The 223,915-nt window shown below is 35.9% G+C and overlaps 7 protein-coding genes across 10 annotated transcripts; 4 read left to right on the top strand and 3 right to left on the bottom strand.

The window, feature by feature from the left end:
• The first annotated feature begins 18,414 nt into the window (after window positions 1-18,414).
• LOC123532878 (beta-1,3-galactosyltransferase 5-like) lies at window positions 18,415-23,080 on the top strand. 2 transcript variants are annotated; one of them, XM_045314476.2, is made up of 4 exons: window positions 18,415-18,719; window positions 19,156-19,338; window positions 19,921-20,014; window positions 21,393-23,080. In XM_045314476.2, exons 3-4 carry the CDS (start codon window positions 20,012-20,014, stop codon window positions 22,533-22,535), a joined length of 1,146 nt encoding a protein of 381 aa, XP_045170411.2. In that variant the 5' UTR covers window positions 18,415-18,719; window positions 19,156-19,338; window positions 19,921-20,011; the 3' UTR covers window positions 22,536-23,080. The 2 variants fall into 2 exon arrangements, with proteins under 2 accessions (XP_045170411.2, XP_045170412.2); XM_045314477.2 differs by having other exon boundaries at window positions 19,156-20,014.
• Window positions 23,081-27,218: 4,138 nt separating this feature from the next.
• On the bottom strand, window positions 27,219-63,253 carry LOC123532991 (chondroitin sulfate glucuronyltransferase-like). Its single transcript, XM_045314634.2, has 6 exons — window positions 62,163-63,253; window positions 46,278-46,406; window positions 45,538-45,677; window positions 40,192-40,310; window positions 38,959-39,072; window positions 27,219-37,585 (listed from the first exon to the last, which is right to left on the bottom strand). Exons 1-6 carry the CDS (start codon window positions 62,919-62,921, stop codon window positions 36,324-36,326), a joined length of 2,523 nt encoding a protein of 840 aa, XP_045170569.2. The 5' UTR covers window positions 62,922-63,253; the 3' UTR covers window positions 27,219-36,323.
• A 161-nt stretch (window positions 63,254-63,414) lies between these two features.
• On the top strand, window positions 63,415-95,352 carry LOC123532992 (26S proteasome regulatory subunit 8). Its single transcript, XM_045314635.2, has 14 exons — window positions 63,415-63,439; window positions 71,710-71,731; window positions 78,508-78,588; window positions 78,791-78,860; window positions 80,797-80,894; window positions 83,590-83,715; window positions 84,622-84,783; window positions 85,633-85,796; window positions 87,675-87,751; window positions 88,338-88,414; window positions 90,312-90,410; window positions 90,952-91,062; window positions 94,745-94,831; window positions 95,279-95,352. The coding sequence occupies exons 1-14, from the start codon at window positions 63,435-63,437 to the stop codon at window positions 95,330-95,332; spliced, it is 1,233 nt and encodes a 410-aa protein (XP_045170570.1). The 5' UTR covers window positions 63,415-63,434; the 3' UTR covers window positions 95,333-95,352.
• Window positions 95,353-102,559: 7,207 nt separating this feature from the next.
• On the top strand, window positions 102,560-111,920 carry LOC123532143 (uncharacterized). The gene is made up of 2 exons (XM_045313501.2): window positions 102,560-102,700; window positions 109,635-111,920. Exon 2 carries the CDS (start codon window positions 109,636-109,638, stop codon window positions 111,721-111,723), a length of 2,088 nt encoding a protein of 695 aa, XP_045169436.2. The 5' UTR covers window positions 102,560-102,700; window position 109,635; the 3' UTR covers window positions 111,724-111,920.
• A 1,398-nt stretch (window positions 111,921-113,318) lies between these two features.
• On the bottom strand, window positions 113,319-126,000 carry LOC123532276 (splicing factor ESS-2 homolog). Its single transcript, XM_045313682.2, has 7 exons — window positions 125,816-126,000; window positions 124,439-124,595; window positions 123,637-123,753; window positions 121,408-121,562; window positions 119,945-120,424; window positions 115,714-115,826; window positions 113,319-115,445 (listed from the first exon to the last, which is right to left on the bottom strand). Exons 1-7 carry the CDS (start codon window positions 125,924-125,926, stop codon window positions 115,061-115,063), a joined length of 1,518 nt encoding a protein of 505 aa, XP_045169617.2. The 5' UTR covers window positions 125,927-126,000; the 3' UTR covers window positions 113,319-115,060.
• LOC123531015 (peroxisomal carnitine O-octanoyltransferase-like) lies at window positions 125,971-210,807 on the top strand. Of its 2 annotated transcripts, none has more exons than XM_053517521.1 (16): window positions 125,971-126,110; window positions 138,368-138,505; window positions 140,176-140,300; window positions 155,553-155,734; window positions 185,426-185,553; window positions 190,109-190,314; window positions 197,006-197,119; window positions 197,762-197,863; window positions 200,276-200,359; window positions 202,448-202,555; window positions 203,375-203,505; window positions 203,907-204,030; window positions 205,308-205,386; window positions 206,389-206,482; window positions 208,613-208,732; window positions 210,378-210,807. In XM_053517521.1, exons 2-16 carry the CDS (start codon window positions 138,370-138,372, stop codon window positions 210,508-210,510), a joined length of 1,866 nt encoding a protein of 621 aa, XP_053373496.1. In that variant the 5' UTR covers window positions 125,971-126,110; window positions 138,368-138,369; the 3' UTR covers window positions 210,511-210,807. The 2 variants fall into 2 exon arrangements, with proteins under 2 accessions (XP_053373496.1, XP_053373497.1); XM_053517522.1 differs by lacking the exon at window positions 155,553-155,734 and adding an exon at window positions 145,618-145,799.
• Window positions 171,601-178,554, bottom strand: LOC123532273 (uncharacterized). 2 transcript variants are annotated; one of them, XM_045313680.2, is made up of 2 exons: window positions 178,455-178,554; window positions 171,601-173,841 (listed from the first exon to the last, which is right to left on the bottom strand). In XM_045313680.2, exon 2 carries the CDS (start codon window positions 173,838-173,840, stop codon window positions 171,732-171,734), a length of 2,109 nt encoding a protein of 702 aa, XP_045169615.2. In that variant the 5' UTR covers window position 173,841; window positions 178,455-178,554; the 3' UTR covers window positions 171,601-171,731. The 2 variants fall into 2 exon arrangements, with proteins under 2 accessions (XP_045169615.2, XP_045169616.2); XM_045313681.2 differs by lacking the exon at window positions 178,455-178,554 and adding an exon at window positions 176,606-176,698.
• Window positions 210,808-223,915: the final 13,108 nt, after the last annotated feature.

Below are 223,915 nucleotides of genomic sequence, written 5' to 3'. Positions count from 1 at the left end.
TTGCATACAGAGAAATTCAGCGAAGGCCTCAACATGACAGTTTATAACGTATGGCTTATAGGTACCCTTTCAAGGTCTTTATGACCCTGTGACAACAGCGTCATCATCAAATATTGTTGGGGTATCAGTGTGATACTACAATCTACCAATGTATTTTTCAGGGAAAAGAACAGAAAAATACACACATCACATTAAACGTAGCCCTAGTGACTTTGTCCCCTTTCGAGATCTAGTCACATGATACACATAAAAGTATTGGACACCAGGTACATTGTAATTGTTTTGATAAAAACCATAATTTGTAATAAAACAACAAGTCTTTATATCGAATAGTTGGGCATCTGGCCTTTATCAAGAATGGAATACTTCTCTAATTTATGTTATATAAAACCAACTGATAAACAACTCTACCATATTTAGTCATGTCATCATTTAGAGTGTACACAGAAGATAATACGTATAATATATGAGACGTAGGACGACTACGACAAACATAGGAACCATCTTCACCAATACCCTACTAAATTACTAAAATGGACTGTCTATCATTAAGTTTGCTTAATACCATCGTATTCACTGAAAATTTACTGACCGGATAGCGAATAGTGCAGACCATGATCAGCCTGTACAGATGTGACCTTGGTCTGCACTGGTCGCTTGCTATCAACAGGCTAAAGGTTTAGCAACAACTTTGAAAGCGTTGCACATGCAGCAGCAGTTGAAGACAGTTGACAACACAACAATACAAGATTTATTACAAAAGAAGAAACACAAGAAAAAATGGTGAAATTATTCCCTTTGTAATTACATTCTCTGAAGACTTCCTTAATGTAAACAAAACGCTGTCAAAACACAAGAAAGTGCTTGACAGATCTGAACAGATGAAAGAAGCGTTCAATGATCCACCGCTGTTATGATTTAGGAGGGGGGAAAGCTTTTGTGCTTTTCTTCTTCATGAGAAAATCAACAACATTGTAAAATATCAACTGATATGTGACTAAAAGATATGTGCGATAATAACAGAGGACGAAGAAAAAAAGCAATTTTGGTATAACAAAACGCATTGATTGCAGATGTATTGATGTGTGCATATTGTGAGCAGGCGTGTGTGCGTGTGTGTTCGTACGTGTGTGTGTGTGTTCGTACGCGAGCGTTCGTATGCGCAAACGCGTCAGTGTAATTGTATGAAAAAAAACTAAAGCCCTAACACTTCATAATATTGTCCGACATTTGAAAACAACTGCTTATACATTTTGTAATTTGACTTGAGACAAAATGCCAATTTGCCTGATTTACTCCCAACACACAGAGCACTGTGTACTTAGTCATACAGCTTGTCATTTGATCGAAATATTGTGGTTTTGAGGTTCTCGCTTAACCTTTTGGTTAAGTGTTTTGCACAAAAGACAATGAAATGATTGTAAGATAAATTCTACCTCAAAACAATGTTAAATTGTGTTTATTTTTTTACTTTTATACCCTTCAGCAGTAGATAGGAGGGTCATTCGAAACCCTAAGTTTGAGGCCGATAATAAATACTAATTAAATTCTCCCTCAAAAACAGTCTTTGTATTTTTGTGTATTTGTTTCTTTTATTTCCCTCAGCAGTAGAAGGCAGGGCCCTACGGGACCCTAAGTTTGAGGTCGAACTAAGCGTGCGCTGTAGATGTCATCGACCTGAAAGGCCAACAAGAAAATCTTGTTTATTCGTATGTGGATCTTTTTTTTCGGAAGCAGTTTCCGGACTTTTTCACATTATTCAGTTTAGGAGCCTTAGCTCCGGCCAGACCCTATCAGGATCATCGGCCAGTTGCTGTGCCAACCAGATCACAAGTGCTGGACGAAACTTTCCCCATCGGCTGCGTGTCGCTGCCTGAGACAAGTCCCCGCTGGCACAGGTCAAAGTTTTCGCCATATCAATTACAGCTACTGAGACTAATGCGCAACTACTGGTCAAATTATACCAGGCCTCGGCTTTAATCTGCATTTGTATGAACTGTCTCCCACAAATGGTGTAACATGATGAGAATAAATTTAATCATTTGCCATGATTTGGGAAGGTCTAAATTGCTACACAGCACAGCGGTGCGGTGCAATGACCCGGTAAATCTGATTAAGTTTGACACAGTCTTACACTATTCACTCACGCTTTATGAACCGATCAACACGTTATTCCCGAAACATTGTTTAGCTCAGTCCACTTAGTGGTCACAGACCACCAATACAAAAAAGTACAGGGGACTTACTGGGAATGAGGTAAATGTATACCTGGGAATAAGGTAACATCTGTGCGTTCTGATTGGTCAGTCATGTAAACAAACCCTGGAAGTGATTATTTTTTCAAAATTGATATTTTTTCACTGCATTTACAGTATTTTATTATACATTCTAACAAAATTTGCTACATTTTATGTGTATTGAAAAAAAGTTTTATCAAACGAATTTCTCCCGCCATGTCAATGATGTAAACAGGGGGTCATCTCATTCACACGAAAATTACTTAAATAAAGTATCACTATTCATATGTTTTTCTTCCGATATTTTGGTAGAACTAAGATAATTCTTGAAAAACTTGAAATTAGATATACATGTTTCGATGTATGGAAGGCCGTACACGCCATAATGTTACAATGTAAGTCTATGGGAAAACAATTGGTGGTCTCTAACCTAGTACGTGATTTTCTGTTACTGTTGGCGCTGGCGTGGATTTTCGAAGGGACACGTCTAAAATGGTATGTACATTTTTTCTTCCTCTACTTTCTTTTCTCTTTTTTTTTCCGTTATACTTGTAAGTTATTCATTTCTGTATCTATACATTCAACAGGGTTACAATGTAAACGAACCTCTACATCTGGGCGATGGTATAAATGGATGAAAGACGAAATTATACAGCAGATTTTGGAGCATATAGGGTATGTATGTTTACTTTTTATCTCACCTGTCACGTCACGTCCTTTTGCAGACATATAGAGACTTAATTAATGGTTTGATTTGATATTAACTTGCAAAATATCTTTAACAACAATAGATCTTGGATTCCGTGATGAACCCATCAGATCCAATCATAGGTTCCGGAGTTACGGCCCCTGAGTAGCCCCTGAAAGAGCCAAAATTTGTTATTTTTTACCTTGTGAACAGGATAGAAGTGACATTTTACATTCGATTTTAAACACACTTACACACAACTGAACTCACAATAAGATCTCGATACCTTTTGAAAACCGGCTAGATTCACATCATGGATTCTAGAGTTACTGTCCCTGAAAGGGACAAAATTTTCTATTCTGGCCATTTCAGCCATATAGAGATTTCATTTATGCTTTGATTTGATATAAACTTGCAAAGAATGTTTATCTTGATGATTCCTAGGCAAAGTTTTAAACTGGGTTAAGTGGGGTCAAAAACCAGGTCACCTATTCAAATCAAAGGATATTTATGACCCTGTTTTCATAAAACTTAGTCAGAATGTTTATCTTGATGATTCCAATGTCAAGTTTAACAGGTGAGCGATATAGGGTCATCATGAGACTCTTAGCTTTCTTATGGCAATTCTTTCATGTGATTCCTTCTGTTTTTCACACATGCTTTTCTGTATCTATACACTCAACAGGGTTACCATGGAAACGTACCTCTACATCTAGGCAATGGTATAAATGGGTGAAAGACGTTCAGATGTAAAATGTCATACAGGGACTACCTCATTGATGTCATTTGCAAAAAGGTGAGGTTACCCTAAACGAATGCTTTTTCTCCCATCTAAAGTTACTTCCTTTATCTATCCTTGACGTCATTTGCAAAATAAATGAGGAGTCGCCTTCATCCATCCAAAGTTATTTGACGCCATTTGCAAAACGAAGGGGAGAGCACTCTAACAGAATCCTTTTGTAACCATTCAGGTAGTGTCCCTTCCCCCTTTGATGCAACTTGAAAGACGATGGGGAGTCACTCACCGACATTTTTTCCTCCATCAAAAGTTACTTCCCTTTCCCATCTCGACGCCATTTGCAAACTGCAGGGAAGGTCACCGACATTTTTCCCTCTCCGTCCAAAGTTACCTCCCCTCCCTATATCGACGCCATTTGCAAGATGCAGGGAGGTCATTCATCCGCTTATTTAAGGTATCCCCCCCTCCACTTCCCCCTCTCCATCCAAAGTTACGTCTCCTTCCTATCTCGACGCCACTTGCGAAATTCATGGGAGGTCACTCACACCGACTTCTTTTTTCCCTCTCCATCAAAAGTTACCTTCCCTTCCAATCTCGACACCATTTGCAAAATGCAGGGGAAGTCACTGACTGACTTTTTCTCCTCCATCCAAAGTCACCTCCCCTTCACATCCCGACGGCATTTGCAAAATGCAAAGATCACTCTGACTGACCTGTTTTTCCTTCTCCATCCAATGTTACCTCCCCTTCTTATCTCGATGACATTTGCAAGAAAGCAGGGGAGGTCAATCTCACCGACCTGTTTTTCTTCCCTCTCCATCCAAAGTCATCTCCCCTATACATTCTGACGCCATTTGCAAAATGAATGGGAAGTCACTTTCGCCGACATTTTTCTACTCTCCATCCAAAGTTTCCTCCCCTTCTCATCCCGATGCCATTTGCAAAATTCAGGGGATGTCAGTCTCACATCCCCCTCTCTCCATACAAAGTTACTTCCACTTCACATCCCGACGCCATTTGCAAAATGCAGGGGTGGTCACTTACTGATATTTTTTCTTCTCCGTCCAAAGTTACCTCCCCTTCGCATCTTGACGCAATATGCAAAATGCAGGGGAGGTCAATCTCACGGGCCTGATTTTCCCTTTCAATCCAAAGTTACCTCCATTTCACATCTCTACGCCATTTGCAAAATGCACGGGAGGTCCCTTTCACTGACATTTTCCCCTCCATCCAAAGTTACCTCCTCTTCCTATTTCTACAACATTTACAAAATGCAGGGATGGACACTCTCACCGACATTCCTTCCCCCACTCTCCATACAAACTTATCTCCCTTTTCTATCCCGACGCCATTTGTAAATGACGTTAGATAACTTTGGATGGAGAGGGGACAAAAATCAATGAGAGGGACCTCCCATGCATTTTGCAAATAGTGTCGAGATGGGAAGGGGAGGTAACTTTGGATGGAGGGGGGGGGGGGGTCAATAATGGCCACCTCTGCATTACACAAATGACGTGGAAATGGGAAGGGAGGTAACTTTGAATGTAAAGGGAAAAACCCTTCGGTGAGAGTGACCTTCCCTGAGAGGGAAAAACGTCGGTGAAAGTCACTCCCCCTGCATTTTGCTAATGATTTTGGGCTGGTAACTTTGGATAGAGAGGGTGGGGGAGTCGATGAGGGTGACCTCCTCTGCCTTTTACAAATTGCGTCGAATTGGGAAGGGAGGTAACTTTGAATAGAGAGGGAAAAACTCCGGCGAGAGTTAGTTTTCCCTCGGGGGGGGGGGACGACGATGAGAGTCACTTTCCCTGTATTTTACTAATAAAGTGGAGGTAACTTTGGATAGAAAGGGGGGAATGTTGGTGATAGTGACCTTTGCATTTTGAAAATGGCGTCGAGATGGGAAGAAGAGGTAACTTTGTATGGAGGTGAGTAAAACGTCAGTCAGAGTGTCCTTCCCTGCATTTTGTAAATGGCGTCGAGATTGGAAAGGGAGGTAACTCATGGTGGAGAGAGAATAATGTCGGCGAGAGTGACTTGCCCTGCATTTTGCAAATGGCGACGATTTGGGAATGGGAGGTAACTTATGATAAAGAGGGAAAAAATAAGCCGGTAAGAGTGACCTTCCCTGCATTTTGCAAATTGCGTCGAGATAGGAAGGGGATGTCATTTTGGATGGAGAGAGAAGAAAAGTCGGTATGAGTGACAATCCCTGCAATTTGCAAATAGTGTCGATATGTGAAAGGGAGGTATCTTTGGATAGACAGAATAAAAATGCGGTTGAGAGTGACCTCCCCTGCATTATGCAAATGGCGCCGAGATAAGACGGGGAGGTTACTTTGGATAGAGAAAGAAAATGTCGGTGACAGTGACCTCCTCTGCATTTTGCAAATGACCATCCTAGCATTTCGCAAATTGCAGCGAGATGGGAAGACGAGATAACTTTGAATGGAGAAAAATGGGTTTGTGAGAGTGACTTCCCTTTATTTTGGAAAAGCTAGGGTGGTAACTTGGATGGAAAAAGAATGAATCTGTTAGAGTGACCTCCCTGCATTTTCAAATGACATCAGCCCCTGATCGATATGGGTTCGAGCCTTACTCGGGGCGTTGAATTCTTTACGTGAGGAAGCCATCTAGCTGGCTTTCGGAAGGTCGGTGGTTCTACCCAGGTGCCCGCTTGTGATGAAATAATGCACGGAGGGGCACCTGAGGTCTTCCTCCACCATCAAAGCTGTAAAGTCGCCATATGACCTAAAATTGTGTCGGTGCGATGTTAAACCCAACAAAATAAAATACATAAATGGCATCAAGATCGGAAGTGGGGTAACTTTGGATAGACAAAGAGTCGATAGGAGTGGCCTATATCCTGTATTTTTGCAAATGGCGTCAAGATGGCAAGGGGAAATAGACAAATAAGACCTCCGCTGAATTTTGGGAAGGGGAGGTAACTTTGGATGGAAAAAAAGAGTCGGTTAGAGTGGCCTCCCCTGCATTTTGCAATGGCATTGAGATGTGAATGTGAGGTAACTGTCAATCTTTATCAAAGGACGGTTAACGTTGTTTTTATTGGCGTTGATTTAATATTGTTTTGTTGTTGTTGTTGGTGGTGGTGGTAGTGGTAGTGGTGATGGTAGTGACGTTGTTGTTGTCAATAAACTGTATTTGTTTACACTTCTGTAGAGATCCTTTATAAAGTTGTATTACATTGAAATACTTTGGTTTGTTCAGAACACGCACATTCTGCCTTGCCCTCCATACGTTTACAGTTAAAATGTATCTCCAAGCCATTGCACATTAAATTAAGTATTCAGTAATAAGTGAAGCAAGAGCAGAACAAATCACGTTTTACACTGCATACACGCACAATACCATTAAACAAGCTAGAATGGAAATTATGGAAAAAACAAAATGAAAAAATGTATAGCAAACAAAAAGAAAATAAAGATCGGCGGCTCAGTTTATAGAGAAACCCGTCAGTTTCGACTTCTGTATTACGACATACTTTTCAAACACTGCAGGTTGCCACGGTTGGAATAATGCTGAAGTGTTCTTCACGGCGTTTTTCTTAGATAGTCTATTAAATGTTACTTCACCGCATGCTAGTCTTTCGTAATGTCATAACCACATCCGAATTCAAATATATTTGAAGGCACAGAAGGATTTCGTAAATAATTCACTTCACCATGTCCACAACAAAAATGGATGTACGTGCACATTGTTAAGATTGATTTAAGAATACATAAAAGATATTGCTTAATAGTTAAAACAATTTTTAAAACAATTCATATTGCCTTACTTAATATCTGTCCTAAAACGTAATCATGTATTACATTACATAACTACCTGAAACATATAAATTAGCATGCTTATTGCAAAACATTTGTAGAATATCTAATGGAACGCCGGCAGTATCTATTATTAAGTGTGACAGAATGAAAGAAAAATAATCAACGACATCGTATGATAAAATATGTACAAAGTGTAAACATTAAGTGACATGATGAATATAACATTTGACGTAAAATGAAAATAACTGACACCATACAATAACGTATACACATAATGACATAAAGTGCCTGTGTGATATAAAAGATGTACAAGAAATGGAATAAGTACCAAAACACAGTATTATATAATTATTACATACTCGTTTCTATTTACCGTTAAGTTACACTGGTACCGGAAACGTCAATATTTCTCCATACACTGACGCCTGAATTTCATATCGGGTGCGTGACGTAATTCAGTGTGTGTTGCTGCACTATTTTTTTCTATTTAGTTCAGTTTTGTCAGTCCTATTCAGGCTGTTGAACAAATTTATGATAATTGCGTTATATATTTACGTGTAGATACGTATGTAATAAAAAGGTTATTATCTTTGCATCGGGAAATATGCACTCGTTCTTCAGCGGAAGAATATTGCGCTCCTAAAGTCGCGCAATATTTCCGCTGAAGAACTCGTGCATATTTTCAGATACAAAGTTAATAACCTATAAATATTGCATTCCTGAGAGGGTGATATGAAAAATGTTCACCGCGAGATATATGAATATCGACCGAGGCGCCAGCCGAGGTCTATATTCATATCTCGAGGGGTGAACATTTTTCATATCACCCTCTCAGGAATGCAATATTTATTTTATTATACCGAGAGATTATAAGGGTCAAAACATTTACTGGAAAATCAACATAATTTATTTAATATTAAAGAGTAATTACTAACCAGATAATGGAGACAGAATTAAAGAGTATTAACTTGTTTTGGCGACTTTGCTGTGTAATAAGACTTTTTTGATAGATTCAGTCGGGACGTTTACATATAGCTGACCCCTACAGTATATTTATAGGTCAGAGACCACCAATTCAAAAAAGTACAGGGAACTTACTGGGAATGAGGTAAGTGTATACCTGGAAATAAGGTAGCATCTGTGCGTTCTGATTGGTCAGTCATGTAAACAAACCCTAGAAGTGATTATTTTTTTCAAAATGGAATATTTTTACTGCATTTACAGTATTTCATTATACATTTTGACAAAATTTTCTACATTTTATGTGTATTGAAAAAAAGTTTCATCAAATGAATTTCTCCCGCCATGACAACGATGTAAACAGGAGGTCATCTCATTCTCACGAAAATTACTTAAATAAAGTATCACTATTCATATGTTTTTCTTCCGATATTTTGGTGGAACTAAGATACTTCTTGAAAAAAATGTGATTGGATAAACATGTTTCGATATATGGAAGGCCGTACACGCCATAATGTTATAATGGAAGTCTATGGGAAAACAATTGGCGTTCTCTACCCTATTCTAATATTTCAACATTGCGTCAATCAGTAGGCCTAACATTCGAAAAACGGCGATAACTTTCTTTTTTCTAAACGAAACATATAAGTGTGAGTACTCCTTTTTTTTAGTTAGATCATTTCCAATCTCATGGTGGTAGTTTCGATTCAATATTAGATGAAAAGTTGTTTTCGAAATATTTTGCACGTAGAATAAAAAAGAAAATTCGGCCGGATTCGCACATGCAAGAGCACCAGAAAAGGGTAATTTAATCCTAAAGTATAATTATATAAGCGCCTCGTCTGGAAATTTATCGACTCAGTCTTTTAATCAATGCGTAAGGTAAGTATCAATCTCTCAACGGGTGATATGAAAAAATAATATCACATGCGCAGAAAAACAAAATAACGCTGTTGCGCATGTGATATGAAATCATGGATCATATCACCTGCGCAGAAATTGAAAATAACGGTTTTGCACATGAGTCATAAAATCATTGGGAAATATGATATAAAATTCAAGTTAAACTAATGGAAAATTTGCATTGGACATTTATGTGAGGTATAATAAAAAATGATATGCGCACGTATCAAAAATATACAACAAACATGTAAAAGAACCGGATACATCATATTATAAAAACATATTAATACAAAAGATAGTGCCGGCGTTCCATATTCTCTTACATAAAAAATTAAATTTATAGAACGAATGTCTCACATGCAATTTTATTGCAGTTGGTTTATTGAAATTTTATCACCTTGTCTGAGTATTGATTCAGACATATTCGTCATGTATTCGGGTCTATACGGTTATATATTTGAGCTCTGTCAGGTAACTCAAACAATTATTCAAAAAGCAGCTTTTACTGTGACATTTTTGTTTAATTTTCTGTTTATATAGTGCGTCACAATGTAAAGTAAATATGCCGTCTCCGTTTGTTCAAATATGTCATTATTAGAAAAACACCTTTTTTCCTTAATTTCTATTTAGACAGCAGCAGGTTCTTTATTCGCATAACATTAAAATTACAAAGGAAGCTTGTGATCGACATTTTTACTAACATGCAGTTTGAGTCCCTAGTTCAGAATGAATGCCATATTTACAGAACGTGGGTTACTCCATAAGCAATGAAATATCAATAATCGTGCAATGTTATATTTGTATTGTATGCAATTTTTTTGTCAAATTGTGTATGGAAAGCAAGGACGCCATACGTGTAATTCGTACAAAGAAAGTCTGTCAATGCGCCTTTTCCCGGCAGTCAGTATTAAATCGACACCATATTTTAAATGTCTTTGCAGCAAAAGTCAAGAAACATTCTATAGGTATTTTGATAGCATAATTTAATGATATATTTGTACAGTACTGTTTTACAAAATTGATAATCACTCTTAACAAATTGTTTTTGTTTGTTTGTTTGTTTTGGGTTGAACGCCGTTTTTCAACAGTATTTCAGTCATGTAACGGCGGGCAGTTAACCTAACCAGTATTCCTGGATTCTGTACCAGTACAAACCTGTTCTCCGCAAGTAACTGCCACCTTCCCCACATGAATGAGAGGCGGAGGACTAATGATTTCAGACACAATGTCGTTTATCAAATAGTCACGGAGAACATACGCCCCGCCCGAGGATCGAACTCGTGACCAACGCTCTTACCTACTGAGCTAAGAACAAATTGTTTAGTCAAAATTTAGTTCATAAAATGGTTATAATTATTAAACATTGTATTACTGTATTTGAAAGCAATATCAAAGTTATTTTGTTAGGTTTAGTGTTACGACGACACAACGTGGGTTATACAGCGACATTTCCAGCTTTTGATGATGGATGAGGACGGCAAGTACACTTCCGGGCATTGTTTGAGGCATGGCATCTTAGTAGAACCACCGACCTCCCCTAAGCAAGGTAGATGGCTTCTTCACATGAAGAAAATTCTACACCCCAAAACGACGTTTCGAGCCCATTACTCTGGGTGGCAAGTGATTTGAAGGCAATGACCGTTACCAATTGGCTACGAAGGCCCCTATATAGTTACAGTTTGTCTTGTAACACCCTGAAGAAGGCTAATGTCTAATAACACCCTGAAGAAGGCTAATGTAGCCGAAGCGTTGGTGAAAAATAAAGTGACTTGTTTAAAAATGTTTTTGTAGTTGTGACTACTTTTAATACTTATATTCTAATAATAGTCTTCATTTATCCATGTTTTAGTATATTTACTTGTAAATATTAAAGCTGTTACGGCAGTAATGTATGGATCGCAGTCAAATGTAACCCATATAGTAGTTATATTGTTTATCAAAGTTTCATCGAAGTACGTATATCATATCAAAACATTGCCGTAAGTGATATGGTAGAACAAGCACATTCGATGAATTGATATCTCCCGCCGAATGGGTTTGTGGTGAGGAATAGCAAAGAAATATATCCGACAAAAAGTTAAGAATGTTACTAAGAAGAAATTAATTTCGTTAGTCAGGATCAATTTAACAGAAACCAAATGTTTTAAGTGTTCATAATAAATGTATGTTACGTTTGGATCCTGACTAATGAAATTATTTTGAATGGAATATCTTTTAGAATTATACATGGAGTTATTTGAAATGTGAGCTTTAAAGTGTAACTAGAACAAAATATTGTATTCGAGTAGTGTGGCACCTAGTGTCGCTGTTTAATTAATATGTACATCTGAACTTAAAAGAATAGATGTCCTTTAAAGAGAGCACAATCAAGTAAGAAATCTGGAACGTGGGTGGCTGGGTGTGGTTACAACTTCACATGCTGATAATGATAATAATATTAAGTATAAATAAAAAATTTAAGTGTTATATAAGCAATCTTTTCTTTGGTTATTCAAGTGATTAAATAAAATATCTTACTCAGCTACAACTTACTAATCATCCCCATAATAAGGCATTTTTGGCACTTTTCTTATATGAGCCGTGCCATGAGAAAACCAACATAGTGGCTTTGCGAACAGCATGCATCCGCGCAGTCTGGCCAGGATCCATGCTGTTCGCTTTCAAAGTCTATTGGAATTAGAGAAACTGTTAGCGAACAGCATGGATCCTGACCAGACTGCGCGGATGCGCAGGCTGGTCTGGATCCATGCTGGTCGCAAAGCCACTATGTTGGTTTTCTCATGGCGCAGCTCATATTTGAATACACGTTGTGAAGAGCATTTAGTATTTACAATGTAATAAAATATCCCATGCTACGAAGCAGTAAATTATGGATGCGAAAACCCTTGACAACTTGACAACTTGGACCGACTCGTCAACAATCCTGGTTTCTTTGGTTTGAACTATTTCCTGACCAGTTATATATTAATGTAAGCCCTTTTGCTGAAAAATGTGAAGAGCTAGCTGAATCAATTGAACTAAGCGATAAGGGCTTGATCAAAATGAAATATGTCTGTGGCGTTTATGTCTTTATTGTGAGATAAGAGTTATTTTTTTTATTAGCTCGATTATACGAAGTATATTGAAAGCTATCCTACTCACACCGGCGTCGGCGTGTTTCCGCGTCCCCACCTTAGTTAAAGTTTTTTTTACACATTTTACTTTTTTCTCCTTATCTCAGTAATTAATTGATGGATTTGCTTTAAATTAAAAATAGCTATTTCTCATCATCACCCACATCATCTGGCACAAGGGCCATAACACTTACATTAATATTTCATGAATAATCCCCCTTTTCACTAAGAACTTTAGGTTAAAGTTTTGATGCACTTTCACTCTATCTCATTATTCCTGAATGGATTTGATTCAAACTGAACGTAGTTTTTCCACATAATCTCCAACATCACTTGACACAAGGCCCATGACTCTGGCACCAATATTTGAGCCGCGCCATGAGAAAACCGACATAGTGGCTTTGCGATCAGCATGGATCCAGACCAGCCTGCGCGTCCGCGCAGTCTGGTCAGGATCCACGCTGTTCGCTTTCAATGACTATTGCAATTAGAGAAACCGTTAGCGAACAGCATGAATCCTGACCAGACTGCGCGGATGCACAGGCTAGTCTGGATCCATGCTGGTCGCAAAGCCACTATGTTGGTTTTCTCATGGCGCGGCTCTTTTAATGAATTATCCCTCTTTTACTTTCAGGTTAAAGTTTTGATGCATTTTCACTATATCTCAGTTATTACTAAATGGATTTTTTTCAAACTTAAAATAGTTGTTCAACATCATCACTCACATCATATGGCACAAGGACGATAACTTTTGCACCAATATTTCATGAATTATCCCCCTTTTTACTCAGAATTTCAGGTTTGATACACTTTCACTCTATCTCAGTTATTACTAAATGGATTTGATTCTAACTTAAAATAGTTGTTCGACCTTATCACCCACATCATATGACACAGGGTGCATAACTCTGGCATCAATTTTTCATGAATTATGCCCCCTTGTACATAGAATTTAAGATTAATTTTGATGCATTTTCACTCTATCTCAGTTATTACGAAATGGATTTGATTCAAACTTGAAGTAGTTATTCCACGTCATCACACACATCATATGACACAATGTGCATAACTCTTGCACCAGTATTTTATGAATTATGCCCCCTTTTGCTTAGAATTATACTTATATTGTGTTTTTGATACACTTTACTTAATATTTTTGGCACAAACTCAAGCTATTGTGCAATATCTTCATCCACCATTGAAGTCATTAAACACCCTAGTGACAGCTCCAGTTTCCTCAGATGTGCCCAGTTTCACTATCCAGTATCGAAATTAGTCCAGCGCGCTGTCTCCTGTGACAGCTCTTGTTTATCATAATTTTAGAAATGTGTTTTATGGATGTGTACAAAAGTATAGATAACGAAAATCTTATTGTAATGATACAATATAAAGAAGGAGTATAAATAAGAAGTCTACTGACAACCATTGGAAGTGTGTTCACAGTATCGCATGCTATTACAAATAAAATGAAATACAGACATTAAGTACACTACGGTAGCGCTTTCGTAGTGGCGAAAGTAGTGACGTTGAACGGTCTATGTATATGAAAATATGTACAGATCTTTGAACCTGTATGTTTGTAAACTGTCCAAATAAAAGTTGAACACCTTTCGAAGAAGTGTATAAGCATATGGGTATTAAACACTAACCAAATCATTAAACAAACACTAGGATATTTCTCTAGGGAAAATCACAGGTTTTAGCCGAGTGCAAGATTGTGCTTATCATGCATTTGATGAAAAGATTAACAATTATACAAATAGATAATATATTGACTTAGTATTTTAATCTCAAGTATTGTTGGATTCGAACGGGCATTTTGTACGAAGGTTATGTATATCCAATTAGTAAAGTGACTGGTCAAAACACAGTGATGGTCAAACAGTTTTACATTATTAGAATTACTTCTTTATAGTCATTTCATTATATTATGTTACTCTAAAGATGTTTTATAGTAGAATATTGTACAAATAATAATTACAATAAGCAGGCAACTTCATAAAAAAGGGTCGGACTACTAGATTAACAACATTTTGGATTGTCCTCGCCTTCATTGTTGTCTGAACTATCCCTTTAACCAATTTTCCAGGAGGCCTCAATGTCCGAGTGGTCGAGGAAGTTAACTTTGAATCATTTGCCCCTCGGCGTTGTGAGCTCGAACACTTGCTTGTGGTGTGGAATTCTTTCATGTGAGGAAGCCATCCAGTTGCCTTACGAAAGATGGATGTTTCTACTACCCATGTGGCCCGTCTGTGTCTTAATTAATGCACGGAGGGGTACTTGTGGTCTTCCTCAACTATGAAAAAGTGAAAAGTCATCATATGACCTATAATTGTGACGATATGACAAATAATAAACCCATTTTCCAATGACACTGAATATGTCACCGAAGTCAGGAACCGCCATAGAAATATATGACTCTGTTGTGGTTTTTTTGTGTGTTTTTTTGTTGTTGTTGTTGTTTTGTTTTGTTTTTTTGTTGTTGTTTCTTTTTTGATATTTCGAAAGAGATTCTTCAAAGCGGTATATGATTTGGTAAACACCTCATGAAAGTTATTCTCGGTACCATTAATAGGAAATATGACAAGAATATTAGAGATTTAGCACGGTAAGGGTTAACTAACAACTACCAATGAAAGTATATGTTAACCATGGTTTGCACAATATGCATTAATACACACAACTTCAGTTACTGTTTTTTACCTGTGACAAATAATAATTCATATTCAGGGTTAGGCATGGCTGTATTTAAATAAAGTTGTTTATGTTACATGTCTTAATACTGTCTAATTGTTTGATTTTTAAATATATTTCCGTTCCATTAGCTACTGCGTAAGAAAAAGAACAAAGGTATTTGACTAATTTATAACTTTACCGTAAGATTTTATATAATATGCAATAAAGAAAAAAGTTTTACTTTCACTTTTATCTTAATCGTATAATTTTGCAATACTGAAGCTACCTTGTCGACCTTTCAGAATTTATTGCTACACTACATTATATTAATTAAGTACTCGCGTCCGTTCTTTGAAATATTTCATAAATTAAAATCCGTTAAAGTAGTTTCTTTTATTTGTTTTCCAGTTTGTATTGTCTAAAAAATCTAAAATTCTGTACGTTCAAAAATATTAAGCGTTGCCAGCATTTAATATCTCTGGAAACAGCAGATACACAGTTAAAAGGTACGCCCGTCGTCATCCTTAAATGTTTACGATATTTAGGACATATACAATTTATTTAACGCCGAACTTGATGTAAAACATATATCTGATATTGAGAATTATAATAACATAGCGAAAACCTTTTGTCTATCGGTCGGCAGAATATTAGATTCTTTCACTGATGGGTATATCCGATCTCGAGCGATGACGAGGCTCTTATAGTGGTTCTATCATCGTTACATGTCTTACTCTACCTATTTTTTTGGCTGCGAAGCGTCAGATGCAACAGATCACGGGCCATTTGCTTGTTTCTTTATTTTAAAATGATACTGGCCAAACAATGACCTTCAACTGACTTTTCGCGATGAAAACGGAAGCTTTTTCTTTTTCCCAACGGCTTTATTTATGTTAAGTGTATATCCTTTGATAGGTTGTAGTGTGAACAAATATTTAGCTTTTCATCCATTTATCACAAAAATATCTAGTAAATATGCGGTTTCCGCTTGTGAGAATATGTAAATATTTGTGTAATACTTATTTTAATAAAATATTTAGATATCTTCTTATGTAACAATCTACCTAACAAAGGGACAATTTGTTCTCTAGTTACATTAAACGGACATTTTTCCTTCTGTTTCAATCATATATTAAATGGGCAGTTTTTCTCTCTGTATCGATCATACATTGAATGGACAGTCAGTCATACATTAAATGGGCATCCTTTGCTTCGGCTTCGATCATGCATTAAATGAACAGTACTTGCTTCTGTTTCAGTCATATATTAAAATGACAATCTTGCTTCTATTTCGATCATACATTAAACAGATAGCCTTTGCTTGTTTCGATCATACATAAATTGGACAGACTTTGCTCTGTTACGGTCATAAATGGACAATCTTTGCTTCTGCTTCAATCATACATTAAATGACAGTCTAAGCCTCTGCTTCGATCAAAAAATGTGATTTTGTTTCGATCATTCATTAAACGGATAGCTTTTGCCTTTGTTCGATCATGTACTTAAACGGGACAGTATTTGCTTCTGTTTCGACCATGCATTAAATTGGCAGTAATTGCTTCTGTTTCGATCATGCATTAAATGGACAGTATTTGCTTTTGTTTCGACCTTATAGTAAATGGACTGTATTTACTTCTGTTTCGATCATGCATTAAATGGACAGTATTTGCTTCTGTTTCGATCATGCATTAAATGGACAGTATTTGCTTTTGTTTCGACCTTATAGTAAATGGACTGTATTTGCTTCTATTTCGATCATGCATTCAATGGACAGTATTTACTTCTTTTTCGAACATGCATTCAATGGACAGTATTTCCTTCTGTTTCGATCATGCATTAAATGATTAAATGGACAGTGTTTGCTTCTGTTTCGACCATGCATTAAATTGACAGTATTTGCTTCTGTTTCGATCATGCATTCAATGGACAGTATTTGCTTTTGTTTCGACCTTATAGTAAATGGACTGTATTTACTTCTGTTTCGATCATGCATTAAATGGACAATATTTGCTTCTGTTTCGACCATGCATTCAATGGACAGTATTTGCTTTTGTTTCGACCTTATAGTAAGTGGACTGCTTTTACTTCTGTTTCGGTCATGCATTAAATGGACAGTATTTGCTTCTGTTTCGATCATGCATTAAATGGACAGTATTTGCTTTTGTTTCGACTTATAGTAAATGGACTGTATTTACTTCTGTTTCGATCATGCATTAAATGGACAGTATTTGCTTCTGTTTCGACCATGCATTAAATTGACAGTATTTGCTTTTGTTTCGACCTTATAGTAAATAGACTGTATTTGCTTCTGTTTCGATCATGCATTCAATGGACAGTATTTACTTCTTTTTCGAACATGCATTCAATGGACAGTATTTCCTTCTGTTTCGAACATGCATTAAATGGACAGTATTTGCTTCTGTTTCGATCATGCATTAAATGGACAGTATTTGCTTCTGTTTCGATCATGCATTAAATGGACAGTATTTGCTTCTGTTTCGATCATGCATTAAATTGACAGTATTTGCTTTTGTTTCGACCTTATAGTAAATGGACTGCTTTTACTTCTGTTTCGATCATGCATTAAATGGGCATTATTTGCTTCTGTTTCGATCATGCATTAAATTGACAGTATATGCTTTTGTTTCGACCTTACAGTAAATCGACTGCTTTTACTTCTGTTTCGATCATGCATTCAATGAACAGTATTTGCTTCTGTTCCAATCTTTTACTTATTTTTCGATCATACAATAAATGGAGAGCCATTGCTTCTGTTTCCATCCTACTTTAAATGGACAGTCTCTGCGTCTTTTTCGATCTTATATCAAATGGGTAGTCCGTAACGCATTTTTCAATCAACTGTTCCTTCTAATACTATATTCTTAATAGACAAAATAGACATATTACTTGACTCGGTCTGTTTCAGTGCCGTCATACAGTTACTTGCAGTCTTAGATTTGGTACATGAATGCAATTCCTTCTGAAATATAAGTGATATTTGAGCTAAACCCAATGATATTCGAGTTATTCTCAAAAGATATTCCAGCTGTTTGCGATAAATAAACGAAAATATCATTTGTTGAACATTTACAAACATAATTATGTTATTATATTAATAAGTGTACATTAACTAGACAGCGTTTTTCTCCAAATAAAAAACAAACTTGAAAGTAAAATTATTGGGGAATAAAAATATAGAACATTGTAAATGGACGTTATAAAATTTAGACATGTTGATATCGTAAAACTTAAACAGAGCGAACAAGGAGCTAAACATCTTTCTTTTTCATAACTAAAATATCCACTTGAGTGAAACTGTATCAAACTATATGTGACCTGACCGTAACAATTAAACTCTACCATTGAATCGTTTTATATCTTTCTTCAATTTTATGTTTGTTTTATTTTAAGTACACCTAAACACAGTTACAGCAGGTATTGATCAGCATTTTAAAAGTAATCCATTGAAGTGTTTGCAGTACGACGGCACACAATTATATGGATACAATTTGAATAAATGTACGCCTGTTGGTAGATGATTTCTTCGTTTCAGCTTATGTTGAATGAACAAAATAAAGCGGCTGTAGCATCTATTAACAGATGTTTTTAAAAAAGGTAATAATTCCCTTAGGTCTATGTGTTTGCCCTATGCACAATTTTAAATGATACGTAGAAAGTAGGGGTTTTTTTGCTGACAAATCTAGAAAAAGCTTTATTATGTTCCAAAACCTGTTTGAATGAGAAATCTTTAATATCATTCAATAGTCATAAATGTATAAATACGTATATAGAGTGTACTATCTTGTACTAACTTGGCCGTGCAGTTTTAACAAAATTTACTAAAACTTTTTATGCTTATAAAATTAGTCTGTAAATAAAAGGGAATTCTTAAGATATTTTTAGCTACTTGTGAATAGATTATAGTCGCTCATATTTCTGATCAGAAACAGTTAACAAAATTTTCAGCGGGAGTACAATATTGTAAATAATGTCTATATATTGACCATTCAAAACCAATATTGATTGACTGTCTCTATATTGACCATTTCAGGTTTTATGACAAGTCATGTATATAATCATCATTTAAAGCTTGATCCACTGCGGACATGTTCTTGCCTAAAAAACGGAAGGAGGCAAATAGGCGCATTATAAACCAAAATTCAGCTCTCCGACTCTTGCTCTCAAACAATACATGGATATGTAATTTTGTAAGGCTTCTGCTATATAAATAACTGTGAGTACTGCTGGAACTTTGAAATAACACAAACATCATAAGATAATAGGTAAGGGTAGATTTCAAATACAAATACGCGGGCAAAAATTAACCTTTACCGCAAGCGGGGAATGATGGTAACTATTGTTTCAATCACTGAAACTTCTTATGTTTTCTAGCGGAAATCGGTTTCCTTGTTATAAAAGATTTGTAAATAAACGCTTATAATATCAGCAAAAAGGAAAAAAACAAAGAGTATGCGAGTATAATAACTATTGCGCAACTCTTAAACTATATTGTAATGTCCTAATATAATAGTGTAGATAAACTTTTTTAAGTACAATTAAACACAAGACATTTGGACTTTAAGAGCAGGAAGATATTCTTCAACATAAGATATAAACATGTTTAGTATTTACACTGTTAGTACAGGTCAACATTGTAAACTATAAAAGATAATTCCACCATATAATTTGACCTAACGCATCGTTCCTAACCTTGTAAACTGTGAAACCGGTAATCTTACCCAACGCCTATGAATATTAACATCAACTAATTTACATTTTTTTTAATCTACTGCTGTTTATTGGTTGCATAAACCAGGCGGGGGCGTGGTGATTTACAAATACTGTGGTTGAAGTATTGTGCCATATACTAGTAACTGAAAATCGGAATAAATAACTGCTGAGAAATAATGGTAGGTAACATTTTGTTGTTGTTTTTTTCTTTTGCATTGAAATGTTGTGATGTCTCTTAACCGATTAAAATCTTAACAATAAATATGTATCATGATTTTAACTTGTCATGGATAGTGGGACTCAAAATGAAAATATACTAATCTTCAGCAATTTTAAACATTATTTTCCAATTCGTTTATTTACAGATTGACATGAGTCCCACAATGTGTGGGCAGCATCAGCAATACATACATACATACATACATACAAACATACTAACATACATACATATATAACATATACTACATAAGTATATATGCAGAAAACAGTTTAAATACAGTAATAAATGGGAAAACGACTACCTTCAGTATCTGTGAAAAAAGGTGAATATAAAATTAAAAAGAGAAAAATATTTTACTGGTAATGTGATAGTAAAAGAGAATTGTATTTTCTAAATTATATATAATGAACAGTACTTGGATTAACGAAGTATGTCATTCGGAATCAAAAAAAAATAAATGTGATTTCTTATCGGTTGATATTACATTTCTAGGCAGAACAGAATGTAGAAACTCAAAGTCTTTAACTTCGCAAGACTAATTACAGGTTGTACAAAGGTACTTTACATTTCCGATATAAGGATAAAATATACATGGGATATTAAACTTCTGTCATATATTGATCATATTTGTACCTGCATTAGCATGCCTAATAACGAAATCGAAAATTGATTAGACATGCTACAGGCCATACTGAAGTAATTACATGAGATTTGGAAAGAGTATTACAAAACGACCGAATATCAACAGTCTTATAATTTTACAACACACACATAAAAAGTATTTAGTGAATGACTATTTTATGATGCCAGTTATGATCTAAAATGGTTCATAATCATTTACAAAATATACTTAAATTTTTCAGTACTTTAAAATTGCTAGATGTGATTAAGTTAATAAACTTTCAGTAACAGTACTGTCGTTGTTTGTTGTTTGATCAAGAATACTTGTAGTACAAACAATGTTTTCATAAACTAATAAAACTGTTATTATCTTGTAATATATTACACAACTTTGCATATAATTGTTTTTTTTTTTTTTTTTTTTTTTTTTTTTTTTTTTTGTAAAGATTAAAAAGAAAATATGATTAATATGTAAATCTTAAAACACTTAAAAAGATTAAGAGACAACGAAAACGTACATTAAGATAACACTTTTATCATAAAACGGCTTATAGTTATTTCGAGATTTTTAAAATGTTTCTTTGTAGTTAAAATATTTCATTTTACAAATGTCACCGTCTTAAACAAAAGGAAGAATGCTTTTGAACTACAATGAAAACAAACCATTATATCGTTTATATATCACAGATTTTAAGATTATATTTACTTTTTCACAGAACAAGAAAGCATTGTTATATCGATCGTGCTTTGTGCTATTTATATCTACATTTTTGTGGATTCTGATGGCCTCAGTGGTTGACATACAGTCTCCGTTACGCTACGAACCGAGTCCATTCCAACGTGATGGAAGTGACGTCATAGAAACGGAATACTTCGACGACAACAAGACGGATGCCCGTCCCCAGGAAGATAATTATGTAATTACAGGGGAATACATCTGTGATAATATTAACAAACAATTTATTGTAATTTTAATACCGTCGTTACCGAAAGAAATTGGCGTAAGGAATATATTACGAAAAACATGGATAAATGCTCTGAAAACGAATTCTTGGCCTAATGAGAAACTCGTGTTTGAATTTAGGGTCGCTTTTATCTTTGGAAATGGTTACAGTGGTGAGGAAAATGCGCTTCTTAAAGCAGAAAAGGAAGTTTATGGAGATATTATTCAAGGTGATTTTATAGATAATTTCAAAAATATTACAAGAAAAATTTTATTTGGTCTAAAATGGGTTACAGAATATTGCCCTACAGCGCGGTATATAATGAAAACAAATGTTGATACGTTTGCACATATTCCAAAACTTTTTAATAAAATACAAGCTTACAATGATAGCTTTGGTGGCAAAATATTCTGCCGACTTCATGAAAACACAGTGCCAAGCAAAGAAGGAGAACTGCAGTTTGTTAAAACTACTAACCGTTTGCAATACTATCCGCCATATTGCGACGGAGCTGTTTACGTCATTTCCGGAGATGCTGTCCAACGATTAGTACGTGCTAGTGGTCGTATGCCATACATACCACTAGAAGACATTTATACGACTGGAATACTAGCAAGGATGGCCAAAGTAAATCGTATAAATATCTTGCCAAAGTTGAATTTGAAAAATATACCAGAATGGGAATGTATATTTCAATCTTCTGAGGAAAACGATCTAGTGTACATTGCAGACTCTGGTTATAGGCCTAGTCAAGTTGCAAAAATTTGGAAATGTTTGAAATATGGACCTGACTTGAACGATTACATTAGAAGTATTGACATAGAACTTGTACTTAGCAGACTTGTTTATTTCTTTGTCGTGTTATTGATATTGCTTAAATGTTATTTTTATTCAGTACGTACGGAACCGAAATAAAATTTAGTAAGACTTAGTTATAAAACTGTACATACTATAAGAGATATATTTAGTATGAATGAATAGAAAAAATGTATTTTTATACTGAAAATCATTCATGAAGGACTTTCATTAAACAGATTTGCGTTTGTATTTCACTTTGTTTTCAGAATTAGTGGGATTAATAGTCCCATACCTCTAATTTGAACTTTATCAGAATTAAGTCCCTTTTTAACCTAGTTTTTTTTTTATTAAAGTTTTTGATAAAGTCAAATATCTCTGTTACTATCAAAGCTTTTGACTTGAAGCCTACTCCAGGAGAAATACTGGTCATAATTCTGATTATATATTTCATTGAGTTTAGAACCTTTTAATGGCAAAGCTCTAAGTCAGAGTTAAGCACTGAGAAAAGTCGAGCGTGCTGTCTTACTAATAGCTCTTGTTTTTTATGAGCTTTAATGTAACTTTAGGTAGTTATATTAGTTTTTTAATTAACGATTAGCAACAACATCTTGGTTTCAACGCTGTAATTACATGTACATGTCAGTAGCATACAAAAATCTCTTATAATTCTAATGTATTGAATGAATGACTGTGAACTACTGTTTTTTTTTTTGTTTTGTTTTTATATATATATATAATTAAAAAAAATTAATATGCTAATTATTTTATGTACCTGTATTCTAAATATACTGATGACACTATAATACAGGCTATATATAATATCATGAGTCAATTCAAAAAGTCATATATTTTCCTAACTCTTCATTTATGGTACCATTATAATGTCTTTTTGACATTGACAACTTAGAGTGTATTAAATAACCGTCCATATTTTTTCATAAAATCTAATCAAATTATGATAACACATACAACCTATAGTTGGCGTCTGAATCACATGCCATTAAAATCCAATCTGTCGAAGCACCCATTTGCATGCATTATTGAAAATATAACAGTCAGTGGGGTAATCGGACTTGTAAATCTGTAGGAAATTGTGCACCCCGTTCATTATTACGAACAACTGAAATTTTATGTCTTAAATACGTTTTATGTACTCTTGCTACGCATTTTGTTGCTACCAATACTAGGTCGAATTTTGGTAGTGACTACTATAATTCGTTGCTACCATTTTGAGGTGTAACAGAGCACCATCTTTGAAAACCAAAGAATTCCATTCCCGCAAGAAACTTCTAACAGCCATTGGTTCACTTGCACTCTGGCGCTCAGTTAATCTGTAACCGACCCTGAAAATCTCAATAACTCTGACAGTAGCTGGACCTCCTTCCAATCCACTGTTTAAAAACTGGTGCAAACTGAATCGTCATCTGAAGAGGGTATCTCTTAGTACTTGTTATGCAAAAGAAACATATTCCATGGCAGGTAGACAAAAAGTGAACCTGAAAGAAAGCTCTGATGGCGTCTGAAAACAAAACCGTGTCATAGTGGTCTGTTTTGGGAAGCCTGGAGAGAGCACCATTTTCCAGAGCGGTAGTGGATCTTAATATCATACGCAGATAAGACAGCCAACACTACGTGACTCATGGCATCAAACTTTGCCGTTTTCAGGATTACTTTCACAGATTTGCCTTAGAGATAATCATGAAACTTATCACAGGGCTAAACTTGTGAGCAGGCTAATAGCATTCGTTCCCTCGTATACCTCTGCTTGCGTATGCAACAACACGCTCCTTGCTATTATATCTCTGGTAGAGAACTGCACGCAAACCACGGCGACTGGTACAAAATAAATGAAAATAAAAGGGGGAGTGATGTCAGTTAACTTTGTCGATCAACAATCTGAAAGCATGCGGCCGAATATAACATTGCAGGTAAAGGTACTATTATAATCAGGTGGTTTAGAACTGTAAAATACATTGCAACTGTTTTGTATATTCAATCTAAATAGCCATAATAAACAACAAGTCACAATGCATATATCACTTGCTTTCTAATTTGATAAAATTACAGAAAGTTTGATGTTATTAATGCAATAAAATCACTTCTTGTACGTCACTAATATCACGTTATTATGGAAGGGAATCTCCGCCAGGACATGCATGCTGCTAAATGACATTGCTATGCTATTTACTTACATATGCGTTCTGCAACATTGCAACTGCATTTTAGTTTCTTACATTTGCCTTACAAGAAATTCATCTTTAATGCTTCTTAATGCTAAGAAAACAGTCCTTTCATGAATATCGGTTATTCTTGCATGTAATTGACAAGTGCGTTCAACCTTTTTGCTTGCTTACTGCAATATTGAAATGTATACTCATGCTATTACTAACTGTATTCTATGTTTTCTTACGCGTATTTGACGTTGTTGCTACTGAAAGTAACGAGCTATTAACAACGTTGTGACTTGTGAATATTTCGAAATTCTCATAACTTGATAGTTACTGCTTTTTGGATTTAACATTAGTGATGCTTGCAACCACTTGGTTCTTGTTTATATTACAGTTTCCCGGCAAAAATAATATACTAAAACACATGGCTTTAATAAATATTTTAACTTGCAGTATAACAAAAATTTAAGCACGGTAGTGCATTACAACATTACAGGGAACCAACAAAAAGCAAACATTTTAGCGCAAATTAGTATACACGGGAGACCACTCTCGAAAGCAAATTCACGTATTCGGTAGTTTCCGTAGGTTAAACGGTGAGAGAGTCTAAACTTACCCGTGTATGCTGTGTACGTTGTTTTCGGTGGAAATTACGTCCCTGGACAGCTGGAAATTATGAGTACTTTTTTACTAAACACCGTTCATGGTTCACTGGTTTTACGGAAACTGCCGGAAATTCTGGTTCCCAGCTTTCTACGAATTTCATATTACAAATGTTAAAGTCGAATTTGATTAACCCCGTGCTGCTTAGTGCTTACTTAGCACTGTTTTCGCCTTGCATAAATTTCAGTCATTGCAATACTAAGAATCCATGAATTTAAAGTAGGGACCTACACAGAAAAGGTCTACAGCAGGGACCTATATATCAAAAACAAAAAAACAACGGGCAACAATTAAATGTTAACATTCATGTGTTAGTTTTATATAACGGAGGAACGATTTAATCAATTTCAGAAAGTAAAACGTACAAAACACTTAGAACTTGTTGACATAAACATTTTAATATGCCACACAATGGATGCATTTGCCATTTACACGCAAGAATATGCGTTTTACATACATGCAGTGACGAAAGATGCAAGGTATGTGCCACTAACGGATGGAAGGTAACACAAAGACGCATAGATGTTGCATTTAGTTTAAAACGAATAACACAGGGCAACATGCATTAAAACTTTTGTCATTTAGCAGCATGCATGTCCTGGCGGAAATTCCCTCGTGCTGGAAAAGAAAACCACACAAAACTTGGCCGATGTTATGAAGGACATAAATAGAATTCTTTGATATCGTGTAAGAACTGAAAAATATATATCCCAGTGATTTTGTCGTTCAGATGCGTATTATTATAGCAATCGGACTCTTGTGATATAATTCCTTCGCACCTTCCTCAAACAACGATTTTGTTCACGACACAATCGCTGTTTGGGATAAATTATTTCTAAAATTTCACATAATCTAAATCGTACAATTATCTATTTGTCTTTAAGAGAAGAAATATGAAGTAATCTTCCTTCTCCAGTATTTTTTTATTTCAATAACACCTTTTATTTTTAGTGTGAATAATGTTTAGCAAATGTGTTTGATCAAATATGTTAATATTTGTTAAGTGTAGTTTTTCGATTTCTACTTAAACATCGACTGGGTTAATAACAAGAGCTGTCTAATAACAAGAGCTGTCTGTTGACAGCACGCTCAACTATTCGAAGCATTGATAGAAGTAAAGGGTCAAAATATGACCTGAGATTTTCAGACAAAAGAAAAGGAACAGATAAGACAAACAATGTACCTGCATTTGTGAATTTGGATAAGTCTTGCACTATATGGCAATGCGTGACCATGTTGGTAAGCAAGTGTTCAAAGTTTCAAAGCCATATATATCAAACGGTTAATAGACAAAATATCGATTGGTATGCGAAACTTAACTAATTTCTATGTCAAAACAAGGGCTAAAGTCCTTGTCATAGGTAAGTAGACCATGAAGGTAAACAAGTGGTCAAAGTTTCAAAGCCATATGACAAAAAGTTTATCTAAAATAAAGACTGGTACGAAAAACTTAACTGATTTCCAAGTCCAAAAAGGGCCATAATTTAGCCAAAATAGTAGACGAGTTATGTACTCTTGCCTACAGATGGGAATCATGATGATAAACAAGTGTTAAAAGTTTCAAAGCCACATGTCAACTAGCTTTGACAAAACGTTGACTTGTATGAAAACTGAACCAATTTCCAAGTCCAAAAAGAGCCATAACTCAGCCAAACTAGTTGACAGAGTTATGTACTCTTGCCTACAGACGGAAATAAAGATGATAAACAAGTGATCATAGTTTCAAAGCCACATGTCAAATAGTTTTGACAAAACATAGACTTGTACGAAAACTGAACCAATTTCCAGGTCAAAAAGGGCCATAATTCAGCCAAAATAGTTGACAGAGTTATATACTCTTGCCTACAAATATAAATCATGATGATAAAAAAATGTTCAAACTTTCAAAGCCACATGTCAAATCGTTTTGACAAAACATAGACTTGTACAAAAATTGTACCAATTTCCAAGTCTAAAAAGGGCCTCAACTGGTTGAATACGTGTTTGGTAAGTAAAACAAAGTTATATAAAAAATATATGTACAAGTTTTGCTTCAACTTCAACTAATTTCATACATCTTTAAAATCAAAATGACTGGTGGTATTATAGAAGTGGATGCAAAAAAATCTAGTGTTTGTAGTAAAAGTACATAGGGTATGAGCATTGGTAGAATACTGGTGTGTGCTTGAAGAAAAATTATTTGTCTTGGCCTTACCAATGATTAATTTATGATGATGAGCTTGTATGCTTAAATCAAATTTTGTTCTGTTCTGATAAAACTGAGTTAAAAGAACTGATAAAGTGACAAATATTTGAGTTACATGAATGATTGAGTTTACCTTTACTGTAATATGGAATCATGAAATATTTAATCAACAATGAGATTTTTTTTAGTAACTTTAAAGTTTCTTTCCTAATATCAGTTTTGCAGTCAAAAAGAGTCATAAGTATAATAAAACAAGAGCTGTCCGTAAGACAGCCAAGCTCGACTATTCGAAATATTGTCACAGAAGCAGGGAATTATTACCCAAAATGTTAAATATCAAAAGAGTTTTAAGTTCGAAACAGGACATAATTTGACCAAAATGCATATCAGAGTTATGGGACTTGATGCTATCAACTAGTTTAATAACGCCGAAGAAACATGTTAAGTTTCAATTCCATATCTGCATTAGTTTTGGAGATAGTAACTTGCATGTAAAACTTTAACCAGAATTTTCTAAGTCCAAAAGGGGGCATAATTTGCTCAAAATACATGTTAAGAGTTATGGAACTTGACCCAGTGAGGTTGGTAACTGACATAGAAAAAGAATAAATAAGTTTCAAAGCTATATGCCTTTTGGTAATAGCTGTATGTACTTGCACGCAAGACTTTAACCAGGATTTTCTAAGTCCAAAAGGGGGCATAATTTGCCCAAAATACATGTCAGAGTTATGGGACTTGATTCTATCAACTAGTTTTATAACCCCGAAGACACATGTGAAGTTTCAATTTAATATCTGCATTAGTTTTGGAGATAGTAACTTGCATGTAAAACTTTAACCAGGATTTTCTAAGTCCAAAAGGGGGCATAATTTGCTCAAAATACATGTCAGAGTTATGGGACTTGGCCCAGTGAGGTAGGTAATTGATCTAGAAAAAGAAAAAATAAGTTTCAAATCAATATGCCTTTTAGTAATAGCTGTATGTACTTGCACGCAAAACTTTAACCAGAATTTTCTAAGTCCAAAAGGGGGCATAATTTGGCCAAAATACATGTCAGAGTTATGGGGCTTGACCCAGTGAGGTAGGTAATTGATCTAGAAAAAGAAAAAATAAGTTTCAAATCTATATGCCTTTTAGAAATAGCTGTATGTACTTGCACGCAAAACTAACCAAAATTTTCTAAGTACAAAAGGGGGCATAATTTGGCCAAAATGAAGGTCAGAGTTATGGGACTTGGTGCTATCAACTAGTTTTATAACCCCGAAGACACATGTGAAGTTTCAATTCAATATCTGCATTAGTTTTGGAGAAAGTAAATTGCATGTAAAACTTTAACCAGAATTTTCTAAGTCCAAAAGGGGGCAGATTTGCTCAAAATACATGTTAGAGTTATGGAACTTGACCCAGTGAGGTTGGCAATTGACCTAGAAAAAGAATAAATAAGTTTCAAAGCTATATGCCTTTAAATTATAGCTGTATGTACTTGCATGCAAAAACTTAACCAAGGTGTGACGCTGACGCCGACGCCAGGGTGAGTAGAATAGCTAGTAGAATAGTCAAGCTAATAAAAGCTTGATTTATGTAACTTGCCCTGGCAGGTCATCTAATTATGCATAAGAAATGTATGAAGTTGGAAAGCATTCTGCAATGTAATTTCCGAGTACAGTTTCAACAAAAACTTCTAAAGTAATAAAAAAGGGCATAGCTTTGGTCAAATAGAAGCTAAATTTGTGTATGCATAAGGCATGTGAGAAGGTTCAAAGCACTTGGTCAAGTTTTTTTTAGAGAAACCTGCTTACATACAAAACTTTGGTGATGCGGAAGAAATAGTGACACTAAAAGCTCTAAAATTAGAAAACAATAAAAACAAGAGCTGTCGGACGACAGCGCGCTCGACTATTCGAAGAATTGATTGAAGAATGGGGTCAAAAAATTTCCATAGATTTTCAGACTAAACAAAAAAAATGGATTAAACAAAAAATGTTCCTATATTTGTGGATTTCGATTAGTCTTGCACTAAATGGCAATGTGTGACCATGATGGGAAATATGTTAAGTTATATGTTAGGCAAAACATGGACTTATATGAAAAATTTAACTAATTTCCAAGTCCAAAAAGGGCCATAATTCAGTCAAAATAGTTGACAGAGTTATGTACTCTTGCCTACAGATGGAAATCATGTTGATAAACTAGTGTTAAAAGTTTCAAAGCCACAGTTCAAATAGTTTTGACAAAACGCTGACTTGTAAGAAAAACTGCACAAATTTCAAAGTCCAAAAAGGGCCATAATTCAGTCAAAATAGTTGTCAGAGTTATGTACTCTTGCCTAGAGATGGAAATCATAATGATAAACAAGTGTTTAAAGTTTAAAAGCAATATGTCAAATAGTCTTGACAAAACATGGACATATACAAAACAGAACCAGTTTCCAAGTTCAAAAAGGGCCATAATTCAGCCAAAAAAGACGAGAGAGTTACGTACTCTTGCCTATTGATAGAGACTATTATACTGAACAAGATATAAAAGTTTCAAAGCCATATGTCAAACACTACACAAAATATAAACTGGTACGAAAAACTTAACCAAGATTTCTAAGTCAGAAGGGGCCATAATTCAGTCAAAATGCTTGATGGAGTTATGAACTCTTGTCTACAACTGGATATTGTGATGGTAAACAAGTGTTGAAAGTTTCAAAGCTTTATCTCAAAAGACTTTGTCAAAATGTGGACTGGTACGAAAAACTTAACCAAGATTTCTAAGTCAAAAGGGGCCATAATTCAACCAAAATGCTTGATGGAGTTATGTACTCTTGCCTATAACTGGACATGGTGATGGTAAACAAGTGTTGAAAGTTTCAAAGCTTTATCTCAAAAGACTTTGTCAAAATATGAACTGGTACGAAAAACTTAACCAAGATTTCTAAGTCAAAAGGGGCCATAATTCAGTCAAAATGCTTGACAGAGTTATGTACTCTTGCCTATAACTGGACATGGTAATGGTAAACAAGTGTTGAAAGTTTCAAAGCCTTATCTCAAAAGACTTTGTCAAAATGTGGACTGGTACGAAAAACTTAACCAGGGTGTGACGCCAACACCGACGCCGTGGTGAGTAGGATAGCTCTACTTATTCTTTGAATAGTCGAGCTAAAAAGTCTAGCTAAAAACAGATAAAAAAACACCTTCATATCTGGCTATTACACAATTTTTCAAACAGAATTTCTGTAATTTTAATCATCTATCTTGATACCTAACCAATACATGCTTAGTTCCATTGAAAAATAATTAGTAATCTTTCAGTACAAATCTGAAATAACTATCAAGTTAAACAAGAAACACCAAAACTAGAAACATTACAGATCTTTCTCTCACAGAGCAATTATGTGGCATCTCAAACAAAAACAAAAATCTCACATGCACCAACTAATATTTAAGAATCACATCTTGTTCCGGTTAAAATAAAGTAGATGACTGTTGAACAATCTGACTGTACTACATGACTAGTGATGTATTAACTGACCAGAGTAAGGATGACAAAGCCATAACAATAAACCATAACCATTGTGTACATGTTCATTTATATTTAAAAGTCTGAAATTTAAACTTAAGAACATTAATTATTCAGTTTGATACAACTTTGTTATTAGATAATGTATACTTGTGAAGTTTTGCACAGCTTTTTAAAGCTCAAAAAATGCACATTACAATCTGTGTTAATTTACCTGTTAAAGAAATTTTAGCATTTTAAAGAAAAAAGTTTAAATTCAGACTTAAAACTGCTATGAACACACACCATGGACTAAAAGGTACCATGCACTTGAAAATTTTTAAGTAAAATCTCAATTGGAGACAATATAAATAACTTAAGCCCCTGAATCAATGTACCACTGTAAAATCCTTAAATTTTATTGACTAGAATTCAATGGTTTGATGCAGATAACGATTCACCGATTTCTAATTTTCGAAACAGGCTGCTAATTCTAAAAACAATGTCTTACTTACAAAATAGTATCTCATTTTGTCTTGTCTTTCTGATGTTAATTTTTGTTCAAGATTCTTCAACAAAATCAGACTTATACATTTAAAAGGTGAAAGCTTCTAAAAAGCGATAACTTTGAATGGGAGATTAATTCATTGCACAGCAGCAGTGTTTCACTTAATTTAAGTTGACAACCCCTCACACCCATCCAAACACATGGCACGCACTCCCCACAGTATATTATTTCAAAGTACGAATCTGGCAGTTAAGTTTTACCACTAAGACTATGATACAGAAAAAAAGCATTTCAAATGTTTCAAATGATATCAAAAATGTGACAAAAAATACAAAAAAAGTAAAAATCATAGCAAACCTCCAATACCACATTCAATATTATGTTTAATCAACGCTCAATTACAATAATACTAACGTGTTATGTTTGAAGTACAGATGATAAACAATTTCCAATCTCTTTTAATTATGCTTCAAATACCGTAAATCATGCTACATTTACAATCACAAGAGATCACAGAGTGATTTTGGCGCCCACCATTGAGCCATTTTTGAATGTTCCAAATTTCAAGACTAGCTCAAGGTCAAAATCAAGGTCAAATTTCATTTTGGTACACAACACTGTGCAAGTGGTTCATGCATATGGTCCAAATTTGAAAGCTGCAGCTTCAGAAATGTGAAAGTAGGTCACTAGATCAATTTCAAGGTCAAAGTTCATTTTGGTACACAAAACTATGCATGTGCTTCAAATTTGGCAGCTGTAGCTTGAGAAATGTGAAAGCAGGTACTAGGTCAAAATCAATGTCAAATTTCAATTCAGAACACAAAAATATGCAAGTGGACCAAATTTGAAGCCTGTAGCTTCAGAAATGTGAAAGTAGGTCACTAGGTCAATTTCAAGATCAAAGTTCATTTTGGTACACAAAACTATGCATGTGGTCCAAATTTGAAGGCTGTAGCTTGAGAAATGTGAAAGTAGGTCACTAGGTCAAAATCAAGGTCAAATTTCATTTCGGAACACAAAACTATGCATGTGGTCCAAATTTGAAGCCTGTACTTCAAAAATGTGAAAGTAGGTCACAAGGTCAAACAAAAGGTCTGAGTTTTTTTCAGTACACAAAACTATGCATGCGGTCCAAATTTGACGGCTGTAGCTACAGAAATGTGAAAGTAGGTCATCAGGTCAAGATCAAGGTCAACTCATGTCAAGGTTCATCTTGTCACTCAAAACTATACATGTGGTCCAAATTTGAATGTTGTAGGTTATGTACAAGAGGATTTTAAAAGTTTTTCCCTATATAAGTCTATATGAACTATGTGACCGCCAGGGCGGGGCCATATTTGATCTGAGGTGGGTAATTTGAACAAACTTGGTAGAGACCCACTAGATGATGCTACATTACAAATATTAAAGCCCTAGGCTTTGTGGTTTGGACAAGAAGATTTTTAAAGTTTTTCCCTATATAATTCTATGTAAACCATGTAACCCCAACCCCCAGGGCGGGACCTTTTTTGACCCTAGGGGAATAGTTTGAACAATCTTAGTAGAGGACCACTAGATGATGTCACATACAAAATATCAAAGCCCTAGGCCCTGTGGTTTTGGACAAGATGTTTTTCAATTTTTTTTTTTCCTATATAAGTTTATATAAACCATGTGTCCCCCGAGGTGGGGCTATACTTGACCACAGGGAAATAATTTGAATAATCTTGGTAGAGGACACTAGATGACGCTACATACCAAATATCAGAGCCCTAGGCTCTGTGGTTATGGATAGGAAGATTTTCAAAGTTTTTCCCTATATAAATCTATGTAAATTATAAAAATAAACAAAGGGCCATAACTCACTCAAAAACTGTTAAACCAGTCTGCTTTTCAGGGGGACACAACTAGGGTACCAGTACATCATTCCGACAAAGTTTGGTCAAAATCCCCCCAGAGTTCCTGAGGAGAGATGCAATAAGAGAAATTGTTAACAGATGGAAGGACGACAGACCACGGATGTAGGGTGATTTGAATAGCCCACCATGTGATGATGGTGGGCTAATAATGGTTGTAGTAATAATATACGAGATTACAAGCATACATAAATTATGCAACAAATTTGTAATGAAGTCATACACTTATTTTTGGTAAATTATGCTACAAAAACTGCATAATGGTTGAAAATAATAATATAAATATTTTAAAATCTCCAATAATTATGCTAACTGTATATTATACATCCTTGTAACTCATTATACCATATATATACTAACAGAAGTCCATAAGAACTGGCCTTTATGTGAGACACTTCGTAATTTCTACTTTATCTGTCATTGAAAGTATTTGGGTAAGTGAAATCTACACAAACTAGAGCAGCTTTTGAGAAAAGCGTATGTCTCTCACAACTGCCTAATCATCTGAATAGTAGTCAGTCTTTATTTACTGTTTACTCATTAAAATATACATTTGAAGAGTAAAAAGGCTGATTTCGGTGAATTCAAGGGCCATAATTATGAAGTGCCTGTGGCGCTTTGGCTAGTTAATGAACCTGGCTGAGGGGTTATGGTCAAAAACATTTGGCTCAAGTTTGGTAAAGATCGGATGATCTATTAAGCAACAGGGTACCAAAGTCTCACCGGGAATTTCTTAACGTGTGTAATTAGCGGGTACGTTTTGCACCTGCCTGCATGCAATTAACCTTTGTAGCAGTCGAACTGATGAACAATCCAGCTATAATTTTCAGTTTGTAAAATATATATACATATATACATGTTCATAATAAATACAGTTACATTAACAGTTAAAAATAACTTTTCTCTTCACCTGACTGAAATTCATTAAGAGACCATTCCATTAAAAGACCACTTTTTAGCAGTCCCTTGGACATCCTCTTAATACAGTTTAGACTGTATTGGCAAACACATTTTGTTCAAGTTTGGTGAAGACTGGATGAGAAATGGTCAACTTAGAGTACAGACAAGATTTCTGACAGGCAGACACACAGATACAAATACACAGGAGTAAATCAATATGTCTCCCACAAAATCGTGTGGTGGGAAACATTCTATCTACATACATTTATAACATGTCAGGTTGAAATAATAATTGATATTTGTGAGGGCCTGTTATTAAGGAACAGGGTGTGTGTTTAACCAGAATAAATGCATTTTACAAGAGTTAAGAGTGTATTATATAAAATGGAAAGAATGACAATTCAATTAGAAATATCTATAAAACTTGTACAAATTCTATAAAAATATATTAGAAAAAATTATGACTGTGAAAAGTTATGACAAAATAACATTAAAATGTGTAATATTGCAGGAAAAGTGATAGAGACTTATATCTGCTTAACGTAATTTTCAGGCATCATTCACACTTAACTTCTCAAAGTGAGGACTTTTTAAACAAAATTATTTGAAAAGGATTCCAGTACTTGTAAATATTTCTTCCTTTTCCACAATATACTTCATACCGATACATTTTCTAGTATATGGTCCCAGTCTGAGAAGTTTAGTTAAAGTATGGCCTGAAAAGAGATTCAATCATGAACATGTAATGTATAGTTCTATAAATAAAATCTAGAAGATAATACTTTTACTATGTTAATATGCCATTAAAGCTATCTCGGTGACTGAAATAAAAAAAATGGATTAAAAATAATACTTTAATAATTATAAATTGAAAAAAAAAAAATTTGGCAGCTCAGTTGATGATGAACAGTGGGTTGGACATTCTGAACATTATCTCATTATCATCCAGCCTTTAACCTTTACCCTGCTAAATGTCTAAAATGGACTGGTCTATCATTCAATTTGGGCAGTACCATTTACTATTCAAAGGGGTGTTCACTGAAAATTTACTGACTGAATAGCAAACACTGCAGATCAAGATCAGTCTGCACAATCAGCGTACCCATCTTATCTGCACAGACATGCAGGCTGACCTTGATCTGCACTGGTTGTAAAGGAAGGATCTCTTGCTGCCAGCAAGCTAAAGGCTAGTTACACTGAGAGAACAGAACTGCCCAATATTCACTTACATGTTTTTGGCTTTAACACAGAAATATTGATATACAAAAATTTAAATATCTTTCACTGAATGAACAGAAGCTGAAATATGTAAGATATGGTAAAAAGTAAAAGATATTTTGATCTCACATGTAAGGTATGTTTAAACAAATTTTAACCATTTTATAGTTTTCTTACTTTCTTATTTTCCTACTGAAATTATCGGATATACTTCACTCAAATATTCCATTTATCACTGAAAAACATGAAATACTTTCATTACATTTCAGCAGTCAGGGGTGTAACTGTTTTAAGTTATGTAACCTATTTCAGTTACTTTTTCAAGCATTTTATAACCTGTATTAGTTATAAAATATAGTTAACTCAGGTAAGTTATTCAAAAAAAGTCTTTTTGCTGTTCTCACAAAGTGACCTTAAAATTTAAAGTGGAATTAGTAGCAAACTGTGGTTAATCAAATTCTCTTTTAGTCTGATCATGACCTGATAAGCATAATGGAATGTTAAGGGTTTTAAAGCTTTAAAACTTTTGCGTAAACCTTTATCAGCCTTGCGTAAACAATTTTACTTCGTAGCTGGAAAGATAAAAGTTCAAGGATTCAGGATGTAATTGCATTAGTCTCATTCAAAATGAGGAATTGGCACAGGACAGCTTTGTAATATTTTATGATAACTGAAACAAGTTATGGTAGTATAAGCAATAACTCAAATGGGTTATAAACTGCGATAACTTGAAACAGTTACACCCTTGACTGTTCAGTGCTATATTTTTATACAACATGAATCCCTTTTTATATATAACTTTTTTGCCAAACCCTCATATGGGGTTTTTCAAAAACCTTTGAATTATTTGCAATATAAGGCTTTGGTAAATATTATCTGTACTAATCAAGCTTTAAAGGGCTTTTTAGGATCAACAAGGATCATCCCTTCTGCTTGTGGGTCTACTGGAGGTGGGTCAACATTGACCTGGTGTAGCTTCAATTCCGGAGGATGCACCTGCTTTGGTTCTGGTGGTTGGACTACACCGGATTTTTGCTGGCCTGCCTGGGCACGATCATTTCTTTCCGGTTCAATTTTATAAACGTTTGACTGAGATATCACCTCATTTCGATGCTCATAGATAAGTAACGCTAAATGATGCTGACTAGCTAGTCCTTCTACATTCTGAGTCACGCACTGCTGATATTTTTCTGTCGTCACACGTGGATCGCATGTCAAGTTCATCCACTTCAATTTTAAATTCGGCTCAACTGCTTGGAACACATGGAAATTTTTGTATGTGACAAACATACTCAAAATGTCCACAGTTTTTGTTGAAAGAACTTTTCTAGCAGTCCGATAATCAGACAGATAGAAGCTTGCATGCTCTGACGATTTCGTATTGTAAACACCAAGCCTCTGTCCTATTTCAACAGAGGCTGGGAACGGTTTCTTATTATAAATGAGGTTTGGCTTATACTGCCAAAATCCCATAGGAAAGAACACCTGTTTCCCTTTGATGGTATTCATGCGTACTCGATTTAAGTACTGGTTTGTCAGGTCCGGCGACATCTCCATATTGACTGTTGTCATTAATATTAAAACATCCATTTTAAACTCACCCTGAAGACTGTCAACAATGTTAATATCTGATTTAACTTTTTCTAAAGCTTTCCACGATAATTTCCCTTTTGTGTTGTACTTTTTACTGTAATCGTTAATGACTGTCTTCACCTTAGCAAATGGATCTTTTGGTTGTCCGGAACTACTGCTTGAATCTGGATATAACAATGCCACAATTAAGCGTACATCTTCCGAAGTTTGTAAGCAAGAACGAGCGTACGTGTTCACAAAAATATCGAACAACGCAACTTCGTCTGGTTTTAACGGTAAAATTATATTAACCATCATGCTTTCTGTCACATAAGGCATGGGCACTAACTCTACCTTCCCTAGTGGTCTGACCAGATGAACACGCTTCACTGTTTCGACTCCTTTCTTTGCCCTTTCCGAAAGATGTAAATCAAGCATATACTCCATGCCACGCGTAGGATCAAATCTATGATAACCATTAATGACTCTTTTCAAATGATACTTGGATGGATACTTCTTGTTCAAATTATCCATGCTTGTTTTCTTGATATTGGCAATATCCACTTTGTCTGCACCTGTTAAGATAAAAAAAAATCTGAAAATAGTTTGTGACTTTTTTTAATCATTACTTTCCTTGTAAGTATATGTAATACTTCTTAAGTCAACTCACATACTTATCATCCTAAACATAATTCTACACATTTGTGCCAAATACTGTTCTACATTGTAGAATTTTATCAAACCAGACTTTTTCAAAGTGACATTGTATCAAAAGGAAATTCAACCAGTAAAAAAATACTGGGTCATATGCTTAACAATTTGAACATATTGATCCTCTGGGTAATTTTTGTGATGGCTTTCTACGGGAAAATAGCACTTTTGATGACATTTTCACATGAAGAAAAGTTTCACAATGTAGATTTAAATGAAACTTTTCATAGTTGTAAATTATCCAATTTTCATTCATATGATCAAATACGGTAACATACGCAGGTCCATGTGACTATTTTTTAAAATTTGTAAAATATAAATTAAAGTCCTTACATTTCTGCTTGTTCCATTTTTTTTTTGTCATATTTTGAACTATTAGGTATGCATCAAAACCTATCTATTGTCAAAATTAACAGTAAGAAAGACAGAAGCAACTGTTAAACACTTAATACACGTGAAAAACAGTTTTTGGACAACATTCTTGCTACCCATACAATAGCTTTGAGACATTATTCTAGTTTTTCCAGATACATGATGTTATTCCTGGTTAATTAAACATTCAGAAATACCTTAAGTTGGAAGAATTGTGACTTCATTCAAGCCAAATAAGGAAGAGCAGAACATTCTGATAGAAAGCCATATCGTATCCATGACTTTACCTTGTTTCCGTGTATTTCTTTGATACTTTGATATAGTGGTCTGAATTCCAGACTGCTGTTCTAAATTTGCTATCAATGGAATAATCATGGTAATCTTCTTTCTGCATCACAGGTTTCAGAACACTGTTCTACATAATTCTTTTCACTTTTGGAACTTGTTAGGAGTACACCGTATCCTAAACAGAACCAATAGCTACTCCCCTAATTTGTCTCCAATTTCTTCCAAGTGCGGATGGATGAATGGAATGACAGAATGATAGACGGACAGAAAAGCGCAATCCTACAGTCCCCAAAACTGGTGTTCAACCAGCAGGGGACTAGTTACATTATTGCACAGCAAACTGAATTAATCAGTCAAAATGAGACATGAGCATTCAAGCATTAATACTTAATACAATAAAACAATTAAGAACTTTTCAGCTGAGTAATACGATGTGATCTGGATTGGAAATGTGTAAATACTGACCTTAGCTAGTCTACCATCTCTGTCAATACATTGTATTATCTTTCAGATGCAGACCACATAGCTGAAGGTGTCTAATAATAAAAGAATATCTTGAATCCCTCTAAGAACTTACCTGATAATTCTTTGATGTTTGTTAGTTCATTGGCAAGGTATATATGTGTCTCTGTGAAGTACGTCCACTGTATGACTGAGTACCTGTTCACAGGTTTATAGGGTGGCTGGGCGCCTGTAACAAATTTAACATCCAATATCTCAAACACTAAATATTTATAATATGAAAGTATATGTTTGTAGCAGCTCACATAAATCACTAACAACACAATCAATGCAGTCATTAAACTTTTTGTATAGTCAAATCTACGCTAAGTTTTATGTAGTGTTTTTTTCAAAGTCTGCTATAATGTATCACTTTAGTAAAGCAGGTATCTTCAGTGCGGTGTTGTAAGCTTTGATCAACAGGCAGGGCGTATGTTCTTCATGATGATTTGATAAAAGACATTGTGTCTGAAATCATTCGTCCTCCACCTCCGATTCATGTGGGGAAGTTGGAAGTTACTTGTGGAAAACAGGTTTGTACTGGTACAGAATCAAGAAACACTGGTTAGGTTAACTGCCCACTGTTACATAAAAGAAATACTGTTAAAAAAATGCCATTAAACCTAAAACAAACCAAAAAATTCTTCAGCTTGACTTTGGAATTGAAGAAGTTTACAAATTTATGGACATTCAGTAGCCTCATTTGTCTGCAAACCATCTGACTGATACACAAGGAGTGGCCATGTTATACTGGCTGATATATACCGAGCGGCCAAGTTATACTGACTGATACATAAGGAGCGGCCAAGTTATACTGGCTGATACATAAGGAGCGGCCAAGTTATACTGACTGATACATAAGGAGCGGCCAAGTTATACTGGCTGATACATAAGGAGCGGCCAAGTTATACTGACTGATACATAAGGAGCTGCCAAGTTATACTGGCTGATACATAAGGAGCGGCCAAGTTATACTGACTGATACACAAGGAGCGGCCATGTTATACTGGCTGATACACAAGGAGCGGCCAAGTTATACTGACTGATACATAAGGAGCGGCCATGTTATACTGGCTGATACATACGGAGCGGCCAAGTTATACTGACTGATACATAAGGAGCGGCCAAGTTATACTGACTGATACATAAGGAGCGGCCAAGTTATACTGACTGATACATAAGGAGCGGCCAAGTTATACTGACTGATACATAAGGAGCGGCCAAGTTATACTGACTGATACATAAGGAACGGCCAAGTTATACTGACTGATACATAAGGAGCGGCCAAGTTATACTGCCTGATACATACCGAGTGGCCAAGTTATACTATCACGTCCTCCAGGAGAATGTTCACTCAAATCAATTATGTCTGCTTTGGCAGCCTCGATCTGGTGCTGTGTCTCATTTAAGTCCACTATACAGAAATACCTAGAAAAATGTACATAAATGACTCATCAGTCTTATAAATCACTAATACAATAGGAGAGATCGCCGTGACGTCACGCGCACCTGATTTATTTATGTAAACACCGCTGGTGGGCAGAAAATCAATACACCGTTAGCATTGGCGAGTCAACATATTAAATTGTACAAGAATTCTACACATCAAATTTAAGTAATGGTTGAGTCTTGTGTACTTGTGGGCTGTACTAACAGGTGGGAAGGGTTCCAAGGTTTCTTGGCATAGAATTCCCAACGAAAATAACCCAGTGCGAAGAAAACAATGGTTATCGGCCATCAACAGGAAAAACTGGAATCCAAATAGCCAGGATGGTGTGTGTGGAAAACACTTCGTGTCAGGTAGACAGATTCTTTTTAACTTTGAAATAAAAGTGGTGATTATAATGAGCTGAAAATTTTTCATTTTGCATTTCACCTTTAATAGTTTTGTGATGCCGCCGAGTCACAATCCGGTGCATGATTGTCAGCTGGGTAATGTAAACAATGGCTGAAACTGCAAGAGCTTGTTGACCCAGATTTCATACAAGGCTTGTAAACATGCGTTCATTTGGTGAGGAAATTATAAACTCTGCTGTACCGTATGTACATAGACAGATAGATAAGAAATGTTTACTTTACATGACCCAATAGAAAAAATAGAGTTTCTGAACATACTGTACCGAGCTTAATTTCAAAAAGTGTGCCAGAACTGATTTAATGACTGTAGATCTACTGTAGGCCTACTGTTGTTGGTTAAAATAATTTTGCATGTATCTACAGCCACTGGATTTACTTTTGCTATGAGCCATGCCATGAGAAAACCAACAGTGCATTTGCGACCAGCATCTGCGCAGTCTGGGCAGGATCCGTGCTGTTCGCTGTCGAAGTCTATTGCGATATCGAGAAACTGTTAGCAAAAACAGCATGGATTTTGACCAGACTGCGTGAATGCGCAGGCTGTTCTTGATCAATGCTGGTCGCAAAGCCATCATGTTGGTTTTCTCATGGCATGGCTCATATGTTGGATATGAATATTACCAAGGCATTTCAACTGCAAAATTAATATGGCATGCTGTTCTTAAATTTGCATAATTTAATTTGCAGGAAGTGCAAGCCAGATTCCCGAGGACCCAGATTATGCACCATCACTGTACTTGGGTTATCCGACCCACAGATCTTCAACTCCAAATGTAAAACTGAACCGCTTTGTCAGGTCCAGAGCCAGGCGTCGCTGAAGTTGGACCGGGAGCAGAATGAAAACAATAGACAGAGAGCTGCATCAATCTTGATTGATTTGTTCCTTTTCCATGAACTGTACAAATGTAGATGCAGACACTGAATCTGACCTCACTCCACCTAGGGGATGTTTAGATCCAGGTAAATAAATGTATACAATGTTATGCAAACTCTTAAATAAATTCAAAGAATGGTACCCACCAATTAGCATACTGTCTGATTCAATGACAGTGATCGACACCTTAGCCTTATCGCGTTAAACACGACCGATTCTGCCTTTGTGATTAGTGTAGATCACGATCAGCCTGCACATCCATAGCGTCTGATCATGATCTGCAATGTACACTGTTCAGTCAGTATTTTTTGTATGCACTATTTAAACAGAGAACGGTACTGTCCAAATTAAAGGACAGACAAGTCCAATGTAGAAATTAAGCAGTGCAAGCTAGATTTTAGCATTGGCAGCCCTATAACAGTGTCGTAATGGTGCGAATAAAAGTTGATATATACATAAACTTTCTACCAGTTTGTTATTATTCGTATGAATTGTGAAGCCAAATCAAGAATGTCAGTATTGCTTAACATTATTTCAGATGACAGCAGATGCATGGAGGAGCTTGAGCAAATGAAATCAGAGAAAACAGTCATTGCTGCAGGAACTAGGTCGTTTTCAGGATGAGAAGCGACGCCTGGAGAAAAGGGTCAAAGATAAAACTTTTGGTGCTGAATTTCTAAGTCAAGGAAATAGTGACAAAAAGACAAGTTTCTTCACAGGAATCCCAAACTTCAAGACCTTCATGTGGTTGGTATCATTCCTTCAGAACAGTCTTCCAGCTTTCTCCTCAGTATGTAGCGAGGATGTTGTTCTTATTGTTCTTATGAAACGAAGACTTAATGTACAGAATTATGACATAGCCACCAGATTTGACATTTCACCTACTACTGTGTCAGAAATTTTGAACAGGTGTATTCCTATAATTGCAAAGCAGTTAAAATTTATGATTCACTGGCCTGAAAAGAAGACATTATTAGAACACTGCCCAAGGTATTTAAGCCAAAATGCAGAAATGCTAGAACCATCATTGACTGCACAGAAATTTTCATTGAAAGACCAGGAAATTATAACTGCGCGGGCATCCACTTGGTCCAACTACAAGCATCATAATACTTAAAATATCTTGTGGCAATTACTCCATTGGGTGCAATATCATTCATTTCGCGGGCATTCGGGGGAAGGACATCAGACAAAATTGTTACACAAAGGAGTGGGTTTCTGGATTTACTTGAGAATGGAGATCTCGTATTAGCTGATAGAGGATTTCTAATCAGTGAAGAAGTCACCTCGAGAAACTGTTTTTTTGCTATACCAGCATTTACTAAAGGACAGTCCCCAATTAACTCAACAACAGGTTGAAACTAGTAGGGCTATGTCACGTGTGCGTATTCATGTGGAAAGAGCAATAGTAGACTGAAGAATTTCAAAATCCTCAGCACACTTATGTCGATAAGCATGGTTCCCCATTGTGATAGTATTTTAACAATTTGTTCAGCCATTTGCAATCTCAACCAAAACTTGTAAAGTAAATGATTACGCCGAACTCATCATAGTATTTAAGGCTTGTGTTAATCAGATTCTTCACTGAAGAACTGGCTCAAACCTTTATATACAGTGCTTTAGGGGAAAGACCTCTAGTCATATGCCAAAAGTATCTCGTTCACATTTTAATAGTTAATCATTGTTTTTATTAAGAAACAGTATATGAGAAAACTATTAGTACTTTCTGATGTAAATATAGTAGATATTTATATTTTACACCACCTTCTTACAGTGTGCTTAACACAGTAAAGCAAAACAAGAATGAACATTGTTCAAAAATCTTTTATTTTATTTCATATTTCAAATGTTTATTTTTGTTTAACAGTTTGAATAACAAATTTAGATTTACCGGTAACATCGATTATTAACGCGTGCTTAACACAGTAACGCAGAAGAGTAAAAAATGTTCAAAATCAGATAGTACTTCTGGGGACAGACCTCTAGTCATATGTCAAAAGTATTTTTGTTTAACAGTTTGAATAACAAATTTAGAACCTGTACCAAAGACGATCCGCAAATATTGGCCACAACAATATAACTTGTCTTGAAAATATCACCTTTCTCTTCTTGTTTACCGACAAACAGTATAATTTTACCTGCATTAGATACCATCTTTTTACACAGACCACTTCTTTTGTTTCTAATGGGTTATATGGATACAAGAGGGCTGTGATGACCCAATACTGCTCACCTGAGTTATACAGCTTGCTTGAATACTTTTGGTAAAGGAAAATCTCTGTGAAATTATTTTGAAACTGAGCAAGTTTTTTCTGGCAAGAAGATTTTTTAAACTTTACAATATATATCGGTATGAGGTGGAAGGAAAGTGGCATTGGGTGGGTGGGGTTGGGTCTGTTAGCGAGGGGTGGGGGGACGGACCAGTTGTGCAGCAGTGGTGACAGGATACAAAGGCACAAAAAACTCAAGGTGGAGTTTTAATGTGGGAATGGGTTGGAGTATGTCATGTGGGTTATTACATTCTGCAAACATTATACATGTACTTTTATTCCAAGTCAATACCTGAAATAGTTTTTAAGTTATGCCCTGAAAATGAAATATGATAGACTAAGTAGACATTTGAGCTTGATTAATATTTGACCTACTGTCAGTACCTAGAATGATTATCAAGTCTTGACCTTCAAGCTTAATTTGTGATCTTTGACATCTGACCTAGTGACCCCGTTAATGAACACTGCACATTGTATCAACGCTACCTACCTATATGTCAAGTCTAAATTCAATATCTTTGAATACCGGTAGTTTTTTAAGGTATATGCGAACAAGAAATATGACAGATAGATTGACCTTTGAGCTCAGTCTGTGACCTTAACCCTTGACCAATGGACCCAGTTCATAAGCTCTACATATAGTCTCACCACGACATACTTTTATGCAAAGTTTGAAGACCAACCTTGAACATGTACAGATGCAATCAATCGGAGTCTGCTTTTATTTTGCTTTGTTGCATTCTTTGCTTGCAATTCTTATTGAATATACTGAATGGTAATTAATTCTTAACCTTTGACTTCAATCTGTAAACTTGACAGGTTCATGGGCTCGGCACTCCATCTCATTATCATCTACCTACATGCCAAGTTTAAAGTCAAAATCTTGACTATTATTTATGCTCTGGGTGCGAAATATGAAGGACAGGCAGATGAACAGACAGATGCACACATCATTGCGTAATACTTCTTCGTTTTCCCAAATTTGCATATAAAAAGTGATCATGCCCTCATGTGAACGTATTTTGACAAACCAGAATATTTTTCACAAACTGGGTATAGAAACATTGTTGTGAAATTATCTCAAAATTGGGCTAGCAGTTTCTGCACAGAAATTTTTTTACTACACAGATAAAGAAACAAGGCGATCGGTAACACCGACAGATGCTCCCCAAAATAACTGTAGCATAAGGGGCTTTTCAGTCATAGAAACATTGCTGTGAAATTATTTCAAAACTGGGCTAGCAGTTTCTGCACTGAAATTTTTTTAAGTTTCTACTATATACATATTTATAGAAACAAGGTGATCGGTAATGCTGATGGATGCTACCCAAAATTTCTGTAGCATAAGGGGCTTTTCAGTCATGGAGGTTGTGTTAAGGAGAAAATGTGGTCAACAAGAGTTGTGGTTCTTTAACACTGCACTCCCTCTCACTGATCTCTACGAATATGTAAAGCATCAAGTCAATAACTCTAGTTGGTCCAATTTTTGAATTATCTCCCTTTTTTGAAAACCTTGTCCAGGACATAACTCAAATACTATGCAAGGTATTGACTTGAGGCTTTGTTGAACATATCTAACAAACTATATATAGACTTTAAGCTAAAATTAAAACATGCTGTTTTCAAGCTTTACCTCACAGATTCTATTGTTTACCTGTGTAATTTATAGTGTGATATATCATCCGGCATCGGGTAGAATGTCAGCGACTGATTGAACTCTACATCTTCCTTCAGTTTGTCTATATCTGCATCATAATCAAAATCTTCTAACTGGTAGAACTTCAGGGTCTGGTCCTAGAATTACAACCATACGATCATAAATATAGGATCTGATTGCTTGTTTTGCTCAGTTTTAACGTTTAAAGTCATACTAATATAACTGTAAGTCTTCAGGCAACCAGTTCTAATGGCAGAGAAAGACCTAACAGTAATTAAGGCATTTAACCCTTACCAGGATAAATTTCTATAATAAACTTGTCCATCTTTTAATTTGGATAGTACCATTAGCTGTTAAAAGGGGTGCTTACCAAAAGATACTGACTAAATGGCAAACAGTGCAGATCATGATCAGACTGCACGGATGTGCAGGCTGATCATGATCCACACTGGTTGCAATGGCAGAGTCAATCATGCCCAGAATGATAAAGGTTAAAGGCATTAATAGAACCGGGGTAAAACCACCATTTTTCTGCTACATATCTAAATAATTATATTGTTAGAAACAGAACTGCCTATTCATAAGTTTAAATGTGAAAACCAGACACATCCTCAGCCAACAAACTGGTCACACAAGAAAAAATTCTTTATCCCAAATAGGAGAGAACCATCCACTGAATTGTGTGCCATTCAAAATGATATCTGAGTCAGCAAGATGGCAAGTTTGCTTATACGTACCCCACCGCGAGGTGTGCAGAATTTCTGCGAAGCGTGATGCACACATCTTCCAAATGTTATGCTGGGATTATCTGAATGTATGTTGCTGGTACACCAGTCCAACTTGGACAGTACTTGTGACATCACAGACTGAAAATAGAACAGTACAAAAATGAAATGTTCATCCTAATCAAAGATCAAAGAGCAACATTCTACATTTACAGGCCCAGAACTTTGGCGCATACAACATGCATTATTTCAATCTAAGTTGGTAGAAATATCAGACCTTCTAAAAGACATTTGCATGAATTCCTAAAAAAATTACGTATAACAGAAAGGCTCAAAAACAGTCGACATCGCACTTGTGACCACCTCTGTTAAGCGATTTTTGCATTAAACAACCGGTCAAAATCCCTCCCGAAAGTTTTCAGTACATAAATTCATTCCATTAAACGACCTTTTTAAAGGTAAAATATTGGACAGAAGTATCTATTAAGCGACCGGGTACCAAAATTCTACCGGGCATTTCTTCATCTGTGTAATTAGCGAGTACGTTTTGCATGTGACTGAATGCAATTAACCTTCGTATCAGTCAAACTGGAAAACAATCCAGCCATAATTTTCACGGTTTGTGGACTTGGAAAAGTGTTCACGATGGTTAAACAGATTTTTAAACCATACATGTATGTTCATAATAAATACAGTTACATTAACAGTTAAACGACTTTTCTTTTCATCTGACTGAAATTCACTAAGAGACCATTCCATTAAGAGACCACTTCTTAACAGTCCCTTGAGTGGTCTCTTAACCTTAAGCATGCTAGATAAATTGTCGTCTGCTGGAAATGTCGTCTGCTAAAATTGTAAAGTTCATTCAATTTGCTCCAAAATTGGAAGAAATATTGTCAGAGTAGCAAACAGCTTGGACCCTGATCAGATGCTGATTTTTTAATCGGCGTCTGATCTGGTTCCAAGCTGTTTGCAATGGCTGTTAAATTCGCCTGCAGCAGGCTAAGGGTTAATACAATGTCGACTGTAGTCATTCATGCACTACCTGAACTCAAAGTAAAACCGAAGTCAGTGACACCACACACTGAAAAACAACACAAACATTTATTAAAACCTAGGGCTACTTAGTGTAAATTCCCTAAGTTTGTCTGAACTTTCAACTTTGATGGAAATCGATGGAAATCGTGGCCTGACAAACTTAAAAACAAAAGATTAAATCATTCCTGGGTTTAGGCAGTACATGTTTTGCTGTTTGTTGACCTCAATGTGATGGAAGTCCTGGCAGACCTCTGTGACTGATATAGCTGGATTTATGTCATAATATTAATAGGTTATCTATACTACAGACTTACTGTAGTATATACCACACCAATTCACCTATGAAAGGAATGTCATAATAATATGAAAAAGTCATTCACTTTTCAAATGATATAATTCTGGCTGTGTATGTTTGTGTGTATTTGGCTTTATTATAGTGTCTTTTTCAACTATTTTTCAGTCATATAAATGATGGGGTCTATATATACTTATAGCAATCAGCACAACCATTTTGTTTCAGGTCCTACAATGCCCAACTTTATAGGGCTGCCTCACTAAAATATCACAATGTAGACACATTTGGTTATGATCATTTAGTAAATTAAGTTTAAAGATGGTATTATATATATGTTATACATGATTCTGGATTCATGGCATACACCCATAAACAATCTTATAATAACATATTTGAGCCGCACCATGAGAAAACCAACATAGTGCATTTACTATCCATGCTGTTCACTAACAGTTTCTCTAACTGCAATAGGCTTTGAATGCGAACAGCAGATGCGCAGGCTGGTCTGGATCCATGCTGGTCGCAACACACTATGTTGGTTTTCTCATGGCGCTGCTCATTTATTTATCAAAATGATTTCTATGGATGTTTCAAAAGAAAACAATAATGCAGGGTTTTCCCGGACGCAGGTTTTCTGCGTCCCTGACGCGCTTTGACTGCTTTGGACTCGCATTTTGTAGTGCCTCTGTGTCCACTGGACCCGCAAAATCGGTCACGAAACTCCTTTGCACTGAAGCTTCCTTTGCGCAGATACCCATGTAAAATGCGCAGTTTTTTACCACCGGGACCATCCCCGAATCGTGGGTGCTCATTATACACAGGTATAGACGATTTTCCAACTTCAAAACAAGTTTTGTTACCGATGTTCGCCATTTTGGTAAAGGGAAACTAATCTCCGCGCTAACTGAATTCCGGACCATTCACTCCCAAGTCTTTTCCTCCCCTGACTATTCACTCCCAACATGGGAGTGAATAGTCACCTTATGGGGTGACTATTCACTCTCATTTCATATTTTTCTATTATGATAATTCATTGTTTAATATTTAGGTTGGAACTGAATTCTAAATAGATATTCCAAGAATATTTGAATATTATTGCAAGTATGATATATAATATTGAAATTTCATATTTCTAGATATAACTGAAACTGGATAATTTGATTAAATGCTATACATTACAATGATTTACTCACTCTATGTCGTGAGTAAATCAATTATTCACTAATTTTATGTTCCTAACTACAAAAACAACAAACACAAATATAGGATACAGGTCTTAGTATTTGACAGCATTCCAATGTACAAAAAATACGAATATATTTGTCTTGCAAATGTCAGACGGTACGATGTTGTGCGATGTGTTGATGATCGACCAGTAGAAGTGGGGTAAATGTGGTTATCTTTATCTTTGTACACCACTCAGCCTGAAAACATACTATCAAAATTTAAGGCAAACATACAATCAGATGTACATGAAAATCTAAACTGTAAAAAGGTCCCGAATGAACCAAATGTAATAACTTGAACTCATCTTATCTAGAATAATTAAACAGCATATAAGATGGCAATTCTGGTCTCTCTCAGCTTCGTTGAATAACCACAAAATAAGAAAAATGTGCAGTGTGTAAAACATAACATTCTTTCAAGGTAAAATCAAAAATAAAATGAAAACTAGCTCAAAAGAGGATAACGGCAATTTCCATTTGACAAGAGATCACAGAGTGATCTTGGCGCCCACCAATGTGCCATTTTTGAGTGTTCCAAATTTCAAGACTTACTGACTAGCTCAAGGTCAAATTTCATTTCCGTACACAACGCTGTGCATGTGGTCCAAATTCGAAAGCTGTAGCTTGAGAAATGTGAAAGTAGGTCACTAGATCAATCTTAAGGTCAAAGTTTAATTCGGTACACAAAACTATGCAAGTGGTCCAAATTTGAAGGCTGTAGCTTGAGAAATGTGAAAGTAGGTCACTAAGTCAAAATCAAGGTCAAATTTCACTTCAGAAACAAATCTATGCATGCAGTCCAAAATTGAAGCCTGTACCTTCAAAAATGTGAAAGTAGGTCACTGGGTCAATGTCAAGGTCAAAATTTGTTTCAGTACACAATCCTATTCATGTGGTCTAAATTTGAAGCCTGTAGCTACAGAAATGTGAAAGTAGGTCACTACGTCAATCTTAAGGTCAAAGTTCATTTCGGTACACAAAATTACACAAGTGGTCCAAATTTGAAGGCTGTAGCTTGAGAAATGTGAAAGTAGGTCACTAGGTCAATGTAAAGGTCAAAGTTTGTTTCGGTACACAAAACCATGCATGTGGTCTAAATTTGAAGCCTGTAGCTACAGAAATGTGAAAGTAGGTCACTAGGTCAATCTTAAGGTCAAAGTTCATTTCGGTACACAAAACTATGCATGTGGTCCAAATTTGAAGGCTGTAGCTTGAGAAATGTGAAAGTAGGTCACTAGGTCAAAATCAAGGTCAAATTTTATTTTGGAATACAGAACTATGCATGTGGTCCAAATTTGAAGCCTGTACCTTCAAAAATGTGAAAGTAGGTCACTAGGTCAATGTAAAGGTTAAAGTTTGTTTCGGTACATAAAACCATGCATGTGGTCCAAATTTGAAGGCTGTAGCTTGAGAAATGTGAAAGTAGGTCACTGGGTCAAAATCAATGTCAAATTTCATTTCGGAACACGAAATTATGCATGTGGTCCAAATTTGAAGCCTGTACCTTCAAAAATGTGAAAGTAGGTCACTAGGTCAATGTCAAGGTCAAAGTTTATATCAGTGCACAAAACTATGCATGTGGTCCAAATTTGAAGGTTGTAGCTACAGAAATGTGAAAGTAGGTCACTAGGTCAAAATCAAGGTCAACTCATGTCAAGGTTCATCTTGCCACTCAAAACCATACATGTGGTCCAAATTTGAATGTTGTAGGTTATTGACAAGAAGTTTTTAAAAGCTTTTCCCTATATAAGTCTATATGAACCATGTGACCCCAGGACGGGGCCATATTTGACCCTAGGGGGATAATTTTAACAAACTTGGTAGAGAACCACCAGGCGATGCTACATTACAATATCAAAGCCCTAGGCTTTGTGGTTTGGACAAGAAGATTTTCAAAGTTTTTCCCTATATAAGTCTATGTAAACCATGTGACCCCCGGGGCGGGGCCATATTTGACCCTAGGGGGATAATTTGAACAATCTTAGTAGAAGACCACTAGATGATGTCACATACAAAATATCAAAGCCCTAGGCCCTGTGGTTTTGGACAAGAGGTTTTTCAAAGTTTTTCCCTATATAAGTCTATATAAACCATGTGACCCCTGGGCGGGGCCATATTAGACCCCAGGGAAATAATTTCAATCATCTTGGTAGAGGACCACTAGATGATGCTTCATACCAAATATCAAAGCCCTAGGCTCTGTGGTTTTGGCCAAGAAGATTTTCAAAGTTTTTCCCTATATAAATCTATGTAAATTATAGAAATAAACAAAGGGCCATAACTTACTAAAAATTTGTTGAACCAGTCTGATTTTCAGGGGGGACACAACTAGGGTACCAATACATCATTCTGACAAAGTTTGGTCAAAATCCCCCTGGTAGTTTCTGAGGAGATGCGATAACGAGAAATTGTTAACGGAAGGACGGACGGACGGACGGAAGGACGCCAGACCACGGACGCAGAGTGATTTGAATAGCCCACCATCTGATGATGGTGGGCTAATAACGAAAGAATAAGATTGCATGGGAAAAAACAGCATAAAATATATAGATATAGACTTAAATGCGTACTTGCGAATGTTACTTTTCTAAATGTAGATACCGAGTCTGGCATGAAGAATTCAAATGTTCTCATATAATGTTAAATGTATATCTGCCTTTAAAGTTCTAGTAATACATGAATACTCAACAGTAATAGTTATCAAGAAACTGTTCATGTCTAAAGACCCTTGAAATATAAGGTACGTAACTGTGAACCTTATTTTCTATCAGAACATAAAGGAGACGTAATGTCTGACCTGAGGAATCTCTCTAGAACTAAATGATTACTCTTGTTAAAATCACAGTCAAAAAGTCAAATCTGCCTTTGATATTCGAATACAGTTACAAGCCATCAGCAATAACTATTAAGAAACTTGAAATCGCTGTTAGGGTGGGTGGGAGGGAATAAACAAATAATCAAAATACTTGTTATGCTGTCAAATATTCAACCTCGAGTGAAGAATATCAATTAACAATCACTTATATAGTGCACTGAAAACATGAGAAATTCGTGAATTGCAAGCAGAAAACGCGGTAAAATAACTACCGGGAACTGGAGACAAAATAGTTAGCAGACGATGAAAAACGTGAATAATTTTATATATTCAATGACATTGTACATAATAACAATAATAATTATTATATAATTATTATAACAATATTAATAATGACAATAATAATAGAGCCCCGTCAAGCAAAAAGGGTCCTTATAGTATCTTTTTATTGCTTTTACTTTTTTTCCATTTTCTGAAAGAACGATTTATTTTGTATCGGAAACGAAGTTTCAGTTGCCTATCATTAGTAATTATTGAAATATGAATAAGATGTAATTTAATTAAGTTATGTATTGTTACTACAGCATCTTTGATGTCCTTTGATGATTTAATAAGAGAAGTGATATAAAAAAAATATGCATTGTTATATTAATTATCAATCCCTCATTGAAAAACTTGTTATAACCACCGTTATATTCCCTAGTATATAATCCAAGCATTTTAATTTATTTCATTCTTGAGTATTATTGTATAATTATGCTAAATTTTATTCTGGTGTCATAACTGTTTGAAAAGTGAATTATGAAATTGTTGGATTATGTATTGTAAATTAAATTTCATTAATTATGTCACAGTTAGATTTATGTATTGGCTGTAACAGGAAGGTTCGTCCGAGCAATCCCCCGACTATCTTACTTCAAAATTTAACCACAGCCAAATATCTGATTTGAACTTAGATCAAATCAAAACAATGAACTAAAGATACCAAAAGCAAGAATAGAATTTTTTCATAAATCTTTGAGCTACTCGGGACCCACAATCTGGAATAACATATATACCTAATCATATTATGCTCATCTAATAATCTTGCAAAATTCATTACGTTAAAGCGTGCAAATTCACGACATGCTATAAAACTTAAACTATAAGGCTTTAAAACTTAATTATTGGCAAACTATAGAATCTACTACAGAAACACATGAGAATTTGTTGTTTTTAATACTTTACCATTCCCGGCGCATTCATCTTTTTTTTCTTTCTTGATTTGGAATTTTAAAAATATTTTAGAAACAAAAACTCATATTCTTATGTTTATAATATGACCAAACTTCAATTTGCAAGAAAGATGTTTCAGCCAGATCTTTACATTACTCTTCTTTAAAACCTACTGTAATACTTAAAATCATTCTTGCTTTGGCTTAAAGATCTTTTTTTATCATGCCGGAAAATTTTTAAGTCTCATTTCCTCAAAAATTCCTTAATTTTGTTTTTATAAGATTGTTTTCTTTACACTCTATGTTTTGTATTATTTTTGTTGCACTAACAATGATACTTAAAAAAAAACAGTCTTGCGGGTAATTATTTATCTTATCTTACATATCTACATTAAAAAAATAAAAGAAGTGAATAAATTAATAAATTATTCAGTTTTGTTGTCTCTAAATATAATCCAGCTAATGAACATACAAGCAATAATTATTTAACCTAACCTAAATTATGTTATGTTGTGTTATCTTATGATGAATTTTAACTTTAAAGACATGGGAAGTATTGGTTAGGAATTTCTATATGATATTGATCTGAAAGGTGATGATTAGGGTAGCAACTTTCAGTCAAGGAGTGTTAAACAAACACAAGTGATAATTGATAACTTTGTTAATATACAACTAATCAAGGAGGTTACATCTCATGGTGATGAGATAATTGGTAGCTTTTAAGTACAGTAAAATTCCTACTTACGACCACGCCGAAATTACGACCGCACCGCTAATACGACCGATTTTGCAAAGAACGGAATATTTCTTTCTTAAAACCAATGGTCGTTTGTCCGAAAATGCGACCAGACCGCTAATCCACTATTGCGACCACCAGTTTCAGAACTGTTTGAATTTTTCACACTTAATTAATCACCGCAATTACGACCACTCAAATTTTTCTGTATGTTACCGCGAATCGCCGCGGGAATTAACACGTGCCACATCGTGTTAACACGTTCAGCGTGTATATTGTGTATCTATCCGTTAATTGCTAACAAGTCTTTTAAATGTTACCAAAACAACGTATCAAACTGTTTGATTGTCTGAAATTGTTATTTAAAGATGTTTTACATCGCTATTTTAACATAAGAAATTATTGAAATAATTAATTTGTTTGTAATTAGACGAATGCCCGCTGATCGAATTGACTGGATTAAAACGGATTTAATTAGATCTAAACAGTGTTTGTTTGTTATTACTAATGTAAATACGTTTGGGATTTCAGCGGAGAATGAAGTTTGAAAAGGTTTGATATTGTTGTAATTGTCTTTAATTGAACAAAATTCAAGTCATTATCAGTTAAGTGCGTCCTTAAATAATACACAGTTTGATCCGTAATTCTTTGATTAATTGTGATATTAAAAATCATGTCTTATTATTGGTTATAAAATAATAGTATATATAGAAATTAAAGAAAATAAAGCTATATATAAATTGAACACTGTGTTTGTCATTATTGCGTCTTGATTGTATTCCAGTGTGTTATTATCTGCCAGACCTTCCCTTGTCCACTAATCAGACCAGACCGCTAATAAGACCAGTTTTATAAAGAACCATGGGTGGTCTTAATAGCGGAATTCTACTGTATACGGAATATCAAAGATGTTTCACAAATTATTTCACAAGGTATAAGGTAATGTTATTACAATTTAAAAATTTATCAAACACAATGCTATAATGACTTATGAAAATTTTGACCAAAGGACTAAAAAAATACACACATAAAAATCAAAAGTTTTCTTTTTTTTCTTTTGATACAGTGAAGTATGAATTTTGTTAGAATGTTTTCCAGTTATATTTTTAGTCTATATTTATAGTTTCTATTAGTCCATTTCAATAAATGCAAACCCAAAAGTTCTCAGCAGTTTAAATTACATATTTAGGCCATCACAGTAAAGTTTTATTAAATAGGTATTTTCTTAATATACTCTCTCTTTTTCAATATCCTCTTTATACTGAAAATACTCAAAACAAACTAAACTTGCATTTTCAGAATATTAATAATTAAACTTGCATTTCAGAACTTATTAATAATAACACAGTCAATAATATATATATAAAAATAAAAACTTCAAAAGAACAATTTAATGCAGAAAAAAAGAAAGAATCCGTAGGCCTGTCACTATTCACTATCACTAGGTTTTCCCGTCAGATAGGCAGCGCCTAATTTCATATTATTTCCAAAGTATATTTTGGATTATCTTAACAGTACCCCTCTCAGAAAAAAATAATCCTACACATTTTCACAATACTCAGTATATATAATCTGCATTATAAAAAAATACATAAAACATTAAAATTTTCAAAATCATTAATTTTTATTGACCTCCCAATAATTAAAACATAATTTCTAGAGAACAAAATAAAAATGGGAGTGAAAAGTCACCTTTTTAAAGAAAATGGGAGTGAATAGTCAGGGGAGGAAAAGACTTGGGAGTGAAAAGACCTGGGAGTGAAAAGACTTGGGAGTGAAAGAGCTGAGTTTTTTACCACCGGGACCATCCCCGAATCGTGGGTGCTCATTATACACAGGTATAGACGATTTTCCAACTTCAAAACAAGTTTTGTTACCGATGTTCGCCATTTTGGTAAAGGGAAACTAATCTCCGCGCTAACTGACACCGCTAAAATCTAAGATTGCCGTTACGTTCCGTAAAAGATCGAATGGTTTATTTTTCTATTAAACAAAATTAATTTCATATAAATTTAAAGTATTTTGATGAAAAAATATTAATAAATCACAAAAATTATGATACTAATTAAGGATCGAGTATTATCTTTAACTAAGATCAAACTGTGAACAACATAATTGACACGAGTTGACACTTAATTGCCGGTAATTACTGGCTATTTGATCATAACAAAAAGACTGTCACACCTTTTGTTATCAGTCTGGATTGAGAAGCTCATGCCATTTTGAAAGATACCATTCCGAAATACTGAATCAGCTGCTATCTAAATTAAGAAGATACAAGTTCATTCGGTTTTAGGATAAATTTTTTTTAGTAATAATGTCCATCTTCAAGATCAATAATTTGTGGACCCCCAAAAATTATTAGGGACCCTTAAATTAGCAGCCATGGGAGTCCATGGACTCCCAAATAAAAAACCCGAGGGAAAACCCTGAATAATGTACACTGAGTATTAAGTGTAGCCTTTTAAAGTACATTCAGAAACTATTTACCACACTACTTTTTCACTCCAGATGCTAATTTTGAAATAATTTAACTTGTAATAAGATTCAATTTACTGTGTTTAATTTCATGTAGATCTATTTGATTCTTCCCACCTTAACAGTCAACTTAAGTAGTTGATTTTCTTACATTAGGGGAGCTTGTCATTGAAAATAACTTTGCAAGTACACAAAATGTGTAGAATACATTTCTAAAGTCACTTTAGAGTGTTCGTTTATATTAATTTATTTTAGGTCGATTGTGAAGCAAGTTCTACAACTTATATTAATCACTCTCGACACCTCATTCCTGATGTAATCCATGAGAAAAGAGAGGCCAGTTTTCCTTTTAATGCTGAGCGCCAAGCAAGGGAACTACTGATACCAATTTTCACGTCTTTGGTATGACGCGTCCGGGGATCGAACCCACGACCTCCCGCACTCAAAGCGGACATTCTACCACTAGGCACACTGTAAAAATATTATGCAGCAATGCTGGTACCAATCACCTTATAAACCTGACATAGATTTACTTGCTGATTTGTGAGTTTTGATATTTTATGGACATTTGTCATCTGTTTTCAAACTTCGAATCTGTTTAGTACATCTGGTGACAAAATTTATACATAACTTATTATAATTTATATAATTTAATATATCAGCTTTTTCAAGCTAACTAGGAAATATTTTCATTGAAAACTTTAACATCAATTTGCTCTATATAAATTTCATTAGCTCTGTACTGACTGAAAAAAAAGTCAGCCATCAATTTACTCACATTACACAAAATATTCTAGGTCAGTACACAGCAAACAAACAGCTTTTTAAAGCTGTCCTAAACATAATCATATATGAAAAGGTCATTGGGGTTAATGTCTGGGTCGAATTTTACTTAATCACTTGACCATTATATTCAACATTATAAGCATATTTCTGTCTGTACATACTACTTTATTATTAAGTTCATGTAGGGGCATTGTGGAAAAAGGACAAAGTTGTAAAGAAAAAAAAACAAAAAACATTTCCTTATTAAATAGGATGAAAGCAACAAGATTCTTAAATGTTATTTTAAATAAATCAACTTGTTCTTAAATCTATCTAGACCAGATAGTTTAACCTTCACCCTGCCAAAGTTCTAAAATGGACCTGTACATTTAATTTGGCCAGTACCACTTATTATTCAAACCAATGTTCACTAAAAATTTACTGACTGAATAGCAAATAGTACAGACTATAATCAGATTGCATGTATGTGCAGCCTGATCTTGGTTTGCACTTGTCGCAAAGGCAGAATCACAGGCTAAAGGTTAACTTGCCACCAGTAGGCTAAAGGTTAACTTGCTGCCACAGGCTGAAGGGTAACTTACTGCCAGCAGCCTAAAGGTCAACTTGCCACCAGCAGTCTAAAGGTTAGCTTGCTACCAGCAGGCTAAAGGATAACAAACCTTGGTAGGACTCATTCTTCATGTGCATCAACATGGAATGGGACTCATTTCTTAAGATTCAGGTCATATTTAAGATTGTACCAGCCTGTGATATAATGTTTAGATTATAGCATGCGATATTATGTGTCTATAACTTGTCTGTTTCAGAAATTTACAGTACAGCCTGTGATATATATCTACATCTGAAATTTACAGCACAGCCTGTGATATCAGAAATTTTCAGCACAGTCTGTGATTATGTCTATATCTGAAATTTACAGCACAGCCTGTGTTATTTGTCTACATCTGAAATTTACAGCACAGCCTGTGATATCAGAAATTTTCAGCACAGTCTGTGATTATGTCTATATCTGAAATTTACAGCACAGCCTATGATATATGTCTCCATCTGAAATTTACAGCACAGCCTATGATATAATGGCTGTATCTGAAATTCATTTTTTGTTTATTTTGTTGAATTTAATGTCACATGTGATTTTCCATCTTTTGATGGTGGAGAAGACTCTAGGTGCCCCTTGTGCATTATTTCATCATGGGCGGGCATTTGGGTAAAACCACAGAACTTCTGTAAGTAAGCCAGATGGATGGCTTCCTCACATCAAGAATTCAACACCTAAGCAAGGCTTGAACCCACATGAGTGAAGGGCAAGTAATTTGAAGTTAAAGACCACTTGCCCACAGAGGCCCCTTCTGAAAACTTAAACCAGATATTATTAAATCAGAGGAGGGTCATGATATGATTTAAGTTCAACCTAGGGCTACCTAACTTAATTGGTCATTTCAGTACGCCTGATAGCTGGGAAGTACAGTGTAAAATTTCAATTCAATATATTTGGTCATTACTGAGAAAAAGCTTGATACTTAGTTGCAAGCAAAACTTTAACCAAATTTTCTAGACTGAGAAAGGGCCGTAATTGAATTAAATTCAACCAAAAGTAATCTAACTTGGTTATATTTTAGGTTTGATGAAGCCTTGTGTAAAATTTCAATCCAATATATTTGTATGTAGATATTAAAAGATAGGAACTTGCGCTCAAAACTTTAAGGTGTGACAGTGAGGCTGACAATGCCATTGACACCCAGATGAGCAGAACAGCTCTCACTGTTCTTCAAATAGTCAAGCTAAAAGCAAGTTTCTTATACCACGTTAAGTATGCAGTTCTTTTTTCGGCGACGCCGTCTAAATTCGTTTTCGTTACTTATGCCATGTGACTTCAGATTGCAAATCAAACTACTTGATAACGCATTATAGATAATTTATCAAAATGGAAGATTTATGCAACACTCTGTCTGATTGGACGAGAGTGTCAATTTCTTTCACTGTGTTGACTGTGCTACGCTGAGTGAAATGTAGACAAAGCGTTTATCCTAAACGACGCTGTTCACAGTTTTAAAGCTAACTTTGGCTCAGTATATTTAGCAAGAATATTGATATATCTCAAAATGATAAGTAAGTTTAATAAATAAGATAAGATAAAAACCTGTTCAAATACCAACATATATCAAATTAAAGAAAGAGCTGAATACGGTCTGCGTATCACATGAATAAGGTTGTGATAAGAATCTTTTATGTAGAGAAGTGCTTTTTAAAAGATTTTCCTTGTTACAATTGTCGTCTGTATATGAAAAGGTTTCTTGCTTTTGTGACTTATTCAGATTGCATATTAAAATGAGTACTTGTTTGCTTTGATATATTTGTTATAAATTATTTAACTGATATATTATATATGAATATTTTTCTTTAGTATGGTATGCAAATATTGAACTCAGTTGAAATGTGTTTCATTAAATATATGTTATATAATGACTGAATCTCATTACACTGAAATGAAGGTACGCTGCATATAGTTTATCTATGTGATATGACTACGGTCAAACTTTGCTTATGAAACAGAAATATTGAAATAATTACAAATGTATGTTTTGCTTGACCTTTACTTTTTTATAGGTGTGACATCATTGTCCAAAGATTCATGAATAGCGAATATGTATTTGTTAAAGCGGGATCAGTTGGCCTATTTTAGAAATAAATAAAAATAATAAATAAAAAAATCCTTTAATTGATTTTTTCTCATGTATTCTAATCAAACTTGATTTGTAGCATCTTTATTAGGCAGGCAGCCAACTTTGTTCAGCTGTGACATTTGACCCCATTTAGGGGCTGCTAGAGCTAAAACTAGAAATGCCTTTATACAGCGTCTCATGAACAGCTTGGTGGATCTTTGTCATACTTGGTCTGGAGCATCATTATAAGGTCCTCTTCCAAATTTATTTATACAGGAACTTGGGCCCTATTAGGGACCACTATAGCTAAAAGTAGATATGCCTTTCTTCGCATTAACCACTAAAATGTAATGGATTTTTATCAAACTCGATGTGTAACAATATCGTAAGGTCTCCTGCTATTTTGTTACAAATGGGGATAGGGACCAATTTAGCTAAAAATATAAACACGTTTAATGACCTCTTCTCATGAACCGCTTCATGAATCTTCATCAAACTACTGCTGTAATTATTCGTCTAAGGATAAACGAAACAAAATTGCAACCTTAGAAACCTTTGCGAAAAATTAAAAGAGAACCATTTAAATTGTTAAAGTGCGGTGTTTAGTTTTGCAATTTGAAAAATGTTAGATGAAAGATGAATGTTAGATGAAAAATTCATAAACTTCTTTCCTTATTACAATTCGCCGACCATCATTTTTAAAGATATTTCTTGTTTCAGATTAGTTTATAAAACAAATATCTTACTGCATAAGTATAAACACATAAATTTCTAAAGGCACTTTAAAGGGTCTTTCTATATCTTTTCTGACGAATGACTGAATAGTATTTAAATACTTTTTTTTTACTTCTTTCTTACAACTACTAACAGAAAGAAGGCACTTTCTACATTCAAAAAATTGAAATATAAATCTCATCTGGAGGCATGCTCTTTAAAGTATGAAAGAACACTTTATTAAACATGCCTTTAATAAAAGAAAACTTGAACATGCCTACAAAGTTATCAATTTATTACATGGGAAGTGTGTTTATGTGTTAGTGAAGAGAAAATAATAAAGTTGGTACATGCAAAGCAATGAAATACACAAAATTGCTTTTTCATCTCCGCAGGGTGTCGTTAAATACACACAAACCTAAGTCAATATAGCCACTGTTCTCTATGATAAACAGATGTAGAATTTACATGAAAGGCTAACTTGCAAAACAGTATACAAAAGCTGTATGAGAACATAGTTTTAAACTGTTTAACAATTAAGCTATTTAACATGGAAATTAGCTTTTTTGCAGTCACAGGTCTAGTACATACATATTATTATTGTAATTTAAGTTTTAAATGATGCTCAAAATTAGTTTAATATTAGAAACTTGTTTATTGTGGCAATTTAAACTAAAGTTTTTAAACACTTCTTCTGAAAACAAAATTGAAATTTATGCTGCATAAAACCTTATGAGTTGTCTTCTTTAAAATTTTACTGATTTAAACATCAAACCGACACAACTATTTGTTATATGGGAACTTCCAAGCTTTTGATGATGGTGTCTCTCCAGGTGTTGATTCAGGCACAAGTGTGTACTGGGTAGAACAATCAACCTTCCATTATAAGCCTTATGAACTGAACTATCAGGTGTGTACCTAGGTATACAGCATAGTCCTGCCTTGGACATTTGTTAAGATTGGTTATATACACTTCTTTTCTATACAAAAGAAAACTGTAACTGGGCAGGTGATAGGAATAGCACCCAAAGTTCATGTCACATACTGGGACTACATACAACTGTTACAACACATATATTTAAACATATCTTTATAAGTTAATTTATACATTTTTGTAGAGACCAATGTTTAACAATTGTAACCATGATATGGTCAATTCCTCCAGTAGGGAGTAAGTCATTTCAGATTTTGTAAGGTTGTGCATTATGATCAGATGATAAATGAGACACTTTAATTCCAGTGACTTTCACGGTTTCTTTTATTAGCTTCTTATAATTTAAAAGCACACATGTGACATACCTTGGGCCTAAGCTTAATGAATGTAGGTCACACACTCAGGTTTTAAAGGGTATGGTTAACATTGTGTATTACAGACATGTACCAGGAGTTTTGGTTGAAATACATACTTCTTTTTATAGAAAGATTGACGAATGGCCCTAAAAAACACTGACAGATTACAAAATCCAGGGCCTCCTCTGCCATTCACCAAATGTAGCCAAATGCTACAAATTCAAAGAACTGGCTACAGATTTTTTGAAAGTGGCTACAAGAATTTTATTAAAATGTGCCCAAATTTCAGCAATTCAGCTTCTATTTGGCTTTCCTCTCAAAAAGTGGCTTCAACTTTCTGAGGCCCAGAAAACCTATTTTATATGTAGGACACAGGACCTTATGAACATTAGACTTTGAAAAACAGTAGTTAAAGCAAGCATGCATATAGCAGAAGTATAAACCAGGGAAAAATGGAATACAGAAGTTTATATTATTTGCAAATTCTTTTGATTTCAGCTCATTTTCTCTGCAATTTTCTTTTCTCATTTTCTTGATATATTGACATTCTACACTGGTATATCAATGACTTGTTCACATAGAAAATTAAGATATATATCAATTTCGCACTACATCAGGCAATATACGCATTACTTAACTTACATATGACAGCAAAGCACCTCCTTCAAGGGCACAGAAGTTTCTATCAAGTCCTGGTACTCCCATGTACACATCATCCTTGACACTTATGTGTTCCACTAAACTGTAGTACTTCTCTGTGCGTAGATAGGTCCTGTCAGATATAAAGAGATAGAAGTCATATGTTTCTGCATAATGTTCTTTTATGTATCTGAGAATATGCACAGGTAGCATTTCTGAATGTCTATCTCCAAAGGCAACCAGTGGGAGACCATTTGGAACTACAGTTGGCTTTTCACTGCTGAAAAATATCACTTTTGTAACATACTTAGACAAAGTTTTATCCATTGCCACTCCCAGTTTGTCTACTGTGTTTGCGCTTGTCAAAACGGAGACAAATAATTTTTCTTTCATCCCCAGTTCTGTTGAAATATATCTTGGTCTTGTCACTTTTGGTCTTGCAGCATTCTTGTCAACTGTAACATTGTTTGGAATTTGTTTAATGATTCGAGCTTCAAAATCATCATTGTCTTGACTAGGCTTTACTTTCGTCTTTGGTGACTGGGTGTTTCCTAATTGTGACCTCTTTACTGCTGCCCTTTGTAAGGCTTCTATATCACATCCTTCTTCAAGAAAGGGAGCGAACATCATATGAATGGTAATTCCTAGACATAACCCTACTATAACTGGCATCACATACGGACGGAAACAAATATAACGCTGCGCTGGAAATCCTAATAGTCCGAGGAAAAATCCCCAAATTTGATAGAGATATTTTAACATATTTGCAAAATATTTAAAACTCAAGGTTCAAATCAGATACATAACTTCACTATTTCATAATGTCATTTACACAACAAAATGAGACTATCATCAAACAATTTTCTAAATTACTTGTTTGAGTGGTCTGCTCTAAAAAAGTAAAAAATCTCTGTCAAAATTCAACTGTCTAAAGTAGCTTTCCAGTTTCAACAATTTGACATTATTTCTTAAAAGACATTAATTTAAGCCTAGCGAAAGTCAAGTAGCACACATGTTCTCAATCATATGCTAGCAATTCAAGTTTTCCACGATAAAATAATAAATGTTATCAAGTTTATTTTGTGGTTTAAAAACGCTTTATTTCCCCAAGCGCAACGTAATCCAGATCAGGCTATCTATACGTCCGATTTATGTAATTAAAATGCAGCCGTGTCCGTCTGCACAGCGTACGTAGAAATAGCTAAAGTCTTAGTCAGAGAGCGCTTATTAAAATTGCGTTTGAAAAAACCCTGTCAGCGGAGCGATTGGTGCGGCATGAAGGCTGATCACTACCAAATAGAATGTAAGCCTACGCAGGTCTAGTCACAAGTAGTCCAATATAAATAGTACTGATCTTTTTTCCTTTCCTAGTGCATTTTCTCGGCAGCAACGTGCTTACTTTTACCCTACCGCGTTTCAGTATGTATCACTTTACATTCTATTGAAATCGACATGTTCCTATCGCATGCTAGGTAAAAATGGCGGCGTAAAGAATTTAATGACCAGTAAAGAGAAATTGAAAGAAGCGAAAAGTAGTAAATTCAGCGGGTTGTATTTAACGAACTGTAGTTTTCTTATATAAAAGTTAACACCCCCTTTTCTTCTTGTTTTTCTAAAGTAGCGATCTAGTTCTTTATGGGAATATAAGTCTCTGAAAATCTGATATGCTAGAAAATGTCGAAAAACCGTTATGATGTGAGTAGATTTTATATGAAATAAAGAACAGCTGGATTTAGTGGTGTTCAGCCTATAAGGGGCAATACATGGTATTTTCTGAAACTCCTCGAAAATGATTGGAAATGCAATTAATCTATTTTTTATGATGTAAAACGGTAACAAATGACTGAAAACTGTTAAATTTCTTGTGTTTTTGGAATTTAGATCGAATTTTCGACCAGGTGGTTCTATTTTGGTTCGTTTTAGAACCTAGTAAATGTCTTTTCTCGCATTTTTGCTCTTCAATTGTCTGTATATTATTGAAATAAGCATGCTTCTGAATGAAAATGACAAACATCGTAATGATTAAATGAATCTTAAAATGAAAACTCCACGAATAAGGTAAAAAATTGAATTATTGCTTGCACAGGGCTAAATTGCGGGTAATTTTGAGGATGGGGGTGGCCTGTAATGAATTGTCATTTCTCTAGATTTTCTCAATATTTTGCACCAAAACTAAGCAGAATCATTGTAAAACAGGTGTACTTTGAGAATGAATGCAAATTCATGGAAAGACTAAATAAAATTTTTCTCTTATAGGCTGATCACTACCAAATAGAATGTAAGCCTACGCAGGTCTAGTCACAAGTAGTCCAATATAAATAGTACTGACTTTTTTTCCTTTCCTAGTGCATTTTCTCGGCAGCAACGTGCTTACTTTTACCCTACCGCGTTTCAGTATGTATCACTTTACATTCTATTGAAATCGACATGTTCCTATCGCATGCTAGGTAAAAATGGCGGCGTAAGAATTTAATGACCAGTAAAGAGAAATTGAAAGAAGCGAAAAGTAGTAAATTCAGCGGGTTGTATTTAACGAACTGTAGTTTTCTTATATAAAAGTTAACACCCCCTTTTCTTCTTGTTTTTCTAAAGTAGCGATCTAGTTCTTTATGGGAATATAAGTCTCTGAAAATCTGATATGCTAGAAAATGTCGAAAAACCGTTATGATGTGAGTAGATTTTATATGAAATAAAGAACAGCTGGATTTAGTGGTGTTCAGCCTATAAGGGGCAATACATGGTATTTTCTGAAACTCCTCGAAAATGATTGGAAATACAATTAATCTATTTTTTTATGATGTAAAACGGTAACAAATGACTGAAAACTGTTAAATTTCTTGTGTTTTTGGAATTTAGATCGAATTTTCGACCAGGTGGTTCTATTTTGGTTCGTTTTAGAACCTAGTAAATGTCTTTTCTCGCATTTTTGCTCTTCAATTGTCTGTCTATTATTGAAATAAGCATGCTTCTGAATGAAAATGACAAACATCGTAATGATTAAAGGAATCTTAAAATGAAAACTCCACGAATAAGGTAAAAAAATTGAATTATTGCTTGCACAGGCTAAATTGCGGGTAATTTTGAGGATGGGGGTGGCCTGTAATGAATTGTCATTTCTCTAGATTTTCTCAATATTTTGCACCAAAACTAAGCAGAATCATTGTAAAACAGGTTGTACTTTGAGAATGAATGCAAATTCATGGAAAGACTAAATAAAATTTTTCTCTTATAGGCTGATCACTACCAAATAGAATGTAAGCCTACGCAGGTCTAGTCACAAGTAGTCCAATATAAATAGTACTGATCTTTTTCCTTTCCTAGTGCATTTTCTCGGCAGCAACGTGCTTACTTTTACCCTACCGCGTTTCAGTATGTATCACTTTACATTCTATTGAAATCGACATGTTCCTATCGCATGCTAGGTAAAAATGGCGGCGTAAGAATTTAATGACCAGTAAAGAGAAATTGAAAGAAGCGAAAAGTAGTAAATTCAGCGGGTTGTATTTAACGAACTGTAGTTTTCTTATATAAAAGTTAACACCCCCTTTTCTTCTTGTTTTTCTAAAGTAGCGATCTAGTTCTTTATGGGAATATAAGTCTCTGAAAATCTGATATGCTAGAAAATGTCGAAAAACCGTTATGATGTGAGTAGATTTTATATGAAATAAAGAACAGCTGGATTTAGTGGTGTTCAGCCTATAAGGGGCAATACATGGTATTTTCTGAAACTCCTCGAAAATGATTGGAAATGCAATTAATCTATTTTTTATGATGTAAAACGGTAACAAATGACTGAAAACTGTTAAATTTCTTGTGTTTTTGGAATTTAGATCGAATTTTCGACCAGGTGGTTCTATTTTGGTTCGTTTTAGAACCTAGTAAATGTCTTTTCTCGCATTTTTGCTCTTCAATTGTCTGTATATTATTGAAATAAGCATGCTTCTGAATGAAAATGACAAACATCGTAATGATTAAATGAATCTTAAAATGAAAACTCCACGAATAAGGTAAAAAAATTGAATTATTGCTTGCACAGGGCTAAATTGCGGGTAATTTTGAGGATGGGGGTGGCCTGTAATGAATTGTCATTTCTCTAGATTTTCTCAATATTTTGCACCAAAACTAAGCAGAATCATTGTAAAACAGGTGTACTTTGAGAATGAATGCAAATTCATGGAAAGACTAAATAAAATTTTTCTCTTATAGGCTGATCACTACCAAAATAGAATGTAAGCCTACGCAGGTCTAGTCACAAGTAGTCCAATATAAATAGTACTGATCTTTTTTCCTTTCCTAGTGCATTTTCTCGGCAGCAACGTGCTTACTTTTACCCTACCGCGTTTCAGTATGTATCACTTTACATTCTATTGAAATCGACATGTTCCTATCGCATGCTAGGTAAAAATGGCGGCGTAAGAATTTAATGACCAGTAAAGAGAAATTGAAAGAAGCGAAAAGTAGTAAATTCAGCGGGTTGTATTTAACGAACTGTAGTTTTCTTATATAAAAGTTACACACCCCCTTTTCTTCTTGTTTTTCTAAAGTAGCGATCTAGTTCTTTATGGGAATATAAGTCTCTGAAAATCTGATATGCTAGAAAATGTCGAAAAACCGTTATGATGTGAGTAGATTTTATATGAAATAAAGAACAGCTGGATTTAGTGGTGTTCAGCCTATAAGGGGCAATACATGGTATTTTCTGAAACTCCTCGAAAATGATTGGAAATGCAATTAATCTATTTTTTATGATGTAAAACGGTAACAAATGACTGAAAACTGTTAAATTTCTTGTGTTTTTGGAATTTAGATCGAATTTTCGACCAGGTGGTTCTATTTTGGTTCGTTTTAGAACCTAGTAAATGTCTTTTCTCGCATTTTTGCTCTTCAATTGTCTGTATATTATTGAAATAAGCATGCTTCTGAATGAAAATGACAAACATCGTAATGATTAAATGAATCTTAAAATGAAAACTCCACGAATAAGGTAAAAAAATTGAATTATTGCTTGCACAGGGCTAAATTGCGGGTAATTTTGAGGATGGGGGTGGCCTGTAATGAATTGTCATTTCTCTAGATTTTCTCAATATTTTGCACCAAAACTAAGCAGAATCATTGTAAAACAGGTGTACTTTGAGAATGAATGCAAATTCATGGAAAGACTAAATAAAATTTTTCTCTTATAGGCTGATCACTACCAAATAGAATGTAAGCCTACGCAGGTCTAGTCACAAGTAGTCCAATATAAATAGTACTGATCTTTTTTCCTTTCCTAGTGCATTTTCTCGGCAGCAACGTGCTTACTTTTACCCTACCGCGTTTCAGTATGTATCACTTTACATTCTATTGAAATCGACATGTTCCTATCGCATGCTAGGTAAAAATGGCGGCGTAAGAATTTAATGACCAGTAAAGAGAAATTGAAAGAAGCGAAAAGTAGTAAATTCAGCGGGTTGTATTTAACGAACTGTAGTTTTCTTATATAAAAGTTAACACCCCCTTTTCTTCTTGTTTTTCTAAAGTAGCGATCTAGTTCTTTATGGGAATATAAGTCTCTGAAAATCTGATATGCTAGAAAATGTCGAAAAACCGTTATGATGTGAGTAGATTTTATATGAAATAAAGAACAGCTGGATTTAGTGGTGTTCAGCCTATAAGGGGCAATACATGGTATTTTCTGAAACTCCTCGAAAATGATTGGAAATACAATTAATCTATTTTTATGATGTAAAACGGTAACAAATGACTGAAAACTGTTAAATTTCTTGTGTTTTTGGAATTTAGATCGAATTTTCGACCAGGTGGTTCTATTTTGGTTCGTTTTAGAACCTAGTAAATGTCTTTTCTCGCATTTTTGCTCTTCAATTGTCTGTCTATTATTGAAATAAGCATGCTTCTGAATGAAAATGACAAACATCGTAATGATTAAAGGAATCTTAAAATGAAAACTCCACGAATAAGGTAAAAAAATTGAATTATTGCTTGCACAGGGCTAAATTGCGGGTAATTTTGAGGATGGGGGTGGCCTGTAATGAATTGTCATTTCTCTAGATTTTCTCAATATTTGCACCAAAACTAAGCAGAAATCATTGTAAAAACAGGTGTACTTTGAGAATGAATGCAAATTCATGGAAAGACTAAATAAAATTTTTCTCTTATAGGCTGATCACTACCAAATAGAATGTAAGCCTACGCAGGTCTAGTCACAAGTAGTCCAATATAAATAGTACTGATCTTTTTTCCTTTCCTAGTGCATTTTCTCGGCAGCAACGTGCTTACTTTTACCCTACCGCGTTTCAGTATGTATCACTTTACATTCTATTGAAATCGACATGTTCCTATCGCATGCTAGGTAAAAATGGCGGCGTAAGAATTTAATGACCAGTAAAGAGAAATTGAAAGAAGCGAAAAGTAGTAAATTCAGCGGGTTGTATTTAACGAACTGTAGTTTTCTTATATAAAAGTTAACACCCCCTTTTCTTCTTGTTTTTCTAAAGTAGCGATCTAGTTCTTTATGGGAATATAAGTCTCTGAAAATCTGATATGCTAGAAAATGTCGAAAAACCGTTATGATGTGAGTAGATTTTATATGAAATAAAGAACAGCTGGATTTAGTGGTGTTCAGCCTATAAGGGGCAATACATGGTATTTTCTGAAACTCCTCGAAAATGATTGGAAATGCAATTAATCTATTTTTTATGATGTAAAACGGTAACAAATGACTGAAAACTGTTAAATTTCTTGTGTTTTTGGAATTTAGATCGAATTTTCGACCAGGTGGTTCTATTTTGGTTCGTTTTAGAACCTAGTAAATGTCTTTTCTCGCATTTTTGCTCTTCAATTGTCTGTATATTATTGAAATAAGCATGCTTCTGAATGAAAATGACAAACATCGTAATGATTAAATGAATCTTAAAATGAAAACTCCACGAATAAGGTAAAAAAATTGAATTATTGCTTGCACAGGGCTAAATTGCGGGTAATTTTGAGGATGGGGGTGGCCTGTAATGAATTGTCATTTCTCTAGATTTTCTCAATATTTTGCACCAAAACTAAGCAGAATCATTGTAAAACAGGTGTACTTTGAGAATGAATGCAAATTCATGGAAAGACTAAATAAAATTTTTCTCTTATAGGCTGATCACTACCAAATAGAATGTAAGCCTACGCAGGTCTAGTCACAAGTAGTCCAATATAAATAGTACTGATCTTTTTTCCTTTCCTAGTGCATTTTCTCGGCAGCAACGTGCTTACTTTTACCCTACCGCGTTTCAGTATGTATCACTTTACATTCTATTGAAATCGACATGTTCCTATCGCATGCTAGGTAAAAATGGCGGCGTAAGAATTTAATGACCAGTAAAGAGAAATTGAAAGAAGCGAAAAGTAGTAAATTCAGCGGGTTGTATTTAACGAACTGTAGTTTTCTTATATAAAAGTTAACACCCCCTTTTCTTCTTGTTTTTCTAAAGTAGCGATCTAGTTCTTTATGGGAATATAAGTCTCTGAAAATCTGATATGCTAGAAAATGTCGAAAAACCGTTATGATGTGAGTAGATTTTATATGAAATAAAGAACAGCTGGATTTAGTGGTGTTCAGCCTATAAGGGGCAATACATGGTATTTTCTGAAACTCCTCGAAAATGATTGGAAATACAATTAATCTATTTTTTATGATGTAAAACGGTAACAAATGACTGAAAACTGTTAAATTTCTTGTGTTTTTGGAATTTAGATCGAATTTTCGACCAGGTGGTTCTATTTTGGTTCGTTTTAGAACCTAGTAAATGTCTTTTCTCGCATTTTTGCTCTTCAATTGTCTGTCTATTATTGAAATAAGCATGCTTCTGAATGAAAATGACAAACATCGTAATGATTAAAGGAATCTTAAAATGAAAACTCCACGAATAAGGTAAAAAAATTGAATTATTGCTTGCACAGGGCTAAATTGCGGGTAATTTTGAGGATGGGGGTGGCCTGTAATGAATTGTCATTTCTCTAGATTTTCTCAATATTTTGCACCAAAACTAAGCAGAATCATTGTAAACAGGTGTACTTTGAGAATGAATGCAAATTCATGGAAAGACTAAATAAAATTTTTCTCTTATAGGCTGATCACTACCAAATAGAATGTAAGCCTACGCAGGTCTAGTCACAAGTAGTCCAATATAAATAGTACTGATCTTTTTTCCTTTCCTAGTGCATTTTCTCGGCAGCAACGTGCTTACTTTTACCCTACCGCGTTTCAGTATGTATCACTTTACATTCTATTGAAATCGACATGTTCCTATCGCATGCTAGGTAAAAATGGCGGCGTAAGAATTTAATGACCAGTAAAGAGAAATTGAAAGAAGCGAAAAGTAGTAAATTCAGCGGGTTGTATTTAACGAACTGTAGTTTTCTTATATAAAAGTTAACACCCCTTTTCTTCTTGTTTTTCTAAAGTAGCGATCTAGTTCTTTATGGGAATATAAGTCTCTGAAAATCTGATATGCTAGAAAATGTCGAAAAACCGTTATGATGTGAGTAGATTTTATATGAAATAAAGAACAGCTGGATTTAGTGGTGTTCAGCCTATAAGGGGCAATACATGGTATTTTCTGAAACTCCTCGAAAATGATTGGAAATGCAATTAATCTATTTTTTATGATGTAAAACGGTAACAAATGACTGAAAACTGTTAAATTTCTTGTGTTTTTGGAATTTAGATCGAATTTTCGACCAGGTGGTTCTATTTTGGTTCGTTTTAGAACCTAGTAAATGTCTTTTCTCGCATTTTTTGCTCTTCAATTGTCTGTATATTATTGAAATAAGCATGCTTCTGAATGAAAATGACAAACATCGTAATGATTAAATGAATCTTAAAATGAAAACTCCACGAATAAGGTAAAAAAATTGAATTATTGCTTGCACAGGGCTAAATTGCGGGTAATTTTGAGGATGGGGGTGGCCTGTAATGAATTGTCATTTCTCTAGATTTTCTCAATATTTTGCACCAAAACTAAGCAGAATCATTGTAAAACAGGTGTACTTTGAGAATGAATGCAAATTCATGGAAAGACTAAATAAAATTTTTCTCTTATAGGCTGATCACTACCAAATAGAATGTAAGCCTACGCAGGTCTAGTCACAAGTAGTCCAAATAAATAGTACTGATCTTTTTTCCTTTCCTAGTGCATTTCTCGGCAGCAACGTGCTTACTTTTACCCTACCGCGTTTCAGTATGTATCACTTTACATTCTATTGAAATCGACATGTTCCTATCGCATGCTAGGTAAAAATGGCGGCGTAAGAATTTAATGACCAGTAAAGAGAAATTGAAAGAAGCGAAAAGTAGTAAATTCAGCGGGTTGTATTTAACGAACTGTAGTTTTCTTATATAAAAGTTAACACCCCCTTTTCTTCTTGTTTTTCTAAAGTAGCGATCTAGTTCTTTATGGGAATATAAGTCTCTGAAAATCTGATATGCTAGAAAATGTCGAAAAACCGTTATGATGTGAGTAGATTTTATATGAAATAAAGAACAGCTGGATTTAGTGGTGTTCAGCCTGAATCAGGAAAAAATGGCGAATCAAGTGAGAAATTTATTGTTTGTTCAGTGTTTTTCATTGTTATAATAATCCCAATGATAGATTTTCTACAGTGGTATAATTTGGTTTTGTGTAGTTCTGTATTTAACCCCCACAATTTGTTGTAAAAGAATGTCTACAAACTAGATAATGGCCAGCGTTTTCAGAATCCAAGTCATGAAATTTCCTAAATAAGCGACTGATACTTACAGCTTTGAAGAAATATTCTGCTTTGATCTAATATGAAATTAGGCGCTGCCTATCAGACAGGAAAACCTAGTCATACAGATTCTTTCTTCTTTTTTGCATAGAGTCTACCTAAGGTCGATCACATTAGACTAATTTATAAACTACAAAGCCTTGGTGTCAACCCACAAATTACCAAATGGGTCAAATCTTTCCTGTCCAACCGCTCCCAGAAAGTCGCTGTTGATGGTCATTTTTCCAGTGAACTTCCTGTACTGTCTGGAGTTCCCCAGGGGTCTGTTCTTGGGCCATGTCTCTTCCTGGTATATATCAATGACTTACCAGATTCCGTCAAATGTAATGCAAGAATGTTTGCACATTACATCATAATATACCTTACCATCAACTCTATTTCAGATAGTATATCTCTGCAACAAGACCTCATTAGCTTAGAAACCTGGGAGAAGACATGGTCCATGGAGTTCAACCCGGACAAGTGTGAAGTCCTTAGAATTTTTAGAAAGAAAAATCCTGTAGTCTACCCCTACAAACTTCACAACATAAGAGTTAAAAACTTGTGAGGCAGCTAAATACTTAGGCATAACCATTTCCAAAGATCTAAACTGGTCCAAACACATTGACAATATCACTTCCAAAGCAACTTCCACTCTTCGCTTCATACAACGAAATGTCAAAACTGATAATAAAAAGGTCAAAATTGCTGCCTATAACACCTATGTCCGCCCTCAACTTGAGTACTGTTCAAGCGTCTGGCATCTTTGGCAAAAAACCCTCACTAGCAAAGTTGAAAATGTCCAAAGGTCAGCTGCTAGGTACGTCATGTATGACTACAGTTACACCAGTAGTGTTACACAAATGCTGAAAACCTTAGAATGTAATACACTCCAATATAGAAGGTTACACAATTCATTAGTAATGTTTTATAAAATAAGGACCCAGACAGTTGCAGTCGACCAATCTCATCTTATTCCAACTAGAAACCTAAATTACTTAATCCCCATGTCTCACACTCAGTACTTTTCTAACTCCTACTTCCCTAGGACCATCCGACTCTGGAACTCCCTACCAACTTATGTTAAATCTAGCCCCAGTCTCAGTATCTTTAGAGAGAGGCTGGCGGTGGTCAGTATGTAATTCTGTTGCCTCTGTCCCATTTTTCATACTGTCTTTTTTAGCTTTTATTCTTTTAACATTGTAACATATCAGTTCTTTAACAACTGTTTCTCTGACAGCGCCGTCCAGTGATAGTCGGAAATCGAGGGTTGGGTGAAAGATGTAGATGTAGATGTTTTGCCAAAGATCTATAAAAATAAATAGATCGGCAACTTGAAAGGCATATACAGCAAATCTCGCCAGCATCCTGTGATAATGGAATGAGATCTCGTTTACCGGAAGTGGCACTTTCTCTATGCGCCATTTTGTATGCGAAAGCAATTATTCATCAGTAAAATAATTATCACCGTATGACCACGCTTCTTTTAATGGCAAGAAACATGTACTTTGTGACTATTTCACATATAACTAATGTTGTTTTAGAAGCTAACATGTATTTTAAAGTAGTTTTAAAGGTACAAATTGTAACTCCATGCTCGCCGATGTTTGTTTGTACTAAGATAGCGCCGATTCACGCTCTGACACGAGATCACGCGAGATTACAGCCAGTTGCCATTCTGTGTATTTTATACAGTGAAGCACCGCTCGCTCGAGCATCGCTGACTCGAGCACCCGTGACCGCTCGAGCAATTCATGTAGTCCCGGCCTATTTTCTTCTATTTTCTATGTGAAATGACCATGGCTGGGTCGAGCATCGATAACTCGATCGCTCGAGCATGACACCTGGTCCCTGTGTATTAATTTACTCTTTGTTGCTTATGGCAAACTCGAGCAGAGGTGTCAAAAAATTTCACACCTTCGGCTGTCAAAATGTATCAGTTATTTTAAAACTTTCGCACGCCGTGAGAATTGCATGGTCTATTCCCCGACTATCTTAAATGTTTGTTTGTCGGAATATTTGATCCGATTATGAGATTAATTATAATAATAATTGATGAAAGGTTGAAGAAAAATTTTATTGATCCAAATTGTTATCATTACATTTTTTATGCGGGATCGAGGATAATTATGAGATCTTAATATTTTGTTCAACAGTTGTTTGCATGCAAATAAAGGAAATAATATAGCCTTTTCATAAAGTTGAGACGATAATTACAACATCTTAATTTGGGGAAGAAAACTGCGAATTCAATTACAGTATTTCAAATAAAAAATAAAATGTCTTAGCTGTTTCTTCACATGTGTCATTTACGATCTATCATAAACAACGTTTGTAATACGTTGTTTTTTTAATGTCATGAGTGTGTAATTATTACGCATCAACGTTTCCTCTGCAAATGCTCTCGATGACAATTGGTAAAACAAACTTCAATTTTCTTCGTATGTTGGTCAATGTTTGGGTCGCTCGAAACCATGGATAACTCGAGCATTTTGCTCATCCCCTTGCGACCTCGAGCGAGCGGTGTTTTACTGTACTTCTTTGGTTTCGCACACTTTTTACATGTACTTCTTGAAATAAACTGAAATATGTGGAAGCAGTTTATTATTTTGCATTTTCAGGCAAAAGAATAGATACATGGCTCCTTATTTATGCACTAGGTTATTCTTCATGTGATAACTGCTCACCACTGGTAGCTTCCCAAAATAGCCAGAAAGTGACCCATTATTCGGACATATTTTTACTCGGTTTTGCACACCGTGACTAAAAATTCTCTAATTCTTTGTACAATACGGATATTGGTTGAATTGAAGTTACACAACAATGATACTTATGTTATGTAGAAACTGTATTTTTAACTCATTATCATAATGATGTCGCTATAACATGCACAAACGAGGTACCCTCAGTGGTACACAATATCGTTTTTTCTAAATTATGATCATTTCATTAACAAAATCTGATGTGTCATGGCAATGAATCACAGATATTTTAAGTAAATGTACCAACTGTTGTACAGGGTCCAGGGTATTTTTTTTCAAACTCGTATTAAGGACCCAAATAGTATTTGTCATTACAACATATTTTCCCCTCCTAGTGGATCCTTCCTTCAATCCCCAAAACTGGGGAATAGAAAATACTGTATCTCAATGTATTTTCAGCATTACTTTCAGATTACATACTTAACGGATTTTTCTTAATCTAAGTATATCAATATGTTTTATAGCGGTATCTGTGAAATTCAAAATGAAACAAAAAGATCCTCCTCACCTCGGTTAAAAAAGTGTTTGATGTCAGAGCTCTTATCCCCTTCTTGTGCTGAGATGATGATTACTGTCACTTTCTTAAAAGTGTATGATAGTATATGATACATATCATCTACATGTTCATGAAAAAAAATACATTTGTATTTTAATAAGTTTTCTCATTTTGTTCTGTTTCGTTTTGTTTTATGCTTCAACATAGTGTTTGCAAATTTAGAAATTATGGTGAATTTGTAAAGTCCATCCTAATTTACTTAACTCTAGCAGTAAGATGTACCATTACCACACACATATCTTTTATTGCATGACATTAGCATAATAATGAAAATTTAGAAACACCTTTCATTAAGTCAGTGAATACATAGGACGAACACTTATCGATATGCAAGTTACTATCTCCAAAACTAATGCAGATATTGAATTGAAACTTCACATGTGTCTTCGGGGTTATAAAACTAGTTGACAGAATCAAGTCCCATAACTCTGATATGTATTTTGGGTAAATTATGCCCCCTTTTGGACTTAGAAAATTCTGGTTAAAGTTTTACATGCAAGTTACTATCTCCAAAACTAATGTAGATATGGAATTGAAACTTAACATGTTTCTTCGGGGTTATAAAACTAGTTGATAGCATCAAGTCCCATAACTCTGATATGCATTTTGGTCAAATTATGTCCCCTTTCAAACTTAAAACTCTTTTGATATTTAACATTTTGGGTAATAATTTCCTGCTTCTATGACAATATTTCGAATAGTCGAGCTTGGCCGTCTAACGGACAGCTCTTGTATTACTTTGTATCATTTTTCATTCATCTAGATAGGTTTAACATTAACAGAATCTGTTTTTATTCAGTAGAGCCACATTAAAGCTTGAAAAACAAATGTATATAATTAGTGTAACGTCCGTCCCCTCATAATGTAACGTCCGTCCCCCTTTGCCATCAGTTTCTCCACAGAAGTATAAAATACACAGAATGGCAACTGGCTGTAATCTCGTGTGAGCTCATGTCAGAGCGTGATTCGGCGTTATCTTACTAAAAACAAACATCGGCGAGCATCGAGTTACAATTTGTACCTTTAAAACTACATTTAAAATACATGTTAGCTTCTAAAACAAAATTATTAATGTGAAATTGTCTTAAGACACGAAGTACACGTTTTTTTTAGCCATTGAAAGAAGCGTGGTCATACGGTGATAATTATTTTACCGATGAATAATTGCTTTCGCATACAAAATGACGCGTGGAGAAAGCACCACTTCCGGTAAACGAGATCTCGTTTTTTTGTCACGGGAGGTTGGCGAGATTTGCTCTGTATGCCTTTCAAGTTGCCAATCTATTTATTTTTATAGCCCTTTGGTTTTTCTTTACTAGTTTTGAAGCCTAAATAAAAAAGAAACATACAAAAAACTTAAATGTTTAATAACTTATGTTCTTGTGTCTTCATTTAATTTTAAAAGGTTGTTATCCAATTAAGTATAATATTATAAATGGTAACAGGAAAAATATGAGTATGGCTGTTTTTTTCCTTCTCTGCTTTGACAGGTTAAATAACAAAAAAAAATTTTCTTTTCAATTTTTGGCAATTATTTTACAAGTTTCTTGTAAAGATGTACTGGTTTATTGATTTGGTGAATTTTCTCATGTTAATCATTATGACAGTAAACAGCTTCAGAAACAAGCTTTTTACATTCCCATGTAATGTCCGTCCTCTTGCCCAACCACTGATAGAAAATGATGTATAAAAACAAAAATCAGCAAAAAGTTATCTATTATTTTACTTTTTCATGAAGTTAAAACATATAACTTCATGAAAAGGGCTTAAAAGGTAAGAAATCTTTAACTTTAGTTTTTGACTTTGATGCTAACACAGTTGGCCCATTTACTGTGCAGCAGGCAATCTCCACATGCATGAAACACTAGCAAGACCAAGATAGTGGAGGAAATTTCCAATGAAATTGTCATTGCTGCCTATTTGGGTTTTACTTTAAATGCTGAATTGATGCGAATATGAGATAAATTCAAATTAGTCCAAATGATAGGACGTTTAAGGACAGTGTGATAACTTTTGACTGTCGCTGTCCTGTCACGTCCAAACTTATTAGAACTGCATATGAGCCGTGCCATGACAAAACCAACATAGTGGCTTTGCGACCAGCATGGATCCAGACCAGCCTGCGCATCCGCGCAGTCTGGTCAGGATCCATGCATTTCACTAACAGTTTCTCCAATTCCAATAGGCTTTAAAAGCGAACAGCATGGATCCTGACCAGACTGCGCGGATGCACAGGCTGGTCTGGATCCATCCTGGTCGCAAAGCCACTATGTTGGTTTTCCCATGGCATGGCTCATATTTCTGTTGGGAAGTCCCCAATGAAATCTGTTGAGAAATCCCAAACTGAAATTAATTGGGAATGTTTTCTGGTACATGAACCAGAGCTTCCGTATTTACGCAATTAAAGTTGCAGAAAAACCCAATTGAATTCATGCAGTGTGCCTACTGAAACGCAATTAAAATTTCTTATACCCAGTTCATAAAAAATCACGTGCGTATTGCATTTTCAGTATTATAGAATGGGTATGAGACTTTAGCGCTAGACAACAGACTGGTTATATGTTATGGCAGAACAGGTAGCTATTTATCGGAAAAAGTACAGGACCATTCAGTCTGATCTGTGTTATTTGGACGCTTTGTAAACAAAAAATTACGCTGATAAAATGTCCACTTCTAGTACTGAAAGAGGTCGCAGAAAAACATAGTTGCACCACCAACAAACAAAATAAAAGGATATTTTGTTGTTCAACAAAGACAGTTTATCTGTTTGTGATAATATAGTGACACCAATACTGGCCAACATCTTACGAGAGAGCACATATTGTGGTGAATACATAGTTTGGAATGTGATCACTTTTGGTGGGTTGGTATGCGTGCGTCCATCTGATTTTGTCTGGACCATAAATTTGACATGCATGGACCAATCTTGTTTTTATTTGGCATGAACGTTTACCTCAATGAAAAGGAGTGTCATGCGCAAACCCCATGTTCCTGTCTCAAAGGTCAAGGTCACAGTTGGGAGGTCAAAGGTCAAATTGAAGTTTGTCTGGAGCATTTCTTCTTCATGGATGGTGGGATTTTGAAGTAACTGGGCATGAATGTTCACCATTATGAGATGGAGTGTCTGCGCAAGAACCAGATCCCTAGGTCTATGGTCAATGTCACACTTAACAGCTAGCAGACTCGACATTCTGCCCGTGGGCATACTTGTCTAATAGAGCCATTTAAGGTCATACTTACTACTTTTATTTCTATGTCTCTGCAGAAAATGGATGTCGATGATGCACCCCCGCCAAACCATGAGGGTATCAAGCAATATTACAGTAGTAAAATTGAAACTTTACAGGTAAGTGTTTTTTGGTCATATCAATAAATCAGAACTTTTGTTTTTGTTAACCATGTTTATTTAAGGAAATAGACAAATAATGACAGTCAGCAATTTACATGACATTAAGTAATCTTCCAGTGCTGCTTCAGTAACCAGATATGTTTGTTTCTATGATTGTAACTTGTTTTAGAATCATTTGTTCATTTGTTACTATTTATAGCTTGTTGTAACAGAGAAGACACAAAATCTAAGACGTCTTGAAGCACAAAGAAATGAACTAAATGCAAAAGGTATATTTTATCAGCAATATAGAGAAGAGACAGGCCTGGGATTTTTTATGCCCCCAAAGGGAGGCATATTAGTTTTCAACTGTCCATCCTTTAGTTTGTTCGTCACAACGTTAACTTTTTGCATGAAGGCACTTTACTCACGAACCACTGCACCAAGGACCTTCAAACTTCACATGCTGATAGTACTTACTGAGTACACGACCCCTACTGACTGGGGTCACCAGGTCAAAGGTCAAAGTGCTGCGGGGGCATTTGTCACCATTAGTGACAGCTCTTGTTCAGGACTGCTTCTGATTTCAGGCTTTTGGTTGCCTGAATTTCTCTTTATAACTCTGTTATAAGTTATTATTTGTTTTGCAATATATATATGAGAGTTCAAAGACTACTGCTCAGAAGGGAGGTAACATTTATGATCAGGGTTTTTCCCTCTATAAAGTTACCTCAAGTTAAAAGAGGCAGTCCAAAACCAAAAAGTCTTCTTTTTCCCAACTTTGAACATGATTGTTGACTTTTAGGGTTTATTTGTTCAGTTTTACAGTAGTTTTGCTTCTTTTAGTTTTTATTATGCCCCCCTTCGAAGAAGGAGGGGTATATTGTTTTGCAGATGTCGGTCGGTCTGTCAGTATGTAGACCAATCTGTTTCCGGATGTAGGATCATGAAAGTTGAGAGGGAGGCTGGTCATAACCAGCAGATGACCCCGATTTTGAGATCAGTAGGTCAAAGGTCAAGGTCACAGTGACCTGAAACAATTGTATGGTTTCCGGATGAAAACTCAAGAATACTTTGACCTGGGATCATGAAAGGTGATAGGGAGGTTGGTCATGACCAGCAGATGACCCCTATTGATTTTGAGATCAGTAGATCAAAGGTCAAGGTCACAGTGATCCGAAACAGTTAAACGATTTCTGGATGATAACTCAAGAACGCTTTGGCCTAGGATCATGAAAGTTGATAGGGAGGTTGGTCAAGACCAGCAAATGACCCCTATTGATTTTTAGGTCAATGGTCAAGGTCACATTGACCCAGAACAGTTAAACAGTTTCTGGTTGATAACTCGAGAACACTTTGGCCTAGGATCATAAAAATTGATAGGGAGGTTGATCATGAGCAGCAGATGATCCGTAGTGATTTTGAGATCAGTAGGTCAAAGGTCAAGGTCGCATTGACCCAGAACAGTTAAACCGTTTCCGGACAATAACGCTTGGGCCTAGGATCACGAAACTTGATAGGGAGGTTGATCATGATCAGCAGATGACCCCTATAGATTTTGAGGTCAAAGGTCAAGGTCACACTGACCCGGAACAGTTAAACGGTTTCTAGATGATAACTTAAGAACGCTTGGGCCTAGGATCATGAAAGTTGATATGGAGGTTGGTAATGACCAGCAGATGACCCCTATAGATTTTGAGGTCAGTGTGCCAGATGTCAAGGTCACATTGACAGTGGAACAGTTAAACCTTTTCCGGATGATAACTTGAGAACGCTTGGGCCTAGGATCACGAAACATAATAGGAAGGTTGATCATGACTAACAGATGACCCCTAATGATTTTGAGGTCAATAGGTCAAAGGTCACATTGACCCAGAACAGTAGAACTTTTGTGTACAGTGACCAAATAATTTCTGTTCCTTGTGCAAATACTGAATGCATCAAGGGGGCATTTCGTGTTCTACGAGCTCTTGTATATATGTTAAAATTTAGGTTAGTAAAAATGTTTTTGAACAATAGATTTTAAAATGTCTCACATTTCCAAACCTTTTTCTTAAAACTTCTATATATATCTGATATACCAGTTTAATTATCATGAAAAAATATAATTTATCCAAATTTACATGTTTTAGGCATAAAAAAATTTGTTTGTTTCCAGTTTCCCAAATGATGGGGAAAAAAACTGGTGAATTACGTGAATTTTATTTTCATGTTGTTTGATTTCAGTGCGCATGTTGCGAGAGGAACTTCAGTTATTACAAGAGCAAGGTTCCTATGTTGGTGAGGTGGTGAAGCCTATGGACAAAAAGAAAGTTCTTGTTAAGGTGAGTCATTTCAAAACAGAAAGGAAAACAATTTTTCTTGGAGACATTTTAAATCAGTGCTCTTACTTTGAGGTTGACATTTTAATGTGATCTGTATATCATACTACAGTAAAACATTGATCGTACAAGTGGGGGATGTGCAAACTGTTTATGTTATCTAGGGTTTTGTCTGATATGAAAAAAAAAAAAAATTGAGGAGTATGACGAGTACCTGATCAAGGGCTCGAGAGAGTCTTGGTGCTTGCGTCATTGATGCTGAAGCAAGGACCGTTTCATTTCGTGTGAAAATTTAACACATCAGGTTTTTAACTCTACTTTTTGAATTTTTCCAGTTAGTAGAGTTTGTTGTCACCTTTCCATCAATGTAAGCAGGTTTGTCTTAAACTACTAGGCCAAATGCTTTCTAACTTCTCATAATGTATTCTGTTTTTATCATTCCCCTTTTTAACTTAGAAATTTTGGCTAAACGTTTGCATACATGTAAGCAGGTCTCTCAAAACCTTCTAGGCCAAATGCTCTCAAACTTCAGCATAATAAGAAGATCCCAAAGGGCAAGTTAGGTAATTTTAGGTTTTATTTTGTTAAAATCTTGCCCCTTATTAACATAGAAATATTGTGAAAGTTTTGCATGTAAGTATGTTTCTCAGGAACTACCTCACCAAATGTTTTAGATTCTCCACACATCTTTGGTATCATGAAATGACCTCACAATGCAAGTTTCATAACTCTGGCTTACATTTTTATGCCCCCTTTGAAGAAGGAGGGGTGTGTTGTTTTGCAGATGTTGGTTGGGTGGTCAGTATGTAGACAAATCCGTTTCCGGATAATAATTCAAGAATGCATGGGCCTGGGATCATGAAAGTTGATAGGGAGGTTGGTCATGACCAGCAGATCTGACCCCTATTGATTTTGAGATCAGTAGGTCAAAGGGCAAGTTCACGGTGACCCGGAGTTAAATGGTTTGGGGATCATGAAACTTGATAGGGAACTTGATCATGTTCAGCAGATGATTTTTAGGTCGAAGGTCAAGGGCACAGTGACCCAGAACAGTTAAACTGTTTCTGGATGATAACTCATGTATGCTTTGGCCTAGGATCATGAAAGTTGATAGGGAAGTTGATCATGATCAGCACAGCAGATAACCACTGTTGATTTGATTTTGAGGTCAGTAGGCCAAGGTCACAGTGACCCGGAACAGTTGAAAGGTTTGCGAATGATAACTCGATAATGCTTGGGCCTAGGATTATTGAAGATGATAGGGAGGTTGATCATGACCAGCAGATGACCCCTATTGATTTTGAGGTTTTGTAAAGGTCAAGGTCACATTAACCCTGAAGAGTAGAACCTTGTGGACAGTGACTAAATAGTTTTTGTTCCTTGTGCAATTACTGAATGCATCAAGGGGGCACTTCATGCTCCACGAGCTCTTATTACAAAATTATGTCCATTTTTCAACATGGAAAATTTTGGGAAAGCTGTTGTGTGTAAGCCAGTATTAGTATTACGAGGAAGGGCTTCACTCAAGCATGCTGTCATTAGACAGCTCTTGTTTAGCTATCTGTTTTTTATTCTGACTTTAACAGTTCAGAAAAAGAAACTTACATTAACAACACCTGTAAGGAGCAGATACCTTCCAACAGGCAGATGATTGTTTTTCTGTGAGATATAATTCATAGTAAATTAACCTCTCCGGAGCAACCACTTCTGTACTTGTAACTAACACATTTTGGTATTCCCAGCACTGGTCCCCCTCTACATAGGTTTCTTTCAGTCTATCAATAATTTTAAAACTCACAAATAAAATACTTTTGTTTTCATTGCACTATTTAGTGAAAAGCTTAAATCTAGCATTAACTGACCTCTGCATTTTAAATTTCAGATGTAGATAAGCATTTCAAAGGCTTAACCATCTGATTTTTTTTCTCTTCATTTTTCATCAGTCAGGGGTGTAACTGTTTCAAGTTATCACAGTTTATAACCCATTTGAGTTATTGCATTTACTTTCATAACTTGTTTCAGTTATCATAAAATATTACAAAGCCCTCCTGTGTCAATTCCTCATTTTGAATATGACTAATGCAATTATTTCCTGAACCATTGGCCTTTTATCTTTCCAGCTGTGCAGTAAATTTTTTTACGCAAGGCTGATAAAGTCTTACGCAAATGGTTTTAAAGCTATAAAACTCTTAACTTCCCATTATGCTCATCAGGTCATGATCAGACTAAAAGAGAATTTGATTAACCACATTTTGCTACTAATTACTCTTTAAAGGTCACTTTGTGAGAACAGCAAAAAGGCTTTTTTTTAATAACTTACCTGTGTTATCTATATTTTATAACTTATTATAAAATGAAAAAGTAACTGAAATAGGTTACATAACTTAAAACAGTTACACCCCTGACTGTTCATGAAACAACATCAATATCAAAAACTGCAATGTATATGTGGTTGTAGTTTTTCTAGTACCAGTCCAATGATCATTTCACTTTTAAACTATATTTGAGCCATGCATTCTGGTCAGGATCCATGCTGTTCGCTTTCAAAGCCTATTGCAATTAGAGAAACTTGTTAGTGAACAGCATGGATCCTAGCCAGACTGCACGGATCAGACAGGTCTGGATCAGTGCTGGTCACAAATGCACTATATTGGTTTTCTCATGGCATGGCTCATTTGATTTCCTTTGCAATAAACAGGTGCATCCAGAAGGAAAGTTTGTTGTTGATTTGGATAAAAACATTGATATAAATGATGTCACACCAAACTGCAGGGTTGCCTTAAGAAATGACAGCTATACACTACATAAAATTCTACCTAATAAGGTAAGTTTATAACTAATATAAGATTTAGTTTTCAGCTCAGTTGACAGTTGTACTTATTAATAAATTGGCCTTATTGTTATCACTATTTTGTGCACTTTCAACTTTGGGACTTTATTGTAGAAATTGCTCAGTGGGTTTGCTTCAGACATGTAGTAGTTGTTTCTTGTTAACATAGCCTGTTATTTGCAGAAACTATGAAATCTTGTGCTCGCGAAAAAATAATTTGACAGTATATATACATGTAACTAAGTCCAAAATGGATTTTTGAGCATTTCATCATTGTACTAAGAAGATGTGAGCTTCACAACTAGACGAAAACAAATCCCACAGTAGCGTAGGGGCAGAGCAAGTGGTTGTTAATCTGGAGATAAGCTTTGAAACCTAGTGGGAGCAGAATTTGACAGCGGTCTCAGCAATGCCTTACTTAGGTAGGAGTGCACATGGAAGATATCCAAGAAGCTATAATTGAGCATGGTTTAAGGACGTATGCTAGAATTTGGTGCGAAAATTTTCCCAATAACAGAATTTCTTCAAACTTTGGATATTGAAGGACAATCATCTAAGAAACAAAAAAATGCAATAAAAATCATAGGTCACCGGTATTGAAAAAGAGTTATCTGCCCTTGAAAACGGCATTTCCCCCAAAAATGACGTTTTCAAGGGCAGATAACTTTTTTTCGAATCCGGTGACCTATGATTTTTATTGCATTTTTTTGTTTCTTAGATGATTGTCCCTCAATATCCAAAGTTTAAAGAAATTCTGTTATTGGGAAAATTTTCGCCCATCTCATATACAGGGAATTCTAGCGTACGCCTTTAAAGACAAGTTTTAAGAACTTTCTACGTAATTAATTTGAAACAGATAAGTTTGAACTAACATTGTATAATGTATCTTTTTACCACCAGGTTGATCCATTAGTCAGTCTGATGATGGTTGAGAAAGTGCCAGACTCTACCTATGAGATGGTTGGAGGTCTCGACAAACAGATTAAGGAGATCAAAGAAGTTATAGAACTTCCTGTTAAACATCCAGAACTGTTTGAAGCATTAGGAATTGCACAACCTAAGGTTGGTGTAGCAAATGTTCCATTAGTTAAGTTTATGCTTTCTGCATTGTTTTAGCTTGATTGACAAAATTAATGCTTAAAGCTTATGTCTGGAAAAGCCAGTTTTTCTTCCTTTTATAAAGGTATGATAGTGACTAGTATGCCAGCTAAGATTTATGTTTGGAAAACCACTGGTTTCAGGATTTGCTAATGTGTATTTAGGGAAAACAGAATAATTCAGCTGGATGCAAGCAAATTATAGGAATTGTTTGCCTTTACGGTGAAAAGTTGATTAACCAACAACAATTATTTATATTAATATAAGGGTTTGTTTAAATGGTCCATTGAAAGTACCAGTGTTTTAACTAAAATGCCTTCAGATCATTCTGTTTTGCAAACAGATATGGCTGCCAGATTCCCAGTGTGGCCCTATGGAAAAAAATTGAAAATCTCCTGTAAAACCACTGGTCCAGTTTTAAAATAATTTGAAAGCAGTGTTAATGTGCCGCCCCCTGCAAAACTCTTCAAGCCATATTGATTTGCTAAAATCCAAAGCTGCCTGTGGGTGGGGCTAGTTTTCTATGTAGGGCTATATGAAAACTTTTCCTTTCACACTGCTTGCCCAAATTAAAAAATAATTCCACACAAATGTTCCTTTATCACAAAACATATTGTCAGAAAAACACTGGCTGTATTTCAAAGTAATTTCAGATATTTTCCATGTGTGACCCAAAACTGTTCAGGCAAGCTGTGAAACTCCAGTGAGGGATCTAGGGTCATCATGGCTCTTTATATAACTATTAAGTATTCAAATCTGTAAAGTTATTTCTTGGTTCATGCTGGATTTTTTTTTTTTTTAATTCTCTTTCAGGGTGTATTACTGTATGGACCTCCAGGGACAGGCAAAACTTTGTTAGCACGTGCAGTGGCTCATCACACTGAGTGTACATTTATCCGAGTGTCAGGGTCAGAACTTGTACAGAAATTTATTGGTGAGGGATCAAGAATGGTTCGAGAGTTGTTCGTGATGGCAAGGTATGTCTGTGCCCCATTTTTAGCTCATCTGATTTTTTGAAAAAAAATGATGAGTTATTGTCATCACTTGAGCGGTTGTCGGCGTCGGCGTTGCCTGGTTAAGTTTTATGTTTAGGTCAGCTTTTCTCCTAAACTATCAAAGCTATTGCTTTGAAACTTGGAATACTTGTTCACCATCATAAGCTGACCCTGTATAGCAAGAAACATAACTCCATCTTGCTTTTTGCAAGATTTATGGCCCCTTTTGTACTTAGAAAATATCAGATTTCTTGGTTAAGTTTTATGTTTAGGTCAACTTTTCTCCTAAACTATCAAAGCTATTGCTTTGAAACTTGGAGTACTTGTTCACCATCATAAGCAGACCCTGTACATCAAGAATTATAACTCCATCTTGATTTTTGCAAGATTTATTGCCCCTTTTGGACTTAGAAAATCAGTTTTCTTGGTTAAGTTTTATGTTTAGGTCAGCTTTTATCCTAAACTATCAAAGCTATTGCTTTAAAACTTGCAACACTTGTTCGCCATCATAAGTTGACCCTGTACAGCAAGAAACATAACTCCATCCTGCTTTTTGCAAGATTTATGGCCCCTTTTGGACTTAGAAAATATCAGATTTCTTGGTTAAGTTTTATGTTTAGGTCAACTTTTTCTCTTAAACTATCAAAGCTATTGCTTTGAAACTTGCAACACTTGTTCACCATCTTAAGCTGACCCTGTACAGCAAGCAACATAACTCCATCCTGCTTTTTGCAAGAATTATTGCCCCTTTTGGACTTAGAAAATCATTTTCTTGGTTGAGTATTATGTTTAAGTCAACTTTTCTCATAAACTATCAAAGCTATTGCTTTAAAACTTGCAACAGTTTTTCACCATCATAAGTGGACACTGTACATCAAGAAACATAACTCTATCCTGCTTTTTGCAAGAATGATGGCCCTTTTTAGACTTAGAAAATCATGGGTAGGACAATATTTCTATTACACAAAAAAAATCAGATGAGCGTCAGCACCCGCAAGGCGGTGCTCTTGTTCTCTCCACCAGGACCCTTAATCATAAATGTTTAGTCTGAAACTTAAGACTTAAGAATGGTAAATATTCAAGTTTGTAGTATAATCATACAACTGATATTTTTCTGAGCTGTCATTAGCTGCAAGACAGAGATTTCTGCACGGCTTCACAGTCTATGCACAACTCCAGCTCAACATGAAAATTTAGCATTATGAAGTCTTAGAACAGGTTTAAAATATGAATGAATACAGGCCCTATAAGTTTAAGAAATCAGTAAATCTTATGAATAAGGCCTCTGTGTCCAAGTTGTTAAAGTCACTGGCTTTACATCTTTTCAACAGTTTGGGTTCAAAATCCCACAGGGGATATTGAATTCTGTCAAGTGTGGAATAAATCCTAGCTTGTGGAAAGCTAGTGGTTCTAGCTGTTTGCCAGACAGTGTGTGAAGGTATGCTCAGAGGGGCACCTTGGATCTTACACAACTGTTTAAATTGTAAACTGCGATATGATCTTGTTATGTGACTTGAAAACCATGCATCCTAAACTTTAACGCTTCTTAGAACTTGGAATGTGAATTAAATACTTAGACAGTATAACTGTAATGTAACGAAAAAAAGAGTGAAACAGTATATTATGAACTACATATTATATTTTGTTACAAAAATGAACTAGAAGTGATAAACCAAATTATGAAATTTATAAGAAAACATGCGACGGAAAGACTAAAAAAAACTTCTGGTACATACAGTACATCGGTGTACTGTTTCTGGTCTCTACATGAGCTTTACAGACAGTAAAAGAGTATCTATGTAGGTACTTATCAAATGGGGGAAAAGTAGTATTGTGAACAAAAATTTATTTCTTTTTCAGAGAGCATGCTCCCTCAATCATTTTCATGGACGAGATAGACTCTATAGGATCGTCAAGATTAGAGAGTGGATCTGGAGGTAAAAATATTCGTACATTATTCATAGAATCATATATCTGATCAGTGTTATATGTCTAGCTATCTGTACTGGACTAGATAATAATTTTGCACATACTTGTTTAACTGAACCAGAGAGAATGTATTAAGTTATCAATTTACACACCTGATAGTTTGAAATATTGCTGATAATAGTTTGAAATTGTGCTCTTACAAACAAAACAATAAAAAGAAAATACAAATGGGTTTTGTTCATTATTTTCCCTAACTATCACTTCTCTGATTCCCACTCCTCCCAGCAACCTGATTTTTATACAGTCCCTTGATTTACAGTGCAGAAATGGTTAGCTTGAAATTTTTATTTTAAGCTATAATTTTTAAGGTGAGGGTTATTCATTATTGGTATAATACATAATCTATGAAATTTCACGCAAGTTCATTCTTCTGCCTCTGATGCATGCTGGTAAGTTGTCAGTGACTCAACAACAGGTCAGGGATCCAGGAACAATGATTAGGTCAATGGTCTGCCATATATAACTAATATACTGTTGAAAAACAGCACTAAACCAAACAAACGTATTACAACATCTCCAATTGTTATTCAACAGGTGACAGTGAGGTACAGAGGACTATGTTGGAACTTCTCAATCAGTTAGATGGATTTGAACCTAAACAAAATATTAAGGTAAGTGTAATGAGCTATTTCGTGAAGATTGCATTGCATTTAGAAATTTCCATTATTTCTGCAGACCTCCGAGATTTTCTTTATTTTCCCATAGCCTGCCTGCTTGTTTAACCCTAAGCCTGCTGGTGGCAGATGATTCTGCCTTTGCGACCAGTGCAGACCAAGATCAGCCTGCACATCCGTGCAGTCTGATCATGGTCTGCACTGTTCGCTATTCAGTCAGTAAATTTTCAGTGAAAACCCCTTTGAATAATAGGTGGTACTGTCCAAATTGAAAGATGGACCAGTCCATTATAGAAACATAGCAGGGTAAGGGTTAACTCTGTTGAATACAAGTTAAGAGTTTGAATACTGGGAGAGGCAGTGGTTCTGAGTTGATAGAAGAGATATTTGTCCTCTGCCTCTTATCCGTGTGGTGAATTCATAATTTAATTGGGGATATTAGGTCACTACTGGTTCAGAATTCAGGAACACTGGTTATTTGGTGCCCGCTCATGCCGGAAATTATGTCCAGAGGAGCACCAGGGCTCTTTCTCCACTTTCAAAAGCTGAAAAGTCGCCATGTAACTTTATAGTGAAAGGGTTTTAACTCGAAATAATTTCATCTTTACTGATGAAGCTTCAAAATGTATGTAAAATGTAGAATACTTGCATATGAGGAAGTTATGTAGCTGATGCACAGAATGTCAGCAGTTCTACCCAGTTCTGTACCTTATATAAAATCTAGAGGAATGTAAAGTGGCTTCTACCAAAGCTGGAAAATGTGCATTGTGGCCGATACTATGTAGGTGTGACTTTAAACTCAACAAATGTTTATTTACCCACTATGCCTGCAGCAAATCTGGAATGCAGTGTCCGACAAATCCATTGCCCGGAGCCCGCGGGCTACCAGAAATTTTCGTCGGGCTACCAAAAAAATCCCGACATAAGCCCGCCGGGCAACCAGAAATTTAAAGCTTTAGTAGCTCGGTCATTGTATATTTTACAAAATCAACATCTGGTTGTTTCCTCGATTATAGCTTGCAATAAACAAAAACTGACCATAAATCCCAACTTATATCCAATTTTGATTGTTTTGTTCGCGAATGAAATCAAAAAAAATACTGGAAAAACCAACTCGTTTCTATTTTTAGCGACATGACCGTCTGCACCTCGGCAAAAATTAAATACATGACTCTGCCAGAAAATTGTATGTTTTGTACGTAAAAACATCTCAAAACACATAAATACATTACCATTTATTGAATAAAGCAACGGAAGCGTGATGACAGATAGTTTTTACACCATTAAAATCAAATGTCACATATCTTCGCGATCCGATTTTCCCCCTCCAATGCACTTAGTCACTCTACTGTTTGGAAAATGAAGTTGTTATTGGCGTGGAAACTTACTGAGTGTAAACAAAAGTTTGAACAGGACAAAGTAGTAGTTATTTTTTGCAAGGTCTGTCTAGAACCAGCAACTTGGAAAAAAAATTCTCTAAATTTCACCTCGGGATACTTAAGATTTTTTAATGCATCTGAACAACAACAACAATGCTTACCATAAAACTTGAAAATAAAGTTTTAAACTAATATGATTAATTTTGACAATTCACAATACACCAAATTTGACCAGGGTCCCTTTTCCAAAAAAAACCTAGACTACCGGTAATATGACAGGAATGTGTCTGCGGAACTGGAAACAAACACACAGGTTTATTTTGATGTTTCTAAATTTTTAACCAAACATTGTTTCAGACCCCTTTGATTCTCACATTTCAGTAAGTCAGTTTCGGATAGAGCAATTTTATACTTTCGGGGTTTAAATTTCTCGGCTGCCTACAAAAAAATGCTGGGCTACCAGTAAGATTATAAATTCGTCGGACACTGGGAATGGATAATGTTTTATATTATAGGTGATAATGGCAACAAATAGAATAGATATTTTGGATTCTGCATTATTACGTCCAGGAAGAATCGATAGAAAAATTGAGTTTCCACCACCGAATGAAGAGGTAAGAAATCATCAGAAATTTTATAATTCTTCAATTACTTAATTCAGACAGAAAAAGAATCATTAAGTGATATCTTTATTTTCAGTTAGTAAATTCCTCCAGATAGAATAAAATTTAATGCTTGCAGCAGTACAGTACACTCTAGAATACCGAACACCTTCCTGACATGAGCTGTTTGTTTTTGTCAAAATTTTGACAGCAGTTACCAAGTCATACATATTTATCAGTTTAGCGGGTACAGACACAACTTGGAGACATAAAATCATTTCACTGGTCACATTTATTATGCTGACAATTTTAACATTTACATATTAAGTGCTAAAAACCAAACATGCAGTCAATTCACAATTTACTTATATTCCAACATTTTGGCTACATGCCTCCTTCAGAGCATAGGGTGTGGCAAAGTTATTTTTAGCTCACCTGTCACAAAGTGTATGTAACTGGAGAAATTTTTGTACAAACTCCACAAAATTAAAGGAACTAAATTTAGTTTGCTCTGTGTAAATTACTGTTATGTTTAACGGTCCAATTTTTTTAGGCCCGTCTAGATATCTTGAAGATTCACTCGAGAAAAATGAACTTGACAAGAGGTATAAATCTCCGCAAGATAGCTGAAATGATGCCAGGAGCCTCGGGGGCAGAGGTTAAGGTATGTTGTTTTTTCACCACTTTTATAGCTCACCTGAACCAGGTAAGTATAGGTGAATGGTCTGGGGCTCATCATCTGTTACCATTGTCAGTGGTCAAAATTTTTACTTAAACATCTTCTATGAAACTACTGGTCAGAATTACACCAAACTTGGTCTGTAGCATCCTTGCATCAGGGTTTCAGAAATCTGCAAATTTATTGGTAGCCCATTGGGCTACCAAAATTTTAATCTGGTAGCCTGGACATTTAAGTTTATTTGGCAATGGTCATTTCGGTTTATTTACTATGTGCTTCTATACTACAGTGGATGGACTGATTAAATTATTAGAGGTTTCATAATTTTAGCCATATGCACATTGTTATAATTTTTGTTCTCTTAAATGGCAATTATCATTACTCCTTTTTCTCCTTTTAAAAGATAAAACAGGTACATGTATTTAAACTGAGAAATATTATCAGGAGTACTCCTGATAGTTATTGCAACATAGCAATATAAAGGGAAAGCAAATCAATTTTTATAAACTTGCAAATTCCTTAGAGCTGTATGAATTGTAATTTATCTCAAATTTTTTTTAAGTTGACAAAATAATTCTGTCTGATTCTAAACATCCGTCTGGTTTAATAAACAGACTAGAACAGCGTATATAACGTCACTCAGATTCTTGGCACTGTGTATTCACTTATCCGAATTTATGTTTATCCAAAATTCTGTATACTTGCTAAATCATAGTCAATTTTTTTTGCATGTTAAGCAAGTATTTAAATCGAAAAGCATAAACAATCAGTGTAGGCACTAAACTGCCTCAAAATCAAACATCTGTTCTTTCTGATCGCTCGATAAATATTGAATTAAATATTTCTTGTTTTTGAAGATACAGCATGGAAATTTGGACCACATGTAGAACTTCCGATACAGATTTCAATACTCATCTTAAATATTATTAACCCTGTCCTACTGACCTACTTTCTTGCTTTTGAAGCTACAGCAAAGAGATTTGGACCACCTGTATATTTTTTTAACATTAACATTTTAACTTGCAGAATCTTCACCATGACCTTCTCACCTAATTTTTTTTTGTATTTGAAGCTTTAGCAAAGAAATTTGTTCAAGCGAGCAATTAAACTCAGGTGAGCGACATGGCCGTCTTGTTTAAACCAGTTTGTTGATGCAAAGTTTGAAAACAGAGTTATCATGGGATTTCCGTGTTTCTTGTTTAGTGTTGAAACTAGATACTGGGTTTATTTTACAGTCATTGTGGTTAAATTAAGGAAAAATGTATTTCGTTTAATGAATTAAGGAAAAGTTTCGTTCTAAACTTTACATTATAAAAAAACATGATGTAAACAAGTGTTTAGTTAAAATGTTTAGTTTCTCAGGACCCATTAGAATAAAGTATTAACAGTCAAATTTGACAATGATTACTGTTACAAACTGCTTGATGGATCTTCATTAAACTTGGTCTGTAGCATCAGTGTAAAGTCTGCTTTCAATTGTTTTCCAAAGGGGGCACATGGCCCCTTTTAGGGGCCACCTGAGCTAAAATTAGAAATATATTTAAACGTCTTCTCATGAACAGCTTGATTGATCTTCATCAAACTTGGTCTGTAGCATCATTTTAAGGTCATCTCTCATATTTGATCAAGTGAGGGAACTTTGTCCTTTTCAGGGACAATCAGAGCATAAAATTGAAAAACCTTTAAATGACTTCTCTTCATGGAGCACTTGACGGATCTTAAAACTTGCTCTGAAGAATCTTTGTAAGGTCCTCTTAAATTTGTTTAAATGGGGGTACTTTGCCCCATTTAGGGGCCACTAGTGCTGAAAATATAAAAATATTTAAACAACTTCTTCTCATGAACTACATGTTGGATCTTCATCAAACTTAGTCTGTAACATCATTGTTAGGTCTGTCAATTTTGTTCAAATGGGGGCACTTGGCCCCATTTAGGGGCTGCTGGATTTAACATAAAAAGCATTTAAACAACTTCTACTGATGAACAGCATGATGGAGCCTCATCAAATTTGGTCTGTTGCATCATTGTAAGGTCCTCTAACTTTTTATACGCCCGTTTGAAAAACGGGACGTATTATGGGAACGCCCCTGGCGGGCGGGCGGGCGGGCGGCATCCACAGACCTTGTCCGGAGCATATCTTCTACATGCATGGAGGGATTTTGAAGAAACTTGGCACAGTTGTTCACCATCATGAGACGGAGTGTCATGCGCAAGAACCAGATCCCTAGGTCTAAGGTCAAGGTCACACTTAGAGGTCAAAGGTCAAATTCAAGAATGACTTTGTCCGGAGCATATCTTCTTCATGCATGGAGGGATTTTGATGAAAGTTGGCACAATTGTTCATCATCATGAGACGGAGTGTCATGCGCAAAAACCAGGTCCCTAGGTCTAAGGTCAAGGTCACACTTAGAGGTCAAAGGATACAAGAATGAAAAATTCAAGAATGACTTTGTCTGGAGCATATCTTCTTCATGCATGGAATGATTTTGATGTAGCTTGGCACAGTTGTTCACCATAATGAGAGGGAGTGTCATGCACAAGAACCAGGTCCCTAGGTCTAAGGTCAAGGTCACACTTAGAGGTCAAAGGATACAAGAATGAAAACTTTGTCCGGAGCATATCTTCTTCATGCATGAAAGGACTTTGATGTAGCTTGGCAAAATTGTTCACCATCATGAGATGGAGTGTCATGCGCAAGAACCAGGTCCCTAGGGGTAAGGTCAAGGTCACACTTAGAGGTCAAGGATACAAGAATGAAAACTTTGTCCGGAGCATTTCTTCTTCATGCATTGAGGAATTTTGATACAACTTGGCACAAATGTTCACAAGCATGAGACGGAGTGTCGTGCGCAAGAACCAGGTCCCTCGGTCTAAGGTCAAGGTCACACTTAAAGGTCAAAGGTCAGATACAAGAATGACTTTGTCTGGAGCATTTCTTCTTCATGCATGGAGGGATTTTGATGTAACTTGGCACAATTGTACACTATCATGAGACGGAGTGTCATGCACTGGTCCCTTCTTTTAAATTACTTCCCTTTGCTGTTACTATAAATAGCTTATATTGTAACTTTTTCATTACAAGTCGTAGGGAAAAATCGAGACCACTTTTCTGTAGTACAACATGCATGTTACGTCCAATTCTGAGGTGTATTTTGAGCTATCTCTACCTGGTAAGGATTTTTGTATGGACTTGTAATTTTTTTTTTTTTTATTTTATTTTTTTTTTTTTTTTTTTTTTTTTTTTCTCTCTCTCTTTAAAGATTAACTTCCCTTAGTTGTGTCTATAAATAACTTACATTGTAACTTTTTTATAATTGACCCTACTGAAAAACCAAAACCACTTTTCTGTGGTACAACATTGATGTTACTTTCAAATTTGGGTGTATTTTAAGGTATCTCTACCTGGTAAGGATTTTTTTTGTGGACTTAGAAAAATAAAAGAATTACAATAATTTCTAAAAAATAAAAAACATTGTAAACAACTAGAAAATTAAAATTCCATTTGCAAATACAGGTGCTAGTGTAAAGAAATTTGCTGTGACGGGCGTATATTGTGACATTCTGGCACTCTTGTTTTTTTTTTCAAATGGGGGCATTTGGCTCCTTCCAAGGGCATGAGAGATAAACTTAGAAACTTAGAATTACCTTTAATCAATATATTTTCCAGGGAGTGTGTACTGAAGCCGGGATGTATGCTTTGAGAGAAAGACGTGTACATGTCACTCAGGAGGACTTTGAACTTGCTGTAGCAAAGGTAGATATTGTATTCTCTGTGAGAACATTCTGGTTGACATAATGGCAAGCTAAAGTTGCAATGTTTCTATAAACGTTTTATAGATAAAACAGTAAGCCAGAAAGACAGATTGTGTATCCTTTGAAAGATACAGATATTAAATATACCCTGCATTTGGAGTGGTCAAGGACACTTGGACGCTGTAGGTTTGAACCACTCCACTATATTCAATATACTTACCATATTCTGCCAAGTAAGGAAGCCTACTAGCAGGAAGGTTTGTGGTTCTACCCAAGTACCTAGGGCACATATTTCCAGCCATCATGCATAGTTGAAGTCATCATGTGACCTGAGCTGAGTCGATGTGATTTAAATATCAAACGGACAAACAACTACATGTAAGTGGAATCAACTATCATGGTATTGTAGGAATTCTTCTTTACTCTTATTTTTCTTTTCTCATTGCAGATTATGTTGAAAGATTCAGAAAAGAATTTCTCCATCAAGAAGCAGTGGAAGTAGTTATTCTGTGATCATCATTTCATGCATTCTCAGCAGTTCCACACCAACGATTTTCTCGGAGATTGTTTTATTATTTCTGTCGGATATCCATGGCCTGATAAGACGGGGATAACTTTGTTCTTGAATTTGTTCAAGCTATGTTATAAAGGGTGAAAATGAATTGGCATGTGACTACATTTGGTTAATTGCATGATTATTGGCATATTTTATGTATATTTATGGAAAACAAAAATTAAAATGTTTCTAAATATATACTCTAAAATATTAGTAAAAATAAAACCACCTTAAATAATTCAAGGTCAACATTATGCAGTATAGTCTTGAACATGGCAGAGATAGATTTATAGTTAAGTATGTATTGAAGTGCTAGAAATTTGTTGAATACATTCTCCTATTTTATGTGTTTTCCATATTTGGAAGACAAGTTTTTGAATCATTAGGGAAATAAAGAACAAGTTGATATTGTATTAATGTTCACTTTAAAATGTTTCAAGGAAATGTTTTTCGATAAGATGTAATGCATTGAATATTGGTTTGTTGCATTTAAATATATACTTGGAAAAAATATTTGCCTTTTGAAGTTTTCAGATTGTAAGCAAATCTTCAGTCATTTAAACTGCTTATTAATGTTAAATGTCGATCTTTTTAAAAGTGAAAGTATAAAATTACATTCTCAACAATTCATTTGGCCTATATGAACCCTTGTAATAAACTTTCAATGGGGGCACTTATAATGACTTCTAGTAATTTCAGAAAAAAGTTCCTTAATTGATAGACGTAAACCAGGAACAAATTCAGAATAAACATGTCAACCTTTACCCTGCTAAATTTCTAAAATGAACTGGTCCATCATTCAATTTGGGCAGTACCACTTATTATACAAAGGGATGTTCACTGAAAATTTACTGTTTGAATAGCGAACAGTGGTCGCCAGCATTGGTGACAGCAGGTGTTAAAGACATAAAACATGGAAAATGGTTTTTAAAGCAAGATAATTGATGAAACTAAACACTTCACCACGAAACAAACATCTGAATATGTGCATGTGGTTCTGAAAACCCCATAATTTTAACTGTTCCAAAGTTTAATCCACGTTAAGTTTTCTGTAAGAAGGTTTTCTTTTGTTTTCTGTTTCATTATAAGACAGTACCATGCTTGTAATATATCATTCTGAAAACTCAGAGGGTTGTGACAGGGACATTTTATTCTCAAAATTTCTTGATTCGTTTTGCATTAATCAAAGTAGGTTTGTGATATGGTCTTTTTGGATTCCAAGATGTTTTAAAATTTTTATTTTGACCTAATTTTTTTTATTGATTGTTGTAAATACTTCAGGATATCTTTGTAAGAATATTAAAATTTCCATTTAAAACATTATAATTTTCTCAAAATGTTACTGTTAGCAGAATTTTACACAAAGAAAAATTCATTTTTCGCCATAAAATTGATATTATTGAAGATACTTTAAATGTTCAAAAATATTCTGCTACCTACCCAGATTGAATGTTGGACCAGTCCATTTTAGAAATTTAGCAGGCTGAAGGTTATATAAAAGAAAACCATTATAGTTAGGCATATCAAACAGTGTCGTACATTTGCTGACAAAGGTAGAGAATGATGGTGTTTTGTATGCCAACAGTGTAAGACTAAGTGTATACAATGATAGTTGCATCAAAATGTGTCATATTAATTTAGAAGTTACAGAATCACATCAATGAAAAGTAGGAGTTAGAAAAACCAAATTTGCTTAGTTTTCTTGTTCATAATCTTAAAATGGTTTCATTTCTTATCATTCATATTTCAATGTATAATTTATCAACAAATATTGAATAAAAATTACAAAAATATGAAATTGTTGTGTTATAAATACATGTTTCCTGCAAATATATATGAGCCATGCCATGGGAAAACCAACATAGTGGGTGTGCGACCAGCATGGATCCAGACCAGCCTGCGCATCCGCGCAGTCTGGTCAGGATCAATGCTGTTCGCTAACAGTTTCTCCAATTCCAATAGGCTTTAAAAGCGAACAGCATGGAGCCTGACCAGACTGCACGGATGCGCAGGCTGGTCTGGATCCATGCTGGTCGCACACCCACTATGTTGGTTTTCCCATGGCGCGGCTCAATTATGTCTTGAAATTAGGTAGTCCAAATAATCAGACGTTTAGGGACAGCATAATAACTTTTGTCTGTTGCTGTCTGGAGGAATGGGGACAGCAAGTATAAAATATTATATTATAAAATAAGCCATCCAGATAAGCTGAATTAGAAAGGCTAAAAATTAGGGATTGCTAAAGAATTTATTGTTTGATCATGAAAAGTACTTACAGCTAATTGAATTTTGCTTGTGTCATTATACCCCCACAAAACGAAGTTTGGGGGGGTATATAGGAGTGAGCTTGGCGGTCGGTCGGTCTGTTGGTTTTCATGGTTTCCGGATGATAACTCTTGAAAGGCGTGACCGATTTAAATAATTTTTGGTACACAGGTGCAACATCAGAAAATACTGGTCAAGTTCGAATTTGGGGTCAAAGGTCAAGGTCACAGTGACCCTGAACAGTAAAACGGTTTCCGGATGATAACTCATGAAAGGCTTGACCGATTTAAATAATTTGAAGTACACAGGTGTAACATCATAAAATACAGGTCAAGTTCGACTTTGAGGTCTACAGGTCAAAGGTCAAGTTCACAGTGACTCAGAACATTTAAATGGTTTCCGGATGATAACTTGAGAACGCTTGGGCCTAGGATCATAAATTTTAGTACACAGGTGTAACATTAAATGATTATGAAATACAGGTCAGGTTCTACTTTGAGGTCAGTAGGTCAAAGGTCAAGGTCACAGTGACTCGGAACAGTTAAACGGTTTCCGGATGATAACTTGAGAACGCTTTGGTCTAGGATTATAAATTTTTGTACACTGGTGTAACATGATTGAATACAGGTCACGTTCCACTTTGAGGCTAGTAGGTCAAAGGTCAAGGTCACAATGACCCGGAACATTTAAACTGTTTTCGGACAATAACTTCAGAACGCTTGGGACTAGGATCACGAAACTTAATAGGGAGGTTGGTCATGACCAGCAGATGACATGTAATGATTTTGAGTTCCAAAGGTCAAAGGTCAGAGTGACCCAGAACATTTAAACCTTTTTCGAACAATAACTTGAGAACGCTTGGGCCGAGGATCTTGAAACTTCATAGGGAGGATGATCATGACCAGCAGATGACCTCTATTGATTTTGAGGTCAGTAGGTCAAAGGTCAAGTAAGTTCAGCTTTCACATTGGCTTAGTTCTGTGACAAGGCCATATTGTGGGGGTATAATTCGTCACTCCTGTGACAACTCTAGTTTCACCTTTAAGTCCTTTTTTGTTGGTTATTTGTTTTTAAATATTCAACTTCCATTTTTGATGCCCTTTTATCCCTCATTACATTATATACATCCAGTTATATAAACTAGCTATTTTTATTTAGGGGCCCAGACTGTCAAAAATTAATGTTTAACATTGGGTATATGGGCATTTTCCCCAATAATTTAGGGGCCATGGGCTACTGGGGCCCTGCAAATTTATATCTCTGCACATCTGGCAGATTTAGTGGCCCAAGATCGGTTGTTTTCTTTAGTTTCATTTACTTCTGGTAGATAACTTTCACTTATCCTACCAGTAAGAAGTGTATACGGCTGATGACCTGGCTTACACCATCTGTTTACATTTAACTTTAAACAACTTCTGTTCATGAATCACTTAATAGATATTCACTGACCTTCGGCAGAAGCATCCTTTCAAGTTCATTCAAATATGGCCAGAGCTAATAATAGATCTTCAAACAACATCTCATAAACCATTAATGGTCTTGTCCATAACTCGCGTTCATCAAGGGATTTTAATATTATTAATGAAACGACATGTTGTGCAAATCTCGAAACCCTATCTCAGATGCTGAGGTCACACTTTGAGGTCAAAGATCAACTTGACCTTTCTTCCATGTCCGGTCTGTAACTCGACAATTAGTGAAAGGATTTTAATATCTGTTTAGTGTCATGTCCAGAACTCTCGTCATCCATTGAGGAATTACAATGTAAGTTGGCACACATTTTTCCAATAGCCATATGTCATGGTTGTTAAATTTCAATAGGTTATTTTGCGTGTGTGGTTCAGCATTTTGTCATGCATTAAAGAATTTTAATATTACATGGTACAAATATTCACCGCAATGAGACAAGGTGTCATACAGAACACCCAGACCACTAGCTCAAAGCTCAAGGTAACCCTCAGAGGTCAAATATAACTAGGTTTTTTTCCTGTCCGGTCCATAACTGTCATCTATAAAGGGATTCTGATATTACTTTACACGTGTTATAATGAGAGGATGTGTCACGCTTAACACCCAGGCCCCTAGCTCAAAGGTCACAATTCTAGATAAAAGGTAAATAAGGTTTTTAGCTCAACTATTCAAAGAATAGTAGAGCTATTGGACTCGTCCATGTCGGTGTCCAGATTTGGTTAGGTTTTTGTATGTAAGCTGGTTTCTCAGTTACCACTTGTGGGAAAGGATTGAAACTCCACACAGTTGTTCACTGTGGTAAACTGACATAGTGCACAGGTTCCATAACTCTATTTTGTTCTTTTACAAAATTATGCCCCTTTTTCGACTTAGAAATTTTTTGTTAAGGTTTTGTATATAAGCTGGTATCTCAGTAACCACTTGTGGGAATGGATTGAAGCTTCACACACTTATTCACTGTGATAAACTGACATACATTGCACAGGTTCCATGACTCTTTTGCTTTTTTACAAAATTATGCCCGTTTTTCGACTTAGAAATTTTTGGTTAAGGTTTTGTATGTAAGATGGTATCTCAGGACTTACTAATGGGAATGGATTGAAACTTCACATACTTGTTCGCTGTCATGACCTGACATGCACTAAGCAAGTCCCATAACTCTACTTTGTTGTTGTTTTTTTTTCAAAATAATGCCCCTTTTTCGACTTTTTTGTTAAGTTATTGTATGTAATCTGATATCTCAGTATCCACTAAGTGGAATGGATTGAAACTTCACACACTCATTCACTGTAGATCTTACATGCACTGTGAAGTCCCATAACTCTACTTTGCATTTTTAAAAAAATTAAGCCCCTTTTTCGACTTAGCAGTTTTTGGTTAAGTTTTTGTATGTAAGCTGGTATCTCCGTATCCAGTATTGGGAAAGGATTGAAACTTCACACCCTTGTTCACTGTCATGATATGACATGTAGTGCAGAGGTTCAATAACTCTACTTTACATTTTACAAAATCATGCCCCTTTTTCAACTTTCGTATTCATTCAATTGACAAGGCTGTTGAATAGTGGAGCGTTGCTGTCCTCCAACAGCTCTTGTGACAAAATTATGCCCCTTTTGCAACTTAGCAGTTTTGGGTTAAATTCTTATATGTAAGCTGGTATCTCAGTACCCACCAATGGGAATGGATTGAAACTTAACACACATGTCCACTGTCATGAGCTGATAAGCACTGTGCAGGTTCCATAACCCTGTTTTGCATTTTAACAAAATTATGCCCCTTTTTTGACTTTTGTATTCATTTAATTGAAAAAAAACTGTTGAATACTGACTGTCGAGCGTTGCTGTCCTCCGACAGCTCTTGTTTTTTCCTGTCTGGTCCATAACATACTTAACAGGAATTTAATACTACTTGGCAGAAATGCTTCCCATAATGAGATGACTTGTAATGTGCAATACCCAGACCCTAGCACAATTCAAGGTCACACTTTGAGATGAAAAGTCAGTAGATTTTCCTTCCTGTCTGGTCCATAACTCTTCAATCAATCAATTCATTTTGATATTACTTGGCACAAATGTTACCTGCAAGAGACAACTTGTCGTGCCCAACACCTAGATCCTAGCTCATAGGTCAAGGTCATTCTCAGATGTCAGTGGTCAATATGTTTGTTTTCCTGTCTGTCTGTTTATAACTTTCATGCAATCAATGGAATTTTATTATGAATTGCTGCGAATCCATTTTTTCTCCAAAACATGGACCTAACTCTTAAGGGTAGCTGCAGTTGCAGATTTAGTCCTAGAGCCAGGTAAGTGTTTGGTATGGGTAAATTACCGTAGGCACTAATCATCAACTCTAACACAACTTCATGTGAGGACGTTGTGATATAAAATTTTATTGCTGCATGGAACTTTTTAAATTTGGAGACTGTCCTGAGTGAGGCACGATAAGACAGATTTTAAATTTCTTATATGCTAGATTGCACATCTGATTTAACATCTGCATCTGTAGTTTTAGGAAAAAGTAGTACAGGAGTGATTGCCCTTTGAACAAAACAAGGTTTTAATACAGAATCTTAATAAACCATATCAATGTATTGTCCGTAAGTATTGACCTGGCACTCATTACTCTTTACAAATATTTTAGGGCGTTTTCGTTAATTTATGCTATATTTCTATCCTGAAAATATTTACATTAATTAAAATAACCGATATTGTCAAGCATAGTGGTAAGCTCTCCCTCTTCTACGCTCATTACCATGGGTTTGAATTCAGTTCAGACCATTTTTTTCCAGTCTAATGTGATTAAGTTGATATTACTTTTATTCTTACTTTATTTAGGATACGACATATTATTTTCAGTGACGCCAGTTCCTTTGTCCGTTGAATGAACAAACCCTTGTCCAGTCGTGAAGATTTTAGTCAAGATTTTGTAGATCAGTTTACTGACGTGTACATAGAAGAATGTTATAGTAGAGTATTTTGGTCAATATATGAACTACAAATCATGATAAATGTGACAATTTTCCCGTCTATTAAGTTTACAGATGGAATAGAAAAAATATATGCTGGGACAGAGAACTCGAACCCACCACCCCGAGATTGGTAGCTGAATGCTTTGTCTGCACAGCTATATCTGCACATGCGACATGGACATGATTAAAGTAAAGAAATTAATATTATTGGATTTTCAATGGTTATATCATTATATAGGTCCGGACACCAAACATGAAACATACGGAATATTCATGAGTGCCAGGTCAATACTTACGGAAAATAATGTATATCAAGATTACAACAAACTTCTTAAAAAAAAAGAATGTGATTACCATACAGGAAGAAAAGTAACGTAAATGTTAAGGAAACGGTTCAAGGAGAACTTGAGGGGATTTTAACCAGTTAAGGTATATCTAGGGTTTGTTGTTTTCTGTTTGAATCATTGTTGTTCAGCAGATGATGCTATACAGAATATTATTATGACAAGACTGCTTATAACTTTTTTGACATGATCAAGTACATTTATCAAAGAATTTTTCAGAAGGAATGACTTTGTGTTTCATGAAAAATTGCTGGATGTAAAGAGCAGGTGAGGGAAACATTTATTTTCTTTGAAGTCTGCTTTGACCAATTTTGATCAAACTTACCCATATTGCTCTCGTCCCGTGAAGCTATTTATGGGAGATGGATGAAGGAAAGGAAAGACTTTTATTCTGTAAAACTTAGTAAAAGATAACTATCTTCTGTCTCAAAAGAGTCTTGTTTAAGCCTTATCTGTGTACAAACTTTCAGTTGGACTGTATCACAGTTTTTTTCATTACAACAGCAAATGGTCACCCTGAACATGTTTTAAAATTCCCCGTTTTCAGAAAAAAGCAGTAGAATTTCTGGGCAGGTTTTAGAAAACCTGTTTGTACAGACTATCACCTCTTCATGTCATTCATTATATCAGATTTCATCCATAGCATGGAACTACATTTTGGACTACTTCACATGTAACACTGATTAGTCTCTTCCGGTTTGGTGTAACCCGTCCTGATGAGATCTGAAAATTTAGTTTTCCTGATATACTTTTAGCTCACTTGAGCTCAAAGTGCTTTGAGTATGAGTTCTTATGATCACTCACCCTCCGTTGTCTGTGTGTCCATCCTTCTGTCCACACTTTTGATCTTCAAACAACATCTCCTCAGAAATTGTGTGGTGGAAGTTGATTAAACTTAATTGGTCCTGATATTTCTTGGGTGGTTTTCTTCCAAACAAGGTATTAATAGAAAAATCTTCAAGCAACATCTCCTTCTGTCCACACTTTTGATCTTCAAACAACATCTCCTCTGAAATTGTGTGGTGGAAGTTGATTAAACTTAATTGGTCCTGATATTTTTTGGGTGGTTTTCTTCCAAACAAGGTATTAATAGAAAAATCTTCAAGCAACATCTCCTCCTAAACTGGTAGTCAGGTTTTGAAATGATTTCGCACAAATGGTCCTTGTGTGGCCCTCTACCAAGATAGTTCAAATTATTCAGATTAACCTAAAACATGGCCACCAGGATGTGTTGTTACTTTCCCCTATTATGTATATAGTTGAAACTAAAAATCTTCTTGTCAGAAACACCAGGCTCATTTTTTTTTGGCACAAATCTCGGTATTTATATAGTGGAAACTGCTGGCCTGCGTTTAAAATAATTTTTACACAAAGGTTTCTTGAGTTACCCTTTACAAAGATTGTACAGAGTTATTTGATTTCATCAAAAACATGGCTTCCAGGAGCTGTGGTCACATTTCCCTGTATGTATGTAGTGGAAACTTTTAAAATCGTGTTTGATTTATCAATCACCTGCTTGTATAAAATTCATTTTGTAGAAACTTTTAGAATATTATTTTCAGAAAACAGTAGCACTATATATTTCAAAATAATTTCACAGATATTTTCCTTGTATAACCATCTACCGAAACTGTTCAAGCAAGCATTGTATCTCAAGTGAAGCTTTGAGGGCCATCATGGTCTACTTATAATGTAATTTTACGTAAGTGGTGTTCAAAGAAAACATGGCCTCCAGGGGGCGTGGTCACTTTTCCCTTTCATGTGTATAGTGGAAACTTTTAAAATCAGTTCTTGTATGAAACTGATGGCCAATCATGCAAATGGTAATCTTGTATGATCCTGTACCAAGATTGTTCAAATTAAGATTATTCTGAGAAGTTGGTGATTAAAGACAATGCTGTAAGTTCAGTGAGGTTGCACTTTGCATCTCAACACAGTAGAGTAGTATTTGAAAGATTTCCTCTCCGTCTGTGAAATATCATTATATTTGAATCACACGAAATGACATTTTCCCCCGTGAAAACCAAAATGAAATGTTCAGATCTACAGCAACGGGCTTTCATAATAGAGATATTCAGAAACGTTGAACCGGCTGTGGTAGATTCCCACCCTTTATCTACTTCCTACAATACACAACATAATTATGTTTATGATTATGTATTATACTTTATCAACTTTAAGATTCATACAAGGTTTTTTGATATAAACCATTTGACAAAAAAACATGGTTTGAATTATTTTGGAAGAGAGTCACCCTCGGAACTTATTTTTTGCTCCCATATATAAGAAATACCAGTGTTCTAGGTCAGTTACTACACTGACCAGTCTTTCTTACCTGCTTGAGGATCACATCTTGGTTTCAGGTATTGGGATAACAGCCTGCTAAACCAGTGCAGCTAAATGTATAGCTGTTAAACTCAACCTACCAGCTTTGACAACTCACAATATTGAAAATGGTAAACAAACAAATCAGATGTAATTGTACAAATTATAGTAAAAAAAAATCCTGTAAGAAAATCTAAACCAGATTTTGCCTAAAATAAGCAGGAAACCTCCTATAAAGTCTGTCTTGCTAAAATAAGATAGACATTTAAGAGTTTACCAGTAGGCTTAGGTGGAACAGTTTGGGTAACTTGGAGAATTTCATGATTTCTTAATAAAATAGCACCAGTTTTGGCAGACGAATGTATTATTTGAAATTCTGGAGCGCAGCAGACTTATGTGAATACAATGGTAGCAAGTGACTTTATATAAATCAAATACAAAAGACATGTAAATCAAAAGTAAAATGTGATATTTTTTATTTGATTCATATAATTCTAACTTTAATGACTGCTTATGAATTCTCTAGATGGAAATTTAAGGCATATTTTTCCTGCTAAATTTTGGCTCGGCAGGTTTTTTTTACTGGTATCCACCTTAGAAAATTTGCATATTTTGCTGCGTATTCATGCTTAAAGGCAAAATCTGTCTTATATTAACCTGAATTGCAATAAGTAGATTTTTCTGGGCGAAAGTTTTTGTACGGGAAGGTTAATCACAAAGTAAGCTTTAAAGTATCCAGAATGTCAACAATCATATTAATCTTCATTTATTAATAAAACAAGAAAAATACTAGTACTTACTAATTAATTACCGTAACTACTTATTGCAACAATTGAAATAGAAAGTACTATCAGGAAAATAACATGTTCATTTGGAACAGTAGCCTTATCTGAGTTACTCAAAGTTATCGTCTGTCCATCGGCTTCCGTCGTCCGTCCAGAATTTCTTGTGAACATGATAAGAGACCACATTTTGCAATTGATTTTAATCAAACTTGCACACAATTTGTATTGGCATAATATCTTGGTTCCTTTTGAAAACTGGCCAGATCTCGTCATGGGTTCCAGAGTTATGGCCCCTTAAAGGGCAAAAAATTGCTATTTTGGCTTGTGAACACGATAGAGACCACATTTTGCAACCAGTTTTAATTGATCTTGCACACAACTTGTAATGGCATAATACCTCGGTTCCTTTCGAAAACTGGGCAGATCCTATTGTGGGTTCAAGAATTGTGGTCCCTTAAAGGGCCAAAATTTGTTAGTTTGGCTTTTGCAGCCATATAGAGACTTCATTTATTTGATTTTACAATCTTCTAAGATATTTTTAACAATAATAGATCTTGGATTCCATGATGAATCCGTCAGATCCAATAATTTGTTTTGGAGTTACGGCCCCTAATTTACCCCTGAAAGAGCCAAAATTTGTTAATTTTACAATAGAAGTGACATTTTACATTTGATTTTAACCACACTTACATACAACTTAAGTCACAATAAGATCTCTGTTCCTTTCGAAAAATAGCTAGATTACTTCATGGGTTCTCGAGTTACCACCCCTTAAAGTAGCAAAATTTTCTATTTTGGTCCTTTTAGCCATATAAAGGTTTCATTTATGCTTTGATCTGATACAAACTTGCATAGAATATTTATCTTGATGATCTCTAGACTAAGTTCGAAACTGGGACATATGGGATCAGAAACTAGGTCACCTGGTCAGATCAAAGGAAAAGCTTGTTTACACTCTTGAGGCCACATTTATGACCCTATCTTCATGAAACTTGGTCAGAATGTTAATCTTGATGATTCCTAGGCCAGATTTTAAACTGGACCATGTGGGGTCAGAAACAAAGTCACCACCCAAATAAAAGGAAAAGCTTGTTAACACTCTTGAGGCCACATTTATGACCCTATCTTCATGAAACTTGGTCAGAATGTTTATCTTGATGATTTCTAGGCCAAGTTCGAAACTGGGTCATGTTTGGTCAAAAACTAGGTCACCCGCTCAAATCAAAAGAAAAGCTTGTTAACACTGTAGAGGCCATATTTATGACCCTATCTTCATGAAACTTGGTAAGAATGTTTATCTTGATTCTAAGGCCAAGTTTAATAGGTGAGTGATATAGGGTAATCATGACGGGTCCCTCTTGTTTTTAATGAAGACATCTAAGGATCAAAGCAATGATATACATGTAATATTAATTTGAACTTGGTTAATTCATCCAGAAAGTTAGCCACTTTGATCAGGCGATTGTATAAACAGCGACACATTTTCTGGTTATTTCCTTTATTGTGCAAGATTAATTATTATGCAATTCTTATAGCATTACAGAAATGTTAACTTTACTAAAATGGCAAACTTTAGAAACAAGAGGAAATTTCAAATCCCTAGTAATGTTTTATATAATAAAAATACATCATTCCATTTTTTTTGTAAATCACCAGTACCTACCTTTACTTTCATATTCTCTTTTCTCACACACAGTATCACATGAACTCATTTTTCCTAGAACCATTAGACTCTGGAACATCCTACCACATCATGAAAAATCCAGTGCTACTCTTAACAAGTTCAAGTTCAGGGGTAGCGTTCTAATCTGAAATGAATATTTTTATCATCTTTAAGCCTTTAACTTGTAATATAGTAGTACTAGTTTTAATATTCATGTACACTAATCTTGTGTTTTTCAATAGAGGCTTAATCAGCCATGTGTCCCCCAGACAATTGCCTCCCAGTCCTAGTCAGTTACTGATTTTTGGGAGTATCCTGTAGATGTTTGTTTACCTGAAGACTAAGAATGCATTTATACAGTTTAAATATACTTTCATTCGACTATATTTTGTTTTATATCATTATGAAATCACAAGTTTTTTTTTTTTTAATTTGACGATTATTTAAGGACACGTCACGGCTGAGATAGTTTAGCATTATTGCAATACACAATTGGTATTAAAATTGTGTTTCCAATACATGTGCTGATTAGATAAATCCTCAATATCTATGTGAAATTAAGGGATGTGTTTTGTATGATTGCAACGCTGTGAGTTGTTCTAATTAGTGACAGATGACTGAAACAATAGGAATTCGTATGTGACTTGGATAGACAAAACGACAGTGAGATAACAATATATTCTTTTATTGTTTTAATTTATGAGTTGTAAGCTACAATATAGAATACCCATTTTTATGAAAATCAAACTGGAAGTTAAATATAACAGAAAAAAAAAAATTAGGTCATGAGTCATCGTATACCTGTCAGAATTTGTCATTAGTTTTCACAAGCTGTCAAAATTATTTTTATCTCTCTATTCTGCAAATGCATTGTTTTTGTAAGTATCTTGGTCGGATATTGTAGTGTGTAACTTACTTTACATTCCACATTAATATTTGTGCTTGAAATTGCTTTGTTGATCTCATCAAAGTCACTTATGAATTTCTATTGTTTTAGTTTATTTTCTGTTATAAAAGTACCAAATCTCAATATCAAAATATAAGAATTGTTCCTTTCTAGTAGACAAAGGAAACTATTTGGTTGAATCATAACATAACGGATTTTGGAAAGAACTGAATATTCTTTGTTTTTTTTGTTATTCACCGGAAATTCAAAATGTGACATCACCTAAGATACTTAGATAATCTGTATTGGGAGTATGAAACACAACTGGAATAATTGAGCCGTACCATGAGAAAACAAACATAGTGGGTTTGCGACCAGCATGGATTCAGACCAGCCTGCGCATCTGCGCAGTCTGGTAAGGATCCATGCTGTTCACTTTTAAAGCCTATTGGAATTGGAGAAACTGTTAGTGAACAGCATGGATCCTGACCAGATTGTGCAGATGCGCAGGCTGATCTGGATCCAGGCTGGTCGTAAACCCATGTTGGTTTTCTCATGGCACGGCTCATATATGATTAATGGGCTTTAAGATTAAAGAGGATATACATTATTAAGAGATAAAAGCCCTTAAGCTGAAAGTGTTTGTATTACACATGTCTTAACCTTTAGCCTGCTGGCGGCAAGTGATTCTGCCTTTGCGACCAGTGCAGACCAAGATCAGCATGCACATGGACCAGTCCATTTTAGAAATTTAGCAGGCTAAGGGTTAATTGTATAATTAAGATATTTCTTTTTTAATGAATTACAACTTTTGATTCCTTAAAATTGCTGTAAAGGCAATTAAGCATGAATAGAAAATACTATGTACAATTGTTAGAGTTATTCTCTAGATAAACAAACTGCCTTAGTATAGCCTAGTGTTAGCCTATTGGTAGAGCTGGGGCTTAGAGTGCGGGAGGTCGTAGGTTTGATCCCGGGCCACTTCATACCAAAGACGTAAAAAATAGTACTAGTAGATTCCTTGCTCGGCCCTCAGCATTAAGAGGATAGTGCTAGGACTGGTCAGTCCAATGTCAGTATAATGTGACTGGGTGGGGTATCATTTGTCATGTGTCTAAGGCATGATATTCCAGTGAGGCAGCACTATAAATTGTGCTCACTGCTACAAGTTAAAACACTGTCGTTTATATGACTGAAAAATTGTTGAAAAAGAATTGTTAAACCTGAACACACATACACTCTAGGTAAACACACAGGTGCCCGTCAAGTCTTGGTGCCCATATGGGTGCCCCCCCCACACACACATTTTTTTTTTTCGTTTTAGGATTAAAACAGTGGTTTTTAACTTGTGTGTGTTGGGGGGGGGGGGCACCCATATGGGCACCAAGACCGGACGGGCATCTGTGGTTTATACTTAAGTAAAATGCAGAAATGCTAAACCTTTACTATAATTAATAATATCATTATTTTTATTATGTATTGATGTTTGCAATTATTAAATAGATTATATTAGCAAGAATAGAATTATTTTCTTTATTTCAGAATGTCACAAATTCCTGATTACAGACAAAATGTGTCACTGAAACTATCTCAAGTATTTGATGAGATTGGAGTTAATGAGAAAATTGTGTTAAAGAGAAGAAGATTGAGACTACTGGATGAATCTTTATTCACAAAAACACTCCAATTACATGATAAGAATGTTTCTGTGTATTTCCTTGGTAGTCGAACAGAAGGTACAACAACACCAGACCTTGATGCAGACATGGACTGTCTTCACTGTGAGCAAGACATTAATGTGATACCAGACTGGGTGGAATGGGAACCTGGTGTAACAACTCTATTGATGATCCAGGATGAGACTGTATCCCCAGGTTACTGTTTGTTACAGCGTCTGAGAGCAGATACTCCTCTTCCAGTCAATGATGTACTGAATGAATATTTTTACAGGGACAGAAGAGGAAGAATACTGTTGAAGAATACAGTAATCAATGTTTCTTCTTTTGATGGAGCAGTTAGACATGGTCCAGCACAATCAACACAAGGAATACAAGGCCGTCGGGATATTGATTTTGTAACAGCTTTTCCCTGTAAATTATGTCCAGTAAATAACATTCAGCAAGGCCTTGATGGATGGCCTTCAACTGACATGAAAAGATACTGTAGCAGAGCTGGTTGTTTTGTTGTAGGGGTTGGAAAGAAAGGCAGTGAACCTGAGGAGCTTGAATGGAGAATATCTACATCTCTGGCTGAGAGGTGTTTAATGTTCAATCTGAATATTACACAGATTCGGTGTTATATCCTAATGAAAATGATTCTGAAAACTTTCATCAGTCCATTATTTCAAGATTCTATTTCAAGTTTCATGTGTAAAACTGTGTTACTCCGTTGTATAGCAAATACATATGCTCATGAATGGAGAGAGAACAATTTGCTTACATGCCTAACATTCTGTTTGTCAACATTACACAGCTGTGTTGTAAATGAACTGTGCCCGCATTTTTTCATCCCTGAAAACAACTTAATGGCAGGACATTTTTCACCTGATACTAAACCACTCATACTTGAAGCACTTCAGTATGTAGTGAACAGTAATGGAAGAGCATTACTCGAGATTCATTATGATGGACTTGGGTTTAGACTTGAAAGTAAGTTCAACGTTATATTTGGAATAAGTACACAAGCTATATCCATTCGTATGTCAGGATATTTCTTAAAAGAGACTGATGTGAATATTGAAATTTTCACCACCATGTTACTATTGCGAACACAAAATAGGAAACACATCCTACAAGTATTGCAGATGTTATTAACATACATATTCAAGCTCCACAGGAAGTATTTGTCAAGCCAAAGACAAGACAAAATAGCGTGTACTTTAATTGCACAACAGTTGTGTAAAACTCTAGGATCTGTTCTAGCCTGCTCAAACATTTATCTTCATGGCAATGTGTCGATAGAGGCTCTCGCATGGATGTCGTTTGGACTGAACTCTGATGTTTCATCTGGTAAACTGAAACTAGCATCAGTGTTATATTGTGTGGAAGATACTATAAATACTGAAATGATCCTGAAAGACATTGAAGAATGCTATGATCTCAGTGTGGTTGAACCTGTATGTAGCTGTCTTAAATTCCTAGCTAAAAGGAGAGGTGCATTCAACAGGTTATCTTTTCACCTAAATGATGAACTGACATTATTAAAACATATATCTGCATTCTGTGTCAAATTTCTGCCATGTGAAATAAACTGTTGTCCAAATGAACTGCAGTATGAAATATTTAGATCTACACAGGAAGACTTGGCTTATAGAGGTGAAGATGATTGGATGGACTTGGCTGTTGTAGACTCCCTTCCATATCTCTACTTCCTACAATACAAGACCTACAACAGCCTAAGAAGACATGAGGATAAACAGAGAGCCCTTTCTAACCTTGCCAAGACCATTGATGAGGAACCCAACCTTGGACACAGGGAAACAGCCTTGAACTTGCTTGGACAGTGCATGGAACAAGAAGAAAGACATAATGATGCTTTAAGGTGCTATGTGAGATCTCTTCAGGTACGGAGAAGAAACAATGCTGCAAAGATCCACATTTGTAGACTTTTAAGCACATTGATAAATCATTAACTGGCAGCGTCCCGTTTTGGTTAAGTTTTTGTATGTAAGCTGGTTTTGTTCGTTTGTTTTGGGTTTAACGCCGTTTTTCAACAGTATTTCAGTCATATAACGGTGGGCAGTTAACCTACCCAGTGTTCCTGGATTCTGTGCCAGTACAAACCTGTTCTCCGCAAGTAACTGCCAACTTCCCCACATGAATCAGAGGTGGAGGACGAATGATTTCAGACACAATGTCTTTTATCAAATCGTTATGGAGAGCATACATCCGCTCAGTGATCAAACTCGCAACCCGGTCATTCGAAGACAAACGCTCTCCCTACTGATCTAAGCAGGCTTGCTATGTTAGCTGGTATCTCAGTTACCACTTGTGGGAATGAATTGAAACTTCACATACTTATTCACTGTAATAAACTGACTTAAAATGCTCAGGTTCCATAACTCTGTTTTGCTTTTTTTACAAAATTATGGCCCTTTTTCAAACTTAGAAATTTTTGGTTAAGGTTTTATATGTAAGCTGGTATCTCAGTATCTACTATTGGAATGGATTGAAACTTTACACACTTGTTCATTGTGATGATCTAACATGCATTGCACAGGTTCCATAACTCTACTTTGCATTTTTTAAAATTATGCCCCTTTTTTGACTTAGCAGTTCTTGGTTAAGTTTTTGTATGTAAGCTGGTATCTCAGTTCCCACTATTAGGAATGGATTGAAACTTCACACACTTGTTCATTGTGATGATCTGACTTGTATTTGCACAGGTTCAATTACTCTACTTTGCATTTTTACAGAATTATGCCCCGTTCTGGACTTTAATAATCATTCACTTGACAAGGCTGTTGAATAGTTGAGCACTGCTGTTCTCCGATGGCTCTTGTTTTAAATCAAAATATTAACAAAGTTAATGAGCAAGACATTCAAATTTTTTATTTCAATAACTTTTCAAACCAGTTGTTAATCATAAATTCAGATAATCCACGTATTTTAATGAATTCATTTATCTATATATATACAGAGCTTATCTAATAAAGACTTAAACATTTGATACAGTTATTACGTTGTTAAAAGAAAGAAAAAAGATGTTAAAACAGAATGAAAGAAACCACTTTTATTTTTGAAACGCATTAATGATACAACTGTTTATCATTTTTAGTTAGTGTTATTTTCACTCTATTGTATTATGTCATTACTTGAATAAGATTATTTATAAACATGTTGGTTCATCGGTTTTGCCAAATTTTGTCAAAGATTCCACAGGCTGAATCTTGTAAGGTCCTTCCGCTTTCTAACAAGACCGGCCATCCGTGGGACAAAAATAAATCTGTAGTCATATTGTATCCAATTATAGTATAGCAACGGTATAGTATATCAAGTGGAAAATTTATCTTGATATTTCGTTTTCGTTTCAATCAAGATCATTTTATGCGTTTTACATGGTATATGGTAAAACAACCTATTATAGAGCATTCAGCCTTAGAAAATTTTAAAACAATTACCAACCGCAGTGCTTTGAATCTCGTTAATATTTCAGATTGTAACATACATGGAATAAGAATGTTTAGAATTATCTGTACTGGTATCAATAAATGTACACAACAAATAAACAGTTTCATTTTTTTTTATTGTTTTTCATCAAAATATTATTATTAACAAAGTAAATGAATGAGATATTCAACTTTTTATTTCAATAATTTTTCAAACCAGTTATTTTGTTACTTATTAATCATAAATTCAGATAATCCATGTATTTTTAAAAAAATCATGTGATTATGTTTGAAAGAGCATTTACAACAAGATCAATACTATTGTTTAACAGGCAATAACAAACATGTTGGTACACTGGTTTTACCAAATTTTGTCGAAGATCCCACAGGCTGAATCTTGTAATGTCCTTTTGCTTTCTTACAAGAGCAGCCATCCATGGAATAAAAATAAATCTTTAGTCATATTGTATCCATTCATAGTATAGCAATGGAATAGTATATTAAGTGGAAAATTGATTTTGATATTTCGTTTTCATTTCAATCAAGATCATTTTATGCGTTTTACAAGATATATGGTAGAACAACCTATATTATATATACCTATAGCATTCATACTTGGAAAATTTGAAAACAATTACCAACTGCATTGCTTTGAAGCTTAATTGTTTATATTTCAGACTGTAACATACATGAATTGTTAAGAGTACAATTTTTCAACAATAGAAATTATAAGTCTTATTTATTTATTTTGTTGGGTTTAACATCGCACCAACACAATTACAGGTCATATGGCGACTTCCCAGCTTTGATGGTGGAGGAAGACCCCTGGGTAGAACCACCAACCTTCCGTAAGCCAGCTGGATTTGTTAGGCTTAAGAATAATACACATACCATTAGCAAACTGAAATGAAAGGACAACCTGCTATTTTATAAGTAACACTATAGTTACATTCATGTCATATGATACAAATATGTTCTTTTGTTTATTGATTTATGATTAAAATGTTCACTATTGTCATATATATTATGTATATGTACCACATAGGTCTATGAACTGGTTGAATGAAAATAAAACTTTTATAAAAACTTGAATAATTTTATTCTATCAATCAGGGATAAGAATTATGTCCCAACAGTAGAACTTCAAGATTACATGATACAGCAGACTGCTATAGTTCCTATATAATGAAAAAGACTACTGTCACTTTATTCTTTCTTTGTATCATGCCATTTTAACAAAAAATCAGTCAATTCACATGAAAAGACTTCAGTGCCAAACCTCTGCGCCTGTTTAAATTAAAGTCTGAAAATGAGACTTAAGAAAATCAAATATTTAATTTGCCGTAACTTTATGCATAGCAAATTTATACCGGTTCTACTGAAATTTTGCTGGATTTTCCATAACTGCAGAACTCAAGTTCATTTAATATTTATTACTATCTGCACTTATCTAACAATCAATCTTAACTTCAAATTTAAAATGTTAATTAATACAAGTCTTGAATTTAGAGGCCTGGGTCTGATGTAACAGTTATAAAAAAGGAGCTCAGTCTATAAATCCAAGCACCTGATTGGCTAAAATTGGGCTCTATCTTGAAATTGACCAACAGAAAGTCTGTGCTGTGAGACTGGTCTCTAAACTCTGTTTTCTAACCTAGGAACAGGTGCTCTCCAGCACAAGTAAGACTTAATATCGTGTTAACTGCAGTGATGGTCAGCAACATCCAACCTCCTGTTTCTATGACAGTTTGACTGGAGAATTCACATTTAATTGGTCAAGCAAATCAGGAGTATCTGCTTCTCCTTCACTTCCTTCCTAGGAATGTCTGATGTTAGCAATAAGAGTATCGAGTTTATTCTGTCAGAAGAAGTCAGTTGCTCTCGGTCTCTTTTTTCCTTGCTGACTATCTGGAATAGGTTCATCACTCACAACACGTTTCTTTGGCAACTGTAATAAATTATCAGTCAAGAAAGGTGTCACATTTCCTCCATGTTCACTTCCGGGTGTAGAATTACCACTAGGAGTTGCACTGGATGGAGTCTTTGATTTAGCGGTTAGTCTAGGAGTCAATTTAGGGGTTTTGTACCCAGGAAGTCTATGTGTGGGAGATGGAGAGTAACTTTCCCTCAGGGCTTTGTCTGTTCCAGTTCGAACACCTATCCGGCTTCCAAGCAGACGTTGTGCTGCAGGAGACAGGGAGCTGATCCTCTCCAGTGAGCTTTTCCTACTGAACCCTGGTGTAGGACTGAAATATAACAAGAAATATTCCAATAATAATTAGCACTTACAAATAGGGTACTTATATGCCTGTTGCTTCCATTTAAAGGAACTATCCTATACTTTCTATCTTTTATCTACAATAACTTTTCGAAAAATCAGACTTAAATCTGGCTATGTGCCCCTTTAATGGACAATATTTAGGAGAGTGAAGTGTGGAGGATATTTACAAAGAAACAATAAAAGATAAACCTTTATACTGGGAAATATATGAACTGGCTATACTTTTTACACACCTAGCAAGTCTTGATGCCAGTTTTAAAGCATTTTTCTTCTTGTCCCTGTGCTGTTTACTGGATTTCTCTGCTAATTCAAATGCCAACTGGTCTCTTTTTGGCACATCTGGTATCTGTAAAACGAAAAGTTGACATTAAAAATTATTCCTGACCAAAGGATTGATTTAACAGAGTACAACACAAGGCAATCGGTAACACCGATGGATGCTCTCCTATTAAAGCAAATATCCAAAAAAGGTGGCAATTCAAAAACAGGATCATATAGAGTTACGGTGCTCAGTTACACCTCTCAATGACCTCGATATTTGTGTTAAGTATCAAGTCTTTCCTTCTTATAATTTTCAAATTATGCTCTGGACAAGCTTTTTTCACATAAGGGAAGATAATTCAACAAGAGGGCCAAGATGGCCCTAGGTCGCTCACCTGTGAAACACACCATAACAGTTTAAACATGTTTGACCTAGGGATTTCATGGAAACAAATATTTTGGGCAATTTTCATTAGAATTGGACCAAAAATGTGGTCTCTTGAGTTTAAACAAGTATTTTATTTGATATGACCTAGTGACCTAGTTTTTGATGCCAGATGACCCATATTCAAATCTGACTTAGACTTCACCAAGGCAATCATTCTGACCAAATTCCATGAAAATCAACTGAAAAATACAGCTTCTATCGCATACACAAGGTTTTTCCTTGATTTGACCTAGTGACCTAATTTTTGACCCCAGATGACCCATATCTGAACTTGACCTAGATATCATCAAGGCAATCATTCTCACCAAATTTCATAAGGATCAATTGAAAAATACAGCCTCTACCGCATACACAAGGTTTTTCTATGATTTGACCTAGTGACCTATTTCTTGACCCCAGATGACCCATTTTCGAACTCTGCCTAGATTTCAAGGCAATCATTCTGACCAATATTCATGAAGATCAATTGAAAAATACAGCCTCTATCGCATACACAAGGTTTTTCTTTGATTTGACCTAGTGACCTAGTTTTTGACCCCAGATGACCTGTTTTCAAACGGCCTAGATTTCATCAAGGTAATCATTCTGATAAAATTTCATGAAGATCAGTTGAAAAATACAGCCTCTATTGCATACACAAGGTTTTTCATTGATTTGACCTAGTGACCTAGTGACCTAGTTTTTGACCCCAGATGACCCATTTTCAAACTCGTCCTAGATTTCATCAAGGTAATCATTCTGACCAAATTTCATGAAGATCAGTTGAAAAATACAGCCTCTATTGCATACACAAGCTAAATGTTGACAGACAGACAGACGCCGGATATCAAGTGATAAGAAAAACTCACCTGAGCATTGCTCAGGTGAGCTAACAAGAGGGCCATGATGGCCCTATATATCGCTCACCAGAGTTGATCTGGCCTTCTGACCTAGTTTTTGACCCCACATGACCAAGAGTTGAACTTGACCTAAAGATCATCAAGACAAACATTCTGACTAAATTTCATAAAGATTTGGTTACAACTGTGGCCTCTAAAGTGTTCACAAGCTTTTCCTTTGATCTGACCGGTGACTTAGTTTTTGACACCACAAGACCCAGATTTGAACTTGACCTATAGATTATCCAAATAAACATTCTGACTAATTCTCATGAGTTTCGAACTTAAATTGTAGTCTCTTAGAGTGTTGAAAAGATTTTCCTTTGATCTGGCCTAGTGACCTAACTTTTGACCCCACATGACCCAGATTCAAACTTGACCTAGAAATGATTAAGACAAACATTCTGACCAAGTTTCATAAAAATTGAGTCACAAATGTGGCCTCTAAAGTGTTCACAAGCTTTTCCTTTGATTTGACCAGGTGACCTAGTTTTTGACCCCACATGACCCAGATACAAACTTGACCTAGAAATCATCAAGCCAAACTTTCTGGCTAAGTTTCATAAAGATTTTTGACCCCACATGACCCAGATTCAAACTTGACCTAGAAATGATTAAGACAAACATTCTGACCAAGTTTCATAAAAACTGAGTCACAAATGTGGCCTCTAAAGTGTTCACAAGCTTTTCCTTTGATTTGACCAGGTGACCTAGTTTTTGACCCCACTTGACCCAGATACAAACTTGACCTAGAAATCATCAAGCCAAACTTTCTGGCTAAGTTTCATAAATATTGGGTCACAACTGTGGCCTCTAGAGTGTTCACAAGCTTTTCCTTTGATTTGACCAGATGACCTAGTTTTTGATCATCATTTTGACCAAGCTTCATGAAGATAGGATCAAAAACGTGGCCTCTGGAGTGTTATCAAGCTTTTCCTTTGATTGATTGGATGACCTAGTTTCTGACCCCACATGACCCAGATTCGAAGTTGACCTAGAGTCATCAAGACAATCATTCTGACCAATTCTCATGAGTTTCAAACTTAAACTGTGGACTCTTAGAGTGTTAAAAAGATTTTCCTTTGATCTGGCCTAGTGACCTAGTTTTTGACCCCACATGACCCAGTTTCAAACTAGACCTAGAAATCATCAAGATAAACATCCTGACCAAGTTTCATAAAGATTGAATCACAACTGTGGTCTTTAGAGTGTTCACAAGCCTTTTCCTTCGATTTGACAGGGTGACATAGTTTTTGACTCTACATGAACCAGATTCGAACTTTACCTAGAGGTCATCAAGACAAAACATTCTGACCAATTATCATGAGTTTCAAACTTAAATTATGGTCTCTAGAGTGTTAACAAGATTTTCATTTGATCTGGCCTAGTGACTTAGTTTTTAATCCAACATGATCTAGTTTCAAACTTGACCTAGATATCATCAAGACAAACATTCTGACCATGTTTCATATGGACTGAGTCACAACTGTGGCCTTTAGAGTGTTCACAAGCTTTTCCTTTGATCTGACCAGGTGACCTAGTTTTTGACCCCACATGTCCAAGATTCGAACTTGACCTAGTGATATTAAGACAATCATCCTGACAAGTTTCATAAAGATTGAGTCACAACTGTGTCCTCTAGAGTGTTCACAAGCTTTTCCTTTGATCTGGATTACTGACCTAGTTTTTGACCCTACATGACCCAGTTTCAAACTTCAACTAGAGATCATCAATACAAACATTCTGACCAAGTTACATAAAGATTGGGTCACAACTGTGGCCTCTAGAGTGTTCACAAGGCTCTGACACTTTGAGCACTTTATGCTCGAGTAAGCTACAAATGGGACCATCTTACCGGGTAAGTTATGGTTCCTTATCACTGCACTTCCTCTCAATGAGCTCTATCATTGTGTGAAGTTACAACTTAGTACCTTCAAGTGTTTTTGAGTTGTGCTCTGGACAGGAAGTGTGATGGATGGACAGACAGACAGACAAGGTGGCATAAATATCCTCCCCACATCGATGAGCAAAATAATGGAACGTTAAAAGTAAATCTATTGATAAAACTTTTCTAATCAAAATGTTCACACTATTTTTCTTTTTACTCTTGTAAAGAAACCAAAGAAAGTTATAGGGTTTAATCTAACCAGCGTTCCTAGATTCTGTACCAGCACTAAAATTTTCAAATATATCAAAGAACTGTAGATGGAAGACAAATGTACAAACATATTGTCTTCTATCAAATTGTTATAGAAAACGGCTTTCGGATCAGCCTCATAACTTCTTGATTCACAGCCTTGTGTCTCCAGAGTTAAACAAACAAGCTCAGTGACTGTCAAAAGATATTACTTTTAAAGTCATTTAATTACTTCCTCTGCCTTTATTATTTAGTGGGGAAGTTATCATTTAGTATTTTGTTTAGACTTACTAAATAAGATCCAGAAACATTTGTGGGTGACAGACAATTTATAACTCACACCACATTTTAAGTAAAGCACATAGCTTTTTCTGATTAACACTTAGATAAACATAAACAAGAACAACTTTTATGATGAAATTTTTCAGTACAATCAGGGTACAAATTACCACAGGTTCGTAATTAAAAAAATTTCAGATAAAATGGCAAACATTCCCTTTGCAAACATCCATGCTTTTTTTAAGCCATCATTTACAATAAGTTACAAAATACTAATTATCCATTCATTTTTACATAATTATGAAAACTTTTATTGAAATTCATGAAGGCTTTTTTCTCTCTAGCTATACAAACATTATGCTTTCCCTAAACTTGTGGACTGTGACCCTTTCTAAACTGACTGATAAAAAGCCTTGCAAAAAGAAATTCTGTTGCAACTGAAATTTCATACATAACCATACCTTAAAAGCTGGAGCATCTGAAGGAACTAAGGGTGTCTCTTTAGGATCCAGCTGAAATGGTGTCCCTTCAATCTCTCCCCAGGTCATCAGCGGGGACTCATCAACACCAGGGGCGGGAGAAGGAGTGGCAACAAAACCATACCCATTCACTTTTGGCGTCATGCCAACTTCAAGTTCCTTCCCATCATGCCCTATTCTCCCAGAATGCAACAGTGCTTTTTCAGATGCAGCTTGCTTAATCACTTCTTTACTTTTTTGAGTGTTCCAAGGACTTAAATGAAACCGAGTGTTTTCATGCACTATTTTCCGAGGTTTTTTCTTCTTCAATTCCAAGAGTTCTTGTGTGCTAAGATCTTCTCCATCTGGTATGTACATGACGTGATTTCTAGTTTTGTATTTCCACGTGTCAACCCCAGCTTTTCCATCTGTAATGGCAGCTTGTGTCTCGATATCTGGTAGCGCTAGTCTGTCTTCCTCTTCCTGAAAGGGAGATAAAGAAAGTGTTCCAAGTGCATGTCTACACACACTGCCACATTTGAATTTCAAAGCAGCAGCATTACCTTGAAATCATTTAATTTTCATGGAATAGAATTTCCTGTTTTTGGCTGAAATGGCTCTTTCATATGAAACAAAATTCATGACTTCAAAAATAAACATGTCATTGTCATGTACTTCAAACACCCAAAAGGCTGCCTAAATCTTTAACAACCAGAAAATGCAGGTTGTTCTATTTTTAAAAGATGGGATAATATTCAAAGGGGTTTTACTTTCAAAAAGTTTTGAAAACTTGTAACTTGCAAGGTCAAACACAATCCTGCATATTTACCAGCATTATCTCCCAAAACACTGTAAAAGCACATACTTTCACTCGGTATAAATTTCACTAATATGAAATATTGAGTATGTTTGCAAGGTTTAATTTTCGCGAAATTGTAAAAAAGTTTATCTGCTTGTGTTCAGCTGTTTAGTAAGTTGTGTGTACAAAAGTTACACAACCTAAAGCGTTACCGTAAGATCGATCACTATTTATTGTATGGATGTTTTAACACATTTAATTACTTGTAAACCTTGATGACTCTATAGTGTAACAAACACGGCTTTACGCATAATTCATATCTAGGAGCAGAGATGTCAATGTTTGTTCGATTAAACACAAAAGTAATCATAATTATCGTTCTAAATTAAACAGTGAATTGTGGTTTCTTCTGTTTGTCTTAAAAAGTTATTACGGAAACACTAAATATAGCCAATTTTTGCAAATATGGCCATTTCTATATAATATGTTGGGGGGAAAATTTGTGTAATAACGTGATCTGCTATATACTGATAGTTTATATTTAAGCGAGGATTAATGTTCATGAGGTGAGGGACCTTGCGATTATAGCAAAAATTAAACCTTTGTGAAAATGTCTGCTTTTACAGAATATAGATTACCTGGCTCTACTCTATAATGTTTAACATACCGATTTTCTGTTTGTTTCATTTTCAAAAAGCCATGCATGTTTTTCCTTGTGTTTCTTATCCGACTCTTCCAGAATTTGGGAAAATGAATCATTATCTTCACTTGTATTCTTTGATAAGAATGAATCCAGATGTACTTTAGACTCTGGTTTTTCACCTGTATAATAGTGAAAAAGACAATCAAAATAAATTTCTATGGTTATTTTATACTGTAAATTTGTCATATTTCCACAAAAACAAGTTAGATTTTTCTGGCTATAAACACAGATTTTAACCCTTACCATGCCGTCTGATCATGATCTGCACTGTATGCTATTCATCCAGTATCTTTTAGGTAAGCACCCCATTTTAAAAGTTAATAGTACTGTCCAAATTGGAAGATAGACAAGTTCATTATAGAAATATAGCAAGGTAAGGGTAAAAATTAAAAAATTGCTTAAACATATGCAGTAAAAAACACCACTGAAAAGAAAAAAAGCACGACTCTACTAGGGCAGATACTTTTTTCCATTAGATAAAATTTAAAGCAAATTAAATCTTCAGAGCTACATGCACAACCTCTGTAAAACAAAGAATTTGTTTGCTAGTTGTGTTTCTGGAGTGAGTCTGTACCAGTCTTAACCTGTTCTTTACAAGTTACTGACAACTTCACCACCTCAGTCTGAGGTAGAAGACAAATAATTTCAGATATAATGTCTTACATAAAATCTTCACAAATATGAACTCTCTATTTATAGAACTGTACATTCCATTTAAGCTGAGAAGGTGGGTAAAAGAACTCACTGATGTTGTTTGATGGAAATTACACAGTAGTTAAAGTTTTTAGATAAAAGAACCCCACGCAAAGCAAAGACCTTCTAGAGGCAGAGCAGAGTTACAACATGTTACTACAAACATACAACTGAGCCGTGCCATGAGAAAACCAACATAGTGGGTTTGGGACCAGCATGGATCCAGACCAGCCTGTGCATCCGTGCAGTCTGGTCTGGATCCATGCTGTTTGCTTTCAAAGCCTATAGTAATTAGAGAAACTGTTAGCGAACAGAATGGATCCTGACCAGACTGCGCAGATGCGCAGGCTGGTCTGGATCCATGCTGGTCACAAACCCACTATGTTGGTTTTATCATGGCACGGCTCAGTCATGCTGCAGCTAAAATACCCAAAATCAACAGAATTTGACCCCATATCTATAATAACATATACAGGTGGGACGATTAGTTAAGAATTCCATGTAGTTATCATTGGGGAAGGTAAGACATCCACAACTATGGAACTTCAATGCATGTATTTCAACAAAGTTACTCAAACTGCAAATTTGTCAGAATTCATATAGATCTACAGTCTTGTCTTCTCTCTCTGTCACAATGATACTGTTTTAAGTAATCTAGATTTACAAACAAACAAAAATATCTGAAACTAAATAAGTTGATCCACAAACAGCATATACTGCTAACAAAATAACACAAAGCATGCTTCCCATGGGGAAAGTCTGGTAAAAAGTCTATATGACAAGTCACTGGTGACACGTAGAACATGACATAAACATAAGTTAGCAGCAGAAGCTGACTGAGCATTTTTACTACAAAAATGCTATGGTTTCATAGGAACTTGAATACAAGTATATATGAGCCTCGCCATGAGAAAACCAACATAGTGGGTTTGCGACCAGCATGGATCCAGACCAGCCTGCGCATCCGCGCAGTCTGGTCAGGATCCATGCTGTTCGCTAACAGTTTCTCTAATTGTAATAGGCTCTGAAAGCGAACAGCATGGATCCTGACCAGACTGTGCGGATCCATGCTGGTCGCAAACCCACTATGTTGGTTTTCTCATGGCGCGGCTCATATCAAAGTTACAAATAGTTTAACCTCTGTTTAAAACATCTCGCAATAGGCAACACACTCTAAAAACGCAGATACTGTTTTCCATATAATCAGTTCTAAACTGAACCTTTCCACAGCAACAACCTCTAAATATCACTTGAGCCGCGCCATGAGACAACCAACATAGTGCGTTTGCGACCAGCATCACGCAGTCTGGTCAGGATGCGCAGGCTGGTCTGGCTCCATGCTGGTCGCAAATGCATTATGTTGGTTTTCTCATGGTGTGGCTCATTTTATTCTTTCCACAAGGGTTGAACTTTAGCTTTATGGAAGGAAAAAAAAAAACAACATGTGGGCTGTTAATATTTGAGATCATACTGTATATGAGGGTGAAGATTGCTTCTTACTATTAAAGAATTTCTCCCCTCCTTTTTCTGATGTCACATTGCTCTGCCCAGTGTCTGGTCGTCGAGTTCGAGGTCTTTCTCCTCGGTCTGGTGTGTCAAAATTGGCAGGTGAAGAATCTACAAATAGATAGAAAAAACAACATTAACTTCAGCTTGTAAATTTATCTCAAGTTTTCAAGCATATCTATTTACAAGGTACGAAGGTCAAGCCTTTTTAACCCTTAGCCTGCTAAATTTCTAAAATGGACTGGTCCATCATTCAATTTGGGTGATACCATTTATTATTCGAAGGTGTGTTCACTGAAAATTTACTGACTGAATAGCGACCAGTGCAGACCATGATCAGCCTGCACATCTGTGCAGGCTGATCTTGGTCTGCACTGGTCGCAAAGGCAGAATCTCTTGCCGCCAGCAGGCTAAAGGTTAAGAAGTAAGATGTTTTTCCTACAAAAAGAGTTAAATTTGACATGTAATGCCTACTAAATGAATGAATGATACACCAGTATGGTTTTAATTAACATACTACTTGGAGATAAAAAGAAAAAGATCATCAAGTGGAAAAACCACATATATCCCACTGTGTATCATTCCAAATACTTGGAGCACCTAGGAAGAACATCATAAACATTTATAAAAATTATATCACTTTGATAACTTCTTCACATGAAATAAATCAAGTCTGTCTAAATAATAACCAATGAGTGTAACCAAGGGGCAAGTAACTCTAATTTGCAACCTAAACCACTTGCAGTCAATTCAAACTGAAACACCCTAGACACGCTAGATAATGTCAAGTACTTACAAATGGAATTGACAGTATCTGGTCTTTTAGAATACTTCATTTCAAGCTCTCGCAGTTTCACAAGATCATTGTTCTCAAGGGCTTCAAAATATTCTGACTGGGCCTTCATCTTTGGTAAATCAGGAAAGAAGTCTTTCTCAATTATATTTTCCAATTCCTGAAATTTGGAACAAATACATAACATTTTGAATTAGGTCATTCGTAATTTATCAACTTCCTCAAGTAGTTTTTCAGCACTGACGATATGGGTTATATGTCTTTATATGTTAAATGCAACTACAACCCCTCACCCTTTGACCTCCACACATTTTGCCGCCTTTATTCCAGTCATGCAAATCCATTTTTTGCAAAAAAAAATTTGGTGTCTCTATGACTGCTATATGATGGTAAATCTGTGTCCTTGTTGAATTACCCAAAACAGACTAAATTTAATTGCAAGTGAACGCCAAAGGAACATCTTGTGATCTTTATCAAAAGTGTTTGTGGCATGCTCAACTGTTATTCACAGCATGACCATGACAAGAGTTCACAGCAAAGCAAACTATAATATTTCCATACTGGTTCATAAAAGACTTACAATAATCTATGCATAAGATTTATAAGGAAACCAATTAATTTTCAGCTGTAATTAAATTGACATCTGTAATTTCAGCAGTGTTCATTATACTCACTCTGTAAATTTATTATCTAGATTGACAATCTGTTAATTTTTACGTAACATTATCAATAAATTTTCAGATTATCCCAAGAGCTATTAAAATGAATAGATTGGCAACTTGAAAGGCATATAGAGCAATTCTTGCCAACATCACATGGGATACACATTAAACCGGAATACACCTAAAAAACGGAATATGGAAAGTGTATTCCGGTTTTTAGGTAGATTCTGGTTAAATGTGTTGTGACCATAAAAAATTGTGTCATGAAAAGCTTTCTATCAGATTGTTTGTTTATAATGATAATGGTGTTTTTTTTTAATATTATTATTATTTTCTACACGGGGAAGGAATGAATTTCTAATTGGAAGTCTGAGAAATCAAGTTGTCGTTTGAAAATTGGACCCAATTTGGTTTTTTACGTACCGCCCTATCGCCAGTGTAATCAGGGACATAAATAGAAACGTATATTATTCCTGGTGTAATACTTTAATAAGCGTCTGTTGATAATTTGGAATACAAGTGATCAAGTCAGCAAATGCTTCAATAAGATAACACAGTGACACAAGGTTATGTGAGATTATCTCCTGTTGCCATTCTGTGTATTTTATATTTCTTTGGATTATCTGTAAAATTTACCACTTTGTTAGGTCTCTACTTGTTAATGCCATAATGGTTTACAAATAATTTATAATGAAATTCTGAATAAAATTTCGGTTACCTCTGTGTATTTTTCCTCATCAAGAACGTTTACTTTCTTTTTTTCAGGACCAAGTGTTCCTTTAGGTTTTGCCACTACCAATGCCTTGCTGCATACTTTTACTAGATCCATTTTAATCTATTTTCTTGTCAAAATTGTGAACTGTGTTTGTCAAACGTACCCGGAAACTATCAAGTCACTGAAGCGATTGTTGTTGTCGGCTGCAAGCGTCTTGATGAGATTTTGGAATTTGGACTCGCTGCAGAGCGACTCCGTATTTTGACAGTTTAGGAGGCTGTCAGTGATTGAAACTGAGGTAAAAATATAAAGAAAACACTGCTCTTTACACCGAATATAATAAGTCACCTAGAGCGGTTTATGTACTAAGATATCGAGGGTTGTTCTATTGACTTAGTATTCGGATAAGTATTTCGGATGTAGGACTTTCCAGTTTAATATTTTCTTGCCGTATAAAAGAACACATCAGACTATATACTTAAATGGAAAAAATTAATCACATATTATCATACAAAATCTGCATGTGTAAACAAAGATTTAATACTTTTCTGCAAATTATAAATGTTTTTAAAGATTGTTTTTTATCGACAGATGTGAATAGTGCCTGGTCATCCTTCAGAGACATTTTTACCAAAATTATAGATTCTGTAGCACCTATTAAGGAAGTTCAGCTGAAGTCAAGGCCAAAATTAAAAATATGTTTGTTTGCTGTCTCCCTACCTCACAGTATATAAACGAACTGAACCCCAACCGGATCTTGCGAGCAGATTTCAGGATCCGATTGACGAAAATAGGTTGGACTGTCTAAATAATTATGAAAAATTTGTTGCAATGATGCTGAGGCGGTATGTAAACGATTGTATCATATCAAGAAATACTTTATCTTTCCGTATAAATACATTCTTTATCAGCTTTCGTCCTACAATTGCCGATAAAACGCTGTACTCTTCTCAACGTGTTTCGTTTACTTCAACACTCGCCGATTACACAAGGAATTTTATGCATAAAATCGTTTATCTATACCAATACTCGTGTTTGAGGTGTTGTTTAAATGTATTTCCTTCACTAAACCGGCGACATATACCTACCAGGACATGTTTGTTATGTAGAAAATTATGGAAAGTAAACAAGGCGACTGTTTGAATACTGAACCCGTCTTGCAAATATCAATCCAATGATCTGTACCTCACTTGTGAGTTCACTGAACCATATCTTGCGAGTTACGTAGGGGGATTTCCATTGCCTTTATATCCCTTTTTGTCTTTTATCGTACCGATTGTGAAGTTACAGTGTCCACAAAAAGTTATATGGCGCATCTAAAGTTGTTTTCTGGTACTACATGTACTATAAATAATGTTAAGCATTTAGCTGCACATAGAATGACTGGTTATTGCCTAAACGCATCCTTACCTGGAAACGAAAATATTTACATGAAGCTGATAATTGATTATGGGAAGAGAAATTATATCTTGATATGATATAATAACTACTAGTAACATGTCTCCTCTGCATTTACAAACATTGTTCTTTTGTATTTTAGCTCGACGATTCAACGATTAGTCTGAGCTATTCTACTCACATATTATGTCCTCAGGGTCAGTGGAATTTTCATACCATCACGGTCCAGAAACTCTGTCAAGCAATTTTAGCGAAATATATCCTCTTGTTTGACAAAAAAAAATATTGGCTCAAGGTTTGAAGCAAGTGTCCAATACTACTACAAGCTGAATTCCAAATAAATGTAGATCTTTCGAAAGCAAAGACATCAAACAAAAGACAGAAAATAGCAGACTCGGTTTTACTGAGTTTGTTCATGGGCAGTAATGAAATATGTAACACTGCCCACGCAACTTTACACTTATCTGCGAGGTCAGTGGACCTTTTTAGCCCAATAGAATTATCCCCTGTTTTCAGCCTGTAAACTGTAGATCGATTGGCTTATATTATACTGTAGTGCGTTTTTATTGCCTAGTATAGACGGGGCGGAGCTTCATGCCAGTCTGACGCATTACTGTGCAGGATATTTAGTATGTTCGCGAGTAATGTTGTAAATTTTATGTACATTTAAATCTGATTTTCTGATTTAAGGTAGTCTAACACGGATATGTTGAATAATATTTTCAATTGTGAACATATCAGATTCTTCGCATGAGTCAGTGCTCAGGACAAAGCAATGGTCTGTTTGCGTTGAAGATGTGCATTCTAGCAAAGTCATAGCTGCATAGTATCTTCATCTTCATCTGAACTCTCAATATCCTCAGATTCTTCCAGCAATTTTTGAACATCTTTCACTGGTGTTTTTGGTTTTGGAGCTTTTCTTATGGGCGAAAAGCCTTCTAGCCTTGAAACTCTCACTGTTTTTGTGTCATCATTTGGAATTAAAAGTCCGTTTAAAGTGTTTATTCTTTTGGAATAATTTTGAAGTCTTTTGAGTATGAAATAATTTCCTTTCTTTTTGAGTCGAATTTTGAATTTTTTATCTTTAGATTGTTTTCTTCATGGGTTTCCAAATTGTGAAAAATGATATCGCCAAAGTTTGTTTTCCGGAACTTGCAGTTTATGCAGCTGAAATCTTCCATTTTGCCTGAAAATGCTTTAATTCATAACTTTCTCATCCCAAGAAACGTACAGAATCATTGAAAATACTCCCAAGACATGGTACAGATAGATCGCGTAATCTCGCAAGTGAGGTTCAGAATCGCCGGCAAGAAACGTACAGTAGTCCTATTTTACACCCTGTCTTTAAATCTTGTTTTTATGTTCAAAATCGTTCATTCATATAACAAATAACCATAATACCTTTTGTTATTAATTAATTGCAGCGGTACAAACTCAAAACTCCGTGTTCAACCAATCTAAACTTGATAAAACCCAATTTTCTTTCGTGTGTAGTGCTGATCTCGTTCTAGCCTGCGGCGAGTTTCATGAATTTTATTGCCTTAATGCTAAAAATTATAATGTTGCGTATCATAGGTCAGCAATAAAGTTTGTTGGCTACAATATACATACAGATTGACTTACTTATCATTAAACAGTATCGTCACGAACACGAATTTTTAACTCAACTGTCTCGACGCAAAATGGCTGACACTGAAATCCGCTCGCAAGATCCGGTTGGGGTTCAGTTCGTTTATATACTGTGTACCTACCCACTTAAAATGCTGCGCCACAAAAGTTTTTATTGGACAATGCTGGTCAAATTTTTTTTAACTTGCAATATGACAAGTGCCACATATATTTCAAGTATTAAAGCAAAATAAAAAGTAAGAAAGGTTAAATTTTATTATTTAATTTCATCCTTTTATACAACATATACAGATTTGTCATATTTTTACAGAAGAAATATTCTGTAAGAAACGATCATACAACTACTGGTAAAAGTATAATCCTCCCACCAAAAAAAAAAAAGAATTGCCTACCTACATACCCAACTTTAAAAAGTAGGGTCAGGAGACAGCAAAGACTTTTTTAAATATGGCCCAAAGTCTGAACCGTGGATGACTTCTGAGATCTTAGAGAAAATAAAGTTAAGAGATAGTTTCATGTGTAGTTACAAAAAGTTTGGACAGAAAGAGGACTATAAAAATTTTTTGTCTCTCAGAAATTTAATACAGAGAGAATTTAAATCTGCCAAATCCAGTTATTTTTCAGACAAGATAGAGGAAAAACGTTTTACCCCTAAGAAACTCTGGCAAAACTTGAAAAATCTGGGATATAGAAAATGTAAAAAAGATAACCAGAATGTAGTTTTATCAGTTGATGATGAAATTTGTCATGACTCATTTAAAATTGCAAGCTTTTTTATTATGACTTTTTTACGAATATTGCTTCTGTCCTGGTAGCTAAACTTCCATGTGGAAAACAGAAATATGATCTGAAATCAGATTGTCTATCACAATTTTATAAAAGTAAAAATCCAGAAAGCAAGGTATTGCATTTAAAAACTGTTTCAGAAAAGTTCATCTTTAAAGAACTTAGTAATTTAAAGTCTTGTAAAAGCACAGGACTGGGTGGCTTACCGGCAAGATTTTTAAAAGATGGTGTAACTGTTTTAAAAATTCCTATTACATATATTATAAATCTGTCAATATCAGAGGGAGTTGTTCCTGATGATTTTAAAGAAGCTAGAGTTCAGTTAAACCATTGCACAAGAAAATAGTACATAAGATGTTGGAAACTATAGGCCTGTCAGTATTTTAAGTATTGTATCAAAAATTTTAGAAAGAGCAGTATATGTTCAATTGGAATCATTTTTAGTGTCAAATAATATCATGTATGATTTTCAGTCAGGTTTTAGAAAGTCATATTCAACTGATAGCTGTCTTATTCATTTGTTGGATTCAATCAAAATTAATACTTCCAAAGGTCTTTTTACTGGTATGGTCATGTTGGACCTGCAAAAGGCATTTGACACAGTTGATCATAATATTTTGTTTGGTAAACTGGAACTTATGGGAGTCAGATCAATACCTTGGTTTAAATCATACTTGTCAAACAGAAAACAGGTTGTTAGTGTAGGTAAAAGTCTTTTTAATGCAAATGCTGTGACATGTGGAGTTCCTCAAGGTAGTATACTAGGACCTCTTCTTTTTATGCCCCCGGCATCTACTGATGCGGGAGGCATATAGTGATCGTCCTGTCCATCCGTCCATTCATTTGTCCGTCCGTTCGTCCGTCCGTACGAGGTTAACCAAATGGGACTGTTTCGTCTAGCATCAATACCCCTTACTAGAATGACTTGATACTAATGCAGATGTAACCTGTGACCATTCCTCGTCTTCAGACATCACCTGACCTCAGTTTGACCTTGACCTCTTTTTGGACTTAGGTTGCTTTATATGGGCCATCTCTTGGTTAACCAAATGGGACCATTTCGTCTAGCAACAATACCACGTAACCTGTGACCATTCCTCACCTTCAAACATCACCTTACCTCAGTTTGACCTTGACCACTTTTTGGACTTAGGTTGCTTTATATGGGCCATCTTTTGGTTAACCAAATGGGACCGTTTCGTCTAGCATTAATACCACTTACAAGAATGAATCGATACTAATACAGATGTAACCTGTGAGTCTGTGACCATTCCTCATCTTCAAACATCACCTGACCTCAGTTTAACCTTGACCTCGTTTTGGACTTGTGTTGCTTTGTATCGACAAGGATGCCACTGGGGGCATCAAGCGTTTATTGAAAGCAGCTCCTTGTTTTATGTTATGTTAATCATTAATGACATGGTAACTACCATTGACATGGTAACTACCATTGATAACGATTGTAAACTGATCTTATAGGCTGATGATAGTATGATTTTGTTTTAGCCGTAAGGACCCTGAAATCATATCAGCTAAACTTGGTCTAGTGCTAGGAAGTTGTTCAGAATGGCTGATAGATAACAAGTTATCATTAGATTTAGGAAAAACTGAATATATTCTTTTTGGTCCTAAACGTAAACTTAGCAAACAAACTAAACTAGCATTAGCTGTAATGGCCATACAATAAAAGGCTCAGCTCTAGTAAAATATCTAGGTTTATTTATTGACAATACTTTGTCAGGGGAAACCATTGTCCAGAATATTGTATCCAAAGTCAATACAAAACTAAAATTTTTATACAGACAGGGTAGATGCTTAGACTTTAATACAAGAAAGATTTTATGCTCGGCGTTAATTAATACAGTGCCACTTTGACTACTCATGTTCATCCTAGTACGAAGGCCTAAACAAAGGTTTAAAAAACAAACTACAGATTATGCAAAACAAGGTTATTAGATTTATTAAAGGTGACTGTCCTAGAGAGTCTATTACAAGCGAAGACTTTGCTGAATTGAACATGCTGAATGTTAAAAATAGAGTTACACAACTAAGATTGAATCACATGTTTTTTCACAACAAATGTCCACCTTATTTAAATGACAATTTTGTACGAAAGTGTGACAGTATAAACAATATAATACTAGATCTAGTGAATGTAATTTTACTGTTCCTAGGGTCAACAGTATAAGTAAACAGACTTTTTATTACAGTGGTATAAAGGATTGGAACTCCTTACCTAGTAACATTAAATCTATTGAAAGTTTTAAGAGGTAAAAATTTAGAGTTAAAGAGCATTTGATAAAAAATCTAGTAACAGAATGTAACAGTGATTTCGTATACTATTGATCTCTGTTGGAATACATATGTCTGTGATATTATTTTAAGCATACTTTTAATAATTCCGTTTTCCACCTAAGTCTTGACCCCCATCAATCTTGTCCTAATATTTTTTTGTGTGTTAAATGGACCCCATTGGAAATAAGCTTTTAGCTTAATGGGTTATCCTTAGGTCCCTAGCATTTTAATAACAGTTTCTTTTTTAGCAATGACATTTGGTATTATCATATTAAAAGTATGCAAATTGTGATGTTGTGCTATTTAATGTAATAGAATTGTGATTTTTTTTAGAAAATATGTTTTATTAAGTCTTGTCTGTGATATTTATGTATTGTAATGTGTTCTTTTATGCTATGACCTAAATGTAAATAAATAAATAAATAGACAAAAGCCAAGTTATATTAATGATGGGTGAGTTCATGATTTGACGTAGTTACAGAGTTTTCTTAATGGAAGTTTCTTACTATCCAGTAACAGGGTTCCTAGCATGCATTTTAGGCATCTGGTATAGTTCCTTTGGCGTCTAATAATAATTTTGTTTATGAATAGTGTAATGAATTTATTAAAATCATCATCTTTTGTTTGCCTAAGATAGCAGTATTTACTTGTAAAAGCAAACTAGACTGAATTCAAACCTTCATCTCACTATTTAAATGAGTCAAAACAGAATAGTGACAAATGTAATATTTCACTAAGGCAGCATTACATGTTTGCAATCATTCTGCGAACTTCTGTTTGTCAGTATTTGTCTCTTCACAACTGCCGTTCATTGTTACAGGCCAAACAGAATGGCAACAGGAGATAATCTCACATTTATAAGCTTGTGTCACTGCGTTATCTTATTGAAGCGTTTACTGACTTGATCACTCATAATCAAATCAACAGACGTTTATTAAAGTATTACACTTGCGATATGGCTGGCACTTAATAAACCAAATCGGGTCCAATTTTCAAACGACAACTGTTGATTTCTCAGACTTCCAATCATAAATTCATTCCTTCCCTGTGTAGAAAATACTAATAACATTAAAAGAACACCATTATCATTATAAACAAACAATCTGATACAAAGTATTTCACGACACAAATTTTTATCCTTCTGCTGTCTGTTTCATACACTGGTAAAATGAGACTTCATTCAGTTTCCACATGATATTGACAAGATTTGCTCTATATGCCTTTCAAGTTGCTGATCTATTTATTTTTACAGCTCTTTGAACAGGCACAACAACAACAAAAGTGGAATGCTTTTAAACAGTGGTAGTAATTAACTTAATATCATGAATATATAAGCAGCAGCTGCTTTTCTAACAAATATTGATCAGATGTAGTTAAGGTACTTCCGCCATCTTGAATTTAGAGTGACCTTCATTTGAAGTGTGAAAATATAGTGAACAGAAGCTTTCAAATGCAGCTGTTCCAGAATACAAAAACAGCTCAGTTTGCAAGACCTGAACTAAAAGTAGCTGTATAAAAAGTAAAACTAAAATTTGGAAATAAACAAAGAAGATATTTTACCTGTATTTTTCCAAATTTTTGGTTAGATTTATAAATCCTTTCAAAATACTTTATTAAAAATTCATGAATGGTAAAAGTTAGTTCAAAGTATCAATTAGTGCATAGGAGAATTGTCTTACTGAATAGAACTAAACTTATTACAAAATCTGTTTTCAAACCTGACCATCTCATGTATTAAAACAAAAATAAATCTATACATATTGCTATTTTCAGCATACAAAAAAGTAGTGCAATGTGCGGACAACGATTTTTGTACGTATGGTGTACCAAACTGCCTAAAATTATAAGACAAATCTCAGACTTAATGTGAACAAGAATTGGCAACGATCCAAAATTCTTTTCAAGGATTGTGCAGGTATAAGAAAGGTTTAATTTATTATAGTGGAATTTATGTACTTACGCGCTGCTTATCTCACGGAAAATTTGGTTGAAATGGAATTTTCGGCACTTCCTGCGGTAACTACCGAAATTACTTAATTAACGTAACTTTCTCACTCGTACGTGATTGTATATTTATAAATTATGAAAACAATCGAAATATTTGCTTTATCACGATATATGCAAATATTTTTAGACAATCTTGAAACAATACTAGGCCACAGTATTTCCGCATACTGGTCCGGGACAAGTTCGATGTGTATAGTGATTCCTTATTAGATGTTTCATGCGTCGTAAACTAACCAATTTTGATCTATCGACTTTTTAAACAAGATGAGAATAATGCAGCATGTTTTTGAAAACACAGTGAGAATAAATCGCAGAAAAAATGTACAGCCAAATATGTTAGGAGGTAATACAATTTGTATACAGTTGTAGATAACTACGAAACATTTTAAAAATGAGTTGAACTTCTCACGCGAAAACCTGATGATTAAAATCAGCAATATCTCAAAAGTAACTTTTCTGCATCTTGGTTCTTCGTTAAACAATGATATTTTTTCACACTTCCATATATTTAAACTGATAATAAATGTGCATTGAAATTCTGGCATAGAAATGGACATTGACTTTACATTACTGCGGTGTTGACAGCAGAAACAGCGGTCCAGTACTAAGACTGTCTACAAAACCAAGGATAACGAGTTCTTTATCTGAAAATTACGAACATTGGGATCAGTGTTCAGTATACACCTGAAAATGATAGACTTGCTATTTGCCGAGTGCACACTTGTTTTCTATCGTCGTTAATATAAAGTAGACTAGTAAATATTCGTACACATGCATAATCTCATAAACACTTCTTTAATGTATGTTCTCTGAAATGAACAAATAACTGGCTCAACTGAGACACCATACTTAAAAGTAAATTAAGTTTATTCACCACGAGGTTCCAAATGCATGGGAGTCTCGTGATAATACATGCCTTTAATTTCACATGGTTGAAGTGTAAACAAATAGTTAAATTTGCTTCGTTTTATTTCTCACGGAAAAGATCGGACGGTTTTTTATATTGGAATAATTATAGAACATCTATGCATTTAAAGTTGAAAGTTGATTGTTTTCTACAGGACGTAAAACAAGTAAGCACTTTTACTTTTTCAGCAGTGTTCCTCAGGTGAACTTTGACATTGTTTACGAAGAGAAATCAGAAATCTTGAAATGCGTTGTTCGGCTGAAAGGTATAGTTCCCGGAAAAGATCTAAAATGGTTTATTTTGGGGATTTTTGTTTTATTTATAAATTCAACACAATGTGTAATATTTCCAGTTTTTGAAAATGATTGAAATTCAACTTTATTTTAGAAAAAGTTTCGATCTTTCAGTAATATTTTGTCAGCGGATGCTTACAAATTTTAAGTGAAACGGCTTTCTTGTCCAAGGGAGGTGTGTAAAGTGAAAAATATCATTACACATTGCGTTTATTCTTTAAATGTGAAGGATCGGTAACAGATTAAGGAGATCGGACAGTGAAAAACTATACTAAATGGATATCTCTAACCATAAATAAGGAGACATACATATTTCAGTAAGGAAATCTCAGGTAAAAGAACAATCATATATTTTATTCCTTGAAATAAACATGGCGGCAAAATATTTTAGAAAACCTATGCACGTGTTTTGCGCGTTAGAATGTTTAACGACATTTTCTTGAAAAAGTAACGCTCGTGTGTACTATTTTGGCATTTGTTTGATTTGAAAATAAATGTTTTATAGCAATTTAGGTTGCATATGATACCGAAATTTTGCACCAAAAATGTTCACTCATTTTCTTCCAAAGGACTGTGGAGATAGGGTTCGGCGTAGCTTTCATGCTCGCAAGTTTACCTACAGATATATCTTTTCAGTTTTTATCATATATTTTTTGTGTCCTTGCATTTCGAAAGCTGTTTCGAGGATTCTGATTTTTCACATGGATTTCTAATTTCAATTTGCGGAAATACCTTAAGCTTATTGTATTAAGTATAACATAATACTTTCATAGAAAAATACTTAATTTATAAACAAATTGATTACTGGACGCCAAGAACATGAAGAAACGACATAGATCAGGCTTAGTCATTGGGTTCCAATAAGGCTAGACACTTCCTTTCTTAATATGTTTATGGGTATTTTCCCCTGAAAAACCTGAAGCAAATACTTTTTATACATGTATCAAAATTCAGACATTGCATTGTAAGAAGAATATCTGACCTTTGACCCTCCTGGCATTCTGTGCATTGATTTTTATACCCCCACAAAACGAAGTTTGGGGGAGTAAATAGGAGTCAGCTTGGCGGTTGGTCGGTCCGTTGGTTATTGTGGTTTCCGGATGATAACTCATGAAAGGCTTGACTGATTTGAATAGTATTTGGTTTGGTACACATGTGTAACATCAGAAAATGCAGGTCAAGTTCGAATTTGGGATCAATCGGTCAAAAGTCAAGGTCACAGTGACCCTGAACAGTTAAACGGTTTCCGGATGATTAAACTTGAGAACGCTTGGGCCTATGATCATATATTTTAGTACACAGGTGTAACATCATGAAATACAGGTCAGGTTCGACTTTGGGGTCTGTAGGTCAAAGGTCAAAGTCACAGTGACTCGGAACAGTTAAATGGTTTCCGGATGATAACTTGAGAACACTTGGGCCTAGGATCATAATTTTTGGTACACAGATGTAACATCATGAAATACAGGTCATGTTTGACTTTGAGGTCTGTAGATCAAAGGTCACAGTCACAGTGAATCAGAACAGTTAAACGGTCTTTAAGATGATAACTTGAGAACCGCTTAGGTCTAGGATCTTAAATTTTTGTACACAGGTATAACATGATTAAATACTGGTCATATTCAACTTTGAGGTTAGTAGGTCATAGGTCAAGGTCACAATAACACGAAACAGGATCATGAAAATTGATAGTGAGGTTGGTTATGACCAGCAGATGACCCCTAATGATTTTAAGGTCAGCAGGTCACAGGTCAGGGTCACAGTGACCCGGAACACTTAAACAGTTTTCGGACAACAACTTCACAACGTTTGGGACTAGGATCATGAAATTTAATAGGGAGGTTGGTCATGACCAGCAGATGACCCATAATTAACTTAAGGATTTCACTTGGCAGTGTGGTATCTTATGAGACCTGCACTTTGTGCTTATTTTAATAAGTCATTTTTCAACCAGAAATGGTATGGTGAAATATTCACATATCTTTCAATTACTGGGTAGATCATTTAGATATTGAACAAAGCTTATTTTTGAGAAATAAGTTTATAAACACTGGCAAAATTTGATAATTTCATTCCTTGAAGAACGATTGTGGCTTAGTTTAAAAAATGTGAGTGTTGTAGCCATTCAAATAAAATACAACTTCGCTGATGAATATAATTTTACTTTGTGTCAAATCTTGTTCAGTCCTGCTTTGCAAGTCGCCATTGCATTGAGTTACACCCGCAGGGTTTTTCATCAGGACAATGGAACATTCTCAGGGCACTTGTTTGGCTGTTTTTGGGGCAGAATATAGGCCCCATTCCCTTTATAAGATGATACGTTTTTTCCCCTTTCTCAGAAGAAAATTCCTCTGATAAAAGGTTGTTTGACACAACTAGATATGAACTCTCTTTCAAGTTATATTATAGTGCCTCTAAGGAAGTTTACTGCTGCCACAGTTAAATTAGTTAGAAATGAATGAAAACAGTATCAATAAGTGTGAAAAGTAGTTATATATATATGTGGCTAAAAACTTCCCCCTTTTTGTCTTAAAACAAAAAATTCCCTTTTCTGAGGGTATGGGTACCTCTCCCCACAAGATGTCTAGTGCCCTGATTCTGTTTGCCACAAAATAAAGTAAAATGAGCAAAATTTGAAATGATGTAAAATTATTATTGTTGAAAAGAGTATGTGTTCTGGTCTATGATTCAGTTTGGGAAGTACCATTTATTTTTCAAAGGGGTGTTCACTGAAAATATATTGGCTGAATAGCGAACAGACATCTTGGTCTGCACTGTTCACAAAGGCAAAAATACATGCCACCAGCAGGCTTAAGGTTATACCTCATTTCATATAGCGATTATGCTTATCATGCACATTGTGTCCAATTTATAAATCTTTTAGTTACATGCTCTTAAAGGTCTTTACTTAACCCTTAGACTGCTAAATTTCTAAAATGGACTGGTCCATCATTCAATTTGGGCAATGCCATTTAGTATTCAAAGGGATGTTCACTGAAAATTTATTGACTGAATAGTGAACAGTGTAGACCATGATCCGTGCAGGCTGATCTTGGTCTGCACTGGTCGCAAAGGCAAAATCAGTCGCCACCAGCAGGCTAAGGGTTAATAAGATTTTTCCCAGTTTGTATATTCTCTATGCTATTTCTGAGATTTTTTTGCGACTCCATAGGAATGGTCCGTACAAAGTCTGATGGAGCATATTTTACACGTTTTACAGTTAGATATTTTTTATTTCAGACATGGCCGACATTCAGAATCAAGATGTTGATGCGATGTTTACTTCAAAAACAGAGAGGACTTTTCAGTATGATGAACAACTTCCAAGTTTGCCAGTACCAACATTACAGCACACCCTAGAGAGATACCTGGATTCTGGTGAGATCTAGAAGTTCAGATTGTCTGCAGCAGTACCGTCTCACTGGAGCTTGAATAAGAAAATCAGGAGTTGCCATAATATTTCCTTTGGCAAAATTTTAAAAAGTCTGAGAAAAATATTAAAGGCACAGGCCTCCAGATATTGTACAGTAACGAAAAAAGAGAAAACTTTTAGATGTCAGGAAATAAATGTTATATTTCTTAAGAAAGCTTTGAAACTTAATTACTGACAGACTATTTATGGAAACACATGATAATCATTTGTTTTTACTAATTTTTACAGTTAAAATTGAAAGGCATTTGTGACGCTTCACTCAAGGTAAACTGGCTTAATTATAGATATTAAATAGTTTACCTTAATTATAAATATCAATATTTAATGGTCGTTAAATACATTTTCCTCGATGGTGTGTTAATAAAGACAGCGGGAAAAATTTCATTGCCACTGCGGCCCGGATTCGATTCTTTACTTGGGCATCTTTTTTTTTTTTCAGATTGTTTAGAAACAATTGTAATGTTCATAATATGACCAAACTTCAGTTTTAAAAAAAGATCATTTTTAGCTAAAATCTGGAGGTCAGTACCTTTAAGTGTAGATGCATTTACCCATAACCTGCTATATTTCCGTAATGGACTGGTCCATCTTTCAATCTGGACAGTACCACTTATTACTCAAAGGGGTTTTCACTGAAAATTTACTGACTGAATAGCGAACAGTGCAGACCATGATCAGACTGCACGAATTTGCAGGCTGATCTTGGTCTGCACTGGTCACAAAGGCAGAATCATCTGCCGCCAGCAGGCTAAGGGTTAAAAGTTAATTTAAAACTTTAGTCTGAAATTTTGGATATACGTATTGATTGAAACAAGTCTGTGCTGTTGAAGATGAGTAGACACTTTGGTAATCATAGCAACTTTTTGCAAGGAAATGTTTGTAAAAAAAAAACTGCAGTATCTATTAACTCCATGAACATATCTAGCAAATTGGAAAATTTATCGTTTTAAAGTCAAAATTTCAGATTTAAAGTATTGGTGAATATGGATTTAGGATTCATGAGAAAACTGTTCCTGTTAAACAGGGTTTCAGGATTACATTTGTATGGAATGCGTAAATTGATAGATGGTTTCTTAATTTTTGCCAGACGCATTATGTTCTTAAAGGTTTTGATTTTTAACCTTTAGCATGCTAGATAAATTGTCGTCTGCTGGAAATGTCGTCTGCTAAAATTGTAAAGTTCATTCAATTTGCTCCAAAATTGGAAGAAATATTGTCAGAGTAGCAAACAGCTTGGAACCTGATCAGACGCCGATTTAATCGGCGTCTGATCTGGTTCCAAGCTGTTTGCAAAGGCTGTTAAATTCGCCTGCAGCAGGCTAAGGGTTAAATTGCAATAATCATTACTCATACTCCCCCTGGTATTTTTCATTGGAATTTAGAAGATAAATGAAGACTAGATTATAGATTTCCAGACTACTGGACATGGAGTTTCAAGGTAGCCAGTCAGGCAGGCTCTAAAAATATTAAGTAGATAGAATTTCCCCCAGGCTCGGGACATGGGATTTCTGAAACCCTGTGTTAAATCTGGTTTTATCAGGTGATGAAAGTCATTGTATCATAAAACAGGTATGCCACCAGGTGTACATCACAGAACTAGAAAATGTTTTTTCAGTGCGGCCACATGTAACTGAGGAGGAGTATAGACAAACAGAATTTATTGTGCAACAGTTTGCGTCTGGTGTGGGTAAAGATCTTCACAGACAATTGCTGAAAAGAGCGGGCTCAGAGAGGAATTGGGTAAGTTTTATGACAGTGTTAAGAATGGGGAGGTGTCCACTTGCCTCTGAAAGTGAAAAAAATCAGTTCTGTAGGATAGGTCAGGCTGATAAATATGATTCCCTTAAGACAAACTTAAATTTCATCTGTGCAATAATTTCTATGTTAAGTGTTCAAACTTACAACAGTTACTGTTAATTGACACACATGTTGTATAATAGGGTTATTATAACAGTAGATTGATCTGGGATGCAGTATTCGGCTTGAGTGGATTTTGCCAGATCGGATCTCACGAGGCGCGCAAGCGCCGAGTGTGATCCGACCTTGCAAAATCCACGAGAGCCGAATACAAAGTCCCAGATCTAGCTACTGTTATAATGACCCTTTTATTATATACCTTTACCATTTTGATTCTTGTTTTGTTTTGAACGAAGTCTTCAATGTTTATCGATATTAAATGGAACTTAGTAAAGTTTTTATATGCGCTATTCATAGAAATGTGTCGGGTCATGCATATTGATGAAAATAGTCCGGCAACATACAATACGGAAGGTACAATATGGAATTTAAAAAGTACAATACAGAATTTTTGTCTGTCTGTTCATATTATATTGTGAAATACAAGCCGATTTTTTTTACAGAATTTATATAGGTATATAATAAAATTGGAATATGTCAGTAATACTGTATGTTAAATAAAAAAGATATGGATATATACATGTACATTATACTTACACAGGCTGGCAATAGAAAGTTAAGCAGATAACTCAGTTTGCAAAATAAAATTGAAAAGCATGTTTCTGATTTGATTGGTTGTTATGCAGTCATAACTAGATGGAAAGTAGCTTACACTTGCTGCTTTTATTTCATGATTTCATTTTTAGCTCGACTTTTCGAAGAAAAAGTAGAGCTATTGCACTCGCTCCGGCGTCGGCGTCACCGTTGGTTAAAGTTTTTGATAAAGTCAAATATCTCTATTACTATCAAAGCTATTGACTTGAAACTTAAAATAGTTATTTACTATCAAAGTCTACACCAGGAAAAACAATCCCCATAACTCTGATTTGAATTTTGACAGAATTATGCCCCTTTTTAACTTAGAATTTTTGGTTAAAGTTTTTGATAAAGTCAAATATCTCTGTTACTGTCAAAGCTATTGACTTGAAACTTAAAATACTTATTTACCATCAAAATCTACACCAGAAGAAACAATCCCCATAACTCTGATTTGAATTTTGACAGAATTATGCCCCTTTTTAACTTAGAATTTATTTTTTTAATTTTGATAAAGTCAAATATCTCTGTTACTATTAAAGCTTTTGACTTGAAACTCAAAATAGTTATATACAATCAAAGTCTGCACCAAGAGACACAATTCCCATAACTCTGGTGTGAATTTTGACAGAATTATGCCCCTTTTTAACTTAGAATTTTTGGTTAAAGTTTTTGATAAAGTCAAATATCTCTGTTACTATCAAAGCTATTGACTTGAAACTTAAAATAGTTATTTACTATCAAAGTCTACACCAGGAAAAACAATCCCCATAACTCTGATTGAATTTTGACAGAATTATGCCCCTTTTTAACTTAGAATTTTTGGTTAAAGTTTTTGATAAAGTCAAATATCTCTGTTACTGTCAAAGCTATTGACTTGAAACTTAAAATACTTATTTACCATCAAAATCTACACCAGAAGAAACAATCCCCATAACTCTGATTTGAATTTTGACAGAATTATGCCCCTTTTTATGACCCCCTTTGAAAAAGGAGGGGTATATTGTTTTGCAGATGTCGGTCTGTCGGTCGGTCGGTCGTAATGTAGACCTATCCGTTTCCGGATGATAACTCAAGAACGCTTGGGCCTAGGATCATGAAAGTTGATAGGGCGGTTGGTCATCACCAGTAGATGACCCCTATTGATTTTGAGGTCTGTATGTCAAAGGTCAAGGTCACAGTGACCCTGAATAGTAAAACGGTTTCCGGATGATAACTCAAGAACACTTGGGCCTAGGATCATGAAAGTTGATAGGGAGGTTGGTCATGACCAGCAGATGACCCCTATTGATTTTGAGGTCAGTATGTTAAAGGTCAAGGTCACAGTGACCCTGAACAGTAAAACAGTTTCCGGATGATAACTCAAGAACGCTTAGGCCTAGGATCACGAAAGTTGATAGGGAGGTTGGTCATGACCAGCAGGTGACCCCTATTGATTTTGAGGTCAGTATGTCAAAGGTCAAGGTCACAGTGACCAGCAACAGTAAAATGGTTTCCAGGCAATAACTCAAGAACGCTTGGGCCTAGTTTCAGGAAAATTGATAGTTAGGTTGTCCATGACCAGCAGATGACCCCTATTGATTTTGAGGTCAGTATGTTAAAGGTCAAGGTCACAGTGACCCTGAACAGTAAAACAGTTTCCGGATGATAACTCAAGAACGCTTAGGCCTAGGATCACGAAAGTTGATAGGGAGGTTGGTCATGACCAGCAGGTGACCCCTATTGATTTTGAGGTCATTAGGTCAAAGGTCAAGGTCACATTGGCCAGGAACAGTTAAATGGTTTCTGATCTTCTTGTCCAAAACCATAGGGCCTAGGGCTTTGATATTTGGTATGTAGCAAAATCTAGTGGTCCTCTACCAAGATTGTTCAGATTATTGCCCTGGGGTCAAATATGGCCCCACCCCTAGGGTCACATGGTTTATATAGCCTTATATAGGAAAAAACTTTGAAAAACCTCTTGTCCAAAACCACAGGGCCTAGGGCTTTGATATTTTGTATATGACATCATCTAGTGATCCTCTACTAAGATTATTCAAATTATTCCCCAAGGGTCAAATATGGCTCCGCCCTGTGGGTCACATGGTTTACATATACTTATTTACAGTGTGCATATAATTTCTGTTCCTTGTGCAATTACTAAATGCATCAAGGGGGGCATTTCGTGTTCGACGAGCTCTTGTTAACTTAGAATTTATTTTTTTAATTTTGATAAAGTCAAATAACTCTGTTACTATTAAAGCTTTTGACTTGAAACTCAAAGTAGTTATATACAATCAAAGTCTGCACCAAGAGACACAATTCCCATAACTCTGGTTTGAATTTTGACAGAATTATGCCCCTTTCTAACTTAGAATTTTTGGTTAAAGTTTTTGATAAAGTCAAATATCTCTGTTACTATCAAAGCTTTTGACTTGAAACTTAAAATACCTATTTACCATCAAAGTCTACACCAGGAGAAACAATATCCATAACTCTAGTTTGAATTTTGACAGAATTATGCCCCTTTTTAACTTAGAATTTTTTGTTAAAAGTCAAATATCTCTGTTACTGTTAAAGCTTTTGACTTGAAACTCAAAATAGTTATTTACTATCAAAGTCTACACCAGGAGACATAATTCCCATAACTCTGGTTTGAATTGTGACAGAGTTATGTCCCTTTTTAACTTAGATTTTTTTTACTGGCAAAGCTCTAATTCAGAGTTAAGCACTGAGAAAAGTCGAGCACGCTGTCTTACGGACAGCTCTTGTTATTGTCAAGAGCCACTTTGTTTATGTGGAGAATGTTTCAGGTTCTAAAGTCAGATGTCACACTTGGAATTCAATTTCACATTCTATGAAATCCTTAAATTTCATGGTTACGATTTATCATGGCTGGGTTTTTAGCTCACCTGAGCATGAAGGTATTGTGACTGGTCATTGTCCGGCGTCCGTCATGCGGTCTGTCTTCCGTCAATATTTGCCTTGTGAACACTCTAGAGGCCACAGTTGTGATCCAAACTTTATGAAACTTGGTCAGAATGTTCGTGTTGATGATCTAGGTCAAGTTTGAAACTGGGTCATGTGAGGTCAAAAACTACGGTAGGTCACCCTGTCAAATCAAATGAAGTTTAAGTTTGAAACTCATGAGAATCGGTCAGAATGTTTGTCTTGATGATCTCTAGGTAAAGTTTGAATCTGGGTCATGTGGGGTCAAAAACTAGGTCATCTATTAAAAATCAAAGAAAAACCCTGTGCATGCAATAGGGGCTGCATTTTTCATTTAATGTGCATGAAACTTTGTCAGAATGTTTGCCTGTAAGAAATCTGGGATGAACTTTTATCTCGGTCATTTGTTGTCAAAAACTAGGTCAATAGGCCAAATCAAAGAAAAAGCTTGTTTACACTCTAGGGGCCACATTTTTATGCCCCCGGCATTACTGATGTGGGAGGCATATGGTGATTGTCTTGTCCGTCCGTCCGTTCGTCCGTCCGTATGTGGTTAACCAAATGGGACCGTAACCTGTGACCATTCCTCATCTTCAGACATCACCTGACCTCAGTTTGACCTTTTCCTTGACCTCATTTTGGACTTAGGTTGCTTTATATGGGCCATCTCTTGGTAAACCAAATGGGACCGTTTCGTCTAGCATCAATACCCCTTACTAGAGTGACTTGATACTAATGCAGATGTAACCTGTTACCATTCCTCATCTTCAGACATCACCTGACCTCAGTTTGACCTTGACCTCGTTTTGGACTTAGGTTGCTTTGTATCGACAAGGATGCCACCGGGGGCATCAAGCGTTTATTAAACGCAGCTTCTTGTTTATTCTATCTTCATAAAACTAGGTCAAAATGTTTGTTATCATGAAGTCATGAATGATTTCAAATCACATAGGATCAAAAACTACATGTAGGTCACTATGTCAAATCAAAGGAAAAGCTTGGATACACTCAAGAGGCCACTTTTTTGCTTCAGTGTTCCTGAAACCTTGTCAGAATGTTTGTTTTCATAAAACCTAGGAGAAGTTTGAGTCTGGGTCATGTTTAATTAAAAACTAGGTCAAATCAAAGAAAATGCTTATTTACACTCAAGAGGCCACATTTTTGGTCCAGTCTTATTGAAAATTGGTCAGAATATTTGTTTCCATGAAATCACTAGGTAAAACATATTTACACTGTTATGGTGTGTTACTCAGGTGAGCGACCTAGGGCCATCTTGGCCCACTTGTTTGTTATTTTTATGACAAAAATTCATGTATTTTAAATCATAAAGATATATGATAGGACTTTTTTAATTGAGATGTACAGTCAAAGGTGTGTGTAAAAACCACCCTGGGGGGAATAGAAAGGTGATCTTTGTTGACAGGTGGTCTTACATTACAGGTAAATTTGCACTTTGTGTAGTTAAACGGAGAGAGAAATTAGTGACTTTTGTAAGCAGGTTTTGTAACAGTGGTACTTATTATCAGGTTTGACTGTAATGGGAAGATGCAGCTGTGCAATTTTGAAAATACTGCTCTACTAAAGGAACAGCTATCATCATACTGGTTGAATTTTAATCCATACCTGGTTATTTCAGCTTGAGAAGTGGTGGTTGGAGTATGCTTATTTGGCATACAGACTCCCTGTTGCCCCTATGATCAATTTTACGGGGCCATTGCCCTTTCTGTATCACTATTGGAAGGAGAAATATGATGCAAGTGTTGAAAGGGCTGCCATCTCATTTCATTATTATTGCAAATATTGGAAGTTTATCAGAATGTAAGAGGCTGTTAATAATTTGTAAGGTCAAAAAAATGTGGTTCAGGCCAGTTCTGTTTTTCTCTTGCCGACCCAAATTTATTTTTCCCACCAAAACTGTATATAGTGAAGCAACTAACAGCAAACTGCATTAAGGCAAATAACTGCATGAATGGCAAGAAGACATAATACAAGAACAGTACCATTGCCTAAATTATTAAATCAAATTGAATTGTATAAATAAACCCTTTACCGACTGACTATTTTTCTTATATCTGACCTGAACCAAATTTTTATGGCTTAATGATGATTAACTGTTACAATATCTATGCACGGCTTTGGTAGAGGGCTCTGTAATTCTGTTATTCTTTTGAAGTCACATTAACAAGCTTTACTAACATTAAATAAAAAGAAATCTATTTTCTGGTATAACTGTCTCTGTCTCGTTTTTATGGAAGACGTGACATTTAAACGAACACTGGACACTCCTGATTCAGTAAGTGTAACTGACAATACATTAAATTTTATTACATGCCCTATTATGCATTGTAACACACAAAGTTATATTACACAATGGCACTGAAATAGTTCCAAGGTCTGTCAAAAGTTTTAGGTTAAATATATGTCAGTGAAGTAATCTCACATGCCTCGAAGTATGACTTTAGCATTTTCATGTTTACTGACATCTGTTTTGGTCATGTAGAAGTTACATGTGACAAATAAAAGGCTGTAATAACTAGTAACATCTGGATTTTGTCAATTATGTGCATGCTGGTATGTGTTGGAATCATTTTAACTGAGTTTTTTTTCATAGTTCTGGCATTTTCTCTCCTGTCTTTTCATCCATCCATATGTTCCCATCTATCCAGAGCCATATCTAAGATTTCAATAAAACATGGTAGTAGTTAACTGCTTCAAGAAAATGCCACCATGCAAGTTTAAATGAGATTTCCTGAAGCTATAGTCACACATACGGATATGTCCGTGCCTTGAGGTATGGTGCGGATAGGATTAGTCTGTGGGTGTATTAATACGAAGCAGTATGGGAAAAGTGATGAGAAACAGGAAACAAACAAAACAATACAGGACGCGAATAAATATGGATAGGTACGAGGTACTACGTTGAATAACGTTTTACTGTGCCTTGCAACTTGCACAGCGCACGGATGGGTCTGCGGTAAACTACGTTGAACTATGCTTAAGTATGAGCAGCCTCGGATAACTACGTTCAGCTACGGTGAGGTACGTAACAGCACGGATAACTACGTTTAAGTACGTTTAACTACGGACGAATAAGTTTCAGCCAAGTTGGCCTAAAGTCACGCTCAAATGGCTACGGTTCGCTCAAACTTTTGTGCATGTTCAAAAGTTGGAGAAACTTGCAAGTTTGGAATAAGTTTTGAATACGTTTTGACCACGTTTTGGTACGGATTAATACGAATGACTACTCTGAGGTACGGTTCAGGTATGGATCGATACGGATTACTACATTTTTGTCCGTAGCTAGACGTAGCTATCCGCGCCGTATGTGTGACTGGGGTATTAGGAAGACAAACTTTATGGTCTACTGTATTTACATAGTATATACAGTACATGAATAGTGCTGTTATTCCATTTTCTGTCCATCTGAAAGTCATATCTGAGACCTGGTTAAAACATGGTAGAAATAGTAACTGCTACCTGCAAGTTTCAGTCAGATTGCTTGACAAGGACAAGACTTATGGCCCTTTGTACTTATTCTATTTTTCTGTCTGCCCCGAGTCCTATCTTAGACATGGTTTGAAGGATTTCACTAAAACATAGTAAAGATGTTAACTGCTATAGGGAATTGTGGACCTACAAGTTTCATTGAGATTGCTTGAGGAAGACAAGAGTAATGACCCTTAATATTTATATAGTATTTGCTATACAGGATATTTTTATACGCTCGTCTCTGAAAGAGCAGGGCGTATTATGTGAACACCCGTCGCGGGCAGCGGTCGGGCAGTCGGCGTCCAAAAGCATATCCGCTCTCTAAGTCAAACAGTTTTCATTCAATCTTCACCAAACTTGCTGACAATGTTTGTAGGCATTATATCTCAGCCAAATTTGTTAACCAACTAAATCGCCCCAGGCAGTCTTGGATTATGGCCCGTGAATTACTCGAAAAACTGCCAATTTAGCCATGACAGTGTCCGCTGTCTAAGTCGAACAGTTTTCATCCGATCTTCACCAAACTTGCTGACAATGTTTGTAGGCATAATATCTCGGCCAAGTTTGATAACCAACCAAATCGCCCCAGGCACTCTTGGATTATGGCCCTTGAATTACTCAAACTCAAAAAACTGCAATTTAGCCTTGTCCACCCTCTAAGTTGAACAGTTTTCATCCGATCTTCACCAAACTTGGTGACAATGTTTATGGGCATCATATCTCGGCCAAGTTCGATAACCATCAAAATCGCCCCAGGCACTCTTGGATTATGGCCCTTGAATTTACTTAACTGAATATTTAGACGGGCGTATTTTGTGACAGTCTGGCACTCTTGTTGTTGGCCTGTTTTTGCTATGAGATATTGCTTCCAATGGTAGTACATATATAGCTGTCTGCTACAAAGTTCATTAAAATCATTATGTTTCATTAAAAGATATTGCCACCAGGGAGCGATGCCTCCAGTGGGCACACTAGTTTCACCTAGAAAGCATTAAAAAAATCCTCAGAAATTGGTTTGCCCATTTTTAAAATAATGCCAAGCAAATATTCATTGGATCACCTTCTGCCAAGTTCCTTCAGATCATTCTACTGTGTTCTGTTATGATGGCTACAAGGGGCCTGGGCATATTTCTCTTATATGGGGCTAAAGTGGACACTTGGAGAATCTTTTGTCAGAAACAGCTGGTTTCTTTAACAATTTCAAATAAATTTCCCGCAATTCACACAAAGGATCATTACGTGACCCTCCACGGCCAGCTCTGAAATTCAGGTGAGTAATTTAAGGCCATCATGGTGCTCTTGTTAATAAGATTTATCCTAATTAAAGAGGAGAACAACTGATTATTACATTTCGAATTAAGATTTGTCCTAAATAGATTAATATGAGAACAGCTGATAAATACATTTCAATAATGATGTCCAAAATACATTTTGAATAAGATGTGTCCTAAATATACAATCAGAACAATGGATAGGTATATTTGAAATATAAGTAAGTTTGTAACACCTTGGTTAAAGTTTTGTGTGCAAGTTTATATCTCAGTAACTATTATGTTGGATGGAAACTTTAGACATTGCCTTCTAATCACCTTAAGTACTGAAATAACCAAGTTAGATAACTCTCGGTTGAATTTCATTGAAATTATGGCCCTTAGACAATTTGGTTCAAGTTTTGCGTGAAACTAAAAATTAAGCTGTATGTCAGTAACAACTCTGTGTATTGGATTGATACTTCAAACAATGCTTACCAGTCACTAGACCTCCTGAAAGAACCAAGTTAGATAACTCTTGGTTGAATTTAATTCGAATAATGGCCCTTTTTGACTTTGAAAATTTGGTTAATTTTAATTTTGCATGCATCTAGATATTAAGCTGTATCTCAGCAACTATATAATATTATATTGGACTGAAAATTCACACCATGCTTTCCAGTCATCAGACCTGTTAAAATAACCAAGTTAGCTAATACTTGTTTAACTTGATTCATATTATTGGTCTATCAGGGTTTCCGCCACAATTCGCCAAGTTCGCAAATGGCGAAAAATAAAAATAGTGCCGAAAAAAATCGCCGTAAATGTACTTTTTATGTGTCTAAAGAACTCTCCATCTAGCCTAAAAATCAATATTACCGTCCCGCAGCCGTTTCCGTTCATAATACACAATACACAGCATGTCATCAACAAAGGGATTAGCGGGTCACCACAATCAATGTTTAATTGGACATCCCTTACTATTCCCGCCATCACTTAATTGTCTAGCGACGTGTCATAAACCGATAGTGTATTCAAACACTGCCACAAGCCTCTCGATCTTTGACTTCAGTTTAAACATGCAATAAACCAATGACAGCTTTGGATATAGAATGCATGACGTATTTTATCTGCAAAATTATTTAGCTCCGCCTTTACACCTGATGACATAATTATGTCATCGTTGACTGAAGTAATTATGTACATGAGAATTAAATCAAATCCAGGCAAGGTATATACTGTTATCATCAAAGAAATGAAAATCATTTTTCACGGAATTAAAAGGCAATGCCAGGTATTAAATAAAAAGTACATAACAGTTATCAATTTCGCGGCAATGTTTTTTGCATGTTTAAATCTGATTTACACATTTTTTACGAGCAGAATCACGAAAGTAGTGTCAAAATAGCCATTTTAAAGTTATATTTTGTAGCAAAAACTTTGGAATGAAAGATTGATGGGACGTCCGCGATAATTTCCAAGAATTTTGAAATCAAGGTCGTAGATTGATTTTGGCAAATTCCAATGAAAAACTGACATAAATAAGCAGAAATCATCCAGGTTAACTGGTCAAAGAAAATAAATAATAAATTGTCATTTTATAAATAATGCTAGCCTTGATTGCCTTTTTTTAGCTCACCTGAGCACAAAGTGCTCGGGGTGAGCTACTGTGATCACTCACCGTCTGGCGTCCGTCCAGTGTCCGTCCACACATTCCTTTAAACAACATCTCCTCCTTAACCACCAGGCCAATTTTAATGAAACTTCACAGGGATGTTCCTTGGATGGTCTTCTTTAAAAATTGTTCAAAGAATTGAATTCCATACAGAACTCTGGTTGCCATGGCAACCGAAAGGAAAATCTTTAAAAATCTTTTTATCCAAAACCACAGGTCGTAGGGCTTTTATATTTGGTATGTAGCATCATCTAATGGTGCTCTACCAAGGTTTTTTAAATTATCCCCCTAGGGTCAAATGTGGCCCAGCCCCGGGGGTCACATGGTTTATATAGACTTATATAGGGAAAAAATCTGAAAATCTTCTTGTCCAAAACCACAGGGCCTAGGGCTTTGATATTTGGTATGTAGCATCATCTAGTGGTCCTCTACCAAGATTATTCAAATTATCCCCCTGGGGTCAAATATGGCCCCGCCCCGGGGGGGCACATGGTTTAAATAGGTTTAAATAGACTTGTACAGGGGAAAACCCTTTCAAATTTTTTTTTATCTTAAACCATAAGGCCCAGAGCTTAGATATTTAGTATGTGTTATGCTCTAGTGGTTCTCTACCAAGATTGTTCAAATCATGACCCTGGGGTCAATATAGGCCACGCCCGGGTGGTCCCTTGTTTTACATAGACTTACTTGTTTTTGAAGCAGTGGCAAAGAAATTTGGACCACAAGTATAATGTTTGATACAGATTTCAATATTCATCTTGAATTGTCTTAATCATGACCTACTGACCTACTTTCTTGTTTTTGAAGGTACAGCACAGCAATTTGGACCACGTTTATATCTTTTGATACTGATTTCAATACTCATCTTTAATATTCTTAACCCTGAAGTACTGACTTACTTTTTAGCTCACCTGAGCACAAAGTGCTCGGGGTGAGCTGTTGTGATCGCTCACCATCCGGCGTCCGTCCGTCATCCGTCCGTCCGTCCACACTTTCCTTTAAACAACATCTCCTCATAAACCACTAAGCCAATTTCATCCAAACTTCACAGGAATGTTCCTTGGGTGAAGCTCTACAAAAATTGTTCAAAGAATTGAATTCCATGCAGAACTCTGGTTGCCATGGCAACCGAAAGGAAAAACTTCAAAAATCTTCTTCTCAAAAACCAGAAGACCTAGAGCTTAGATATTTGGTGTGAAGCATTGCCTAGTGGACCTCTACCAAATTTGTTCAAATCGTGACCCCGGGGTCAAAATTGACCCCGCCCCAGGGGTCACTTGATTTTACATAGGAAAATCTTAAAAAATCTTCTTCTCAAAAACCAGAAGCCCTAAGAGCTTAGATATTTCACATGTAGCATTGCTTAGTGGACCTCTACTAAAGTTGTTCAAATCATGACCCTTGGGTCAAAATTGACCCCGCCCCAGGGGTCACTTGATTTTACATAGGAAAATCTTCAAAAATTTTCTAAAAATAAACCAGAAGGCCTAGAGCTTCGATATTTCACATGTAGCATTGCCTAGCGGACCTCTACAAAATTTGTTCAAATCATGACCCCCGGGGTCAAAGTTGACCCCGCCCCAGGGGTCACTTGATTTTACATAGGAAAATCTTCAAAAATTTTCTAAAAATAAACTAGAAGGCCTAGAGACTAGATATTTGACATGTAGCATTGCCTAGTGGACCTCTACAAAATTTGTTCAAACCTTATCCCCCGGGGTCAAAATTGACTCTGCCCTAGGGGTCACTTGATTTTACATAGGAAAATCTTTAAAAAAAATTCTAAGAATAAACCAGAAGGCCTAGATCTTAGATATTTGACATGTAGCATTGCCTAGTAGACTTTTACAAAGTTTATTCAAATCATGACCCCTGGGGTTTAATTGACCCTGCCCCATGGGGTTACTTGATTGTACATAGAAAAATCTTCAAAATTTTCTAAAAATAAACCAGAAGAGCTTAGATATTTGACATGTAGCATTGCCTAGTGGACCTCTACAAAAAGTTTTCAAATCTTGTTTTTAAAGTTACTTAAAGAAAATTACAACTATATTTTCTCATAATTCTTTTGATTGATTTCTGTTATGATCTTTTGACCTTGAAGACTTGTCCTTAAGTGCAATGATAACAGGTGAGCGATATAGGGCCATCATGGCCCTCTTGTTTGTTTTTGAAGCTACAGCAAAAAAATTTGGACCACCAGTTTAATTTTTAAACAGATTTCAGTAGTTACCTTGAATAACCTTTACCATGACCTACTCACCTAGTTTTTGTTAGTGAAGCTTAAGGAAAGAAATTTGTTTAAGCAAGCAACTAAACTCAGGTGAGCAAAATAGGGCCAGCATGGCCCTCTTGTTTCGTTTGTTGCATATTTTCGCGACCCCAATTTCCGAATACTTTTGGTCGTTTAGAGAAAGACCTACCTATGCAAATCTATTTTTAATTTAAAAAAAAATCATCAAAATGCAAATACAACAACATGTTTATCTCTATTAGACTCTAATCTTGCATCAGACTAATGTTCTTTGATTTATAAAGCCCTTTTATTTGAAATACAGTCCTGTGGCAGATGCATATGATATCAAATGAATTTCATGTTTCAATGATTTGTAACCAATTATTGGTATTATGGGAACATCCATAAATATGTTAAAAATAAAATGATGAAATAAACTATAAAAATGACAAATTGTTGCAACATGCGTAGTGTGTTGGAGAATACCCCCACCCTCAGTGCATCACTGACTTCGATATTTTGTGGCCAAAAAAAAATTAAGGCCAGTGGAAACCCTGGTCTATTTCGACTTTTGGTGGAATTTTTAAATGCAGATAACTATCGAGCTGTATCTCAGTAACAACTATAATTATGTATTGTAATGAAACTTCACACAGTGTTTCCCAGTCATCAGACTTTCAAAAACAACAAAGTTAGATAACTCTTGGTCGAAGTTAATTCAAATCATGGCCCTTTTTGCCCTAGAAAATTTGGTTGAAGTTTTGCATGCAAGTTGTTATTATTGCCATAATAAAATTACAGTTTGTTATAAATTGTTAAAAAAAAACAATAACTCAGTTCAGTATGTCTTGCCAAGTTATTGCCCTTGTTCGACTGCGTTGCTTTTTAGTTATTATAATAAACAGCTAAATATACTGTGAAATCATTTTTTTGTGGGGGACTCATTTTCAAAATCTTTTTTATAATAACGGGAATATCTAGTTCAAGGGCTACTGTTTTTGTGGTAACCTGAGGCTCTGCCGAGTTAACTCCGAAACAGTTACCAGTGAGTTAGATATTCCCATCTGCATCTACAACCAGTGGATTACTTTTCTTGCACACCATATTTTACAAATTATAGAATAAATAAAGCAAAACAAAGTACTTTCTTTGTAGCACTCTTTCTTAAACAAATTGAGGCAAATTAACATCTATAAACAGAAGCAACGTCATGACATTTCATTGACACACAACGACAAAGTTCCAATTAAGTTTTGTCATTTGTAGCATAACGTTTTTTTTTTCCCATAAAATAACTTATTTCAAATCGAAAAGTATACTATAAGGAACGAAGAGCAACTATCAAGTTTTTTGAATTTTACTGCATTTTACATTAAATTATATAATCAGTGCACGAATCATTAGTTGTCCTTAACAGTATGAGAGTCATCTGGCATGGAGGGTGCCAGACGGGTTTTGCCGGCATGGGCAAAATCACCAGAAGCACCAGACCATAGTGCAAGAATATAATTTCTATTCAGACAGTTAAATCCCAATGAATTAATAAATTTGTCATTATACCCCCACCAAACATGGGGGTGGGGGTGGGGGGGCTATATAGGAGTCAGTTTTGTCCCGTCCCGTCCTGTCGCGTCGCGTTTCACTCTATCTCAGTTATTACTAAATGGATTTGATTCAAACTTAAAATAGATGTTCCACCTTGTCACCCACATCATTTGACACAAGATGTGTAACTCTGACACCAATTTTTCATGAATTATGCCCCCTTTTACATAGAATTTAAGGTTAATTTTCATGCATTTTCACTATATCTCAGTTATTACTAAACGGATTTGATTCAAACTTAAAATAGTTGTTCAGCATCATCACCCATATCATATGACACAAGGGCCATAACTCTTGCACCAATATTTCATAAATTATGCCCCCCTTTTTACTTAGAATTTCAGGTTAAAATTGGCTAATGTTTGAATGCTTCATTCTGATTGGCTTAGAGCCAAAGGGAAGTAACCTTTTTTAAACTTTTGTACTGAGTTACTTTCCCGTAAATTCCAAGAATAAGTCTATTTTTAGAAATTCTATTTTTAGATTTTGGGTTTTTCCAAATTTAAGACATGACTCACCTCGTGTAATAATTTTTTATCCCTATCCCTTTTAACAAGGGAATTTTTTATTTTATTTTATAAGTTTTTTATTATGCTATTATTATATTATCAAGCTTAAATTAAATGTGGAGGTGGCGACATTTTTGTCCCTTTTTGACCCTAATTTTTTTGGATATATATTGTATAGTGTCATTTCACCTTATATAGTGAAGAGATTTTTCATTGCGCATGCGCAACTTTTTTTAGGGGATTTTCAATATTTTAGGTATTTTTCTAACTTTTTTATTATTAGTCCTATGTAAAAAGTAAATACATTTTTCTGTGGTAATTTGTATTCATTTTTAGTGTATCTCTAATATTAGAGATTTTTATATTTACCTCATCCCTCATCCAGGGCACATATACTAGTATTACTTACATGTGCCGTGGAAGCCCATTGGAGTCATTAGTTTCAAATGTAACCTTTTTCAAACAAGGCTTTTGGTGGGGGTGTGAATCACATTTGGTGATAGCTCTAGTTTATTTTAGAGTTAATGTAAGAAATCTCATGAAATAGTCATTTTGGCATAAACCACGAAAATTTATGCCCACAAAAATCCAATGATTTCACAAGAGTAGCATAATTCAGTTATTTGTTTGATGTATACATACTAACTGTGTAATTTTGAAAAGAAAAGATTAAATTTTATTTGAGGTTGCTTTATATACAGATGTTTTTATTTGGATTTTTCACCAGGTTCAGACAGTTTAGAAAGAAATTGAATGTTTAAGAGGACTGCATAAAGTTCCATTTTTATTGTTTTTTTTATTCCACAGCTAGACTCATGGTGGTTGGACTATGCCTACTTGGACTTCAGGCTACCCCTGGCCCCGCTCCTCAACTTTGCTGGTCCTGGCCCCTACATGTACCACCACTTACCAATCAAAGAAGGATCTGCTGTAGAAAGGGCTGGATTGCTTGTATATTTAAATTCGAAATATTGGCACTTGGTCAGAAAGTAGGAATTTCATTCTTTATTTTCTCCCATGCTAATCAAGAATTTACTTTATCAATAAATGTATAGGCTGAAAAAAATCTATCATTAGTTTTAAGATCAGTTTTTTTCCCCACAGTTTTCTTTAAAGATGTTTTAGATAGGTTGGAATAAAATTCTTTAAAAAATTCTTTTGTCAGAACACAAATTTATTTGTAGCTGACTGTAAGAAAAAGATTCATCTCTTATCTTGGAAAATCTTGTATGTCACTTTTGATCAATTTTCAGAAGATACAAAAAAAACTAAAATATTAGTTACTTTTTATGTAGTTTTTGAAACAAATTTAATAACAGATTTAAAAGAAAAAAATGGATATTTTCAAATGATCTTGTGGCAGCTTAACTAATATGTTATTGATGCTGATATTTACTCAAATGGTGATAAGAAGTACACTCGTTGGTTCTCCAAGAAATTTTTGGTTATATTTCAACTAGTCTATTGACTCCAGTATTTTTGCAAATGATGAAGAAAACTGTTGCCATTGCTGGAATAAAAGTTTTCACATTAAAACTGACATGCAATGTTTTTAAAGAACATTTTGTGATTTATTACCAGCCATAATGTGACAAGCTTTTCCATTTTCTTTAAACACAAATAAAAACCCGAAATGGTCTCATGTTATTATGGGAATGTATCAAAACTAATGATGAATATTTTTGGCCTATTTAGTGTCACCTGACTTTGTTTGCCTTGTCCTAAACAACATCATAGAGCAGTCTGATTTGTTTGCTTTTATCTCTGAGCTTGTTTCATTTGCATCTGCTTGGCACAGGGAAGTTACAAAAATCACTTCTAAAAAAACTCATGGAAGAATCATTATTCTAGATCAGAAAGAGCTAAATAAAACACTGATTCCTCATTCAATTTTGTACTCTCTTTCAAAGACCAAGTGATTCTATAAATACATACCAGAAACACATAATTAACCTTTAGCATGCTAGATAAATTGTCGTCTGCTGGAAATGTCGTCTGCTAAAATTGTAAAGTTCATTCAATTTGCTCCAAAATTGGAAGAAATATTGTCAGAGTAGCAAACAGCTTGGACCCTGATCAGACGCCGATTTAATCGGCGTCTGATCTGGTTCCAAGCTGTTTGCAAAGGCTGTTAAATTCGCCTGCAGCAGGCTAAGGGTTAAATGCAAAAAAAACCCAACAAATCTGTAAAAATGACAAAATGAATTAGAGACATTATTAATGGCTGGGATTTTTGTGACTGGTCAGTGTAGATGATTTGATTCAGAGTGCTTGTCTCCTGATATTTTCCTCCATTACTGTTTGGTAGGAATAACCAGAAGAGAAGAATGTCAAATGAAACTGTTACTTCAGGTTTTATTTATCAGTGAACAGAAGCTCTTTTGAGATAGCAGATGAAGCAAGAAAATTGCAGCAGAATTCTGTATTAGCTGGAGGCTTTGCTTTTTAGCTCCACTATTCGGAGAATAAGTAGAGCTATCCTACTCACCACGGCGTCGGCGTCAGCGTCACACCCTGTTTAAGTTTTTCGTACCAGTCCACATTTCGACAAAGTCTTTTGAGATAAAGCTTTGAAACTTTCAACACTTGTTTACCATCACCATGTCCAGTTATAGGCAAGAGTACTTAACTCTGTCAAGCATTTTGACTGAATTATGGCCCCTTTTGACTTAGAAATCTTGGTTAAGTTTTTCGTACCAGTTCATATTTTGACAAAGTCTTTTGAGATAAAGCGTTGAAACTTTCAACACTTGTTTACCATCACCATGTCCAGTTGTAGGCAAGAGTACATAACTCCATCAAGCATTTTGGTTGAATTATTGCCCCTTTTTATACGCCCGTTTGAAAAACGGGACGTATTATGGGAACGCCCCGGGCGGGCGGGCGGGCGGGCGGGCGGCGTCCACAGACCTTGTCCGGAGCATATCTTCTACATGCATGAAGGGATTTTGATGAAACTTGGCACAGTTGTTCACCATCATGAGACGGAGTGTCATGCGCAAGAACCAGGTCCCTAGGTCTAAGGTCAAGGTCACACTTGGAGGTCAAAGGTCAAATTCAAGAATGACTTTGTCCGGAGCATATCTTCTTCATGCATAGAGGGATTTTGATGAAAGTTGGCACAATTGTTCATCATCATGAGAAGGAGTGTCATGCGCAAGAACCAGGTCCCTAGGTCTAAGGTCAAGGTCACACTTAGAGGTCAAAGGATACAAGAATGAAAACTTTGTCCGGAGCATTTCTTCTTCATGCATAGAGGGATTTTGATATAACTTGGCACAAATGTTCTCCACCATGAGGCGGAGTGTCATGCGCAAGAACCAGGTCTCTAGGTCTAAGGTCAAGGTCACACTTAGAGGTCAAAGGATACAAGAATGAAAACCTTGTCCGGAGAATTTCTTCTTCATGCATAGAGGGATTTTGATATAACTTGGCACAAATGTTCACCACCACAAGACGTAGTGTCATGCGCAAGAACCAGGTCCCTAGGTCTAAGGTCAAGGTCACACTTAGAGGCCAAAGGTCATATACAAGAATAACTTTGTCCGAAGCATTTCTTCTTCATGCATGGAGGGATTTTGATGTAACTTGACACAATTATACACCATCATGAGACGAAGTGTCATGCGCAGTTCCCTTCTTTAGAATTACTTCCCTTTGTTGTTACTATAAATAGCTTATATTGTAACTTTTTCATTACTAGTCGTAGGGAAAAATCGAGACCACTTTTCTGTAGTACAACATGCATGCTACATCCAATTTTGAGGTGTATTTTGACCAGTCTCTACCTGGTAAAGATTTTTGTGTGGACTTACAATTTTATTTTTGATTTTTTTTTTTTTTTTTTTTTTTTTTTAAGATTAACTTCCCTTAGTTGTTACTATAAATAACTTATATTGTAACTTTTTTATAATTGACCGTAGGGAAAAACCAAGACCACTTTTCTGTGGTACAACATAGATGTTACTTTCCAATTTTAGGTGTATTTTAAGGTATCTCTACCTGGTAAGGAGTTTTTTTGTGGACTTAGAAAAACAAAACACTTAGTTATTACTAAACAACCACAAAATTAAAATTCCATTTGCAAATACAGGTGCTAGAGTAAAGAAATTTGCTGTGACGGGCGTATATTGTGACATTCTTGCACTCTTGTTGACTTAGAAATCTTGGTTAAGTTTTTCGTACCAGTCTACATTTTGACAAAGTCTTTTGAGATAAAGCTTTGAAACTTTCAACACTTGTTTACCATCACCATGTCCAGTTGTAGGCAAGAGTACATAACTCCATCAAGCATTTTGGCTGAATTATGGCCCCTTCTGACATAGAATTCTTGGTTAAATTTTTCGTACCAGTTTATATTTTGTGTGAAGTGTTTGACATATGGCTTTGAAACTTTTATATCTTGTTTAGTATTATAGTCTCTATCAATAGGCAAGAGTACATAACTCTGTCATCTTTTTTGGCCTAATTATGGCCCTTTTTGAACTTGGAAATTGGTTCTGTTTTCGTATATGTCCGTGTTTTGTCAAGACTATTTGACATATGGCTTTTAAACTTTAAACACTTGTTTATAATTATGATTTCCATCTGCAGGCAAGAGTACATAACCCTGACAACTATTTTGGCTGAATTATGGCCCTTTTTGGACTTTGAAATTTTTGTCAAAACTATTTGAACTGTGGCTTTGAAACTTTTAACACTAGTATATCAACATTATTTCCATCTGTAGGCAAGTGTACAGAACTCTTTCAACTATTTTGACTGAATTATGACCCTTTTTGGACTTGGAAATTAGTTAAATTTTTTTATACAAGTTCATTTTTTGCCTAACATATAACTTAACATATTTGCCATCATGGTTACACATTGCCATTTAGTGCAAGACTAATCGAAATCCACAAATACAGGAACATTTTTTGTTTAATCTTTTTTTTCTTTTGTCTGAAAATCTATGGAAATATTTTGACCCCATTCTTCAATCAATTCTTCGAATAGTCGAGCGGGCTGTCATCCGACAGCTCTTGTTTCTGTCCTATTTACACCACATCTGAAATGAACTAATAGACACACCAGAGGTTCAGGGTGAGGTATAAGTATTGGCGGATGGTCCAGTATCTGTTGTCAACATTTTAACTCTGAAACTACAGATCAGAACAACACCAACTTGGCGAGGTCCTCTTTCAAACTTTATCATATTGGGGCACTTGGCCCTTCCAGAGTTAAAAACAGAAAAACGTTTGAATGACTTCTTCTCTTCAACCACTTAAGGAATCTTCAACAGACATGGTCTGTAGCATCATTGTAAGGGCCTCTCCCAGATTTTTAGCTCACGTGTCACAAAGTGACAAGGTGAGCTTTTGTGATCGCACGGTGTCCGTCGTGCGTCCGTCCGTAAACTTTTGCTTGTGACCACTCTAGAGGTCAAATTTTTCATGGGATCTTTATGAAAGTTGGTCAGAATGTTCATCTTGATGATATCTAGGTCAAGTTCGAAACTGGGTCACGTGCCTTCAAAAACTAGGTCAGTAGGTCTAAAAATAGAAAAACCTTGTGACCTCTCTAGAGGCCATATATTTCAAAAGATCTTCATGAAAATTGGTCAGAATGTTCACCGTGATGATATCTAGGTCAAGTTCGAAACTGGGTCACGCGCCTTCAAAAACTAGGTCAGTAGGTCTAAAAATAGAAAAACCTTGTGACCTCTCTAGAGGCCATATATTTCACAAGATCTTCATGAAAATTAGTCAGAACGTTCACCTTGATGATATCTAGGTCAAGTTTGAAACTGGGTCACGTGCCATTTAAAACTAGGTCAGTAGGTCAAACAATAGAAAAATCTTGTGACCTCTCTAAAGGCCATATTTTTCATGGGATCTGTATGAAAGTTGGTCTGAATGTTCATCTTGATGATATCTAGGTCAAGTTCAAAACAGGGTCAAGTGCGGTCAAAAACTAGGTCAGTTGGTCTAAAAATAGAAAAACCTTGTGACCTCTCTAGAAGCCATATATTTCATTAGATCTTCATGAAAATTGGTCAGATTGTTCACCTTGATGATATCTAGGTCAAGTTCGAAAGTGGGTCATGTGCCTTCAAAAACTAGGTCAGTAGGTCAAATAATAGAAAAACTTTGTGACCTCTCTAAAGGCCATCTTTTTCATGGGATCTGTATGAAAATTGGTCTGAACGTTCATCTTGATGATATCTAGGTCAAGTTCGAAACAGGGTCATGTGCGGTCAAAAACTAGGTCAGTAGGTCTAAAAATAGAAACACCTTGTGAGCTCTCTAGAGGCCATACTTGTGAATGGATCTCCATAAAAATTTGTCAGAATGTTTGCCTTGATGATATCTAGATCAAGTTTGAAACTGGGTCACGTGCCTTAACAAGAGGACCATGATGGTCCTGAATCGCTCACCTCTTCCCACATGACCCAGTTTTGAGTATGACGTTGTTTTTTCTATTATTTGACATAGTGACCTAGTTTTTGAGCTCATGTGACCCAGTTTTGAACTTGACCTAGATATTATCAAGATAAAAATTCTGACCAATTTTCATGAAGATCCGTTGCAAAGTATGGTCTCTAGAGAGGTCACAAGGTTTTTCTATTATTTGACCTATTGACCTAGTTTTCGAAGGTACGTGACCCTGTTTTGAACTTTATCTAGATATCATCAAGATGAACATTCTCACTAATTTTCATGAAGATCTCTTGAAAAATATGGCCTCTAGAGAGGTCACAAGGTTTTTCTATTTTTATACCTACTGGCCTAGTTTTTGACCTCACATGACCCAGTTTCGAAACTGACCTAGATATCATCAAGATGAACATTCAGATCAATTTTCATGAAGATCCATTGAAAAATATGGCCTCTAGAGAGGTCAAAAGATTTTAATAATTTTAGACCTACTGACCTAGTTTTTGAAAGCAGTTGACCCAGTTTCAAACTTGACCTAGATATCATCAAGATGAACATTCAGACCAACTTTCATACAGATCCCATGGGAAGTATGGCTCTATAGAGGTCACAAGGCTTTTTTATTATTTGACCTACTGACCTAGTTTTTTAAGGCACGTGAACCAGTTTCAAACTTGACCTAGATATCATCAAGATGAATATTCAGACCAATTTTTATGGAGATCCATTCACAAGTACGGCCTCTAGAGAGGTCACAAGGTTTTTCTATTTTTAGACCTACTGACCTAGTTTTTGAAGGCACATGACCCTGTTTTGAAGTTGACCTAGATATCATCAAGATGAACATTCAGACCAATTTTCATACAGATCCCATGAAAAATATGGCCTTTAGAGAGGTCACAAGGTTTTTCTATTATTTGATCTACTGACCTAGTTTTTGATGGCACGTGACCCACTTTCGAACTTGACCTAGATATCATCAAGGTGAACGTTCTGACCAATTTTCATGAAGATCTTATGAAATATATGGCCTCTAGAGTGGTCACAAGGTTTTTCTATTTTTAGACCTGACCTAGTTTTTGACGGCACGTGACCCAGTTTTGAACTAGACCTAGATATCATCAAGATAAACATTCAGACCAATTTTCATACAGATCCCATGAAAAATATGGCCTTTAGAGAGGTCACAAGGTTTTTCTATTATTTGACCTACTGACCTAGTTTTTGAAGGCATGTGACCCAGTTTTAAACTAGACCTAGATATCATCAAGATGAACATTCAGACCAATTTTCATACAGATCCCGTGAAAAATATGGCCTTTAGAGAGGTCACAAGGTTTTCTATTTTTAGACCTACTGACCTAGTTTTTGAGGACACATGACCCAGTTTTGAACTAGACCTAGATATCATCAAGATGAACATTCAGACCAATTTTCATACAGATCCCATGAAAAATATGGCCTTTAGAGAGGTCACAAGGTTTTTGTATTATTTGACCTACTGACCTAGTTTTTGAAGGCACTTGACCCACTTTCCAACTTGACCTTGATATCATCAAGATGAACATTCAGACCAACTTTCATACAGATCCCTTGAAAAATATGGTCTGAATGTTCATCTTGATGATATCTAGGTCCAGTTTGAAACTGGGTCAACTGCGGTCAAAAACTAGGTCAGTAGGTCTAAAATTATTTAAATCTTTTGACCTTACTAGAGACCATATTTTTCAATGGATCTTCATGGAAAGAAAAAAATTAGTGAGAATGTTCACCTTGATGATATCTAGACAAAGTTCAAAACAGGGTCTCGTACCTTCGTAAACTAGGTCAATAGGTCAAATAATAGAAAAACCTTGTGACCTCTCTAGAGACCATATTTTTCAATGGTTCTTCATGAAAATTGGTCAGAATTTTTATCTTGATAATATCTAGGTCAAGTTCAAAACTGGGTCACATGAGCTCAAAAACTAGGTCACTTTGTCAAATAATAGAACAAGAGGGCCATGATGGCCCTATATCGCTCACCTGTTATCATTGCACTTGAGGACAAGAAGGTCCTCAGAAAAAATATCTAAGTCCACAAAAGACTGGAACAACAAAAAGAAGAAATTTAACCAAAAAGAAAAAAAATTCTTACAAGGTACAGATATGTCAAAATACACCTACAAATTGGAGGTACCATCCATGTTGTACCACAGAAAAGTGGTCTCGGTTTTTCCCTACGGCCAATAATAAAAAAGTTACTGAAAATAAGCTATTGATAGTAACGTAAAAGGGAAGTAATTAAAAAAAAAAATTTACTGTAAGTGAACAAAAGAAGGATCTGCCAAATAAATCTGTTGACATACATGAAATTTCAGATCAGTATCTTCTTTAGTTACGGAGATATACCCATTTTAATTTGAAATAAAGGGAGGTAATTTGACATAAAATCAGTCCATAGTTATCAGCCCTGATTGGCTCAGTCCAACTAATGACAATAATGAAATTTCAAATAAGTCCTATAAGTACTTACTGATATAAATCCATTTTGATTACAATCAGGGAAGGTAATCAGATATAAAATAACTCTGGAACCTCTGATTGGATCTGATTTGTCATGGAATCCAAGACTTATTGTTGTTGAAGATATTTTGGAAGTTTGTATGAAATAAAACCATAAATGAAGTCTCTATATGGCTGCAAAAGCCAAAACAGCCAATTTTGGACCTTTAAGGGGCCATAACTCTGGAACCGATGGTGGAATCTGGCCAGTTCAAGAAAGGAAGCAAGATCTTGCGGTGATACAAGTTATGTGCAAGTTTGGTTAAAATCAAGTCATAAATGAAGCTGCTATTGTGCCGACAAGGTCAAAATAGCTCATTTTGGCCCTTTCAGGAGCCATAACCCTGGAACCCATTATGGGATCTGGCCAGTTCAACAAAAGAACCGAGATCTTATGGTGACACAAGTTTTCTGCAAGTTTGATTAAATTCAAATCATAAATGAAGCTGCTATTGTGCAGACAAGGTCCAAATAGCTAATTCTGGCCCTTTCAGGGGCCATCACTCTGGAACCCATAAAGGAATCTCGTCAGTTCAAGAAAGGAACCAAGATCATATGGTGATACAAGTTGTGTGCAAGTTTGGTTAAAATCAAATCATAAATGAAGCTGCTATTGTGCAGACAAGGTCAAAATAGCTAATTCTGGCCCTTTCAGGGGCCATAACTCGGGAACCCATAAAGGAATCTGATCAGTTCCAGAAAGGAACCAAGATCTTATGGTGATACAAGTTGTGTGCCAGTTTGGTAAAAATCAAGTTATAAATAAAGCTGCTATTATGCAGACAAGGTCAAAATAGCTAATTTTGGCCCTTTCAGGGGCCATAACTCTGGAACCTGTAATGGGATCTGGCCAGTTCAAGAAAGGAACCGAGATCTTATGGTGATACAAGTTGTGTGCAAGTTTGGTTAAAATAAAATCATAAACGAAACCACTATCATGCAGACACGAAATTGTTGACGGACACACGGACGCACAAACGACGGACGAAGGGTGATCACAAAAGCTCACCTTGTCACTATGTGACAGGTGAGCTAAAAAACGACGTCATACTCAAAACTGGGTCATGTAGGAAGAGGTGAGCGATTCAGGACCATCATGGTCCTCTTGTATTTTGATGACATTAATTCTCTTCTATGCCAGCTTAGGTCTTCTTAGTAGCCATTATGTACGTAGGAATTAAATAACCCAAATTTAAGTTTGTTAAGCTACCAACAAAATACAAAATAAGTTTCTAGTTACACAGACTATTTAAATTAAGACGGCTACACCTTTCCAAATTTCCAAATAACTGCCTTAAATTTGATCAAACATGCACATTTGAAAGAGGCATATCTCTTTAAAACTCAAAACTATAACAGGAATCACCTGATATTGATTGAAACATGTTATAGAGGATTTTACCGCTCACAAAATGACCATCTGAAATTGGTTACATGTACAAATATTGATGAGCTACTACTGTTTAAATATTCAGTATCATAAAACAAACCAAATAAGTTTTCAAGGATTGGAGTTTGGTTATCCATATCAATCTAATAAAGATATTGTTCTGTCATTTTCAAACTGGCCGCCAGAAATAAGTTTGCAAACATACATATGGATAAGATCTAAGTAATCATCGCTGTGATAGAAGTTAAAATAATTTCACTTGGAAACTACGTTACTAATATGAGATATTTCTCGAATGATCACGACCATGACCTCTCATATGGCACCAGTATTGGTTTTTCCAGGAAGCGGACTCAAGGGTGGTTTTAAACAGCTTGAAGCTTTCATTACAATCGAGCTAAAACAAATTAGTATAAACTAAAACCTTGGTAACGTATATTTGAATCTTAGATACCCTCACGTTCTGTATTTATTTTGAATGAAAGTCAAAAATATTCAGACTGCGTACTTACTGTAACCAAGTCTACTATTAATTATCAATATGCTATATTTTGAAGCAGAAGCCATAACAATTGCTATAAAAACTATGCTATCTTTACAGTGATGCTGAAAGAGGCACCGTTGTTTTACTGTAGTTTGTCTACATTGTATAATTGAGAATAGTAACAGGGTTAAGTCCAACAAAATTATAACTGTCATGTGTGCATGTTCAGTAAACATAGTTTATTTCAATTAAAAGCACACAAATGCAATTGTTAGAGTATTTTCAATGTTGCTAATTCTTCAAGGTGGAAAATTTGAGTGGCGAATGTTACGTATGTTACATTTTAAAGTATCTTTATCAAATAAAGGTCAACATTATACATGTAAGCTTACTTTGACATCTTAAATAGAAGAAAAATATTGGTACCAAAAACCTTTCAGAATAAAACACAAATAGGCTTGATTTATTGAGAAACAGCATGTGATTTATATGTATTACATTTGCATGCACGTTGTCTATGACCTAAACTGATTGTAATATTTTATATTTTCTCATGAAAATATATAAAATTGTGAATATTAACAGAATTATTTGATGATGTCTTATTAAAAGATACAGTAAATTTGATAATTTTACGAGTTATTTAAAATGGCAAAAATGTAGCTCGGGTGGGTGGGGTTACAGTTACATAAGCAAAACTCTAATATCTGAAAGTCAGTACTGAAACAGTCTATTAAGAATTCGTGTGTAGCCAACAATACTTTCAAAGAGAGAGAATTCCGCATTTTTCATACACAATGTTTACTAAAATGAGTATAATTTTTATTTGACATACGGTAGAAAGCGACATCTGGTCTTAAACAATCCCGGAACGAATGTATTATTGGCTGAAGTGGATGAACCTTGGCCTAATTTCTGGGTTACAAAACGAAAAACTAGAGGACTTACAGGTACTGGCCCGCAGACCATATATAATTTATTATATATAAAATTTCTAAATCTAAGTTCTAGAATCCCATTCATATTTTGAATGTATGTGTTTTAAATTTGTGTTGTATAATTGTAAAGCGCAGTAGAATATTTTATAATTTTGTTTAAACCTGTGTATAATATCTCGATTAGAGAGTGGTGTAAGGTTACAAATTGAAAGTATGCGTTAAAAATAAACACACAGTTCTTAGCAATATTCTCTGTGTGTGGCAGGGGCAAATGAAAGAGAATAAGGTGGAGGGATTTTGACAGATTTCTTTGTGAAAATAAAGATCAGACTGAGCTAGGCCTGAAAAAAGAAGTATGACCCCCACTCCTCCCCTCCCCCCAAACTTAGAGTACCCCTTGTCCATCCAGCCAGGGTCAGCTGGGGTCATCAAATCTGACAGAATTGTTATTCAGCAAGAGGGTTTTAATTTGGATCTTACTCAGTTAGACTAGAGTTATGGCCCTTAGTCTAAAATAGCCATAAAAAAGGGCCTAAGTTTGTGTTGCATGTATCTCAAAAAGTGTTTGACCCAGTATTATGAAACATTACCAGAATATTATTTAGCATGTGAAGTTTTGCATCTGGGGTTTTGTTAGAGATATCAGTCAGACAGACCAGAGTTATGATCCTTGACTTATTAAAGAAAATATGCATAAAAAGGAATAAAAGTTGTGTCACACAGATCTAAAATAGTATATTACATAGGGTCATGAAACATCATAGGAATATTATTCAGCATGTGAAGTTATGCACATGGGAATTTGATCTGGAATTTTATCAGTCAGATCAGAGTTATGGCCCTTGATTGTCAAAATTATGCATAAATGGGATACAAGTTTGTGTCACTTGTATCTCAAAAAGGATTTGACTTAGAGTTATAAAACATTTGGAGATTGTTAAATAACATGTGAAGTTGTGCACCTGGTGCTCTGTTTTAGGATTTCACACAGGCAGATTGGAGTTATGGTCCTTGACTTAGTGAAAAATACACATAAAGTGCTTTTGTTGCATATATCTTTAAAAAAAGTCTAGAGTCATGAAATCATGTAGGAATATTATCCAGCATGTGAATTTGTGTACCTGAGTTTTTTGGGGGGGTTTCACTTTGCTTGACCAGAGTTATGGCACTTGACTTAGTCAGATACATCTGGTTATAACAATGAGACACAGTAGATTATAAAGGCAGTTGTTGACATCTGTTTTATGAAATTCATACCAAAAGGTTTTGTGAAGGAAATGAATTAAAATTGTAATATTTTATGAGAACTTATAAACAAGTATGGTTTTGCAGTTAATTATTATAGACTATATTAAATTTTACTTGGGGTCCTCCTTTTTTGTAGAGTGTTTAAGGTCATAGATCTTTGTTTTAGGCATTAGTACATAACTCCATCAGGGATTTTGGCTGAATTATGGCCCCTTTTAACTTACAAATCTTGGTTAAGTTTTTCGTATCAGTTCATATTTTGTGTAAACTGTTTGACATATGGCTTTGAAACTTTTATCACTTGTTGATTAAAACAGTCTCTATCTGTAGGCAAGAGTACATAACTCTGTCGACTATTTTTGCTGAATTATTGACCTTTTTGGACTTTGAAAATGATACAATTTTCCTACAAGTCCATATTTTGTCAAAACTATTTGACATGTGGCTTTGAAACTTTGAACTCTTCTTCTTCATCATGATATCCATCTCTAGGCAAGAATACATAACTCTGTCAACTATTTTGGCTGAATTATGGCCCTTTTTGTACTTGGAAATTAGTTCAGTTTTTGTACAAGTCCAAGTTTTGTCAAAACTATATATAACATGTGGCTTTGAAACTTTGACCACTTGCTTATCAAATTATGATCTGCATCTGAAGGCAAGAGCACATAATACTACATAATTATCTCTGGCAACTATTTTGGCTAAATTATGGCCCTTTTTGGATGGGGAAATTGTTTATGTTTTCATACAAGTCCAAGTTTTGTCAAAACTATTTAACATGTGGCTGTGAAATTTCGAACACTATGTTTATCATGTAGGCAAGAACACATAATTTTGTCAACTATTTTGGCTGAATTATGGCCCTTTTGGACTTGGAAATTGGTTCAGTTTTCGTACAAGTCGGAGTTTTGTTAACACTGTTTGACAGGTATCTTTGAAACTTTGAACACTTGTATATCATCATGATCTCCATCAGTAGGGAAGAGTACATAACTCTGTCAACTATCTTGGCTGAATTATGGCCCTTTTTGGACATGGAAATTGGCTTAGTTTTTGTACAAGTCAACGTTTTGTCAGTCTATTTGACATGTGGCTTTGAAACTTTGACCACTTGCTTATTATCATCATGACCTCCATCTGTAAGGAAGAGTACTTAACTCTGTAAACTATTTCAGCTAAATTATGGCCATTTTTATGCCCCCACTTTGGTGGGGGACATATAGATTTGCCCTTGTCCGTCCGTCCGTCCTTCCGAGAATGTTGTGTCGCGCCTAGGTCCAAAAGTATTTGACATAGAGTCACAAAACTTTACAGGAATGTTGGTCAGCATGTGTAGTTGTGCACCTCTGGTTTTGCGTCCGGATTCATTCAGTCATGTAGGAGTTATGGCCCCTGACTTAGTTAAAAATTGGTCATTTTAATGTTGTGTCGTGCGTAGCTCCAAAAGTTTTTGACCTAAAATCACCAAAGTTTACAGGAATGTTGGTCAGCATGTGCAGTTGTGCACCTGGGGTTTCGCGTCCGGATTCATTCAGTCATGTAGGAGTTATGGCCCCTGACTTAGTTAAAAATTGGTCATTTTAATGTTGTGTCGTGCGTAGCTCCAAAAGTATTTGACCTAGAGTCACCAAGTTAACAGGAATGTTGGTCAGCATGTGCAGTTGTGCACCTGGGGCTTCGCATCCAGATTCATTCAGTATTGTATGTCCTTTGTCATGTAGTGGGGGCATCTGTGTCCCATGGACACATTTCTAGTTGGACATGAAAATCAATTAAATATTTTTATACCAGTCCATATGGCTTAACCTGTTCGTCATATGGCTTTGAAACTTTGACCACTTCTTTACCATCATATAAGTCTGCATAATGTAGGTAAGACTAAATAACTAGGATAAGGACTTAAGCTTAGTTTTGACCCTTTTTGGACAGAAATTAGTTAAGTCTTGAGTACCATTCCATATTTTGGCTAAAGTGTTTGAAATATAGCTTTGAAACTTTGAACACTTTCATACCCTCATGGTCACACATTGCCATATAGTGAAAGACTTATTTAAATCCACAAATACAGGTACACTGTTTGTCTTATCGAGTTTTATACGCCCACAGGAATATATTGTGTTATACCCCCAGTGTCCGTCCATTAGTCCGTCCGTCCATTAGCAATTTCATGTCTGCTCTGTAACTCTTGAACCCCTTGAAGGATTTCAGAGAAACTTGACACAAATGTTCACTACACCGAGATGACATGCAGAGCGCATGTTTTGGATGTCTCGCTTCAAGGTCAAGGTCACACTTAGGGGTCAAAGGTCATATCAGTTTGTTTCGTGTCCGCTCTGTAACTCTTGAACTGCTTGAAGGATTTCAGAGAAACTTGGCACAAATGTTCACCACATTGAGGCGACATGCAGAGCGCATGTTTCAAATGACTCGCTTTAAGTTCAAGGTCACACTTAGGGGTCAAAGGTCATATATGACTTTGCTTTATGTATATTGCTCTTCATTGCAGTGCTCTTGTTTTTATTTGGCAGGTCCCTTTTTTGTTACTTACAATAATTTTTTTGAATTACTTTCCTTTTATATTACTATAAATAGCTTATTTTGAAACTTTTTTATTATTGGCCGTAGGGAAAAACCGAGACCACTTTTCTGTGGTACAACATGGATGATACCTCCGTTTTTAGGTGTATTTTGACATACCTGTTCCTGGTAAGGATTTTTTTGTGGACTTTGAAATTTTTTTTTGAATTTCTTTTCTTTGTTGTGCCTGTCCTTTGGGCTTCAGCAGACAAGTTCTTTAAATTTTGCTGCCATTCTCTTTTGTAACCCTTCGGGCATATATTGCCCCGCTTGATGCAGCTCTTGTTCTTCTTTTGTCTGAAAATCTCTGGTAATATTTTGACCCCATACTGCCATCAATTCTTCAAATAGTCAAGCTCGCTGTCAACAGACAGCTCTTGTCCTCTGTGGTATCAAGCCTGTCTTGGATTGTCATATGAGGAAGCTATCCAGCTGGCTTGAAAAAGGCCAAGAGTTCTACTTAGCTGCTAGTCTGTGTATAAAATAATATCAGGAGGTACGTCTGGGGTTTTCTTTGACAGTTAAAGCTTTCACAGTTAAAGCTGGGAAGCACGCCTGGTGTCTTCTGTCACAGTTAAAGCTGGGAAGCACGCCTGGTGTCTTCTACCACAGTTAAAGCTGGGAAGCATGCCTGGAGTTTTCATGTGAAACTGGAAAGCACATTTGGGTCTTCCTTCAATGGTAAAGCTGGGATGCAGTTTAAGTTGTGAGGCATGCCTTGGGTTTTCTTTCACAGTTACCGCTGGGAGGCATAAATGGGTCATCATTTTAATTTATAACTGGGTGTAATCTTTCACAGTTATAGACTTGAAAAATTGTTGAGAAAGACGTTAAACGCGAACGCATACACACACACAGTTATAGGCTTGGAGGCATGCCTTGGGACTTCCTTCACAGTTAAAGCTGGGATGAAGGTTGGGTCGTCCGTCACAATTAAAGCTTGGAGGAATGCCTGGGTCTTCACAGTTAAAGCTTGAAAGAAGCCATTTTATCGAAATTGTGCAAGTATTTCCAACACAACAGGGTATTAAAGATGGCTTTTCTATGAATAAAAATAATTTCATAAAAAAGTTTAACAGTTTTTAGGACACTTTTTCTGATTTGAGAGGTACATTAGTGAAGCATGTTTTACAGTTCACATTGTGGGTTCAAAAGTGGGGGTGGGGGGGCACATTTTAGGGATATTCACATCCATGACTTTTGGATAAAATGGCAAAAATGAATGTAAGTATTGGCATTATAACGTAATATTGGCTCATTACAAGAACAAGTATAATCTGTGTAGGCAATATAAATAACAACTATTATTACCATTGTGCAAAACAAAATAAGTCAGAGATTCTAATCTGCTTATTAGTAACTGAGTCTTTATAAATCTGTGAGTCTTTATAAATGTGTGTTAGCCAAACACCTGCAGATATGAATTTTCGCAGCATTATATGTTTCCCTTACACGTAGGGAGAACATGTAACACCGGTGAGCATCATCTAGTCTGTTCTCCTGTTCCATGCACTGTCCAAGTAGATTCAGTGCCGTTTCTCTGTGTCCAAGATTGCGCTCTCTTTCAGTCACCCATATCAGTTTGTTCAGTGCTTGTTGCTGTTCCTCGGGCCTGTTTAGGTTGCCTAATGTCTTGTATTGTAGAAAATAAAGGTATGGAAGTGAGTCTACCACAGCACAATCCATCCAGTTATCATATCTTTCTCTGTGTTGAATGTCCTTTTGTGTTGATCTGAGCATCTCATACTGAAGTTCATGTGGTACACAGTTTATTTCTTCTCTACAAAATCTTACACAATGTGCAACAATACACTTAACTGCTTCTTCACCATACAGACTGAAAATTTGACTAGATCCTATTTTGAAGTGTGTTGGAGGGAAATTGTAGCAGGCACATATTGGCTCAGTAACTTCTATATTGTATCGTTGATCTACATCATTAAGAATAAATGCTGCACTTTCCATTTGTCCTGTACAATACAATATAGAAGCAAGTTTAAGTCTGCTTGAAGCAACATCCGAGTCCAGTCCTGTTTCAAGCCAGGCTAGTGCTTGAGGAGAAACTGTGTTGTTTATTTGAATGTTATGAGAGGCTATCAGGGACCCTATAGAGCTGCAATATATAGGTGCTTGAAGTCTGCTTGATATCTTTACTAACATATCACCATCCCTGTTGCATCTTGTTAAATGTTGTACTATCTGTAACAAAAATCTCAGTTTCATAACTAAACTGTCATCTTTTCTCTCATCAGTAACTGCATTATGGATGTCTAAAATACATCCAGCTGTCTCTCGTAATAAATTAGCTGAAGTACGCCTAGTGTATTCATCTGGGCTTAGAATGTTATGATGTACTCCATTCTTTATGTTAAGCTTGATCTTAAGTCTTTCACCAACATCGTCAATCTGAATTCCAAAAAGTGACTTTCTATCACATGGTATCAGGTTTGCTGTTGTTTGAAGTAACTCTTGTTTTACTTTATTTGAAAACTTTCCTGCCATCAAGTTGTTTTCATGATCAAAGAAATGTGGACAGTTTCTACATAATATACATCTGTTCAGTGAAAGTATGCAGTATGTAAGACAGTTTAAAAGGTTATATTCCTTCCATATATATGAAGGTTTACTTGCTATACAGTGAAACAAAACAGTTTTACACATGAAACTGGAAATGTAACTTTCATTGTCAAGATTAATGTATGTTTTTATAATCATTTTCATTAAGATATAACATCTTATTTGAGTAATGTTAAAATTGAACGTTAAGCACAGTTCAGCTAATGAGGTAGAAAGTCTCCATTCAAAATCTACATTTTCGCTGACTTTGTTACCAACACAAACACCGAAACATTTTGTAGTTTTTATATATCTGTACATATTAGCTGTGGGCCAGTTGTTTACATCTAAATGACCTAGGCAGGTTTTTGCTGATTGTGGCCAAGATGTACAAGGAAATGCTGGTACTAAGTCACTATCTAGAAAACCAGGTTGTTGTGTTAGTGCTAATGATGGTCCTTGTCTCTTCTCTGTTCTAGTCTCTGCGGAATCAAGCCATGTATTCTTGAACAATATCCGTCCACTAGTGTCCTTGACCCAGTGATTTTCATATTCATGTGTAGCAGGAAGTGGAACATCATCTCTAAGCTTCTGTAGAAGACAATATCCAGGAGGTATTGTTTCATTTTGGATCATCAGGTAGTTATGCTTACCTAGAGTCCATTCTGACCAGTCCTGTATCACATTGAATTCATCATTAGTGAAAAGTTGGTCAGTATCTGATCTAAGTCCTGGTGTTGTAGTACCTTCCAGCCAACTGCCAAAATTATAGGAAGTCATTTGGTTTTTTATTGCTGTGTATATGATTGTTGTATTGGTTTCATCCAGTACAAATGTCCTTCTTATCTTCAGCAGCATCTTTTCATTAACTCCAATATCATCTAAGACCTCAGAAAGTCTCATGGATGTATTGTGGTAGTGATCTGGTGTATGAAACATCCTGAAACAGAATTTCAAATATAACTTTGTTTTGATAAAATATATTTCATGCTAAATGTTGTTTATTTACATGTTGATATCCAGTTTAAAGTTGTAAAATTTATAATACATTATATGGAAGTATAAGGAAGGTTTTTTTTATAAGAAAATAGCTGAAAATAAGAATGTCATGTGTATATTGTAAAGTATGATATATACAAGCTCTATGTAAAACAGAGACTTTGATATGTATGCAGAAATGCAGTAACTAAAACAAGCTAGACAAAATAATTCCTTTTACTTAGTCAATTAATGTATTTAGTGTAGTAGTTTAGACGTGAATTAAAATAAAGTGTGTTTGCCCTTTACCTTCTGGCCCAAGATTTTAGCAGCAACTCAAAATGTTTATATTAGCTTGTCAGCAAAAGAAACATTTTAATTAGATGTGGCATGATGCACATCTTACTGCACATAGTGTGTTTCCAGTGAATGTTTTAATATAAATTTAAAGCAATTTTTAATTTGCTGTGCATTTAAATGTGTTTATTTAACGATAATGCCACATAAGTATTTAATTTAATATTTTAGAAGTAAAGGACTCAGACTAATAAAATAACAGCTCTTTTCTTCAATCTTCTTCGCAGTGATCTCCTTTACCTATATTTAGAGATTTCTGAAGTTGAAGGGAAGCAACTCCTGCATGCAGTTTGACTTTAAAAGACTGCCCCCCCTCAAAATAATGAAAGTCATATTTGGAAACTTCATTACTTCTTACGTGTAACAGGAAGAGGTTGGTATATTTGGTTATAACAAAGAAGTATAAAATACACAGAATAGCAGCTGGCTGTAATCTCGCGTGATCTCATGTCAGAGCGTGAATCGGCGTTATCTTAGTAAAACAAACACCGGCGAGCATAGTTACAATTTGTACCTTTAAAACTACATTTAAAACACATGTTAGCTTCTAAAACAACATTAGTGTAATATGAAATAGTCTTAAGACACAAAGTACACGTATCTTACCATCAAAAGAAGCGTGGTCATACGGCGATAATTAATTTACTGATGAATAATTGCTTTCGCATACAAAATGGCGCATTGAGAACGCGTCACTTCCAGTAAACGAGATCTCATTCAGTTGTCACGTTTTTTTTTTGCAAGATTTGCTCTACATGCCTTTCAAGTTGCCAATCTGTTTATTTTTATAGCTCTTTGGTTACAAGTTATAATTTTTTCCACCCTTTTTTCCACCTTTTTGCACACACATCTATTTCAGCTGGATTTTTACTTGAAAAATGCATTTATAAATTCCACTTTATGTGAGCATTTCCTATTCAATCAATTCCTAATAAATTACTGTAATTGCTGCGCTAAATTTTAAAACCATGACCACTTAGTGACTTAAATTCTAAGAGAGCACTTTCATGTTTATACCCCAGTCACACGTATAGCGCAGAGAGATAGTCTAGGTACGGATAGAGACGTAGTTATCCGTATTGATCCGTACCTGAGCCATACAGATTGGTACAGATTGATACGGATTACTACTTCAGGGTACAGCTCAGGTACAGATTACTAAGTTTCTGTCCGTGAAGGTCGGTGGTTCTACCCAGTTGCCCGCTCGTGATGAAATAATGCACGGAGGGGCACCTGGGGTCTTCCTCCACCATTGAAGCTGGAAAGTCGCCATATGACCTATCATGTGTCGGTGCGACGTTAAATCCAAAAAATAAAAAAATAAATAAATTGGCTAAATGTAGCTATCCGTGCCATATGTGTGACTGGGGTATTACCTGGTACTGCTTTTAATGCAGATAATTATATACTGAACAGCAAAAGAAACTATCCAGAAGTATAACTGGGGTATTTCAATAAAAAGTTAAATTAATAAATTTGACTTGTTTTTTATACCACATTACACTTGAAGAACTTCAGGTATTGAATTAAAAAGATCAGTGAAGACAGTACAGTCAGTTTGCACGAAGTTCTGGCTATATCTTCTGCGCGGCTGTTGCATTGAAACATCCCAGTTGCGCGTTCGCGATGAATTTGATTCAGTTGTTGGTTGTATACCAACAATATTTTTTTAGCTTTATTCTGTTTTTCCAGACAGTCAATCATCAGTGTTTCAAATGACAATAAAATTACACAAAACAGCTATTGTGGTACTACTGACTTCATGGTTGATTGATTTTTTAAACTTACCATGCGAAGTTCTTCAAGTGTAATGTGGTATAAAGAAAACAGGTCAAATTTCTGAATTTAAGTTTTTTATGAAACAAAATCCCAGTAATAGATCTGGATAGTTTCTTTTGCTGTTCAGTATACGTATATTATGGAGTAGCACAGAGATATTGTACTTGAATCACATCATCAATTTGTATACCAAAACTAATAAGAAAAACAATCAGCCAAACTTTTGATAATCACTGTCCCCACGCTCCTCTTTGGGGTCATAACTGGGGGTTTGTTTTACTTGTGACCCCCCCCTCCCCTCTCCCCCAAACACACACACACTTCTACTCCCATGTCCATATTAAACCATAAAAAATAAGCAAGTATGTACATGCAGTTGGCTTGTTTTATAACATTATAACAGTTTATGCAAACAATTTGTTTTAACTTGAAAAAACAAAAACAGACTTTACAATTTGGCAATATTTAACAATAAATCCAAACAAATAGAAATGAAAAGTGCATGTATTAAATTAAAAATAGTGGATTTGATTAGAGAAAAAAAATCACAAACTAAAATAACAAACAGTGAATTGAATAAGATAACTGACCTACTATTTTACAGAAAACTGAACAGTTTAATAATTATTGTCTAACGTAAAATGGTAAAAATGTATTTTCCAATAGCTTTACTTCCTCTTTTGGTTTGAAAAGTTATCAAGGGAAATAAATTTGTAATATCAGTTGTAAAATTGACATTGGCATTCACTCCCTTAGTGGTGCTTAGTTTTTTTTTCCAGTTGGCCTCAAAAATAAGTGCATTTTTGTTTTGTTTTATGTATTTAGTCACACACTTTGATATAAAATTGTACAGAGGTAGTTCCTGTATTTTACTGGATTTCAGTAATACCCATATAAAATGTGCACCTACTAACAAAAGGTGTCTCTGTCTTGATTAAATGCCAAGCAATTAATCAGCAATAAGCAGGATGGCCTACTGTGACACATTGTCAGTTTCTTTGTTCAGTTTGATTTCTGTTGAGAAAAAGAATTATAAGCTTGACTATATGAAGTATATGGAGAGCTATTCTGCTCTACCCAGCCTTAGCATCCTTCCGTATCAACACCTTGGTTAAAGTTTTGATGTACTTGCTAGTTAACTCTGTACTAACTACTTGATGGACTTGCTTCAAACTTAAAATAGATAGTCCTCATCATCACCCACATCATATGGCACAAGGGTCTTAATCTTGCACCAATATTTCTTGAATTATCCTTCTTTATACTTAAAATTTTAGGTTAAAGTGTTGGTGAATTTTCACTCAGTCACTACTTGGATTTGATTACTATTAGTGGTGGGGGTTATAGGAATAGTCTTTGTCCATCTGTCCATCTGCAACACTTGTGTCTGCTCCATATATCTAAAACCCTTTGAAGGATTTTCATGAAACTCAGGTCAGATATTGACATCATCAGGACAATGTTCAAAACTCATGAGTCAGCCATGTTGGATCAAGGTCAAGGCCACAGCTCAGGGTTAAAGGTTTGAACCTTCCAGTTTTTGTCCACTCTGTATATCCTAAACTTCTGGAAGAAATTTCATGAAACTTGGGTCAAATGATCACCTCATCAAGTTGATAAACAGAACTTATGAGTGAGCCATGTTAGCCCTAGGGTAAGGTCACAACTCGAAGGTCAAAGGTTTGAGCCTTCCAGTTTTTGTCCACTCTGTATCTCCTAAGCTCCTAGAACGAATTTCATGAAACTTTGGTCAAATGATCACCTCATCAAGTTGATAAACAGAACTTATGAGTAAGCCATGTTAGCCCAAGGGTAAGGTCACAACTCGAAGGTCAAAGGTTTGAGCCTTCCAGTTTTTGTCCACTCTGTATCTCCTAAACTCCTGGAAGGAATTTCATGAAACTTTGGTCAAATGATCACCTCATCAGGTTGATAAACAGAACTTATGAGTAAGCCATGTTAGCCCAAGGGTAAGGTCACAACTCGAAGGTCAAAGGTTTGAGCCTTCCAGTTTTTGTCCACTCTGTATCTCCTAAACTCCTGGAAGGAATTTCATGAAACTTTGGTCAAATGATCACCTCATCATGTTGATAAACAGAACTTATGAGTAAGCCATGTTAGCCCAAGGGTAAGGTCACAACTCAAAGGTCAAAGGTTTGAGCCTTCCAGTTTTTGTCCACTCTGTATCTCCTAAGCTCCTAGAAGGAATTTCATGAAACTTTGGTCAAATGATCACCACATCAAGTTGATAAACAGAACTTATGAGTAAGTCATGTTAGCCCAAGGTCAAGTAATAATGAAATGAAAAGTACATGTTATTAAAAAGATAGAATAAAATTAGAAAATAAACTCAGTTGAACAAGAAATAGTGAAAAAAAATAGAAAAAATAGATCACAAACTAAAATAAAAAAAACAGTAAATTAAGTAAGATAACTGACCTAATATTTTACAGAAAACTGAAAAGTTTATTTGTCCGACATAAAATTTCCCAATAATTTAAACTTCCTCTTTCTCATTGAAGTTCTTAATAAAGGGAAATAAATTTGTAATATCAGCTGTAAAATTGACTTTGGCATTCGGAGTTAGTAGTGCTTAGTTATTTTTTTCCAGTTGGTGTCAAATCAAGTGCATATTTTTTTTGTTTTCTGCATTTAGTCACACATTTCATTAATCTTAGACGAAGTGCAGAGCGCATGTTTTGAATGTCTCATTTCAAGGTCAAGGTCACACTCAGGGGTCAAAGGTCATATGAATGTGTTTCGCGTCCGTTCAGTGCCACTGTAACTCATGAACTACTTGAAGGATTTCAAAGAAACTTGGCACAAATGTTCATCACACTGAGACGATGTGCAGAGGGCTTGTTTTAGATAATTAGCTTCAAGGTCAAGGTCACAATTAGGAGAGAAATGTCATATAGGACTATGCTGTGTCCGCTCTGTAGCTCTTGAACTGCTTGAAGGATTTCAAAGAATCTTGACACAAATCTTCACCACATGCAGAGTGCATGTTTTGGATGACTCACTTCAAGGTCAAGGTCACACTTAGAGGTCAAAGGTCATATATGACTGCTTTGTGTATATTGCTCTGCATTGCAGTGCTCTTGTTTTTATTTGGCAAAATACCTTTTTGTTATCTTACAATATTTTTTTTTCAATTACTTCCCTTTTTGTTACTATAAATAGCCTTTAACCCTTTACCACACAGAACAGAAGCCAAAGTAACCTCTTTTACACAACACTGATAAGTGATAATCAATAATATATGGCTGATAAAGGTGACTGTTTTATCTGAACAGAGGTGTTGGCATTATTTTGTGATTACACACACTTATGTTAAAAATGTCATTATTTTAATATTTTCTGTAAGTTTGACATTATTTTTGTCAATATAAAGTTTATAGCAATTTAAATACTCTTTCCGATGATACAAAATTTATTGTAGTTTCTCTTTGAGTTTCGAAGATATAAAGTGTTAAAGTACGGGAATATATATTTTTAGGCTATTTTGAAACTTTTTTATTATTGGCAGAAGGGAAAAACTGAGACCACTTTTCTATGGTACAATATGGATGGTACATCCAATTTTTAGATGTATTTTGACATAACTTTACCTAGGAAAAAAAATTTCTTGGACCGTCCGTCTGTGCGTCCGTCCGTGCGTAAACTTTTGCTTGTGACCACTCTAGAGGTCACATTTTTCATGGGATCTTTATGAAAGATGGACAGAATGTTCACCTTGATGATATCTAGGTAAAGTTCGAAACTGGGTCACATGCGATCAAAAACTAGGTCAGTAGGTCTAAAAATAGAAAAACCTTGTGACCTCTCTAGAGGCCATATTTTTCAAGGATCTTCACGAAACTTGGTGAGAATGTTCACCTTGATAATATCTAGGTCAAATTCGAAACTGGGTCAACTACGTTCAAAAACTAGGTCAGTAGGTCAAATAATAGAAAATCCTTGTGACCTCTCTTTAGAGGTCATATTTTTCATGGGATCTGCATGAAAATTGGTCAGGCGGTTCATCTTGATGATATCTAGGTCAAGTTCGAAACTAGGTCACGTCTGGTCCAAAACTAGGTCAGTAGGTCAAATAATAGAAAAACCTTTTGACCACTCTAGAGGCCATATTCTTCATGGGATCTGTATGAAAGTTGGTCTGAATGTTCATCTTGATGATATCTAGGTCAAATTTGAAACCGGGTCAACTGCGTTCAAAAACTAGGTCACTAGGTCTAAACATAGAAAAACCTTTTGACCTCTCTAGAGGCCATATTTTTCAATGGATCTTCATGAAAATTGGTGAGAATGTTCACCTTGATGATATCTAGGTGAATTTCGAAACTGGGTCACGTGCGGTCAAAAACTAGGTCAGTAGGTCTAAAAATAGAAAAACCTTGTGACCTCTCTAAAGGCCATATTTTTCATGAGATCTTCATAAAATATGTTGAGAATGTTCACCTTGATGATATCTAGGTCAAGTACAAAACTGGATCACATGCTTTTAAAAACTAGGTCATTATGTAAAATAATAGCAAAACCTTGTGACCTCTCTAGAGGCCATATTTTTCAATGGATCTTCATAAAAATTGGTCAGAATTTTTAGCTTGATAATATTTAGGTCAAATTCAGAACTAGGTCACATGAGCTCAAAAACTAGGTCACTATGTCAAATAATAGAAAAAAACGACATCATACTCAGTTTATGTGGGGACAGGTGAGCGATTCAGGACCATCATGGTCCTCTTGTTTCAAATGGGGGTCAGGGGTGGGGGGCTTGGCCTCTTTAGGGGCCACTTGAGCTTAAACTAGAAAAACAACTTTTCTCATGAATCACTTGATGGAGCTTCATGAAACTTGGTCTGTAGCATCATTGTAAGGTCCTCAACTAGTTTTATTCAAATGGGAGTACTTGCCCTTTTTAGGGGCCACTGGAGCTAAAACTTGAAAATAAAACCCTTAAACAATGTCTCCTCATGAATTGCTTAATGAATCATCATCAAACTTGGTCTCAAGAGTAATTGTAAAGTCCTCTCTCATTTTTTTTTTCAATTCTCAGGGCACTTGGCCCCTTTTATTGGCCACTTGAGGTAAACATAGGAAAACCTGTAAACAACTGCTTATTAATAAAATGGATCTTTATCAAACTTCATCTGTAGCACTATTATAAGGCACTCTCCCAATGTTTTTTCAAATGAGTGCACTTGGCCCTTTGTACAGGCCATCTAAGCTAAAAATAGAAAAACCTATTAACAGCTTGTTTTCATGAACTGCTAGATGGATCTTCATCAAACTTTCATTGAAGTATCATTGTGAGGTCCCCTCTTAAATTTGTTTAAATGGTGGTACTTCAACCCTTATAAGAGCTGCTAGAGGTTAAAATTCATCTCATTAACAGCATGATGGATCTTCATCAAACTTGGTCTGTGGCATCACTATTAAGGTCCTCTTGCAAATTTGTTCAAAGATGGATGCTTGGCCCCTTGTATGGGCTGCTAGAGCTAAAAATAGAAATACCTTTAAACAACTTTTCATGCACTGCTTAACGGATCTTCTATAAACTTGGGTTTGTTGCATCATTTTAAGGTCCTCGTTTCATTTTGTTCAAATATGGGAACTTAGCCCTTTTATAGCCACTTGAACTAAAATTAAAATTTCTTTTAACAGCTACTTCCGATGAAGCATTTAATTTGTTATTATCTGTTATAATGTAAGAGGCTACTAGTGCTAAAAATAGAAATATCTTTAAATGAATTTTTCCTTGAACCGCATTAAACTTGGTTCATGGCATCCTTTTAAGATTCTCCATCAGATTTGTTCAAATGGGGGCACATGATCTGTTTTATGTTTTTGTGTGCTAAACACAGAATAACTGATGTTACCATTCATGATTCAGTGTGTTGTGCAGATATACAAGGTCAAATAGTCAAGATCGGTTGAGCGACTTGAGGCCAATATGGCCCTCTTGTTAGTTATTATCTAGCTTAATCATTTGGAGTTATTTTGCATTTTAAGTCTAATGTTTTACTGGAAAACATAATCTTTGTGCTTGCTAAAGAAAAGTTACAAGACTCTTATTACTTTAAGGGTTAATGTCACAATTAACTTGGGACTGAAAATGGTTTCCACTCAATAACTAAATAATGCATTGGCTTACAATCTTCAAATTACCTGTGGTCAGTAGTTTATCCTAATTGTTTTGAGTGTCAGGAAGTCAAAGGTCAAGGTCACAGTGACCTACAGACTGAATATGGCTTCCACTTTAAGGCTTACTGCCTTCAAACTTCATAGAATAATTTGCCTGCGGTCAGTAGATGGCTTAAGATATGAGGTTGTGTTGCCCAAAGGTCAAGGAGACAGCATACAAAATTACTTCCACAGTTGCCTGAAGCAGGCCAGCATAGGGGGGCATGTGCGTCTTACAAACAGCTCTTGCTATTTTGACTGTCATCTGTGCCATCCGCATCAGCACAGTCATATGAACACTATTATTGTTACAGTAATATTTAGAAAACAAAGTAAACCAAACATTTTTTTTTATAGTGACTGATTTCTCAATTTTCGACCCTAAAAATGTTTGCTCACCAAGGGGAGGGAGGCTTATTTCAGCTGCTGCTGCTACTGCTGCTGATGATGATGTTAATGATACTGCTGGTGATACTAAATGATTACAAGCACTTCTTTCTGTCATGTAAGCTGCTTCTGCTACTGCTGATGATGATGTTAATGATATGGCTAGTGATACAAAATGATTTCAAGTACTTCTTCATATCATTCAAGCTGCTGAAGCTGCTGCTGCTGCTGCTGCTGCTGCTGCTGATGATGATGATGATGACTGTAAATTTCAGCCATTTCCGCTGCTGCTTTGGTTGACAGTGACAGCCACTCTAACAGTGATTACAATAACTGCTTTCTGTCATTTCAGCTGCTGCTACTGCTGTTAAAGATGATTCTATTCATGATATAGCAAACAATTGATAAAGTGAAGTGATCTATCAGAAAAAAAAGATAAAGTTATGTTCTGTATATTTTAATGTTATTTTAAAAGTGACAGTCATCTAAGTAATGAAATAATCTCACTGCCAACCTGCACACAAAGGAAACAGAATAAGACAACAGATATTTAGCAGTAACAACTTTATTTATTATAAGTCTTGAATCTAAGTTGTATGAGTGTGTTTGAGTTTATCATCTGCATCAACAATTTTTCAGTCATATAAGTAACAAGACTACACATTAGGTTAAAAATAGTTCAGCTGAACACGTAGGCCTTCCCCCAAATAACCTAATTATTCTCTTCAGCCGTTACTTAAGACCTTGGAACTTGGATACGTATTTTAAAGAAACACTTTGAAGTACTATTTGTCAAAAATGTCACACCAAAAGGCAACTTTACATACGTAACCTCTTTATTCCCCCGAAGGGAGGCATATAGTTTTTAAAGTGTCTGTCTGTCGGTCTGTTGGTCTGTCCGCAATTTCCGTGTCCGGTCCATATCTTTGTCATCGATGGATGGATTTTCAAATAACTTGGCATGAATGTGTACCACAGTAAGACGACTTGTCGTGTGCAAGACCCAGGTCCGTAGCTCAAAGTTCAAGGTCACACTTAGACGTTAAAGGATAGTGCATTGATGGGCATGTCCGGTCCATATCTTTGTCATCGATGGATGGATTTTCAAATAACTTGGCATAAATGTGTACCACAGTAAGACGACATGTAGCGCACAAGACCCATGTCCGTAGCTCAAAGGTCAAGGTCACACTTAGACGTTAAAGGATAGTGCATTGATGGGCGTGTCCAGTCCATATCTTTGTCATCGATGGATGGATTTTCAAATAAATTGGTATGAATGTGTATCACAGTAAGACGACATGTCACGCGCAGGACCCAGGTCCGTAGCTCAAAGGTCAAGGTCACACTTAGACGTTAAAGGATAGTGCATTGATGGGTGTGTCCGGTCCATATCTTTGTCATCGATGGATGGATTTTCAAATAACTTGGCATGAATGTGTACCACAGTAAGACGACGTGTCGCGCGCAGGACCCATGTCCGTAGCTCAAAGGTCAAGGTCACACTTAGACGTTAAAGGTCATTTTTCATGATAGTGCATTGATGGGCGTGTCCAGTCCATATCTTTGTCATTCATGCATGGATTTTAAAATAACTATGCATGAATCAGTGACACAGTAAGACGACGTGTCGCGCGCAAGACCCAGCTCCGTAGGTCAAAGGTCCTAAAGTCTCTAACATCGGCCATAACTATTCATTCAAAGTGCCATCGGGGGCATGTGTCATCCTATGGAGACAGCTCTTGTTAAAAATGATTTCATTTTTTTCAAAAACTTTTGAATGAGTGACTCAAAAGATTTAAAAAAAGGTCAGTTACTTTAAATATAGATTGAATAGTACAAGCAAGGCAGTTTCATTAAAAATTTGACTTCAAATGAAGCTTTGATTAGTTTGATTTACTGGTATTTGGTTATAGTTGTATTTGATACATGTTCTAATCATTATATAGTTTATATCTATTTCTTGCTTTTGCTTGGCATGTCTTTGTATTGTCTACTTTTTAAAGGGGCACAACTCCAGATAATGTTTTCAAAATTTAGGAAGTATTCTTATCCTACAAAGTTGAAAAGAAAAAGTAGAAATGAAGCTGCGAGTTCCATCTAGACAGTATTTGTTTAATGATAAACACTAGCATAGAGAAATTGCATGAGTTGTGCAGTTTAAACTTGATATAAAAAGAAGGACTTTAGCTCTAATATATATTATGCTTATGAAAATTAGCAGAATAATGTGATTTACCTCGAGGCCTGCCCCTTTAATAATGTTTGTGTCAGTTTTGCTTATAGTATTCAATTAACATGATTTATTTAAAGTAGCTCTGTCACAGATTTACGTAATAAAAAGTTTAAATATTCAGACAGCACTAGTTATCTGCTTTGAGTAAAAGTTTATAAACATTACTTGTTTAAGGACTCGTCACATTTGAATTTTCAGATGACTGGCAAAAAAATAAGATAAAATAGTTCAGTTATTTCTAAAACGATTTTATGAAATGATTAGACTTAACGGGTTTCTTTAAACATTACAAATTAATTATTCTAATACCTTTGAACAAATCTTGCCAACTTAATTAATAGATTAAAAGCAAAAACATCTTGCATTTAACTTGGATGAGAGGCAGAAAACAGTTATTTTTTACCTGGAATATTTCTAGCTTGAATTGTACTCACAGAAATTTAGAAAGAAGTTAAATAAAAATTGCAAAATTGAGACAAGATTTTGATAAGACATGTATAATATTTTCATAGATATCTTTTAAATATATAATAAGGTCATTTTTGTATAACATTCTAAAGTTTTAGAACATATGATTACTTTATTTTCCATTATTGCTTAGAGAAAGAATTAAGCCAGACAAGGACAGTAAAGGAAACAGACTTTCAATGAACCAGTTCAGACGTCTCTTCAGTACTTGTAGAATACCAGCACCTCAGAGGGACCATCTCAAGACATACTTTAAACCTGGTGAGAACAAATCAGGCCACTTGCACCAGATTTCAGATGATGATTTCTCAACTATAAATGGTTTTAATTTACTTGGAACAGTATCTGGAGTAAATTGCTAGCAAAGTCAAGCTTTTACCATTTACTTGAGGAAGACTGTAGTGAGCTACCACTGTGACTGCTAAGTCCATGGTTATATGGCTGTATATTTGAGACCAGTCTGAAAACTTCAACATACATTTGGTGTCTAGATCAGGCACTGCTATTATCAACATACATTTTGTGTCTAGGTCAGGTATTGCTATTATCAACATACATTTGATATCTAGGTCAGGCACTGCTATTGTCAGCATACATTTTGTGTCTAGGTCAGGTATTGGTATTATCAACATACATTTGATATCTAGGTCAGGCACTGCTATTGTCAACATACATTTTGTGTCTAGGTCAGGTATTGGTATTATCAACATACATTTGATATCTAGGTCAGGCACTGCTATTGTCAGCATACATTTTGTGTCTAGGTCAGGTATTGGTATTATCAACATACATTTGATATCTAGGTCAGGCACTGCTATTGTCAGCATACATTTTGTGTCTAGGTCAGGTATTGGTATTATCAACATACATTTGATATCTAGGTCAGGCACTGCTATTGTCAACATACATTTTGTGTCTAGGTCAGGTATTGGTATTATCAACATACATTTGATATCTAGGTCAGGCACTGCTATTATCAGCATACATTTGATATCTAGGTCAGGCATTGCTATTATCAACATACATTTGATGTCTAGGTCAGGCACTGCTATTATCAACATACATTTGGTGTCTAGGTCAGGAACTGCTATTGTCAACATATAGATTTGGTGTCTAGGTCAGGTACTGCTATTGTCAACATACATTTGATATCTAGGTCAGGAACTGCTATTATCAACATACATTTGGTATCTAGGTCAGGAACTGCTATTGTCAACATACATTTGATATCTAGGTCAGGAACTGCTATTGTCAACATACATTTGGTATCTAGGTCAGGAACTGCTATTGTCAACATATATTTGGTGTCTAGGTCAGGAACTGTTATTGTCAACATATGTTTGGTATCTGCTATTTTCAACATATATTTAGTATCTTAGTCAGGTACTGCTATTGTCAACATATGTTTGGTATCTGAGTCAGGCACTAATGCTTATTCCAGGTCAGGCACTGCTATTATCAACATACATTTGGTATCTAGGTCAGGAATTGCTATTGTCAACCTACATTTGGTGTCTAGGTCAGGTATTGCTATTGTCAATATACATTTGATGTCCAGGTCTGGAACTGCTATTGTCAACATACGTTTGGTATCTAGGTCAGGTACTGCTATTGTCGACATATATTTTGTTTCTAGGTCAGGAACTGCTATTGTCAACATACATTTGGTATCTAGGTCAGGAACTGCTATTGTCAACAAACATATGGTGTCTAGGTCACAGGCAATCGGCGTGTGACTTTGACCCCTTATGAATGATGGACCCCCCACCCTGTTATCTACAACCCAGATCCCAAACATAATAACAGAAAAACACATTTCCAAAAAAAAAAAAAAAAAAATGCTGTATATAAAAAAAATAAAGGTATGGTACTTTACGGCCAAACATTAAGGAAAAAATGGAATGGCCTCAGTAACGATCTCACTGCGTACACAATTTTCGGTCGATTTTTGAAAATCTGGTCTTAATCAACGCATAAAGCATAAATCTTAACGGTAAACATGCACTTTGGTCTCAAGGCTGCATCATTTTGATGCAGCGAGACGCTATTCTTTGACAAAATCATCTCGTACACGATGTGACCTAACCCGTATATTTCTCGGGCCAATAGACAAGTCAATGGCAGCCACCTATTCCCTTCGTTATTTCCAAGCACAATCGTGGCCAGCCTTTAGAAACATAAATAATTAGTCGCTTACCTATAATTACTTCGTCCAGTTTCCGTCAATAACGATGCATCCAGTCAATTTCCCAACGCTGTATTTCTCTCAAAACATCAGCTGCCATGTTTATACCAACTCACGTGGAGAACACACCTCCAGAATCGACCAATCGCAAAAAGGCTACGTAGTAAAAACCAGTTCCGGGTCGCCGTATAAACATGGCAGCTGATGTTTTGAAAGAAATTTCCCAACGCTGGATGCATAGTTATTGACGGAAACTGGACGAAGTAATTAAAGGTAAGCGACTAATTATTTATGTTTCTAAAGGCTGGCCACGATTGTGCTTGGAAATAACGAAGGGAATAGGTGGCTGCCATTGACTTGTCTATTGGCCCGAGAAATATACGGGTTAGGTCACATCGTGTACGAGATGATTTTGTCAAAGAATAGCGTCTCGCTGCATCAAAATGATGCAGCCTTGAGACCAAAGTGCATGTTTACCGTTAAGATTTATGCTTTATGCGTTGATTAAGACCAGATTTTCAAAAATCGACCGAAAATTGTGTACGCAGTGAGATCGTTACTGAGGCCATTCCATTTTTTCCTTAATGTTTGGCCGTAAAGTACCATACCTTTATTTTTTTTATATACAGCATTTTTTTTTTTTTTTTTTTGGAAATGTGTTTTTCTGTTATTATGTTTGGGATCTGGGTTGTAGATAACAGGGTGGGGGGTCCATCATTCATAAGGGGTCAAAGTCACACGCCGATTGCCTGTGGTCTAGGTCAGGTATTGCTATTATCAACATACATTTGGTATCTAGGTCAGGAACTGCTATTGTCAACATACATTTTGTGTCTAGGTCAGGAACTGCTATTGTCAACATACATTTGGTATCTAGGTCAGGTACTGCTATTGTCGGCATATATTTGGTATCTAGGTCAGGAACTGTTATTGTCAACACATGTTTGGTATCTGCTATTTTCAACATATATTTAGTATCTTAGTCAGGTACTGCTATTGTCAACATACATTTGGTATCTAGGTCAGGAACTGCTATTGTCAACATGCATTTGGTATCTAGGTCAGGTACTGCTATTGTCGGCATATATTTGGTGTCTAGGTCAGGAACTGTTATTGTCAACATATGTTTGGTATCTGCTATTTTCAACATATATTTAGTATCTTAGTCAAGTACTGCTGTTGTCAACATATGTTTGGTATCTGAGTCGGGCACTAATGATTATTCCAGGTCAGGCACTGCTATTATCAACATACATTTGGTATCTAGGTCAGGAACTGCTATTGTCAACAAACATTTGGTGTCTAGGTCTGGAACTGCTATTGTCAACATACGTTTGGTATCTAGGTCAGGTACTGCTATTGTCGACATATATTTTGTTTCTAGGTCAGGAACTGCTATTGTCAACATACATTTGATATCTAGGTCAGGAACTGCTATTGTCAACATACATTTGGTGGCTAGGTCAGGAACTGCTATTGTCAACATACATTTGGTGGCTAGGTCAGGAACTGCTATTGTCAACATACATTTGGTGTCTAGGTCAGGAACTGCTATTGTCAACAAACATTTGGTGTCTAGGTCGGGTACTGCTATTGTCAACATACATTTGGTATCTAGGTCAGGTATTGCTATTATCAACATACATTTGGTATCTAGGTCAGGAACTGCTATTGTCAACATACATTTGGTGTCTAGGTCAGGTATTGCTATTGTCAACATACGTTTGGTATCTAGGTCAGGTATTGCTATTGTCAACATACATTGGTATCTAGGTCAGGAACTGCTGTTGTCAACATACATTTGGTATCTAGGTCAGGTACTGCTATTGTCGGCATATGTTTTGTTTCTAGGTCAGGAACTGCTATTGTCAACATACGTTTGGTATCTAGGTCAGGTACTGCTATTGTCAACATATATTTGGTGTCTAGGTCAGGCACTGCTATTGTCAATATACATTTGGTGTCTAGGTCAGGCACTGCTGTTATCAACAATCATTTGGTATCTAGGTCAGGTATTGCTATTGTCAACATATATTTGGTGTCTAGGTCAGATATTGCTTTTGTCAACATACATTTGGTGGCTAGGTCAGGAACTGCTTTTGTCAACATACATTTGTTGGCTAGGTCAGGAACTGTTATTGTCAACATACATTTGGTATCTGCTATTTTCAACATATATTTAGTATCTTAGTCAGGTACTGCTATTGTCAACATATGTTTGGTATCTGAGTCGGGCACTAATGATTATTCCATAGGCTTCCATTATAACAAATAACTCTTCATTTATGTAGAATTTGGTAGGAAAGGTATGTCTTGCTTAGAGAAAAAAACAGCAACAAAAGAAATGTATCAGATTTTTGTAAAGAATATAATACTGTAAAATCAAGATATTTTCATGAAACTAAAAGTTTGTTATTTCAAGAATACTAGTAATATGTATGGTCATTTTGTGAATCATAATTTATAAGGCTATTTATGAAAATCATATCTATTTCACAAGTTTTATTTTTCGAAAATAATGACAGCGAATATAGTGAAAATAAATCCCTTACAAAAAAATTCTGATTTTCCAGTATGTAGTGTTGATTTTGTTAGTTTCTCAGATACCTTACACCTTTCCTTGTTTTCCAGAATCTGAGGGACCAACTCCACTTCACTTGACTGTGTTTTGTCGAGGGCGTATTTTTGTCATGAAAGGTGTTGATGAAAATGAGGAGCCCCTAACACCTCCAGAACTTCAGAAACAGTTTCAGTATATCAAGGATAAGTGTGATAGAGAGCCTGAGGGACCAGGTCTTGGTGCTCTCACAGGGGACTATAGGGCAACATGGGCACAGGTTAGCATTTATAGTTTTATTAGATACTTATTTCTTCCTGTACACTGTTTGACTAACATTTCTCATTCAAACTTTTATCATTTTGTTTCGTGTGCTTCTTTGAAGTGAAAATATTGCTGTTTATCATTATCCTTATTTATCTGGTCAGTCCAAGAGCGGCAGGCCAAAAGTGCAAAAGTTCGTTCTAACATTACTTTTACACAGATTCTTAGAAGTTAGAGCTGAGGTTATAGGTCACTTGCCTCAGGGAGAATCTAAGTGTTCATTAGAATGTTACAGCTTCCTGCATAGAACAGCACCTTGGTAGAACCACTGACCTTCTAGAAGACAAAACAAATTTGATTAATGGTGCAGATAAGTATCTTTGTTACTTCACAAGCCTTCTGTGAGTTTGAAATGGGATTTATATTAATTGGTTTTCATGGTTATGTCAATCTATATTTGTTGATTTTTGTGGTGATGTCAACCTGTATTTATTGGTTATTGTGGTTAAGGCACCTTATATTGATCTATTTTTATGGTAATGTCAACTTATTAGTCTCCCACATGTAGTGGGGGAGACATATTGAGTTATTGCTGTTTGTCTGTGTGTCACAAAGTTTGTCCACCCAACGCCCTCAACACCATTGGATGGATTTACACCCTAACTTTCCAGGATTGATTGTTGCTAAGCCTAGTTGTGCGTGCATGTCATTGGCATTTTGCAGTTTGCTGATTTTCAACAAAGTTTTGGCCCTTGGTTCATCAGATTTTATGTTGTTTTGGCCATTTTCTTTCGTGATTCCACCAGAATTCAACCAAACTGCACATTCTGGTTCAGTGATTTTCAGTGGAGGTATTGCCCATGATTGTCTTATTTTAGCTTGTCTGGACAACTGCTACGATACCAGTAGGTAGAATTAAACCAAACTTCATAGCCTAGCTAAGTTGTGCATATCGTCAGCATGTTCCAGTTAGGTGTTTTTCAGCAGGGCTATGGCCCTAGATTTGTCAAATTTTATCGTGTTTTAGCCACTTCTTATACATAATAAGGTGGATTTACAACAAACTTTACAGATGTGATCATTTCTAAGTCTTACTATGCATGTTATCAGCATTTTCTACTTCAGTGATTTTTATGCCCCCCTTCGAAGAAGGAGCGGTATATTGTTTTGCAGATGTTGGTCGGTCTATCGGTCATTCGTTCGGTATGTAAACCAATCCGTTCTAGATGATAACTCAAAAATGTTTGGGCTTAGGATCATGAAAGTTGATAGGATGGTTGGTCATCACCAGCAGATGACCCCTATTGATTATGAGATCAGTAGGTCAAAGGTCAAGGTCACAGTGACCCAGAACAGTTAATCAGTTTCCAGATGGTAATTCAAGAAAGCTTAGGCCGAGGATCATGAAAGTTAAAACGGTGGTTGGACATAACCAGCAGATGACCCTTATTGGTTTTGAGGTCAGTAGGTCAAAGGTCAATGTCACAGTGACCCAGAACAGTTAATCGGTTTCCGGATGATAACTCAAGAACGCTTGGGCATAGGATCACGAAAGTTGATGGGGAGGTTGGTCATCACCAGCAGATGACCCATATTGATTTTGAGGTCAGTAGGTTAAAGGTCAAGGTCTCAGTGACCTGGAACAGTTAAAATGTGTCCGGACGATAACTTGAGAATGCTTTAGCCTAGGATCACGAAACTTAATAGGGAGGTTTATCATGACCAGCAGATCACCCCTATTGGTTTTGAGGTCAGTAGGTCAAAGGTCAAGGTCACAGTGACCCAGAACATTTAAACGGTTTCCGGTTGATAACTCAAGAACGCTTGGGCATAGGATCACGAAAGTTGATGTGGAGGTTGGTCATCACCAGCAGATGACCCCTATTGATTTTGAGGTCAGTAGGTCAAAGGTCAAGGTCTCAGTGACCTGGAACAGTTAAAATATGTCCAGACGAAAACTTGAGAATGCTTTAGCCTAGGATCACGAAACTTAATAGGGAGGTTTATCATGACCAGCAGATGAAACCTATTGGTTTTGAGGTCAGTAGGGCAAAGGTCAAGGTCACAGTGACCCAGAACATTTAAACGGTTTCCGGATGATAACTCAAGAACGCTTGGGCATACGATCACGAAAGTTGATGGGGATGTTGGTCATCACCAGCAGATGACCCCTATTGATTTTGAGGTCAGTAGGTCAAAGGTCAAGGTCTCAGTGACCTGGAACAGTTAAAATGTGTCCAGACGACGACTTGAGAATGCTTTAGCCTAGGATCACAAAACTTAATAGGGAGGTTTATCATGACCAGCAGATGACCCCTATTGGTTTTGAGGTCAGTAGGTCAAAGGTCAAGGTCACAATCACCCAGAACATTTAAACGGTTTCCGGATGATAACTCAAGAACGCTTGAGCATAGGACCACGAAAGTTGATGGGGAGGTTGGTCATGGCCAGCAGATGACCCCTATTGATTTTAAGGTCCTTAGGTCAAAGGTCAAGGTCACAGTGACCTGGAACAGTTAAAATGTGTCCGGACGATAACTTGAGAATGCTTTGGCCTAGCATCACGAAACTTAATAGGGAGGTTTATCATGACCAGCAGATGACCCCTATTGGTTTTGAGGTCAAAGGTCAAGGTCACAATGACCCAGAACATTTAAATGGTTTCCGGATGATAACTCAAGAACGCTTGGGCATAGGACCATGAAAGTTGATGGGGAGGTTGGTCATGACCAGCAGATGACCCCTATTGATTTTGAGGTCAGTAAGTCAAAGGTCAAGGTCACAGTGACCTGGAACAGTTAAAATGTGTCCGGACGATAACTTGAGAATGCTTTGGCCTAGCATCACGAAACTTAATAGGGAGGTTTATCATGACCAAAAGATGACCCATATTGATTTTAAGGTCAGTTGGTCATAGCTCAAGGTCATTTTGAACAAGAACAGTAGAATTTTTGTGTACAGTGACCAAATAATTTCTGTTCCTTGGGCAGTTACTGAATGTATCAAGGGGGGCATTTTGCGTTCTACGAGCTCTTGTCGGCAGTGTTATGGCCCATGATTTATTAGCTCGACTATTCATAGAATAGTAGAGCTATTGGACTCCCCATGCGTTGGCGTCCGCGTCCCGATTTGGTTAAGTTTTTGTATGTAAGCTGGTATCTCAGCAACACTTATTCAATGTGATAAACTGACTTACATTGCACAGGTTCCATAACTCTATTTTGCTTTTTTACAAAATGATGCCCCTTTTTTGACTTAGAAATTTTTGGTTAAGGTTTTGTGTGTAAGCTGGTATCTCTGTAACCACTTGTGGGAATGGATTGAAACTTCACACACTTATTTACTGTGATAAACTGACTTACATTGCACAGGTTCCATAACTCTATTTTGCTTTTTTACAAAATTATGCCCCTTTTTTTTGGTTAAGGTTTTGTATGTAAGCTGGTATCTCAGTACTCACTAAAAACAATGGATTGAAACTTCACACACTTGTTCACTGTCATGATCTGACTTGCACAAAGCAGGTCCCATAACTCTATCTTGCTTTTTTACAAAATTATGCCCCTTTTTCAACATAGAAATTTTTGGTTAATTTTTTGTATGTAAGTTGGTATCTCAGTATCCACTAATGGGAAAGGATTGAAACTTCACAAACTTGTTTACTGTCATGATATGACATGCAGTGCAAAGGGTCAATAACTCAACTTCGCAAAATTATGCCCCTTTTTCAACTTAGGAGTTTTTGGTTAAATTCTTATATGAAAGCTGGTATCTCAGTACCCACTTATGGGAATGCATTGAAACTTCACACACTTGTCCACTGTCATGAGCTGATAAGCACTATGCAGGTTCCATAACCCTATTTTGCTTTTTTACTAAATTATGCCCCTTTTTCAACTTTTGTATTCATTCAATCGACAAGGCTGTTGAATAGTCGAGCGCTGCTGTCCTCCGACAACTCTTGTCATATTTTACACTACTTGCTGCATATAGTTATACTGAATTGCACCAAACCTGAGTGAAGCAATTAGTTTTGCATATTATCATCAGGTTCTGATTTAATGATTTTCAGTGGATTCATGACTCTTGATTTGTCAAATTCTTTGATCTGTGCTACTTCTCTTTTACCTCTGGCTGAAATTCCACCAAACTTCACAGGAGTTACCACTGCCTAGCCTAGTTGTATATATCATTGGAAAGTTATAGTTCATTGATTTTCCCTGGAGGTATGGCCCTAAATTTATGGCATTTTTACAATTTCTGCATGGTAAGTGGTAGGAGACATACATTTTTAGCCCACCTGAGTCAAAGGCTCTTTTTCCTCTACCAAAATTGTTCAAATTCTGCCCCTGGGGTTAAAAGAGGCTACGCCCTGGTGTCACTTAGTTATTATATGAGTTATATAGGAAAAAATACTTAAAAAAATTATCTGATCCTATTTCCAAGACTGTTTAATTATAGATACCTGATGACCCCAAGTAATATGGATGTCACTTTACTGTGACCTTGACCTTCTGACTTACTTTCTTGTTTTTAGCTCACCTGTCACAAAGTGACAAGGTGAGCTTTTGTGATCGCGCAGCGTCCGTCGTCCGTCGTCCGTGCGTGCGTGCGTGCGTAAACTTTTGCTTGTGACCACTCTAGAGGTCACATTTTTCATGGGATCTTTATGAAAATTGGTCAGAATGTTCCCCTTGATGATATCTAGGTCAAGTTCGAAACTGGGTCACGTGCGGTCAAAAACTAGGTCAGTAGGTCTAAAAATAGAAAAACCTTGTGACCTCTCTAGAGGCCATATATTTCACAACATCTTCATGAAAATTGGTCAGAATGTTCACCTTGATGATATCTAGGTCAAGTTCGAAACTGGGTCACGTGCGGTCAAAAACTAGGTCAGTAGGTCTAATAATAGAAAAACCTTGTGACCTCTCTAAAGGCCATATTTTTCATGGGATCTGTATGAAAGTTGGTCTGAATGTTCATCTTGATGATATCTAGGTCAAGTTTGAAACTGGGTCACGTGCGGTCAAAAACTAGGTCAGTAGGTCTAAAAATAGAAAAACCTTGTGACCTCTCTAGAGGCCATACTTATGAATGGATCTTCATAAAAATTGGTCAGAATGTTCACCTTGATGATATCTAGGTCAAGTTCGAAACTGGGTCACGTGCGGTCAAAAACTAGGTCAGTAGGTCTAAAAATAGAAAAACCTTGTGACCTCTCTAGAGGCCATATATTTCATGATATCTTCATGAAAATTGGTCAGAATGTTCACCTTGATGATATCTAGGTCAAGTTCGAAACTGGGTCACGTGCCATCAAAAACTAGGTCAGTAGGTCAAATAATAGAAAAACCTTGTGACCTCTCTAGAGGCCATATTTTTCATTTGATCTGTATGAAAGTTGGTCTGAATGTTCATCTTGATGATATCTAGGTCAAGTTTGAAAGTGGGTCTCGTGCCTTCAAAAACTAGGTCAGTAGGTCAAATAATAGAAAAACCTTGTGACCTCTCTAGAGGCCATATTTTTCATGGGATCTGTATGAAAGTTGGTCTGAATGTTCATCTTGATGATATCTAGGTCAAGTTCAAAACAGGGTCATGTGCGGTCAAAAACTAGGTCAGTAGGTCTAAAAATAGAAAAACCTTGTGACCTCACTAGAGGCCATACTTGCGAATGGATCTCCATAAAATTTGGTCAGAATGTTCATCTTGATGATATCTAGGTCAAGTTCGAAAGTGGGTCACGTGCCTTCAAAAAGTAGGTCAGTAGGTCAAATAATGAAAAAATGTTGTGACCTCTCTAGAGGCCATATTTTTCATGGGATCTGTATGAAAATTAGTCTGAGTGTTTATCTTGATGATATATAGGTCAAGTTTGAAACTGGGTCAACTGCGATCAAAAACTAGGTCAGTAGGTCTTAAAATAGAAAAACCTTGTGACCTCTCTAGAGGCCATACCCTTGAATGGATCTTCATGAAAATTGGTCAGAATGTTCACCTTGATGATATCTAGATCAAGTTTGAAACTGGGTCACGTGCCTTAAAAAACTAGGTCAATAGGTCAAATAATAGAAAAACCTTGTGACCTCTCTAGAGACCATATTTTTCAATAGATCTTCACGAAAATTGGTCAGAATTTTTATCTTGATAATGTCTAGGTCAAGTTCAAAACTGGGTCACATGAGCTCAAAAACTACGTCACTATGTCAAATAATAGAAAAAACGACGTCATACTCAAAACTGGGTCATGTGGGAACAGGTGAGCGATTCAGGACCATCATGGTCCTCTTGTTTAAGATACAGCCGTGAAATTTGGATGACATACACAGTTTTGCACACCAATTGTAAAACTGAATTTCATTGACCATGAATGTGACCTACTGACTTTCTTAATATTTGAGCATCCGTTTGACATTTGAAACATGTAGCTCATATTACTCAGGTGAGCGATCCAGAGTCATCATGACCCTCTTGTTTTATGAAAAACAATCTCTAGTATTCATTGATTTTCATGATTCTGTCAGTTCATGGAATTAAATACAAAAAAAAACAACAGAAATGTAATAGATGTATTTATTCTAAAAATATAATCCATGAAATAGTTGTTTTGGCCAAAACCGTTAAATTTTGTTCTAAACGCACTAAATCTTAGTTTGTGTGGTTACATTGACGTGCAGTGAAGATTTTGTGTTATTGTTTATTTACAGATAAGAAGCCACCTTGTTGCCTTGCACCCACAAAACTATGCAAACCTCGAAACTATACAGCAGAGCATAATGTGTGTGATATTTGACGACAGCTGTCCAGCAGATGAAAATGATGTATGTGTCACTTTTGTGCTTTAACATTTAATTGTGCATGTACTCTGCAATATCAAAATAATCTAAACAGTGTGATAATAATGTGCATCCTTCATAAAAGGCTGAAAGAGTCCAAAATTAGTCGGATTAGATAAAATTCATTTATTTACTATTAGTGTTTGGTTGTTTGTTCCACTTTCTCCCTTTTTTTTATAGAGTGATAATAATATACCGTGAAAACTCTGAAAACCGGACGCTCCATAAACAGGAATCCTCTGAAAATCAAACAGTATTCAAAATCCCATGTTTTATAAATTGTAAAGAAGATGGTTTTAAAACTCATTTTGCACCTATTTCATGAGTCAGCTTCTTTGTTTCCACTGGCCTGATTTTAAGATAAGTACATGCAAATTTCCTTGGGTGACTGTCTACTAAATTTGTTCAAGCCATGTTGATCTGTTAAAAACATTGCTACTAGGGGGTGGGCTTAGTTTCCAGTATATAGCTGTATGAAAATCTTTGAAAGTTTTCTCTACACAGGCAGCCTGATATTTAAATTAAATTTGGTTCTTTGTTAACCCTCTGCCTAAATTGTTCAAGCCATCTGCTAAATTCAGGAGAGCAATTTAGGGCCAACATGGCACTCTTGTTTATGTCTTGCAGGTGTTCAAGTTGGGTCTTGCTGGTGATTCTACAAACAGATGGTATGATAAATCTCTTACCATGATTTTCTTCAAAAATGGACTGGCTGCCTCAAATTGTGATGTAAGTAGTATACAGTCAACCAGTCTGTCATGACCGGTTGTAATAAAATTGTACAATCATGCTGTAATTTTTCAGACATACTGGTCCAGCAATAGATGATTTGGGGAATCTTCAGCGCAATTGCAAATATTTTACTCTCTGATTCTTCTTTTTGGTTAAATGCGAAGTTGATTAGTTGCAAATGGTATCCGAAAATTCTAGTTAATAGTATCAAAATGCTTCAACAGGTAAAAACTTCAAAAGCAGGTTGAAATGAAAAGACAAATATGATGAAAAACAGAGATTTCTGTTTACAAGTAAGTAGATGGAAAAGTAATATAAATGCCTTGTTACTGTTTACTTTGTACAAAGTGCTCAAGGTGAACTGTTGTTATCACCGTGTGCCCTGAGTGCCATAGGTGTGCATCATCAGTTTTTTTTTGTCCTCAACGTTCTATTGTTAACACTCTAGGCATTACAATTTTGGCCCAAGCTTAATAAACTTACCCTCAATAAGGTCTTGGAAGAGTTTATTACTGGGTCAACTGGGGTCAAAAACTAGGTCAGTAGGTTGATTACTTTGAAAACCTTGTTAACACATTTTCTGCCTCATCTTCACTTTGTCAGAATGTTTGTCTCTATGAAATCTAGTTCAAATTTGAAACTGGGTTACCTGAGTTCTCAAACTGGGTCATTAGGTCAAATCATTGAAAAACCTTGTTAACTCTCAATATGCCACATTTTCTACTCGATTATCATAAAGCTTTGTCTGAAAAATATAGAGTAAATTTAAAAGTACATTACCTGAGGTCAGTAACTAGGTCACTGGGTCAAAGCATAGAATAATCCTGTTAACACTGTAGAGGCAGCAGTTGTGACTTGATCTTTATAAAACTTTGTCAGAGTGTTTGTCTAGGTGAATTCCAAGTCAAGATTAAAACTGGTTTCCCATAGGTGAAAAACTAGGTCACTAGGCTAAATCAAAGTAAAATATTGTTAACTGTAGAGGCCATAGTTTCCGCTTGATCTTCATAAAAATGTCAAAGTGCTTGTTTCCATGAAGTACAGGTCAAGTTCAAAACATTCGTACCTGAGATCTTAAACTAGGTTGTTTGGTCAAATCTTAGAAAAACCTTATTAACACTCTTAAGGGCCGCATTTCCTACTTGATCTTCATAAAACTGTGTCAGAATGTTTATCTCAATGAAATTTATGTTAATTTAAGAACTGAGTTGTCTGACTTCTTAAACTAGGTTACTGGGTCGATCATAGAAGAACCTTGTTAACACTCTAGAGACAACATTTTTGACTTGATCTTCATATAACTATAGGCCAAGTTCAAAACTGGGTTATCTGCAATCGTTAACTAGGTTACTAGGTCAAATAATTTCTTGGTTAAGTTTTACATTTAGGTCAACTTTTCTCCTTTACAGTCAAAGCTATTACTTTAAAACATGGAGCAGTTATTTGCCATTAAAAGCTGACAAGGCACAGCAAGTATCGTAATTCTGAATGGCTTTTTGCAAGAATTATGTCCCCTTTTGGAAAATCATGGGTAGGTCAATATTTCTATTATACAGAGACAAAAAATCAGATGAGTGTCTGCACCTGCAAGGCGGTGCTCTTGTTTACATAAAACATAGAAAGTTTGTGTTTGTGAAATCTAGGCCAAATTACATACCAGGATATCTGGGGTAAGAACGGGGTAAGGTGAGCGATACAGGGCCTTCATGGCCCTCTTGTTATAAACTCTATCCGTAGAAAAAATTCTAGGAAATGTCCCCAATAAATATTTGGACTGCTTGTTTCTAATGAGACAAGAAAATTTACATTCAGATTTGTTTTTAACAGCCTGTCAAGAATGGACAGGTCAGCATGTGTTTAGATATTAGTACATATACACATTATATATATAGTCGGTATTGTTACAGACAACCAGTCAAGACTAAAGTAGACATGATTTGAGCTTTGCTGCATCTTTTCCTCACATTCTTGTTGATGATCTCTTATGTTTTTATACTACAACAGCCACATAACACATTTGTAATGTGGGAATGTGTGTGCATTTAAATGTATTAAAAGTCTCACCTTTCTCAGATATAGTTGAATTCTCCATAAGAATTATAGTTGTTTCAGTATTTGAAAGACATTACAAGATACAGAAAGTGCTCCAGTTAAAGAATTTTACTCTGGTTCTTTAACACTTTGAATTGGATCTCAGTTTAAAGTCTCGTCATAAAGACTGTAAGTGATGGTAGTTGGAGAACTTGAGTAACTGGTTTCATTTGTTGTGAGTCTTACCACTGGACCATTGATGTTGGAATAACAACACTTCCTGTAGAAACATCTTCAAAACAAACATAAAATTGAAAAAAGCTTGGTATGGCAGGAAATATTGTTTCTAAAATTAATGTTATCAGTATGTTATTTCAGCATTCACCCATGGATGCTATGACCTTGGTGACGACTACGTTTTATGTTGACCAAAATGTGTTGAAATGTAAAGGAAAATGGCAGGTTTGTTTATTTATAGCTCAGCAGTACTGCTTTCTATTTGAATTGTTTTCTGATCCAGTAGGCCCAGTATAGTTACAGTCAGTATTTGCAAGTTAATATTCAGATTTCTTAACACCTTTAAAATGTCCAAAGACTGCAGTATACCATCTCTTCTGGAATTATTTGAAGCAAATTAACAAAAACTGACTTGTTTTTACCCAATTGATAAGATAAATACTGTAATAACAACTTCAAGATATACTGGTATGTACAGTATTTCCAGCGTCAGTGTTTTGTAATGTCCTTCTTATCACACGTCATAGTTTTTGTAAATACCATTGAGATCAGTTAAATGGTTAACAGTTCTGAATGGTTAACTGGTTATCAAAATCACCAAATGAGCCGTGCCATGAGAAAACCAACATAGTGGGTTTGCGACCAGCATGGATCCAGACCAGCCTGCGCATCCGTGCAGTCAGGTCAGGATCCATGCTGTTCGCTTTCAAAGCCTATTGGAAATAGAGAAACTGTTAGCAAACAGCATGGATCCTGACCAGACTGCGCGGATGCGCAGGCTGGTCTGGATCCATGCTGGTCGCAAACCCGCTATGTTGGTTTTCTCATGGCGCGGCTCAAATATTGACGTTACTAGCATTTTTAGCTCACCTGTCACATAGTGACAAGGTGAGCTTTTGTGATCACCCTTCGTCCGTCGTCCGTCGTCCGTCCGTGCGTGCGTCAACAATTTCTTGTCTGCACGATAGCGGTTTCATTTATGATTTTATTTTAACCAAACTTGCACACAACTTGTATCACCATAAGATCACGGTTCCTTTCTTGAACTGGCCAGATCCCATTATGGGTTCCAGAGTTATGGCCCCTGAAAGGGCCAAAATTGGCTATTTTGACCTTGTCTGCACAATAGCAGCTTTATTTATGATTTGCTTTTTACCAAACTGGCACACAACTTGTATCACCATAAGATCTTGGTTCCTTTCTTGAACTGGCCAGATTCCATTATGGATTCCAGAGTTATGGCCCCTGAAAGGGCCAGAATTAGCTATTTTGACCTTGTCTGCACAATAGCAGCTTCATTTATGGTTTGAATTTAATCAAACTTACACAAAACTTGTGTCACCATAAGATCTTGGTTCCTTTCTTGAACTGGCCAGATCCCATTATGGGTTCCAGAGTTATGGCCCCTGAAAGGGCCAAAATTAGCTATTTTGACCTTGTCTGCACAATAGCAGCTTCATTTATGATTTGATTTTAACCAAACTTGCACACAACTTGTATCACCACAAGATCTTGATTCCTTTCTTGAACTGGCCAGATTCCTTCATGGGTTCCAGAGTTATGGCCCCTTAAACGTCCAAAATTGACTATTTTGGCTTTTGCAGCCATATAGAGACTTCATTTATGGTTTAATTTGATACAAACCTTCAAATTATCTTCAGCAACAATAAATCTTGGATTCCATGACAAATCAGATCCAATCGTAGGTACCAGAGTTATTTTATTTCTGATTACCTCCCTTGATTGTCATCAAAATGGATTTATATCAGTAAGTACTTATAGGACTAATTTGAAATTTCATTATTGTTATTAGTTGGACTGAGACAATCAGGGTAGATAACTATGGACTGATTTTATGTCAAATTACCTCCCTTTATTTCAAATTAAAATGGGTATATCTCTGTAACTAATGAAGATACTGATCTGAAATTTCATTTATGTCAACAGATTTATTTGGCAGATCCTTCTTTTGTTCACGTACAATTTTTTTTTAATTACTTCCCTTTTACGTTACTATAAATAGCTTATTTTTAGTAATTTTTTTATTATTGGCCGTAGGGAAAAACCGAGACCACTTTTCTGTGGTACAACATGGATGGTACCTCCAATTTTTAGGTGTATTTTGACATATCTATACCTTGTAAGAATTTTGTTTTTCTTTTTGGTTAAATTTCTTCCCTTTGTTGTTCCTGTCCTTTGGACTTAAGATATTTTTTCTGAGGGCCTTCTTGTCCTCAAGTGCAATGATAACAGGTGAGCGATATAGGGCCATCATGGCCCTCTTGTTCAGAGATAGTATTGATGTAATTATAGGGAACTCAAGAAATACGACAGTTAGATCCTCCACAGGAGCTGGTGTTCAGGATAGATGATGTTGTAGAAAGGGGAATAATTCATGCAAAACAGGTTTATAATGAAATAGTAAGTGCACTCCCTGTTTTAATGTAATGGCAGATATAGAGGAGATTCAGCATTATAGGCGAAGTACAGCCGAGAGTTATACCTATATGATAGTTGAATGCTATATATGATTGAGTTGCAGCTTCAATTAAGAGGACATAGGCTGAGCATCTATGCCATAGGACTCGTAGGTTGTTGATTCAAAAACATTGTCTGACGGGAACTTTAACAAAAGGACCAGTCAAGTATTGTATCTCCAGCCTATAGCCTATATAGTATAGGAGTTTGAGCTCATTATCATTAGTTGAAAGCAGTTAGTTTGAAAGATTGAGTGATTTGCCTGATCCCTGAATCCCTGAAATTATATAGCTCATAATTGAAATCATTTACAAATCATTGCAACACGAATCATTTAGGCAAGGTAGCCAGAGAAAAATTCTGTATATGAGATATATAGGTCTCACCAGCTATATGTGTTAACAAAGGTCATTCTACATCATTTGTCAGCTAGTCTTAGACATAGTCACCTAAGCCATTGGATCCATTTCATTGTTCAAGATACTAAAGGCACACACCTATGTCATATAACTCGTATCCTGACATAGGAAAGACAGGTTAAATGTCATAGATATATAGCATTCAGTCGGATTTGCTTATTGAAAGTATGAAAATAACTGATTGTTCTCTGACCCAATTTATTTACCACTCAGAAATTAGAATTTTGACTAAAAGATTTGTCTTGGTTTTTAATTTTTTTTTTTTCATAGATTATTCATGGATATTGCTAAAACATTGTAGAAATATTTTTTTAAATAAGACTGTAATGTTTCTTTCTTGTAGGCAAACAATTTGCAGTGTTGTACAAAGCATTACAATAAATATGGTAAACAATTCCTACGACATTTCAAACTACATCCAGACACACATGTGCAGATGATACTGCAGTATGCTTACTATAAACTGTATAAAAAGTAAGTTCTTGCTTGGTCTGTAAGCCATTTTGAACCTTAAAAGATAAGTTGAAGTAGGACCTTTATGTTAAAGGTTTGAAGTTCACGTTGAATTACTGGCCCCTTACCTCTGTAGATTTGAACACTACTTGTATGTAGTAGGGTTAAAACATGAAACACTTGTTTATTGCGATGATATGACTTGCAATGCATAACTCTTATTTTGCATTTTGACTAAGATGTTTGACGTTAATTAATTTTAAACACTAGGCTTTTGAGTAGTCGAGTATTACTAGGACAGCTCTTGTATTTGTTTTCCAGCGGTTTATTAAACTTGTATTAATGTTAGATTATATACCATAAGTAACTTTCTTGTGGTCTATCTACTGAACTAACTTGTTCAATAAATTTATGTTTTACAGACCTGCTCCAACATACCAAACAGGTACAACGAGAAAGTTTTACAATGCAAGAACTGAAACAGTGCGATCTTGCTCTCCTGAGGCCATAGAATGGGCTAAAGCCATGCTCAATCCAGATGTAAATGTGAGTTATTCTGCACTTCTTAACTAACCAACTGTAGATATATATGCAGAAAAGAAGTTATTGTACCTCCATCTGTAATGATGTTTTATTAAATCAATACAGTTTATTTAACTTTTTTTTTCTTTAATTTTTTTTAACTTAATCTGTTCATATATAGTTAACCCTGTGCTAAAGACCACCTCTGAACACAGACCATCTTGCTCTAAAGACTGTTGGTTTGGTTTGGTTCCCTATTTTAACATTTTACAGTATATTTAAATAAAGACCACCTACCAATTCATTCCATTATCATGACATCAGGAGTTCTAACTGACCAATCAGAGAGCTGCATTTTCAAGTACCTGCCTGTTCCCACTTGGGTACAATGAACATATTTTAACTTTAGAAATAAACATCACACTTAATTTCAGAAATCAAATAATTTGATTCAAATTAGATTTTTGACTGCACATGCCCCAAACGATGCTACAAACTACAAAACTTTGAAGTTTCATTGAAATATTATATGGATTTAATACCTTTATTTTAGTTTAAAGTTTGAGATTTTACACAGGGAGTCTATGATAAAGTACGAGAAAATTGTGATCATTACCCAAGTGAAATTAAAGTAATTCTGCAATGTTTCAAACATGTTAAAATTATGTATAAAGACCATTTTTTGTTTCTCCCAGGGGGTGGTCTTTAACAGATAGATTCGACCGAATGTATTATGAAAACAGTTCTGAGAACTTTCAGAAAGAAAACAAAATTTTCTTCAAATCAGTCCATATATTAATATATATACCAGAGAAAAGAAAAACAAATCTTGGAAAAGGCTTAGTGCTGAAATGTTGGTAATGCAATATTATAACATAATTGTTAAAATCATGTTTATGTTGATCGTTTAATTATCCATTTGTTAATACATATGCAATCAAAGTATTTCTGCTTCTATCCATGTGTAAATACGGTTTTTAAAAATAGATTTTTGATGCCATTGAAATGTGCAATGTACATTTGTTATCAGGGAAGTGCAGAAATACAACTGTATCTTGAATTCAGAGATCATGCAAGCATTTTGCCTTGAGATAATCGAAATACGACTTAAAATGATATTTTTTTTGTTATTTGAAAAAAAGTTTTCATTGAACAGTTTAAAGTTCACTATATGTTCAGAAAGAAAATGTTATGACATAAATTTGTATTTATTGGAATCCATGAATTATTTGGTAGGTAAAAATGTTTCATTCAAACTTAAAAACTTTTTCTTGAGATAATATTTGACTCTATTTTTACAGAACAGAACAAAAGTTGCGCTTTATCGTCAAGCAGCAGAGAAACACAATAGGCTTATGGCAGAAGCCACTGAAAATCATGGTATTTATAATTGAAAAACTCCTTTTTTGTGCTCCAAAAATTTTTTGGGAGGTACATAGAGTTGCTCTTGGTTAGAGAACACCAATTGACTCCCATAGACTTCCATTGTAACATTATGGCATGTACAGCCTTCCATAAATCAAAACATGTATATCCAACCACATTTTTATCAAGAACTATCTTAGTTCCACTAAAATATCAGACAAAAAACATATGAATAGTGATACTTTAAGTAATTTTAGTGTGAATGAGATGACCCTGTTTACATTGTTGTCATGGCGGGAGAAATTCATTTGATAAAACTTTTTTTTCAATACACATTAAATGTAGCAAATTTTGTCAAGATGTATAATAATATAAATATTCCATTTTGATAAAAATAATCAATTTTTTTAGTTGGTGGTCTCTGACCTCTTGTGTGTACATTCGTCCTGCCATATATGTGTTATGCATATCTCAAATAGTGTTTGACACAGAGTCATGAAACCTCACAGGATTGTCATTCAGCTTGTGAAGTTGTGCACCGGGTGTTTTAATTGGGATTTTACACAGCTCGACCAGAGTTATGGCCCTTTACTTAGTCAAAAATATCTTTGTCCATCCGTATTTTTGGTCGAATTTATTCTCCATATAATTTCCCTGTAAACTGGAAACTGGGCTCCATGAAAAAGCAGCTTAAGTAGCAGGTTTTGTATCATTTAGCCATCACCACTGTAGATATGAAACCTTGCTTTGATTGTAGAATTTTTTCATGTTAGGAAAGTTTCCAGTTGATTTATGGAGCACAGGTGGTTCTACCTGGGTTCACAACCCTGTCTGAAATAATGCCTGAAGGAGAACTTAGGGTCTTCTCCACCATCAAAAGATTTTGAGTCACCATATTACAGAAAATTGTGACTTATATTTTAATGACAGAAAACGCAACAAAACAAGAAAATTTAATTTAATATATACATGTACTTAGAATCTTATTCATTAACTGTGTATGTTATTTTCAAACAGGTTGTGACAGGCATTTATTTGGTCTCCAGATCCTTGCCCTTGAAGGAGGACTACCAATGCCACAAATATTCACCGACCCGGCTTATACCAAAAGGTACTGCTTTTACTGTAGATTCAGTAACTTTCACATTACATTTATTAAATGATTTGTTAGGCAACACTCACATGTACATTTTGAAGAAGTTTCCAATGTGTACCTAGTTTTATTGTTTGATGTAATGGTGCTAGATATTCATGAATGACTTGATTGTTAGTGTAACTCTTCTTGCAAATAAATCTGTCATGAATATTGCCAAAATTTGCAGAAAACATGCTATGAAGGCAGCTTGTAAATGGGACAAGTTTTACTGTTTGACCTATTTAGTTATGAATATTTAGGTCAAACTTACTAAAGATCAGCTATGAAGATTTCATTTCAGTTGTGGAGATGAAAATTATGTGGTTTAATTTCATTTCAGTGGTTAGGCTGAAATAAGTTATAGTTCATTCAATATTTCATTTCAGTGGTGAGGCAGAAATAATAATTGAGCCACACCATGAGAAAACCAACATAGTGCATTTGCGACCAGCATTAATCCAGACCAGCCTGAATCCGTGCAGCTGGTAAGGATCCATGCTGTTCGCTGTTTCTCTAATTGCAATAGGCTTTGAAAGCGGATGCACAGGTTGTACTGGATCCATGCTGGTCGCAAATGCACTGTGTTGGTTTTCTCATAGTGCGGCTCATAATTATATTGTTATCCCCTGTCAGAAATTCAAATTGAATTGAAATTCCAAAATTATTTTACCTAGAATCACCAAACCTCACATAATTAGCACATGTTCTTTGCTCATATTTAGTATTATCCCACTTGACTTAGTAAACACAGATTTTTTCCACTTGTTGAGTAAAAAAAAAATTGAAAATGCTTATAATTCAAAAGGTATTCTAGCTAGAATTACCTAGCCTCACATAATTATTAATAAGCATATGACCTTTTTACTAACTTTTAATATAAACTCCCTTGACTCAGTGAAAGCAATTTTTGATTTGATAAAAATAGGGATAAACTAATTGATGGATCTTCATGAAAGTTTAAACAAATGTAGATCACTTATACTGGTGCATGCACAACTTCTATCAGGATCACTTCAGTAACCAGAGTTATTGCCCTTTAATTGTTTTACAATCCGTAAATTCCTGCAAAGCAAAGTAACGCATTGATGGATCTTCATGAAACTTAATTTAATTATAGATCACTATAGGACACAGTTTTTCCCATTGATTTGGTAAAATACAGGAATAAACAAACCATGGCATGGTCCTATTATACATAACTTGACAGAAAATGTTTGTATCTTGAAATTAAATATTTTTTAAAATATAGTTCCCCTCATTCACAAAAACAACCCATTCGGTTAATTGAATTTGCTTGTTTAATTTAATTTCAGTGGTAAGATGGAAATCATATATTGTTTAGGCTGTTGGTATCAACTATCGAACAGTACCAACTTTCGAACAAAATTTTGATTTTTAAAATAATTCCTCGTCTATTGAACATTGCAAACGATAGGCAGTTATAAGGAAGTGCAGATCACTTTTACATATGTATTTTTCAGGCTAAGTTCAAACATTAGCCGAGCTTTGAAAAATTTGGCAGCAGGTAGTAGTCTTCCAAGTTCATTCAAACATGCCCCTTGGGTCAAAATGACTAGCCCATCGGGTCAATCTGACTAAAGTACATCTCTTATTACGCTACGCATAGGATCTGAGAACGACCTATTCATAGCCTCGTTCTGACAGCCCTTTTGCTAGCCAATCAGAACTTAACTTACAATATCTTGCAAATCTACCTGTAGCCTTGACTTTGGATATTTACAATTCTTATGTCATAATGTGTCAGATAGCCGGTTAGCTCAGTCGGTAGGCCACTTACTTTAAAAGCGAGGAGTCTCGGGTTCAAACCCTGGAATGACTGCACATTTTTCTTACTCTTTGACATTCGAAGAAGTAGTCTGATTGGTTAAAATAAAAATAGCAATACTGGAAATCCAAAATATACAGAAGACGTATGTGAATGGGTTGTTCTCAGATCTTTGTTTAGAAGATCATGTACTTTAGTCAGATTGCCCATGGGGTTCACTTGTTTCACTTAGCCTTATATAAGAAAAACTGTACTGATTTGAATAAGGTGAGCAATATAGGGCCATCATGGCCCTTATATATTGTTCAATTATATTTCAGTGGAGGAGGCGGAAATTACGTGTTGTCAACAAGTTTTGTGGGTTACACCTCAGTATTTGGAGGTGTTGTGCCTATGGTTGAACATGGTTATGGTACATTCTATAGAATTGAACAGAAAAGGTACAAACTCTTAATACATTTTTTATTTTAACTTTCTACCAAAATTGGTACATGTATGAGCTGTTTACAGATCCATCATGATTACATGTCTAAATCATACGACTGGTCCACAGAATAAACACCCTACTTCTGTTTTCAAGTAAACAACTCAATGAAAATTGTCTTATTTTATGCAAAATACATTTCACAAGTAAAATATATGCCCTCTGGCACCAGGTTTCATGCAGATGCACTAGAATGGAAAAATTATGATCTATTAGGGGCTTTTAAGAGTAGTATATTTTTGGCCAAGATACTTCTGTTGCACCTATACACATTTGAATATTATTTTCTGAGTTATGCCCCTTTTTCACATGATATTATAATTATAGTTGTACCTTTTTCACTCAGCTCCTCGTACAGTTTTCATCCAATTCAAATGAAACATTGTACATCATCAACATAAAGCAGACAATTGTGCATATTAACAGGATTTTTGTCTCCTTTTTTTTTCTTGAGTTTTGTTCTTGATTGGATGTAACAGTAGTGAAACTATATTTCTACCTTGTGTACTTTTTTTAGTTTCTTTTTATTACCCTGAGGTGAAAAGAGGCCGCACCCCAAGGGTTCCAAGTTTTACATAGACATATAGGAAAAAACGTTAAAAATCTTCTTGTCTGAAACTGCAGACCTAGGCTTTTGATATTTCGTGTGTTGTATTGCCTAGTGGTCCTTTACCAAGATTATTCAAATTATGCCCCCTGAGGTGAAAAGAGGATCCACCCAGGGGGTCCCAAGTTTTACATAGACTTATATAGGAAGAAAACTTTAAAAATCTCCTTGTCTGAAACTGCAAGGCCTAGGCTTTTGATATTTGTTTTTTTTTTTTGCATTTCCTATTGGTCCTTGACCAAAATTGTTAAAATTATGCCTCTGGGGTGAAAAGAGGCCATGCCCTGGTGGTCCCCAAGTATTACATATACTTATATAGGAAAAACTTTAAAAATCATCTTGGCCTAGGCCTCTGATATTTGGTATTTAGCATTGCCTAGGCCCTAGTGGTTCTCTAACAAGAATGTTCAACTTATGATCCCAGGGTCAGTATTGGTCTCGCCCCATGGTCCCTTGAATTTATATAGAGTTCTGTAGGAAAAATATTAAAAATGTTCTTCTCTGAAACCGAGGGGCACAGAGCTTAGATATTTTACATGTGGCATTGTCTAGTGGTCCTTAACTAAGATTGTTCAAATCATGACCCACGGTTCATTTAAAGCACCACCCTGGGTCACTTAGTTTTTGTATGAGTTATATAGGAAACTACTTCAAAAATTATCTGATCATATTTTCTAGACTACTTGATGACACCAAGTTATTAGGGGTACTGACCTACTTTCTTGTTTTTTAAGATACAGCCTTGAAATTTACTCAGGTGAGCAATCCAGGGTCATAATGACCCTCTTGTTCAGTATTTCTGTATTTGTATCAGCCTGGAAGTCATGCATGCAGACGGATTCAGTTCAGTTCAGCAATACAATAAAGGAATATATTTCTTTACTTCTTTTTCAGCATTTCTATATTTGTATCAGCCTGGAAGTCATGCAGTCAGACGGATTCAGTTCAGTTCAGCAATACAATAAAGGAATATATTTCTTTACTTCTTTTTCAGCATTTCTATATTTGTATCAGCCTGGAAGTCATGCAGTCAGACGGATGCAGTTCAGTTCAGCAATACAGTAAAGGAATGTCTTGATGATATCAGTGAACTGTTAGTGGAAACAGAAAAACTTGCAAGACTTTAGGTCTCAAAGTTTTCATCAAAAATAGTTTAGCATGATTCTAATTTAGACATTTTCAAATAAATGCAGTAAATAATACAACTTGAGATATTAAAAGAAAGAAGGGTTTTAAATTGTAATGTGCTACAAACAAATAATGGCAGTTTTAAAATAGTTTTCTAAACCATGTTTTATTTATTGATTCTGATGCATTAATATGAAAGACAGCGGTATATAAATGATGATTTTAGTTTTGTTTTTAAAGTAAATTTGTTTTATGATATTCTTATTCAACCACATATTTACATATGATTTTTTTTTATATAACATAGCGCCAGTTTTATGTCAGATGTTTAAATTGAATTAAATGAAATGGTAATAAGACATGGTTGTACTCTTAATTTTTATTTCAGTATGAAAATGCACCTTTTTAACATTTCGAAGGAGATGATTTCAAGTAGTTATAAGATGTGCCAGTGTTTGAACAATTCAAGTGAGGAAGCCATCAGTCTGGTTTAATAATTGCCATTGGTTCTTCCCAGGAGCTTGCCAGTGCTGGAAATAATACCTGGATAGCATCAGGTTTTCATTCTTTTATGCCACCATATTGTGTAAATTGTTGATCTGACTGAAAATCCAACACAAACATTACAAGACTATTCAAAATTACTAATCTTTAATAGAATAAGAAAGATGTGGTGGCATTGAAACCTTATTTGTTTGTTAGTATTTCAGTATTGCCAGTCAGAAAGATAGAAAATCATATATGAGCCACGCCATGGGAAAACCAACATAGTGGCTTTGTGACACGCATGGATCCAGACCAGCATGCTGTTCGCTTTCAAAGCCTAATGCATCAGAGAAACCATTAGCGGATGCACAGGCTGGTCTGGATTCATGCTGGTCGCAAAGCCACTATGTTGGTTTTCCCATGGCACTGCTCATATATAGATTAGCGTATAAAATTCCAGTGTTTTAATGTACTATGAAATAGATGGCTTAAAGCCAATATGATTGAATTATATGAATGGTAGTTGTCCTAGTGAGAGGCTTTTACTTAAAGTACTTGTCACTGAGAACATTTGTTTCTGTTTAAGAACACATTTTATCTCTGCAATGACTCGTAAACGTTTCATTAAGTCCAAATGAAGCTATACCAATGAGAACATGTGTTGTGTGCAGTGAGAACATGCGTTGCATGCAGTGAGAACATGCGTTGCATGCAGTGAGAACATGTGTTGTGTGCAGAGTCAGGTCTGTATCTCTTCTGTCAATGCCACAGCCAAGGGCTCTTGCATTAGTGATATGGTTGCAGGCTATGTTCACCAGTATAAATACCATATTCTTAAAGGACACCTCAGGGTCATTTCTTAGTGCCATCACATCTCATGTTACAACTTAACTGACTTGATAAAATGGCGTGCCATGGAAACCAATAGTGGGTGTTGCGACAGCATGGATCAGATCAGTGCGATGTGCGTCTGGTCAGGATCATGCTGTTCGCTAACAGTTTCCCATTCCATAGGCTTAAAGCGAACAGATGGAGCCTGACAGACTGCGCGGTGCGCAGGTGGTCTGGATCCATGCTGTCGACACCCATATGTTGGTTTTCCCATGGCACGGCTCAAATCATTGTTGATTTGATAGCTTGTAAATTGCATGTTTAATGATTGTTTGATATGAATTGACAGATATGTTTTATAAATGTTTAAAATAACAACTTTTAGTTACTGTTACATAATGTCGAGTCCTCTTTACTTCTCCTTTTCTCAGGTACTTTATGGATATTTTGATGAAAAATCAGGGAAGTTTGAATGTATTATATTTGTCATTACTGGAAAGAAGGCATTTATGAACATTTACAAATATGTATTACAATTTGTTATGTAAAAGAAAGTACTTAATTAATCAATTGCATCGAAGACGCATATTGACAATGTCAGAAATCTTGTTACTGCTGTGAATTCTAAGACAAGCTAATGCATATTTCTTCTTGCTGTTGTTAATGTTAACTATATAATCACTCTGTAGTTCAATGCAAATATCACTGAATATATATAATACAATATCTTTTTGTGTTTTCTCAACAATTAATGGCATCGAACACAATTGTAAGATTATGTATTATCTGCAATAAGGTGTAGCTGAAAAAATACCTCAATTTCTTTCTCATGCTCGTTCTCATTTTAATTTTTTTGAGTCAGCACACTGTGAATCATTCTGATGGGACAACATTATAAGGCCTAGTTTGAGGACTAGTTTCAAAATTCTAGCATCAGATTGGATATTTCCAAGCACTAGTTTGAATTGTCCAAAAGCAATACTTCATTCAGAGACCCAAATCTTTTCAGCCAGGAAAGTTTTTGGTTTACTGACGGCAGTTACATTTCTTTAATGCTATGAAAAATGGAATCCACTTATTTATTGTTAAAAATGGCATCCATATCAAATAAACTTGTGATAATTTTAAATGAATTTATAACTTGGCCAGTTAGCTAATTAATACACTTTAGGAAGTGCACGAGACTATTGCTGTCATGTCAGGAGAGGCAAATGGTCATGTATGATTTCACTAAAAAGCCAGAAACTTCATTATTCATACAGTGGCATTATGCGCATCTTACTGCACATAGTGTGTTTTTGGTGAATGATTTGTAAAAGCAATTTTTGGTTGCTGTGCATTTAAATGTGTTAAATTAACGATAATGCCGCATATATATTTGAAGTTGATGCTTTAGAAATAAAGAAATCAGACTAATATAATAATAGTTCTTTTCTTCAATCTTCTATGCAGTTATCTCCCTTATCTATATGTAGAGATTTCTGAAGTTGAATGGAAGCAACTCCTGCATGCAGTTTGACTTTTCTTAAAAAGACTGCCCCAGTCAAAATAAGAAAAGTCATATTTTGAAACTTATTATTTCATACTGGTAACAGGAAGAGTTTGGTATATTGGGTTAAAAGCTATAATTTCTTCCACTCCTTTTACTCACAATCTATTTCAGCTGGATTTTTACTTGAAAAATGTGCATAATTCCACTCTAAGGAAAAGTTGTCTATTTCTGGTACAGAACAACTAGTTCTGTTATGTAATCTGAAGACACTGGGTAGGTTTACGGACCACTATGTTAAATTAAAATGAATTATTTCTGTAGAAAGGCATTAAAAGCCAAATGAAAAAAAGAATGAATGTTGATCCCTGTGATTAAGATGCTTTGTGTAATATATGCCTATATATATGGAGATTTTTATATTCGTCAGTTATCAATGCAATTAATTTATAGTAAAATATATTATGATTTATTGCAAATAAATTGTGATAATAGTATGTTTGTATTGTTTTTCTCTCTGTTTACTGTATTGCTTATACTTATGTAAGATCTGGAATCTGTATTTACAGTATGTCTTTTGTAGGCCTGCGTGTCAGATTCTTGTCATTGTCAGTCGATATTGGCCTGTTCATGACTTGTTGGCCTGCTTCTTAGCCTGTATGATGCGCAGTCGACCTTGTAGCATGCTTCAGCCAGCCTTGTAGGCGCTGCAGTCGACCTGTGGCATGCTTCAGCCAGACCTTGTAGGCTGCTCAGTCAGCCCTTGTAGGCATGTTCGCCGACCTGTATGCTGCTGAGTCGCTTGTAGGAGCTTCAGCAGACCTTGTATGCATGCTGCAGTCGACCTGTGGCCTGCTTTTTAGACCCTTGTAGGCATGCTTCAGTCGACTCTTGTAGGATGCTTCAGTAGACTGTGATGCTACGTAGATTGTGGCATTCAGTCAGCTCTGTAGCTGCTTCAGTCAGACCCTTGTAGGCATGCTACAGTCAGACCATTGTGGCATGTACGTCGACATTTTAGGCTGTTGTCAGACCATTTAGGCATGTACTGTCAGCCCTTGTAAGATGCTTCGTAGACTTGTAGCAGCTTCGTCAGACCCTGTAGGATGCACAGTACCTTGTAGGATGCTACTGTCGACCCTGTATGCATGTACTGTCAGTCTCTTGTAGGATGCTTCAGCCAGACCTCTTGTATGATTGCTGCAGTCAGACCCTTGTTGGCCTGCTCATTTAGCACCCTTGTAGGCATGCTTCAGTCAGACTCTTGTAGGCATGCTACAATCAGACCCTTGTAGGCATGCTACTGTCAGACCCTTGTATGCATGCTGCAGTCAGACCCTTGTAGGCATGCTTCAGCCAGACCCTTGTATACATGCTGCAGTCAGACCCTTGTAGGCATGCTTCAGCCAGACCCTTGTATGCATGCTGCAGTCAGACCCTTGTAGGCATGCTTCAGCCAGACCCTTGTATGCATGCTGCAGTCAGACCCTTGTTGGCCTGCTTCATTTAGACCCTTGTATGCATGCTTCAGTCAGACTCTTGTAGGCATGCTTCAGTCAGACCCTTGTAGGCATGCTACAGTCAGACCCTTGTAGGCATGCTACAGTCAGACTCTTGTAGGCATGCTTCAGTCAGACCCTTGTAGGCATGCTACAGTCAGACCATTGTAGGCATGCTACAGTCAGACCCTTGTAGGCATGCTACAGTCAGACCATTTTAGGCATGCTACTGTCAGACCCTTGTAGGCATGCTTCAGTCAGACCCTTGTAGGCATGCTACAGTCAGACCCTTGTAGGCATGCTACAGTCAGACCCTTGTAGGCATGCTACTGTCAGACCCTTGTAGGCATGCTACTGTCAGACCCTTGTAGGCATGCTACAGTCAGACCCTTGTAGGCATGCTACAGTCAGACCCTTGTAGGCATGCTACAGTCAGACCCTTGTAGGCATGCTACAGTCAGACCCTTGTAGGCATGCTACTGTCAGACCATTTTAGGCATGCTACTGTCAGACCCTTGTAAGCATGCTTCAGTCAGACTCTTGTAGGCATGCTTCAGTCAGACCCTTGTAGGCATGCTACAGTCAGACCCTTGTAGGCATGCTACTGTCAGACCCTTGTAGGCATGCTACAGTCAGACCCTTGTTGGCCTGCTTCATTTAGACCCTTGTAGGCATGCTACAGTCAGACCCTTGTAGGCATGCTTCATTTAGACCCTTGTAGGCATGCTACTGTCAGACCCTTGTAGGCATGCTACAGTCAGACCCTTGTAGGCATGCTACTGTCAGACCCTTGTAGGCATGCTACAGTCAGACCCTTGTTGGCCTGCTTGTAGGCATGCTACAGTCAGACCCTTGTAGGCATGCTTCATTTAGACCCTTGTAGGCATGCTACAGTCAGACCCTTGTTGGCCTGCTTCATTTAGACCCTTGTAGGCATGCTACAGTCAGACCCTTGTAGGCATGCTACAGTCAGACCCTTGTAGGCATGTTGCAGTCTGTCTCATGTAGGCATGCTATTGTCAGACACTTGTAGGCATGCTACTGTCAGACCCTTGTAGGCATGCTTTAGTCAGGCCCTTGTAGACCTGCTTCATTTAGACCCTTGTAGGCATGCTTCATTTAGACACTTGTAGGCATGCTACAGTCAGACCCTTGTAGGCATGCTACAGTCAGACCATTTTAGGCATGCTACTGTCAGACCCTTGTAGGCATGCTACTGTCAGACCCTTGTAGGCATGCTACAGTCAGACCCTTGTAGGCATGCTACAGTCAGACCCCTGTAAGCATGCTACAGTCAGACCCTTGTAGGCATGCTACAGTAAGACCCCTGTAAGCATGCTACAGTCAGACCCCTGTAGGCATGCTACAGTCAGACCCTTGTAGGCATGCTACTGTCAGACCCTTGTAGGCATGCTACAGTCAGACCCTTGTAAGCATGCTACAGTCAGACCCATGTAGGCATGCTACAGTCAGACCATGCTACTGTCAGACCCTTGTAGGCATGCTACTGTCAGACCCTTGTTGGCCTGCTTCATTTAGACCCTTGTAGGCATGCTTCATTTAGACTCTTGTAGGCATGCTTCAGTCAGACTCTTGTAGGCATGCTTCAGTCAGACCCTTGTAGGCATGCTACAGTCAGACCCTTGTAGGCATGCTACAGTCAGACTCTTGTAGGCATGCTTCAGTCAGACACTTGAAGGCATGCTACAGTCAGACCCTTGTAGGCATGCTACTGTCAGACCCTTGTAGGCATGCTACAGTCAGACCATTTTAGGCATGCTACAGTCAGACCCTTGTAGGCATGCTTCAGTCAGGCCCTTGTAGGCATGCTACAGTCAGACCCTTGTAGGCATGATACTGTCAGACCATTTTAGGCATGCTACTGTCAGACCCTTGTAAGCATGCTTCAGTCAGACTCTTGTAGGCATGCTTCAGTCAGACCCTTGTAGGCATGCTACAGTCAGACCCTTGTAGGCATGCTTCAGTCAGACCCTTGTAGGCATGCTACAGTCAGACCCTTGTTGGCCTGCTTCATTTAGACCCTTGTAGGCATGCTACAGTCAAACCCTTGTAGGCATGCTTCATTTAGACCCTTGTAGGCATGCTACTGTCAGACCCTTGTAGGCATGCTACAGTCAGACCCTTGTAGGCATGCTACTGTCAGACCTTGTAGGCATGCTTACAGTCAGACCCTTGTTGGCCTGCTCATTCAGACCTTGTTAGGCATGCTTATTTAGACCCTTGTTGGATGCTAAGTCAGACCTTTTAGGCATGCTTCATTTAGACCCTTGTAGGCATGCTACAGTCAGACCCTTGTTGGCCTGCTTCATTTAGACCCTTGTAGATGCTCAGTCCCTTGTAGGCATGTACAATCGACCTTGTAGGGATGCTACTATCAGACCCTTGTAGGCATGCTAGTAGGCCTTGTAGACTGCTCATTTGACCCTTGTAGTGCATGCTTCATTTAGACACTTGTTGGATGCTACAGTCGACCCTTGTAGGCATGCTACAGTCAGACCCATTTTGGCATGCTTATGTCAGACCCTTGTAGGCATGCTACTGTCAGACCTTGAAGGCATGCTACGAGACCCTTGTAGGCATGCTCAGTCAGGACCCCTATAAGCATGCTACAGTCGACCTTTCGCATGTCAGTAGACCCTGTAAGATGTACGTCGCCCTGAGGCATGCTACATCAACCTTGTAGTGCTTGTCAGACCTTGTAGCATGTACAGTCAGACCTTTAAGATGCTCAGTTAGACCCTTGTAGATGCTACAGTCAGACCATGCTCAGTCAGGACCCTTGTAGGCATGCTAGTCAGCCCTTGTAGGCATATACAGTCAGACCTTGTAGGCATGCTATCGCCCTTTAGGCATGCTATCAGCACCTTGTAGGCGCTACAGTCAGACCTTGTTTGCTGCTTCATTAGACCCTGTAGGCATGCTACAGTCAGACCCTTGTAGCATGCTTCATTAGACCCTTGCAGGCATGCTACAGTCAGACCTTGTTGGCTGCTTCATTTTGACCTGTAGGCATGCTCAGTCAGACCCTTATAGGCATGCTACTGTCAGACCCTTGTAGGCTGCTACAGTTAGACCCTTGTAGGCATGTACAGTCAGACCTGTTGGCTGCTTCATTAGACCCTTGTAGGCAGCTTCATTAGACCTTGTAGCATGCTACAGTCAGACCCTTGTAGGCATGCTACAGTCAGACCCTTGTAGGCATGCTACAGTCAGACCCTTGTAGGCATGCTACAGTCAGACCCTTGTAGGCATGCTACAGTCAGACCCTTGTAGGCATGCTACAGTCAGACCCTTGTAGGCATGCTACAGTCAGACCTGTAGGCATGTACAATCAGACCTTGTAGACTGCTCATTTGCTTGTAGGCATGCTTATTTAGACCTTGAAGGCATGTACAGTCAGACCTTTTAGGCATGCCTACTGTCAGACCTGTAGGCATGCTACTGTCAGACCCTTGCAGGCATGCTACTGTCAGACCCTTGCAGGCATGCTACAGTCAGACCCCTGTAAGCATGTTACAGTCAGACCCTTGTAGGCATGCTACAGTAAGACCCTTGTAGGCATGCTGCAGTCAGACCCTTGTAGGTATGCGTCGGTCAGACTCTTGTAGGCATGCTACAGTCAGACTCTTGTAGGCATGCTACAGTCAGACTCTTGTAGGATTGCTACAGTCAGACTCTTGTAGGCATGCTACAGTCAGACTCTTGTAGACATGCTGCAGTCAGACCCTTGTAGGTATGCTGCAGTCAGACCCTTGTAGGCATGCTGCAGTCAGACCTTGTAGGCTGCTCCAGTCAGACTCTTGTTGGCATGCTTCAGTCAGAACCCTTGTAGGTAGCTGCAGTCAGACCTTGTAGTATGCGCGTGAGACTTTAGGCATGCTCCAGTCAGGACCTGAGGAATTGCTACCAGTCGACTCTTGTTGGCTGCTGCAGTCAGACCCTTGTAGGTATGCTGCAGTCAGACCCTTGTAGGCATGCTACAGTCAGACTCTTGTAGGAATGCTACAGTCAGACTCTTGTAGGCATGCTGCAGTCAGACCCTTGTAGGTATGCTGCAGTCAGACCCTTGTAGGCATGCTACAGTCAGACTCTTGTAGGAATGCTACAGTCAGACTCTGTAGGCATGCTGCATGTCAGACCCTTGTAGGTATGCTGAGTCAGACCTTGTATGGCATGTTCAGTCAGACTTTGTAGGCATGTGCAGTCGACCTGTAGGCATGACAGTCGACTCTTGTAGGAGCTACAGTCAGGCCTTGTAGCGAGCTTACAGTCAGACCTTGTAGGCTGCTACGTCGACCTGTAGGCATGTACAGTCAGGACCCTTGAGGCCCCTACGGTCAGACCCTTGTAGGTATTGCTACAGTCAGACCCTTGAGCATGTACGGTCAGACCCTTGTAGTATGCTTCGTCAGACCCTTGTAGTATGCACAGTCGGACCTTTGAGTATGCTACAATCAAGACCCTTGTAGGCTGTACAGAGAACTTTGAGGATGCTCAATCGACCTTGTGGGTGTTGCAGTCAGACACATGTAGGAATGCTACAGTAGACACTGTAGGCATGTTCAGTCGACTTTGTGGCATGTTGTAGTCAGACACATGTAGGAATGGTACAGTCAGACACTTGTAGGCATGTTACAGTCAGACTCTTGTAGGTATGGTACAGTCAGATCCTTGAAGGTGTGCTTCGGTCAGACTCTTGTAGGCATGCTGCAGTCAGACCCTTGTAGGTATGCTTCGGTCAGACTCTTGTAGGCATGCTACAGTCAGACCCTTGTAGGCATGTTGCAGTCAGACACATGTAGGAATGCTACAGTCAGACACTTGTAGGCATGCTACAGTCAGGCCCTTGTAGGCATGCTAAAGGCAGACCCTTGTAGGCATGCTACAGTCAGATTCTTGTAGGCATGCTACTGTCAAACCCTTGTAGGCATGCTGCAGTCAGACCCTTGTAGGCAAGCTACAGTGACCTTTGAGGTAGTACAGTAGACACATGTAGGATGCTACAGTTCAGACACTGTAGATTTGTACTGTTCTCAAACTTGTAGGCATGCTGCAGTCAGACCCTTGTAGATGCTATAGGCAGCCGTTGTTGGCATGCTTCATTTAGACCCTTGTTGGCTTGTACAGTCAGAAGCCATGTGGCCTTCTTCAGGTAAGATTATTTTGTACTCAGTAAGCTTGTTGCTGCTTCATCATGATGCTTGTAGGCATGCTTATTTAGAACCTTGTTGATGCTAACAGTCAGAAGCCTTGTGACTTGCTTCAGTGGACCATTTTTTCTTGCTTCGTCTGACATTTGATTGACTGCTTCAGTCAGACTCTTATTGCTGCTTCAGTGGACTGTATGAGATCAGTCATACCTTGTTTGCTGCTTCAGAGAATGTTAGTTGCTTCAGTAGACAGTTCTGGTCTGCTTCAGATCCATAACTAGTTGGCATATTCATTAAAATCTTGTGCTGGTCAGCAGTTCTGTAATGTCCTGACAGATAGTCTTTGTCGGCATGCTAGTAAGACATTGTTGACATGATTCAGTCGGACTATTGTGAGTCTGCTTTAGTCAGTTCCTTATCGATCTTCTTAAGTCAGACTTATTGGCCTGATTTGACCGAGTCTATTCATGAGAGGCTTACGCCCCTAGCGGAATTTGTTATGTAAAATGAATGTATCAAGATCATAGGTCATCCTGCGCCCACTAGCGGAAATTTATACTTGCAAAATGAGAATGTACTCAATGATCCCAGATGATCTGGACAATATAACAACACAGAAAGCAACGTACAGTTTGTGTTGTTTATTGATTTAAATATCTCCAATTAATGAAAGTATTTTACTAATTAATACCAAAATTAGGCCATACTTAGGGGTCAAAGATTTAAGGCCATTTTTCTTGTCCGCTCTAAACGCTTTTTGTATACTGCAGTTCTCAAATAACGCCTACAACTAGTGTCAGTTGCAAAACCCACTACTTTAACACAAAGGTCATTGTCATGCTATGAGTTCAAGGCTGTAAGATTTTTTTGAATATCCATGCATGTATAATAATTTTTATACATGCATGGATATCAAAGAAGAAGACGTGTGGTTCAAGAAATATTCCAATTCAGGTGAAGGTCAGTCTACAGGTAAAATTCAATGTCATTTTGCCCGCTTGAACTTTTTTACAATTACCATAACAAGACGTGTTCACGTATGTAAGACCGTACAGCCGTACTTAAAGGGTTTTCAAGATTTAACTCATTTGTTCTCGCATGTAACAAGACCATTGGCCGAGGTTCATGGTCAATTAAGGAAGGTTTCTTCCGGTTATTCGGTCATAGGTAAGTTTTGTATCTTATGTATACATAATGGGATACTCAAATAAACTGGTACAAACATTCGCCATTAATAGTGATGAGTCAAGTGACAGCTTAGAACCCTGGATGAAAAATTCAAGATCTATTAAGGGACAAAGATTATCCTTTTTGAACTGATCCATAATTTTTATATGCGTAGAAGAATAATCAAAATATTTGGTACAAACTTTCACCATGACAAACAATGTCACATTTAAGCATTAATAAATAGTTACGGACATTTTTTCTTTTCCGGTCCATAACTTCGGTATAAGTGTTCTATTGTCAAGTTTGGCCTCTATAGTGTTGCAATGTTTTTCTATGACCTGACCTAGTAACATAGTTTAAGACCTCAGGTAATCCAGTCAGTTTTGAACTTGACCTACGCTTCATAGAGACAAACATTCTGACAATAGTTTATGAAGATCAAACGGAAAATGTGACCTCTAGAGTGTTAACAATGTCTTTTCTATGATATAATCTAGTGACCTAGTTTTTAACATTATTTAATCCAGTTTTAAAACTGACCAAATTTTCATAGAGACAAAATTTTGTCAAAGTTTTATGAAGATGGGGTAAGGGCTGTAAAAGTGTAACACGTTTCTTCTATGACGTGACCTAGCGACCTAGTTTAGGACCTCGGGTAACGCAATTTTAAACTTGACGTAGATTGCATACACATAGTTTTATGGAGAAATGTGGCCTGTAGATTAAAAACTTTTTCTACGTTTTGACCTGGTTTTTGAACGTCAAAACTGACCTAGATTTCATAAAAATAAATTTTCTTTAAGAAGAGCTAGAAATGTGGCCTCTAGAAAATTAATAAGTTTTTTTCCTTTTTATGGACCTGATAATTTCAATCCCAGATGACCCAGTAAAATCCTCCAGGACTTTACTGAGGGTAACATTCTGACAAATTTCTTGAAATTTGGCCTAAACTGTAATCTCGAGACTGTTGGAAGTAAAAAATGTGTGGATAATTTTGAAGTCTAACTTTTTATCCATGTGAAACAATATGCTGTAAACATTGAAATCAATATAATGAGTAATTAATGAAAAATATTTAATCAATCCATCATTAATTTATAAATTTCATCAGTCAGTTAATGTTAGTTCTGTGATTATTTCGCCAGGGAATCACCTGACAGGGATATAATCTTTGTTTACACTGTCGATGGTTAAGAGCGAGCATATGTGCATCATAAGATCCCCAGTAGTGTTTTTGCCACTAACTGTTCCAAGACCGTTTCCCATTGTTTGCCTTTATTTGTTCGCTTCGTTCTAGTTTGTTTGCTTTATTAGCTCACCTGAACACAAAGTGTTCAGGGTGAGCTATTGTGACTGCTCACCGTCCGGCGTCCACACTTTCCTTTAAACAACATCTCTTCCTAAACCACCATTCCCATTTTGATGAAACTTCACAAAATGTGAGAGGGCTGGGGTGGGGAGGAAATGGCATAATACTAAGGGACAACATCAAGATATCACAAGCCCACACCTTCCCCTTCCCCTAAGCACTTACATGAGCGATCAAATGTCACCATGACCTTCTTGTTTTCACTTTTGTCTTTTGTAAAGATTCTTTTATAACCTAAGGCATGAACATCCGTCACGAAACAAATGTTCAACCAATGTGCGCGGGTATATTTTAATTGTTCACATAAGAAAAACTCCACTACGCGCAAAATTTGTCAATTGTTAAAAGGTCCTACTAGGCATAAAAATATTACCTAGGCAGAATTTACGCGGGATTTATTTCACAAATATTTTTCGAGTACACAAATTTTACATCCGGCATGTGAACAGCGACTAAACACAGTGTATTTTACAGATAATTTAGGTAAACTTTTTTAAAAACCTTTGGCTGCTGATCGTTAGAACAAGGTTAAAATATAAATATAAAAAGTTACTGCGTTCATTCTTGCTACACTCCGCTCTGGCTAAATTCCCACACCCGTTACCATGTGCATGAACTTAGCCAGAGTAGCCAGCGTTAGGGTTAGGGTTAGAGTTAGGGTTGGTTTCTGGCTGTTCTGGTTGCTCTGGCTAAATTCCCACACCCTCTGTTACCGCAAAAACTTAATTTCATTAGACTATCAATAATTACTGTACTTTACAAATAATTACTGTATTTTACAAATATTATGTTATTTTCAAATGTCGAAACGTCAGCGCTCGTTTGGTAGTGTTTGACATTTCACACAATGATATCATAATTTTGTGAAATTATCAAAATAAGCGGTGCCATTCTAAATCCACTTCACTTTGAGTGAAACAAATAATATGTAAAGAACAAAAAATGTAACAAGTAATACAAGCAATCAAGTTATGTGGACAAAAAGTACAATAATATAAGAGTTTCAAGAGTTTCAAGAGTTTATTTTATAAACAACCAGAAGGTCATAAGACCCATGAGGCAACATTTACATGATAATAATATGGCGTACAATTGCACATGAAGTGTTCAATATAATACAAAGTTGTAATAATATTTCCAAAATACGAAATAGCAATGGCTAATGAAGACAATAGCAGAAAGTTATATCAAAGCTAGCACTGTCATCAATAAAAATCAGCTCAACAGAAAACGTATAGTTTCCCTTAAACCATATTATAAATTGCACTTGTCATTACTAATAAAATCATACGTTTACATATATATATATATATACCGTGCATAGTTATTCTTGCAATTTTTTTTTTATAGAACATGACCATGCTAAATATCACAAATCAATAGCGAATC

Source organism: Mercenaria mercenaria, chromosome 11, assembly GCF_021730395.1.
Source record: "Mercenaria mercenaria strain notata chromosome 11, MADL_Memer_1, whole genome shotgun sequence".
NCBI lineage: Eukaryota > Metazoa > Mollusca > Bivalvia > Venerida > Veneridae > Mercenaria > Mercenaria mercenaria.
Note: the sequence above shows the minus strand (reverse complement) of the source record. Positions and strands in the feature narration are given on the sequence as shown.

What these genes read in the sequence shown, in the direction of transcription:
- LOC123532991 (XM_045314634.2), bottom strand. Translation starts at nt 62,921, where the DNA reads ATGTTAAAATATCTCTATCAAATTTGGGGATTTTTCCTCGGACTATTA. An exon ending in TAGTATAACTTGGCCACTCG is followed by an intron (nt 39,073 to 40,191) that starts GTATGTATCAGG and finishes AATTTGTTACAG; the next exon opens with GCGCCCAGCCACCCTATAAA. An exon ending in AAACATCAAAGAATTATCAG is followed by an intron (nt 37,586 to 38,958) that starts GTAAGTTCTTAG and finishes TTATCTTAACAG; the next exon opens with GTGCAGACAAAGTGGATATT.
- LOC123532992 (XM_045314635.2), top strand. An exon ending in ATAAAATTCTACCTAATAAG is followed by an intron (nt 83,716 to 84,621) that starts GTAAGTTTATAA and finishes TTTTACCACCAG; the next exon opens with GTTGATCCATTAGTCAGTCT. An exon ending in GAGTTGTTCGTGATGGCAAG is followed by an intron (nt 85,797 to 87,674) that starts GTATGTCTGTGC and finishes TTTCTTTTTCAG; the next exon opens with AGAGCATGCTCCCTCAATCA.
- LOC123532143 (XM_045313501.2), top strand. Translation starts at nt 109,636, where the DNA reads ATGTCACAAATTCCTGATTACAGACAAAATGTGTCACTGAAACTATCT.
- LOC123532276 (XM_045313682.2), bottom strand. Translation starts at nt 125,926, where the DNA reads ATGGATCTAGTAAAAGTATGCAGCAAGGCATTGGTAGTGGCAAAACCT. An exon ending in AGGGGAGAAATTCTTTAATA is followed by an intron (nt 121,563 to 123,636) that starts GTAAGAAGCAAT and finishes ACTATTATACAG; the next exon opens with GTGAAAAACCAGAGTCTAAA. An exon ending in ATGAAACAAACAGAAAATCG is followed by an intron (nt 120,425 to 121,407) that starts GTATGTTAAACA and finishes TCTCCCTTTCAG; the next exon opens with GAAGAGGAAGACAGACTAGC.
- LOC123531015 (XM_053517521.1), top strand. Translation starts at nt 138,370, where the DNA reads ATGGCCGACATTCAGAATCAAGATGTTGATGCGATGTTTACTTCAAAA. An exon ending in GTCCAGCAGATGAAAATGAT is followed by an intron (nt 197,120 to 197,761) that starts GTATGTGTCACT and finishes TATGTCTTGCAG; the next exon opens with GTGTTCAAGTTGGGTCTTGC. An exon ending in AGAAGCCACTGAAAATCATG is followed by an intron (nt 205,387 to 206,388) that starts GTATTTATAATT and finishes ATTTTCAAACAG; the next exon opens with GTTGTGACAGGCATTTATTT.
- LOC123532273 (XM_045313680.2), bottom strand. Translation starts at nt 173,840, where the DNA reads ATGTTTCATACACCAGATCACTACCACAATACATCCATGAGACTTTCT.